This window comes from Anabrus simplex, chromosome 3 (genome assembly GCF_040414725.1).
Source record: "Anabrus simplex isolate iqAnaSimp1 chromosome 3, ASM4041472v1, whole genome shotgun sequence".
In the NCBI taxonomy this organism is placed as follows: domain Eukaryota; kingdom Metazoa; phylum Arthropoda; class Insecta; order Orthoptera; family Tettigoniidae; genus Anabrus; species Anabrus simplex.
This window is the reverse complement of record NC_090267.1, coordinates 492,867,894-493,156,251: the sequence shown is the minus strand read 5'-3', so window position 1 is coordinate 493,156,251 and position 288,358 is coordinate 492,867,894. Positions and strand designations below refer to the sequence as shown.

The 288,358-nt window shown below is 39.5% G+C and overlaps 3 protein-coding genes and 1 long non-coding RNA gene across 6 annotated transcripts; 1 reads left to right on the top strand and 3 right to left on the bottom strand.

The window, feature by feature from the left end:
* Positions 1-64,521: 64,521 nt before the first annotated feature.
* LOC136867471 (uncharacterized) lies at positions 64,522-74,200 on the bottom strand. The gene is made up of 3 exons (XR_010859693.2): positions 74,011-74,200; positions 73,618-73,898; positions 64,522-65,020 (listed from the first exon to the last, which is right to left on the bottom strand). It is a non-coding gene; the product is annotated as an uncharacterized lncRNA (long non-coding RNA).
* Positions 74,201-77,375: 3,175 nt separating this feature from the next.
* LOC136867470 (probable E3 ubiquitin-protein ligase makorin-1) lies at positions 77,376-79,945 on the bottom strand. The gene has a single exon (XM_067144679.2). It carries the CDS (start codon positions 79,728-79,730, stop codon positions 78,417-78,419), a length of 1,314 nt encoding a protein of 437 aa, XP_067000780.1. The 5' UTR covers positions 79,731-79,945; the 3' UTR covers positions 77,376-78,416.
* A 19,190-nt stretch (positions 79,946-99,135) lies between these two features.
* On the bottom strand, positions 99,136-246,390 carry LOC136866558 (FAST kinase domain-containing protein 1, mitochondrial). Of its 3 annotated transcripts, none has more exons than XM_067143637.2 (10): positions 245,303-246,390; positions 212,760-213,046; positions 197,131-197,486; positions 188,702-189,181; positions 168,853-169,092; positions 154,671-154,821; positions 139,159-139,282; positions 120,926-121,039; positions 112,453-112,525; positions 99,136-99,941 (listed from the first exon to the last, which is right to left on the bottom strand). In XM_067143637.2, exons 1-10 carry the CDS (start codon positions 246,123-246,125, stop codon positions 99,743-99,745), a joined length of 2,847 nt encoding a protein of 948 aa, XP_066999738.2. In that variant the 5' UTR covers positions 246,126-246,390; the 3' UTR covers positions 99,136-99,742. The 3 variants fall into 3 exon arrangements, with proteins under 3 accessions (XP_066999738.2, XP_066999740.2, XP_066999739.2); XM_067143638.2 differs by lacking the exon at positions 99,136-99,941 and adding an exon at positions 105,946-106,143; XM_067143639.2 differs by lacking the exon at positions 112,453-112,525 and having other exon boundaries at positions 99,808-99,941.
* A 355-nt stretch (positions 246,391-246,745) lies between these two features.
* Positions 246,746-271,080, top strand: LOC136866559 (adenylate cyclase CyaB). The gene is made up of 3 exons (XM_067143640.2): positions 246,746-247,130; positions 256,513-256,740; positions 270,042-271,080. The coding sequence occupies exons 1-3, from the start codon at positions 246,975-246,977 to the stop codon at positions 270,168-270,170; spliced, it is 513 nt and encodes a 170-aa protein (XP_066999741.2). The 5' UTR covers positions 246,746-246,974; the 3' UTR covers positions 270,171-271,080.
* Positions 271,081-288,358: the final 17,278 nt, after the last annotated feature.

Below are 288,358 nucleotides of genomic sequence, written 5' to 3'. Positions count from 1 at the left end.
CCCGTCTAGTAAACTTTATAATCTCCTATCTTTTCCTCATTATCTCCCCTTACCCGAATACCACTTACTCCTAGCACATCCAAATGCATCCTCTTCGCTGACTCAGGCAGTTCTACTTTCTTTCTTCCATAAGCCCCATTAATATTGATAGCTCCCCATCGAATTCCATTTTGTTCGCCAAGTTGTTTCCAAGGAGTCCCTCGCCTGTCAAATGGGAGTGGGACTCCGTTACTCCCATAGGTCTGAGGCTTGCTTAAAATGTTCTGAGCTCCATAAATTCATGAAGCAGGATGCTACCCTACTTACACAGAGTCCAAGTGAGGATCTCTCCTCTAACGGGTTATGGACCACTGGTGGATGTACTCTCCAAATCCCGGAACACTGCTCCAGGACCGGATAAAACCCGATACCTTCATATCTGATATGCACCTCCTAGCCTACTATCCCTACTGGCTGACCTATACACCTTCATTCTCCACACCGGATTCTATCCCACACCCTGGAAAGACACCACAATGCTCCTCTTCCCCAAATCAGGCAAACTCTCATCCTAACTAAGCTCCTACCATCCCATAATCCTCATCACAGTCCTAGCAAAAGTCCTAGACAAAATCCTAGTCTGGTGCCTCCACCCCCACCTACAATCCCATCACCTACTACCCACTTCCCAGTTCGGCTTCCATTCAAAGCTCTCCACAGAAGACCAACTCCTGCGACTCATCCAAACCACCGCCAACAATTTCAACCGAGCCCGCCCCACCCTCCTAATCACCTTTGATTTCCAGCTCGCATTCGACTCTGTCTGGCACCCCGCCCTCCTATTCAAACTTAGGTTCTTTGCCCTCCCCATCTCCTACGTCTGCTTCATCTCTTCCTACCTCCTGAATCGCTCAACCCAAATCTCCATCAACAACCAACTGTCCCCCTCCTTTTCCCTCACACTAGGCGTCCTGCAAGGATCACCACTTTCCCCACTCCTATTTATTCTCTTTGTGGCCGACATACCCCAACCACGTCCCCCCCCCCCGTCCAACTCCTACAGTTTGCAGATGACTCCGCCATCCTAGCACCCTTACACGCAGTCCAAGCCATCAACCGTGCCGTCTAACCCTACCTTAACACCTTCCTATCCTGGTGCGACCGGTGGCACCTAAAACTAAATCCTGAGAAGGCCCAGTCCATCCTCTTCTGACGTAGATGGGGTAAAACCAGTGTATCTCGCAACCCAGATAACCTCCAACTCCAGATCGGCAGATTCCCCATCTTAACCCAACCCACCCTAAAATACCTAGGTATCCTATTCGACCAACATCTCACCTTCCACCCCCACTTCCAATACCTAAAAACCAAGACTGCCGCCCTAGCCCGGTTAGTGCGCCACCTAGCCAGGACCTGGTGGGGTCTCAAATCCTCACTTCTCCTTCACACCTACAAATCCTTTGTATGACCCCAAATCACCTACGGCCTCATAACCTGGGCAGCCGTTGCCAACTCCCACCCAAACCTGTACCGCCCCCTACTATCCATCGAACGCCGCGCAGTCCGTAACGCACTCCGACTCGCCTTCCGGTACCCCATGGCTGACCTGCTCGACATATTCCCCTTCCCACCCCTGGACTGCTACGTCCTCACACAATTCCCCTACTGCCGAGCCCTGGACCGCGATAACCCATCCCTCAACCAACTCTCAGGCGGAGACCCTCCCCCCCAACCCCCACTTTACCCAAATGCCGTACCACCTTTTCCGGTCCCTCCCCTCAGCCGATGGGGTGCCACATAGGAAAATGGAAGCTGTGACAACTCCCTGGAAATTCCCAACCCCCAACCCACCCATACCAAAACATCCAAACAATGCCCAGTGAGCCCTCGTTGAACTCCTCCCCTCCATCAAACAGCAACTTAAAGGAAAACAATTGTACTAATATAATTTTCTAAATATGTTTCAGAAGCAGTATACACCATAAACAATCAGTAAAAGAATCACTTGAATCCAGGAAAAAACAATACCTTGAGTAAAAAATCTTGTAAATATTGTAAATAGCATATAAATAGTAGGTAACCAACTCTAAATATTGTAAAATGACAAAACAAAAGCCCTGTAAATAATGGCTAACAACTGTAACTATCATAAACCATATTTACCATCAAATCTGTAAAAATTGCAAATCTGTTAAACTTGTAAATATCCCAATATCCCCCTAATAAAGTATTTTTAAAAAAAACGGGGAAAGGGATATGTTTTGAAATATAAAGTGTAAAAACACCAAAATTGTAACAATGCAAAATCAACAGGAAAATTGGCATAAAACACCATCAACTCTGTAAAAGACAATGTAAAATGCTAAACCTATATTGTAAACATGCAAAGTGAATGTAAAACACAAACTATGTAAATGAGAACTAAACTGTACAAATTTGAAATATCAATAAACACTTAGCCAAGAGGTCGGGACCCCCTCCCAGCTCCTTTACCGATTCAAACCTCCATCCCCCCTCCTCCAACTCCATCAATCCTCCAAACCCACCGAATCTTCTGGCCAGAGAGAAGGCTTTACCTTCTAGGTGGTCCACGCCTCCCCTTCGGAAAGGGGAATGAAAACCTTCCCCAGGTCCTAGGTCCACTGGTGGATTGTATAGTCCTAGCCGCCTGAGCACAAGGAGGGCCACGACTCAGAATATGTCCGAGATGCCGACTCCCATTCCACAGCATTTTTATTTTTTATTTTCAAAATCTTCCTCCACTTGGAGGCTGCCAAAGACAAAGGATACACAAACAATTTCATTCAAAAATAAAATAAGTAAATTACGTCTCATTCTAGCGAGCATAAGTGGTGTCTGAGTATCAAAAGAGAACACCTGAGCGCTTTCAGTCCCCATTCGATGAACTCCTTGGTACTGATGTTAAAGGTCTTCATCAGTTCTATCGTCTTCTTAGGGATTGTCCGTCTTGCACCGATCATGAGACCCCTCACTTCTATGTCGTCCAGTTCGTATTTATTCTTATAATACGGCACAGTAGACAGGTAGATAAGACTTCTTTTCTCAGTCCACTTCGTCTGGTTGGTCGGAGTGTGTTTCGAATCTTACTGTGGGGTCTAATATATATCCTTTCTTCCCTTTGATTGCGATCATATCAATCCTTCTCGTGCTGCCGTTTACTCCGATGCCATGGACTTCCTCATGCACTTGAAATCCTTTCTCACGGAGTGTCTGTGCTATGGATGACTTGATGTTGTGATGTCTAGGGTTTCGAAGAGTTTCACCAAAGGCACAGGAACCCAAGACGTGAGGTAATGTTTTAGTCTCACTACATCTTCTTCAGCGGTTACCATCAAGGGACGTTCCTGGTACAGCTCTTACAGGTGCAATGTTACATGCCATTTCAGCGCATCTCTCCACTCCGTGCTAGAAAGGCCATCATAGTTTCTAACCCAGCAGTTTGCAGGAGGGAACTCCTTGTACAGACACACTCCTTGACGTTTACTTCTCACCTGGCACCATTTTTCAAATTCAGATTCTCGTAATTTGTTTCTGAGTTTCTTGGTGTCATACTTGCCGATCCTGTTCTTCATATCCTCAGTTTTACCATTTACGTTTAACTCAGTTAAACATCTGTTAATTTCTTCGTCTAGGTTTCTGGTGGCTTCAATATATTGGTTCTCCTCCCATTTCAGAATGTTGCAGCTGTTTATATTCTGAATCAAGGCTTCCCAGCTTGCTCTAAAAACACCTAACCCTTTGTACCATTTATGTGAGTAAATCACAGAATCCGGAGTGTCAGTAGGAAGGGAGAAGATCTCCTTTAGTGTACTCTTAACGAGTTTATCTGCATCTTCCAGAAATTGCCGTGGTATTTTACCTGCAGGAACGCAGAGGAACTGGTAAGTCAACGTAGGGCAGACTGAAGATTTTAGAATTGAAAATTTTTGATCCAGATGAAGCCAGGGATAGGATGATAATGAGATGAGTTTCTGCTGAAGGAGTGTCATTAATTTCTTGGAATCAAATAACATAATATCTGCATAATTTACCGCTAAGTATTTGACACATTTGTTCCTCAAAATACATTTAACCTCCATACCTTCTTCGACTGTAATGAGTCCTTCGTTTATTTCTCCTCTACTGACATTAATAACTTTAGATTTTTCAGAGTTTATTGTTAGACCAAGTTCACAAAACCTTTGTAAAGCTAGTTTCGTCAGTTCTATTTCCTACAAAAACCGTATCATCTGTGAAGCCTAATATTGTTAAAGATTGCAGTCTGTTGGCAAGAGAATAACCATGCATGTCACTTAGTTCTTTTTCACCAATTTCTCGAAAAATGTGATCTGTTGTGAGATTGTATAAAACTGGCAACAATGGGGATCCTTGCATTATGCCACGCCGTAATTTAACAAGATTCGTTTTCTTGAAATTGGCCTGGATCTGAGTTGTATTATTCTCCTGAAGCTTGCAAGTTATATTGCTCAGCTTGCTTGACACAGTAGACGTAGCTAAGGAAGGCCCACATTGTCGAAAGCCTTGCTTATGTCTAGGAAGACCAGAGTAACATCTTATTTGTTGTGTTTTGCTGAGTTTAACACAGATCTGAGTAAAGCGGTGTTTATGATGGTGCCAGGTGATTTGGTGAATCCTCTTTGGTGTTCGCTAAATTGGATGTAACTCCTTAAACTTGCGTCGAAGACCTTCTCGATGACGCGATGAAGGACTGAACATATAGTGATTGGCCTCCAGTCTGACAGTTCTGTTGGATCTCCATTTTTAGGTAACAAAATGGTGGACGCCTTTGTGAACAGTAACGGAACATGCCCTGTCTGTAACATTATCGTAGCAATTTTAGCTATGATAGTTGATGCCATATCATCTTTGATAGCTCTGACTAGAACTCTGTCGGGTCTGGACGACGTGTCCACAGCCATTCGTTTCATAGCCAGGATTACCTAGTCCTTGTGCACCGTTACGTTGAAGGTTTCGTCTTGTACAGCGCGTTCCCTTTCAATCAGCAGGTCATCGTAATGTTCGTGTTCACAGTTGTTAGGTGTGGCAAGAATACATGAAAAATGATTCTCAACATCCTCGATATCAGCCGTACAGTGAGTCACTTGGTTGTTCAGAGCGTTTCTGATGGCTTTTCTTCGCTGGTTGTAATAGAAATACTGCATTACTTGGTATCGGTACTTGTTACGTCTCTTTTCTTTATCTCTGTTTGCTGCCCTCTGTGGATTTGAGTGTTGCTTGTAAGTTCTCTGTAGCTTTGCATCTCTCTTCGTTTTTCTTGCCTCAAAGTATTTTTTTTTTGCTGGGTGTTTAGGACCTGGTAGGAGATCTGAGGCGTCAGCTAAGAAAGCAGCGAATTCGTCGACAGACTTATCGAACTGATCTGTGCTCATTTCATAAGAAAACTTGCAATTCCACTGGTTCAAGCTCTTTTTATATTCGTCTATTGGCCTCACCGGATTTGTACTCTCATTTTGAGAGCGAAATTCTTTGTTAGTGTATGCTTCGTCACCCTGAGAAGAGACAGAGTGGTTTATGGTAGGCTGTGAACTATCCCACACCTCGAAGTAGAGGTGTGTCGGTACTGGCATACCGGTACGCGTCACCTATTCTCCGAATGGAGCAGTGACAACCTGCTCCAGGATCCTCTTCTCTACCGGTCCACTGCTACTGTGACAGTGTTGCGATGCGACTCGCAGTTTGCTGTTACCGGTCCACTGCTACGGTGACAGTCTTGTGCTGCGACTTGCAGTTTGCTGCTACCGGTCCACTGCTGTCTGCTACTGTGACCAGACTGTGACCAGACTGTGACGGTCTTGCGCTGCGACTCGTAGTTTCCTGCTACCGGTCCACTGCTGTCTGCTACTGTGACCAGACTGTGACGGTCTTGCGATGCGACTCGCAGTTTGCTTTACCAGAAAGTGTTGTTACTGCTGTTTGCAAACGGTCCAGTGACACAGCCGTCGTCGTCCCGTACCGTTAAGGAGGTTGTGACAAGAACAGGACGGAGACATACCGGTATGGTGTTCAATATTTCATGTGAACAAAAGAAATCCACAGGAATCTACTTCAGCATTAAAACGTTTCTACAAATAATAATAATAATAATAATAATAATAATAATAATAATAATAATAATAACATACATTCATACATTACATACATTATCATTATAGACTGTTATGCCTTTCAGCGTTCAGTCTGCAAGCCTCTGTGAATTTACTAAACTTCGCCACAATCCTCGATTTGCAACTAGTGTTGTGGCCTCATTTAGTTCTATACCTCTTATCTTTAAATCGTTAGAAACTGAGTCCAACCACCGTCGTCTTGGTCTACCTCTACTTCTCTTACCCTCCATAGCAGAGTCCATTATTCTCCTAGGTAACCTATCCTCCTCCATTCGCCTCACATGATCCCACCAGCAAAGCCGGCTTATGCGTACAGCTTCATCCATCGAGTTCATTCCTAGATTATTTATCTCCTCATTTCAAGTACCCTCCTGCCATTGTTACCACCTGTTTGTACCAGCAATCATTCTCGCTACTTTCATGTCTGTTACTTTTTTTTTTGCTATGGACTTTACGTCGCACCGACACAGATAGGTCTTATGGCGACGATGGGATAGGAAAGGCCTAGGAGTTGGAAGGAAGCGGCCGTGGCCTTAATTAAGGTACAGCCCCAGCATTTGCCTGGTGTGAAAATGGGAAACCACGGAAAACCATTTTCAGGGCTGCCGATAGTGGGATTCGAACCTACTATCTCCCGGATGCAAGCTCACAGCCGCGCGCCTCTACACGCACGGCCAACTCGCCCGGTCATGTCTGTTACTTCTAACTTATGAATAAGATACCCTGAGTCCACCCAGCTTTCGCTCCCGTAAAGCAAAGTTGGCCTGAAAACAGACCGATGTAAAGATAGTTTCGTCTGGGAGCTGACTTCCTTCTTACAGAATACTGTTGATCGCAACTGTGAGCTCACTGCATTAGCTTTACGACACCATCTCATTTCCACTATACTATCACCCGGCCTCTCATAAACCATGGTTTTACCGGTATAGATGTTTGTAGCTGAAAATAAAAAGTACCTTTGACTTGTGCAGTCTGTCTCCATTCATTTTGCCGTTCATTACGCGCTGATTGTCGAATTACAACTGTATAATCGGACGAAGGAACAATATTATTAGAATTCGGAACAGGGAGACGAGAAGCTTGTTTTGCAAGGAAGTCCGCTTGTTCATTACAAAAAATACCCACATATCCGGGTAACCAGACTAAAGTTATATACACTGACTGACAGAGCAAATGCAACACCAAGAAGGAGTGGTTCGAAAGGGATGAAAGTTGGGGAAAATACAGAGACGGCACGGACAAATAATTGATGTTTATTTTAAACCGATATGCAGGTTACACAATGCGCACGGCATCGACTCAGTAGGATGTAGGACCACCGCGAGCGGCGATGCACGCAGAAACACGTCGAGGTACAGAGTCAATAAGAGTGCGGATGGTGTTCTGAGGGATGGTTCTCCATTCTCTGTCAACCATTTGCCACAGTTGGTCGTCCGTACGAGGCTGGGGCAGAGTTTGCAAACGGCGTCCAATGAGATCCCACACGTGGTCGATTGGTGAGAGATCCGGAGAGTACGCTGGCCACGGAGGCATCTGTACACCTCGTAGAGCCTGTTGGGAGATGCGAGCAGTGTGTGGGCGGGCATTATCCTGCTGAAACAGAGCATTGGGCAGCCCCTGAAGGTACGGGAGTGCCACCGGCCGCAGCACATGCTGCACGTAGCGGTGGGCATTTAACGTGCCTTGAATACGCACTAGAGGTGACGTGGAATCATACGCAATAGCGCCCCAAACCATGATGCCGCGTTGTTAGCGGTAGGGCGCTCCACAGTTACTGCCGGATTTGACCTTTCTCCACGCCGACGCCACACTCGCTGCGGTGACTATCACTGACAGAACAGAAGCGTGACTCATCGGAGAACACGACGTCCCGCTATTCCCTCATCCAAGTCGCTCTAGCCCGGCACCATGCCAGGCGTGCACGTCTATGCTGTGGAGTCAATGGTAGTCTTCTGAGCGGGCGCCGGGAGTGCAGGCCTCCTTCAACCAATCGACGGGAAATTGTTCTGGTCGATATTGGAACAGCCAGGGTGTCTTGCACATGCTGATGGATGGCGGTTGACGTGGCGTGCGGGGCTGCCACCGCTTGGCGGCGGATGCGCCGATCCTCGCGTGCTGACGTCACTCGGGCTGCGCCTGGACCCCTCGCACGTGCCACATGTCCCTGCGCCAACCATCTTCGCCACAGGCGCTGCACCGTGGACACATCCCTATGGGTATCGGCTGCGATTTGACGAAGCGACTAACCTGCCCTTCTCAGCCCGATCACCATACCCCTCGTAAAGTCGTCTGTCTGCTGGAAATGCCTCCGTTGACGGCGGCCTGGCATTCTTAGCTATACACGTGTCCTGTGGCACACGACAACACGTTCTACAATGACTGTCGGCTGAGAAATCACGGTACGAAGTGGGCCATTCGCCAACGCCGTGTCCCATTTATCGTTCGCTACGTGCGCAGCACAGCGGCGCATTTCACATCATGAGCATATCTCAGTGACGTCAGTCTACCCTGCAATTGGCATAAAGTTCTGACCACTCCTTCTTGGTGTTGCATTTGCTCTGTCAGTCAGTGTAAATACCGGAGTTATCAAGCATATAGAGAAGACTTTTAACGTTATATACATACCAGTCATAAGGTAGCGCATAGGAAATCAGTGACTGCAACGCGCTCATCGCATCCGTATATATCGTAACTCGCTTGTAGCCATGCCGCTGAACAAAGAGTAAAGCTTGTTGAATAGCGAATAATTCCGCAGTAAAAATCGAACAATCTCTAGGTAAACCATATTGTTTCTTGACATTTATTGTAGGTATACAGAAAGCAGCTCCAACTCCAGTGGTATTCTTGGCCCCATCTGTGTATATATCTATGCTTGGAGAGATACAGGAAAGTTTCAATCTTTTAGCGGGCAAATGATCTGGCTCCTGTGCACGAATGACGTCAGTATAGCTACTGCGGGTAGGCCAGATTATCTGTGGTCGATAATGGGAAACATAATACGGTAAAGTATAGGGCAGTAAAGTAACACTTTGCAGTACTGTACCTTGGATTGATTCTAACACAAATGCCATGATATAGAGCGGGGAGTCTTCATAAACCATGACGCCGTATGGAGTAATACTCATGGAGGAGCTGCAATTTCGGGATCAAAGGGTGCCTCGTCAGAGAAAATTTTTTAAGTAAATATTGCATAACAAGCATTTTTCTAGGTATATGTAAGGGAGGTTCACAAGATTCCACCAAAAGTGCATTTGTAGGCGTTTGTTTCAGAGCTCCTATACATGCGCGTAATGCTTTGAATTGACATATATTAAGAGTATTCAAATTCGTACTCGTTGCCAAGTCAAAGATATGTGCTCCATAGTCCAAGATCGATCTACTATTAGACTTGTACAATGATATTGCCACACACGGGTCCGCTTCCCATTGTCTACGGGTGACAGTTTTTATTATCTGTATATACTGATCACTTTTCGATCGTAAGTAGATAAAATGCTGTTTCCATGTAAGCTTCTGATCTATAAGTAATCCTAGATATTTGTGTTGACTAACTATGGGGATTTCATAAAGATCAAAAGAAATCGGTGTTCGATCATAGGTACGATGGTGTGTGAAAATCATCCCTCGACATTTAGCGATAGAAAGATGTAGTCCATGAGCATCCAACCATGTTATGGCCTCTCTAAGCGTATACATGATGTGCTGTCTACAGACCTGTAAATTCTCATGCGTATAATAAATCAAAAAATCATCTGCATACGCCTGTATACGAGCATAACGGAGAATGACTGTTTCGAAATCCTTCATAAATATAGCAAAAAGAATGCCACTCAGTATATCTCCCTGAGGCAAACCTGTACTCATCTGACGTGGCTGTATTACATATTGTGCTGTTTAAAAGTACAATGTTCGATATGTAAGCAATTGTCTAAGAATGATAATAATCCCCTCAGGTATTTTGAGAGATGCAAGTTTATCCCATAAGATATTCAGTGATACAGAGTCATAGGCCCGCTGAATATCTAGAAAAACCGCAATCGTGCTGTGTTTCCTGTGACGAGCTAGTAACAAGTCGATAACGAACATATTAAACGCATCATATGAACTACGTCCCTTGAAAAAGGCATATTGATATTGCGGCGTTAGACTATAATACTCCAGTGCCCATAAAATCCTCCGAAGTAATATCTTTAAAAAGACGTTGCGGATACATGAACCTAATACTATACTGCGGTAATTGTTCGGTTCAGAGGGTAACTGTCTATTTTTAAAAATAGGAATAAGAAAAAATTCATTCCACGTAGGTGGTGTAATAAAATTTCGAAATATATCATTATACATCTCTAATAATACTTTCTTAGCTCTAAGTGGTAATAATTTGTGCATCTGATACGATACATTATCAGGACCGGGAGATGAAATCGAACAAGATTGCAAAACGGCTTCTAATTCCTGGTGGTCACACGGCTGTAATAACACGGAAAAACGTGTATCGTGCGTGTCTTGTGTGGACATACTGAGGTACTACATAACCTGGAGTCTCACGGACAAGAAAATCTGATAACACCTAGCGTGGTATTGTCATGGAAGGGGTATGTTGCGTAACTCTTGTGAGCGCCCGGATAGCATTCCACAAAGTTGTGATAGAAACTTTACGAGTAAGGGAAGATATAAACTCTCGCCAAGCTAAACGACGTTTTGTGGGCAAAACCTTTCGAGTGTGTGCTATATGATGCTTGAGCCGGAAGTAATTTTCAGGTGTGGAGTGTTGCCTATATTGGTGGAAGAGTTTGTATCAGCAAATGGCATTCCTCGTCCCATCATTTAACTTTCGGAGGGCGCCTATAAGTTGGAGTGGGTGATGAAGATTAATATAATTAATATAATCCTTTAGAATCTGAAGTAACGATTGATAAGAGAAAATTTGTCAGGTATTCGTCGTAAATTATCCTCAAGATATGCGGTATATAATTGCGGTTTAAATCTCCGTAACGAACGAACAGCGTTATTGTCAAATGAATGCGCAGGTGCAGAAATAGGTCTGCCTACACCATATGAAATAACAATGGGAAAATGATCACTTGAGTAAGTGTCACCTAAAGTGTGCCATGCGGTGATAGACAACATACTTCGCTTACATAAAGTTAAATCTACTGCGCTGGGAGGAGCAGAAGGCGCAGTAAGACGCGTAGGGGAACCATCATTCAAAATTGCAATAGAATGCTTGTTTACTGCATTGAGGAAATATTTACCTTGAGGCGTGTCCATATTTCCTCCCCACACCGTATGGTGAATATTATAGTCCCCAAAAATGAAAAAATATGGTTCTGTGGTGAATTGCTGAAAAAATTGATCCCATTGCCTTTCAGTAATGGAAACGTCTGGTGGACAATAAATATTCACAAGCAGGATTTGCTTATAATATATTCCTAGAACATACGTAGAGGGTATTGCCTGAATATTCGAATTAAGCTTGTATGTCAGGGAAGAGTGAACCAAGAAGGCGACTCCTCCATATCCTGGTCCATCGTTACGAATAACTTTATAATTAGGATACGCGATGCGATACGCAGGGTCAAACCAAGTTTCTTGTATTGCTAAAAAATGCGGTACGGTTTCCTGAATCAATTTAAAGAGCTCATGACGTTTATTCATGAGACTCCTAGAGTTCCATTGCGTGATTCTGATCATAGAACTGTATGAAATTGTAAGCCTTGTCCCTTAATTGATATATATTATGAGCTATTGCTGGGTCATCACCCAATAATTGCACCAAGTGTTTGATAGATTGGTAAATGCCACTTTGTAGATGGTCTCTTTGTCTTTGAAACGAAGAAATCGGTTGCGTCCTAGAGGCGCTACTAGTGGAGGCAGGCACGTCTGTGGAATTCGCGATCCTCTGACTAGGACTATTAGAAAAATTTGCCACTTGGAAGTATCCATCTCCATACTAGGGGTAGCTCGAATCAAATTATAAAAACCATCCCGATCATATCCCGGGGCGGGCACAGGTCTAGGTGACTGCAAAATTACTTGCCTAAATTTTCTCTTTCGCGAATTCTCTGGTGTAGGAGTCGGCACCTCCCTAGTTAATGGGGGAAAATTTTGGGAATTGGCATCAGTATTGTATTCAACAGGCTGTACTTCCTTCACCGCGTCCTTGAACGATACGTTATCAGTGCTCATGATCTTTTTAATACGTACTTGCTGCTGGTGTGCTGGGCATTCAGGGGCCCCGGTTAAATGGGTACCCTGACAATGCACGCAATAAAAAATGTTTCTGTACAATTCTCCGTGCTGTGGTGCAGGGCACAACGCCCACACCTTGGACTTGTCGCTCTACAATGTTTATCTATGTGTCCATATCTTTGGCATTTTTTGCAAATGATAGGGGCAAAAGCATATGGTTCAACTTCTAAATATACCTGATACAGTGAAACATACTGAGGAAGTTTCTGTGCCCTAAAGACAACTTTAATAGATCCCGTTGGGAGATACTGATTACCCTCTTGGCTAATAATCCTACGATTCAGACGTTGAACTGATTTTATATTTGCCTCAGACTTTAAATGTTGTAATATAGTAGCATCAGTTAGGATTTTTTCTACCCCCCTTATAACACCTACTCGTAATACATTGGAGCTGGGTATGTACGCCCTGAGTTTAAGTTCAGCTAATAAAGGATGCTTCAGGAATAAATTCGCTTGGACGGCATATACAAATTCAAGTTGTACTCTATTTCAACCCTTTCGTGCCACAGATTTGATTCCCGGGATATTATGCTCATAAAAAGTTCTACCCAAGGTCATGGGATGCATATAACTAACATTTTTTGATGCGGTTGACTCCACAAAAATAATAAATGGCCCATACTGTGTACTAGGGTAAAATTCCTGTGGCTCAGCCTTCGGAACCTGATCACTAATTTCTTTATCCGCACACTTATCTTGCCTATCAGAATTATTCACTTTTCCACTATTTTCACTTAAATTATCTACTGTATCTTGCTCCATTTGAACTGGTTCTTTTCGCTCGACGATTAACTTTGAGGGGTCGGGCCCTGTTTAATAAAACTAACTAACTTAATAATATTAGCTAATAATATTAGAACTCATAAAATTAATTATTAGTTAACCAAATTCTGTTTCATAAAGATTTACACATGACTAATAAAATATCTTCACTAATAATATTAGTTCATTAGTCAGCTGATACAAATGGAGGTTAGAATCGGTCTGTTGCATATGTTCTTGGTTTGGGTTTGTTCCTAGTAGTAGGCTAATGCTTGACTACAACCGACTATTAATCCACACGTTCAAAAGGCTCACTTGATATTTTCGTTGTTATGAATTAGATACGTGTGAAAATGGATAAAATAATTGAAAATAATGTGAGAGAAGTTACTTTGCAGAAAGTGATTGAGTTAAAGCGTCAACTATTCGCAGCCTTTTGCACACTATAACCCTCCTTGTTCCTTTCACATTTTTATTTCATGAGCTCTTAAAAATCTCTGAGATGGACTAGCAAAGTCTTTGTTTACTATGCCCTATTGGTGGAGGCGGCAGGATAAAAAGCCACGGTATCCCCTGACTGTCGTAAGAGGCGACTAAAAGGGGTCCCAGGGCTCTCAACTTGGGAGCGTGTGTTGGTGAACATGGGGCACTGAGATGAGTCCTGCCATTGCTTCAACTTACTTCTGCCAGGCTCATTTTCATCTACCCTTCTAACCTTCCTTCTTCAACTCTTGTTCTTTTCCGACCCTGACAGTATTAGGTTGAGAGGCCGAGAGAGTCTTTCATGTTCACGCCCATCGTGGCCCTTCTCCTTCTTTAGCCGATTCCTTCATTTTTCAAAATGTCGGATCCTTTCCATTTTTCTATCTGATTAGTGTTATTATAGATGGTGGTTGCCTAGTTGTAGCCTACTTCCCCTTAAAACAATAATCATCACCAGCATCATCTTGGTTTACTTGTGATATAAGCCAAGATTTTAAAGGATACCTGGAGCGTCCGAGCAGAACTGCACTAGAGAAACACAATGATACTGTGTATCACTACCAACCGGTGGAGTGCAATGCGAAGCTGCTATTTAAAGGTTATGCTTCATTCCTTGCAGTGGAACGTTCTGTTACCAATCCTATCAAGCAAATACTCGGTAGTTCTGTAATTTAATCTAAATCTCCCATTGTATTCATATGTTTGTTATATTCCAATACAGGCTGTTTTTGACGTAACATTTATTGAACGGTGAATACCTACAGTCGTTCCTTATCACTATTTGAATCATAGTCCACCATTTCAGTGACTTTCATGATTTTATGCCAAAATATTAAAATACCGCTCACTTTGGTTTCACTAATAATATGAATTATGAGTCAAAATACACTCATGGAAATAATCCTAATAATATGAGTAACTTTTATTAGTCATGTTGTCTATGAAACAATTTACTAATATTATTAGGAACATCTACTAATAATTTTGACTCATAAACTAATAACTAATATCATTAGCTAATAATTTTATGAAACATAATACTAATATTATTAGTTAATATTTTTGGTTTCTTACTAATAATATTAGTGAAAGATGTTTTATGAAACAGGGCCCTCATTTTTTCATCTTTTAACACATGCGTTATTTAAGGCCCTTTTATTTATATGTGCTGGTTCATTAGTTCATAAATCACTGGGTTGCTTTACACTTCACCAATCAAAGTTTCTGTTACAAAAAGGATAGATTTGAGGGTAGTGGGAAACGGAAGTACCAACTAGTGTTTTGAGAGAGGTTGTGTAGGAAAGAGACATGAGGAATATGCTAGGCGTCGAATTTTATGAACAACAGAACAAGTTTGCATGTGTTTTGAGTTCCCTCTTAGCAGTGATACAGTGTGGTCGAGTGGATAATCGCTGTGACGAGGCACCGTGGACGTCCTTGAGGTGTGAAAGTACGAGTGGAAATCATAGGCTGTGGCGGCGAACAGTGAGGGTGAGGAGGCTCGAGGCCCTGTTTCATAAAACATCTTTCACTAATATTATTAGTAAGAAACCAATGATATTAACTAATAATATTAGTATTGTGTTTCATAAAATTATTAGCTAATGATATTAGTTATTAGTTTATGAGTCAAAATTATTAGTAGATGTTCCTAATAATATTAGTAAATTGTTTCATAGACAACATGACTAATAAAAGTTACTCATATTATTAGGATTATTTCCATGAGTGTATTTTGACTCATAATTCATATTATTAGTGAAACCAAAGTGAGCGGTATTTTAATATTTTGGCATAAAATCATGAAAGTCACTGAAATGGTGGACTATGATTCAAATAGTGATAAGGAACGCCTGTAGGTATTCACCGTTCAATAAATGTTACGTCAAAAACAGCCTGTATTGGAATATAACAAACATATGAATACAATGGGAGATTTAGATTAAATTACAGAACTACCGAGTATTTGCTTGATAGGATTGGTAACAGAACGTTCCACTGCAAGGAATGAAGCATAACCTTTAAATAGCAGCTTCGCATTGCACTCCACCGGTTGGTAGTGATACACAGTATCATTGTGTTTCTCTAGTGCAGTTCTGCTCGGACGCTCCAGGTATCCTTTAAAATCTTGGCTTATATCACAAGTAAACCAAGATGATGCTGGTGATGATTATTGTTTTAAGGGGAAGTAGGCTACAACTAGGCAACCATCATCTATAATAACACTAATCAGATAGAAAAATGGAAAGGATCCGACATTTTGAAAAATGAAGGAATCGGCTAAAGAAGGAGAAGGGCCACGATGGGCGTGAACATGAAAGACTCTCTCGGCCTCTCAACCTAATACTGTCAGGGTCGGAAAAGAACAAGAGTTGAAGAAGGGAGGTTAGAAGGGTAGATGAAAATGAGCCTGGCAGAAGTAAGTTGAAGCAATGGCAGGACTCATCTCAGTGCCCCATGTTCGCCAACACACGCTCCCAAGTTGAGAGCCCTGGGACCCCTTTTAGTCGCCTCTTACGACAGGCAGGGGATACCGTGGCTTTTATCCTGCCGCCTCCACCAATAGGGCATAGTAAACAAAGACTTTGCTAGTCCATCTCAGAGATTTTTAAGAGCTCATGAAATAAAAATGTGAAAGGAACAAGGAGGGTTATAGTGTGCAAAAGGCTGCGAATAGTTGACGCTTTAACTCAATCACTTTCTGCAAAGTAACTTCTCTCACATTATTTTCAATTATTTTATCCATTTTCACACGTATCTAATTCATAACAACGAAAATATCAAGTGAGCCTTTTGAACGTGTGGATTAATAGTCGGTTGTAGTCAAGCATTAGCCTACTACTAGGAACAAACCCAAACCAAGAACATATGCAACAGACCGATTCTAACCTCCATTTGTATCAGCTGACTTTCATACTGTAAGTGCAATTCGTAAAAAAATGAGAACAATTGGAGTTTTCAATCATTTCCAGCCAATCCAGTTTTAAAGGAGAAGTGGATAATTACTACATCCAGACAGCCGTGGGAGGGGGAGTTGGAGCGGGGCAAATTAGGTTCGCTTTGGTCGCCTGGGACGTCATCCAGAGTCTGTAATTTACATTTTAAATATTGAGACTTCAGTTTATGGGTTACTGATTCATTAGATCACTTCAATGCCTCCTACTACCGCATCAAAAGGCACTTAAGAATTAGGCCTATGTTAGCTTTTCGAATGGAAAATACTACAATAACATCCCTCATTAAAGATCCTCCTGTGGGTGGGGGCGGTAGAATAACACCAACGGTATTCCCAGCCTGTCGTAAGAGGCAGTTAAAATGGGCCTCAGGGGCCCTGAAATTTGGAGAGTGTATTAGCGACCACGGGGCCCTTAGCTGAGTCCTGGTATTGCTTCCGCTTACTTGTGCTAGGCTCCTCACTTTCATCTATCCTATCCGAGTTCTCTTGGTCAAACGGTATTAGGTTCCCCAGACCTAGGGAGTCTTTCATTTTCACGCCCTTCGTGGCCCTTGCCTTCCTTTGGCGATATCTTCATTTTTCGAAGTCTCGGATCCCTTCATTTCCCCCTCAGATTAATGTTATATAGAGGATGGTTGCCAAGTTGTACTTCCTCTTAATACAATAATCACCATCACCACCACCACCACCACCACCACCACCACCACCACCACCACCACCACCACCACCACTTCATTAAAAAACCTCTATTACGAAGCCATGAATTTAACATGCGTGGAGGAAACGTAAGGGTCCCTTATCATAGTTGAAATTACTTTCAAGGCCAGAGTACACTATAATCGTAATCCTGATCAACAACAGTTCTGGAAATAGGCCTATTTGTTGAGATGCTCGAAGGTAAGCTAACTAATCAATTCCTGATTATTGTATTTTCTTTCAGATATACAATTTTAATAGGCCTAACATATCTGAATGTTTTATATATATATTTGCTATTGGTTTTCCGTCGCACCGACACAGATAGGTCTTATGGCAAAGATGGGGATAGGAAAGGGCTTGGAGTGGGAAGGAAGAGGCCGTGGTCTTAATAAAGGTACAGCTCCAACATTTGCCTGGTGTGAACATGGGAAACCACGGAAAACCACCTTGAGGACTGCCGACAGTGGGGTTCGAACCCACTACCTCCCGGATGCAAGCTCACAGCTGCACGACCCTTAACCGCACGGCCAACTCGCCCGGTACAAAACTAAAAAAAACAATACTCGACAATAAAGCGCATGGAAAAGAACTTCAGGACAAAACCTTTAAGTTGGAAGATCTTAAAAATGTGAGTGATATGAGCAGTAATCATGGTAAATCATTTTAATGTACCGGTATTACTTTTATTATTTATTGCACTTGACTTCACCTAAAATAATTCCAAATACCACTTAAATGTGCTTTACTTTACATCCAATCACTCGAAATCACATTTAGGTGGTCCTAACTTCAGTATCTGCAATATTTACGTCTTTAAAAACCAACATGTACTATTAATTGAATGTATTTCGCGCAAGCAGCATAGCACAATGTCGAGACCTCTAGCGGACGTTCGTAAAACTACTTGCGACACGCATTTCTATCGGTCCACTTCCCGGCCTTGTATATCTCGTAGGCAACGGCAGAGTCCATGAACAGACAAAGAAGAAGAAGAATGTCTTAAATATCGAGCTCAACCAAATATCAAGAAGAAAGAATTATATGCGGGAAGTGTCAACGATATGGGCATACAGTCAAAAACTGCAGAACAAAATACCCGAGATGCGGTAACTGCTCTAAGAATCATGAAAGTCACACATGTTCTGACGTAATACGTAAATGCCTACATTGTGGGCTAAATCACAGTGTAGGATCCGATAGATGTGAATTTCATCAGCAGCAAATCGCAATCAAGCGCATAATGTGTGTGGACAATATTTCCTTCCAGGAAGCACAAAAAACTCCATCCGACAGGTTTTTCCCCCTTAGCGTCCCACATCTATTTTCACAGCTTAGTACAAGCACTTCGATGTCTCCACGTGAGACTCCTCGTAAACGAAAATTTACTGAAGTAATTCAAAGACCAATTCGACCAGCTCCCCTGCCAGGCTTTGATAGAGCAGGCTATCACGCGATATTACGTAATCCTATTTTGGAACATGCTCCACGGGTATGTATTTCACAGCCTCAACCGCCCAAGGTGCAAGTTGAACAGTCAACTAGCACAGCTTCCCCTATAGAAGGTCCTCAGACTTCATCTGATCGCCCTATACTCCCGCGATTAACCAAGAATGTTCAAACAGAAATACTGCAAGACTTCAAGCGATTAGCAGACAGTGAACAGCCTCAATGGGATCATTTATTAAAAATCCTCTTTAACAAGGTTAGTCAGTTTTTAGTAGAGGAGGATGCGCATACTGCAATGGAACAGTAGAAGTATTACTCCAAAAAAATATGAATTAATACTTCTCATCCAAGAATATCATCCCCATATTATTATATTACAAGAGTCATGGTTAAAACCTGACTCCACCTTTTCCGTCCAGGGTTATAATGTTGAACTATTCGATGATTGTGGCTACGGTGGGGTACTCACTTTAATTGAGTCGCAAATACCCTACACTAACGTCTTGCTCCCTTACACGATTCCTAACACATACTCCTTGGCTGTTAGAGTGCAACATTTCCTTATCGTGAACCTGTACTGCCCGCCTTCCATACCAGGCAACGCCTTTCAATGGCATCACTATTTTTCACTGTTTTCATCCCGAGACAGTTTAATAATAGCAGGTGATTTCAACGGACATCACACTGACTGGGGATGTGTCGATATCACAACAAAAGGACGTCATATTCTTAATGCAGTTTTAAATAACCATTTGTTTATTTTAAATAATGGCTCCTCAACGCGGCTATCTCCACCAGGACACCCTAATAGTGCAGTGGATCTATCAATTTGCTCCGAAAATATCGTCCGTAAATCAATGTGGTACACGCACAAAGACACTCATCTAAGTGATCACTTTCCTATAATTATTGACATTATAACACAATTCCATCCGCAGAACATAGTTTTACAACTTCAGCGTAGAACACGGAATCTCCAAGATTTTGATTTTGGACTCTTTCATGATATTTCAAATCGTATTAAATTTGCCTCACAATCTACTTCTGCCTATACTTCCTTATATCAGCATATTCAAAACTACCTATATATATATCACCCTTTTCATTATCGCAAATATAGCAATACTACTAGACGGCTTAATATTCACTGGTGGAATAAGCAATGCGCTGCTATGGTAAAACGAAGACGCAGCCTGCTCAGAAGCTTAAACCAAAATTTCACACCTGTTCATTATTTGCAATATAAAAAGTACATTGCCCACCTGAGAAAAGTATTCAACGAAAGACGAAGAGAATCTTGGAAATGTTTTATTAACTCCATCAATAGAAACACCTGTATTAAGGATATTTGGGCTGCTATAAAAAAACTAACTCATATGGGATGCAATACACTCGGCCAACCACACTTCGAAAGCATCTCCCAATTTTATGACACATTAACGCCAGATTTTCTTGTTCAAGAATTTCAGCAGTATACTACAGTGCCTCTTCCAGATAAATTTCTCACACTTTCCCAACCTATATCTTACCCAGAATTTTTTAACATACTCCAAAAGAAACCTACTTCTGCTCCTGGACTGGACTATATTACCTATAAAATGATCTCCCATCTTCCTTACTATGCACATGCAATCATCATAGCGTATTACAATCAAATACCAAACTCCGATGTTCCTCCTTCTGCATGGAATACATTTACGCTTGTGCCCATACCGAAACCAAAAAACTCGCCTACCAATCTTATTGAATATAGAGGAATCTGTTTAGGGCCATGTTTAAGAAAAGTCTTCCTCAGTATTCTATTGGAAAGGCTTTTATGGTGTCTCGCTTATCATAATTTGCTACCCGTCTATCAATATGCCTTTATAAAAGGGAGAAGCACAGCGGATCCCATTAATATATTATTGACGGATTTGGTGCTTGCAAAACAACGCAAACATGGAACAATTGCTGCTTTCTTTGATATTAAAGCTGCCTATGACAACGTGTCCATACACATGTTGCCGTCGAAACTTCATAACTTACACCTCCCTGCTAATTTTATTAAAATTCTCCAACATCTTTTATATTTTCGGCGAATGGAACTCGCATGCCCAACCTCTACGTCTAACGTGCGATACGCATCTCATGGGTTTCCTCAGGGCGACATTTTAAGTGGCCTATTATTTGCTCTATACTTAAAGGATTTAGAAGGTATCGTCATACGTGATGCACGACTACTACTATAGTCATTTATTCTTCTCATGAAAGTCTGGAAGTCTGCAGAACTAATATTACTCGAGCATTAACTACTGCTAAAGCATGGTTAACCGAACATGGTTTGGAACTTTCCTCTACCAAAAATGAGGCCATGATTTTTACGCATAAACGCAAGTATAATACAGACTCTTTCAGAATTACAAATATTACAATTCCGATAGTCCGAGTGCACAAGTATCTTGGTATACATTTAGATAATAAACTGTCCTGGAAACCCCATTTCGAATACCTTTCAAAAAATACTCAAAAATTTACCAATATATTGAAATTAACAATTAGACGAAACTGGGGTGCTGATACCGTAACGGCTTTATTACTTTATCGGCATACAATACGCTCGCTTTTAGATTATGGATCCTTTTATTTTGATATTACTTCCTCCACTCTTATTCACAAGCTCAATGTAATTCAACATCGTGCACTCCGATTATGTATAGGCACTTTACCAACTTCCCCTACTAATGCGTTACTTGTTGAAACATGTGACATGCCGCTCCACTGTCGACGCTTGTATTTAGCTTCTAAATTTTTATTGCCTCGAATGGCCCTAGTTAGACATCCTATCCTACCCAAACTACAATTACTGGAGAAATATCGGCAACGTTCTCAACAGCAATCACGAACTGCTGCTTTGTTAGACGCTTTCAAATTGACGCGACAATATCATACTAGCATTCAACAAAATAATTGGCTTCCATACAATATTATGCACTACAAACCTAATATAGTAGTGTCTCAGCATATTTTCTTTAATAACAGCACAATGCAAATTTCTGACATACCTAAACCAACACTTAAAATGGCGATAAATGATCTCAATCCTACTTTCATAATATATACAGAAGGTTCCAAACAAAATGTGGGCACAGGTGCCGCATACTACATTCCGCAGTTACACGTCTGTGAGCAATACACACTTCCAAACCCTGCCTCAATATTTACTGCTGAGGCTTTCGCTATACGACAAGCTTTGCTATACCTAAAAAATAACCAAGTCTCCAAAGCGATCATTTTTACAGATTCCTTAAGTGTGCTTCAAAGTTTAATGCCACATAAGTCCTATACAAATTGGTACATCTGCAATATTCGCCGACTTTTATTTGAACTCGATGTAAATGATGCTGATATAACGTTAACATGGATAAAAGATCATTCGAACAACGCAGGTAATGATACGGCTATTAAATGGCAAAACAAGCTGCATCCGTAACCGGAATCAATGCTTCCATAACCCTTCCCTACACAGATTTCACGCCGTTAAACTTGCTATTCATCAAAACTGGCAGCACAATTGGACACAATCGGCGGAACTCAAAGGAAAATATTATTATCAGATGCAACCACGTATTGCTAGTCACCCATGGTTTTCAACAACAAAATATTCACGCAGACATATTACAACAATTATCAGATTGCGCTTCAACCATGCTCTAACTCCGGCTTATAAATTCAAATTAAAGTTAGCGGATTCATGTAATAATAGTATGGCCGACATTACTCACATATTATTTCAATGTTCCCATTTCGCCCTACATAGAAAACGTTTTTTCCAAACTTTACGCTCACAAAAAATACAAGAACCCACAACGGTCGCTCGCCTCGTTCAACAGCCTACACCTTCACTTGTTTTTGCTATTCAAGAATTTTTGGATAATTGTCATATTAAACTCTAAATTATTTTGACTAGTGAGTCATATGAGCTTCTTAAGTCGCATCCTCCTCTACATAACTGTAACCCAATCACTTTGCTATAACATCTGCTGACGTAACGTTCTCGACCTGTCACCCAAGTGTTTCTACAAGTGTTGTACAACTCTATCCCTTATAAGTAAAACTCAGTCTGTTTCTCTTGAAGAATTGTGATAATAAGTGTGGTGATTGGGTAATGGCTTCTCAGCAGCGCCCAAGAAAATCCTAAGGAGAAGAAGAAGAAGAAAGAAAGAATTATGTCATGCTGTGCAACTAATGCATTTCCTAATAAAATGATGTTAAGTACTGGCTAAGTATTATCTGCGCACTTTTTATAGGTGGGCCGGCATAAGGTTGCACTTGACAGTTGTAAGTCATGTTGGCACCACTACAAAAGTGAAATGAAGAACGTCACCCGTCAGTCAGAATCACCAATCCACAACTTTTTATGTCAGATACAGTTGCGCATTTTATTCATGTTAATTCGTATTTAATTCCGTATAGTGTTCATAATATTTTATTTGCTTACACAAATATGAGCATTTAAAATATATTATAAGGTCTAAACGAGCTACAAAACAAATACGAACTATTTTCAGTTGATTGTTGTTGGCAATATAGGTAGTATAGTGGTGCCATCACTGATGGCTGGATACCTGGATGGCTGGTAGCTTGGGTAGCAGTAAGCCGAATAGAAGATGACTGGCGTAGTAAGATGGCAGCGAGCGCACCGTGCAGTAGACCACGAGGAGCGCGCTTGCTTTGTTTATGCATAGTTCAGTGACGCTAGGCCTCTTGATTGCCTTTCCACGAGTGTTCTGTGCTGTGTTATTGCAAAGTAAATAGTAGTGTATTTTACGAATTTAGGTTCGTTGCCTTGTAGTATACTTGTGAATTACAAGATTCAATTTAAATATGTATGTGTTTATGTGAAATATGAATGAAGAAACATTCTACGGGGTATTAACATACCGCAGTGTTCAGCTTATGGATGTACAAACAGAACCAATCAGCAGAAGGAGAAATCATTTCATCGGGGAGTGTTATACTGTACATAAGAATCTTCCTAGGGTAGTGTTTTGAGTTTTAGGTTTATTGTATCTTATTCTGTGAGCAAAATGGCAATTAATTTTTGTAGGTTTCCTTTCGCGAGAACCGAACATCTAAGGGCATCGATTAGGAGTATCAGGCGGGAGAATTGCGAGCCTTCTAAAACAGCTGTTCTCTGCTCGGATCACTTAGAGGAAGACTGTTTTGATAGAAATAGACAAACTGTACGCCTTAGAAGTGATGTTACAGCCAACTGTTTTCAATTTTACGGAACATTAACTGCAAGTAAAGATTTACTTATATTTTTGTTTATTTGTCATAATTAAACTGACGGTTTTGATGCAATAATTGACGTGAAGTCTGGAGGAATTCCAGACCTTATTTACATCAGTAATAATTAGGGGTTTCAGACACTGGAGTGGTGGGAGAAGGGAAAGTGTGGTGGGTGTTTTGGGATTTTTTGAATTGGTGTTACATATTTCTGATGATGACTATCGATATTGCTTTGCTAGCTGAATTTAATTAAAGAGGTCTGTAATAGTAAATTAAGCTGCAGGTAATGTGATATATTGACAAGTTTTGAATATTTGCTGGTTTTATAAATATGTACATTTGCTTCAATGATATTTTAATTTGATAAACTGCGCGTTATTTCATTGAAACAGGAAACAGAAATTCATTATGAAGCACCGATTACGATATGTCGAATCTAGGCCTGTATAGTGAGCTACGTTTATAGGCACATCATTTTAAGAATGCATAATTTCGTGGCATGCATGTATACAATTTACAGCAATGTTTCCCAGAAACTGATTTTCACTCGTATTGTGTTACCGATCGCTAACTGCATGTATTAAGCTCCTAAGTTAATAACTGTCGGCCGTTATTATACACTCATGTTTATTGCTATCCCGGAGATTTACTGACCTCGGAATGACGTGTCAGTGATCCCAATGTCCTTATGCTTTGAGTGAACATGTCTCTATATTTTTAATGATTCCAATGCACCATTAATTGCGATTTAAAATTGATTATATTATCATTGCTTCCCCATAAGGAGAGCTCTAGGATGGGTATGCCAACATGGCGAACCGCGCGCTCAACTTGGCGTACTTTCTCCTGCAGCGGAGAGCTGCCATCAGCGATCCATGTATAGAGATCAGTGGGTGCCATCTATAAGTAGCTTGACTACTGTATTGAAGTGTTGCCGTTTTGTCTGTCACCGCTAGCACGTGGTCGGGTGTGATTCGCGCGTTTATGAAAGTTTTGTTTTCATTTTGAGATAATTGTGAAATTTTATTTTAACGAATGCAGTGCGATGTCTCGGAAATGACAACATAGTCATGAAGCGCGAAGTGATAATCCTTTGAGCCGCGGAGTGTCCCTTAATAGTCAGGCATTAGAATTAGTGCGGAGAACTCGTGAGTTTTACGAGAGGGAGACGAAATTCGTACGCTTGTATAGCCGTCTCTCCGTTCCTGTAGATCATGTTGTGGATCGCATATCTCAAACATTAGGGCTTTCAAAGCGTACTGTCATTCAAACAGGTGTTCGCCTCCAAGAACAGAAGGAAAAAGTGACTGGGGTACATAGCAATAGCGAAAACGGGGCTGATAGTAGGGACTTGTTTCACAGCACTCCGGGAAAGAAACGAATTAAGCTATCTCCTGTAATAGGAATTAATTCTTTCCAGGCTGATGCAATACGAAGACACGAGTACGATTTTTACAGCTCAAAGTCCCATCTGTCATTGTTATGGACAATGCACGTTACCACTCCGTAATAATGGACAAGACCCCTTCTTCGAGCTCCCGTAAAGAACTGTAAGTGGAATGGCTGCAGTAAAGAAATATCCCAGCGCATATGTGTACGACTAAATTAGTCGACACCGGGCGAGTTGGCCGTGCGGTTAGGGGCGCGCAGCTGTGAGCTCGCATCCGGGAGATAGATGGTTCGAATTCCACTGTCGACAGCCCTGAAGATGGTTTTCCGTGGTTTCCCATTTTCACTCCAGGCAAATGCTGGGGGTGTACCTTAATTAAGACAACGGTCGCTTCCTTCCCATTCCTAGGCCTTTCCTGTCCCATCGTCGCTATAAAACCTATCTGTGTCGGTGCGATGTAAAGCAAATAGCAAAAAAAAAAATAGTCGACGAGGTAGCGAAGGAACAAGGGCACGAGGTTATTAGGTTGCCGCCGTACCACTGTCACTTAAACCTCATTGAGTTGGTACGGTATGGGGTGAAGTAAAACATTACGTACGCACTTATAACACGTCCTTCACAGTTACTGAAGTGGAAGGACTGTTCCGGGAGAGTATTGCTCCAATGGATGCGGCTTTGTGCAGGAAGAAATTTAGCCATGTCGCAGCATTCATTAATTCGGCAATGGCAATACATGGCATCATCAGTGACTCTCAGGAGTTGATGATCTGCCTAGACGATGATGCCGGTGATAACGAAGGCGACGGTAGTGATGGCAGTGAACTGGAGGGTATCGAGCCTATGCCTTTGTGAATCAGGTATGAAAATAAGGTTTCTGAAATTTCGTAAATTTTATAGAATTTACTTGAAACATTTTGTGTTAGCACCGGTGTATATTATTCTAACATTTATTGGTGAAGGTGTATATGAAGTGAGATCCTTGTCGGCCGATTTCTTCCGTGTTTTCTAGCATCGCGACAATAAGAACTTCGTAGTATATTTATCTCGTATAATTTTGTGTGATGAATAATCGGCGAGTTGAAAGTTCAATTTTTGTCGGCAGATTTCATTTGTATTGTGTATCATCGCGATGACATTAAAAACATTTCTCCCATGTTTTTAAAAAACACATGTGTCGTGCAATCAGCTGTTGTTACAGCGGCAACATCGCTTCGTGCGCCATTGCAGTGTGACCAATATTGTGCGCAGCTGTCATGTGCAACCTTACGCCGGCCCACCTATAGTGATAGATTTACACCCTAGTGCTGAAGCGGTCGACTTTGGTTATCTTCGAGATTCGTATTGGCAACCTTTGAAACACAAACTAAGAATCGCTTATCATCGCTGTGCGCCATCTGGCATACACTTTAAGTACTCGTACTGTTGTTGTTTACACAGCAAAGCTAAACTATAGAATTCATGCTAGGAACACTTTTCGCAACGGGAAATGTTATATAGTATTAAATATTGTGTGTGTGACACAGTTGTTTGCTTAAAATAATAAGGGTTTATAAAATTCATATCGATCGATCATATTATCGATTCAATTCAGATTTCATTTCCATTCAGTTGGCAGTATTAACGGAACCCTTCTTACTTCTCCAACGAGTACAAAAATCTATCACTAAAAAGTGCGCGGATAATATATTTAGTAGTGTGTTCAGAACATTACAATATTTTAGCTAGAAAGGACTGTATCTCTTAATACTTTCTATCAAAGGACAACATATTTTGTGCTTATTAACTTTGGTGTAAAATATCCGAAATTGTTTTCACTTAACTGGTTTCTGAAATAAACGAGAGTTGCAAGCATATTTTTATAGGATATTTCTTGAATTTTCAAAGGATGTTGTCATAAAATCCATATTTGTGGCAATACAAAGTATTTTAATAGGTTTAGACTGCATTGGTGATAAAAATAATTATTAAAAGGATGAAATCATCAATGCCTGCTCATCATGACAGAAGGTAATCAATCCTCATAAACAAACTCCACAGCATATTCTGTCTCTGTAGTAGGCCATTGTAAAATGCTGTCATAAAAGTTTTCATATCCCATCACGTACCTAAGGTTTTAAGGCATTTAGTAACGTATTTTCTTGATACTGATGGGCACCTAAAACAAACAATACGGTAACAAAGAATCATGTAGAGCTCAGATCAGGTACTTCCTTGCTTGAGTAAGAAATGTAACCTCCTTTTACCCTTGCATTCGGAAAAATATTATGCGTGTGACTTTGTTTGGCTACCACTCGTCGTTTCCTTTTAGGTACAGGTTAGTCTTCTGAACTTTCAGACATATCACTACAATTATAAAAACACTACACTAAACAAAATAAACACTTTTTAAAATCAGTTGTTCAGGTTGTTCACAAAACTATGAACCTGCAATTCCTGAAACACAACATTGACAATTGGACAATTGGATTCAGAGCAGCAGCGTCAACCGGCAAGATGCGGTACATCACAAAATGCACCATCCGTCTACTGCAGAAACCAGCCAAGCGGTGTCACTTAACTGGTTTCTGAACTAAATACGAAATTCAACGTAATGCCTGACCATTATAGGACGACGTTTCTTGACTGGTTTCAGTACCAAATTGAGCGTATACCCTCTTAGTAATATATTCCGCCACTAACTCATTTTCTCATTTTTTTGGCACTTGACTGCTTTCTGAAACAATCGATTCAATTAAGGCCATGGCTGCTTCCTTCCAACTCCTAGCCATTTCCTATCCCATCATCACCATAACACCTGTCTGTGTCGGGTTGACCTAAAGCAAATTGAAAACAATAACTTCAAGAAGGACGTTACAGCAACATGGGACAATAATACCCAGATGATGGTGATGATGATAATAATAACAGGACTAAAAATTTTTAACATAATTTGTTTCGGGTCTCTGTAGGGATGTTTTAATATTTGGATCGCTAATGAAGGGAATAGATCAGTTTCTCAAAACATGTATGACTGACGTTAAGCAGCATTGTTTTTATGTGTGTAATAAAGTATCGAGAGTGCAGACCCATTAAGAGCTTTTCGAGTTGTACAGTTGTATCACAGTCAATATGGACCATATTAATTCTGGCTTCATCGCTGTGCAGGAGCCCAGAGGCTGGTTGGATCCTCAAATAGCACCACCAAAGGTTATGCGGTTATAAGGAAATCCCAAAACCAATGACAGCATCAAAATGAGGCGCACTAGGCAAGGTGAGGAGTGGGGTAGTTTGCCATTGCTTTCCTCACTGGGTCAGAAAGTACTATTGCAGCATGACTGACCCTATGAGCAGCACCTTTCATAACACTCAGATGCACTAGTCATACTCTGAATGTCATTACTCATCACTACCCATACCCCAGCAACTTCCATATTGTCACAGACTTCGATTTTGACGGGGACTTTTGTGGAAGCTACACTTTAGTCTGACCTGTGCCAAGAGATGGATGCAAAAGTACTGTATCCATAAAGATATGACAGCAGGCAGAAAGAGCTTGTTAAGAACATCAAAAAGCTTACAATTCCTGCTACAAAGGCAAAGCTGCAACTGTGGACTGCAAAAAATCCACTCCTCTCTGTTTGGAAAAAAGTAACTGATATGATAGTTTTACCATCTGGCCTTGACAAAGAACGGTTGATTTGGAAATCTTTGAACAGGGAGAGTCAGGGTAACTTGAAGGTGAACTTGGCAAGATGAGATTACACTGAAGAAGTTAACCTCAAATGCAACTGCAAATGAGACTGGAATATCAGGCACATGCTTGCCCTGGGAAGACAACCTAAATCAGGCTCCAGAGAACACACTGGTTGTGGCCAGGTTCTGCTAAAAATCAATACAATATTTTCCAGTATTGTTCTAACTGTGTTTATAATCATGTTTCTGATAAGAAAAAATACAGTGAGTTTCTCTCATCGGTTGGCCAGCAGGCGCGCTGAGCTTATCTGCCTCCCATTGTCTCGTCACTTCCCGTTACACAGCGCAGCGATAGCATAGGAATGCTCAAGGATCATGTAAGAGAAATGGAATTAGTGCTGGGCAAAACAGTTGCGCTCAGACAACGGTTGTCACCGAAACTGTTGCGCGCAGACAACCGTTGTATAAAACGGTTGCAAAATAACGTACTTCTACCGAACAAATGAGGAAATGCGCGCCAACGCCTCACATCTTTCCTTGTACCGGCCGGTCAGTGATGTACATCATTCTATCCAATATAAACACAAATGGTATGAATTTACGAATTTCACAGTCACACAGCATAACCATTGGATATATAAAGATTACAACGCGACCAAGAATGTAGTTTTCCAAACACCCTAAGCCAAGTAAAAAGTTGTCTTACAAAACTGATAACAGCTTTTTTCCTTGGGAATATCAAAATAATAATTCAATTTCTTTTTTTGCTATTTGCTTTACGTCGCACCGACACAGAGAGGTCTTATGGCGACGATGGGATAGGAAAGGCTTAGGAATGGGGAGGAAGCGACCGTGGCCTGGTGTGAAAATGGGAAACTACGAAAAACCATCTTCAGGGCTGCCGATAGTGGGGTTCGAACCCACTATCTCCCGATTACTGGATACTGGCCGCACTTAAGCGACTGCAGCAATCGAGCTCGGTAAATTCTTAAATTTATAAATAAATTAATGTATAAAACATTGTATTGTATATTGTGTTAAATTTGGATTCGATCTGACGATGTGTTTTGAGAAATAATTTTTTAAATTTGACGTATTGTTGAAACACGTTTAAAAACGAGCACTTCCTGCATTCCATTTGCCATAAAAAAACACTAAAGTACACATTTAATATTCCAAACATTCGTGACTACCGTGAAATAAAACGAGTTAAATTATGGTGTAATTGGATTTTTACATTTGATTTTGACATTTTAATGAGCATAGTAGTTTGGTCGACAGTAGTAATATAACTTTCTTGTTTCTAACACTCTTCTAACCTACTACTATACAATGTTACTACTGGAAATGTGGGTTAGAAGAATTTAAAATTGCCGTGTGCTTGAAAATCTACTACCGTACATTACAGAAATTACAAATAAATGTATCCGAATATTAACAAAATTTACAAATCCATAACAAAATCTTAAATTACTGTACTTTCTGCGACCTAGAGGTGGAATAATGCTCGTAGGTCTCTTCCTTCTTTAAACTGTGGCGGTATTATGCCTTGATTAATCCGTATGTTTTTAGTTGTTCGTAAAAGGTTGATTCTCAACTCACGATCGCCTTTGTGAGTGTGCCTGTCATTACCGAGTCGGATTTGAAGTCATGTTATGTTTTCGTATTAGTTTTAAATGTTAAATGTCACGGCATCTAAAGATCCACTAGTTCTGTATTTCATGACTGAATAGAGGCTAAATAGAATAACTAACAAAATGAACACTAAAAATACTCAACTAAATGCACCGTAGGGCCTACAACACTCGAGCCATAGAACTGGTGTAGCACTGTCTATTATGGCTCTCACTGATGTCAGGCGCATCATTCAATAGTAGGACAGCTCTTCAAGACAGCCTATATCACCTGCGAGTTACACTGGAAATCCCCAGTGTCAAGAAACCAACGATTGCGTATCGGTTGTGAAACTTGAAACTCCACTTGATCTATGCTGGCGAAAAACGCAACAGCAACTGTTATTGTCTCGCAACGGTTGTGTTCCGGAAACGGTTGCGTTGTATCTGTCCCAGTCCTACTGGGAATGCTCGCACTTCAGGTCCGTGCTTAGAACGTGTATTACGTGTTGATCTGTCTCGCCAACTGTTCTCAAATTGTGAAGTGTTGCTTCGGGGTATAATTCTCATGCTTCCACATGTGTACACAATAGAGGAAAGGCTATTTATGTATGATAATTACGTGAAAATAAAGCCTTGCAGGGAAGTCGTTAGACGACTTACAATACAATTTCCAGGTGTACGCCCTCCACATAGAGAGAGACCATGTGGAAACTCGTAAACAAATTTAGAGGAACGGCTTCTTTATTCGGTAGGAAGCAAAATATTATAAAATGTGTACTTAACGAGCAAAAAGTAAATGAAATCGCAGAAAGATTAGAACATATACCAACAAAATCCCTAAGATAACTTGGACAAGAAGCCGGGGTTTCGAAAGGCTCAGCATGGCAAGTGACGAAAATGTTAAAATTGAAACCGCATTAATTGAGGACATTTTTGAAGACCGTGTTATTAGTATGGACTTACGGTTATCGCGGTCCCCATATCTAATTGTTTGTGACTTTTATTTATGGGGAACTTAATAAATAAAGTGTATGCAAGAAAACCTCACACGTTCGTCCCAAACTGAAAGAAAATATCCAGAGAGAAATAGCCTCAATTACGAAAGACGAACTTATGTGTGTGAATCGGAGTTTCCTAAGACCAGTGGCGGCCGGTCAGTACGTGCTACCGGGCTCCAGCACGTAGCTTGGAATATTATTTATGTAGCCTACAGTACAATTATCCTGGTGCCTTTTCGTTGTATTGAGTACGATATGAATTTGTGTTTTGTGAAAATCAGGACGAGATCTGTCGAACACCTAGCGCCGTTCTCCCGGGGAACAAGGCTCGTGCTCATGTGAAGTGAGCCCTTGCCTGTAGCCTGAAGGAAGCAATACGCAGGCGCAGCCAAGCTTGCAACACTCCCCCTAGCCGGCGGAGTATACCATAAACCGGGATCAACTTTCACTGATCCCGTCTATAGTTACTTCCTCTCCCGCAAGAGGGTAGAAGTACTCGATGCCTCCTGCTACCTTGATGTTGAACGTGGTAAGCGAGTCTGCCACTAGAGAGTAGCATCGTCTGGGCTCGAAAGTAAAGCGTAAGTGGAGGCAATCTATCTCACACATCCTTATTAAAATATCCATCTTCCTTTTGTGTTAAAAATAAGGAATTCGTAGGTGAGTCAAAGAATCTTTGACTGACCCTAAATGTTATCCCGCATTACAATATAATTTACCCTGGTGAAATGAAATAGCGTATGGCTTTTAGTGCCGGAAGTATCCGAGGACATGTTCGACTCGCCAGATGCAGGTCTTTTGATTTGACACCCGTCGGCGACCTGCGAGTCGTGATGAGGATGAAATGATGATGAAGACAACACATACACCCAATGATGGTTAAAATTCCAGACCCTGCCTGGAATCGAACCCGGGATCCCGGTGACCAAAGGCCAGCGCGCTAACCATTTAGCCATGGAGCCGGACATTTACTCTGGTAATAGGGGAGGTCTCAATGAATCAGTTGGCAGCTCTTTCAGTTGCTTTGTGCGGTTTTTAATCTCGCGGTTATATTGCTGGTGCGTGTTTTTTCTGACATTATGTTAGTGTTAAAGTTTATACGGAGATTTATCAAATTATTTATCCACTGCAGTGTATATAAAGTGAAATTAAATTAGTGTTCTTAGTGGGGATCTATATTCCCACGATTCTATTTGCACTGATGTAAGTTGCGCCATTAGGTTAGTAAAAACAATATTTCTCGAATGAATTATTTATCTCGTAGACAGTTGTCGAAGAATTCATCCACTTCCAAATTAATGTAGTTTATGTTTGTTCTGAGTTATAAATTGTGAGAAAAGTTGTATTATATATATATATAATTCGCTGGGGCCATCAAGGACCACGTTAAGTCTTGTTGCATTTGACACTGAACTTGGCCTTCTTTAGAGCCCGAATTTCCCTCATTCTTTGTGAGTGGGCCTGCTTACGCTCCTCTGTCCAAGGGCCACCGTGTCTTCTCTTCGGCTGCTCGTCTCGGTTTTGCCCGTTCGTCAATATTTTCTTGCGGAAGAGATCTCTGTTAAGGGCGTCTTCAGCTGAGATATGTAGCATTTGCAGGTCTTCTTTGGTATTTCTAAACCAGGGAATTGTGGTTTTGGGGTTTGAATAAAAAAAGTGAAATATTTCTTTAGTTAACTTTCTTCCGTCCATTCTTTTCAGATGACCGTAAAATCGTGCCCGTCTTTTTCTGATTGTGTCGGTAATTTTCTTTATTTTGCTGTAGACTTCCTTGTTGGATCTCTTTTGATTGATTCCATTTCTGTGCTTTGATCCCAAGATTCCTCTCACATTTTGCGTTCTCTTTTCTCCAGTTCTTCAAGGAGTCCTTTGTTGGCATTTAGAGACAGGGTTTCGGCTGCATATAGAACTACTGGCTTCAGAACTGTTTCGTAGTGACGTATCTTGGTGTTTTGGGAAAGGCATTTTTTGTTGTAGATTGTGCGGGATGTTTGATAGGCTATTTCCAGTTTGCGCACTCGCTCCTGAAGTGCTTCTTTGTCCAGTCCATTTTTCATGATGATCTCACCCAGGTATTTGAATTTGTCTACTCGGATGATGTCCCCGTATTTTGTATGGAGTTTTGGTGGAGCCTCTTTGATGTTAGTCATTACTTCTGTTTTCTCAAGCGATATCTGCAAACCAGTTTGTTCGGCAATTTCCTTTAAAATTTCAACTTGAGCTCTAGCGGTTTCTATGTCGTTTGAGAGAACAGCAATATCATCGGCAAATGCTAAGCAGTCTGTTGCGATCCCCTTCGATTTGGTTCCTATTCTCAATGGACTGTAGTTGGTTTCCTGTAATCTCACCCGCCAGGTTCTGATGATCTTTTCAAGAACACAGTTGAAGAGTATCGGGGATAGCCCATCACCTTGTCGGACTCCTGTTTTGATGTCAAAGGAATGCGAGAGACATCCGTGAAACTTCACCTTGGATTTTGTATCGGTCAGGGTGGCTCTAATTAATGCCATCAGTTTCAAATCAACTCCAAATTCATTTAAGATGTTTAGCAGGACTTCCCCGTCAATGGAGTCGTACGCTTTCTTAAAGTCCACAAAGACAGGCACATACTGCTTGGACCTTAGTGTACAATATCTGATGATCGTTTTGAGATTTTGGATCTGTTCAGCTGTTGAGCGACCTTTTCTGAACCCTCCTTGGTATTCACCTATTTGATGTTCGACTTGTGCTTCCAAACGCTCCAGGATGGCAAGTGATAGAATTTTGTAAGTCACGGTTAGTAAAGATATTCCTCTGTAGTTGTTGATGTTCTTCATGCTGCCTTTTTTGTGTAATGGATGGATCAAAGCTATTTTTAAATCTTCGGGTAGGGTCTCCTTGTTCCAAATTTCTACTATTTGCTTTTGTAAGATATCAAGTGATTCCTCTGGGGCATATTTCCATACTTCTGCTACTACTGAGTCTTCCCCCGGCGCTTTGTTATTTTTCAGACGGGCAATGTGGCGCTTGATTTCATCTCTGTCGGGTGGTCTGGAATCTGGGTACCTGAGTAAGGGTTCCTTGGTCTCAATGGCGCTTTGCGGTTTAGAGCAATTAAGTAAATTCTTGAAGTAATCTGCCAGAATGCTGCAATTTTCTTCATCTGATGTCGCCAGTGTGCCGTCCTTTCGTTCAAAGTATAGAGATGGTGGTTTATAGCCAGTGAGTTTGCGTTTGATGGCTCTGTAGTACTCTCTGCTTTCATTCTTCCTAAAGTTTTGTTCTATCTTTTCAATGAGAGATTTTTCGTATTTACGTTTCTCAGTTCTGAACACCCTAGCTGCTTGGGCACGTTGGGTTTTGTAGGTTTCTCAGTCATTTTCTGATTTCGTTGAGTAGTACTGTTTCCACGCATTGAGTCTTTCTTGGAGGACTGATTCGCAGGTACCATTCCACCAGGCATGCTTTTCGCCTCTCTTGATTTCTGCAACGTCTTTGGCGGCCTCAACAAGTAGACTTTTGGCGATGTTAAAGTCAGTGTCATTTGGTCTAGCCTTCTCCTGGAACTCCTCGACCCTTTGCCGAAGTCGAAGCGTGTGATCTGTTTTGTTGTCTTCCTTGTGTTTGCGGGAATTGGTTTGAATTTGATAAGAGATATATAATGATCTGAGGCCACATTGATGCCTTTCTTTACCTTGACATTCATAATCTCAGGGCTGTTTCTCCTGGAGATTGCAACATGATCAATTTGGAACTCTCCGAGAGCTTGGACGGGAGAACGCCAAGTCATTTGCTTTCTGGGTAGATGGCGAAAGTGGGTCGACATGACCTGCAGGTTGTGATTTTCGCAAATGGACATCAGTCTTTTGCCGTTGGGATTGGTTCTTTTGTGAGCAGGGTAATTTCCTATAACTCTCTTGTGTTTCTGTTCACGACCTAGTTGGGCATTGAAGTCACCCAAAAGAAGCTTCACATGGTGTTTGGGGATTTTGTTTAATTTTTCATCCAGTAGGTCCCAGAAATTATCAACTTCGTCTGGATCAAACTTGTTCTTATCGTTTGTAGGAGCATGTGCGTTAACTAGGGCGTAGGTTTTGTTGGCGCATTTAATTGTGAGTATAGACAATCTATCATTCACAGGTTCGAAATTTGCAACCGATTTAAGGATCTTGGATCTAACAGCAAACGCGGTTCCAAGCATCACAGCTCCATTGAGGATTCCTCTTTGCGCTTTGCTCTTGAAAAATCGGTAGCCTTCGGATTCAAAAATCTCTTCATCTGGGTACCTTGTTTCCTGTAGGGCCATTATGGATATCTGATTTTCGTGAAGAGCTTTGGTGAGGGTTTTCAGCTTGCCAGTTTGTGTAAGTGAATTTATATTGAAAGTTGCTAGAAAGGTTTTAGATTTTGGCCTGAGTTCTTGACTCGTCGGGGTACACCGAGACGCTCCTAGTCGTCTCTTGCATGATGTCGAGTCTCCCCCAGAATCTGAACGAGACTCGTGCGCCGTGGCGTTCACGACGAGGGATTTATCCGAAGATTTACCCCCTGGGGTATGTTTCTTGAAATGTTGTGCCATCATGCTTTTTGACTTGACTTTGCTTTGGACGGGTACCCATCCTTTTACAACTTGGTTGTTAGCCCTAGAGGTTGCCTCAAGATGTTTTCTGGCTTCTGGTCATTTACCAGTCTTCGCCATAACCCTGGCAAGGGACCAGTTTTTTTCACGGTGGTATTTTATTTCCCTACTACCCTCTGACTCTGCTGGCGGCAGAGCCAGCGAGCTTCCCCAATTCCAATGGGACGCGCCCGATGGAGTTAACCGGTAAATCCCCACACGGGAAGTTGTATTATTGTTAGTATTATTATTATTATTATTATTATTATTATTATTATTATTATTACCAAGTTTGAAGTATGCGTTGTTCATCATAGCAATATGCAGATTTAAAACAGCGTATTTAGCTTCTTTTTTGTAGCACGTAGGACGATTTTTTCACGAGCCGCCACTGCCTAAGACGATGCCAGAAATATGTGTGAATGCAGGAGGAGAACATTTCCAGCATCTCCTGTCATAAGGTACCGTCAAACGGGGTAACTTCGGCCACTGACGAATAGCAACACTTATTTTCTCCTGCCTCCTATACGGAAAAAGATGAACCACTTGCAACAACTAAAATGCATGTACAATAGAATGCTCTATCAACACCCGGTAGTCCAAAGAACATTGGCAGGCTCATTTTTGAGTCAATCAATTTTTTTCGCAGCCCCGACTATTGTCTTGTTTGGTAACAGCAGAAAACAAACTGTTCTCCAGTCCCAGCATTCTATTCTCCATTTCAAAGGTTTATGGGGTCAAAATGTAAGTACGTCTGGTAACTGATCAACCTAATTTGATGCATTTTATTCAAATAGGTTTTTCAGGAAATAAAAGTTGTCCTCTTCCGGGGTAACTTCGGCCAAGCCCAGAACGTACGGGAAAACATTACGCGGCCGCGGGTATTGTAATTACAATCCTGTTTACTTCAAGCTTAGCCTACAAGGAATACAAAGCTTGCCCAATAGCCACTCATAGCTGTCCGCCCTGTGGATGCTATATTTGCCGCTAGAGGCGCTGCAATTCAACCTCACATGAACACGTCGGTTGGCGGTATTTCTACACACTGTATGCTTACTGGTGACGAAAGTTGAATGTTAATACCGATAGAAATAATGAAACTCAATAATGATTTTGTTTTGTCCAAATCCTTGGCTGAATGGTCAGCGTTGAAGCCTTCGGTTCAGAAGGTCCCAGATTCGATTGCCGGCCGGATGGGTGATTATAATCACGTCTAATTAATTCTTCTGGCTCGGGGACTGGTGTTTGTGTTTGTTGATATAGTGATTACTAGACCTCGGATTTTTAGGTGCTAAAATGTTATTTTAACTGCCTAAAACAGACTCTCAAATAGGCTCTACAGTATTTTTAGGCAGCTGCAGTTTTACGTATCTTAATATGCATTATTTAAAACACCGTGTTGATTTTGTTAAACTGATAATAATTCGTTATGGGGAAATAAAAAACAAGTTTGACTCACCTCTTGCTGCAAACGTCGTAGAATATAATTTTACCATCCGATGTGAAACGGGGAAACTCTTGTAAATTGAGGATGAATTGGAACCTGACACCTTCTGCTTAATTCACACACTGGCCAAATGGGAAAAGGATGTGGTTAAAATACGTCAATCATATTACGCTGGTGTACTGCTGCGTTCCGTTTTGTAAACAAGGCTCTAGAAATAAAGTTCCTGGAAATGGTTTCCATGAATTCCCTTGCTAAGAGCCAACTAGGGAATTATGGATTAAAGCAATAAACAGACCAGGTATGGTACAGTAAATACGCAGACCACGAGACGGCAAAAATTAGGTTACTTATTATTATTATTATTGCTCCTATTCTGATGATAATAATTTCCTTATTCTGTTGTGTAGGTGGTACCAAGAATAAGTTATGGAACCTTAGTGACCGCTCCGTCGAGTGCTGCAATGGCATATATTTGAGGGTATTTGGTAAGAGTTGTCGAAGACCGCATGCCATGTCAAGAGTGTGTTGATAAAATTAGTTTATCCAGAGTCCATCTCCACTAACGTCATTAATAAAAATCAAAGACAGAGGTGGTCTCAGGTATCCAAAGCCATGTTTTGTTTCACTGCTGATGAAACTGGGGCAAGTAAGGGACGAAATGTTATCGGTAACGCTGGGCAGTCCAAAAACAGTACAAACATTAACCGAAATACTGTTGCCACGTGTTGCTAAAAATCCTATTCTACAGTGTGGGAAAAGTGATCATCCTGAGGAACTAAGCAGAATACTGCAGAAGTTTCTGCACCTCTCTGTCACTAACTACGCTAATGGCATGACAGATGAGTATCGCTGAGAATACTTCTCGATAAGAAAAACAATTTATGAGAAGAAAATATCAAGGAAAATAGTTAAAGTCGTTCCTTTTCACTGAAAATCGATGGTGCGGTAGTAAAAATATCTAGTGCAGACCGTATATCCCTTTAAATGCCAGACATAAATTTCGACAGTTGTGTGTGTTATCTGAAATGAAAATCCACAGCTGAATTGAACTCCTAGGGGTAAAAGGTGAACATTAATTATTTTCTACTTCATTCTGCTCAGTAACGTATATAATATACAGGAAGTATAGTACAGAGGTCAATTTGTGCTGGTTTTAACTCCCGTTACCAATGCTACTGAGTGCTGATGTGAGGTGGTATACTAGCGCTGCAGCGGTCAAGATGCGCACTGCCAGGCGGACACTGTTTCTGAAGAGAACACTGCGAGTGAGCAGGCTTTGTATTCCTTGTAGGCTAAGCTTCAAGAATGCTTTAGAAGAGATGAATAAAGCTACAATAACAATAAACGGGGAAGTTTATCCCGACAGGGAGAGGAAAGACTGTTCCTATTTTCAATGATAAATAGACGGATATCAAATGACACAGACGATGCGCAATTAAGAACTTGATTGACGGCCCAGATATTTTCTAATTTAGAAGACGGTGTATTATGAGAACAGTCTACAAGATTGCTTCTTTTCCGATCTCCTTTTCTCTCCATACTATTGGGCTTTATGATTTTCGTACTTTTGATTTATTATCTTTTTTACCATTACAAATAACTACGCAATGCAACACGTAATTTGTAATATCATAAAATGCTTGTATGCTTAGGCTAAATAAAATAGTCCATTCCTTGTGAAAAATGGGAATTTGATCACTATACTTCTGTTTCACTGCAAATCGTTTTAATTTGTTTGTGATTGTTGATACTGGGCGTTCTGCAGGTTTTAAAAAACATTCACAGAGGCCGAAGTAACACTATATCGAAGAAAACTTCGTTTCCTGAGTTATTTTTATGGCGATAATCATAATTCATTACTGAATAACAATTATAATTATGTTCATAGTTAGAAATAAAGAACAAACATGGCAGAACTTATATTAAATTTTTCAGAAAATTAGAGGAAATATTTCACATTTTAATTTAAAAAATATACGAAAAAGTGGCCGAAGTTACCCCGTTTTACGGTACGAGCTTATTTCTTAATTTTAATTATCTCATGTCATGCACGGATGAAGTGAGTGAAGTGCTGTGCTTGTTGCTATGCTGCAGAACGGGGACTGATGAGTTAACGGGAGGCAGATAAGCTGGGCGCGCCTGCTGGCCAACCGCTGAGAGAAACTCACTGTAGTAATACACTGCTATCTTAAAATAGCTGGGCTCTCTTCTCATCAATCACAGTAGTTCTCCACAAATTTCTTCTCGACCGCAATGCCCGCCCCGATGAGCTTGATTCTGCTTCCCAGCTTCAACACTCTTTGAGAGGCTATCTTGACATATCTTCAGTCTTGGTGTGGAAAGAATAGTCAGACGAACACAGGAAAAGGTCAGAGACATAAGAAAAATATAGTAGTAGTAATAATAATAATAATAATAATAATAATAATAATAATAATAATAATAATAATAATAATAATAATAATAATAATAATAATAATAATAATACGGTAATATAACGGCGTATGACCTCCGGACAGGCTTGGTGTAGGTGTTTCGAGTTGACGCCTTATAGGCAACCTGCGCATCTGTGAAGATGGGGCCCTACTTATGATGAATTCTAATGATGAGGATGGACACACCCCCAGCCCCCAAGTTTAAGAATTAACCATTTAAGGTTAAAATCCCAACCCGGCCAGGAATCGAACCCAGGACCTCGTAGACTAAAAGCCAGCACGCCAACTATTTAGCCACGGAGTTGGACAAGAAAAAATGAATACAAGTGATAAAAGAACAATGCAAAAATCAGACACTACAACACAGTGGTCAAACCAGAGTGTCAAAACAGAATGAAGAACTATACAGAAAGACTGAGTGAATAACAGACACAATGAAAAAAGAAAAAAAAGACTGAATGTTTTATGTACACTTAGTTAAGAATGAATGATAATAAACTAACCAAGGCCAGGTAAGCTGGCCGTGCGGTTAGGGCCATGCAGCTGTAAACTTTCATCTGGGAAATGGTGAGTTCGAACCCCATTGTCGGCAGCCCTGGAGATGGCTTTCCATGGTTTCACATCTTCACACCAGGAAAATGATGGGGCTGCACCTTAATTAAGGCCACCGTCACTTCCTTACCACTCCTAGGCCTTTCCTATCCCATTGTCACCATAAGACCTATCTGTGTCAGTGCAACGTAAAGCAACTTGTAAAAAAGAAACTAAGAGACTATTCGACCACTTCAACAACAATCCAAAGACAGAATGCACTTGAATACTAGAGATGCATAAAAATACGAAAGAAGCCAACATTAGAGAGGCAGACATACAGAACTGACTAAGATTCAGACGCCAGCTCAAAACGTGAAAGAGCTTCCAAGAGTCTACGGACAGAAACATCATCTGGAATGAGGAGAGGAAAAGACTAGCAAGCAAAAGGATGAAGGAGCGGTGGAGGAAGAAGAAAGCTAACATAGTTGGTTGTAGTCATTAGACGGCCAGTACCGAATGAAGAAGAAAAGAACAAGAGACAGGAGAGAGCCCATCAATTTCCAGACATGGAGTCATCGTTTAGAATTTCAATTTTTACCCTTGTCTCCTTTCCTATCACTCCCTCTTCCTACAATGACCTATCATTGGAGGCACCTCTTTTTGGCAAAACACAATATTTTGCAAGTTTGGCTCAAATTGTAGAACTATTTACCTTTAAACAAAATTGCAAAATAATTGACAAAGTTATGTGGAATTACTCTGTGATCCAAGAAGCATGATGGAGTCCCTCACATCATAATACAAATTCCCATCCTACGAGAACTTTCTTTGGAATATCTTGAGCCATACAGTGTTTTGGGATCTAGTTGGTAGTTCATGTACAGCAGGTAAAGATACTGATGTGTTTGAAAATGAAAATCCACAGCCCATTTCCAGTCATTTGACCAGGTCAGGAATGGAATGAATGAAGCCCCCATCTAGTGGTGAGGATAGGAATTGTGCCGGCTGCCGAAGCCTGTTGCTCTCCTTTGGTGCAATGATTAATGAATGACAGCTGAAATGAAATGATATTGGAGAGAGTTGCTGGAATGAAAGATGACAGGGAAAATAGGAGTACCCGGAGAAAAACCTGTCCCTCCTCTGCTTCGTCCAGCACAAATCTCACATGGAGCGACTGTGATTTGAATCACAGAACCCAGCGGTGAGAGGCCGGCACATTGCCGCTTGAGGCACGGAGGCTCTACTGATGTGATTACCATTCTTCTTTCCCTGAAATCAGCATAGTGGCATTTTGAGATGTAATTTTCAACATCATCATTTTCATTTCTCCTTGTCCAGCTCCTGCCAGGTCAGGATGTTGATGGCACTTCTGCACTATTGCCTCTCCTTCCACCACTCCTCTTCAGTAAATGTATACCAGTCCAGTCTTCTTTTTCTTATACTGTCCTTGACAAAGTCCATCCAACTTGCTCCGGGCTTCCCTCTTTCCCTCTATCTTAGCCTCCTTCCCTTCTCATAACATGTTCAAAGCATCTCAATTTATTCTTCTCCATCCTATCACTCAGTTTTTCAACCCCTGTCTCTTTTCTGACTTCAACATTTCTTATTCTGTCTCTTCTTGTCTTCCCTACCATACTCCTTAGGAACTTCATCTCACTGGCCTGAGTTTAACAATCATTCCAAGCCTCTGATGCATACGTTGATAGAGGGGTATAGTACATCTTGTACATTATCTCTTTACATTTCATAGGAACTTCTCTGTTCCATACCATCTTCCTTACATTCTGGTAGAACGTATTTCCAGCTTGTATCCTCCTGCTGATTTCCTCATCCAACCTTGCATCTTGCATTATTTCACTTCCCAAATATTTGAATTTTTCAATAACCTCAAGGTTTTCTCCTCTAGTGACAGGACAACAGCTCTGTCTCACAGGAATATGGAACTCATGGTATCTATGGATTTTCAGATTGATACGTAAATGTGGTGGTACAGAAGAATGCTGAAGGTGAGATGGATAGATCGAATCACGAATGAAGAGATACTGAATCAAATTGGTGAGAGGAGATCATTGTGACTAAATTTGACGAGAAGAAGAGATAGAATGATGGGTAACATCTTACGACACCCAGAACTTGTACAGTTGGTTTTTGAGGGAAGTGTAGGAGTAGACCAAGGTATGGATATGACTAGCAGAATGGGGCAGTTGAAGGATGCAGCAGTTATGTAGAAATGGAAAGGTTAGCACAGGATAGGGTGGCATGGTGTGCTGCATCAAACCAGTCTATGGACTGATGACTCAAACAACAACGTAAATTGTGTACATAGGCTCTGCTCTACTTGTTAAAGTGCAGTTAAAGGTTACAGTTAACAGCTTCCTTCGTTGAGGCAGTGTAGAATTGTTGTAGACCTATAATTGATATGGAGAACATAGTAATGCTAGAGTCAGTTTTTACATCTAAGTCACTGATTTTCTTATCAGACTATAGTTGATATGATGATGTTTGTTGTTTAAGAAGGCCTAACATTTAAGTCATCTGCCCCAAATTGTAGAGGTGCAACGAAACAATAATTAAAACTTCAAAATATATCCAGTGACAAAAACATATTATGAACGATGATGAAACAATCACAATGCCCTCTTTTCTGGGATGATACTTTTTATAAAAAGGGGTTCAAAATCCAGGTCACCAGCCACTCCTAATAGTACTAATCAATGGCAAAGCAGAACCAAAGAGTTCCTCCTATAGTGGTACTAATCTCACGTAACGTAGACTCGGTGTTCCTCACATGGAGTTACTGATCACACGTAATGCAGACCCACGGCATGTCACACATAATGGCACCACTTGCAGGCAACACAGACTCATGGTGTTCCTCACATAAGCGCACCACTTGCAAGCAACACATACCCATGGTTTTCCTCATATAGCGGGATTAATCACGGATGCCGGTCTTCCCTCATATAGTGGAATTCATCACAAAAGGCCACATATACTCTTGGTGCCGCTCATGTAGTGGTACTAATCATAGACAATACAAACCCACAGTGTGTGACACATTACTGTACCACCCATAGGCAACACAGACCCATGGTGTTCCACACATAATGGCACTACTCTAGGAAACGCAGACCCATGGTGTTCCTCATATAGTGGTACTAATCATGGGCAACAGCCAAACTCGTGGTGTTCCTCACATAGTGGTACTAATCAGAAGCAATGTGGACCCGTATTGCTCTTCATATAGTGGTACCACTCATAGGTAACGCAGACCCATTCTGAACACAGGGGAACTGACACATTCCAGCACAATGTACGGCAACTTTTCTTGCATGGACATTAGTCTGTGCAGCCGAGTGCCGTCTCAGTCGGATACACATGATGGTATTAACCACAGGCAATGCCCGTATCCACGGAGTTCCTACATAAGGGTCTACATAACGTAGATCCATGATGTTCCTCACATGGTGGTACTAATCGCAAATGTCGAAACAATGGTGTTCCTCATGTAATGGTACTATTCACAAGTAGGCTCATGATTCTAATTTCATCATCCCTTGGTTGCCTCTTCTGACAGACAGGGGATACAGTGGGTGTATTCTCTGTCTGCATCCCCCACCCACAAGGGGTTATCAGACTATAGTTCAATATTGACCTTATAAAGGCGAGTCAACCCATGGTAGAATTAGGCATCAAATGGACGGCAACTGGATCTGAGTGTTCCATACATACCTCAAATCGCATAACTTCTTAAATAAATGTATTTCAGCCATATCAAGCAAGGAACTATAACCTTTAGACAAGCTTTAAATCACAACAGAGTCCAAGGGAAAAAAAATGTCCAGTTACTACTTCCATTTCTTTTTTTTTTTTTTTTAAATTACATGGTTCATGTTTGTGGGTTACTGTAGTCACGTCCTAGTTCGTGAACCATGGGCAACGGCTGAGTGGCCTAGTAAGTGGTCCTGAGAGTCGGGATACCAGTTGCTATGGAATGGGAGTGGGCATCTTGGACATATTCTGAGTCGTGGCCCTCCTTGTGCTCAGGCGGCTAGGACTACACAATTCACCGGTGGTCCATAATCCGTTAGAGGAGAGATTCTCACTTGGACTATGTGCAAGTAGGGCAGCATCCTGCTTCATGAATTTACCGAGCTCAGAACACTTTAAGCAAGCCTCGGACTTATGGGAGTAATGGAGTCCCACTCCCATTTGACAGGCGAGGGACTCCTTGGAAACAACTTGGCGAACGAAATGGAATTCGATGAGGAGCTATCAATATTAATGGGGCTTACGGAAGAAAGAAGGTAGAACTTGCTGAGTCAGCAAAGAGGATGCATCTGGATGTGCTAGGAGTAAGTGATATTCGGGTAAGGGGAGATAAGGAGGAAGAGATAGGAGATTATAAAGTGTACTTGACGGGTGTTAGAAAGGGAAGGGCAGAGTCTGGGGTAGGGCTCTTTATCAGGAATACCATTGCACGCAACATAGTTTCTGTTAGGCACGTAAGTGAGAGAATGATTATTGTTCTCTATATGCGATTTTCTATTTTACGCAATAAAAATATCACACGAGAACACTTTTACGTATTTCTAAAAAAACTTTATTATCACTACAAACTTATCCTGTCAGAAGAAGAAAACAATCTACAAAGAAAATATACATGTTTCACATCAGAGACCTAATGGTGCTGTTCCTTGACGCCATATTGGAAGTCTGTGTCCGTACGTCCGTTGCTATGTTAACCAGGATAAGCATATGCACGTTATACGTCCATGGACACGAAACATAAATATAATAACACAATACTTTCGGCTCATCGTAAAACTTCAAAATATGAGTATTGAAGGTTTTATCATAATTAGGATACCTGTCCTACGACATGATGTGGGTAGATTTGTCAGTGGGAGGAATTAGGACAAGAATTGTGTCCATGTATTCATCATGTGAGGGTGCAGATGAGGATGAAGTTGACAAGTTTTATGAAGCATTGAGTGACATCGTGGTCAGGGTCAACAGCAAGGATAGAATAGTGCTAATGGGCGATTTCAATGCGAGAGTTGGGAATAGAACTAAAGGATACGAAAGGGTGATTGGTAAATGTGGGGAAGATATGGAAGCTAATGGGAATGGGAAGCGTTTGCTGGACTTCTGTGCTAGTATGGGTTTAGCTGTTACGAATACATTCTTCAAGCATTCTTAACAGACTTTGAATTCAGGAAATCTTTTAGGAATGTACGAGTTTTTCGGGGATTTTTCGATGATACAGACCATTATCTGATCTGTAGTGAACTAAGTATCTCTAGGCCTAGGGTAGAGAAAGTGAAATCTGTCTGCAAACGAATAAGGGTAGAAAATCTCCAGGACGAGGAAATCAGAAGTACATGGATATGATTAGTGAGAAGTTTCGAACAGTAGACAGTAAGCAGGTTCAGGATATAGAAAGTGGCATACAGGGATGCTGTAGTAGAAACAGCAAGGGAATGCCTAGGAACAACTGTGTGTAAAGATGGGAAAAGGCGAACATCTTGGTGGAATGATGAAGTGAGAGCAGCCTGTAAACGTAAAAAGAAGGCTTATCAGAAACGGCTCCAAACAAGGGCCGAGGCAGACAGGGATTTGTACGTAGATGAAAGAAACAGAGCGAAACAAATAGTTGTTGAATCCAAAAAGAAGTCATGGGAAGATTTTGGTAATAACCTGGAAAGGTTAGGTCAAGCAGCAGGGAAACCTTTCTGGACAGTAATAAAGAATCTTAGGAAGGGAGGGAAAAAGGAAATGAACAGTGTTTTGAGTAATTCAGGTCAACTCATAACAGATCCCAGGGAATCACTGGAGAGGTGGAGGGAATATTTTGAACATCTTCTCAATGTAAAAGGAAATCATCATGGTGGTGTTGCAAACAGTCAAGCTCATGGGGAGGAGGAAAATGATGTTGGTGAAATTATGCTTGAGGAAGTAGAAAGGATAGTAAATAAACTCCATTGTCATAAGGCAGCAGGAATAGATGAAATTAGACCTGAAATGGTGAAGTATAGTGGGAAGGCAGGGATGAAATGGCTTCATAGAGTAGTCAAATTAGCGTGGAGTGTTGGTAAGGTACCTTCAGATTGGACAAAAGCAGTAATTGCACCTATCTATAAGCAAGGGAACAGGAAGGATTGCAACAACTATCGAGGTATCTCATTGATTAGTATACCAGGCAAAGTATTCACAGGCATCTTGGAAGGGAGGGTGCGATCAGTCATTGAGAGGAAGTTGGACGAAAACCAGTGTGGTTTCAGACCACAGAGAGGCTGTCAGGATCAGATTTTCAGTATGCGCCAGGTAATTGAGAGAGAATAGGCAGTTGTGTTTATGTTTCGTAGATCTGGAGGAAGCATATGACAGGGTACCGAGGGAAAAGATGTTCGCTATACTGGGGGACTATGGAATTAAAGGTAGATTATTAAAATCAATCAAAGGCATTTATGTTGACAATTGGGCTTCAGTGAGAATTGATGGTAGAATGAGTTCTTGGTTCAGGGTACTTACAGGAGTTAGACAAGGCTGTAATCTTTCACCTTTGCTGTTTGTAGTTTACATGGATCATATGCTGAAAGGTATAAAATGGCAGGGAGGGATTCAGTTAGGTGGAAATGTAGTAAGCAGCCTGGCCTATGCTGACGACTTGGTCTTAATGGCAGACTGTGCCGAAAGCCTGCAGTCTAACATCTTGGAACTTGAAAATAGGTGCAATGAGTATGGTATGATAATTAGCCTCTCGAAGACTAAATTGATGTCAGTAGGTAAGAAATCCAACAGAATTGAATGTCAGATTGGTGATACAAAGCTAGAACAGGTCGATAATTTCAAGTATTTAGGTTGTGTGTTTTCCTAGGATGGTAATATAGTAAGTGAGATTGAATCAAGGTGTAGTAAAGCTAATGCAGTGAGCTCGCAGTTGCGATCAGTAGTATTCTGTAAGAAGGAAGTCAGCTCCCAGACGAAACTATCTTTACATCGGTCTGTTTTCAGACCAACTTTGCTTTATGGGAGCGAAAGCTGGGTGGACTCAGGATATCTTATTCATAAGTTAGAAGTAACAGACATGAAAGTAGCAAGAATGGTTGCTGGTACAAACAGGTGGGAACAATGGCAGGAGGGAACTCGGAATGAGGAGATAAAGGCTAATTTGGGAATGAACTCGATGGATGAAGCTGTACACATAAACCGGCTTCGGTGGTGGGGTCATGTGAGGCGAATGGAGGAGGATAGGTTACCTAGGAGAATAATGGACTCTGTTATGGAGGGTAGGAGAAGTAGAGGGAGACCAAGACGACGATGGTTAGACTCTGTTTCTAACGATTTAAAGATAAGAGGTATAGAACTAAATGAGGCCACAACACTGGTTGCAAATCGAGGATTGTGGCGACGTTTAGTAAATTCTCAGAGGCTTGCAGACTGAACGCTGAAAGGCATAACAGTCTATAATGATAATGTATGTATGTATGTTTTTAAATTACAAGTTGCTTTACATCGCACCAACACAGACAGGTGTTATGGCGACGATGGGACAGGAAAGGTCTAGGAGTGGGAAGGAAGCGGCCATGGCCTTAATTAAGCTACAGCCCCAGCATTTGCCTGGGGTTAAAATGGGAAACCATGGAAAAGCATCTTCAGGGCTGCCAACAGTGGTATTGAACACATTATCTCCCAAATACTGGATACTGGCTGGACTTATGCGACTGCAGATATCAGGCTTGGTTTTACTTTTATTAAATATTAAATCAATTTCATGTCCGTATTGATACTTGGTATTCACAATCACAAAGAATGGGTACCGTCCACCTAATCAGTACTTTATTATGTCTTGATACTATGCAGTACCGGTTTTGACCTTCACAGAGTTCATGAGATCTAAAGTAAACTTAATATATGAGTGATAATATTAAAATATACAATATATAAAATATACATTGATACGATGTGTCTTCTGGCTTAAAAAACAAGCGTCGATATTCTATGACATGTATATGTTACATAACATTCTGGTGTACTGTTTGTGAGTAATAGATAATTTGGGGAAATACAATTTCTACACTTAAAGTGTTTATAGCATTCTTGAGATACACTTTGAAGTTTAGTTCATATTAGTGAATAGTTGAATACGTTCATTAGTATGTTTGTACTAAGCATTCTAGAACTAGGATATGGATGTGAAAAAAACTAATAACATATAATACATTAAAATACGTAAAATGTTCACTCTATTCTTGTGGTATGCTTTGAAGTTATATTGATGTTGGTAAAGCATTATGTATGTTCACAGGCATGTTTGTACCAAACATTCTAGAATGTTTAACGATGTGTATTGTTTATCTTGTAATTTCATATAGTTAAGAATGTTGGATGATTTGCATTTCCTTGGTACTAATCTCGTTAAAAGATATTGACATTCGACCAGTCAGCAGTACTATATTACTGCATGTCCAACAACAAAGCTACAAAGAGGGAACATCTGCACTTACTCAATTACACAGATAGGTCTTATGGCGACGATGGGATTGGAAAGGCCTAGGAGTTGGAAGGAAGCGGCCGTGGCCTTAATTAAGGTACAGCCCCAGCATTTGCCTGGTGTGAAAATGGGAAACCACGGAAAACCATCTTCAGGGCTGCCGATAGTGGGATTCGAACCTACTATCTCCCGGATGCAAGCTCACAGCCGCGCGCCTCTACGCGCACGGCCAACTCGCCCGGTGTGAACGTACATAATGCTTTACCAAAGCATACCGCAAGAATACCGCGAACATTTTATCGTATTTTAATGTATTATAAGTTATTAGTTGTTATCACATCCATATCCTAGAATGTTCTAGAATGCTTAGTACAAACATACCAATGAACGTATGCAACGATTCACTAATATGAACTAAACTTCAAAGTGTACCTCAAGAATGCTATAAACATTTTAAGTGCAGAAATTGTATTTCACCAAATTATCTATTACTCACGAACAGTACACCAGAATTTTATGTAACATATATGTACATGTCATAGAATATCGACGCTTGTTTTTTAAACCAGAAGACACATCATATCAATGTATATTTTATATATTGTATATTTTAATATTATCACTCACATCAGGTGACATTCTTCATTAGATTAAGTAATGTTTTTAAATTATACATTAAGTTAACTTTAGATCTCATGACCAACCTCTGTGAAGGTCGAAACCAGTACTGCATAGTAACAAGACATAATAAAGTATTGATTAGGTGGACGGTACCCATTTTTTGTGATTGTATTCTATTAAATACACTTAAGATTATTATTTTATGGTAGCTGATAGCTTTTTTTTTTTTTTTTTTTTGCTAGTTGCTTTACGTCACACCGACACAGATAGGTCTTATGGCGACAGTGGGATAGGAAAGGCCTAGTTGCTTTATGTCGCACCGACACAAATAGGTCTTATGGCGACAATGGAATAGGAAAGGCCTAGGAGTTGGAAGGAAGCGGCTGTGGCCTTAATTAAGGTACAGCCCCAGCATTTGCCTGGTGTGAAAATGGGAAATCACGGAAAACCATCTTCAGGGCTGCCGACAGCAGGATTCGAACCCTCTATCTCCCAGATGCAAGCTCACAGTCACGTGCCCCTGACTGCATTGAGTAGCTGATAGCAAAGCAGTAAAAAATGTCTATGAAAGGAAGAACAGATGAAGACTGCAGTATACCCAAAAATCAAAACCTCTGATTGGTAATATTCTAGTTTTTTTATTTCAGGCAGATAATGAAATGCAGTACTATATTTTTTCAAATGAAATCAAAATAATAAAAAATCAGCTACTAACAGCTCATTATGAACATTAGGAATATATATGAAAAACCTACAACCTGTTTTCCAGTCAGTGACCAGGTTAGGGATGGAATGAATGAGACCCCCATCTTGTGGCGAGGATGGGAATTGTGCCAGTTGCCGAGGCCTGTCACACTCCTCTGGGGCAATGATTAATACTGACAGATGAAATGAAATGATTGTGGAGAGTGTTGCTGGAATGAAAGATGACAGAGAAAACCAGAGTACCCGGAAAAAACCTGTCCTGCCTCCATTTTGTCCAGCACAAATCTCACAAGGAGTGACCGGGATTTGAACCACGAAAGCCAGCGATGAGAAGCCAACGTGCTGCCGCCTGAGCCACGGAGGTATAGGTATATGACAAGACCACAAATTAGTGATGAGCAATGCTTTCGCTCGTGACTCTCAAGATTGATCTTGCAGATCTCGAGTCTGATTCTCCTGTGCTCTGTTCTGTGCGACACCCCAGTAACTCAGTATAAAAGCAGGAGTTATTGTGTGAATTAATGTTCTCACACGGGAACGTGTATGCTGATAAATTTTGTGAAAAGCCTAGAAAAGTACTGCATGTTCAACTATGAACCCCTTAATACCATTAATGAAAGTGAAAAAAGAATGTCAATATCTTAAAACGGTTCAAGACTTATTTGAGGTGGACATCTTAGCTGAATAACCCTGTATAATTTATTAATAATTGTAGATAGGATGTACACCTATCTGGATACTTCGCAACTGTCGACAGGGTAGCTTCTTGTGATGCATACCAGGCCGGAGGTGTTCTCTTTGCCACTCCCCTTCAGCGATATTATGTGTTTTTAAGTGCCAGATTATCCCAGAAGTATTTCACTTCTTTTGAACAAACACACAGTGGACTGTACTATTTGGCACTGCTTCAAAATAATCCCATGCTCACGGCTTATGCTGCGTTTCGGACATCGCCTTAAAGGTGAAGCGTACAATTATACACAATTACACATTACAGTAGATACAAATATTATATTTCCTTTGTCACCGGTAAACACAATCACTTGTCTAATGGATATTGAATGTGGGGTCTGGTAACGATGTACACCTACAGTAGCCGTCACTTCCTGTACTTCGCCTACTCATTTGTGTACTTACTGCTGCACGCAATGCGTCAATAACAGACCTTGGCAGAAATGAATGACCTAGTCGTTTAATGACATATTTACGGAATGGAGAAGGCCCGTGGTTGGCTACTGGCATACTCAGCACACAACATTTAGCTCTGCCTACCTATAAACCTACGACATGCTGCTTGCTGCAAAATGAGTGGACAATGCTCTCGAGATCTCTTGACATTTCTCGCAAGAAACAGATGCCTGCTCTAGTCTCGAGACCTCATCTTAGACTGTCCATCAACACCACAAACCATAACATCTGTCGTTTCACATACAGTGCTCTGTTTATTGCTGTCAACAGTCTCGTGCTGACAATCTATGTGGCTGTGGTGCCTGTATTAGTGTGAATATCAGGGATGGGGAATCCTTCCTGTGCAACAGTCTCAAGGCTGGCAGTCAAAATCTTGAGAATCTCACAACACCTCTCAAGTCAAAATGAATACTGTTACGTACTCATGTGGCTAAGAGCCCTCTGCAAATCCCCTTTGGCATTTCCTGGAAAGAATGAGAAAGTCAGACCAGAAACCCCACAGCTGGCTTGAAAGCATGTGACAGCCTCTCCCTGCATTGTAATTTTCGTCTGGTATCTCCATGGATTTTCTGGAAGTCGAAACTAGAATGTTTCTATTCCGGACCCACCCCAAAAGTACTAGAAGTTCATCAGTAAGTATATAAAAAGGCAAGAGTAGTAAAGCAGCCTCAATGTAGGAAGTTATCTGGCTTGCGCATGTATATTCTTTCCCCCACCATGATGTATTCTGACACCGAGTCATGAACAAGCTCCTTCTGAGTAAATGAATGAGTTAGCGACTAACGGGATAACAGTGAAAAGAAAATTAATATAATAATGTTATTTGCTTTACGTCCCACTAACTACTTTTACGGTCTTTGGAGACGCCGAGGTGGTGGAATTTAGTCCCGCAGGAGTTCTTTTACGTGCCAGTAAATCTACCGACACAAGGCTTTCGTATTTGAGCACCTTCAAATACCACCGGACTGAGCCAGGATCAAACCTGCCAAGTTGGGGTTAGAAGGCCAGCGCCTTAACCATCTGAGCCACTCAGCCCGGCCAAAAAAAAAAAAAAAAAAAAAAAAAATGTTGAAGTTTAGTTACAATGTGAGCACTTGACATACTTTAAAGTATAGATGTGATAAATTTTAGCAGATCATGGCCATTTTTTATTTTCCTCTCATATTTCTTTCCTGTGAAAAATAACTATTTTATTTAGATCATTCCCTATACAGTGGACTCTGGTTAATTCGACAATGTATAATTCAAATAAAAGTGCATTTCCCTTGAAATTCCTGTTCTAATCAATGCAAAAAGATTGTATTAAATTCGAATTTTCGAAGCTAAAATTTGGATTATTCAAAGTCAGGATTGTATCGCAAGTTACTTTTGTAACTGTTCCACAAATTGAAGCCTTAATAATTCCCAAGAATTCTCTGTTTTTTTGTTGCTATTGTTAACAGACTTAACCTTGATCTCTGTGACTGTCGGACGGCATGACCTTGACCTTCGCTTGTCTACAGGTATCTGCACTTGGCCACCAGAAAACAAGAAACTAATGCAGAAATTGTTCCAGAAGAACTAGAAATGCACCTGGAATCTGAGCGAATTGTAAGAACTAGTGACTGATGTCAGTTATGACATGTATTTAGCTGTTGATACCAACGTTCCAGGTCTTACAGGAGATTCTGCCAGAAGTGCTACAAAATTCCAATCCATAAAGAGGAGAGCAGTAATGACGTCATAGAAGAGCCTGTACCGACCACGTCTGAAGCTTTCAAAGTGGTAGGAAGTTCAAGATGATTTGTTCCAGCTCAGTCAAATATTTATGATGACACATTTCAAGCTTTAAGAGAAACTTAAGGTTTGGTCTACCATGTAAAACTAAACAAAACCAAACAAACAAAAATCACTAACTTTTTTCAAGCGAGCAATGGAATTAGTGTATTGTCCGACTCGTTGGCTGAATGGTCAACATTGAGGCCTTCGGTTCAGAGGGTCCCCGGTTCGATTCCCGGCCGTTAATCACGTGTGATTAATTCTTCTGGCTCAGGGACTGTGTATTTGTGTTTGTCCCAACACTTTCATATTCACACAACACACTACACTACCAACCACCACGGAAACAAGCAATAGTGTGTACATCACTCCATACAGGGTTGGTGTCAGGAAGGGCATCCGGCCGTAAAACAGAGCAAAATTCACATGTGCGACACAGTTCGCACCTGCGACCCCACAGATGTGGGAAAAGTGGTAGAAGAATAATGGAATTAGTGTATTGTTACATATGCTAAATTGTATGTTAATGCTGTTTTACTAGTGTTTATACAGCATAGTTTCGTGTGAAAACTTTCATCTATAGCACAGGACAAGATGGTAGCTGTTAAGGTACGGTAGAATGCATAATAGTATAATAATTATCCATTACAATGAATTTATTACAGTTTTTATTTATACAGGACTCTACTGTATTTTTCTTAAAAAGCTTGGTTAATTTGAATTAATTGGAGTTCGAATTTAAAAAAAGCCCATTCTATTTTCCTAGCTTTGGGCTAACATGATATGAAACTGTGGCAAATTTCAATCTTATTTGAACCCCGTTAGGAGGTGCGTGAGTACTATTTACCCATGGCAAAATGAATTATGAATAATTCTTGGTCAAATGAGAATTTTCTCTTCTACCCCTTGCTACATTCCTAATGGACTCTCCCAAACAATCGTTAATGCTTGATACTTTACTAGCATCCGTGTTATTCGAGCTGGTGATATGTTTGTGTGTTGATGCCAGTCTTGGGTAATTTCTACACAGTGCACTCGTCAACATAAGTTTTAATTTTCTCATTGATTTACATTTGCAGTGGAGTGGCATTCTTGCCCAGCTGTAGTGTAGTGGTGTAATGCAGTTGGGCTGCTTACAGCGCAAAATGTAGCGGTCACTCATCTATTTGGATTTTATGCCAATGTTGCTTAACTATGAATATCCACAATTATGAATTAAGGGATGAAATTATTAACAGGAATGAAGTAGCGCTGGCCTTAAGAGTCGCTAAGCTCAGTGTATCACGTGGTGGAGTAGAGAATGTAAAATGCAAATGTAGTATAGTCGTTAGTCTGGTAGTATAGCGTAGTTCAGTTACGGTAGAGAGAAAGAGATATGCCTCAAAAATCAATAAATAGGAAATTAAAGCTTTGTTTAGACTTTTATACCCTGGTCGTACGCTGCGATCAGCTCATACATTACAATATTGAGCGCACGTCCTGACGGATTAAGTAGGTCACCAGTTACTGATGAAAAATTAAAAGTCATTACCACTTTCAACAAGAAACTCCTGATGAATTCAAAGATATTTGACTGCTTATCTATTTTTATTTATTCCATCGCAATTCAACAATTGCCTGTGATCAAGAGGTCTAATTTATTTTTAATTAACAGTACGCAACTCTACTTATTGCAATGAACCTCCCTCTATGGCTGTAATACTTCCCCTCAGCGGACACCTTCCTACGTTGAGGCCTCTGCAATTTTTTTTTTTTTTTTTGCTAGGGGCTTTACGTCGCACCGACGATAGATAGGTCTTATGGCGACGATGGGATAGGAAGGAAGGAAGCGGCCGTGGCCTTAATTAAGGTACAGCCCCAGCATTTGCCTGGTGTGAAAATGGGAAACCACGGAAACTCTAATTTTAAGAGTGGCGAGATTTGAGAGAGTGTCTTTCTGGTTCACATATTTAGAATTGACAGTCGTCATTCAGTGGCTTGTGTCGAGCTGTGTTGAGTAGTTGTCTTGCCGAATGGTATGTGTTGAGTTGTTCAGTGTGTGGAGCAGCTGATAGTGAAAGTTATCGGTCTTGTCTGGAACCAAGCCAAGTAAACACCAGTCGTGTGTTGTGATAGTCAACTGACGTGTATTCAAACCCAGCAACAGGGAGCTGGTGTGAAGTGAACTCTGAGACTTTGTCAATCGAGATTACATGGGATTACTGAGCAGGTTAGCTATGAGTTTGCATTCGGGAGTTACTGGGTTCGAACCCCACTGTCGGCAGCCTTGCAGATCGTTTTCCGTGGTTTCACATTTTCACAAAAGGTAAATGCTGGGGCTGTACCTTAATTAAGACCACCTGGTGTGAAAATGGGAAACCATGGAAAACCATCTTCAGGATTGCCGACAGTGGGGTTCGAATCCACTATCTCCCAGATGCAAGCTCACAGCTGCGCGCCCATAACCACACGGCCAACTCGCCTGGTCATACCAAGTGTAATAGCCTACCTGAATATTGGCGGCAAGTAGCTGGGGAGTTAGATAACTTTCTTCTTCTTTAGCATACTATTCCTCTGGTTCATACTCGTAAATTTTCTGATACTACTGGTACATAACACACATCATAGCATTCAAGCTATTCAATCCCTACTCTGAGGCACTGATTGGAATGAGCAGTATGCATATCCTATTTAATGGAATAATGGCAGAGGAGTGTTCACCGCTGCCTGCGGCCTGGTCATTCCAGCTCTGGAACTTTAGACTGTTAGATTGGCACCTTAGAACTGTTCGTTAAAAGTGAGAAAATGTGCAGTTTTCATTTGAACGTGTATTTTATATGATAATGATACTTTTAATCGCTACATTTACTGATGTCTTTGTAATGACCTATGTTGACTTCAGTTAGGAAAACCACAAAGTCAGTCTTTCTGAGAATCCCGTAGCGAAGCACGGGTACATCAACTAGTATTTATGATAAAATAGTCTTGTTAACTCGTACGGTGGCGTGTTGTATGTTATGACTCATAATATTTTTAATCAATGTATATAACTTTTAAAATATGATTCTGAAAATGAGTATTTGTTTTCAGCGTTAGCGCGAGTTCACCTGTGTACTGAATGCTACACGACATCGTAATCCTTGGTACTCCTGTAGGCCGCAGAATGATGTCATATTTCAAGTGTACCGGCCTTGTACCCTAGGTGGTGTTGGCTGAATCACAGTTAATCACAGTCAAAAATCACTGCTACTTCAAAATAGCAATCACAGTTTGACCTGTGAATATAAAATCACTGCTAATCACACCACTACTAATTACAAAGTGTCATCTTTCATTATCACGTATAATTGTATGTACTAACTGGGTCATCCTAAAACAGTTGCGGCACATTATATACGTTCAGTGAACCCCTAGAAATAAGTCATTCTTCGCGCACATAGCGATAATTTTGACATCAATACTCGGCTGCTCTCCGGAACCAGCGAAGAGGTCCTATTTCTGGACTCTATGCTTACGGCTATGGAATGTAATAGGGGCACACAAGGCCTTAGGCTATGAGAAGCACAGAGGGGAGGCCAAGAACATAGCCCAGGTATCGCTGGTGAGTGGAGCAGCGATAGACACGAGCTACATCGGACAGCCCTGATATTCGCCGAAGCACTGTCTCGCAGCACGTGATTAAAATTTGCCATTTATTGTAGTTTTTGAATGATTTTATAATTAACTATGATTTGCATAGAATCAATAGACGTACATAACCCCAGTTTATGTAATTAGTGTTAACTTTTTAAATTAGTCATAAGTAGAGGCATAATTTGTTCACAACAATTATGTCTGATTTCACAAAAAGGAAAACATTTTCGTGTTATTTTGCGAAATAGGACTTGACCCATCATTTGAATTAGGCTGCAATCATTTTCTAAAATCATTCATAAAAAGTTCTGTTTATGCGATTTGTGAATTATTTGAAAAATAGATATTTAAAGAGAAACAATATTCATAACTATTCCTTGTATAATCTTGTAATTATGTAATTAGGACTATAATATAGCCTAATCACGATCACATAACAAATTATTCCTTCACCCTACATCACTGTTAAGGTATTTCCTAGAATATTAAAACTTACAGGTATTTCTGTTGAACTGAGAAATCCTTTTTTGTCTTCCATTTCTTTTCACACAAGTATAATTTGAACACAATTTCAAGATGGGGGTGAAGCCGATTCCTGCCCGTGGTGCCCCTGCTAAGGTAGTTGGAATTAAATTTCCATGACTGAACTGAACATCAGCACTTGGTGGTCAGACTGTCTCTCGAGATCTCCTGACCAATGGTACACAAACAAATGACAGCTCACAGAAGCTCTTTTCAGAGCCAATCAACCAAACCCTTGGGTCCTGTATTAAAGAGTCCTTCAAATTAACATAGAAGGCATGAGTAAATCTAAGGCCGACTATTTGTCCAAACTGTCATTATAAAATAACATTGATTTAATCTGTGCTCAAGAAACTCATATCTCTGATGAGTCACAAATGCACTCAAGAGGAAAGATCCATGGTTACAGATTATTGGGAGTTACTTATCATCAATCATACGGTTCTGCAACCTATGTCTGCAACTCCATCATGGATGCTTATCTAGTCTCTACACACCATGAGAACATTTCTAACGTTGTGACTCAGGTTAACAGCTTGACAGTTGTGAACACTTATAAACCTCCAGGTATCCCATGGCCTGATAATGTTCTTCCAAACTTTGCACATCCTGCTGTCTATGTGGGTGACTTTAACAGCCATCACATCCAATGGGGATACAGATCAAATGACCTTTGTGGAGAAAAACTTACTGAAAGGTCAGACTTGTCCAATATTCAGCTCATCTTCAACCCAAAGGAAAAAGGCTCCTTTAAATCAGCAAGGTGGAACACAGAAACCAATCCTGACTTATGTTTTTTTGTCCATGATCACCAGGGATACAGTTTACCTGCTATTCGTAGAGTGCTCACAAACTTCCCACACAGTCAGCACCGTCCTGTTCTTTTGGAAATAAGTGCTCAGATCCCCATTATTATAGTTCTGATTTTATGAGTTTCGACTTGACAGTTAGCCAGAAGTCAGCCGGTGGTGCCAAACTGCCACGAATACAAACAGCTGATTTACGATACACAACACGAACGGAAATGTAAATACTGAAATATAAGTCCATAATCAGTTATTCTTTGTAGCAACATACATGATTCACATAAGATCAATAATACACAACACATTTAGGATAAGGCTACAAGATAAAAATGTGTCAATGCTCGAACAGATAAACTGTGAGAAAATTAAATTAAATTTCTACTCACCATGTAGAAGATCTCGCGTTGCTGTTAGATTCATTTTCCCGTAATGAAGGAAATAATCCTACAAAGCGAAAATACCACTCATTTCTCAGTCACTATCGGCATTGTCATCGTCTGTTGAGGTTTCACTCTCGCTTGACCCTAAAGAGATAATTTTTTTTTTTTTTTTTGCTATTGGCTTTACGTCGCACCGACACAGATATGTCTTATGGCGACGATGGGACAGGAAAGGGCTAGGACTGGGAAGGAAGCGGCCGTGGCCTTAATTAAGGTACAGCCCCAGCATTTGCCTGGTGTGAAAATGGGAAACCACGGAAAACCATCTTCAGGGCTGCCGACAGTGGGGTTCGAACCTACTATCTCCCGAATACTGGATACTGGCCGCACTTAAGCGACTGCAGCTATCGAGCTTGGTAAGAGATAATAAAGTCTTCAACATAATCGTCTGAACTACTTTATGCCCGTTCCTTCTGGCTATCCACCACATAAACTGGGTACTGGGGCTTGTTTTGTTTCAAGAGATGCATAAGATACCCCTTCCCCATGTCATCGCGAACCAAAATATTGTGCTACTTCAACCACTTAATCAACTCATTCTTTCTAGCCGCCATTGTTGGTGCTTTGTGAAGAACGACTCTCTAACATTACAAACAATTTCCCGGGCCTGACTCCTTAGTAGAGTACCGCATCCGAAAGGCTTTCTTCTCTTGGGAGCTTCATCCTTAGACGTAGGCGTCGACATGACAGAACATCAAATTCGCACATGGGCCTAAAATTAACCTACTATATAACTACCGAACGAAATGTTAAACTACGCTACTATATAAAATAGATCACCTGTTACACACTATTTACTACAATATAACGCGCTATACCATTAAAAATACTAAACAATACATTTATAAACTCTACACTGTGAAATATAAACGAACAACAACCTAGCACAAAGACACACAAAGACCGTGAAAAGAACTGAGCACAATACAACACACAGCTGATAGCACGTGGTTACAGTAAACAACAAATCGACAACAATGCTAACCGCAACTGGAGTCTAACACGCTCTATCGGAGCGATCGGCTGTTGATTAATTCACTTACCCTCCGCCAAAAGGCAGCGCTCAAATGTCAAGTTGAAACTCATAATAACTGAACTATAGATCGTCTCCTCTTGCATGGTGGAATTTTGTCAAAGCTAACTGGGACAGTTTCTCTGCTGATCTTGATAGCAGCATAAGATGGATTCCTCCTGTTGTCAACAACTACTGTAGATTTGTTAAAGCAATACTTGCCACTGCAAAAAGACATTCCTAGAGGGGTCAGAAAGGAGTACATACCTGGATAGAATGAAACATGTGAAAAACTCTACAGTGATTTTTAAGAGAATGGAGAAACAGATGTTGCTGATGAACTCATGAACAACTTAGATGAAGCCAGACGGAACAAGTGGACAGAAACTGTGGAGACTATGGATTTCAAACATTCTAGCAGAAGGCTTGGAGCCTCTTAAAGACGTTGGGGAGATCAGCTCACATTCCACAGCCCAAATCTGCTGTATCACCTGATCAAATTGTCAAACGGATTGCTGGATTGTATAAAGTGAAATCCAAGAAAGAACTCAATCGGTTAATAAGGAAAGAACTAACCTTCATGAAAAGAAATTGGTTCATCAAATATTTCTGCTCCTTTCACCGAAGAAGAGCTCCTGTCTGCTCTGAAGACAACAACAAAAAAAAAAACTGCAAAGCACCTGGTTTTGATGGCATTCACTCTGAATTCCTCAAGCATTGTGGGAAGAACACAAGGAAATGGTTGTTACGGTTTTTCTCAAATATTCTGATTACAGGCAAACTTCCTCCAGAGTTAAAACGAACCAAGATTCTGGCTATTCTGAAACCAGGTAAACCTTCCAATTGTCCTGAAAGTTATCGTCCAATTGCTCTAATGAGTGTTTGTTACAAACTTCTGGAACGGCTCATCTACAATAGAATAAACCCTCCAATTTTACGATCGCTCTCAGCAGAACAAGCCAGTTTTTTTTTTTTTTTGCTAGGGGCTTTACGTCGCACCGACACAGATAGGTCTTATGGCGATGATGGGATAGGAAAGGCCTAGGAGTCGGAAGGAAGCGGCCGTGGCCTTAATTAAGGTACAGCCCCAGCATTTGCCTGGTGTGAAAATGGGAAACCACGGAAAACCATTTTCAGGGCTGCCGATAGTGGGATTCGAACCTACTATCTCCCGGATGCAAGCTCACAGCCGCGCGCCTCTACGCCCACGGCCAACTCGCCCGGTAAGCCAGTTTTAGACCTAACCGTAGCTGTGAAGACCAATTTCTTGCATTAACAACCCACATTGAAGCAGGTTTTGAAAAACGACTGAAGAGTGGTGCCGATATACCCCGTACTACATCACGCCAATTTGCTTACGTGGATGACCTAGCAATAGTTACTCAGCAATCCAATGTGAATGAGATAGAAGCAATTCTGAACAGAGACTTTGTCATTTTGAGTGAGTACTTTGATAAGTAGTGTTTGATACCTAGCATCAGCAAAATGGAAACCTGTCTCTTTCACCTTAACAACAGGCAGTCAAACATTACTTTGAATTGTTTCCCTCGACAACTCTCCCCTACCACACAATTCTAACCCCAAGTACCTTGGAGTAACTCTTGAGAGGACACTATCCTTCAGGAAACATTTAATGAATACCGCTGCTAAACTGAAGACCAGGAACAATATCATTCAGAAACTTGCAGGTTCTACATGGGGAGCATCAGCATCCACTCTTAGGTCGTCAGCACTGGGACTGGTATACTCTACAGCAGAATATTGTTCTTCTGTTTGGCTGAATAGCCCTAATGTTAAGAATATTGATGTTGTTCTGAATCAGACGATGCACATTGTCAGCAGCGCAGTCAGATCTACTCCTCTTTTCTGGTTGCCAGTTTTGAGCCACATAACACCTCCAAGGATTCGCAGACAAAACAACCTAATTCGCGAGTTCAGAAAGATAACAATGAACCCAAGTCTTCCCATTCATGAAGACATGATTGTTAGGTATGGACGTCTGAAGTCAAGATCTCCGCCCATTCAGACTGCAAGGGAACTCATCAATAGGAACTTTAACGGTTCTGATGAATGGCAATTGGAGTGGACCAACTCAGCTCCAGATGAATGGCAGACCCTCTTTAGTCGCCAACACCCACCACCTGGTTTTGATCTCCCCAGAAGAACTTGGGTTCTTCTCAACAGAGTCCGTACCAATCATGGACAATATGGGTCATTGTTGCATATGTGGGGTATGCGCTCCTCCCCTGAGTGCGACTGTGGTAAGAAGAAACAGACCATCCGTCATATTGTCACCGAATGTCCTAGGTCATACTCCGGTCAACTTCTGTGTGCTTCTGACAGGGTTGTACAATGGTTGGACAGCTTGGATTTAAGTTTATGAACTGTTTTAGAAACTGGTTGATTGTTTAAGGTGTTATATTGTTTGTTATATTTTTGAATATTTGTATGTAGAGTTATCTACTATCCATAAGCTAAATAAATAAATAAATACATAAATAAATAAATTAATAAATAAATTTCAAGCTCGTTATTTTCCCATGAATTTCGCTGCAGTTTTCCACTTACCACAAAATAAGTAAATTTTGCTTTGAACTGTCCTTATCACAATAATTTGCTGTAATTCGCAAACGAAATCACAATTTTCTTAACAACAATCATGATTCGTTAAGATGTCTCAGAATCTCTTCAAATTATTTTTTGTTGCAATTATCATTAGTGCGAAAAATCATGCCTCTAGTCATAAGTAACGAAAATTACACAGCAAAATATGTCAAGAAAAGAGCATTATAACAGTAGTTTGCCTAACACGTTTAAGCAGTTATTCAGATGCCAGCAATGTCCTCTCTATAAATGAAACCGGATCAGCTTAAGGTAATTACACCTCATATTCTCTCTCTTTCATTTCTCATTATTTCAGCAACTTCAATCTGAAACCTGCAAAAGAAATTCACGTTGCTAATCAAGCAATATCACAATTTTACATCTTATGTTAGCATCAAGTAACAATAAATTTGAACACATTTTTCAAAACAATGTACCCAGAGATGTTCTATCCAATGTGCCGCTATTGTTCTAGATTAAGTGGGTTTTTTGGTAACAATACGCAACAGCTACTAGCCGATGCCCGACTGCCTTGAAATGTCTGAAGACTCTTCAAATGACAAATCGTGCTTTATGTATTTGTGCTTTCAAAACTAACACACTGGGAACAAGTATTATATAGCACTTTATTTCCTTGGATTGCAAGCCCAGGACTTTCTCTTTGTAGCCACAAATGTGCTCTAAAAATACTACATTCAATAAATTATGAGTAGAAGGGTGCACAACTTCTTTATTCTACATAAATCAAAGATTTAGGCACAACTGAAATGACAGTTTGTGCTATTCGGCTCAAATCTGACTGGGGTAAAACACACCTACCACCTTTCTTCCTGCTTGCATGTGTATGTTATTTGCTGTGAATGGAACATCGAACCACCTTCTGACTCGTCTGGTAGACCAAGACATCACAGATTGCTCTCATTGCACTGCATTACATCAGAAGTGTAATTACTCTTCTCAAGATTCTTGAGGCGTCTTGTCAGCAAGACATCGGAGAAGTTTGAGACATGTTCACGTTTCCCATCCCTGGTGAGTACAGTAAAACCTCTGTAAAACATTCGAGGGATCACGTAATAATAATTTCGTGTGACCATTTCTAGCCGGGTGCAGCCCTTGCAAGGCTCCGATGAGGGTGGGCGGCATCTGCCATGTGTAGGTTACTGCGTGTTATTGTGGTGGAGGATAGTGTTGTGTGTGGTGTGTGAGTTGCAGGGATGTTGGGGATAGCACAAACACCCAGCCCCCAAACCGCTGGAATTAACCAATGAAGGTCAAAATCCCTGACCCGGCCGGGAATCGAATCCGGGACCCTCTGAACTGAAGGCCAGTACGCTGACCATTCAGCCAACGAGTCGGATGAGGGATCACATGTTAACTGGGAACGCATATGAAAAGAAAAGCAACTTACTGTACATTCAAGTATTGCAAAGGAACAAAGAAGTGTCAAACCAGTCACATATGGATAGATAGGAGGGAAAAAAAAAAGAGAAGGAACAGAATGAACATAATGGTAGGTCAGTGTGGAAAGAGGGAGCAACCGAAAAAGGAGACAATGACAATCTCACCCATCTTCACACACTGCTGTCTACAAATAGATCATCAATCCCCGTTTTTCTACAGTCATCTATTCTCAGCTCCCAACAAGCTCACTGTACTGGGAGTGTAATTTAAAGCTTCTCACTTCTCCTCACATGCCGCAGAAATGCCCAAGCTTGGTGTGTTAAGAAGTCTTGACAGCTGACACAGCAGTTCGCTAGTAACTATTAGACTTTTAAGGTGGGTTGTGAGGTTATTATAGTTATGGATAGGTACACTACAGCACAGAGAATATTTTTGTTTTGAGTGTTATTTTTACAAAAAAAAGAAACTAGTTAAATGGTGCCTTCAAAAATTCCGTTAGACACTTTCCTTCTTCTACAGTGCTATCAAAATATTACGTGAAACAACTCGTTCACAAGTGGTGTAGTACTAGTTCCGTAACTAATAAGAAAAAAAGGGTGAAGAACAGCTCTCACACGGGAGAAGGAAGAAGATATACGGGCAAGACTGCAAGTCAGTCCACCTAAGTCGCTTCGGAGAGTAGCTCAGGAAACTGGTTTTTCACATTCATCAGCATATAATAAAAAGAAAATTACGTTCGCAATCTTACCGGACTCATTCAGTGGCGAGTTCAGTTTCATTTACTATTTATTTGTTTGCTTTACTTATTTATATGTCCTGAACATTTTTATAGCTGGTAAGTTCAATTTCTATAGGCATAATCATACCACTTCTTTGAGACGATTAAGTTCGCTCGTCACCGCTTCTCTGTGCTCCTATGCCTCAGTACTCCGCTACAAAGTCTTAAATTATACTCCCTGTACTTTCCAGCTTCATCAGGAGGGCGGGCATCAACACTCATAGAGGGACCATCTTGACAGATCTTCGCCGGGCTGAGTGGCTCAGACGGTTGAGGCGCTGGCCTTCTGACCCCATCATGGCAAGTTCAATCCTGGCTCAGTTCGGTAGTATTTGAAGGTGCTCAAATATGTCAGCCTTGTGTCAGTAGATTTACTGGCACAGAAAAAGAACTCCTGTGGGATTAAAATCCGGCACCTCAGCATCTCCGAAAACCGTAAAAGTAGTTAGTGGGACATAAAAACAAATAACATTATAACAGGTCTTCAGTCTTGATGCAGGAAGTGTAGAATAAGAAGAAAGCTGGATAAGTACTGGAAAAGGGAAGAAACATAAGTACAGGTGGTAAAAGATTAACACAAAAGGAGGAAAGGATCCCAACAGGATAATTAGTGTAAGTACAGGAAAGGGACAAACAAGTGTAAAATCAGTCATATGTAGCTAGACAGGATTTAAAAAAAAAAAAAAATTACTACATGCCATGAAGGCTCTTGGAGGGGTGGAAGGTAAAGGCTTCCACTATCCGTAACCTCGGCACTTGGTGGGATAGAGTGCTTAGCCCGCCGCCTTTGCCCCCCAAGAATTAACCTGGTACTCATTTTTTATGTAGGCTGAGTGAACCTCAGGACCACATGCACTTCCAGACATGGAAATCTCTATTCTTAAATTTTTCGACTTCCTGACTGGGAATCAAACCCATGTCCTTCCGGGTGAACCGAGCACACCTTTACCGCCTCGGCCACACAGCCCTTAGATAGACAGGAGGAAAATAAAAATAAAATAGGACGAACATAATGGCAGGTTAGTGAAGGAAGGAGCAAAAGAAAGAAGATATAACAACAACCATGAACACACAAAAGGACAAGGATAATTTTCACACCTTTCCACACAGCTGTCTCTTTCCTCATTAATCCCCATTCTACATCCATCTCTTCTCAGTCCCCAGTAATAACAAAGATAAACAAAATGTTATGGAATTCTAGTACTGATGAAACTCCGAATCCTCAAGTTTCGCACATTTTACTATCCTCCACTGCATCCTCCCAGCGACACAGTTATAATAAATGAATCACAATTTCTTATTACTAGAGCCCGGATTTCTACGGACTATCTAATCTCAAAATATGCATGCATCATGCCCTATCATATGGCAAAACATGCATAATAAACTGGAAAATATGCACTATGAAAATTCAATTTGTTTTGAAACATCGTACAACTAATTTCTCCAAATTGCCTTCATGTAAGCTCATATGTTTTATCTGTCAGCACATTCTTAAGCACAGAAACTGACCTTTCTATGTTATAAGAAGTGACCGGTGCATACTTAAACGAAGACATTTGGGACAAAGTGAGAAGTGATGATGGGATGTCTAATGAACTGTTCTTTCTGATTAAGAATGGTATTTTTATCATGCTGCCTTAAGATTTCTAATACAGGTAAACCCGTTTTATCCACAATTTTGCATATAAGTGATTTTGGATTAAAGTGTACTGCTGCCATCTTTTGCATTTTCACCACAATACGTCTTTTATAAGCTTGATTAATTCAAAATCAGATCACTTTGTTCAACCTATCTCTAGCTGCCACAGCTATTTCTCTGTGTGATGATTTCAGACACTTTTAAATGTCCTCAGTAACTGGTAAGGATTGCCTGCTTCGATAACAAAGACGTGTGACGGGTGAGAGTTCCCGGTAGGAAATTCCAGGATAGAAACGGAAGAGGGTTCAGTGCAAAACCAAGCTTTGTAAGCTGCTTTCTCAGTAACGTGGCATCACAGAAGTGTGACACAAATTTTGTTTTGTTCATCTAACATAGACGAAAAAATGAGCCGTCAGTGAGTAATGCACAACTTACGGTTCAGTTTATAGCAATGTATAACTGGGAAACCTTATTTCTAAAAACCAGAGATCGACGTGGGGCATTCCGGCTTACGTCAATGTTTACTCGAGCAAGAGATATGAGAGTGCTTGGTTAATTGGATTATAGGAACTCTACCGTATCCTTACTTTGGTTGTCAAGTAGGATGTCAAGAATATATTATCTCCGTCTCTCAATAATAGACATACTGTATAACATGGAAAAAAACGGTCCCAAATTTTGCAAACAAACATTTATAAAAGGCACTATCATGCAAGCTAACATTATATATGCGCCAAAGTCAGAAGAAAAGATATATTACGCAATATGATAGTCCAAATATTCGCTATTAAATCCAAAATCATCAAATATGCATTATGCATGAATATTCTCCTAAAAAGGCCAAAACATGCAAGGAAAAGGAACGGTTATTTGGAATCGTTAAGCCATAAAACAAATATTTGCAAAGTTTGAGAAGTGTAACTAGCTTATTTAAAAACATGCATTTGCATGGAAATCCGGGCCCTACTTTTTACTCTTCTTAATGTTGATGATGGGATACCTAATGAACTGTTCTTTCTGATTAAGAATGGTATTTCTATCATGCTGCCTTAAGAGTTCTAATACAAGTATACCCTGTTAACCACAATTTCACATATACATGATTTTGGTTTTAAGTCTAGTGCCGCCATCTGTTAACAGTACATGGAAGCCCTAATGCCTTAAGGCAGGTACAGACATGCGTGCCAAACTCTGTAAGGTACACTCGTCACGTGCCAAGGTTAAACGTGGCAGGTGCATCTTCTGTCGTGTTTGTTCAGGCGTGAATCGTCAGTTTTGGTCAGTAGAGCTGTGAAGTTGCACTTGTCAGGTTTTGTATTTAAAACGCCGGGTAAAAGGAAAGAAAGTGTGCCTGTCGAAGGAAAGAAGCGTGTACCAAAGGCTGACATGAAATTCTAAAAGAATTTGTGTTAAGTCCACCTGTTCAATACACGTTCACCATTTAATAAAGGGCCTGTTTAAAAAGCTATATAGGACATGTTTCGACCTAGCCTAGAGGTAATTATCAGCTAAAATAACAATATTGTATTAAATACGGTTGGATCCACATGTACAACTAAATTTGTCCAAGTTTGAATCTATGTACTTTTTAAACATAGACTTCCATTGCATTTGGTGATTGTATTTTATCTCTAATTTTTTATGTATCACTGTTTTTGTTATATACCTTTCTTCTTTATGTTATTTTAGCTGCTGATGACCTCTAGGCTAGGTCGAAACATGTCCTATATAGCTTTTTAAACAGACCACTTATTAAATGGCAAACGTGTATTGAACAGGTGGACTTTACACAATCAAATTATTTTAGATTTTCATCTTAGATATTTAAAGTCAATACGGGACCTAATGAAGTTCATTACTCGTAATACCGAAGGCTATTCATTAGAAACAAAGTTAGAAGTTTTGGATCGCTATGAGAAAGGTGAGCGTATTGTTGACATTTAGCGTGCTTTAGGACTTAGTGAATCCACTGTGAGAACTATTCGTGACAATGCAGAATTAATTCGAAGAACTGCTTGATCTTCTACTAACTTAAGTGTGACTAGAGTGACCAAATGTCTCTCGGAAGCGATAGAAAGAATGGATTGGATTGAGCATTACAACCAACAACACATGCCTCTCTCTGGAGCTGCTATTCAAGCTAAAGCCAAGAGCTTGTATGCAGAGTTTGCATTAAAATGCATTTCAGAAACGTGATAATGGCTATTTTTTTGTAAAAATACTAAGAATCTCTGCTAATTTAAACTTAATATGTGAGCAAACGCCTCCCGATGGTATCACCACCTTGACGAAGGCAAAATACATTTTGCCGGGTGTTTTGGAGGCTTGCGTGGTCAAATGATCCTTAGAGCTATGCCGGCGGAAGCATATGCTCCTGGTAGGGCCACCCAAGCCAGACAGGTCTAAGGTGATGATCCAGACTAAGAGTGATACCCTGGTCCTCCAGGTTGGGGGTTGGTACATGGGGCTAACAACTCCACTACCACAAAACTACATATTGCTCAGAAACCAAATCAAGAAAACCAGACGGTCCCAAACTTACGACTAAAGCGCGCTAAATGGCAACGTTACGGATATATTGGAACATGGAATGTGAGAAGTATCTTTCAGGCCGGGGCTAGTAGAAAATTGGAGGAGGAATTACTTAAATATCAGATAGATGTGGCAGCATTACAGGAGATAAGATGGAAGACAATCGAGGTGACAGATCTACAGCACTATATTTTGTTCAATAGTGGGGAGGAAGAAAATAGAATAGGAACAGGGTTTATGGTCAAGAAATCGGTCAGTCATAATGTGATTGAATATGAAGCAATAACCTCCAGACTATGCCAGTTAAGATTGAGAAGGACATTTGCCAACATATCACTAATTAGTGTCCATGCCCCAACAGAGGATGCTGATGAGGAAGAGAAAGAACATTTCTACGACAAAATGGAGCAAGTATATGACAAGTTGCCCAAGTACGATGTTAAAGTTGTCCTAGGGGATTATAATGCCAAAGTAGGCAGAGAGAAAGAAAACCACCCAGTGGCAGGATATCATAGTAAACACCAAGAATCAAATGAAAACAGGTGGAAATTAATTGACTTTGCCTTTAGCAAGGAGCTGGTGATTAAGAGCACATGTTTTCCCCATAAGGAGATCCATAAAGAGACATGGATATCACCGGACGGTCTGACAAAGAACCAGATAGACCATGTGCTGATAGATGCGCGACATGCCTCCAATATAATGGATGTGAGAAGCATGCATGGTGCAGACAGTGATTCAGATCACATACTGGTGAGGATCAAGTTCCGAGAAAGACTGGCAATTAAACCCAGGGACAGAGCTGAGCAGAGCAAGATCTATAATGTAGAACTGTTAAGGGATGAGAAGAAGGAGGAAGAGTATAGAGACCGGCTGCAAAGAAAGCTACAGATGGGTAGAAATGGAGAGTTGGACATCAACACAATGTGGGAGGAAACCAAGCTAGCAATAAATACAACGGCGCAGGAAGTACTTGGAGAGAGAAGGAAACAGAGTAGAAATAAATGGTATGACAAAGAAGTGGATAAGGTTCTGGAAGAGAGAAATCTTGCCCGACAAAGAATGCTACAGAGACCCACTTTAAATAATATGGCAGTTTTTAAAGAGAAATGGAGAATAGCAAAGACATTGATAAGGAACAAGAAAAGAATAGAAGAAAGGGAGAGAGTGGATGAAATGCAGAAAAATTTTGAAAACAAACAAGGCAGAAAATTCTTCCATGGGGTTGGACAAGTAAAGAAGGGATATCAACCCAGAGTGAATATGCTTAAGGATGAGACTGACAGACTCATTGTTGGGAAAGAACGAATCCTGGAAAAATGGGCAAAACATTTTGAAACATTACTTTCTGTCAGACCAATAAATGAAGAAAAAGAACGATCAGACCGTATGGAAACTCCAGAGAGAGATGAGGAGGGTGAATATGGACATGAGTGTGAGGAGGAAGAGAGGGATGAGGAGAATGGAGATGAGGATGAAGACAATATGGGATCACCATCGATTGAAGAAATAAGAGATATTATAAAACAATTGAAGAGCAGTAAAGCCCCAGGGAATGACCTCATAACAGCAGAAATGGTAAAACATGGAAGAGAAGTGTTGGTGAAGAAAATACACAAGATAATTAAAAAGGTATGGGAAACAGGTACAATGCCGGAGGACTGGACACTAGCAAATATATGTCCTATACATAAGAAGGGGTCACGCATGCAATGCAAGAATTATCGAGGTATATCCTTACTGAGTATAGTATACAAAATCCTCTCTACAGCCATAACAAAGAGAGTTAGTAGTAGAGCAGAAAGAATTATAGGGGAGTATCAAGCTGGTTTCAGACCTGGAAGATCGACGATGGACCATATTTTCACCATGAGAATGACTCTGGAAAAGACATCTGAATACAATGTTCGACTAGGCATCTTTTTATAGATTTTAAACAAGCCTATGACAAAGTTAAGAGATCGACATTGTGGGAAACAATGAAGGAGTTTAAATTCCCACAGAAGTTAATAAAATTGACTAAGATAACCCTGGAGAACAGCAGAAGTCAGGTAAAAGTGCAGGGAAGTCTGTCAAGATCTTTCAGAACCGAAGAAGGCCTAAGGCAGGGAAATCCCTTATCACCAGTGTTATTTAATCTAGTGTTGGGGAAATCTGTAAGATCAGTAACTACTAATCCGGGTGATAATATTTACAGTAGACTGATCCAAATTTTGGCTTATGCAGATGATGTGGTGATATCTGCTAGAAGTAACGAGGCACTTACAACTGCCTTGAGGGAGCTGAAAGATGCGGCTGGGTCCTTGGGCTTGGAGATAAGTGAGGCTAAATCTAAATATATGGTAACGGAGAGAAATGGAAGGAACACTGAAAAACTCCAAGTGGATGGTTACACCTTTGAAGCAGTAGATAGCTTCACATATCTTGGCTCAGTAATAACATCAGAAAATAAAGTTGAGACAGATATTGTAAATCGAATTAAGGCTGCCAACAGATCCTACAGGGCACTGTATCCCCTTCTGAGAAGTAAAATTTAAGCAGGACATTAAAACTGACACTCTACAAAACAATAATTAAACCAGTGCTTATGTATGGGAGTGAGGCATGGGTATTGACTGAGGCCACAGAGAGGAGATTAAATGTGTGGGAAAGGAAAGTACTGAGGAAGATATTTGGACCAGTGAAGGAGGGAGATTTATGGAGAATCAGAACAAATGAAGAAATAAGATTATTGTATAAGGAGCCGGACTTGGTGACATCAATCAAAATGAGACGAACTGGATGGCTGGGGCATGTACAACGGATGGAGGAGGGAAGACTTCCAAGGAAAGCACTGACAGGACACCCTAGGGGCAGAAGAAGGAGAGGTTGGCCCCGGATGAGATGGCTGGAGGATGTGGAGACTGATCTGAGGACCGTTGTAGTCAGGAGGTGGCGTAGGCGTGCTGAAGACCGGGACGACTGGAGAGCTGTGGTCAAGGAGGCCAAGGTCCTTAAAGGACCGTAGAGCCATGGAGTAAGTAAGTAAGTAAGTAAGTAAGTGAGTAAACGGGAACCTAACCCTATATTTTACATACAAAATAACTCTCAATTTAAGCAAATTTGATATGCGCGGCAATTCCGCGAAACATATCGTGTATAATGAGGTCTACCTGTATATCCAGCAAGGAAAGTGCTTTCCATTTCAAACTCATTTTAATCACACACACTTCAATACACCAAAAACAACATGAAATTGACAAATGTTCCAAAACTAAGGAATGATAGTGTGAGAGAAGGGGTAACAAAACAGAACTCGCTATTAATATATAAAAAGTTAGGCCTTCTGCACACGTAGCTTCACGCAAGCTGCGCGACACAGGAGAGAATTGCTAGCTGCATAAAGGTAGGCTACAGGCGAGCTACTTTTACAGCGTGCATCCGCCAACAGAGCGACACAACCTGGGTAGAGATCGGGCGATTTGTGTATTTCCGTGTTGTAATTTGTGTACCTTCTACAGTGTTGTTCCAGATTCTTAATCATGTCCACTACATCAAGTGACGAAGAAGATACCGTTTTCTACTATTATTACACCGCACTACGGCGGAGGCAAAGAAAATCAAGAAAATACTGGGTTCACCCTACTTAGAACTGAATGTACATCGCAGGCTATTCATAGCGGCAAAAGAACTGCCATTAGTAAGCATGATACGTTTTACAGAATGTCCAAGCAATATGCATATTCTTAAGAAACAAAATTTCCATGTTTTACTTCTGTACAAAATGTCCCTCTTCTCATCTTCTTGACTAACCGGGCTTCCATGGTGCCTGACGTAATGCTCGACTCCAATGAGCTAGAATAACGTTATATGACCAGGTGACATGGAGATTGTATTTTCAACATTTTTCGTCATTCGAGAGCCAGCCCCCTTGCTTATGTGACAACTGAAAACATGGTGGACATTCAGTTAGCTTCAGCCAGGCAGCACTTCCCCCTCTCTATGTTATTCTAGCTTGTTGCTCGACCTAGAACACGACAATCAAGCGGAGCGGATTTGTCACTTCAAGCTTGCGACTTGCACTGCATGTAGCTTGTGACGTGCATCCTCCGCTTCGCCTCCTCGTCCCCTCCGAACCGCGTGCATGAAGCTCTGTTAATGGATACCCGTTCCCTATCAGAGGAAGTGTCGACTGCGCTACAAAGCGTCGCCAGCATACCGCTTGCATGGAGCTCTATGTGTGGAAGGCCTTACAGGCTTAAAGAACGCAGGTAACAGGACCAATACTTTGCAAAGCCTGCAAGTAAAAGGTGGAATATTTAACTGATTAATAACACTAGTGAGAACAAGTAATGAAAATGTAACTTTTCTTCCAAGCTCTGATGGAAATGAATGGAAAATATTCCATGAATGAAGCATAACAGCAAGATTCAAATGTAATACATGGGATAAATTTTGAAGGCTTTACGTACGAGATATGCACCTGAGAAAAATGTGTAATATGTGGGATGGTGTATTAAGCGGGGTTGTATTTGTTGGGATTTCACTGTATTTGTAATTAACTGGGGCAGTATTTGAAGCGAAGTTATCATGGCAGGTATTAACATGCCATTCTGTGTAAGTGAATGAGAAGCCGCAAAAACTTTTCAACATCGGAGAGAGTGGAATTTTAACCTGAGGTAAAAGAGATGGAAATCGTACCTGAGGTACTCAGGTAGAACGCTCAAGCTAGACCCCACACCATGGCAGAGGACACTTTACACTAACTCAAGAACTATAATCAGGTACTCAAAATTTTTCAAAACTGATAATGAAGGTAGACACATTACAAACATTACCCATGGTTTCACACATCTGGAACTCCTTCAACCAACAGTAGCACAGTCTGGTTTCCTGTGGAATTGCAGTAGTGCTTCAGAACTCGACGCATACAGTACAAGAAGCTTGCAAGGGCAAGCGGAGTTGGCGACGTGAAAATCCATAGTGCAGACAGCTGAGAGGAAGTCTAGACCTAGTGGTGATGGGTACCTTTCCCATTCTCTTATTTCCCTTGCCATGCATGCAGATGGAAACCTTCCTTCTCTCCTCATCTCCTTAGCCAAAAGCAAGCATGCTGAATCTGTCATAAATGAAGCACGAGTGTTTACTTACGCACTCCTAAAGTGATACTAAAGATCGAAAATACATGTTGTAGCATATATTACTGATTGTTACTGAATTTTATTGCTTACATTGTAGTTCATTTTCTGAACTCCGCGCTGGGTGTGCGAGAACCCTGGGCTGCAAACTCAAAATCCTCCTTTAACACAGAAAAGCGCAATTTTTTGGAAAACCATTAGTTACACAGTAAATGCATATGAACCTTTTTAAAAATTAATTCTAAATGAAGTATGTATGCTACCTTTGTTTGCAAGCCTAACAGTTAACCAGTTCACTTGGATTTTATTACACTAAGAAAAAAAAAAACACACACAACAAAAAGAAGTTTTCTTGGAAACTGCTAAGACACAGTTCAGAACAAAATCCATAAAAAATTACAATAATTAATTTAAACCTCTTTATGGGGACTGCCACATATGTGACCTTACTTTTTTAGGTTAATAAATCTGCTGTCTGGTTTGAAACAAATTCAGAAACTATGTAAATTAAGTGTGTAACCCTAACTTTAAAAATTCTGTGACAAACTGCTATTTTTTTCAGGTTAGTTACCTCAGAAATTGTTCTCAATAAAAAAATAGTTTGTCCCTGAAGAGGTTAAGTATATTTGGTGGGCTTCATTATTTAATACGTACAAGCAACTGTTCAGACAGCATATTTACTTTTAAGGGTCCTGAATTCCAATTTTTTTCTCTATTTTAAGACTACCTGCTCTACCGATAAGCTAGTATAATTATATATAGGCCTAGCCTGTAATAATTTGGAAGAGATTAGCTCCAGAATGGTGGAAGACTGACAAATCGGTCGAGTAGTTCCTGAGATTACCTTCCATTCACAAACAAATTTTCTCTAATATTAGTATAGATATATTAACGCTTGCATATCAAGGCTAATTATACAGTAACCTATCTATAGGATGTTCCAACTATTTAGAGTAAGGATATCAAATTCATAAGACATGGGAACCAAATCATTTTTCAATAGCCTCCGTTTAGGTCACTAGGGCATAAACTGCTGCTTATGATACTGTTTAGCATGACAAACTGCTGCTCAAATTCATTAGTGTCATCCCTTGTCGGAAAATAACTACTCTAATAAGCAATATGCTGAGCAATAGGTATTTCCAAGTGTTTTCAGAAAACTCTACAAGTAGGGTGCACAAAATAAATGACAGACTCTCACAGGTATCTGTGCAGGCTCCACTCCTTTTTAATTTGTACACATACGATCTTCCAAATACCAAGTCCAAGAAATTTATTTATACTGGTGGTATTGCCTTAATAGGCCAGGATCCAAGCTTCCCCGAAGCTAAAGCAATATTTAATATCAGATATGAAGATATTGGATGAATACTTCGAACATAATTTTCTTAGACCTAATCCTCAAAAGACTGTTGTATCAACTTTCCATCTGCAGAACAAATATCTCCAAAGTTAAGCAACATTGGGCGTGGTCAGGAGTTGGATGGGTTGCCACGCGCTGTTGGTGGGGGATAAGGGAATGGAGGAGCGGAAAGGAACTGGCCACCCTACCGCACGTAAACTCCGGCTCAGGAACACCTCTGCGGAGGTTCGGACCTGCCTTTGGGCAGAATAACCCTTACCTACCTACAGTCATTTTCAGAGATGAGATTCTCCAATACTGCAGTAACCCTAAATACCTATGGGTGACCCTGAACGGATCACTGACATACAAAATACATCTCAAAAATGTATCAGCTAAAATTAAAACCCAGAAGAATATATTACAGAAGTTAACAGGGACCACCTGGGGTGCCAATGCATCAGTCCTTAGATTAACAGTTCTGGCTCTTTCGTACTCAGTTTCAGAATACCCCTGTTCTACATGGTTAAACATTGCTCACACTAAAATAACTGACAAGCAGCTCAATCAAGCAATGTGCCTCATCACGGAATGTATTCGATCTACTAATACGCACCGGCTACTGGTTCTAAGTAACATTTCACCCCCACCCCTAAGAAGATCTCAGTCATTGCTGAACACATGGAAGAAAATCAAAAACAACCCACTGTTACCAATACATTCGGATTGTCCAGTATTATTACCGCAATGATAAAAGTCCAAACAACCATCGTGGCGAACAGCAATTAATTTGCAAGACAATCACTTCAAAATACTAGATGCGTGGAACAATCACTGGCAGAGCCAAAACTCCCTGACACATCATTACTTAATTAAAACACATTGGGAGCAACCCGCAGGCTTTCATTCACCTCGATGACAGTGGTGTGTACTGAATAAAATAAGGACTGGCCAGGAAAGATGCGGAGCAATACTGAACAAGTGGGGATGGCAGTCCTTTCCTCATTGAGACTGCGGTGAAGAACAGCAAACCACGGATCATATAGTGCTCGAATGTCCCCTCAGAGCATTTAGAGGCTCAATGAAAGATCTCCACAACCTAACACAAGAAGCCGTTGAGTGGATTAACTATCTGGACAGAGTATTGTGAATATTTTTATGAACTTGAGTGTGTGTGTGTGCATTTTTGTACATATTTAGTAAATAGCTGATATTCTCCCATCCATTATAGATAAATAAATGACAAGAGACTAAATATATGAAGTTTTAAAAACCCTTTCTTTAGCTTAACATGCAAATAAATCAGGAACGGAAAATATTGATCATAAGTCTGCTAATATCTACAGAAATACTGTCAATAAATAATTTTTGTACACCCTACTTTAGGCACTTTATTCCACAATAATGATATGTATTACTGTCCACGAGCTGAATGAACGGATGCCACTACAGTTTATAAAGAGGATTGCATTTTCCGAGTACACCTAATTTCCTCATACCTAGAAAACTTCAATCCTGTACACTATCTCTACCAGATTTAAGACGACGATGATGCTTGTTGTTTTAAGGGGCCTAACATCGAAGGTCATTGGCCCCACCAGATTTATCTGTCATCACTGGTTAGGAAGATGACAGAGCAATACTTTTAATTGCTGGCATCAACAAATCCATCTTGTGCACAGTTAAATACAAACATCATTAGTTTTCAGGTGAATGGAAATATGCTAAGGTTAAACAGAAATTACCACAAACATTTGATGTCTTGTTACTCGTACAAAATAATATTTTTAATAGTCTGCTTACATATTGTAGAATATAATTAAAGAGTTATTAATGGTGGTTAGATACAGAAATAGTAATTTTTCACAGCACTATATGGTATTAATAATGACCACAAACCACCATTTCTAACTATAAACATTATATGCCCTGTGCATTTAAGTAATCCACATAATTAAAGCCAGAAACTTGCAAGTAAGGATTGCTAAATAGGCATTAGCGATATGCCAATCCTGTGAATGCCTGATTGTGACAAGCTCAAACACTGGAAAACTGGAGGCTGAATATGGCATACATTCTTAATAATTAAAAGGGTATATTCACATATAAAATGATATAAAGATTCCGACGCAGTTTTATTACATTAATATTAAGGATGTGTACAGTATCATAGATTTTGAATGATTATTAGCTTTAAAAAAATATATTTTAAAACAGCTTCTTAGAAAAGAAGGTCTATTTGCCATTAAAATCTAACACCCAACTGATTCTGAATTATTTCCTAAAACACGCCTACTTATGTCTGTCACATCGCGCACAATTCTAACACAGCATACAAATTACTTCACTGGATGTCTGAACACTTTCTAGCTTAAAAATGAATATATCAAGCTTATAGTATATTATTTATGAAGGTTGCTGTCATTTCAATCTACCGAAATTTAAAAGCTATGAACCTTCAATACAGCTATACTGATACAAACTGGATCAAAATGAAGTTTCATTCCTCTTTTAAAGCTTTACCTCACCACATCTAATACAAGCACAGATTTGTCTATACACACAACCTCACAGAAATAATCAATATGAAAAAGACAAAAAAATAATATCACTATCAATGACTGAAGTATCAACAGTCGCTGAACACATTACATGCGTAAGTTCTCTGGAATAACACCTGTAATTTTAACAACAAATTAGTGAGAAAATATGTCCAACTTTAAGAAAAATACGGTGTGAACATAAGTCAAAAAATAATTCTACAACTGTATTAACATCTAAATATATGATTCAAAAAATAATATGCAAAATAATGGATTCATCCATTAGGTAACATTTCTGAACAACAGAAATTCAACTTGAATGTACAAACATTTTGAAAGTAATCAATTAATGATACTCCAGCCCCCACATCTAAAATGAGAAATTAATATTTAAAATCAAACTATTAACTTGATTAATTTAAATATACAAATCAATACCCTATCACACATAGATCTACCAATCAAAAATAAGGTGAATGATAGTCTATAATATCTGGCACAAAACTAGTGCATATACTACCAAATACCAATTTCAATCCAAGAAAAATTCTGAGTTTACTTGCAAGTGATAAATTATGTCCTAGATATCAACTGCCTTTTATTCAACATCCACTTTAATCAAGAAAAAGATCATATTCTGAACCATATGAATCTTCTGAATCTGAAGAAAAGGTGACAAAGTCCTCAAATTCATCCAGGAAATCCCATACAAAAAATTGAAGCAAAGCATGAAAGTCCTCATCAGATCCACGACGCCGTCGTCGACGAACAGGAGGTCCAACGTCTGCCTTCGTTCCATCAGGCAATGCATGCAAATAAAAGCATTTGTTCCCAAACGGGCATTTTCCTCTCCCAGACCTAAAATATTTACAATTTTTCACACTTAAAGCACCTTTGTAGTCCCTTATTAGTTTGTCCTTATCTTCCTTGGTGTCCACCCAATACATACTAGGGCACACAAAATCTGATGTAACACGGCACTCAGGACAAGACCTAACGATTTTGTTCTCAAACTGCTTTGACTGTCGCCACTTACGAATGCATGTTAAACAAAAACAGTGACTACAATTGGGAAGTATACCAAATCGTTGTTCACGATGATTCTTTTCCATTATGGTCTCAAAGCAAATCCCACAAGCCTTGTCCTTGGATCTAGCCACAGCAAATGACAGTTCCATATCTTGCTCGTGTTGCTTGATACATTCATTGTTGTGTTTCTTCCTCTGTTCTACATCATGAGGATGTAAACATGCCTGACCACATAATTCACAAGTGTCACCATGAAGATATGGACAGTCGGCACCATTTTCACATTTACCATTTTGCAGTTGAGGACACAGTTTATTTTCAGTCTTACCATTTTCATGGGACTGGTTCAAATCCTTCTGTCCACTTTCGGTCGACTTGATCTCTGGAATGTTGTCCTTACCAGATGGTATAAACTCGGGTGCATTTACCCAACGCTCACTCTGTTCATCACTAATTTCAGAGTTTAACAGGCTATTACTAGACGACGTACAGTCTTGATAACTTACAGACGTCTTTCTTGAATGGTTGCTCCCAGCTGAAGTTGGGCTGTCAGAGCTTACACCTGAGCGAGAGCCAATAGAAGTACTATTAGACCAGTTATTTGGTTTGGTCCCATTTCCATCAAGTACATGAACAAACCGACAATTTCTTCCATAAGCACAATTACCATTCCTATAAAACCTGCACAGTGGAGGCATTCTCTCTCTTGTGGGTGACCTAGCAGTTTGAGAATGACGGTGATTCATTCGTGGAGGAGCACTATCGTTGTTATTCGACCCTGTATTCGTATAACTGTACTGCATTCGGTATTGCTGATGAGGATAAGGGCTTGGGCTACGACACGCATCTCCAGCCGCAAAAGAACGGCAATGAATATTACGGTTCCAGCCTTCAGCCATTTTCTATCTACTCAGGTGCGAGGTTTTGCAACACCTGTCGTGAACGATTCTGAGCCACTTCACCAGTTCAAACACTTTAAAATTTATAAACAAATGAACACGGCAGAATAAATAGCGAGTAATGAGCGGGCCAACAGTGGTGGGGCAAAATTAAACACATTAAAACACTATAGCCCGACGCAGCCCGCCACCAACTGATGCAAATTTGCGAACGATCAAAGATGCTCGGTTGTTCTCTAATCTAAACATTCATTGCTCACCAACCTAACAAAATTGAAATAACCAAAACAATGCATTTCTCTGAAGGACATGCCATGATATATCATAACGATTATCTTGAAATTCTATGGGAATTCGAGAAATTATAAAGAAAATGGTTACGGAACATATCAACTCTACGTGATGTTACAATTTAGAACTATCGCAGCAGGATTCTGAAAGAAAATAGTGAAGAAAGTCTACCCATGTCATCTTTAGATCTCACATCTTGGACAAGTGCTTATATGTAAAAGTAATTTTCGACTCAATAGACTGAATTAAAAATGCATAATTACAACCGTTTCTCTTCCATTATTTTCTATAATAAATAACTCTATAACGCTAAACACACCTTCCGGTATTTGACGAGAATGTTGGCACTACGACATACTCAATCTTAATTTCCACTGCCCGTGTCCCTTATCCTCGCTTATCCTTAATCGTTAGTACTCATTCTCTTTAATCGTTAGGAAGTTTGTGCTAAAACAGTGCTGTTATCCAGCATTATTCTTGAAACGAAGAGATGATCCCTGATAGAAATTTACTGCGACATTATCCCATCGGAGAAGACCAATGCTAGAAGTTGGAAATCCGTTGTTGTTTGTTGTTTCCATTGAAAATTGTATTCAGCGAGCGGAATACTGATAAGTTTAAGTTATTACAGGCCTACGTCACGAATTCCCAACTGTTTGGTGCTTGAAACAGGGAACAACATGTTTAAAAATAAGTATATCTGCCAGTCTTATCCCTAACCATCCCTTACCATCGTAATCGATGCGATTCGAAGGATACGAGCTAATTTTCGGATGAAATAATTTCTATCATCTTTGAAAACGGTTGCTACAAATCGCTTCTATACTGCGCAATTTCGACAAAGACAAGCACATGTATTCACTGCAAAGGAGGCGGGTAATAATTCGTATAGTGTCTGTATTGGAGAATATAATGAGGTTTTTTTTAAATTTATTTTTTTACTTACTGACATGCCATGCCTGCCTTTCGTCAATACCTCAGTTTGGTGATAAGTGTGTGGCAATCATGAGATTCCTCCTCCATGGGTGGGGGCGGTGGAATACATCCACAGTATCCACTACCTCTTGGAAGAGCAACTTAAAGGGGGACTCTCAGGGGAACACTGTGGATGGGGGCAGTAGAATAACACCCATAACACCCTGCCTTTCGTAAGAGACGACTAAAAGGGGCCTCAGGGACTCAGAACTTTGGAGCGTGGGCTGGCGACTACGGGGCCCTTAGCTGAGTCCTGGCATTGCTTTCACTTTCTTGTGTCAGGTTCCTTCATATCCGACTTCCCTTCGTCAACTCTTGTTCTTTTCCAATCCCGCCATTGGCTGGAGGTGTAATGGAAAACCATGGAAAACCATTTCAAGAATGGCCGACAGTTAATTCTAACCCACAGCATCTCTGGAGTCCAGATTAAAAGCCCATGGCTCTACAGCTGAGCTAACCCGTTGGGTTGCCGGGAAAAAAAAAATGGGTCCCGGGAATCGACCTGGGAGGAGCTCTTGTGACTCTGGCAAACGGGAATGAACTGTGCAAAATATTGGGTTCATCAAGAAAATCCAACTAGCCCCTTTCGCTCCGATACATAACCTACAAAAGATGCCCTTGTTAAGCTGAGAACCCAGTGGAAGGTTGGAAAAGCTAGGGGCTTTACGTCGCTTTACCGACACAGATAGGTCTTATGGCGACGATGGGATAGGAAAGGCCTAGGAGTTGGAAGGAAGCGGCCGTGGCCTTAATTAAGGTACAGCCCCAGAATTTGCCTGGTGTGAAAATGGGAAACCAAGGAAAACCATCTTCAGGGCTGCCGATAGTGGGATTCGAACCCACTATCTCCCGGATGCAAGCTCACAGCTGCGCACTTCTACGCGCACAGCCAACTCGCCCGGATGGGTCAACAGCAAAGATAGGATAGTGCTAATGGACAATTTCAATGCGAGAGTTGGAAATACAACTGAAGGATACGAAAGGGTGCTTGGTAAACGTAGGGAAGATATGGAAGCTAACGGGAATGGGAAGCGTTTGCTGGACATCTGTGTTAGTATGGATTTAGCAGTTACAAATACATTCTTCAAGCATAAGCCTACTCACTGCTACACATGGGAGGGTAGGGGTACCTGATCCATAATAGACTATATCTTAACCGACTTTAAATTCAGGAATGTTAGGAATGTACGGGTTTTGCCGGGGATCTTTAGATGATACAGACACTATCTGATCTGTAGTGAACTAAGTATCTCTAGGTCTAGGATAAAGAACGTGAAATGTGTCTGCAAACGAATAAGGGTACAGTGAACGTACCATTTCCACTTCTATTAGGTAATGTCTAAATTGTTTAAATTCAAACCTCATTGTTTTAGAAGCCTTTCTCATGAACAGTCAATATTTTCTTCTGATGACGCAGAGCAAAGTTCTCTGCGAAACATAAAAAATTTCACCTTATTTTCTTGACACGGCATAAGCCCAAAAGCCTATATCAAGTTGTGTTTATGTTTTGTAGATTTTGAGAAAGCCTATGGCAGGGTACTGAGGCGAAAAATGTTCATCATACAGGGGGACTATGGGATTAAGGGTAAATTATTCAAATCAATCAAAGGCATCTATGTTGATAATTGGGCTGCATTGAGAATTGATGGTAGAATGAATTCGTCTATAAGCAAGAGAACAGGAAGGATTGCAACAACTTACAGGAGTTATACAAAGCTGGAATCTTTCACCTTTGTTATTTGTAGTTTACATGGATCATTTACTGAAAGGTATAAAATGGCAGGAAGGAATTCAGTTAGGTGAAAATGTAGTAAGCAGTCTGGCCTATGCTGACGACTTGGTCTTAATGGCAGGTTGTGCCAAAAGCCTGCAGTCCAATATCTTGGAACTTGAAAATAGGTGCAACGAGTATGGTTTGAAAATTAGCCTTTCAAAGACTAAATTGATGTCAGCAGGTATGTTATCCAAGAGAACTGAATGCCAGATCAGTGATACAAAGCTGGAACAGGTAGATCATTTCAAGTATTTAGGTTGTGCATTCTCCCAGGATGGTAGTATATTAAGTGAGATTGAATGAAGGTGCAGCAAAGCTAATGCAGTTAGCTCGCAGTTGCAACCAGCAGTATTCTTTAAGAAGTTAGTCAGCACTCGGACAAAACTATCTTTACATTGGTCTGTTTTCAGACCAACTTTGCTTTATGGGAGTGAAAGCTGGGTGGACTCAGGATATCTTATTCATAAGTTAGAAGTAACAGACATGTAAGTAGCGAGAATAATTGCTGGTAAAAACAGATGGGAACAATGTCAGGAAGGTACTCGGAACAAGGAAATAAAGGCTAAGTTAGGAATGAACTCGATGAATGAAGCTGTACGCATAAACCGGCTTTGGTGGTGGGGTCGTGTTAAGCGAATAGAGAAGGATAGGTTACCTAGGTGAATAATGGACTCTGTTATGGAGGGTAAGAGAAGTAGAGGGAGATGAAGGCCACTATGGTTAGCCTCAGTTTCTATCGATTTAAAGGTAAGAGATATAGAACTAATCTTGCTAGGTGAAATAAAACATTACTAGCTAAATGAGGCCACAGCACTAGTTGCAAATAGAGGATTGTGGCAACGTTTAGTAAATGCAGAGAGACTTGCGGACTGAATGCTGAAAGGCATAACTGTTTATAATGGTGATGTATGCATAATTTTTAGTAAATAACTATAGGCAAACATCAATCTATCGATAAATAGTGTTTATAAATAGTGAACAAATAGATGACAAATATGGGTTTCAAATGTCAGAAAAGAAAAGATGGTAGGAAATTAGTTATGGAAAGGAGTGATAGTATAGGTGCTAGAACTAGATTTCTGAGGGGAATGCACAAGATTACGCAAGTTACGAGGGTGGTTCAAATATAAACAGGAATTATTTTTTAAAATTAATTGCATCAACTAAAAAAGTGCACATATAGGGATCACTTTTCTACATAGTGTCCTGCCTTCGGATATACATTTTCTCCTTCGGATTGGTAAGTTTTTGATGCCGTCCTGATAGAAAGAAGAAGGTCGTGTGCGGAGCCAGTTGCGCACAAATTCTTCTACACTTGCATCATCATCGAACTGCTGTCCTCCTAGGTCTTGTTTGAGTGGTCCAAACAAATGGTAGTCACAGGGCGATAAATCTGGACTGTACGGAGTGTGTTCCAGAGATGTCCAGTGAATTTCCTCAGTTTTTCCTGCGATAAAGTGGCAGTATGCGGCCTTGCATTGTCATGGAGAAGAATGACTTTTCGGATTGGTTGCCGGCGTCGCTTGTTGCAATACACATCTTTTGCTTCATCCAAACGGTGACAGTAATAGACTGCATTAATTGTCCTTTGTTCGTAAAGAAAATCCACCAGCAAAATGCCCACAGAGTCCCAGAAAACGGTTCCAAGCACCTTTCCAGCAGATGGGCATGTTTTGGCCTTGACTGGACCTGCCTCGTCTCTTTCGGCCACTCCATGCTTGCTTGCTTTGACTCCAAAGCTGCGTTTACACCAAGCGCAATTTCCTCGCGAAATAATTTCACGAGGGAATTGAGCCTAGTGTAGACGCTCCCCCACCCCTGAGTAATTGTGGAGTGAGGACCCTCGCTGTGAGCTGGAGCTCAATCGGTTTTTGACCGCGCATCAAAGGGTTTAGCTCATCGAATTTCGTTCAGTGTAAACGTGGTCCCAATACTTGCGCGAGGGATGTATCAAGAACAGTGCTTGCAGCTTATCGACATCTACAAACATTGAGATTTTATGTGGAATCCGAAAATTAAAGACCATTTCAATCGCAATAAAAGAGAAGATGCATGGAAGGAAATTAGTTCTCAACTAAACTTTCGTATTTCTATAAATACTGCAAACTTGTGTACGAATCACCAGTTGCTAAGAAACGCAGTGTGACCGCTAACCTTTCTCTCACTGTTACTGCTTTTCTGAATGTTGTGACTTTTTTTTCCAACTTTTTGACTGATCAGTGAAACGAGTTGTTCAAAATTTTGAGTACTCATGCGGACGAAGTTCTTAATTGTATCATCATTGGGTTCCTGTACCATTTCTCTCATAAAGCTGTTTCCATATTGGCTTCTTCCAACGAATAATGGTTTGCTCCACCATCGTAAAGGGTGCCGATTTTTCTTCCCTTTTTAGATAAAAAATGACATTGATATGATTTAAAACGCAGCTGCAGCGGCTCGAGGGACAAAACAAGTTTACATGTTGGCTGCAAAACCAGAACTGAAGCTTTCAGGCTTGTCGAAGGCGGCTCGCCCCACTCGCGCTATTTTTCATTCTGAATTGCGCTCTGTTTTGGGTAGTGTGAAATTTCACTCTAGTTTCACCCGAGCAACTTGCGCAAGGGAGTTTCGCTAGTGTAAACACAGCTTAAGATGTAAGGATGCACCCAAGTTTCATCACAAGTCGCAATACAATGCAAGAAATCCTCTCCTTCCTCCTCATAGCAACGCAGGAGTCTCTGATAAACTTCCTGTTATAAAGTGTTTTGTTCCTGGTTGAGCAGACGAGGAACCCACCTGACAGACAATTTTCTGAAATGTAGTTCATCTCGGACGATGGTTTGAACACTTCTGTAACTTGTTCCTATGGCTAAAACAATTTGCAAAATTTTATTCGCTGATCTTCACCAATAATGTCACGAATGGCAACAATGTTATCTGTGGTCTCCTTTAATGAGGTTCATTTTCTACAGTTTCTCTTCCTGCCACAAATTTTTTAGCTCACTCATACACTCGAGTCTGTGAAAGATTTTCTTGCCCAAACTGTGCGCGGAGCCATCTCAAAATTTCAGAAGGTTTGATGCCCTCTTTTGCGAGAAATTTGATAATGCATTGTGCAACAGATGTGTGCACGTCTTGCTCACTCATGGTGTTCTGAAGCAGCCCAGCTCTCCACCATCCCACGCGTGCAAACTACTTCTCCAGACATCCTCATCAATATCCTGGCAAAGCCCCCACCCCCACCTCAGAATTATTACTAACAGCAGCGGTACATTAAAAAACCCATTTATATTTGCCCACAGTATCCCATGTCTGTTGTAAGAGGTGACAAAAAGGGGCCCTAGGGGCTCTCAACTTGGGAGCGTGTGTTGGTGACCATGGGGCCCCTGGCATTGCTTCCACCTACTTGTGCCAGGCACCTCACTTTCATCTATCCTATCTGACCTCCCTTGGTCAACTCTTGTTCTTTTCTGACCCAAACAGTATTAAGTGTTGAGGCATAGAGGAGTCTTTCATTTTCACACCCATCATGGCCCTTGCCTTTCTTTGGTCGATACCTCCTATTTTTGAAATGTCGGATCCCTTCCATTTTTTTCTCTCTGATTAGTGTTATATAGAGGATGGTTGCCTAGTTGTACCTTCTCTTAAAACAATAATCACCACCACTGTTAACTTAAGAGCGTGGGTTGGTGATCATGGGTCTCTTAGTTGAGTCCTGGAGAAGGATGACGTTTCGGATCGTTTCATCACAAGTCACAATACGATGCAAGAAATCCTTTCCTTCCTCCTTGGAGTGATGCAGGAGTCTCTGACAAACTTCCTGGCGTAAAGTGTTTTGTTTCTGGCGAGACTATGAATGTGTGCTTCCAAAATTTGTGAAATGCCATAACATCCAAGCTATCAATGCCTCTTTGATACCCAATACCACCAGAGGTATGAAAACTGGCAGAAAGCCACACGATCAGTTGTGATTTGCATTGATAGTTTGTGTTTTTTTTTTTTTCCTTCACTATTTGCTTTATGTTGCACTGCACAGATAGGTCTTATGGCGACAATGGGATAGGAAAGGCGTAGGAATAGGAAGAAGCTTGTGTCATTAGTTGTATGTGGCTATAGGAGCTTGTCTTGACCTCCCTTGGTCTACTCTTATTGTTTTCCGACCCCGATGGTATTAGAGCATTCGAGGACTAGGCAGTCTTTCATTTTCACACCTTTGTCTTTCTTTGGCAGATATCTGTGTTCTTTCAAATGCCGGACACCTTCCATTTTTTTCCCTCTTAAAACAATAATCACCACCACCACCACCACCACACACACATATGCTTGTTTTACCGTTCTAAGCAAGGCTGAAAACACTCTTTATGAGCTTTATGAGGACTATATTGGTGCCACAGAATCCCTGTCACTATAGGCAATGTGTTGCTAAAATTGATGTCCCTGTAAGTTCTATTGTCATACTATTGCTATTGATCTGATATGCATTGAGCTGAACACACTTCGTACACCACTGTGGATGTGCCTAGCCCAATTCCTAGCCTCTTCACTGAATTGAGAGTTCCACTTTTACAAAGTGAACGATGGCAGATACTATGAACGTGTGCTTCCAAAAATCGTGAAATGCCACAACATCCAAGCTATCATGCCTCTTTGATGCCCAATACCACCAGAGATATGAAAACCTGCAGCAAGCCACACAATCAGTTGGGATTTGCATTGATAGCTTGTGTCATTAGTTGTACGTGGCTATAGGCGGTTGTCTTGAGCAGAGGCCTTGGAGGTACCTCTGTGGCTATTTCCGTGACCTAATATATGGCTATAACTACTCCATGGAGGTATTTCTAAGGCATCATTCATCATTATCCGGACACGTGACTTGTCTTCGTGGGCAGTTCCAAAATGTTGGATGCTCGTTCATTTCGGCTAACATCGGCACCAAGATGTTTTTAGTATGTATACTTCGGATTTCATCATCATCTTAGAAGCTCTGCGGTTTGCGCTGAGGCACGTATGAGGCCACTTCCGCATGTGTACCAACTCTTTACACTCTTCGCAGCCTAACATCTCTGGGTAGGGGTGATAGAATACAGCCACAGTATCTCCTGCCTGTTGTAATAGGTGACTAAGAGGGGGAACAGGGGCCCTGATGGTGTTAGGTTTGCTAATGCCTTCATTCTTCGATGGGCCACATTCGTTATTTCCTCTAAACTAGTCACGTCGAAATATAGTACTTACGGAGGACTTTAATGCCTAAATATTGATACTGGTTACTTAAATGGTCTGGCCATAAAGAAAGCAATAAGAATGGCATGCATCTCATGCTAAAAAAAACTAACCCCATGGCACTACAGCCCTGAAGGGCCTTGGCCTACCAAGCGACCGCTGCTTAGCCCGAAGTCCTGCAGATTACGAGGTGTCATGTGGTCAGCACAATGAATCCTCTTGGACATTATTTCTGGCTTTCTAGACCGAGGCCACTGTCTCACCATTAGATAGCTCCTCAATTCTAATCACGTAGGCTGAGTGGACCTTGAACCAGCCCTCAGATCCAGGTAAAAATCGCTGCCCTGGCTGGGAATCGAACCTGGGGCCTCTGGGTAAGAGGCAGGCATGCTACCCCTGCACCACGGGGCCGGCAATTGAATTATGCACAAATCATTATTATTTTATTCTTTAAATCAACTTTCTTTCCGAAAGATTATTTCAAAACTAAAATTTGGGCCTTGCCTAATCCATTGTTAGGTGAATTTCAACTGGATCACATCCTGATCTCCTGCTTAAATACAAGAGAAATCATGAAAATCGAAGTACAAAATTCTCTCTCAATTCCACAAAAAATAAATTACCAAACGGGTTTTGCAATGAAAATATGATGTAGAAAATGTTAAAGATAATTAATTTTTAGGAAACATACATACATTATCATTATAGACTGATATGCCTTACAGTGTTCAGTCTGCAAGCTTCTGTGAATTTACTAAACGTCGCCACAATCCTCGATTTGCAACTAGTGTTGTGGCCTCATTTAGTTCTATACCTCTTATCTTTAAATCGTTATAAACCGAGTCTAACCATCGTCGTCTTGATCTACCTTTACTTTGCAACAGGAAAATTAGATCCATAAAATTGATCACAAATACAAGCAGAAATTTCACAAACAGCAGAGAAAATAGCACCACTAACCAGAAGAAGAAAACGTGCTTGGTGGACAGACAAATGAGACAGACTCATGCAACTCTGACAACAATCCTGGCATAATTGGTCATGCACCAAAAACAAACCACGTTTCAAGAGCTTCAAAATATTAGAAAGATAGTTACTAAATCATTCCACCCCAGTGCTATAGTGGTTAGTGTGATCAGCTGCCTCTCCCTGAGGCCCACGTTCCTTTCTCGGGTCTGCTACGAAATTTAAAAAGTGGTACGAGGACTGGAATAAGGTCCACTCAGCCTCGGGAGGTCAAATGAATAGAGGGGGATACGATTTCTACCTCAGCCATCCTTGAAGTGGTTTTCCATGGTTTCTCCACTTCTCCTCCAGAAGATGCTGGGATGGTACCTAACTTAAGGCCAAGTGGCTGCTTCCTTCCCTCTTTCTTTTCTATCCCTTCCAATCTTCCCATCCTCCAAAAGGCCCCTGCTCAGCATAGCAGGTGAGGCCGTCTGGGTGATGTACTGGTCTTCCACCACAGTTTTATCCCCGGCCAAATATCTCACTCTCCAAGACACTACCCTTGAGGCCGTAGAGGTGGGGTCCCTCGCTGAGTCCGAGGGAAAAACCAACCCTGAAGGTTAAACGGATTAAGTTACAAATCGTTAAGAAAAATTTGCAAACAAAGTGCAATCTATAGCAGAATAATTTAAGAAACGTATCTCATGAAATTACTACAGAACATTCAAACAAAAATTTAAATATTCTGCAACATCGCTCCATTTTACCAATGAGAATGAAGAAATTGCCTACACTAATAGTGCTAACTGTGAAATTCTTGCAACATATTTTTATAAGATATTTAACTGTGAATCATCTCAAGAAAAGTTTCAGTTGAACTTCCCCATAATAATCCAGATTCAATCCCACTGAATGTCCAGGAATGTGCTGGGGAAGACCAAATAACTGCAGAACTATGGAAAAATCAGGAGAAAATTTCATCATGAAACTTTATACTGGAAATTTGGAAAACCTAAAAAATTCCTACAGTTTAGAAAACAGCAATCATACACTCGATACACAAAAAAAGGTGCCGAGTGTCAACTGGACCCGGAGCTCGGTGAATACCAAGTTGGATTCCAGAAAGGAAGGTCGTGCGTAGATCGAATTCGTAACTTGAAAAGCTCTATATTTTATTTCTGTAACACAATCACCAAAAATTACATTATCACATTTGTTGATTTAAAACAAAGCATATGACTGCATAGATCGCGAATCACTCATCAATGCCTTAACAGAATTCGCACTTGATCAAAATACAAGCAATAATATGTATCAAGGAAACACTCACCGAAACACAGGGTAAGTTAAAATTTATTGAAGTTAGTCATAAATTTGAGATAAACATGGGAGTCTGACAAAGGGATGGGCTCTCTTCATTACTTTTCATTATGATCTAGGAAAACATGGTCAGAGAAGGGAGAAAATTAGGTGCACCATCTCACCATTTAGGACCAAAGATAAAGCCATAAACATCAATACAGGCTTGAGCTAACTATTCTTAGGCAGGCGAGGATGGCACTCTACTGCACATATGAAATCACACTCAGATATTCCGTCTACCTTATTATCAAGAATCGTTAACATTATCACGCCAACAAGACAAACTCAATTTTATTTTACTGGAACCATCACTTATGTTCAAGATTCGTTTAATAATTTTATCTTCAAGAGCCTCCATGGCTCAGGTGGCAGCGTGCCAGCCTCTCACCGCTGGGTTCCGTGGTTCAAATCCCAGTCACTCCATGTGAGATTTGTGCTGGACAAAGCAGAGGCGAGACAGGTTTTTCTCCAGGTACTCTGGTTTTCCCTGTCATATTTCATTCCAGCAACACACTCCATCTGTCATTCATTAATCACTGCCCCAGAGGAGTGGGACAGGCTTTGGCAGCCGGCACAGTTCCTATCCTTGCCGCTAGATGAAGGCTTCATTCATTCCATTCCTGACCCGGTTGAATGACTGGAAACAGGCTGTGGATTTTTATTTTTCTACTAAAACTAAACATTGTGCTCCATATCACCAAGTTTCTATCGACGCATTCGGCAAACTGTATCTCAACACATCATCATCACGTTAAGAAGAACTCTATTACCAGTTTTATTGAACTATCTCATGTGTTCAGTATCTTTAATTTTTATTTTTAACAGTATCAAATATCGTGCTCAGAACATTCCAACATAATCTTCAACATTTTAACCGACACATTCGCCGGGCTGAGTGGCTCAGACGGTTGAGGCGCTGGCCTTCTGACCCCAACTTGGCAGGTTCGATCCTGGCTCAGTCCGGTGGCATTTGAAGGTGCTCAAATACGTCAGTCTCGTGTCAGTAGATTTACTGGCACGTAAAAGAACTCCTGCAGGACAAAATTCCGGCACTTCTGCGTCTCCAAAAACGTTAAAGTAGTTAGTGGGACGTAAAGCAAATAACATTATTATTATTTAACTGACACATTCGGTATTCCAAATTATTTTAGTGTTTTTGTCCTTGTCCTTTGTTCTTAATCTTAAAACTTTTTGGCTGATGATGTCTACAAGATAGATGAAACATGTTCTGTTATTTTTAAATGTTATTTGAATAAGTTTAAAAAACAAAAAAGTATTGTAAAGGTGGAACATTTGACCATACCTTTTGATTAAGTAAACCAAAGATTAAGGTACTAAAACTGACTGTCTCACCTTTGCTGATGATGTGACAACAATTGCCAAAAGCATCCCAGATGCACAAAAACAACTTGCTATACTACAAAAACAAGCAGCGAAAAGTAGACTTGAAATATCATATGAAAAATAAATTTATGACCGACATCAAAACTGCACTGCAGGAAATAAATCAGTCACCACTGATCTGTATGAAGGGGAGTTGCCCAGGTGGCAGATTCCCTATCTGTTGTTTACCTAGTCTTTTCTAAAATAAGTACAAAGAATTTGCAAATTTATTGAACAGTTGTCCTCTTGACTTCCATCTTTATCTCTGTATTATGATTTTTCCTACTGTTAAAGATACCACTCAAACTTATTTGTCTACTAATGTCATTCCATGCCATCTCTCCACCGACAGCTCAGAACATACAACTTAGTTGAGCTGCTCGTCTCCTTTCTCTCAAGTCTTCCCAGCCCAAATTTTGCAACATTTTTTAACACTACTATTTTGACGGAAATCACCCAGAACAAAGAGAGCTCATTTGGATATTCTTCCAGTTTTCAAATTAAGTAATCCTCTTGGAGGTCCGATGCACTGGAACCATACTCTAGTTCGGGTCTTACCAGAGACTTATAAGCCCTCTCCTTTACTTCCTTACTACAACCACTAAATATGCTCATAACCATTTGCAGAGATTTGTACCCTTTATTATTTACAATCCCATTTATGTGATTGTGTGTGTGTGTGTCTGTCTGTGTGCTGTAACTGTGAGCAAGATGTGGAGAAGAGAATTGGTGCTGCCCATGCAGCATTTGGACGACCATCACACTGGATGTTCATGACTGTGAAGCCGAAACTCATGGTGTACCATGCTGTTGTCACCACAACATTGCTGTATGGTTGTGAAACTTGGACCCTTTACAGACGTGACTTGAAAAAGCTTGAGCGTTTCCACTAACAAAAACTTCGATCCATCCTTAGGATCAAAAGGGAAGACATTGTCACCAACATTGCTGTTCTTAAGAAAGCACTTGCCAAGAGCATAGAATCATCCATCATTGGTCGTCAGCTTAGATGGATTGGCCACGTCCGTCGGATAAGTGATACCAGACTTCCACGCCAAATCCTGTATGGTGAACTTTGTTCCTGCGCCAGACCTCATGGAGCCCCCGTGAGGTGCTATAAGGACCAGCTTAAGCACACTATGAAGATGACAGGTCTCAATCCACAAACCTAGGACACGCCTGCTCAAGACTGTACAATCTGGCGCCGGACCATCCCTGCTGCTGTCAATCTGTTTGAAGGGGAATGATGCAGATTTGAAGAGGCCAGGACGGAAGCACGAGAACTTCGTGCAGCACAACCAACAATTCTGTGCAATCTGTGTGGACGCTTACACCATGCTAGAATTGGTCTGTTCAACCATCGAAAGTACATCCATAGACAAAAATGAATTTATTGGAAAAAGTTAATTATGCAAGAAAATAACAAAGGTATTTTATTGGTCCACCTATTGGTCCACCTATACTATCCACTTTTACGTGGTCACATTTATATACAGCTATAGAGTTTTACGGTACATATTTCACCCTTTCTAGAGGGCATCTTCAGCCTTTAATCAATCTTAAAATGTTGAACTTAAATATTAAATAAAATGTGAAATAAGCTAGATAATTAACATTGTAAAGTTAAAACTAGTATACAAAGTCATTTAAAATATGGACAACACTACATTCAAACTGTGATAACATAAACGGCTGAGTATACAAAGTTTGACACTGTATAGCCTTTTAGGCTTATGCCGTGTCAAGAAAATAAGGTGAAATTCTTTACGTTTCGCAGAGAACTATGCTCTGCGTCATCAGAAGAAAATCTTGACTGTCCACGAGAAAGGCTTCTTCAACTATCTAGGGCTCTCTGCAAAGGGCCTTACATCCAATGTGACTACACAATTATCTTCAGTTCCCCTTTCTGATATTCTTAGCAGCGATTCCAGCTAACGCCTTATTTTATAAATATCTTCATTGACAAACTCTAAATTCCATATTGCCCAATGCTAATTGCAAAGTATGCCTTTAACAGGAACTTTCGTGGGACTTAATAAGTAAGGGCCCTAAGTAAATACAATACCTTTGACAATTTCCATGTGATAAAATCTATGTGTGCATCCAAAGTTTAGCATCCAATTACAATCCTAACAGCTTGAGAGGGTCATTTCCTTTAATAATTTGATGAGTGTTTGAGTTAAATATCAGTATTTGAGTTTAGTTGGAATTTAGCAAGAGCTTGTTTGTTGTAAACCTTTCAGTTGCTGAATGTAAGGTATCCTCTGTTAGCTGTCTAACTTTGTCTACAGTATCAGTGTTTGTTATGAAAGTTGTATCATCTGCATATAAGATTGAACTGGTTGTAGAGTTTACACTGTAAACAAGATTATTTATTTGCATTAAAAACATGGTCCTAATGCTGAGCCCTGTGAACCACAATTTTTATGTAAAGATTAGATGACACCATGCTTTTAACTTATACTGCTTGTTTATGACGACCTAGGTATGACCTCAGGATATCAAGCAGCTTATTTTTAACTCCATGGTGATGTACGAGGGCTATAAATAATAAATAAAGTAGTGGTAACATAGTCCAGACACTTGCAGAAGATCGGGTGTGCCTGGTCATGTGACACTATTGTCCACGTGTAGTGTGCATTTGACGGGCATCCAGTTGGGAGTGTTGTTGCTGTGTGGTTTGAAGTGAAGTGTGTCAACTTCACTGCTCTAAAGGATGTTTTCAAAAGGTGACCAGTGTTCATGGATTAAAATCAAGGTTGCCCATGGCAAAAATGCATCTGAATGTTATTGATGATTACATGAAGCCTGTGGTGAGAATGCATTGCCGTATAGGACGGTTGCACAATGGGTCAAGGCGTTTCATGCGGGTTGGAACGAGACTGCGGATTTGTACCGCACAGGTTGGCCATCTATTCCTCACATCGTGAGTGGCCTCGTTTCCGTAGACCATCGATGGACTGTCCGGGAATTATCCATAAAAGTTGGTCTCTATCATCAAACGGTGAGGCACATGCTGATGAAATAAATGTCTTAACATGAGGAAAATTCCATCCCGTTGGGTTCCACATCAACTCACCGATGTACAGAAATGGCACTGGTATGCACTGACTGGCATCCACCTGGACAGATACCGTAACAAAGGAGACGCATTTCGGCAGTGTATTGTTGCCATTCATGAGACGTGGGCACAAGCCTATGAACCTGAATTAAAGTGTCAGTCAAATGAATGGCGACTCCTAGATTTGTCCAGTTGGGTGAAGCTTATGCTGACTGTGGCATGCGACTACGAGGGTGTTATTCTTACACATGCTGTGCCTGAGGGACAACCCGTGGACAGTGACTACTGTTTACAATGAATCAATAACAGTAAATTTCCACCTTTTTGATACTTCTATAAGTATACTTACTTACTATTATTGATTCATTGTAAATAGGATTTGATACGGAAAATGAAGCTGATTTCTTGCAGTGACTACTGTTGCCGATTTCTGGAGTGACATCTGTGTCCGGCTATGCAGCATTAATGTCCACCCCTTGCAAGATTAGAGATAGGAAGTTCATATTTACAGGGCACGTGCACTAGTATGTTCTGAAGAAATGATTAACATTTGAACCATGCTGGCCTTCGGGTTCAAGGTCCACAACGATATCTCTGCGCACCACCACCGACTGGTAAAATATGCCTGCGGCTCTGGTTGTCGCTATAAACTGAAGGTAATGGATCAGTGTGACTCGAGCAGACGTGTAGGATGCCTCGCAGATGTATCCGAGAACTGTACCGTCAAATGAGTGAGTTTGAAGGAGGGCGTATTATTAGCATGAGAGAACGTGTGCATCCATCCAGGAAATTGCTGGTCGTGTGGGACGAAGTGTGTCAGTAGTACAACGGGTGTGTGCAGAAAGGTTCACAGAAGACCGTAGAACATGGCGAGACGGGTCTGATCTCACCACCCAGAACCCCCCCCCCCGCCCGAGAAGATCGACACCTCATCTGAATGGCATTGCAGGACAGATCTACGTCCTCCTCGGCTCTGGCGCAACTGTGGAACAGTGCAACACATCGTACACTATCAGGAGTGACAGTCCATCGCCACTTATTACGGTCTTGGTTACTGGCGCGTTGTTCACTTCTCCGCCTACCTTTGACTAATGTGCAAAAACATGCTAGACTGCAATGGTGTAAGGAACGATGTCACTGGGGACAGGAATGTCAGTAGACAGTGTTTTCAGACAAATCCAGTTTCTGTTTGTTTGAAAATGATGGCCGCATTATGGTTCGCCGCAAACAGGGGGAGAGGCATCACATTGACTGCAATTGCACAAGACATACAGCACCAACTCAAGGCCTTATGGTGTGAGGTGCTATTGGATACAACCACAGGGCACTGTGACCAATCTGACCTACAACAATGACATCCTGCGACCCATAGCTATACCCTTTCGGCACGACACCCCAGACGCCATATTTCAGCAGTCAACAAATCCATTTAAAAGCTACCTAATCGATACACAGAACATGTTTTGACCACTTAGTGGTCATCTTCAGCTGTATATAAATAGCTTAGATGAAAACATTTGGACAGTAAGCACTAAAACTTAAAACTATGTCCCATGGGATCCTAAAAAGTATTGCTCTAGCTCAGGAATGATGAACCTTTTCCAACTAGTGTGCCATTTTAAGTCTGGTTTATTATTCTGAACTGTCTACTGTGCCACTTGTTATTTTCGTTTGTAGTGGCTAACCAACCCCCCACTCCTCCACGCCTTCCACCCCTGATTCCAAATTATGTTTCATAATATATTATTACATATACATTGTAAAATAAAACTTTTGACTGCGTGTTTCGTGGTCGTATTTTGCCAATACCGCAAAAATACTGAGTAGCCATGTTATTTATATTGGATTTGTAACTTGTCTTCAATAACATACGAGAAGCATTTAGTTCTGATCCAAGACAGTTTCTAACGTTCATTGTGGAAAACAGTTGCTCGCGTTATAACAAGTTTCTTTATGGCCAAAAACATTTGTGGAAGGCTGTTCCACTGTTCAAGTATTAAGTTCTCCGGCTCCCGGAGAGACTATTCACCATCAACAGCACACTCGATTTTCACCAATGCTTCACCAAGTTGTACGAATTTGTTCACCCACGTACTGCTTTCTTGAAATTCAGTCAACTCCATTTCTAAACTGTCAGTATCTAACCACTCAAAAAATTATCTTAATATCACTCATTTGTGCAATATGAGGTTTTGAAATAAAGTGCGATAGTTTCTCCAAATCTCGAAATTGGGATAATCTCTTCACAACTATTCGTCTTACAAAATTTAAAACAATAAACAGTTACTCACTAAGAATAATTATGCAATGCTGGCAACCACACACAAGCCAAACTTCACTAATTGACTGATGAGGGTGAGCGAATGGCTCATCGGCCACATCTGATATTTATCTAACTTGACTCGGACCTATCAGTGTTGTAGCATTGCCATAATGCACATCCGAATGGCGCTAGAATTTAGATTTTCAGTATTAATTTCTTAAACATGAAACACTATCGCATGAGTTATGTATAGTCTATAGTACAAAACGTATATAAAAAATTAATATGTGCATGTGGTGTGCCACTGAAATCGTGTTCGCGTGTCACTAGGTGACACGCATGGCATAGGTTCGCCATCCCTGCTCTAGGTGCTTTAACTGAAAGGAGAGGGGGGATGTAAGGGAAGTTGGGAGTAAGGTAATATGTGTGAATGATATTTAAATTACAATTCACGTCTACAATTATGTTTAAAAAAAACTTATATACTAAAATACATATTTAAAATATTTAAAAGCGTCTATGGTGAAACACTATTGTAACAGCACTAGGTGGCATGAATAAAACATCAGTGTTTGTAACAATCTTCAGGCATTTGTGAAAAGTATACTTAATTAAAATTAGCGTCTACAATGATGTTAAAACTTGTTTACTACTAAACATGTTTGAAAAATATCTTAAAGCATCTATGGTGAAGCACTTTAAAAAAACCAACACTTGTACTTGAATAAAAGTCTATGTACAGTGTATACCAGTCTTCAGGTATTTGTTATTTATAATTTGTATTGAATATCTTCCTTAATTGTTGATCTTTTGGTTATGGTAAAAGGCTGTGTTGACTGTTTGACTTCTGAAAATTGCTCTTTAGATTGTGGTAAAAGGATGTGTTGACCATTTGACTTGCTAAAGTCCTATGGTAGCTTCTCTGTTATATAAAATGGCGGTCTTCTGATTAGTGTATCTGAGAAAATGTTTATTCCGCGCTGCCTTGGGGATCTGTCTTTGTGCACGACCTAGTATAGTAGCGGTGTGATACGGTCTGACTGCAGACATGGACAGCTTGCAATATTTCAGCAGGACAATGCACAACCACATGTTGCTGCACGAACACATGCCTTCTTGTTGTCACAGGATGTCAGACTGTTGTCCTGGCCAGCCCGATCATTGGACTTGTCGTCAGTTGAAAATGTGTGGGATATGGTGAAATGACGGGTGCAGCGCTGTGACCCAATGCCAACCACCAAAGTGAATTGTGGAACCAGGTGAATGCAGCATGAATGGTTATACCCCAGGATGCTATTCGTGCCTTATATGCGTTGATGCCATCACACATGGAACAAATTGTCAGTGCCCATGGAAGACACAGTGCCTACTAGGCAACAGGACACATGCTGAACCTAGGTGACTGAAATGCTAATTGTTTATGCAGAACATACTAATGAACATTTCCTGTGAATATGAACTTCCTATCTCTAGTCTTTCAAGGCATTCTGTTTTTTATGAACATGAGTTATATTCTCCAACACTACCACTTTAATTAACCCCTTCAGTGGCGAGTTCTGGCAGGCCTCCTGTGCCAGAAAAGTGAGGTGGTTTTTTTTTTTGATTAAATTATTTATTTTTAGGAAGCAAGGAATGAGTAACAATTATTAAGGGAACATATTCATATATTATTCAAGGTTAATAAAAACTTACTTTACACTCTATTTACACTTTTTTTCACAGTAGGCCTGTGACACGGTTTCATAAAATATTGGTGTTTTGAGAATACTGTCCTGTGAGCAATACATTTTTATTTCAGTCTTTTGTATTATTCCCATCAACAACACTAACACAATAAACTGCCAAATTTCATAAGAGTTTATTTCTTTCCAAAACTGTGCCCTTGTATGCAGAGATTTTCAATGCACTTTTAGCACACACATTTATTTTGGTCACTATCAAATTTACAACTTCATCCGTTAGAAACAGTTCAAAACAGTCAATTGCACTCACCTCCGGTAATAATCCAACCCTCACTCCAGGATTTCCTATAAATGTAATTATATTAGGTCGCACAGTATCCCCAGGTTTACACTTTTTCCACACGAATGTATGTTCAACATGTCCTACGTAATGTAATATCTTCTTCACTTTCACTAGAAATACTAAGGAGGTCATCATCCAAAGAATCAATAGAATTGTTATCACTACTATCAGAAATACTAATGTCACTTAGAGATTCATCTTCGATGTAGTTCCTTATTTTGGTTTAAAACAGACATCTCTTCCATTTCGCGCTTGCTTTTTCTGTTTACCTTGCCAGCTGGCCAGAGATTGTATATGTAAAGTAGAGAAGATAAGGCATATTTTAGGCCAGAGATTTCATGAATACTGCTGGAAACTCGCCCATCATCTGTTGAGAATGTTAGAAAACATTTGCCAAAGAGATTACAGTACCCGAAAAATTATTGGGTGATCGCAAAATGAACACTGGAGCTAAACGAGAATTTCTCAGGCAGTGACGTTATGGGCGTGTGCCACCCGAGAATTTCTGAGGCATGCCACTGAAGAGGTTACTTTAAGAGTGGATCAGAATTTTGACAACTGTTCATATGACAACTCATGAGTGAAACTTGGAAGATGATGAGATGATGAAGATTTAATGGGTAGCTAGCTACAAGATCAGAGTTTGTAAAATTAATGGTGATGAATAAATAAAAGCTTTAGAATTAAAATAAAAACAAGATCATTTTATTAGCTTGTACTACATTATCACATTATGTCCAGATTAGGTTATTGATGTGGTTATGCTTGACACCTGGCTCAGCCATGTACATCGAGTTCCATTCCGTATGCAAGAGCTGTACAACACGATATCCTAACATTTCTAAGTGGCGCTGCTTCAACTGATGGGGGCCCTTCAGCAAAACCATGTTCCTGCAGAAGGCATCCTCTTTATGCAGCAATACTGCTAACCTGCAACAAAGGACCCCACTTTATATAACATACAACAAAGTAGTTCTGTAATTTTACATGAAATAAATTTCATTTTGGATCCGTATTGACAATTATGTTATATAAGTTGAAAAACTAGTATATTGGCTCCATCTAGCCAATACTTATAAGTTTATTTACAATTCATTGTAAAAACATCTTATTAAAATTACAGGACATGTTTCGGCTGCATTAGGTCATCTTCGGCTGTCCAGAATTAACATAAAATTCATATACTAAAAGTTATAAAACACTAACGAAATCTGGACGGAAAACGAAAAAGTTACTGAGATGAATATTAAAACTAGGGAAGCAAGATTTAGGAAAAGATGAACCATGCAGATAAAAATATAGAAACACAGACATAAAACTCACAACAGCTCTGTGTTTGCGTCATATCGTATCTGTATGCTGGCTAAGTTGACACTAAGTCGGTAACATGTTACATTTGTGTTGTGGTGCTGCAATCATGTAATTACACTAGCCAACATGATTTTGCGGTAAAATAGAAAATATGTAATTCTTATGGAAATCATTGCCCTGATTCCGAAAATGATGCTATTTTTTTCCTATCACGTCTAGTTTTGACGCAATTCGGTGTTTTAGTATCTGCATGAATTCGTAAGATGTAATGTTGAGAGATGTTCTCGTGCAACTTTTTTTAGAATACAATTATGTGATTTGATTTGTTATTGTTTGCATTTTATTATAGGTTTATTGCTGTCTAAATTTTCATTTTGTAGTTGGCGATTTCCTGGTAAATTCATAACAAACTCCCCCAGAAACGCAATAGACCGCGAGATATGTAGGATTGAAGGTAAGACAGTTGAGAGTTTGTCTTTCATCTTAGACCACTTGAATAATCAGACGTGTTAAAAGCCCCAGCCCTTATGCAATATTTATGATGGACTGATAAAGCAGTTTCCTTTCAAAGATAACAGTCTGAAAGTATTATACTCAAGAAGATGAACTTGTATTTTGTACGGATGTTTCAAATCTTCTACGTCGATTGGGAGAGAAAGAGTATGATCCTAGTAACTGGCGTGTTTTTATTGACTCTTCCAAAATAAGTTTAAAGGCTGTTTTGCTTCATAATACAAATGTTCTGGCATCCGTCCACTTGCACACTCCACAAAAATGTCTGAAACATACGAGACCTTAAAGTTGGTGCTTGAAAAAATTAAATATCATGAACATGGGTGGCAAATTTGCGGTGATTTGAAGATCATTGGATTGTTGCTGGGACAACAAAAATGCTACACAAAATTTCCCTGTTTCTTATGCGAATGGGATAGCAGGGCACGGGATAAACATTGGGATACAGTGAATTGGACAGAAAGGAAACAACTACAACCAGAATCCAAAAATGTCTTGAATGTAAGTCTTATTGACCGTGAAAAAATTCTACTTCCACCCTTGCACATCAAATTTGGATTGATGAAACTGTATGTCAAGGTATTAGATAAAAGTAGCCTATGCTTCCAATATTTATCCACTAAATTTCCCTCATTATCAGATGCAAAAATCAAAGAAGGCGTATTTGATGGACCACAGATTCGTAAACAGATGAAGGATAAAATTTTCACAGACACGATGACCAAAATTGAGAAAGAGGCATGGAATGCATTCAAAGATGTAGTGACTAAATTCCTTGGCAACATTAAGGACTCTCAATAAAAAGAAATTGTAAGGAAAATGTTGGTAAAGTTTAAGGAACTCGGTTGTAATATGAGCCTTAAGCTTCATTTCTTAGCTTCGCATCTGTATTATTTCCCTCTAAATTTAGGAGCTGTCAGTGAAGAACAAGGTGCAAGGTTTCACCAGGATCTCAAAGATGTAGAACGACGCTATCAGGGACGTTGGGATGTGAATATGATGGCCGATTACTGTTGGTCGATTGCACGAGACGAACCTTCTAGAGATCATTCAAGAACTTCAAAATCCCGGAAATTCCACGGAAAACGGGAAAAGACGGAGGTGTGAATCTAACTTGCTCATAATGTAAGTAACAAAACTATGTATGTTTAACCGTGTAATTTTCATTCAAGGTACGGTTATATTAATTTAAAAGCAACTGTACAGTCGAAACTAAATAGGCGCTTTATGCTTCAGTTTCACGAATTTCAATATACATTAAAAATATAATACATACTATCTACCTGCTTACAAAGCAGCATTTATGTGTATTCAATGCATGAAAAATATGATTACGTTTTGCAAGCTGAAATTTACTTTAATACATCAAATTTAATCAATACTAAGTATCAACAATTTTACGGAAGAACAAAATAATATTTTGTAAAATTGCCACCAAACCAGACGTGATTCGCCAAAACTAAATTTTTTCTCGAATTCTGCGTTAAGAAATTCATAAAACCCACCTAGTTTCGTTTTTACCGCACAAAAAAGTTTTTTTTGCAGGCTAGTGTTATCATTGTCACGATCTTATCAACTGTTACTAGGTTATTATAGTACTCTGGCACCACATGGTGACCATATGTTAGCCCGAAGCTAGTGGTCAATGACAGGGTACAGGTTTTTTTTGCTAGGGGCTTTACGTCGCGCCGACACAGATAGGTCTTATGGCGATGATGAGATAGGAAAGGCCTAGGAGTTGGAAGGAAGCGGCCGTGGCCTTAATTAAGGTACAGCCCCAGCATTTGCCTGGTGTGAAAATGGGAAACCACGGAAAACCATTTTCAGGGCTGACGATAGTGGAATTCGAACCTACTATCTCTCGGATGCAAGCTCACAGCCGCGCGCCTCTACGCGCACTGCCAACTCGCCCGGTGGGGTACAGGTTTAACATCAATATTACTGATGATAATAATAATGACTAAACACTTTTGTGCGCAGTGGAATATAGCCCAGAGGGATCCAGGACGTAGAGGATGGTAATAAGATATACAACTAAATGAAAAGATAATTTCGATGATAATAATAACAACCTACTAGAATATGATAAACGTGTGTGTATACAACCGACCAGTGGATACAAAGCATAACAAATATAATTTGATGGACATTGAGACAAATATTGAAAGTGTATGGTACGTGTTTAGTTTAAATACTTTATATAGTTAATGCAGATGCATAGACGTCGAAAAAATGAGGTCTAGCGTTGATCTGTTTGCTCTATATCCACGTTGTTCTTCCTCAAGTTTAGGTTCAACAAATTTTCTGATTTTTCTCTCCAGGATGGTCTCATATATTTTTAACCCATGAGGTAGAAGGGTTACGCCTCTATAGTTGTTATACTTCTTTCAGTCACCTTTCTTAAATAGTGGAACAATCACTCCTTGCCTCCAGTCACTGGGGATTTCATTTCCTTCCCAAATTTTATTTAGTACTCTGTACAACCATTGTATTCCAGGTTCTCTAAGTGCTTTGATCATGTCCACACTGAACTCATCCAATCCTGCAGACTTGTTGTTTTTCATTTTACATATTGCTATCTCCACTTCCAGCCCGGTCAAACTTTCTACATCATAATTTATACGGTTTAGAGGGTCATCTTGTGTGTCGTAAGTTGTATTACAGTTCAGTAAGTGATTGAAATATCTACTGAACTCCTGTAATATTTAATTTTCATTTCTAGTTACCTCTCTGACTGGAAGTTCTTCTGTGTTGTTAGTACTATTATCATTTCTTTTGTTTTTAGCAATCCTATACAGGAGCTTCTTGTGTTTGTCTTGCCCTATTCTATTGATAAGATCTTCTTTGCATTTCCTTTTATCATTGTCAACTATTCTTTTGACCTGTAATCTTTTTTCTCTGCAAAATGATAGTTTATCCTCGATTTCACTTGGATTTCCTCGCACTCTGGCACAGTACAAAGCTCTTCTTGCACTATTTCTAGCTTTGACAGCAGCTTTTACATCCTCATTCCACCATGCTGTTTCTTTGGATTTTCTTATTCGGTTTTGCCTTCCAGATACTCTCTCAGCTGTCTTCACCAATACTCTCCTCTGGTTATCCCATATCTCATTTGCAGATCTCAGATCTTCTTTTTGTAACATCTTCTGAATATTTTCTCAAAACATTTTCTTCACCTTTGGTTCAGAAAGTCTCCAAGTTTTTATTTTTGGTGTTTTTTTGTTGTCGACTTTAGGAGGTCTTCTCTTTGTGATATCTGTAACCAACAGCCTGGGATCTCCATCCAAATTTTCACTAGGAATTACTTTGACATCATTTACAATCTTCCAAACTTCTTGGTCAGCGAGTATATAATCAATTACAGTTCCATATTGATCGTCCCAACTATATCTTGTGAACTTATGCGTGTCCCTTTTCTTGAACCAAGTGTTACTTACAACCATATTGTTCCTCATACAAAGATCTAGAAGATGTTCACCCTCTGTCGTCCTATTCCCCATTCCATGAGGACCCAGGGAGGATTCATAGCCCAATCTGTCTGATCCAACCTGAGAATTAAAATCTCCCATTACTAACAAATTTTCACAGTCCATATGTTCTTCCAAGTTGGACAGGAAGGCTTCTTTTTCTTCATTTGAACATCTTGATTGTGGAGCATAGACCTGGATTACATGATATTTGTCTCCATTCCAATTTACTGACACATTAATAATTGACAAATTCAATCTGACTACAATCATCAATATCTTTATGAAGTATAAAGCCTACTCCATTTCTTGACTCCAAGTTATTTCCAGACCAGTACAGTTTACAGTCTAGACAGAGGAGACTTATTCCTTGTTGCCTTCCATATGGTTTCACTCATCCCCATGATAAGAATTTTCCTCCTTTCCTTTCCATCATATCAACTATTTCTTCAGTTTTATTTGTCAGTGTCAGAATATTTAAGGTTCCAATCCGGCAACTGTGTCTTGATTTGGGTTTCGTAGCTGGTGAAACTTCAGGCTGTAAGCCGTCATACGCACCTATAGTAATCGCCACGTAAGGCAATACCCCAGAAAGTAAATATTGCCGCCCGATGTTTTTCTTTTCTCTTTTTTGTAATGGCTGATCACTGCTGCCAACCTGCCTGGTTACATATTATAATCACCAGACATAACCATAACAAACTAACCTCAATGTAAACACCGATAATGAATGTTCCCCTACCCTAGTAAATGATAAAAGTTAAGATGAAATAAATCAAGATATTCATAATTAAGTCGATTTCTACGCTCAATGAGGAATTAAGGAAATAAACACACTTTCTCACTCAAATTAATGTTACATATATCTGTCTTTATTTTGATATACAGTAGGCCTACTATAACCATATTCTTGAAACGAGAGGTGTGTTAAACGATGCAATTTATTTAATAAGTCTTTGCAGTGTGATTTTCGAAAGTTCCAGACATCCAATGACTTCCCTTTCTTTTGCGCGAACATTTCCTTCTCTCTTCAATACCGGTAACCAGTAAGGAGAGAGATTATTGGGCATATTTTCAGCCTGCAGGCTGGTTATATCTTCAAGCTTATCAAGAAACAAATAGGAATACTAATGTGCCAAGCTCCGTGAACGGAAATTAGGTCAGCTTTCAAGTTCACTGCGAATTTGAAAATAATAATGTTATAAGTTCTACTGCCAAAGTTTCGTCCTACAAGAGTTATTTCATGTCCCGGTACATCTAGACATGAGACTGGCGTATTTGAGCACTTTCATCATTTCACACAAACTATGTTATTAAATGCATTATCCGAACTTGCCACAATTCTACTTACCTGGTATTAGCCAAATAATTTACAATCCCATAGGAAAAGAAAATATGCTTTAAATATTCTCGCAAATGTATCACTAGTGACTTTAACGGCAATGCGGTGGCAACCCGCAATTCACGCTAGAACAGTGATTGAACGTTGCCAACGTGCCAGATTAACGGTAAATGTAAGACGTCGTATCGGCAAGTAGGGTCCCTAAACTGTATGGTTACCGACACTGAAAAAGACCTGCAAAATACCCAATAGCAAGAAAAGTAACTATAAATCAATACCTTAATATTACAGAGGAGAAAGGGTAAGGTTGCACCCTTAGGGTACGTCCTTACACGGAGAGGACTATAGCTGTTGTCGTAGTCTTGAGTTTTCGATCCGAGGCTCATATTTGTCTTGAAAGTGATTGCAATTACTCTCCAACTGACTTACTAGGCCTAATGTTAGAGGAGATTTTCAGTCAGGGTCATCTCCCTTAGCCTTTAGCAGTCCCCTGCCACATCTGCAAGACAACAGTTTCCTGTTAAATTTATGTGTCATTTCCTACACAAAGTCTTCAACAAGCCCACTAAGGGTGAACTCCTCTGCCCATAGCCATTGGTTCTCCCTTAGTTTGTCAGGTTTTTCAAACAAATATGGAATGAAAATAAGTGTGAAGTAGAATAAGACAGTAGAGATGAGAAGTAACAGAGAAGGAAGAGGGAATATTGAAGTAAATGGAAGACCATCAGAAGTTGTGAAAAGCTTTAAATATTTGGAGAGTATACTTGCAGAAGATGGGAAAATAAACAAAGAAATTGGAAAGAGGGTCCAACAAGCCAATGTGTTTTACCAATGTGTTGAGAAGTATAGTCCCAGAGAAATGTAAGAAAATTCTGTACTCAATGTATTACACACCAATTTTGACATATGTTGCAGGCACGTGGACAACAACAAAACATGATGAAAGCAGAATCCAAGCAGCTGAGATGAAACTCCTTAGAGGAATAATTGGGAAGACACGAAGGAATAAAATCGAAAACATAAAAATCAGAGAGAGAATTGGATTCCCTAAACCGTAAAATATGATAGAGACCAGTAGCAGAAGCTGAAAGGGTAAGGACACCGGATGAGAATGGAAGATGACAGAGTTCGATAGGTAGTAAGTAAAACCTCGTTAATTCAGAGTCATAGGGATGCAAAAATCGGACTTCAAATTACGTGATTTCGAATTAACCGCCAACACGTACTTTGGAAATGCCAACCCTTGTGGCATCACAATATATTCTAAGACCCGTTACTGCATGCAATTAACTTTGATTCACAGTTTAAAGCTCTCAAATGCCATAGAAAAAAACTATTTCCAAAATGTATCCAACAAGGTGCATTTACAGTATTCAAATAATGCACTTTGATAACTGACCGGCAAACATAACCTCACGCAGTGAAATCAAAATAAAAGAAAACATTATTCAAAGACGAGGAGAAATCTATACTGGCTCGCCTGTGCAAGTGCTTTATTCGTTGGGTTACTGTACTGTATGCATTTTAGATGCCTTGTGCTTGCATGGAGAGTACCCAATGCCCATAAAACGTCGCGGCTTATAGAAATTTCCTACGATAAGGGGAGAAAGTCCCTCGCTTCTGTCCACATTACAACACCAATACAGTGACTATAATTGTATGATTTCTGCCATGGCACTCTAAGACCCATTAATGCATGCAATCATCTTGATTCTCAGTTTAAACTTTTCAAATGCCATAGAAAACACTATTTCAAAAATGTATCCAACAAGGTCCATACATTATTCAAATAAAGCACTTGTATAAAACAACGACAAAATATAACGTCACGCAACGAAAGGAAGAAAAACACGATTCAAAGATGAGGAAAAATTATGTTGGCTCCCCTGTGCAAATGCTTTATCTTTTGCATTTTTAGATGCCTTGTACTGGCATGGAAAGCACCCGACGCCCTTAAAACATCGTGACTTTTCGATCTTTCCTATGATGGGGAAGGAAGTCTCTTGCTTCCATGTGCACTGCATAGCAACACAGTACATTTTCTGGCTGGCAATTCTCTCCTTTAAAAGTCTGTTTGGCCTCAGCATTAAAAGAAATAAAACAAACAAACAATGCAGTTTCATCGGCATAGACAATATTGTTTGGTGCGTACGAATTGATTATAGGCTATAAGCCACGCTTTTTCGCCAACTGTCGCCATCACCAGTGTTCGCGGATTCTACCTCTCCGCACACTGCCTGCTATGTGATATTGTGGCGTTAATTACGATTCCGCTCGAACATAGCAGATATGAAGTACACTGTAGACACGCGCGAAGTAGGTGAAAGTGCACAAAGTTACCCCTGCATGTTCCGGAAGACTCGTTCTTTCATGACGCGGAGAAATTTTGAATTTAAATTGCTCTGTAAAATACTATTTCTTTTTTCAATATGTAAAGGAAGCTTCGAATTAAAAGTCTGAATTTCGGTAACGGGACCGACATTGTTCTTCGAATGATAAATTATTCGTATTTCGCATTAAACGATTTAAATAACATGTAAAACCGTACCTCATGTTTCCGGGAACGAGACCTGCTTCGAATTAGGCGAGATTTTGAATTAACCGATTTTGAATTAACGAGGTTCTACTGTATTTACAGAGAAAATAATAGGAGGAAGATAACGGGGAAGGCCCAGAAAGAGGTGGATGGATACAATGAAGGAGAGTACAGAGAAGAGAAGAGTAGAAGTACGGGAAATATTGGAGGAAGGGAGAGATGGAAAACTGTGGAGGTCCTTGATTCACAACCCAATCCAAAAGACTGGAAAAGGGAAACAAAGGAGAAGAAGAAGAAGTAAACAACAAAACATTTCAAGAAAAATGAATTCTAAATGATAGAAAAATTAAGAGAGTGAAGAAGTTTAAATACCTACAGAGCTGTGTCATTTCTTGTTGGGACCAATCGCTCAAAATCAAATGTCGAACAGAACAGGCACGAAATGCCTTTGTCAAGAATAGTTCTATTCTGAAAACTTACCATCTGAACTTTCAGACTAAACTTCTACTGGTGAAATGCTATGTCTTCAGTCTTGCTATATGGTGCAGAAACACAGACACTGACTGCAACCAGTAAAAAAAAATTAGAAGTGTTTGAGATGTGGGTCTACAGATGCATATTAACCCAATGAGTGCTACGCCTGCCTATAGACGGGCTGACGCGGCCGGTCCACTAGTGCTACGCCCGTCTATAGACGGTGCGCGAGAATTTTAATTTTTTTGAGTTCCCCGGTTCACTTTCGAGTGCGAATTTGATCACTGACATGTTCTGCCGTCTGTTGGGCATTATGTAGAACTAACTGATCAGAGATTATAGCTTCGGGAAGTAACTTACAGAGCTCTTGGTAGACATATGTGGAGTTCATCTGTGATGTAAACAAACATGGCGGAACAACAACCATTTGCTCTTGCAGCGATGTTATTTCGGATCACAGAATCTTTCAGTTATTAACCACAGCGGATAGTGATGATGGAGATAATCATTTTAAGGAATTGTTAAGCGATTTTGAAAGTGAGAGTCATAGAGAGAGTGCTGAAAATATTGTATGTGAGAGAGAAACTGAGCCTCCTTCTAAACTAAAGAAGAAAAACACGGTGTGTACAAAAGCTATTTTATCGCTACTTTGTGGTGGACGGATTACTTTTCTTCACCAGAGTTTCAGGTAACTGTGACAGGCTCTGAGGGCCAACAAACTTGCATCACAACCAACCAGTAGAAAATATTTAACTATCACCACATTCCAGGTTTGGAAAGTATTTTAAAATATCAACTTATATACTTCTAAGCAGTTACATGTATTAGTTGCCTACAGATTTTAGGAAATAATATTATTTTGGGCTCCTTACTTTGTATAAAGGTAATGCACCCAAGGGCTCATAAGTGTAATTTTGTTTTCTCTCAAAATAATATGGAAGATAAATGTAGGATTTTACATTTGCATTTAGATTTATAAACAACCAACATTTATAAACATTTTAAGCTAATCACCCCACTGATAAGTTAAAAATTGAGGCTTCTACAATTATTTCTACATACGAATGAAAAAACTCAGCATTGAGGTACCAAACAGTCAAATGGTAACTCAGCACTTAAAAGATTAAGAATCTTCTGGACAGACCACGTAACAAATCACGAAGTATTGCAGAGACTCAGGAAGGAAGTAGAAATGGTTAAAACTGTGAAGAAAAAGTGAATATCTGGGGCACATAGTGAGACATTCTGAGAGGTTTGGACTCCTTGAGTTAACACTTAAAATGGAAAACAGCTGACAGTCATAGGCATGGAAGACCTTCGATGACCTGACTAAAAGATTTGGAGATTTGGTTCAATACTTCATTGACAGAACTACTTCAAACTACAGTCAACAAAAGTAAAATTGCCATATGGACACACAACATCGGGTAATGGATCGGCACTCTAAGAAAGAAGAAAATATTGGTTTTATGTGCCACACCTACGTGATGTGGACCTTAATTCCCACACGGAACCTGAATATTTGTCCTGAATGAGTGAATGCATAACTGCAATACATACATACATACATCATTATCATTATAGACCATTATGCCTTTCAGCATTCAGTCTGCAAGCCTCTGTGAATTTACTAAACGCCGCCACAATCCTCTATTTGCACTACTGCTGTAGCCTCATTTAGTTCTCTACCTCTTATCTTTAAATCATTAGAAACTGAGTCTAACCATTGTCGTCTTGGTCTCCCTCTACTTCTTCTACCCTCCATAACAGAGTCCATTATTCTCCTAGGTAACTTATCCTCCTCCATTCGCCTCACATGACCCCACCATCAAAGCCGGTTTATGCGTACAACTTTATGCATCGAGTTCATTCCTAAATTAGCCTCTATCTCCTCATTCCAAGTACCCTCCTGCCATTGTTCCCACCTGTTTGTACCAACAATCATTCTTGCTACTTTCATGTCTGTTACTTCTAACTTATGAATAAGATATCCTGAGTCCACCCAGCTTTTGCTCCTGTAAAGCAAAGTTAGTCTGAAAACAGACCAATGTAAAATTAGTTTCTTCTGGAAGCTGACTTCCTTCTTACAGAATACTGCTGATCGCAACTGCGAGCTAAATGCATTAGCTTTACTACACCTTGATTCAATCTCACTATATTACCATCCTGGGAGAACACACAACCTAAATACTTAAAATTATCTACCTGTTCTAGCTTTGTATTACCAATCTAACATTCAATTCTGTTGAATTTCTTACATCAATTTAGTCTTCAAAAGGCTAATTTTCATACTATATTAATTGCACCTATTTTCAAGTTCTAAGATATTAGACTGCAGGCTTTCGGCACAATCTGCCATTAAGACCGTTGTCAGCATAGGCCAGACTGCTTACGACATTTCCACTTAACTGAATCCCTCACTGCCATTTTACTCGTATAACTTTAAGCAGATGATCCATGTAAACTAAGAACAGGAAAGGTGAATGATTACAGCCTTGTCTAACCCCTGTAAGTACCCTGAACCAAGAACTCATTCTACCATCAATTCTCACTGAAACCCAATTGTCAACATAAATGCCTTTGATTGATTTTAATAATCTAACTTTAATTCCATAGCCCCCAGTATAGCGAACATCTTTTCCCTCGGTACCCTGCCATATGCTTTCTCTAGATCTACGAAACATAAACACAACTGCCTATTCCTCTTGTAGCATTTTTCAATTACCTGCCGCATACTGAAAATCTGATCCTGACAGCACCTCTGTGGTCTGAAACCACACTGCTTTTCATCCAACTTCCTCTCAACTACTGATCGCATCCTCCCTTCCAAGATGCCAGTGAATACTTTGCCTGGTATACTAATAAATGAGATATCTCAATAATTGTTGCAATCCTTCCTGTTCCCTTGCTTATACATAGGTACAATGACTGCTTTTGTCCAATCTGAAGGTAACTTACCAACACTCCATGCTAATCTTACTACTCTATGAAGCCATTTCATCCCTGCCTTCCCACTATACTTCACCATTTCAGGTCTAATTTCATCTATTCCTGCTGCCTTATGACAATGGAGTTTATTTACTATCCTTTCCACTTCCTCAAGCGTAATTTCACCAACATCATTTTTCTCCTCCCCATGAGCTTGGCTGTTCGCAACACCACCAGGAAGATTTCCTTTTATGTTGAGATGATGTTCAAAATATTCCCTCCACCTCTCCAGTGATTCCCTGGGATCTATTATGAGTTCACCTGAATTACTCAAAACACTGTTTATTTCCTTTTTCCCTCCCTTCCTAAGTTTCTTTATTACTGTCCAGAAAGGTTTCCCTGCTGCTTGACCTAGCCTTTCTAGGTTATTACCCAAATCTTCCCACGACTTCTTTTTGGATTCAACAACTATTTGTTTCGCTTTGTTCCTTTCATCTATGTACACAATTCCCTGTCTGCCTCAGCCCTTGTTTGGAGCCATTTCTGGTAAGGGGTTTTTTTTTTTTTTTTTTTTTTTTTTTACAAGCTGCCCTCACTTCATCATTCCACCAAGATGTTCGCCTGCAATATAAGGAAATTATACATTTTCCAGTTAACTCATTCTTGGTTGCCAGCGTTTTGCCCCATTGTGCCAATTTGGGCTCATCAGTCAGTAAAACCTCCTGGATAGACCACATAACAAATCATGAAGTATTGCGGAGAATCGGGAAGGAAGTAGAAATTATTAAAACTGGGAAGAAAAGAAAAATTGAATATCTGGGGCACATAGTGAGACATTTTGAGAGTTTTATAATAAAATCATCAACTTACCTAGTGACATCCTTGTCTGTGAGATGTCTCTTATGTACCGGTTTACCGTCCTTATTCAATAAAATTAAAAAATCTGAAAATATAGAATCAGATTACTAATTATGACACAGGCTTTACACGAATTAATTGAATTTTTTTTTTTTTTTTAAACAGCACATGTCAATAAAGCTTAGTTTGGAGATATCCACCTAAAACGTACAGTGTCAGTGACAAGTGCTGTTTCTCCAACAAACTATTATTACCAGGCAGAGCTACCAGATAAAGCAATACAGTGACGTGTGTAGTTTCTGCAGAAAATGATAGATCTATACTTAAAGACTGTATTACTTTCCTTAACTCAATTGTGACAAAATCTTGACATGTCGTTTCAAAAAAAAAGAAAGATTCAATTAGAGGCAAATATAACAAAGATCTTCACATTCATCAGAAGGAGAAATCATAGGATCTCAAAACACAAAAACTAAGAACAGGTTACAATGTAAATGTCTGACAACATGAGAACAAGAATGTGGAAAAATTGAGAGGGAGAGAGAGAGAGGTTCCCCGAGAGAGCTAGAATGCATCTCCACTGTATCCCTGCAACAAAAAGGGGGATCAGGTGCTCTTGGCTTTGGAGCATGGGTTGAACCTCACTTATATGTTATTCACTTTTAGGTTTTCTACAGTTACACACCAAATATTTTAGGCATCAAACTTTGTCCATTACTATTTAGCCCAATTACAGTAACCTCGTTAATTCAAAGTCGGGACCCAAAAACCAGACTTCGAATTAACCGCCAACTCGTAATTCAGAAATGCCAACCCTTGCCACGTCACAAAATATTCTAAGATCCGTTACCGAAGACAATTAACTTTGATTCACAGTTTAAACATTTCAAATGTCATGGAAAATATCTATTTCCTAAATGTATCCAACAAGGTGCATTTACAGTATTCAAATAATGCACTTGGATAACTCACTGAAAAACATAACCTCTCGCAATGAAAAAAAAAAAAAAAAATGTGATTGACTTTCATTTGAGTAAACTTATGATGACTAGAATATATAGTTTTTCCTTGGGCACTTTTAAGAAAACTGGGTGTTAAATTTTTTTAAAGGCATTCCTTCAAAAACACTATATCTTTTATCACTTTAGCTATTTTCATCTTTAAGTTGAGGTAGGTGTTAGCTTAGCAATTTTCATCTTTAAGTTAAGGTAGGTGTTAGCTTCTTTGCTTGCCTGGTTGGCATTTGGATTACATAAAATCAACTTCATGGTCCGTACTGCACTTTAACAGATTCACAACTAAGTATTTTTTATTTTCCACCTTGTCGATACATTAGCTGCTTAAGGCAACTTATTGGATAAAAGTGGTACATGTTTCATATATTATTAACATCTTCAGCCACATAACACTGTTTAGATGAAAAATTCATATATTGACAAAGTATCAATGCTTTGAGAGATAGTGTCCTTAAAAATAGCACAAGAAGATTAAATGACATTAAAAACAAAATACTCATGAGAAAATATATAAATTATTTTTACAATTGAAAGTGCTTGTTAAGGAAACACCTGATGAATATTTTTTTCTTAAAAAGTTCATGTTAAAAAAATTAAGCCAATTTATAAATTTAAAATTATACATTTTTTTAGTAATTGTCAAAATGAAGAAATCTAGGTTTCATAATGTGGTTCTTATTACTATTGGAGATGATGATATCACTAATTCCTAGTTGTCAATTCTTTTTAAATCTGCTTTCCTCTGGAACAGTATCTCTTTTCTTTTTTAAATTTGCTTGTTGTTGCCTTCTGCTTCAAAGGGGGAGGAACATGTCTTAGGGCTATCTGGAGGTGGAGAGATTCCAATTCTTTTTTCGTAATATACCAGAATTCGATCATATAACTGGTTCTTATACTCTATAGCCTCATTAAGGTTATCATTTTTCTTTACAAGTTGGTCTAGATGAATGTACAGTACTTCATATGTGTTCATTAAGCTGCCCTTTTTTTTAATTTTTTATGATGGTGAGGTCTTGTTCTATGTTGGTAAATTTATGACCCGTGGTAGTCGTGTGTTCCCATAGCTGAGAATCTTCTATGTTTTTCAGCATTCACATGTTCTAAATATCTTACTTTAAATTGCGGCCGGATTGTCCTATGTATGTATTCTTGCACACAAAGCATGTAAGTTTATATATTCCCGAATCAAAAAATGTATATTTTTCAGAGAGATTTAATGTATCATGGTTGAAAATACTCTGTTTCATGTTGTTATTGGTGGAATTGCAATTTTAACATTTTTTCTCTTAAATAAATTTGTTATTACATGTATGTTTGGATTATTATATGTGAATTTGATGTATTTATCAATTGCTCATTTAGATTGTCGCTTCTCTGAAAATTTATTAATTATTTTATCCATCATGTTCTTGTTGAAATCATTCAATAGGGATAAACAACAGTTCTTTATTCCTTTCTGATTTGGACAATGGTATACTAAACGCTCTGTTAACGTAACTATAATTTACTGTTCTTTTTTGTGCCTCAGGTTGTAACGAGTTGTTCCTGATAGTGGTCGGTGTGAAAGTGGATTTTTTATGTATTTTGAAAGAAAATCCTTTTTCTTCTCTCGTTGTGACTACGTCTAAAAAATTCAGTGATCTTCTTGTTCTAAAGTGAATTTTATATTGGAATCCGAATTATTCAATATATTTAAAATAATTTACTATCGTTGAGCCTGTTATCTATTATAGCATAAACATCGTCCACATATCATATCCAAAAATCCAATCCCTCTAGCTGATTAATAATCTTTGTGTGTTCCAAATAGTCTAAGTATATGTTAGCCAATATTCCTGATGCTAGGGCACCCTGTGAGAGTCCTTTATGCCGGTAAATTTTATTATTAAATGTAAAATAATTTTGATTTAACACAAATTCTAAAACATTAATAAAATCTTCAATTTCTGGTATGCTTATTAATTTGTTCTTCATTAAATTCTTCTCAATGATTCTGATAGTGTCTTCTATTGGAATGTTTGTATACATGTTGGTTATGTCAAACGAAAATGTCGTATGAGATGATCTGAGTTTAAAATATTTAGCTAGATTGCAAAAATCCACTGAGTTTCTGATATGTGTTTTACAATGAAATAGATATTTACTTGATAAGAAATTATGTATAAACCTAGAAGTTTTATAAATGGGGCTATTTTTGAAATTTATGATAGGTCTAATCGGTTCTCCCTGTTTATGTAATTTCAGCAGTGCTCTCGCAGTTGAGATTCTAGGGTTCATATTTATTAATGTTTGCACATCATGTTCATTAAACAAGAAAGACGTACTTTTTAATAGCCATTTAAGGTCCCTCTGAATACGTGTACCAAACAAATTGTTATTAAAAGTTTCTGTTTTTTCAATATAAACATTTCTATCTAGTTACTCCTTTATCTGTTTTTGTTATTTTGTTTGAATTTTGCTTTAAGTTATTTACTGCCTTACTAGCACCTCGAAGTGATTGTAAACCTTTTACTAAAATAGGAATTTTCTTTTTAGCTTCATACCTTATGTCATTCTGTAAATCTACGGGTAGTTTCTGTACTGCTGTTTCATTTTCTGCTATTGTGGTAATTAAATCATTACTTTTGTTTGAACTTGGCCAATTGAAATTAGGGCCTTGACTTAAAATAGACATTTCTTCTTCATTAAATTCAATCTTAGATAAGTTTCTAACTGGAGGTGGATAAACACTATCAAGTGAAAGATTAGGAACTAACCTTCTTTCTTCTCTATTAGATGCTAAATTTTTCAACTTTAATAATTTATTATCCAAAGTTTCTTGTTTTATTTTAAGTATGTTCTCCATTTTCTCACTGATATGTTTCTGGAAAGAATCCCATTCCAGAGGAAGCAAGTTCAGTAGTGCTGAGAGATGTGTGAAATACATTTTCTCATTCAGATATTTCTTCCTCTTATACATAAATTTAATTTCTCTTTTTAACCATATTTTATTGACTTTCATTTGAGTAAACTTATGATGATTAGAATATATAGTTTTTCTTTGGGAACTTTTAAGAAAACTGGGTGTTAAATTATTTTTAAGGCATTCCTTCAAAAACACTATATCTTTTGTCACTTTAGCTATTTTCATCTTTAAGTTGAGGTAGGTGTTAGCTTAGCTATTTTCATCTTTAAGTTAAGGTAGGTGTTAGCTTCTTTGCTTGCCTGGTTGGCATTTGGATTACATAAAATCAACTTCATGGTCCATATCACACTTTAACAGATTCACAACTAAGTATTTTTTATTTTCCACCTTGTCGATACATCAGCTGCTTAAGGCAACTTATTGGTTAAAAGTGGTACATGTTTCATATATTATTAACATCTTCAGCCACATAACACTGTTTAGATGAAAAATTCATATATTGACAAAGTATCAATGTTTTGAGAGAAAGTATTTGAAAATACCTGAAAAAGATTATGAAAAAAGAATTGGAATCTCTCCACCTCCAGATAGCCCTAAGACGTGTTTCTCCCCCTTTGAAGCAGAAGGTAAAACAAGGAAGTTAATGGCACACCAATATCCCCTATTCCTCCTCCTCCTCAAGTAAGCGAACAAGAAAAAACACATCACTACTACACAAGACACAAGACCATAAAAAAGACAAGAGATACTGTTCCAGAGGAAAGCAGATTTAAAAAGAATTGACAACTAGGAATTAGTGATATTATCATCTCCAATAGTAATAAGAGCCACATTATGAAACCTAGATTTCTTCATTTCGACAATTACTAAAACATTTTTAATTTATAAGTTGGCTTTCTTTTTAACATGAACTTTTTAAGAAAAGAATATTCATCAGGACATATTCTCCATGGACTATTGTATAAGTGTTTCCTTGACAACTTCTTTCAATTGTAAAAAGAATTTATATATTTTCTCATGAGTATTTTGTTTTTAATGTTGTCATTTAATCTTCTTATGCTATTTTTACTTAGCTGTTTTACTTACTTAGTTATGAATCTGTTAAAGTGCGATACTTACCATGAAGATTATATGGAATTCAATGAGCTCGGACTTTTTGGAGATAACCTTTTTGACACTACCTGCGGACAAAACGGTTGCCACTGACAATGCATCAAGCAAGGCGACTGTAGATGCCGACGCTCCGTGTATTTATAGAACCCATTATTGCTGGGCATGTGTATGTAACCGACTAGTATATGAAAGTGTGGAAAAATCAAAGAAGCAAAGAAACATTTATGAATTTTTAAAATCAGTGTAAAGCACCGGTACTCTGCCTGTAAGCAAGAACTGTAAGTACAGTACTGTACTTTAATTACTGTAGTGTGTGTTTGTTTCATTTCTTCCTTTCTTATACAGTAGTTAAGAGCCGTCGGCAGCGGCTGCTACTCGTTTCCAAGAATAAGCTTTTCTCCTGCAATTCTTCTTAAAGTCCGTCGGTTCTTTGGAGATGTCGCTGATGACTGATCAAGCCAATCTTCGCATGAAGCATGCGGCCACAATTGGATCTGACATTAGTTTCTGCTTTTCATGGGTTTCAATTTCTTGTCTGTGACATGCCCACTAAAAAATTTAGGCATCTTCTGCAGTAGTTTTGCGCCAAAGAACACAATTTTGTGCAGTTGTTGCCCAGGTGTTAGTATTTATAGTACAGTAGAGTCTAGCTCATCCGACCTTCGCTTATCCGATATTCCGTGTTATCCGACACTGGTAGACTTAATTTGATCTTTTGGTGGAGACTGAATTCAGGCACACCTGGTGTGGAGGGTGCGACCATGGGACAAACACTGGCCTGACCAGTGGCGGTAGGACGGTTTTCTTTTCTCAAGGACAGGTGCAGTGAGTCTTCAGTCATTGTTCATTGTAGTATTGGTTGGGTGCGGATGTTATAGTTTTCATATCCTCTGCGAGTATAGCGAGTAAATGGAAGAAAGTGATTGTTTTTATGGAAGACAAGTTGAGTGCATTAAAGAGACTGGACAAAGGGGAAATTCTTCAAGATGTGGCTTCAGATTATGGTGTTGGATGTGTTGCAGTGGGAGACTGGAAAAAACAGAGGGAAGAAATTGAAAAGTGGTGCTCTACCAGAGCAGAGAAAAACAATGAAACAATGTGAGTACGAAAAAGTAAGTGAAGCACTATTTCTTTGGTTATCTCAACACCGGGAAAAGGGCTTGCCAATATCTGGCCCCATTCTGCAGTTATAGGCTGTGTATTTCCAGAAGGAGTTTAATGAAAGGGACCCTAATTTTCCCGCCAGTGCTGGGTGGCTTGATCGGTGGAAAAAAAACGGCACGGCATTAGGCAGCTTAATATCTGTGGAGAAAAGTTTCTTTTCGTAAGACATCTGGAATGTTTTCGTTCAATACTGCATGTACTGTACAACTGAATTTATAATTCAATAAATAGAGTACCGTAAAACATGTCGTTATAGTACTAGCGTATAGCCTTCCTTTTTCAGTTCATTTTCAAAGTTATTCTGTATTATCCGACATTTTCGGTGATCCGACGTAGTCCAGGTCCCGTTTAGGTCGGATAATCGAGACTCTACTGTAGTTAGAAACAAAATGTTACAGTTCCATAAAAAATTAACTTTTACATTTTCTCATTTATACATTACTAGCTGATGTACCCGTGCTTCACTATGGAATTCTACATTGTATACAGATTCTAGGCTAAGTAGTACACGTTGTGAGGAAGATTGTATTAAATTGCATAGCTCTTAACGTTACCCTAGAAACGGGACTGGGAATTCACCAAACGTCTTTTATCGTATGAAGACTGGGTTAGGGAATTTTCATTGTAATGGTACCGGTAGGTCCACTTGCCTACCATCAGTCACAATCAGGTTGGGGAATTTTTATTATAATAGCAGACACTCACTCTCCACCTGCCTTCTTACATCCTCAGAAAGACTGTCTTAGTGGTTTTCCCAGCTGAAATGAACATAGGTCATTACAATGACGTCAGTGAGAATGGCGCGATGAAAAGGCAATGCTTTCATATGAAATACTCGATCAAATGAAAAACCACACATTTTCTCACTTTTAACGAAAAGTACTATGCTACTGATCAAAGTTCCAGAGCTGGAATGACCAAGCCGCAGACAGCCATGATCCGTGAACGCTCTTCGTCTTTTTCTGGCTCGAATAGCTGGAATACTATAATGGACCAGCGTGTTACGTACCAGCAGTATCAGAAAATGTATGAACCAGAGGAATGGCATGCTATCTAACTCCCCAGCTATTTCCCGCCAATATTCAGTCAGGCTGTTATGTAATCCCATCTATCGGAATTGAGTGGCAGCATAAGAGACAAAGAACATCACAACAAACAATGTCAATGTAATGTTATTGTTGATCAATATTATGCGCTTTCGATATTGTAGACCTCCACATTCAGTTTTCTTCCGACTCTGAAATACCACTCTTATCATAGTTGGTATGCTAAAACTTAATAAAACATAAATGATCGGAAATTGTATTCTCTATAACTTTTGTTATGTAGTACTTTTCGATAGGACCAATAACATAGGTATTTAGAAATTAAATTTTAGGCTCCTTCCCCTAAACTTCAATTTCATCCAGGGTGAATAAAATTGTTTATAGCTTAGACTGTAGTTTATTATTCCCCGATTTTCATTAAATTTTGTTAACCCATTGTCTTGTGCCTCGGCATTGATATCGACTTAGCAACAAATATATAAATTCATGAATATCTATGTTATCATAGCTGGTGTGATAAAAATGTACAAGACATAAATGATAGGAAATTCAATTTTATATAACTTTAGTTATGTAGTAATTATCGATATAACCATTAAAAATATAAATATTTAAGAATTAAATTTTAGGCCTTCCCCTAAACTAACATTTCACTTAGCATGAATAAAATGATTTATAGCCTAGATTGTAGTGGCTCATCCCCCGACTTTAATAACCGATTTTCATTAAATTGTCTTGAGCGGTTTTCTCGTGATGCACATACATACATACATACATACATACATACATACATACATACATACAGACAGACAGACAGACAGACAGACAGACAGACAGACAGACAGACAGACAGACAGACAGACAGACAGACAGACAGAGACAGAAATTACGGAAAAGTAAAAAGGGCATTTCCTTGTTACTGTGGACATGACCGATACAGAAATACCATTCTTTTCAAATTCTGAGCAATGTACAGACAAAACTCTTATTTTATATACCTGTATATGTGTATATTAGCCGTCTCCTTTCGAAAACGTACAGTATAACTAAGGTTCCTCGGTATATATATTTAAAATAAGAAACAAAACAAAAAACAAAAAAGTAGCATTCATCTGAGTGAGAACTGACACTAGTTGCCCTATTTTCATAGCCACCCCAGGATTCAAAGAGGTCCAGAGCTCACATTTGGTCACAAATAAAATATCTCCACAGTGACAGCAAAGATAAAAGTTTGAGTATACCTATTTTGTAGCCATAAGGAGAATGTACATCAGCATTGACCAATTCTCTTTCTCCCAAAACATCACCTAGAACTTTCTTTACATCTCTGTGAAATGAAGATGTCTGGGCTGGTTCTGAAAAGAAAAGAGAACAGAATAAGACTAAAAATCATTCTCAAAGACTCGATTCAATATATTCACAATAAAAATCTGAGGAGACTGAAAAAACCCTGAGAAGATCTAGGTCCAACGTAGATGAATCTACGCAGATAAGGAAGATCCTTGGATGCATAAAATTTGAAAAGAGCATGTTATTAGGGTGGTTACTGTTAGGTATGGCAGAAAACAAAAAAGGCCTTAAAAATCTATTCTGTAGTATTTCGTGTGTGCTTTTATACTAGAATTTCCCAATTCTCTCATTCAAATCATAGTTAGCCTAAGCATCATGATTAGCATTCGTGAGTAACATACGGTAACATTTTTTTCAATCAAAATTTAAAAAATGACAGAGTGTAATCCAGTCAATTTTCAGTTTGGATGCACAATCAGCTTTGTCAATAAGTACATAAACGTTCGGTATAACACAGTAGTTCCCAAACTAGCGCACCTGCTGGCCATGATCGTTAAGGCGCCAAGTCTGACAGTGTGGTTAGCCCATTCAAGTCCTGTTGATCAAACAAATTTTTACCATTAGAATGTTGGCTACAGCTAAGATCCTTGAAAGAATCTTGGATAAACGAATAAGAGACAGAGTAGAGGGAAAACTGGCAGAACACCAGTATGGATTCAGAAGAGGCAGGTCTACATTTGACCCAATATTTCTTCTTCCTCTTCTTCTGGTCCCTATCCGTTCCGGATGGTGGCAACCATCTTGGCTGTGTCTTCTCTGTTGTGAGCTGCCTGGAGTAACTCTGCCGATGTCTTGAGAGTCCAGTCTCTGAGGTTTTTTAGCCAGGAGATTCGTCTCCTGCCTACACCTATCTTTCCAGGTATCTTTCCTAGCAGGATTTCTTGCAATAGATGGTACCTGCTTCTGTTTCTCATGATGTGACGGAGGTATTGTAGCTTTCTCCTTTTTACAGTGGTCAGTACTTCCTTATCTTTTTTCATCCATCGAAGGATCTCTGCATTTGTGACATGATCTGTCCACGACACTCTTAGCATCTTTCGGTATAACCACTCAATCTCAAAGGCCTGTAATATTTTGCCGAGCGACTTAGTTAAAGTCCATGTTTCAACACCGTAATAAAGAACAGAAAATACATAGCAGTGAAGGAGTCTCATTTTTGTAACTAGTGTTAAGTCATGACTTTTAAACAATTTTCCCATTTTGTTGAACACAGTCCTAGTTTTTCCAATGCGGGACTTCATTTCAACCAAATTATCCCATTGATCATTAACGATGGTGCCAAGATTTCCAGACTCGTTCAACAGGTTTATGGTCAATTACTAGATGACATGCAGGGATAAAGTTTTTACTTATGACCATAACTTTAGTTTTCATTATATTAATGTCAAGACCGTATTCATGCCTAGTGAATGCTACTCTTTCAATGAGATATTGTAAACTTTCTAAACTATCTGCAAAAATTACAGTGTCATCCGCATATTGAATGTTGTTTATCCATTGTCCATTTTAAAGCACTCCCATTGGTATACCATCCAGTGCTTCCCTGAAGATATATTCAGAATAGATATTAAATAGCAATGGAGACATTATACAACCCCGTTGTACACCCTGTTGGATATCCAGTCTAACAGAAGCAGTCTGATTTCAGTATAAGTTGACAATGATTCTTAGATCCTTATCATCTAGACCAATACTTGTTAATATTTCCATCATCTTGTGATGTTGCACTCTATCAAAGGCCTTCTGATAGTCAGTAAAACAGGCAAAATATCACAATTTATGTCTCACCCAATGTTTACATTGTGTTAAATGATGAAAAGGTATTGGGAATATGGAAAAGACATAGTAGTAACGTTTCTAGATATTGAAAAGGCATATGACAAGTGTCCCAAGGAATTTGGTATGGAAAACATTGACAGAGGCATAGATTGGGAATGAAACAATGCAGATGGTAATAGCATTGTATCAAAATTGCAAAAGCTGTTTTAGAACCAAAAGGGGTCAAACTGAATGGTTCAGAGTTGAGACAGGCTTAAGACAGGGAAGTGTATTGTCTCCCTCTACCGCCTTACCGACTATCAGCAGTAGAAGTTAAACATGGACAAGAAAATTAAGTCAATAGACACCAAAATCATTAATGTTAAACACTTACCGTTACATAGGTTTACCCAACAGTTACCCAGAGACCATGAACCGAAAACTACCCATTGGTATGGCAATAAGTTGTTTCAACACTACTAAAGAAAACAAGATGTTCTTTGAGAACAAGATACCAAATATTTTATTTAATAAATAAATAAGGGTAAAAGTAGTCATAATTAGTATAACATGAATAGATGAACGCCCTCGAAAAGAAACTATAATCTACATAAAACGCAAGGGTGAAGTTAAAATATAAAATGTTCGGCCGAACGAAAAGAAAATAATATACTTTCAATATTCCATAAAAACCTCCCAGAAATTGAGGACTTAGTAACCTGTTTACACTTCAACAGAGACCATTTCTTTGCTTAAATTATACTCTTAACAGTTTCCAATAATTTAATTTTCTTTCATTATTATAATTATTATCAATTTGAACAGTACCAACTACAATCCAGAGATTCCACCAGAATTCAGTACATATCTCACTGCCAGAAAAGGTAATAAATCAAACCACCCAGGGAGAGCGTAGAATAAAACAATTCCCAGAGAAAAATAAAAAGGGAAATAAAGAAGGAAAAGGCAAGTAAAACAAGATAATACCCCACCAGGATGTAGAGTCAACCCAAGACATATAATTAGAAAACGACGTAAGGACAGAAACCCACCCATGAAAATAATAATAAAACAGCAGCAGAGAACAACCCAACCGGTTACTATGGAAACGTAAACATCCCAAGCGTCCATAGCAACCACCAAAAACAAACAAGAGCAACAATGGTACAAATACAGGAGGGAAAGAAACCCCAAAAACATAATTAAAAAGAGCCCAGGAGAATAAATAAAATTAACCAGAATTAGAATGTGGCAGAAAAACATTTCACTGAAATTCAGGTGAAACCTCTCGTGCTCTATAGTTTATAAACAGCGTAGTTACCTTTCCAATTACACATAACTTTCCGAAAACGTTAGATAAATATAAACCAATTTGCCTTCACAAATTAGAAGAAATATGAAAACATAATTCTTTTTTGGAAGTAACCTTAAATTTCACTACCCACGCCTTTCAGAAACAGATAGGCGATATTACCAAAATACAATAGGGAACCCGAATTAAAGAATGCCCTAACTAAAATCAAAGAAGATGAGGATGGACGGTTTTAGAAGTTTCACACACCAGGAATCTTGAGACACACAGTTTGTACACCACCTTCGATAGAATCCAGAGGCCAAAGGAAAAGAATTTATGAAGAGACTTACATGTTGGTTGAAGCTGCAGAAACACGTTACTTACATAGAGGTTCAAGTACATTACACATTATTAGAAAACTAAATAGCTCAGAGGACGTTCAGTAGAAAAGTGGTTGAGAAGATTTTTGAGGGCAAGCCCTCAATACCAAGCCATCTATCCAGGCTTCATGTCGTTTTCAGAACCCAAATGCCGGAGCGGAGTAAACACACGTCCTTCCTCCATCATACTCAAGGCAAGACTCATGGCGGGCCACACCGATAATGAGCATGGCCCCACAGAACGGAGAGCGAAAGTCATAGACTCGCCCATCAACTTAGGGCCCGTTATTTTTCCAGACCAAGATAAGGATTGCAAGAGAAAACATTACAGCAACATAATCTCATGATGACAATGACGAAAATGGTATCAATTAAATAAAGTGGGCAAGGCCACGTAGAAGGTACTTGTAGAATACAAGACAGAAATAATTCTGATTGACACAATTTTAAAGAAACACAAATGCAGGTTTCGAAATATGGTTGGGGAGAGCTAATACTCGTCACCAACGTCACAGCCTCCCCCCCAAAAACCACACATAATGCTCTTACCATACAGTGATCAAACGAACAAGAAATTTTTGTAGTACCAATCACACGAGAGAAAGATCACTGAACCAATTTTTTTTTTATACCACACTTGCAAGATGCATAATATTCCACCATTCTCATATTACTTAGACAGTTTGCAATGTAAAATAAGGTCAAATGTTCAGCATACTTGTAGCCAAAATATAAGTTCATATTTTACATTAACCCTCTTTTTTTTTTACTTTTCACACATCAGTATCTTTTTTCTTTTGAATAGAGTTCCTTTAAGAAAGTTCTACAATACACATCCTTGTAGTTCCAGATTTTTGTTATACCAAATGAAGGTTAATTTTCGTTTTAAATTTCAGTAGATTTGAATTACTTAGTTACACTAAATTGTTAACCATAGGCAACCAAAAGGGTATAATCACCAGCTAGGCATACAAAAGTTCTTACATATTGTTAGGAGGATCACGCCTTTTTAATTTAGCATCACACGGGTCCAGCACGTACCATGAAAATCATTACCAATAGTTTATATCTTCATTCCTTTATCATAAAGTTCCTATCAACATGCGTCCATCTTAAGGCTTCAAGATTATCATCATAATATTAATCCTATCTATCGGGTTTCCATGGTAAAAGAGCGCAATATCTTGTTTCATGGCAGAACAATTAGGTTTTAAAAAGATAAAGGAAACGCAAAGGCGCAAGGGAGGGCAAAGGAGACGCAATTGGTGAATGAAAACTACAGAATAACCAAATTCAAAATTTAGATCAACACGGATTATTACACTTGATTGAGTCAGGGCCCAAGTGTACCACTCAAAACACAGAGAACACCAGAAGCCCACACTTCAGAGGGAAATCAATAGAGTAAGTACAAGTAGCACAAGGAGTACCCATAATACAGCAATGGAACAAGGAACGTTACATATCATCAAGTCAAACGGGACTCATTAATTCATCACTCGGGTCGGTAGCAACCCAATACCCAGGCTTACGATCACCACTAAACAATAATTCGCAATCAAGAGCATCAATCACAACTTAAGATACCACAAACACAGTACCAAAACGACAACATCCCACGGTAGGCCTAACCAGATACTCAGAATGCAACAACCAAGATTACAGGTACCATAAAAACAGTACAGCATCTTACAACAACCGGATAAACGTAAGTTAATAAGACATAGATCAAGGGAAATGTTTCCCGGAGAAGAAGTTATTACACAGATAAAATCCAAGGAAGCAGGGTCAAATTCAAAGTTTAGAGCTTAGCAGATACCGGATTACGACACGGAGAGGAAACAATCGTTAACTATTTCCAAAATACACTAGCAAGAGGGTCAAGTAAATTTTTCACGAACACAGGTTCAACTTCCCACATCAGAATACATCACCTAGTTGAATAAGAATAAGGACAAGCTACCAATACGCAATTAATAAATTATACTTCAATATACCAGGGATAGGGTATTAAATATGAAAAATCCAAGGCTTAAAAGATAAACAAATTCATAGCAAGGGAAGAGTAGGCACGATCGGTTGGAGACCACTAGTACTATTAGGTGTAGGGGGCGCAATCAGGTTAGTCATCAACAACTAATCAACCAACTAACACCAAGCGAACAGACACTTCATTAAACACTAATAAGCAACATGGAATTACCAGGACAGAAATAGGGACAGAAGAATCACAGGAGGGAACACAATCTGGAATCAGGTAACTAACCTACTGCATGGAAACATAATCACAATTCATTCCACAAAGGGACAACCAATCAAATCAAAAGGAAATTTAAAACCTCAGATCAGAAGACCCCAAAAGGAAAATAACGAGCACTGACCAACACAGCGTACACTACCGGTTACCCAAAAGGGTCTCAGCATTACCTGGTCTATAAATACGTGACTTTCCGATCACACTGTCGCTCTACAGCCAACAGGTGCCTCCCCCTATCTCCCAGGGGAGCAGGCAAATAAAACATAAGTGGCAGGATACGAGGCAAGTCCATGGAAAATGCTCACAGAAGCATGAAGAAGGCAGTTCTCAACTAATAGACCCCATAATCAATTAGCAGGAAGATTCCAGTACCGACTAAGAGAATCCTAATCCGTCCCATACCAGAGTAGCAAACCCATAGCACGGTAAGATGACAAACACCAATGTCAACAGACACTAAGAGATCCACTGAGAAAAATGAAACACCATAGAGTGGTAGGTAAAATTAAAATGAGCTTTACAGGAGAAAATATTAAACACTAGGCGACATCGGATCAATTAGGAAATGCATGAAGACAGGAAAGAAGAAACCCGGACATACTAAACAGACACCTTTCTTATAACAACAAGCTAATTCCGAGAGTAGTAGTTTCATGTAGGAAGAAATGGCCATATCCACAGAACACGGAGGTAAATCAAAGACAGACACGAACACTGCCCATACCAAGGTGCCAACATCACCAAATAATACAACACAAAAGAATAACCCAACCATGACAAACCACACCGGACATGTGTCAGCTCCACAAAGGGATTAAAGGAACGCAACCATCCTCAACAACATGCCGTGAAGTTCTCATGCCACCCCAAAATAAATCCCCAAAAATAATCCACGGTACCGTCACAACACAACCACCTTACATATGTCCAAAGCCATCCCAATGAAGGTTCAAAAGGGCATATACCACCCCTCAGGCAGAGGATCATCAACAACACAACACAAGACCCGACAAGTAGATATGGTAAGGAATACTTGAACCCACAACTCAAAGGAATTAGATAAGTACCAATAGGTTAACAAAATTTTGACAACACATATTCTAGGCATATAATTACCACGGCAGTGCACAATACCAAAATGGAGAGAATAATCAGGCATAAGAAACACTAAATTACCAAATAATGCTTACAGCAGGATGAAAACCCAAGCAGTAGTTCAGAAAAGGTCAATTAGATTAATTAATACACAGCAAGACAAGTCACGAGTAGGAAAACTTGAAGTGGCCCAGACACCAGATAAATATCCTTGAACTAGTTGATAGGTTACACGAGGAAGATGGTTCACGACACACCAGAAATAGCTAAGTACGTCCGACCAATAATCAGGAAGGAAAAAACCAGTTAAAACTATAATAGCTCAGGCACAAGGCCATCCAGTTATCCCAACCTAATACCGACCAACATGGCCCAACCATAACTGATGACTGCCCCACAAACAGTTGACGGAAAGGACAACTCCAATCACAAACCAAGACCAAGCATACATACATACTCACAGGTGGGATGATGAAATGAAAGGACACACAAACCGACAACACACAGCACTCAGTCAAAGCAGAAACACACCACAGCTCGGTAATGATTGAAGCACATCATATAGGCAGATTCAATATACCAAATTCCACACAAGGATGGGAACACGTCTCTATAATAACAGGCCAAATAAACCAAACATGATCTCACAAGGGTGCATATTTAACGCCACACTAAAAGCCAACTACACTTCAGATAACAGAAACTTAAACCAATTTTAAAGAAATAATAAAAGACAAGTAAGGTTAAGCAATTTCCAAATTAAAAACCAACCAAGGAGCACAGAAACATCACAGGCTAGATTAATTTCAAGATACCATGATGTTGCCCACTAGATTATCAGATACTAACAGCCAAGAACGGTTACAGGCATGGAAACGACAGAGGTTAGCCATAAGATAGTAAGGGCAAATAAATATATCCACACAGCACCAATTAAAAGGAAGGCACATACAACCATCAACGCCAAAATACCAGGTCTTAGTTCACAACAATGATAGGGCATAACACATCACCGTATACTTCAGCACATAACCGTTTACACATATAATTAGCCATAATTGGACATGCCTAGAGGTTAGGTTAACTTATCGGTATCACACACCAGAGCTAACGCAGTTGAAAATATAATTTAGAAGAAGATAAATTAACAATTAGCATGTACACCACCGAAGCACAATACCAGAAATATGATAGCAATGATAAATAACAACATTAAGTCTGGGAGCCAAAAGCAAAGCCAGAACCAATAACACAATTAAATGCTCCCAGGTGATACACTATCACTCACCAACAAGCAACCAAGTAAACTCCACTTAAAGGTAAAGATCAGAAAAGCTCTTCCAGATAAAACCAAATTAATCCACACCGAAATCGCAATCACAGTACGCAGGAAGGCAGTAAAAATACAAGTTTGACAGCCAGTACACATAATACAGCACATGTAGCCAACGGTAGTACACATGTAACCCTGAGTCAACCAAGTCATACTCAACTACAAGTTGTTCAATAATTACAACTTCCACCAATCCAGGATAAATAATTAAATGCAATCACTCACCAAATCCGCCGAGAATAAGGAAGAAAATTTACAGGTCACCTCAAAACATCCAAGCAGAGAGGCTGCGAGCACCACACAGTAACCAGAAGGGTTTCAAAATCATAATCAGCACATTGGATAATCATACAGCTCAGTATAAGTGCAAACGAAGTAAAACAGGGGACTCCAAATGGCAGATACATGAAACAAACAAATAAGATATTAGACAAGATCACTGCACTCTTTTTTACAATTTTATATCACAATATTTGTTTTGGTTTTTGCCTCAGATAGTCTTTCAACAACTTAATACCATACCATTAAAATAAAACCAAGGAAGGGTGCAATCAACCTACAGTAGATAAGAGCAGTCGGCACACAAAATAATAAACTATCAGCACAGACACTTGGGTCTGTTTGGGGGTAACAGACCAGATAACAAAAGTGAGGATGCAACAAACCTACATTAATCCCACAACACCCAAATAAAATAACCACAGAGCTGCTACCAATTAACTCTACCGCCTTACCGACTATCAGCAGTAGAAGTTAAACATGGACAAGAAAATTAAGTCAATAGACACCAAAATCATTAATGTTAAACACTTACCGTTACATAGGTTTACCCAACAGTTACCCAGAGACCATGAACCGAAAACTACCCATTGGTATGGCAATAAGTTGTTTCAACACTACTAAAGAAAACAAGATGTTCTTTGAGAACAAGATACCAAATATTTTATTTAATAAATAAATAAGGGTAAAAGTAGTCATAATTAGTATAACATGAATAGATGAACGCCCTCGAAAAGAAACTATAATCTACATAAAACGCAAGGGTGAAGTTAAAATATAAAATGTTCGGCCGAACGAAAAGAAAATAATATACTTTCAATATTCCATAACAACCTCCCAGAAATTGAGGACTTAGTAACCTGTTTACACTTCAACAGAGACCATTTCTTTGCTTAAATTATACTCTTAACAGTTTCCAATAATTTAATTTTCTTTCATTATTATAATTATTATCAATTTGAACAGTACCAACTACAATCCAGAGATTCCACCAGAATTCAGTACATATCTCACTGCCAGAAAAGGTAATAAATCAAACCACCCAGGGAGAGCGTAGAATAAAACAATTCCCAGAGAAAAATAAAAAGGGAAATAAAGAAGGAAAAGGCAAGTAAAACAAGATAATACCCCAGCAGGATGTAGAGTCAACCCAAGACATATAATTAGAAAACGACGTAAGGACAGAAACCCACCCATGAAAATAATAATAAAACAGCAGCAGAGAACAACCCAACCGGTTACTATGGAAACGTAAACATCCCAAGCGTCCATAGCAACCACCAAAAACAAACAAGAGCAACAATGGTACAAATACAGGAGGGAAAGAAACCCCAAAAACATAATTAAAAAGAGCCCAGGAGAATAAATAAAATTAACCAGAATTAGAATGTGGCAGAAAAACATTTCACTGAAATTCAGGTGAAACCTCTCGTGCTCTATAGTTTATAAACAGCGTAGTTACCTTTCCAATTACACATAACTTTCCGAAAACGTTAGATAAATATAAACCAATTTGCCTTTACAAATTAGAAGAAATATGAAAACATAATTCTTTTTTGGAAGTAACCTTAAATTTCACTACCCACGCCTTTCAGAAACAGATAGGCGATATTACCAAAATACAATAGGGAACCCGAATTAAAGAATGCCCTAACTAAAATCAAAGAAGATGAGGATGGACGGTTTTAGAAGTTTCACACACCAGGAATCTTGAGACACACAGTTTGTACACCACCTTCGATAGAATCCAGAGGCCAAAGGAAAAGAATTTATGAAGAGACTTACATGTTGGTTGAAGCTGCAGAAACACGTTACTTACATAGAGGTTCAAGTACATTACACATTATTAGAAAACTAAATAGCTCAGAGGACGTTCAGTAGAAAAGTGGTTGAGAAGATTTTTGAGGGCAAGCCCTCAATACCAAGCCATCTATCCAGGCTTCATGTCGTTTTCAGAACCCAAATGCCGGAGCGGAGTAAACACACGTCCTTCCTCCATCATACTCAAGGCAAGACTCATGGCGGGCCACACCGATAATGAGCATGGCCCCACAGAACGGAGAGCGAAGTCATAGACTCGCCCATCAACTTAGGGCCCGTAATTTTTCCAGACCAAGATAAGGATTGCAAGAGAAAACATTACAGCAACATAATCTCATGATGACAATGACGAAAATGGTATCAATTAAATAAAGTGGGCAAGGCCACGTAGAAGGTACTTGTAGAATACAAGACAGAAATAATTCTGATTGACACAATTTTAAAGAAACACAAATGCAGGTTTCGAAATATGGTTGGGGAGAGCTAATACTCGTCACCAACGTCACATCCCTTACTCTTCATTATCATCATGGATAGAACTCTACATAATGTCAAGGAGAAGATGATGGGCAATCAAGTAAAGTCTATGCTCTTTGCTGATGTTTTTGTAGTTTGGTAAGATAATGAAGAGGAAGTACAGACACAAGTTGATTTATGGAATGAGGAGATCAGAAATTTTGGAATGAAGATTAGTAGTGAGAAAACCAAGACTTTGATCATGACGAGAGGAAACAGAAAATCCAGGGGAGTAATAAAAATAGGAAATGAACCTCTTGAAGTAGTGAAAATTTTTTAATATTTGGACAGCATGATGTCACAATATGGAAATCTGGATGGAGAAACTGATTTAAGAATACAGCAGTCTGCAAGAACAAAGATGTGCCAATGAAGTGCAAGAATTTTCATACTCGTCCTATTATAAACCTATACTGACCTATGCTTCAACAGCTTGAACGTTGACTAAGCGGAACCAAAGAAAGATACAAGCAGCTGAAATGAGGTTCTTGAGGAGCATACAGGGAAGGACAAGACGAGATAGAATACAAAATGAGGAAATAAGGAGAAGCATGGGAGAGTGCAAATTTCACGAAGAGACTGATATAACAAAGCTAAAATGGTTTGGACACATGATGAGAATGCCAGGTGAGAGAATACCAAAGAGAACATTCATGGATGAAACTGCAAAGAGGCCTAGGGGATGGCCTAGATCAAGATGGAGGAGTTCTGTTGTGGACTGTATTGCAAATAGAGGAGTCTATAGCAAATAACGTACTAGAAGAGGAGTGGTGAGGGCTTTTAGCTCATCTGTAACAACAGGAAACCAATGTCTTTTTCGTAAGTATTACTGGTTTCAGTGGAAGCAGATAAATTAGCAAGAAATGTAGCGGCATAGGCATTGGTTTCCCTTGTAATGTGATCCCAGAACTGGGGGTTAGAAATTAAATTACGTCCATTTCTTTTGGATTATTCCCCAACCTCCTCCTCACTATAGAGTGAATTTCAGAAACTGGTTTGCATGTTACAGAAACAGGCTTATTGTCAACAAGATTTCAATTCCAAGTATCATTACTAGAGTTCTCACCCACTCTTGTTGCATTCTGGTTCTGCCCCGTAGTTTCAATCAGCACTACCACCTCGGAACTGAAATCGGAATCACTTTTATCAATGTCAGTTGAAGAAGAAGAAGAAGAAGAAGTATTTTCACTCTCCAGAGAATCATTTCCACTTTCAACATCACTATTTTCAAGTCAGCTACGAATAGCCTCATCCATGCCGCCATGATTATTTACAACTAGCAGCAAACTGAGGCGCTTTTTATTTTCCGTATTTCAGCTCAGAGTTACTATTTACACAGAGAAAATGGCTTCAGGTATCATCTGACAATCATCAGATGGTCTTGTATAATCTTGTGCTGCATTGACATATCAAGACATTGTACTAAAGGTAGTGGGTAGGGTCTGACACATCCCACTCTGAAGAGTCTAGTGTCAGATCTAAGACGAAACGCTGGTTAATAGAGCAAACGCCGGAAAAGCCATCCATCTAATTTTTGATCAGATTGAGAAGGTAGCGGGCATGGCCTTAATTAAGGTACAGCCCCAGCATTTGCCTAGTGTGAAAATGGGAAACCACGGAAAACCATCTTCAGGGCTGCCGACAGTGGGGTTTGAACCCACTATCTCCCGAATGCAAGCTTACAGATGCGCGACCCTAACCGCACGGCCACTTGCTCCGTGGATTACATTTTAGGCCTTTCTCTAAACTGCCTTGTTACGCAGCATGAATAAAATGATTTATAGCCTAGACTGTAGTGCCTTATTCCCCAAATTTACATACTGATTTTCATTAAATTCTGTTCAGCCATTTTCTCACGAACATACATACATACATACATATATACGTACATACTGCATTGCAGTCCACATGATTCACATAGTACCTACAAAACATGGTGAGACTGAATGGCTGTGGTAATTTTCTCCTCCATTTCTTAACTAACTGCGTGACACGTGTGCAGGAAACTGTGTTTCGAAGACTGCGCGTGGTAGGCGGAAGTAGGTGCAGAACCGGCTTGCCCTGCTCTGTCCTGCCCTGTCTGTCAACTTGCGATGGTGCAAAGATTTGTGTGGATTACAAAAATCTGCTCTGTGCTGCACTGCTTTAGCTGCTTCGCTCTCTGCACTTCGAATTCCTTCCCTCTCAACTTCCATTTACTTTCTTCAATATCTCGAAAATTTCCCTCAACATTTTCTCAGGGATTGACGTTAAAAATTAATTTGGACTTCAAGGAAACTTTTAAGTCCAAGAAAAATATGGGTCGTCGCTTTGGAATTAAAAATATAACTGGATGAAAACATTGATGTACTTTCGTGCTGTTATGCTCTCTGCACTTCGAATTCCTTCCCTCTCAACTTCCATTTACTTTCTTCAATATCTCGAAAATTTCCCTCAACACTTTCTTGGGGATTGATGTTAAAAATTAATTTGGACTTTAAGGAAACTTTTGAGCCCAAGAAAAATATGGGTCATCGCTTTGGAATTAAAGATATAACTGGATGAAAAAATGTTGACACTCCAACACAGGGCGGCACACAGCCGGTATCGACAGGCAGACACAGCCAAGGCCAACTTATCTATCTAGTGCGGCCTTGGCACAGCACGTTCGGTTCAGGCACATTCCAGCTGAAGCTGAGCATGTCCTGTCGCCTCTCGAAGTTCTCTCTAGGACACAGTTACAGTCCTGTGTCCCGTGTCTCGGCACTCTGTACCGAAACACTCCGCCTCAAGCTCCTAATGTTGCGGAACAAGTGAATGTTCCGGTCTGCCCAACCCTAGTTCACTACACCTTCATCTTCACTTGACAGTTCTCTAAACTCTTCGCCTAATTCAAATAAATAATAATCGTCACTGCTGTCTAAATAAACGTGCATACGTATTTCTTCTTCATTCATATTTGCTGATTTTATATCGCAAATTCAACTGAGACAATTCGCTTTTACAGATAAACATGCCTAGTTTAACACGTGTGCAGCACTACTCACTGTAAACACAGCTGACATGGCGCGGGTAACCACGACGACACACAGCTACATATATCTCGTATTATCTCCATGGAGATAACAGAATGGCTTCTTTTGTGAACAAAAATTTGCTCTAGAAACTCCAGGGTTATCGATCAACCTCAATCAGGTCAAAGAACTTCAATAAATAACTTCTCATGTAGAATGAAACATAATGTCGAGGTGAGCTCGACGTTGGACCGGTTACAATAAACCACGATGTCGAGGTCACCTTGATGTTGGACCGGAAAAGGATGGTCATGAAATCATTAATTTCAAGTTTGGTTAAGCAACTATATGTGTTTAAATTCTTCTCAATAACAGGAAATAATTTTTGGATATTAATGCTGGGGTACATGTTGACAATATCGAAAGAGTGTAGAGAATGGTGTGGTTGAATTTTAAAGTTATTTAATTAGTTTTATGGTGTTTTTTTCAGACTTATTTGATAAACATTTGTAATTATACTTTAGAAATTTCTGAATGAATTGTGCTAATTTGTAAGGTTGGGTAGGTCTGTAATTAATAGTTGGTTGAATGGGGACATCAGTCTTATGAATCTTAGGGAGAGATTTTGCGGCTGGCAGGCCGGGATTCATACTCAATAATCTTGTTTTTTAATGCTCAGTAAATAAGAATGAAGAGGTTTTTAGGGTTTGTTTAAGGAGACGTTGGATCAGTTGAGGAGGATCTTTCTTCATTATAGAAAAGGAATTATTACTGAAGAAATTTTATTTTTTTGATGTAATCAAATTCATCCATCACTATTGTAGTGTTACCTTTGTCAGCATTTGTGATAATGAGATTATGATGTTTAATTTACTTTCTAAGGTTAAGAATGTGTTCATGTTCAATGAAGGGAATACTGTTGCTACTATCGTTAGGGGTGTAAATCTTATTAAGTTTTCTTTTTAAGTCAAGTCTAATTGCGTCTTGTAATTCTAAGGACATTTTATTGATAGCTAATGGAGATTCAGTGATTATATTAAAGACTGTGTTACTTTTATTTAAGTTAGGCCAGTTATGTTTAGGGACTTTTGAGAGGATTAAGTTGTCATTATCATCTAGGATTGTCTTAGATAAGTTGACAACAGGGGGATGGATCTTACCAATTATATTGTCGTGATTTTTTGGTTCTTTAGATAATTTAGTAAAAGGTTTTCTTGACATAGAGATGTTTTTGAGATTGTTGAGCTTTCTATCTTAAGTTGATTGCTTTTTGGAAAGTGCAATGGATAACTTATCGTCTACATTGGTTTGAAATAAGTCCCATTGTGTGCTTGATAGTAGGTGAGTTGCTTCGAGGTGAGACTCATAAAGACGATGGTTCAGGAAAGATTTCTTCTTATAAAGGAATTTAATTTCATTGATCAACCAAATCTTGTTGACTTTTGTGTTCTTGAACAATCAGAAGAACTGCGATGTTTAAAAGTGTTATGTTTAAGAACATTTGGGGTAAAATTTTGTGCGATACACTGTTTGAGAAAATTAATGTCTTTGGCCAGTTTAGCAATCTTGATTTTAAGGACTAAGTAGTTATAGGCTTTGGATTTTGCTTGGTAAGCGTTATCATTTAAAGTTAAAAATTTCATTGATAACAACGACGACTTTGAAGACATATTATTTTGGGCCAGGTATGTAGATAACACATTTGTGATCCTCGATGATAAGAGTTTTAACACAACATCTGCTCTAAATAACCTCAATAAAATTGATCCGCATATTAAATTCACTCTTGAAACAGAATCAAACAAATCAATTAATTTTCTAGATATAACAATAAGCAGATTACCTTCCTCATTATCATATATGATTTATAGAAAACCCACACATACAGCTAATACCATAAAACAAGACTCTTTTCATCCACAGACACATAAACGCGCCTCGTACAACAGTATGGTTAACCGTGCTTTTAAAATTCCACTATCAAAGGATAACTTAAATAAAGAACTAAATATCATCTGCTTCATCGCTAAATTTAATGGTTATAATAGTTCTTTTATTGAACGAATTATTAACAAATTTAAACACAATCCTAATACAACACTCTTAAAAGATAATCCTAAACCAGCTGCTTACTCCACATTCACATTCAGTATAAATGCCTACAGTATTGCTAATGTCTTCATAAAAAAAAAACACCATGATTTCTTTTTGAACTAATAATAGAAACCTTGAATTACTACTTAACTCCAACTCCTTAAATAAAACCAGTGTTTTTGCTAAGTCAGGCATATACCGTTTTAATTGCAACAACTGTAACTCTTCTTATATAGGTCAAACTGGTCGTAACTTCAAAATTAGATACTTTGAACACGTTAATGCAATAAAATACATCAGATTTTCGGCAGTGGGGCAACATATACATGACACAACACATACTTTCACTACAATAGACCAAGGTATAAAAATTCTCAGCACTATAAATAAAAAGCTCTCTCCTGGACATCACTGAAAACTGTTTTATACACCTTGACCAGTTTTTCAATCCAAACCTTAACCTGAAGGATATTTCTGAGAAGCCTAACACCCTTTTTGATTTTCTCATCTCCATTTTAACTAATCTCAAGTCAACAAGTAAGCGATCAATCTTTCACAATTTACACAATACCCTCTCGTGCTACTTGCCCCTTCCACAACGCCCCCATGATCCTTTTTAGATATCCTCCCCACTTTTTCCTTTCCCTCCCACCCTCTAATAAGCGCTCATTATTCCCCACCCTTTTCTCTTTTTATCGTCTCCCATACATTTATCAATCACTACGGCAAGCTGTTCGAGCTGAGCCTCACATTGTAATTTTTTAAAGTTTTCTTCCTATTTTAAAAATATTTTTTATTTGGTTTTATTCTTTTTTAATGATTCAAGTGTTTTTAAAAAAAAATATATATCCATTTTGAATTGTTGAAATTAAGACCTACACTGTATTCCTTAGACTTCAATTAATTGCTTTTCACTCTTCGGCTAAAAAAGCAAATGCCTACAAGACCTTGCCTAGCAACAGCTATGCATAACTGCATATCACAAGTTTAATTTCATAATGAGTTATCCTTCAAGTTTTCATCTTAGAACAAGTTCTTTAACTCGTTATTGACCTTCAATACAACATCTTGATATGTCAATGCAGCACAAGATTATACAAGATCTGCTTATGAACTTCAGCTGGAATTGTTTCGGCACGAAATAGTGTTATTTCTTATGACTGTGATCATTGTGTTAGGAACATCAACTGGAATTGCTTCGACACAAAATAGTGTTAATTATTTCTATGTACTCGTTTTGACTGTGATCATTGTGTTATGTGTTTTTACAATTTTATGATTTAATTTTTTCTCTGCCTTGCTAATTGGCTGATGATGAGACTTCAAATGTGTTGAAACTGGTCCCAAATCAACAGTTTGTAACTTCTATTTGGTTCAACTTAATAACAGAGTACTGAAGAGGTGGATCCTTCCTTCTATTTAATATTGTATATGAAGATTCATCTCACTTCATATCCAACCCCACAGAGAAACGAGACAAGGGCTGAACACACTCAGTAATTCCCCAAACTAGGGGGAGTGAGAAATTTACATGTGGGGCACAGACAGCTTACTCAGAAGAGAGAAAAAAAATATTCATCACCATAATCATAATTTTCCAACTTCAGTTTCCCAGGTATGGTGTATAAGTGGTGGCCATTTCTTGCTGTCTGCATACATCTTCTGTTTCAGAATATCTTCCCATCAGAGACTTCTCCCCTGCACATCTTATTTTACCATCTCTTGGACAGTAAGGTCTCATAACGTGCCCGTACCACTGAATTCAGCATTTCACTGGTAATAGAGACCTCATGCCCGTTGCCCCCTTATTTACTTCTTTCCTGATTTTGTCCTTTTGAGTAGTTTGAATCATAGTTCTAATGAATCTCATTTCTGTGCCTGAATTCTGCTGTAGTCATTGTTTAGTAGAGTACATGCCTCTAAACCATGATTGAGAACTGGTATGAAGTAGGTATGGTACATGGTTGTGGTGTTTTCCAGTCTGCGTCAGTGCGACGTAAAGCCAATTCTTAAAATTAAGGAAAGGAAAAAACAGTAATTAAGACAATTATGCAACAGGAAGTTATGTGTGTGAAGGCAATTTCATTAGAAGAAGCATGAATGTTTGAATGCCTGAAAAAAAAAAAAAAAAAAGTTAGTTCTCATGATAAACTGGATGCATAAATAATCAATAAATGTAATAATATTGGTAATAGAATAGGTAGGAGGTTATGAATATGCCGCTTGGAACATGCATTTTGTATCCTGGCCCTGCTGAGAGTCGGACACACTGTACGATGTTCAAGAGAAAGAAGGATTACTTACCTAGTGAAGCTATTTCCTGACAATATTTTTGATGAAACCATGGAATATCAAGTTCAGGGTAATCCAGGCATACAGTGCGATTCAACTGCATCAGACTATGCCGTAATCGTACGGGATAAGTTGCCTGGAAATTTCAACAACATAAGAGTATAACAATTTTATACCATAAAACTATTACTCAAGATCATTACAGTAAAACCTAGCTTAAACGGACTCTCTATTAAGCAGAAACTTGCCTTTAACAGTCCCCTGACTTGGGCACAAAATGTAATCAAATTACCCTCGATAAGTGGAAACTGTCAAATGGAAACTTTCTAATACTCCTAGTGGATCGTTTAGAAATATTTAACCATCCTATACATTACAGATGGTTTTATATATAGACAGACAGATAAAAGGAACAAAAAAGGAACTCAAAACAGGAAGATCAGTGTTTGAAGAGGCAGTAACAGAAAGAGACAATGACGAAGCATGAAAACACAAAAGGACAACGACAATCTTCGTATCTTCATACACTGCCATCAACTAATACGAGGTGTGTTTTTGAAGGGTCGTTTTGTTGTAAACACTAGTAGTTTGCGCACATGCCTTAGGAACAATGATGTTCAGTTGCAGCTCTGCTGCTAACCTGTACGGTTCTGCTCTGTGCTTGCTCAAATGTTCAAGATTATCGACTCGCCCACCCCGTGTGAGGTTCGGTCAGTGATACAATTTTTTGTGGACAAGTACCTGTCTGTTGTAGACGTCCACCGACAGATTTGCCGAGTGTATGGTGCTAATGCTGTGAGTGAAGGCAAAGTGCTTAAGTGGGTACGAGGCTTCAAAGATGGCCGTGACAACGTCCGTGATGAGGCCCGCTCCGGTCACCCATATCTGATCACAGACGATTTGGTAGTGTCAGTTGAAGCGAAGATTCGCGAGGACAGACGCTTCATAATAATAGCTCTCTCAAATGCCTTTCCTGACGTGTCTAGGTCAGTGCTTTACAAAATTGTTTCTGAAAACCTAAACTTTAGGAAACTGTGCTCCCGTTGGGTCCCTAAACTCCTAACAGAGGACCACAAAAGCAAAAGATTTAAGTGCTCGATGACGTTTTTGACTTGTTATGCCGAAGAAGGTGACGACATATTGAGTCAGAATGTAGGATGCTAAAAGGTTAGTTTTCCCCACCTATTCAATACATATAAATTTTATAAATTAGGAATTTATTGTTGATTCCACTTGAGACATGTTTTGCCCTTCATTGAGGGCATCATCAGTCAAAATATCACCTCAAGGTAAAAAATCAGGTAACTGGTTAGTAGTTGACGGTACAAATTAATACATATTATTAATACAATTACAAAAATTAAGTATGGGAAATAGTTGTACAAAAGTGATGGTTGAACATATAGGTTTATAGATGAAAAGTCAGCACCAATGCCTAAATTTAACATAGTAGAGTTCGGCAGTGGTGCTCTGGAGAAACAGTAGACGCAATCATAGGGAAATAAAAAGTTAAAAAATATTTACATTAAAACAATTAAGGGAGAAAAGGTGTAGTGCTCGGCGTCAATGTTTGTATCCAAAAATTAATGTCAAAGGTTGGTAACTATACAGTATTTACATTGTTCAATTGAACAGTTGAGATAAAGTTTTAAAAATATTTACATTATAACATTCAGCGTAAATGTTTGTAATAAAAACTAATGTCAATAGTTGGTAACTATATAGTAATTACAATATCTAATTGAATAGTTGAGAATTTACAAATATATACATAATTACAAAAGAGCAGCTGGTGTGCAAGGATAAAAAAAAATTTTTTTTTAGTACCCAGGACGCACTTGGTACTAAAAAAAAAAAAAAAATTTTATCCTTGCACACCAGCTGCTCTTTTGTAATTATGTATATATTTGTAAATTCTCAACTATTCAATTAGATATTGTAATTACTATATAGTTACCAACTATTGACATTAGTTTTTATTACAAACATTTACGCTGAATGTTATAATGTAAATATTTTTAAAACTTTATCTCAACTGTTCAATTGAACAATGTAAATACTGTATAGTTACCAACCTTTGACATTAATTTTTGGATACAAACATTGACGCCGAGCACTACACCTTTTCTCCCTTAATTGTTTTAATGTAAATATTTTTTAACTTTTTATTTCCCTATGATTGCGTCTACTGTTTCTCCAGAGCACCACTGCCGAACTCTACTATGTTAAATTTAGGCATTGGTGCTGACTTTTCATCTATAAACCTATATGTTCAACCATCACTTTTGTACAACTATTTCCCATACTTAATTTTTGTAATTGTATTAATAATATGTATTAATTTGTACCGTCAACTACTAACCAGTTACCTGATTTTTTACCTTGAGGTGATATTTTGACTGATGATGCCCTCAATGAAGGGCGAAACATGTCTCAAGTGGAATCAACAATAAATTCCTAATTTATAAAATTTATATGTATTGAATAGGTGGAAAAAACTAACCTTTTAGCATCCTACATTCAGTATCTTCAATACGGATAGCAATGATTTTTATCATATTGAGTCAGATCGTAACGGAAGACGAAATATGGGTTTCACATATCACGCCCGAATCGAAGCAACGGAGCATGGAATAAAGACTCAAACATTTGCCTGTAAAGGTGAAGGCCAAACAAGACTCTGTTCCAATGATGACGACGAAGTGAAAACGGCCGTAAACTCTTGTTTATCGGAGTAGGCGGAAAGTATCTATGAAGAGGGTATTTTAAACTTAGTTGTAAGGTATGAGAAGTGTTTAAACAAACTTAGCAGCAATGCTGAAAAATAGAGTAAGGTATGTAGAATCTGCAAATAAATGTGGTGTCTGAAAATCGTCTTTCGTTGTGTACTTATTTTCAAACGGCCTTTACTTAAAAAACCCGCCATGTAGAAAGGCTCTCCCCTCATCTATTCTTGATTGTTTTCAACCACTTTTTTCTACGTCTCCCTCTTGCCCTCCCACCTTCTAGCTTTGGCATTCTTCCCTCTTCCATCCTGTTAACATGTTCACACCATATAAGTTTACCCCCATTCTATTCTGTGGAAATGCCTGTCCACTACGATTTCCTTCCTGACGTCCTCATTTCTTACTCTGTCCTCTCTTGTCTTTCCTATCATACTTCTTAAAAGTTTCATTTCACTGGCCTGGATTTTATTCTCCTGTCTATTTGTCAGTGCCCAAGTCTCTCAGTATCAGGCGGTAGTACATCTTCACTGGTCCTTCCTTCCTCCACGCCAGGTTTCTCACACTCTGGCAGAATGCACTTCCCTGCTGATTCTTTTCACTAATCTCCATGTCCAGTCGTGCATCAGTTCACTTCCCCAGTAACCGAGTGAGTAGCTGCATGGTTAGGGTATGAAACTGTCAGCTTCCATTTGGGACACAGTAGATTCGAACTCTAGTCCTGCAGATGGTTTTCTATTTTCATGCCAGGCTGTACCTTAATTAAGGCCACGTACGCTTCCTTCCTGCTCTTAGCCCTTTCCTATTCTATCATCGCCACAAGATCTATGTGTGCAAGTGTGATATTAAAAAAAAAAGAAAGCAGCTTTTGAAGTACTTGAAGCTGTCCACAATTTCAAGGTTTTGTCCCTTTATATTTTTATAATTTGCACCACTTTCTTACCCTTTTCCATGCTTATTCTATAATATTTTCAACAATCTCACTCAATATGTCAAGTTGTCTGTCCCCATACATATTTAAGCTTTCTCTCCTTCACAGTTTCATCTATAACCATTACACTAGCCTGCAAAAAACAACTTTTTTTGTGCAGTAAAAAGGAAAATAGGTGAGTTTTACGAATTTAACGCAGAATTCGAGAAAAAAATTAGTTTTGGCGTATCACGTCTGGTTTAGTGGCAATTTTACAAACTGTTATTTTGTTCTTACATAAAATTGTTGATACTTAGTATTGATTAAATTTGATATATTAATGTAAATTTCAGCTTGCAAAACGTAATCATATTTTGCATGCATTAAATACACATAAATTCTGCCTTGTAAGCAAGTAGATGGTTTGCATTATATTTTTAATGTACACTGACTGACAGAGAAAATGCAACACCAAGAAGGAGTGGTCAGAACTTTATGCCAATTGCAGGGTAGACTGACGTCACTGAGGTATGCTCATGATGTGAAATGCGCCGCTGTGCTGCGCACGTAGCGAACGATAAATGGGACACGGCGTTGGCGAATGGCCCACTTCGTACCGTGATTTCTCAGCCGACAGTCATTGTAGAACGTGTTGTCGTGTGCCACAGGACACGTGTATAGCGAAGAATGCCAGGCCGCCGTCAACGGAGGCATTTCCAGCAGACAGACGACTTTATGAGGGGTATGGTGATCGGGCTGAGAAGGGCAGGTTGGTCACTTCGTCAAATCGCAGCCGATACCCATAGGGATGTGTCCACGGTGCAGCGCCTGTGGCGAAGATGGTTGGCGCAGGGACATGTGGCACGTGCGAGGGGTCCAGGTGCAGCCCGAGTGACGTCAGCACGTGAGGATCGGCGCATCCGCCGCCAAGCGGTGGCAGCCCCGCACGCCACGTCAACCGCCATTCTTCAGCATGTGCAAGACACCCTGGCTGTTCCAATATCGACCAGAACAATTTCCCGTCGATTGGTTGAAGGAGGCCTGCACTCCCGGCGTCCGCTCAGAAGACTACCATTGACTCCACAGCATAGACGTGCACGCCTGGCATGGTGCCGGGCTAGAGCGACTTGGATGAGGGAATGGCGGAACGTCGTGTTCTCCGATGAGTCACGCTTCTGTTCTGTCAGTGATAGTCACCGCAGACGAGTGTGGCGTCGGCGTGGAGAAAGGGCAAATCCGGCAATAACTGTGGAGCGCCCTACCGCTAGACAACGCGGCATCATGGTTTGGGGCGCTATTGCGTATGATTCCACGTCACCTCTAGTGCGTATTCAAGGCACGTTAAATGCCCACCGCTACGTGCAGCATGTGCTGCGGCCGGTGGCACTCCCGTACCTTCAGGGGCTGCCCAATGCTCTGTTTTAGCAGGATAATGCCCGCCCACACACTGCTCGCATCTCCCAACAGGCTCTACGAGGTGTACAGATGCTTCCGTGGCCAGCGTACTCTCCGGATCTCTCACCAATCGAACACGTGTGGGATCTCATTGGACGCCGTTTGCAAACTCTGCCCCAGCCTCGTACGGACGACCAACTGTGGCAAATGGTTGACAGAGAATGGAGAACCATCCCTCAGGACACCATCCGCACTCTTATTGACTCTGTACCTCGACGTGTTTCTGCGTGCATCGCCGCTCGCGGTGGTCCTACATCCTACTGAGTCGATGCCATGCGCATTGTGTAACCTGCATATCGGTTTGAAATAAACATCAATTATTCGTCCGGGCCGTCTCTGTTTTTTCCCCAACTTTCATTCCTTTCGAACCACTCCTTCTTGGTGTTGCATTTGCTCTGTCAGTCAGTGTATATTGAAATTTGTGAAACTGAAGCATAAAACGCCTATTTAGTGTCGGCTGTACAGTTCCTTTTAAATTAATATAACCATACCTTGAATAAAAATTACATGGTTAAACATACATAGTTTTGTTACTTACATTATGTGCAGGTTAGATTCACACCTCCGTCTTTTTCCGTTTTCTGTGGAATTTCTGGGTTTTTGAAGTTCTTGAATGATCTCTAGAAGGGTCGTCTTGTGCAATCGACTAACAGTAATCGGCCATCATATTCACATCCCAACGTACCTGATAGTATCGTTCTGCATCTTTGAGTTCCTGGTGAAACCTTTCACCTTATTCTTCACTGACAGCTCCTAAATTTGGAGGGAAATTATCCAGATGCAAAGCTAAGAAATGAAGCTTAAGGCTCATATTACAACCGAGTTCCTTAAACTTTATCAACATTTCCCTTACAATTTCTTTGTATTGAGGGTCCTTAATGTTGCCAAGGAATTTAGTCACTACATCTTTGAATGCGTTCCATGCCACTTTCTCAATTTTGGTCATCATGTCTGTGAAATTTTTATCCTTCATCAGTTTACGAATGTGTGGTTCATCAAATATGCCTTCTTTGATTTTTGCATCTGATAATGAAGGAAATTTAGTGGATAAATATTGGAAGCATAGGCTACTTTTATCTTATGCCTTGACATATTGTTTCATCAATCCTAATTTGATGTGCACGGGTGGAAGTAGAATTTTTTCGCGGTCAATAAGACTTACATTCAAAACATTTTTGGATCCTGGTTGTAGTTGTTTCCTTTCTGGCCAATTCACTGTATTTCAATGTTTATCACATGCTCTGCTATCCCATTTGCATAGGAAACAGGGAAATTTTGTATAGCCATTTTGTTGTCCCAGCAACAATCCAATGATCTTCAAATCACGCAAATTTGCCACTCATGCTCATGATATTTAATTTCTTCAAGCACCAACTTTAAGGTCTCGTATGTTTCAGAAATTTTTGTGGAGTGTGAAAGGAAAGTGCTTTATCAGTCCATCATAAACATTGCATAAGGGCTGGGGCTTTTAACAAGTCTGTTTATTCAAGTGGTCTAGGATGAAAGACAAGCTCTCAACTATCTTATCTTCAATCCTACATACCTCGCGGTCTACTGCGTGTCTGGGGGAGTTTGTTATGAATTTACCAGGAAACCCCAACTATAAAATAAACATTTAGACAGCAATAAACCTACAATAAAATGCAAACAATAACAAATCAAACCACATAATTGTACTCTAAAAAAAGTTGCGTGAGAAGATCTCTCAACATTACATCTTACGAATTCACGTAGATACTAAAACACCAAATTGCGTCAAAACTAGACGTGATAGGAAAAAAATAGCATAATTTTTGGAATCAGGGCAGCGATTTCCATAAGAATTACATATTTTCTATTTTACCGCAAAATCATGTTGGCTAGTGTTATGAATAACAATGGTTACATCACACTTCCTTAATCTATTAAAGAAACTATTTAATAGTACATAATGTAACAAGCCTATAATGGCAATAATTAAGACACGGGTATGTTTATAAAACGAGCGAAGCGAGTTTTAAGATTTCCATACGAGTGTCTTAATTACCATTATAGGCGAGTTTCATACAACTATTTATGCTCAACAATAATTATAACTCCATTTTTTAAATATTCATAAATTTCTGTCGAGATGTCATTTGACAGTTGAGTTTACTGAACAGAGCGCAGAGCTCATGTGCTGGGTTATTGATTTTCCGTGAGTGGATCGATGGTGATGCTTGTTGTTTAAAGGGGCCTAACATCGAAGGTCATCGGCCCAAGTGAGTGGATCAGAGACCTTGACAATGTCATATGTTTTCAAAGCTTTGAAACAAAAACATTGATAGACGGTTATCATAATCTAGCTTTATTTCAAATACAAATTGTTTATTGTACAGTTCGTGAAGTGAATTTGCAGGAATGTGCCATGAGATTGTGGAATATTGGAAGTAGAAGGTGCATTGATGTTAATATGGGTTTGATTTTGGAAACAAGTGTGAAACTAGTGCGTTGAGTGCAGGTGCGATGCTATCCTTACCTAATTGGTCAAACAGTTGTATCATAATGAAAATCTGAACTCTAACTGGGGAATCTGTACCATAATGAAGCTTAATAAGCCTCATTAAGATTCAGTTTTCTGGCATATGATATTTATATTACGGCATCGTCAAGCATAAAATAGTTTATGTTGTGTCCATCTTTTCAATACACTTTTAATAACTGAAAATTATTTATTCTATCATACATGTGTCAGGAACAATATACATTCCCTTCATCAGTGAAGTCAAATCAAGGAATAAATAATAAAGGGAATGCATATTGTTTCTGAAACGTGTATGATAGAATAAATAATTTTCAATCATTAAAAGTGTATTGACAAGGTGGACACAACATAAACTATTTTAAATAGTTTCTCTAATAGATTTAGAAAAGTCAATACAGGATCAAATAAAATACCTTATCACACTTCCTACTTGTTGTAGCCATCACCAAATATGTATAGTAAAATATAAAATGTTTTTCATAAAAGGAGTACAATATGAAAATAAATAAATCCAAATCAAAGGTAATGGAGTAGTCAAACCACTCTGTTCTCCCCACACATGTCTGGACACTGCGGCTCTTAGGCCCTTTTAAACAACAAGCATCATCATCATCATCATCATCATCATCTACCAGTTATGTATTCTGTTAATATCCCATATGTTTTCAAAGTGTTTAAGGCAAATACATGGAGAATGTACACTATTTCCTAGTTCATCTTTATGAAATGGAAAACTGTCTTAAATGTAAATTTTTTCCAGTCTCTCGTGATTCTGTTGAAGGCAGTTTTTTTTTTCCCGGGCTGAGTGGCTCAGGCGGTTGAAGCGCTGGTCTTCTGACCCCAACTTGGCAGGTTCGATCCTGGCTCAGTCAGGTGGTATTTGAAGGTGCTCAAATACGTGTTGGTAGATTTACTGGCATGTAAAAGAACTCCTGCAGGACAAAATTCCGGCACTTTGGCATCTCCGAAAACAGTAAAAGTAGTTAGTGGGATGTAAAACAAATAACATTATTATTAAGGCAGGTTTTACAGTAACTTTTTCCTCTGTACCATATTAAAATTTTTGCAGAATGTTAAATAACATAGAAACTCAACTGAGGGGGAGGTGAACAGAAGTGCCTTTTTAATTTATTTTTACAATATTTATCCATTTTATTACTTTTGAAGATAGGATTTTTAAGTTCTTATTTTTTCGTCATCGTAGGACAATAGTGGAGCGCTCTGATTCAGTTTCTGCAGCATGTTAAGTGACTGAAGAGGCCCACCCTAGAACGGCAATGAAATAATGAAGCAACATTAATGATAGTATTTTATATTTATTTCAGTGAATAAATGAATGAATAAAACGTACTGGCATTGAAAACATTGAGATCAACAATCTTCAACCAAACCTTTTTGATAAATTTAACTTTGCTTTCATTGTGGCATCTTATGTGCAAATAGTAGCATAGCGTATTTAAAAAAACCCTGACAGGCAAAATGATAATCGATCATTAGTCCTTTTTTTAAAATTATTATTATATATACTCTTTGCATGCTCTACAACATGCGTAGAACTACATGCACTTAACTAATCTTACATATTTGTGTGAAAAACATTTGACATTTTAGCATACATATTTGGTGATGGCTATTGTTCTTGACTCTTTCTCAATGCTTTAAAGTTTAAGGAGTTCACAAATTTTGCAAAGGGTTTTGAATATTTTTTGATTAGGACAGACTTTTGCATTGGCCAGTTGCCTACCATAACAACACTGTTTATTAACATTTCTCTCTCACTTTTCACATCACTACACTTGAATATTAAGTGGTCTACTGTTTGGGGTCCTCTCTTGCAGGAATACTCGGAACTGCGAACAACCCTAAGCCTGTGCAGATATGATGTCAATTGTTATTCTACTGCCCATGTGTACAGTTGCTTTTCTATCTTTGTCGTCCTCTACCCATGTTGTTCCTACGGATACCAAAGCTTTTATATGGCAAACTCTCTGCCTGATTGTTCGAACATCTGTCGTGGAGTTTAAATTTCAGTTGGCATATCCTTTATTATGTAACAATTTTACTTATGACAATTTCATGCTCTGAAGAGAAAAAGGAATATGTAATATAGAGCCAAAAATGATACGAATTAATTGCAAAATTTTGGTATATTATGAATCGAAGGCTATGAAAAAGCAGGAACAATCCAGAAAGGAGTGAGGCAAGGCTGCAGTTTGTCCCCTCTCCTTTTCAATGGTTATGTAGAACAGGTGATAAAGGAATCACAATCCAAGGAGAGGAAATCAAAACTCTGAGATTTGTCAATGATACTGATATTCTATCGGAGTCTGCAGAAGATCTGGAGAAATTGCTGAATGCTATGGACAGAGTCTTTGTGAAGGAGTTGAATATGAAAATAAATAAATCCGAAACAAAGGTAATGGAGTACAGTCAAATGAAGTCAGGTGATACAGGAAATATTAGATTAGGAAATGAAGCCTTAAAGGAAGTAGACGAATATAGTTACTAATGATGGCAGAAGTAAGGAGGACATAAACTGCAGAGTAGCACAAACAAGGAAGGCCTTTCTTAAGAAAATAAATTTGCTTACTTCAAACAATGATACAGGAATTAGGGAGATGTTTTTGAAGACTTTCATCTGGAGCACGGCATTGTATGGGTATTGCAACAGTGATCATGGACAAAGATATATACAAAAATCTCAAGCTTACTTCTGAGAAAATTTATTTAAAGCAATCAAAAAAGACCCAACCAATAGCATTCACAGTTAGACAAACGTCTTTCATTATTAGCGAAAACGAATCTCAAAAATGAATTAACATGAATCCGAGCATCCCCACAGCTAAGGCATTGCCTAAGTCTACGAAGGAGATGTAGCCATAATACCTATAATTAACTTTAGGAATAGCCCAATTTACAAAACCTCTAACTTCATCCGTAATTTTCTGAAAAATCATTACTAATATTAGAATACCAGCTCCATTAAAAATTCCATAGAGTTTTGTAATTTGACTAAAAATCTGATTGTACAACCACATCAAAAAAATGTACTCTTTTGTTATCAAAAACATGTATTCCAATATACCAGCAACAAAAACTGTAAAATTAATCATGGACAATTTATAGAAACACAGTAAATTAACTAAACAAGAAATAGAAGAGTTTATAGTCATCTTAGAATTTGTAACTTGTAACAACAATTTCACTTTTCTACAAACAAGAAAGTCTACCTATGGGCACCCCAGCATGGGGGATAATGGCTGAAATCTACTGGGACTGCTTGAAAAGAACAAAAATCCATAATAACAAAGAAACAGTATTTTGGACATGTTGTATGGATGACACATTTGCCATCACAGACCATAATATCACCAATGGGGACACTGTTCTTGAACAATTAAATATGGCTGACCCGTGGATCAAATTTACATCTGAAACCGAAATCAACAACTCTTCGATTTTTTTGGATATCACCATCAGCAACAACTTGAATAAACTCTTGTACAAAATTTATAGAAAACCCACCCAAACAGTATATACTATTCATCAAGAACCCATGCATCCAGAAGCTCACAAAAGAGCTGCTTTCTATAGTTTAATTCACAGAGCATTCAACATCCCCTTATCAGAGGCAAATCAAAGGAAAGAGCTAAATACAATTTATTTCATTGCAAGAGAAAATGGATTTAACAAGCACTTTATAGACAAGATTGTCAAAAAATCAAGAATAAATCCACCTCAACTCTACTTCGAGAGTCCAAAAAGAAAGAGATAATTATGCTCTTTTCACTTACGGCAATAGGAACGTTTATGAAGTTACCACATTTAAAAAAAAGCACAATATCCACATCTCTTTCAAAACAGTTAATAACAATGTAAACCTTTTCTGCTATCAGCATACAGTCAATAATATCAACAATAAATTTCACAAATCAAGTGTATACAAACTAAAATATAGCCAATGTCCAGCTGGTTACGTGCGTCAAACTGGATGCAATTTTCTTGTTTGATGTAAAGAACACGTTAACTCCTCAAGATATAACAAATTTTTCGCCATGAGTTCTCTCATAATAGATTCTAACTACTCCTCCACTTCCACCGAACAAGATCTACAGATTCTTTGTTTCAGCAATTTACAACTTAAATGAAATTTTAAAAGGTTGTGATCGTGCTTTCTGAGGAAATAATTAATATCTTCCTCACAACTAAGTCTAAGAACAAATCAACACACTCTGCTCCCTACCTACTAGGTCTAACTCCTCACTCCTTCCCCTCCAAGCTCACTTTCACTACACAGGACCCCCACACACAACTCTTGGTCAACCTTAGCACACAAGCCAAGCTGTGCAACATGGGACGGGCAAAGACATAAGCAGTCGGATGTGCCTCTAATTCCTTTGGTAAGTCTCTTCAACTTTGCTTATGGATTTTCATTTCCGTTTTAGGACCACCTCTTCAAGCTGTCATCCTTCTTGTGCATTCAAATAAAAAATTCTGCCTGTTCATTACCCTGAATCAAGACAAAACAAAACATTTGTACTGCTCTATTGAGTTTGACACATGAAAAGCTTGTTCAGTGGCTAGACTTCCAACGGAACTTGTGTGTGCTACTGATGCTTATACCAGTATTTTCAGCTTAATAAGCTATGCCATTAACATGGATCTATTATTTTAATATTTCCCTTGTCATTTCTTTAAATATGTCATATATTTTACATTGATGCATTCGACACACTGAACTGTATTTTAAAATTTAATGTGTTTTTAATGTCCTTGTCTTATTTTTACTTATCTTGTATACATTCGGCTGAAGATGTCCACAGTTATGGACGAAACATGTTCTCATAATTATTAATGTAGACGTGATTAAAAACATAATATCAGCATTGAAAAGAAGCATCTCACAAGAATAGTGCTATAAGCTGTTGCCCTTGGGGGTCCGAGTTTGATTTCCGGTATTGCTAAAGGTATAAGAATGATAGACAATCTGCGCGTCGTGATGAGGATGAAATGATGACAAAGACGACACATACACCCAGCCCCCGTGCCATCGGAATTAACCAATGATGGTTAAAATTCCCAACCATGCCAGGAATCGAACCCGGGACCCCTGTGACCAAACGCCAGCACACTAATAATTTAGCCATGGATTCAAATAGGGGAATGCCTAACCCCTTTGCTGTCACATGTTTATTTCGGCTCCATTCTCAACCATATAACTTCTGTGGGTAGGGGTGGTAGATTAACATCTACGGTATTCCCTGCCTGTTGTTAGAGAGGAGACCAAGGACTTTCAACTTGAGAGCGTGGGTTAGCGACCACGGTTCCGCTAGATGAGTCTGGGGGACGTGAAACAAATAACATTATTATTATTAGATGAGTCTGGCATTGTTCCCACTTACTTGTGTCAGAGTGTTCGGTCTATCATCGCTCTTTCCCGACTCTGATGACATCCGGTTATGAGGCCTTTGTGGCCCTTCACTTTCTTTTGCCGACACCTTCACTTTTTGAAGTGTTGGAACTTTTCCTTCTGATTAGTGTTAGTAAAGGATGGCTGCCCAGTTGTACTTCTTCAAACAATAAAAACCACCACCACGACCATGTAGTACACTATTATCTAAATCTCAACCAGTACCACAACAACCCGCCAGTAAATGAATGAGTGTGTGATATATCCTGGAATTATACCGCTGGTGCAATGCCTTGCAAGTGCCAGGGCTCCAAAGCTGCTAAGCTCTCGATATGATGTATATCGATTACTGGAATGTAACAATTACAATTTTACTTCAAGAATTACAAGTAAAAATTACATTTTGTGAAAAGTAACGATTACGAGTAAAAATTACTAAAAAAGTAATTTATTTATTATTGATAGATTTTATGCCCACATTGGAGCACTTAAATCAATACATTTGAGTTAATTTCTTCTTTTTCTTTTCCCAGAACTTTCTCATCCTCTCCGACCTGGAAGCTCTTTGTGTGTCCGATATAGTATATTGTTTCCGTTCAACTGTTTTTAGTTTGAGACTTATGCTTTTGTTCTTCAAAATCCTCTTCTCTTTTCTGTTTTTGATGTGTTGCCGAGTTATACCCAATTCTTCCAAATCATTCTGAACTTCTTTGAACCAATTATTATTTATTTTATTTTTCAAAAAGTAAGCAAATAGTTGTTTCAATATCCTGGTGTCTGGTAATCTTGATATGTGACAAAAAAATAAATTCTTCTTTTACACATTGTAGATATTATTGATTCACATTCACGATAGACAATGTTGTTAGGCAACAATCTCCACTGTCCATCAACTTGGTGCTTTTTATTAATAATTGTTCTAAGAATTCTTTTGTCAGTTTTCTGTAATTTGTCTGTTGTAGAATTTACATTTAATTTGAATAAAGTTTCACTAGTATACGTTGCCTCTGGTTTAACTATAGAATTATAGTGTTTCAGCTTAGCGTTTATCGAAAGTACCGTATTTACGCGAATAATCCCCGCACCCTAACTTCAGGTAGGCTTATTTTGAAAAAAAAAAAAAAAATGCCAACATTGATGCAAAAAACCGCATCCCAATTTCGTGCCTCAAAATTTTTTTAAAAATGTGCGGGTATTATTCGCGTAAATACGGTAATTGTTACAATTAATTCAATTACTTTTAGTTGATTACTTCCCATCTCTGGTTACACTGAAGTGTGCTGATCAGCTGTGAATAGCTCACTGTTCTCCTTCTTCTTCAGCATGAATGGGTCACTTAGGACCACGCGGAATCAACATTTGTTCCTTGCCCAATAGTTCTTCATTTCCATCGATTGTTGTAATTTCTCTTCCTCCGACCAAGTACGTCACGTTGCTTTCTTCTCGCCTTCCTCAAATCCCCTTGCGTGAACAATTTTCCTGATTACATTTCTATCCTGCAGATTTGGTGATCCAGTGAGGTATCTACTTGCTTATACCATTTTGATCTCGCATGTTTGATTTGCAAACATTTGTGTACTCGATAAGTGTTATTCATTATGTTATTTATTCATTCTTTCCAAATGGCTTATAAACAGAATTCGTCGCAGTCTCATTGTATCAGTAAGTTTAGATATTTTAAAATATATTTCCGAGTTGGGTTTGGGGTAATATATTCCTTTTTTAATTTTTCACATTATTTTCCTTTCTGTAATCTCTAATTGTTCCTTTAAATGTTTATGATGTAAACTGAGTGTTTCTGAAGCATAAAGAGCTTCAGGTTTGATCACTGTTAAGTAATGACGAAGTTTACTGTTCTACGACAAGCATTTTTGTTATAAACATTCTTTGTGTGATGAAAAGCAATTTCCATTTTATGAATTCTTAAAGCTACTGATTAATTTTCATAGCCATTTTCAGTGATCCATCCACCTAAGTACTTAAACTCCTTTACTCTTGCGATTTTATTCATATCAATGGTAAGTTCAGGTGGAGCATTTTTGATATTTGTCATAAATTCAGTTTTTTCATAAGAGATTTTAAGTCCTATTTTGGCTGCTTGCTCTTCCAGTAGGCCTATAGCAATCTGTTTCTGTGCATCAGAAATGTCTTTAGCAATTAGTGCCATATCATCAGCAAACACTACAAAGTCTATGTCGATACCCTTAATTTTTGGTCCTAGTCGGTGACAACTTTTTCGAGAGCACAGTTAAATAGGAAAATAACAAGCGGCAATCACAGACTTCCTTGTTATGACAAACAGAGCAGGTGGATAGCTCTACTGTGCTTGTATTGGTAGCATGTGTGTCTGATTGACAGGCAGGGACGTTCAAACTCTTCAGTATAAGAATGAGCATGTTGTCTTCATCTAATGTTTAATGATGTAAATAGCAAGAAATCAGATACATGTGTTCTAATTATAAATTTCAGGATTAACATGCAAGTTTTATTGAAAGAGATATATAAAAGATATATTGGGAATACCTTAGAATAACAAAGACTTATTTCTTCATCCAGTCGTTCAAGGAAGTCCACTGTGAAAATAAAATGAACTAATTCTTCTGGGAGATGATGGAAGTAACTTAGGGCAAGAGCTGCTTGAAGCACCGACATTCCATTCAAACGACTTTTGTCCCTAGAATGAGGACAGAATCGAAACCATTAAAAAATTACAACTATGCTGAAGGGAAAGGAATGCAGAAGAAACTGGTAGGAAGATTGGAATGGGATATAACTTTTGTTATTGGTGTTCTTAGAGTAATGAGTAAGTACAAGGCTTTAAGGAGAGTTCACAGCACAATTTTGCTTAACGTCGCATCGACACAGATATGTCTTATGGCGACGATGGAATAGGAAAGGTCTAGGAAGTGGAAGGAAGTGGCCGTGGCCTTAATTAAGGTACAGCCCCGGCATTTACCTGGTGTGAAAATGGGAAACCACGGAAAACCATCTTCAGGGCTGCCGACAGTGGGGCTCGAACCTACTATCTCCCGATTACTGGATACTGCCCGCAGTTAAGCGACTGCAGCTATCGAGCTCGGTACAGCACAATAGTTTTTTAGGCATGAGGTGGGAACAAATACTGCACACAATAGTAAACGTTCACAGTATTAATCTTCTACATCACCCAAAGCATCAAAAACTGGCAGGATGGAATTCAACAGAGGAAATCTTATACTATAAATTACTTAGCTTAGCCTGGGTCCGACTGCTGCCAGTACTGCCAGAAATTTAAGATTGGCAGGAGGGCTGATATGTAGTTAAAAAGGTACATGCAGCTCAATTCCACTGGGTGTGCACCTAGAAAGAACTGCACCACCTCCAGACGAGGACATGAATTCACATTATTCTTCTTTGTTAGAAATATATACAATGTAGCAATCTTCCAGTCAAGAAAGGTTTATCAATATCCATAAACATGACAGATATTTCTAATTGATACATATTGTGTAATTAAGTCCCCGGTAGGTGTCTGTGTTTGTGCAGGCTGATCTCTAGGACAAATTTTGATGCGGTTTTCACCATTGCATATAAAAATTTACTGAGTAAGGTATGAAATATTAATCTAAGGCAGAAAGGACCCAAGCTGAAGCAATTTTATTGAAGGGAGTCAAAGGAAGAAAAAGACAGCTGAGCACTTTTTTGGCTTACGCTGCCTAAACTGTCAACGATAAATCCCAAGTATGTGTGGAAGAATTGTTTAGTCTAAAAAGTTCTACAAGAGAGTCTGCAACAGTATATAGCTATCTGCAGAAGGTAGCCCTCAATAAGAGCTTTTATGTTATAATTTGCAGTAAAAATTCAACTTTAAAATTAGAAACATTGTTTTGAGTTAATCATGTAATCCATATCAAAATTAACTGCTTATTCACCTCAATAGTCTTCTTAAAAATGTAATTTGAATGACTGGTTTAGAAGTTATCATCATTTTAATGAGAGCACAGTAGGAATGATTTAAATACTGTATGGGGAGAGAAGAGCAAAGTAACAAGCAGACGGCTGGACGGGCCTTGAAAAAACATCACACTGAGCTATGTACGAACATCAGAAGGAAAATAACTAATGTCACCTACAAGGAATTCTATCACCATAAATACTCTCGTGCAAAGCACACATGGGACACTAGTCAATAAGAATAAATTGAAAAGGAGGATTCTATTCTATGATTTGTGAAATGTTTGAAGGAGAAAACCAAGTATTGTCACAACTTCACAGCCTCAGAAATGGAAGAAGCAAGAACGTACTGGATAAAGCAAGTTCAACAGCAATGCTTTGCTTCTGAACTGCAAGCCCTGAAGAATAATCTTCCACTAGCACGAGCTTCGAAGATCTTTCGCTACAATCCATTTCTACAACATGGTATCCTCCGACTAGGCGGACGGCTACAACACGCAGACATCTCGAGCAACGAAAAGCACCCAATACTTCTGGATGGCTCACACGCTTTCTGTAAACTTCTGATAAAACAAACTCACATAAGACTTCACCATCTAGGTGTTCCCGCTATCCTAACTGAGCTACGCACAGAATTCTGGATCTTGCGAGCACGCCAAACAATCAAGAAGGTCTTACACACTTGCCTTCCGTGTAAAGTTGTTCACCGGAGGGGACCGACGGAATTAGAAGCACCACTTCCTCTGGATCGTCTACGTCCTTCCAGACCATTCGAAGTAACGGGACTAGACTTCGCAGGACCACTGTACGTTACTTCTGGCAACCTCATGAAGAAAGCCTACATTGCATTATTCACCTGTGCAACAACGCGTGCCTTACACTTGGAACTGTGCGGTGACATGTCGACAGACAAATTCCTACAGGCCTTGCAGAGGTTTATAGGCCGACGTGGTATACCACACATGATCTACAGCGACAACGCTCAGACATTCCATTCAGCGAACGCAGAGTTAACAGACTTGTGGAGAGAACTGACAGCGGCACGGACACACCACTATATGGCCCAGCAAGGTATCACATGGAAGTTCATTGCCCCACGTGCCGCTTGGTGGGGAGGATGGTGGGAAAGACAAATCGGCCTCACCAAGCGATGTCTACGGAAAATACGTTCCACTATTGATGATGAAGGGCTACGGACTGTTTTGACTAGCGTAGAAGCCGTATTAAACACAAGACCCTTGACGCAACATGATGACAATGGTGGTGTATTGACTCCAGCCCACTTCCTCGTTGGCGATCGACTCACCACGATACCTACAGGACCAGAACCACCTAGGCGAGACCTTGTTAGAACCTTCAGACTACTCCAGCGAATGACTGATGACTTCTGGAAGTGTTGGAGTAAAGAGTATTTGCTACTATTACGGAATTTTCACGAAGTTCGTCAGCCCAGAGACCACGGGTCAAGAATCAGGGTCGGTGACGTAGTTTTACTACAAGAGGATACACGCCCAAGACATGTGGAATAAAGCACGGGTCGAAGAATTACGCGAAGGACATGACGGGAGAACTAGAACGGTTATTCTTCGCACCTCGGACGGAAACCATGTGACACGACCTGTCCAGCTGGTCATCCCACTCGAGATAGACCAGGGTGGGGAGGATGTTGGAGATTCATAGAAAAGGACTCGTACACACTCTAACGGCGTTATGTGATTTGGATGTGCAAGCTCCCTGTACATAGTTTAGTATTTCAAGTATGAGCTCCTGCTATCTAGCGGAGCTACAGGGAACTGCCATATCGCTTGTATTTATGCTTTTGTTTTGTATTTGGTAGTAAGTAAGAATAAAGATGGCAGCCATGACGAAGTAAAGTGATTCAGTCTTTTATTCATTAGTGATATCCCCAACAGTACTACAGGTGGGGAGAAGGGACGGGGGTATATTAGCTGTAGAGGAGGTGGGAACGCTAACTGATGCGAGGTTGAAGATTTTTAAGAATATGTTAGTGAGGGGAGTTGATAAAATAAGGATCTGTTCATACAAGGGGCTTTTTTTATCAATAGTGTTATTTAGGTTCTTATCTTTATTAAAATGTTGGTCGAGGAAAATAAATAAGTTTTTATATTCTGTCATGAGTTTACTTTTATCGACTCTTTTTAGGATATGGAGGTCTTGTTCTATTGTGGTGAATTTATGCTCTGTGTCCCTCATGTGGTTGGCCATTGCGGAGAATTTGTTGTGTCTTTGGGCATTGTAATGCTCGGCGTATCTGGTGGAGAAGCTGCGGCCAGTTTGGCCAACATAAGAAAAATTACATGTAGAGCATTTCAATCTGTATATTCCTGATCCAGAGTAACTATTGTCTGTGATGTCAATAGAGTTGTGATTAAAGAATAAATTATGATTAGTGTTTTTTGTTGTGTAAGCTATTTTTATTTCGTGCTTCATTAATGAATTGGTTATCGGATAAATACTATGGTTAGTGAAAGTGAATTTAGCGTATTTTGGTTTGACGGGTTTCAATGGAGTTAAATTTGTAGCTAGTTTCAGTTTGGTTTTATTAATGATTTTATTAATCATACTCGTGTTAAATCCATTGAATTTCGCTATTTCCTTAATGAATAGTAATTCTTTCTTTAAATTAATAGAGGACATAGGGATCTTTAATGCTCTATATACTAAACTGTGATAAGTGGCTTTTTTATGTGAGTTGGGATGTAAAGAATCATTTTTTATGGTTGTTGGAGAAAAGGTGGGTTTTCTGTATATTTGGAAGTCGAATCTGTTCAATGCTCGTGTGATTTTGATGTCTAAGAAGTTCAAAGAGTTATTGAACTCATCTTCTTTAGTGAATTTAATATTATTATATAAGTTGTTGAGAAATGATAGTATGTTATTGCTGTTGTTGATTTGTTTATCAATGATAGCTATGGTATCGTCAACATAGCGATGCCAAAGACAAAGTCCGTTGATGTTATTAATAATCTTACTATGTTCGAGATTATCTAAGTATATATCGGCTAGTATTCCAGATAACGCTAGACCTTCTTGTTTGTAAATTTTCTTATTGAAGGTAAAATAGTTGTTGTCTGAAACGAAATTAAGTTATTTTAACCGTTCATCAATTTCGATTTTACTCGATGTGCTATGTTTCAACAGATTGTTTTTTATGATGTTAATAGTATTGTTGATAGGGATATTAGTATACATGTTGGTGATGTCAAAAGAACATAAAACGTGGTTTGGTTGTAGACTGAACTTATTTAGGGAATTACAAAGTTCGATCGAGTTCTTTATGGGGTTGGAGTTGTGAAATTTGAAATGTTTTTTTTAGGAATTTGTGTAGGAATTGAGAAGTTTTATAGGCCGAATGGGGACATCTTTTTTATGAATTTTGGGTTCATTACAGTTAATTTCTGATAATCTTGATCATTTAAAATGAAGTTAGAATTTTTAAGAAGGTTCTTTAAGTTACGCTGTATTTTGTTTGTTGGATCTTTGTTAATTAAAGTATAGGTATTGTCTGAAAAAAAGGTTTCAGTTTTATTGATGCAATCTTGTTTGTTCATTATTACTATGGCGTTGCCCTTATCTGCTTTTGTAATTACTACGTTGTTGGTATGGATTTTGGATTTCAGGCTTAGAATTTGTTTCGAGACGTTGTGGTTATTATTAGATGTTATCTCATTAATCAAAGTTGGGAGTTTCTTTTTTACTTCATAACGTAGAAAAGCGACTACGTAAATAAAGCTCAATCCTTCTTTACTAACAATAACTTTAATGTAATAAAAAAAGATCCCACTAATAGAATACAAAGAGAACTGAAAGCTTTAATTAAGAAACTTTTATTCTTATTTAATGATCTAGAAAAATCAAAATTGATCATCATGAATCCCAAGTTACCTACGGCGAAAGCGTTACCGAAGATTCACAAGGCGGATGTCCCCATAAGGCCCGTTATTAACTTCAGAAGTAGTCCGACATACAAAATATCCCAATATATTCAAAAGTTTCTTAAAACACATTACTTCTTTCAAGCTAACACGTCAGTCAAAAATTCCCTGGAATTCTGCAATAGAATCAAAAATCTCACAGCACCGAAACATTACACCCTTCACTCCTTTGACATAGTCAATATGTACACAAATGTACCCGTCAATAAAACCATCGAAATAGTAAAAAACAACCTTTCCAAATTCAGTAAACTGACCGTAGGGGAGATAGAAGAGTTTGTTCAGATTCTCAAGTTCACATTAAATAATGGGTTCTTCACTTTTAACATCATCATATACCAACAGGAGGGTCTTCCTATGGGGGCACCGGCCTCGGGAATCCTCGCTGATATTTACATAGACTTCCTTGAATACACTCATATTATAGGTAAAATTAATGGGATCAAACATTGGACTCGGTATGTGGATGAAACTTTTATTATCCTGGATTTTCACATTACAACACCGTTCTTGAATTACTTAATAATCTGGATCCGCACATAAAGTTCACGATAGAATCTGAGAACAACAATTCCCTTAATTATCTCGATTTAACTATTACCCGCAATCAGAACAAAACCCTTTCTTTTAATATTTACAGGAAGCCCACTCACACAATAAACACAATCCACCAAGCTTCTCTACACCCAGGGACACAGAAGAAGGCAGCTTACAATAGTATGATTTTCAGAGCTCTCAATGTTCCGTTATCCCGTAAGAATTTTAGAAAGGAAATCAACACCATTCATGCAATAGCTGAAGGTAATGGTTTCAGTAAAGCTTTTGTGAACAAAATTCTCAATAAATTTACAAGTAAACCCAAGACCACCTTAGAAAAAGAATCTTCCCCTAAAGAGAAGTTCACCACATTTACCTTCAATAATAATAACATATATCCTATTTCAAACATCTTTAAAAAACACAAGTTAAAAGTAGCTTTCAAGACCGTTCACACCAATGCGAAAACGTTTTTTTAAATTCTCATACTGTCAATAGCCACCAAAAATATTCAAACTCTGGGATATACAAATTAAAATGCCAATCATGTCTTTCAACCTATATTGGGCAAACAGGCCACAGCTTCAATGTAAGATACTCTGAACACCTCAATGCCCTAAAGTATAATCGCTACTCAGCCATGAGCAAACATTGTAGAGAGAAAAATCATAAATACACAACAACTGATCAAGATTTAAAGATCCTGCATTACGAACAGAAAGGTCCCTTACTTAATATACTAGAGAATATTTATATAGATATCGACCAATATAACAATCCCATATACAACTTGAATGAAATCAATGAAAAGAGAAATATTTTATTGGAAACCTTTGTCCCACTCATCTGTGAACAATTCAGTAATAAAAACGAGTTTCACTACTGACATTCTAGAACAAGACCCGCCCTTCCATCAACACTCTCCTTCCGTGATTCACATCATCCCTCCCTCCTCGCCCCTCCCCCTCCATCCCCCCTCCCAACCACGTCGATACAGATACACAGTAAGCCACACACAGGCAATGTGACTTGAGACTGACAAGGTCATCTCCATTCGAGACGACAACTTTTGTTCACATGTAAGTTATATGAGTTTTCTTTTCGTACATTTTAACAGTCAGCAGTTTTAATTGATAATTCAAGAACGATCTATTAGACGAGAGGACTTTATACCTCAATATGTTTTTTAATTCACTAATCATGATCATTGTCACTTTACTTCATTATGATTTTTAATTTGTTTGTGTATTATGTAATTACTGTTCTGCTACTGAAGATGGCCTTGAGATTAGGCTGAAACTTGTTTAGACTTTGCTTCATCTAATAGATGAGTTGGTTTGTATTGATAAGGAGGATTTTTAAATATTTTCTTTTGTAAAGAGATAAACGTCAATACGGAATGAGATTTATAACTTGCAATTCATAACGTACGTCATTCTGTTTATCACTCGGAATTTTTTTATCGATATTAGTTTTTCGGTTTCAGCGATGGTAGTGATGATGTCTTCTGCTTTTTTGTGATTAGGCCAATTATGTTTGATGGCTTTATCTAATAGATTTAATTGTTGGGTAGAGAAGGTTGTATTAGATAGGTTGATTGTAGTGGGAATGTTAGTCAAATGGGAAGGGGACACTTTGTTGTTTGTATTTTGGTCAGGTGTTTTACATTTGTTTTCTTGAAGACAAAGTAATTTATGGTTTAGGGTTTTCTGTTTCTTGCCTAATATGTAAGATAGTTTAAGGTCAGTGTACCTTAAAAATGAACTCCATTCAAGTGGGGGTAATTTTTGAGAGATGGTCAAATGAGTCCTATTGTATATTTAGTAGAGATTTCTTCTTGTATAATAGTTTAATTTCATTTTTCAACCATATGCTGTTTACTTCTTTATATCTCTAGAAATCTTGCCTATTTTAATTTTCAGGTTCAAGTACTTGTTAGGTTTTACTATTGCCTGGTTGGCATTGACATTACATGTAATAAATATCATTTTTTGGTCCGTATTGATGATATTTAATTGAAATAATAACAGTAAGTTATTTATTACACCACCTAATCAATACAAAGTCTAGTCTTGGATGATTTACATAAATTTGTTAATTAATAGTGGTACATGTTTCGCCTTCCCTGAAGGCATCATCAGCCATAGTCTTAACCTTAAATTAAAAATAAGCGTCTAAATAACATGTAATAATGAAATGAATTTTAAAATCTTGAGGAGATTTGAAATAAAATAACATTAAGAATAACAATGATGGTTTAAAAAATACAATGTGATGAGATATAATAGTGGAAGTATTAACAAAATTAACGTTAGAAGGCTGTTAAAATAAGTGCAATGGATAAAACAACAGATTGTTATACAACAAGTAGTAAGATTGCATAAAAATAAAGTTGATAGTCTGGCGGTTATAATTAGACGATGGCGAAAAATCGTATATAATCAAAGTAAGGAAGAGAGAATAAAAGTCAAAGGTTGGTCGAGAGATCCGAAGTTAATCATAATCTTGAAGATAAAAGGCGAAAGTCAGAGGCATATGGTGAAGTTGTAGAACACGTTGAGGATATGAAGTTGTAGAATAGAAAGTTGAAGAACAGTTTCAAATAGGATCTCTATGGACCATCTCAAAATTTGAAGTAATCCTCAAATGTTGCAATTTGTGAGTTTGTAGATATTCTAGTTGGAAAGGCATACAGATTCCACTATTATATTCCTGTGGAGTGCATCCTTCATTTGGCCAAACAGATGGAAGTCAGAAGGCAAGAGAACCGGGCTGTAGCGTGGATGAGGAAGAACACTCCACTGAAGTTTTGAGAGCTCCTGTAGGGAGCGCAGACTTGTGCGAGGTCTTGGGTTATAGTGGAGAAGGAGAAGTTTGTTTGAATTTTTGTGGCTACGAACACACTGAAGTCGTTTCTTCAATTTCCTTAGAGTGGCACAATACACTTCAGAGTTGATCGTTTCACCACGAGGGAGGACAATGAACAGAATAACCCCTTCACAGTCCCAGAAGACCATAGCCATGACTTATTTGAAGGTACGGTTTTGAACTTTTCCTTTGTGGGAGAGTTGGTGTGGCGCCACTCCACGGATTGCTGTTTTGTTTCTGGTTTGAAGTGATGAATCCATATTTTATTGCCTGTGACAATGTTTGATAAGAAATTGTCACCTTCATCCTCAAAATGAGCAAGCAATTCCGCACAGATGTTTCTTCTTTGCTCTTTATGATCTTCTATTAGGTTAGGCATAGATATCAAGGATAATTTAATTTAAAAAGTCTACATAAAATCATGTAGATAATAACCACATTAAACTGGAAAGTATTGAATAGGTGGTTTTTTATTAAATTATCCTTGATATCTATGCCTAACGTCATCTTCAATACGGAACAATAATGAGAGTTGTTACTTGTAACTTCTGTCAGGTGTCGAGGAACCCAGCGGGAGCAAAGCTTTGAATACTTCAACTGGTGGATAAGTGTGTCAGCACCACCAACGGAGACGTCAAGTTCAGCAGCAAGGTGTCTGACTGTCATCTGTCGATCACCTCGAGTAAGGGTGCCTGCACGTTCCAGCTTTGCAGGCATCACAGCTGTGTGCGGCTAGCCGGCACGTGGGAGATCAGACAGGTTTGTTTTGTTTGTTTTTTTTTTTTTTTTTGCTAGTTGCTTTACGTCGCACTGACACAGATAGGTCTTATGGCAACGATGGGACAGGAAAGGCCTAGGAGTTGGAAGGAAGCGGCCGTGGCCTTAATTAAGGTACAGCCCCAGCATTTGCCTGGTGTGAAAATGGGAAACCACGGAAAACCATCTTCAGGGCTGCCGACCGTGGGGCTCGAACCCACGATCTCCCGGATGCAAGCTCACAGCCACGCGCCTCTACGCGCACGGCCAACTCGCCCGGTAGACAGGTTTGCTCGACCTTGTTGTGATGATGAAACACGCATTGCCCCATGACTCACCGTGCTTTTGTCCACTGTCAGATCTACTTAGACATTCTGCAAGAGCCTATGAATATCTGCGATGCCCTGGTTTTCTGCCAAAAGAAAATAACTGCTCTCTGTTTGATAGGCACCTACATTACAGAGCCATTTCGAAGGCTAGTTATAGCACTGCCGCCTATCGGAAATTAATGAAACCCTACAAGACAAAGCGGGAATATTCAAAGATGTCCCAAACGAAATTCCAATTTTTAAAAACCGAAATTGGCCAAGAAATAAAATGTGTTGCATTATATATTGAATGCCCTTCGTACAGTTCTTCTACATCCATTTCTTCACAGCTCCTGTGACAAACTCGTTTCTGCTTCCCAGCTTCACAGGAAGGTGGGCTTTAACATCCACTGAACGGCCATATTGACAGACTTTCACTCTTGGTATGGAAGTGTAGGGTTCGAACCCAGTATGAGCTATGTGACCCAAACCATGCAGCCACTCACTTGGTCTCAAGGCCATACTCTCTGCTCGTTCCTGTCAGTCGATTAACCCCAGCTTCCTGGCACTTGTCGTTACGATGTACCTCAGGTTGCTGATCGTTTTGCCTCTCACTGTGATCCGACAGTCCAGAATAGGTGTTGTATACAATGAGTGGCCAAAAGTCATGGGAACATTGAATGTGATGTTAATAATGAGCTACTCCTCCACGAGCCCTCAAACCGGCAGCAATACGGCGAGGTATCGACTCTGCAAGGTGTTGGAATCATTCTGGAGGAATCTGGACCCACGCATTTTGCACTGCTACCCACACCTGGTCTTGTGTAGTTGGTGTGGGATTTATGGAGCGTATATAAGCATCGACAGCATCCCATAAATGATCGATTGGATTAAGATCGGGGGATCTGTATGGCCAATCCATGGTCGTAACTTCATTGGAGTGCTCCTCCAACCACCTGCGTGGAGCCACCACAGAGCGGTGACATGGAGCATTGTCTTGTTGAAACATGGCATCTCCATCAGGGTACTCTAGGGCCAGAAAGGGATGCAGATGGTCTGAAAAAATGACCACATTACGTTCACTTGTCAGTGTTCCCTGCAGCCAGGCAATGGGGCCTAATTGTGACCATGAGAACGCCGCCCAGACCAGAACTGAGCCACCTCCCACCTGAACACAACCTTGTTGACACGCAGCATTCATAGCTTCATGGGGCATACGCTACACTCTCATGCTCCCATCAGCTTCATACAACTGCAATTGGGATTCATCGGCCAAACCACACGCCGCCACTGTTCCAGGGTCCATTGCCCATGTTCGCAGGCCCATGCCCGTCGTTGAGCTCTGTGTTGAGGTGTCAGCAAAGGGACATGAGATGGTCATTGGTTGAATAAGTATAAGTGGTGCAGCTGCCTCCTTACAGTCCTGGTAGAAATGGGTTCCTGACTTCCAACATTCAACTGGGCGATGGTCTGACTCACAGTTGCTATTCGAGCGCCCAGTATGGTTCTGCGGAGGTGACGTAAAGTCTGTTCGTTAAACCGCTGTGGTCTTCCTGTGTAGCGGTTTATGTGGGTGGTAACATTCTCTCTACAATATTAAAGAACCATCCTCAAAACTGTTGACCTCGGAAACCCAAATTCACATGTAATCTCCGCAAATCTACGACCCATGTACCATGCGCCGATGATCACCCCATGTTCAAAGTCGGTTAACTCGTGACGTGTTGCCATCTTCATGACACTGATGTCTGCAACAGACTACTCAGCTATGCCGCAGCTAGCCGCAACGCTCAGGGGTCGTACACAGCACACTTTCTAATGGGACACACCTTCCTGTGACTTTTGGCCACTCAGTGTAGTATAGGTGAAAAAAATGCATCGTAGCTGACTACTGCTACAGCCTGGAAGGTGCTGGAGAACATTTCATTGACCCGTACTTTGGCTCTGTTGTTAGTGTAGATGGGATGTGGTAGTGAAGTGGAAATGGGAAAACACAACCGCAACAAAATCTTGGTCGGGTAGGCCATGTGTGTTGACTGGCAGGCACTGCCAAGTATTGAAGAAGGAGGTACAGGAAAATGAGATGGCATCGTGTGATACCATCACCTGTGAATTCTAGGTGCTACTATTTGCACAGCATTGTGACTGTGCACCTAGAGATATGAGGACTAGGGTTCAAGGCCAACCCACCCTAAGCAGGACATCTTGTAATGCAAAGAGCGCCACCACCGGCCTGTGGATGACTGGAGACGTGTGATTTGGAGTGATGAATCAAGCTATAATGTTGCAGTTAGACGACGATGATGATGATGTTTGTTGTTTAAAAGGGCCTAACAGCTAGGTCATCGGCCCCTAATGGTACGAGATGCAATGAGATGACAATTAAAACTTCAAAATATATCCACTGACTAGAATGTAAAATGGAGGGTGATGAAAAAGAATAGTGAAACAAAAACAATCAGTAGATCCAATTCAGAATGTCTTAATTACTGGGACGATACATATTATATAAAGGGGTCCAAAATCCAGGTCACCAGCCCCTCATAATGGTACTTAATTACTGGTAAAGCAGAACCATGGTGTTCCTTCTATTGTGGTACTAAGCACAGGTAACTTAGGCTCATGGTGGTACTAATCACAGGAAATGTAGACCCCTGGTATGTCACACACAATGGCACCACTCACAGATAACACAAACTTATGGTGTTTCACACATAAGGGTATTACTCACAAGCAACACAGACCCACGGTGTACCACACATTATGGCAACACCCACAGGCAACATAAACCCTTGCTGTTCCTCAAATAATGGTACTGCTACTCTCAGGCAACACAGACCCATAGTTTTACTCACATAGTGATACTAATCATGGGCGCCAGTCAAAACCGTGCTGTTTCTCACTTAGTGGCACTAATCACAGGCAACATGGACCCATGGTGTTTCTCATAAAGTGGTACTACTCATAGGTAACACAGATCCATTCTGAACACAGTTGAACCGATCGGTGGAATACACATGATGACCATTACCACAAACAGCGCTCAGACTCATAGTGTTTCGCGCATAATGGTACTGCTCCCATGTAGCGTAGAAACATGGTTTTTCTCGCAAGGTGTTACTAGTCGCAAGTAACGTCGACCCATGGTATTCCGCATACAATGGTACTAATCACGAGTGTTCGCATGGTTCTAATGTCATCATCCCTTGGTCGCCCCTTTTAGTCGCCTCTTATGACATGCAGAGGATACCGTGGGTGTTTTCTTCATTTGCGTCCCCCATGCGCAGGAGGTATGTGGCAGTTAGATGGGAGGGTTTGAGTGTGGCAAATGCCAGGTGAACAATACATGCCAGGGTGTACAATGCCCACAGTGAAATCTGGCAGAGGTGGGGTGTTTTTTCATGGTAGGGGACTTGGTCCTCTCCCAATACTACAGAACACATTAAAGGTGGAAGGATACAAGGACATTCCAGCTTTGTGTTGCCTGCTCTAAAAGACCAGTTCGGAGATGATCACTGTGTATTTTGGCATGATCATGCTCCCTTCCATAAAGTGGGGTATGTTCATGGGTGGTTTGTGGACAATAAGGTTCTGAAAATGGACTGGCCAGCCCAGAGCCCCGAGGTCACTACTGTGGAATACTCCTCAAATGAACTAGAAAGGCAACTTCACTTCAGACGCCAACAACCAACATCACTAAATAACGCTGCAGAAAGAATGGTCTGCCATTCCCCATGAGACACTCCAATATCTGCAAGACGGTTCTCCTCCCCTCCAAAGTTTGAGCTGTATTAAAGGCCAACGTAGGAGGGTTCACCCTGTATTGTTGTTCACTGCTGGGCAGCATATCCAAGAAACACTCACAGGAGAGTTTCCAGTGGGTGTTCCAACACTTTTTATCAGATAGTGTAGACTGGCCCAGGGGCTGCCTGGCTGAGGCAGTAAAGGCGGGGTCAGTTCGCCCGGAAGAACATGGGTTCGAATCCCCGTCAGGAAGTCGTACAATTTAAGAAAGGAGATTTCCACTTCTGGAGGTGCACATGGCCCTGAGGTTCACTCAGCCTATAACAAAAATGAGAACCAGGTTGATTCCTGGAGGCAAAGGCGGCCGGGAGTAGAGCTAACCACTCTACCCCATCAAGTGCCGAGGTTACGGATAGTGGGAGCCTTTACCTTCCACCCCTCCAAGGGCCTTCGTGGCCTAAACGGAGATGACTTTGACTTTGTAGACTGGCCCTCATGGAGAGGTGGCCACTAAAATGTCAGTTGGAAAGGAATTTAAGAAGTTTCATTACAAGTAGGAAAATTTTAGAATATTTCACTAAAATCTGTATTTCTTTACCACACCTGAGGATGATATCAGAAGCTACAGACAGAAATGTGTCTGCTTTTGTAGGGCAATATCCCTGAGAGTAGCACAGGTTCAATACTTTCTCGACAGTCTCTCCCAGAAGATGAACATTATGGTCGATGACGTACTGCACCAGACGGTCCACTGCCTCGGGTAGTAAGCAGCCACTTGACAGGAGATTCAGTGTTGCATCACGCACTGATCTTGAAGACATAGGACCTTCAAAGTTTCTGTACCTAGAAAGAATACATTTTAAATGCACTTCTTAACTGCCACAATAATCACACAAAAATTCCATCATTCATCATCTTCATTACTGAAAATCCACAGCCTGTTTCCAGTCATTCGACCGGGTCAGGGATGGAATGAATGAAGCCCCCATTTAGCAGCGAGGATAGGAATTGTGCCGGCTGCCGAAGCCTATCGCACTCCTCTGGGGCAATGATTAATGAATGGCAGATGTAATGAAATGATATTGACTGTGTTGCTGGAATGAAATATGACAGGGAAATCCGGAGTACCCGGAGAAAAACCTCTCCCGCCCTCCGCTTTGTCTAGCACAAATCTCACATGGAGTGACCGGGATTTGAACCACGGAACCCAGCGGTGAGAGGCCGGCGGGCTGCCACTTGAGCCACGGAGGCTCTCATCTTCAATATTATTGACATCAAATAATTTTATGACATAATAATAACAACAACAACAATAATCACCCCAATTACTAAAATTGGTACTGATTCTCTCCCACTAGAAGTAACAGAAATTTCAATAAATATTAAAAGTATATTATCTTCCAAACAACAGTTACTGAGTAAACTATGTTGGGAAAACTGCTCATTATCAATGATGAAAAAGTTAAAAATGCAAGGGGCCCTGCAACTTTTTCTAATCTGCTGATTCCTATGATACTAAAGAGCCATTTCTAAGACTTAAAAAATAAATTTTTGACACAGTAACTTATTTCCCAGATGTTTTCAGAAGGTTGTTTATATCAGAAAGTTAATAGGTGATTTCCTCTTGGACATGTGTTGAGATCATGACCCAAAGGTGAACTGCTAATTAACAAAAGCGAAGTAGTTTGTAGACATGATACTGTATAGGCTTTTGGGCTTATGCCGTGTCAAGAAAATAAGGTGAAATTCTTTATGTTTCGCAGAGGACTGTGCTCTGCGTCCTTAGAAGAAATTTCGACTGTCCACGAGAAAGGCTTCTTAAACAATGACTCTTTAAAATTTAGACGTTATAATAGAAGTGGAAAACAGTGGCAACAGAGAAGTAGTTTATCTTAAGCTTTAAGATCTTTGGGTGTATCCAAAAAGAAGTACACTGTGAGTCTTGGATCTTTCAGAAGAGCTGATACTGTTGCAGTTAACCGGTGGAAGAGGAAAGCAGTTGTACGTGACCCAAACACATACCTTGAAAAAAATCAAGATCAAGCCAATGAAGTGAACTATGAGGAAAAAAAATTCCATCTACGACCCTTGTCTGCTGTATCTGTCTTGACTGCTTTGGTATACCACTACGCAACTGGAGTATAGCAGGAGTACTATTCAGAAGCAGAAGAACAGTGCCTAAGCTAACGTGGAAGTGCTTAAAAAGTTTAGGGATATCTTCAAATTAATTTAATGATATATTAAGGACTCGTTAGTGATACTTCACCACCATTTGTATTTCTCTGGATAATAACCTATTATTTAAATTTATTAAATAAAAATTACATTGTTTCAGGACCCTTGTGGCCACTTACAATAGGGAACATGCATGATCCGGGGTTTTAATTAAAAATATGCTAATCTGATTCAAAATTTCATGCAGAATTCAAAAATGTGATCAGAATGTACAAATAATAACTCCAAACGTGATAAAAATCTACGAAAATGTCACGTCACGCAAGCACGCGATCTCATTGGTCTGACGTCATCGTACAGGTTGACTGAATTAGCAGACGAAGTAATACATAGTGTGCTATGAGAAGCAGGATACACCTCGCGTATTTCTACTTTACGTTAGTGTCTAGTATGGTTAAATTCGAGGTCTATACATTGGATAATAATCTGAGTGGTATATTTTAGACTTAAAATGAATCCTGCACAGACAGTGAGGCAGAAAACTTATAAATGGTGTAGAGTTCCGATGTGCAATAGCACATCGCATACCATACCAAACAAATTGTTTATAAATGTTCCAAAGACGCTAAAACTAGGGAGAAATGGATTTTGGCGAGCCGAAGAAATGCTGGTGATATATCGGAAAAGTCTACAGTTTATTTTTTTTGAAGATTTTAACGTAAGATGAATTTGTTTGAATTTTGAAATCACTTTTCCATGTCAGCTGTTCTAGTGGTAAAACTTTAAATTTTAATGTATGATGCTTTATTTAAATGCTTCAATTACATCTTGGAATATGAAAGTAAAAAACAGTGCATTAAATAATGCTGATTATTAAAGTATTCTCCAAACCTATGTTTTGGGTGATCCATGTCAAGATAATAAATCAAAGGGGTTATGAACCATTTTGACAGCTCTAATTCTACCAATATATCTTGGCATGGGACAGTTATGTATGTCTTTATTGAGGAGCTTAATTGGTAAAGAAATTTAGGCTATATCTAAATACTCTATAATGTAACAAAGAATAGGCGTGTACATCATGAAAGGAAACAACGTGAATTTAACAAATGTATAACTTTACACAAAACCAATGCTTGTCTGTTGGGGTCTTATAAGTTAACAATGCTCAATTATAATAATTATCATAATATTAATGAAATAAATAACATAATTGCACACAGGTGAAAATAGTGATGTAGGTGTTTAAAATATTATCCAACTTAGCCTAAGTTTTAGGTTATACAAGCCAAGTCAATAAACCGAAGGGTAAAAATACCGCGCGAGTTGGCCGTGCGGTTAGGAGCGCGCATCTGTGAGCTCGCATCCGGGAGATAGTGGGTTTTGAACCCCACTGCCGGCAGCCCTGAAGATGGTTTTCCGTGGTTTCCCTTTTTCACACCAGGCAAGTGCTGAGGCTGTACCTAAGGCCACGGCCGCTTTGTTCCCATTCCTAGGCCTTTCCTGTCCCATCGTCGCCATAAGACACAGCACATAAGTCACAGCACCCAAAGACATTCCTGTATTGAGCGACTAAAATGTCACCGGGACACTTTTCTTTCCTGATATGCTCAGCTTGTTAAAAGCCAAATGTAATTACTGTTATTGGCTTCACGCCCCGCTAACTACTTCTACGATTTTCGGAGACGCCGATGTGCAGGAATTTAGTCCTGCAGGAGTTCTTTTACGTGCCAGTAAATCTACCGACACGAGGCTGACGTATTTGAGCACCTTCAACTACCACCGGACTGAACCAGGATCGAACCTGCCAAGTTGGGGTCAGAAGGCCAGCACCTCAACAGTCTGAACCACTCAGCCCGACTTGTGAAAACTAGATGAAGTCATATTTATCTTTATCATATTTAACTTTTTCCCTCCACAAAGATATTTAATTCTCTTTCATGGGCCCTGGAAGTGGGTAGGCCAGTTGTCCCAACCATAAATATATATTTTTTTGGGGATGATAGATTATAGCCCTATAGTACTATGATCTTTCTTTCCTTCTTTCTTTCTTTCTTTCTTTCTTTCTTTCTTAATCAGTGTATCCTTCAGGGTTGGTTTTCTCTCGGACTCAGCGAGGGATTTCACGTCTACCACTTCAAGGGCAGTGTCCTGGAACGTGAGACTTTGAGTATGGGATGAAACTGGTGAGGAGGGCTATTACCTCGCCCAGGCGGCCTCACCTGTTATGCTCAACAGGGGCCTTGTTGGAGGATGGGAGGATCGGAAGGGATAGACAAGGAAGAGGGAAGGAAACGGCCGTGGCCTTAGGTGCCTGGAGGAGAAGTAGGAAAATACGAAAAACCACTTCGAGGATGGCTGAGGTGGGATTCGAAACCCTTCTACTCAGTTGACCTCCCGAGGCTGAGTAGACCCCGTTCCAGTCCTCGTACTATTTGTTTTCATCTTTCATGGCAGAGCTGCGAATCGAAACCGGGCCTCCGGGAGTGGCACACATTAACCACTACACCACAGAAGCGGACTAGTACTATAATGCTACCTATATGTTTATGTTAGTGCTGAAATCCGATTTCTTACTTTACTAATGCTGAAAGCCCGAAAATGTAATGTTCTTCTTTAATAGGGGAATCAGTCTAGAAGGAAATGTTGAAAGTGATGTGATATCTATCAAGGTTCGTTGTTATCCTAATACTATGGGTTACAGTACATTGCACGTATATAAAAGACGCCACTTACAAACTTGCTTGTTATCCGCGAATTTCTGCGGCCACAAAAGTCACATTTTTCAAGAATGATGACATCTACACATGGTAGATTGTCTGACTGTGCTGTTTCGAACCTTTCTTCTGTCATTTCGAAGTTATTCGCGATCGTGAATAATAAACAATCGGCTTTTAGCAACGGCTGATGCACAACGGCTGTTAGAGCTCCATGCGGTACTGGATCGTGACGTCACAGCGCGCCGCTTACGTCAGAGGCCGTTTCACTCGCCTTGCGGAAAGGCACTATTAAATATTTTTTTTAATGGTAGAAAACAAGGCAACATACCACAATGTAATACGTTAACGTACTATTTCATTGGTGTACTTTTCAAAAAAAATATTTTTGAAAATGATGCATGTTCCCAATTATGTAAGCCAATGTCTCTGAGAATATCATTATTTATATATACATATCTATATATACATATTCCATACTGTTTCCCTATTCCCAAGAAAATTCTTTCCAATTTATCTTATAGGCCGTTGTTCGGCTCACAGACAACAGAGCTATCTTCTTTCAAGGAAGGTACTTTACTGAATTATAGCACTGGTGGTGATTGTTGTTTTAAGAGGAAGTACAACCTGGCAGCCATCCTCTCTTAACAAACTGAATGAAAAAAAAAAAGACATATTCAATGAATGAATGAATGAATTAATTAATTAATTAATTATAGAAAAAATTACACAAAAATGGTTTTAAAAAACCAAAATGGACATGAACACATGAAAACGGAAAGCAAGTTCCCCGAGTAAAGAACACTTGAAATTTATACGTACAGTACTTTATTAGTCAGCTCCTGCACATAAAGCGAATGACGAGATCAGCAGTATTCTGTCAACAGTAAGTATGAGTTTGAGTGTTTGCTTGCTGGCTGAGGTTTCATCTTAGGCCAGAAAGATCAACGCACTAGGGGCCATGGTCAGATCAGCATGAACAGTTGTCTTCTTAATTGCTCTCAGCTTATTGGGAATTTGGACAGCCACTCTGATTTCCAGTATGTCAAGATGGTTCGCTGTAGCTGAGAACAAACATCCCTAACAGATATGTCATAGATTTAGCTGCTGGAAGTACTGCTTCTATTGCAGCTTGATCTGCCAGTTGCTACAGAAATATATTTCTTAACATGTTCACAAAGGTGTTGTTCTCAGAGGCTATGCACAGTGGTATATTGATTCATTTACAATTTCCTTTATGTCACACCAACACAGATAGATCTTATGGCAATGGTGCGCTAGGAGTGGGAAAGAAGTGGCCATGGCCTTAATTAAGGTACAGCCTCAGCATTTGCCTGGTGTAAAAATGGGAAACCACGGAAAACCAACTTCAGGGCTGCTGACAGTGGCCTAACAGCTAGGTCATTTGGCCCCTAATGGTAAGAGGTGAACAAAACGGAAACTAAAACTTCAAAATTTATCCAATGACTAGAATCTAAAACGAATAATGATGAAAAAATGATAGTGAAATAAAAACAATCAGTGGATCCAGTTCATAAAGCCTGAATTACTGGGATGATGCATTATTATCTAAAGGGGTCCAAAATCCAGGTCGCCGGCCCGTCATAATGGTGCTAATCACTGGGAGGTAGAACCATGGTGTTCCTCCTATAGTGGTACTAATCACAGGAAATGTAGACCTATCGTATGTCGTACACAGTGGCATCACTCACAGGTAACACAAACCCATGGTGTTTCGTATATAAGGATACTATTCACAAGCAACACAGACCCATGGTTTTCCGCACATAGTGGGACTAATCACGGGCACCGGTATTCCCATGGTGTCCTTCACAAAGTGGAACTAATCAAAGGCAACGTATACTCATGGTGTTGCTCACATAGTGCTACTAATCACAGCCAATGTAGACACACGGTGTATGACATATTATGGTAACAACGACAGGCAATACAAACCCATGGTATTCGTCACATAATGGAACTACTCTCAGGTAACGCACACCCAGGGTTTTTGCACATAGTGGTACTTACCACGGGCGCCAGGCAAACCCATGGTTTTTCTCACATGGTGGTACTAATCACAGGCAACGAACACCCATAGTGTTTCTCGTAAAGTGGTACTACTCATAGGTAGCAGAGATCTATTCTGAACTTAGGGGAACCAACACATTCCAGCACAGCATTACGGCACATGAACATTAGTTCACGCAGCCAAATGCCTGCTCCTGCACTTCGGTGGTATACACACGATCGTAGACCCTACTAACCACAGAACTGTGGTGTTCCTCACATGGTGGTACTAACAACAAGTAACGTCGACCCATGGTGTCCCTCACGTAATGGTATTAAGCACAAGTAGTTTCATGGTTCTAATGTTATCATCCCTTGGTTGCCCTCGCCTCTTACAACAGGCAGGTGTGATACCATGGGTGTATTCTTCGTCAGCGTCCCCCACCCACAGGGGGTGACAGTGGGGATTGAACCCACTATCTCCTAAATGCAAGCTGATAGCTACGTGACCCGAACCGGCAGCCCCTTGCTCGGCTATACGGTTTCATATATCTCTGTCTTCTTAGAAGGGAACTGATTTTTTGTGATACAGTTCCAGAAGGGGTCAGCATAAATAAGGAATGTACAAGGATGAGAAATCACTCCCAAAACCATCAATAATGAACAAAAACTTACAGAGTGTAAAAATTGCCGCAGTCTTACCAACTGTGTTAATGCTATGGTACTCAAATGGCATCTGGCTTTTAGTGACGGAAGTGTCCGAGGAACTGTTTGGCTCGCCAGGTGCAGGTCTTTTGATTTGACTCCCGTAGGCGACCTGCGCGTTTGATGATGAAGACGACACGTACACCCAGTCCCCGTGCCAGCGAAATTAACCAATGACGGTCAAAATTCCCAACCCCACCAGGAATCGAACCCGGGACCCGTGACCAAAGCCCAGCACACTAACCATTTAGCTATGGAGCCAGACTACTATGGTACTGACCAGATGAATTAATGTTCCTAAAGAGAGAGAACTGGACAGTCTTTCGAGATAGCCTTGAGAAAAGGAGGCAGATAATGCTTGCACCAGTGGTTCACGCCTGGGCTGTTGTTTTCCACCTCTGGTTATTATCACTTCCCTTTATCCTATTCCAGCTGGGTTGGAGCATTTATGGTACTTCTCCATCTCCCTCTCTTTCTTTTTTTCTAATTCTGTTTCATTCCAGGCTCCTTCTCCTTATACTGGTCTTGATAAAGTCTATCCATCCTGTTCTCTTTCCTTCAAATTTAGCCTCCATCATCTGTTCCGATATCCTTCCTTCCTACAAGTAATAAATTTAATCTTGATCTGTGGTGGAGTTATTATATATAACAAATTCCAACTTGTACGTTTGGGAAGTTCCACTTTTCCACCATTTTAAAATCCTACAATTTTTCTTATATTAAAATAATATGAATTTATTTTAAAATTAAGCAGTACATGTTTCGTTTTTCATGATCAGCCGTGATCTTGAATGACAGTTAAAATATGCACAAAAACACAAGTTACATAAGCAAAACACAACATTAAAAACAACTTGTCCTTGACCAGACAAAGGGTCTAAATGTCTAAAGAGTCCCAGATTCTGTTTACATCTTTATTTACAACTTTCCACTGACCATAGTTACTTTTCAAAAACTCCCCCATGCCTGTTTTATCAGCCATATTGTACTGCCTAACAGTCGTAATTTTAATACCTTCCTTTCTTTCACATTTATTTTTAACCACGACAAAAACAGCTTTGTGATCACTAATACCATCTATTACTTTGGTTTTTCTATAGAGCTCATCTGGTTTTACCAGCACCACATCCAAAATATTTTTCCCTCTAGTTGGTTCCACCACTTTCTGAATCAGCTGCCCTTCCCATATTAACTTATTTGCCATTTGTTGTTCATGCTTCCTGTCGTTCACATTACCTTCCCAATTGACATTTGGTAAATTGAGATCACCTGCTACTATCATGTTCCTTTCCATATACTGCAGTTTCCCACATAGCTCATTATCTTATCAAATAATTCTGAATCAGTGTCAGTGCTACCCTTTCCCAGTCCGTACACTCCAAAGACATCAAGTTGCCTATTATCTTTAGAGATGAGCCTTACACCTAGAATTTCATGTTTGTCATCTTTAACTTTTTCGTAGTTTACAAATTCTTTATTTCACCAGAATAAATACTCCCTCTCCTACCATTCCTATCCTATCTCTACGGTACACACTCCAGTACTTATTCAATTATTAATTGTTTATTAATCAACCACCTATTCAATACATATTTTATGTATGTATGCATCCATTTGGATCTAGAAATCTCATTCCCAGTTTCCCATATACCCACTTCATAGTCTCATATTTTATGTATGTATGTATGTATGTATGTATGTATGTATGTATGTATGTATGTATGTATGTATGTATGTATGTACGTATGTATGTATGTATTGAATAGGTGGTTGATTAATAAACAATTAATAATTTAATAAGTATAGTGAATTTCAATACGGTTTTACAATGATACTAATTACTTGCAACAACACACTCCAGTTCTGTGAGAATATTTCTACATCCATTATATCATTTCTCAGCCATGATTCAACTCCTATTACAATATCTGGTAAGTATATATCTACTAAATTACTTGATTCTATGCCTTTCTTTACAATACTTCTACAGTTGAGCACTAGCATTTTTAAGTCATCCCTACTTAACTTTCAGATCTCTGTACCCTTATCACTGCTCGCTAGGACACCCTGTTTCCCTGAATGTACCTCCCTATAACCCTTCTAAAGAAATTTCCTAACTTGCATGTACCACTGCGGTTTAAGTGAAGGCCACCTGAGCGCAGATCCCTATCTCCTACCCACCCATTACGATCTAGAAATCTCATTCCCAGTTTCCCACATACCCCCTCCATAGTCTCTTTTAAATCCCCGATCACCTTCCAGTCAGTATACCTCCTACGCAGTATTCCACTGATAACAATCTCCACTTCCTTAAAATTCACCCGTGCTGCATTTACCAGACCCCACACATCCCCAACTATGTTGGTACTTATTCCTGCTTGTCTTACGCTGTTAGTACCGACGTGAAACACTACCACCTTATCCTTTCCCTCCTCCTCCTCTTCTACTTTCCTCAACATCTGCCTCAACCTAGTTCCTGGATAACACTCTACCCTGGTTCCCTTTCCTCCACACACTTTCCCCACATGTCCGACAATGGAATCACCCATGACCAGAACCTCAACCCTACCACCTCATTTGAACCCCTCCCCCCCTGGTCAGCCCTATCTTTCCTGACAGCTGCAGAAGCTACTTCCTCCTCCTTTTTTTCCCTCCCACGACCTTGTTCCACCTGTATTTTCCAATCCACTACTCAACATTTCCTTTCCTACCTTTTCCCTTCCTCCTACTTCCACACTTCTGAACAACAGTTCCCTGTTCCTCATCTTCCCTCGGTTTTTCTACCTGCAGTGACTTGTACCGATTTCTCACAGACACTTGTCCTGAATTCTGATCCTGAATAGACCCCTTAGCGTGCAATCTCCTTCCCCTTAAAACATTACACCACTTGTCTTCTACAATTCCCCCTTTTCCTTCCCATCCCTCTTTTACAACTACTGTATACTGTACATTTTTTGAGGGAGGCCTACTTTCCTTCCTGTCCTCTGAGAGAATCCTAATTATCTCCCTCAAGTCTGGCTCCATGGCTAAATGGTTAGTGCACTGGCCTTTAGTCACAGGGGTCCTGGGTTCGATTCCCGGCAGGGTCGGGAATTTCAACCATCATTGGTTAATTTCGCTGGCACAGGGGCTGGGTGTATGTGTTGTCTTCATCATAATTTCATCCTCATCACGACGCGCAGATTGCCTACGGGCATCAAATCGAAAGACCTGCACCTAAAGATAAAAATTTCATTGTTCCGTATTGAAAAGTATTACAGTTAAATTGAAATAATAAATATGGTAGTTCAACCTATTCAATACTAGTAAATAAGAGATGTAGAGATTACATTCTTATTTCATTAAAAGTGGAAATGGTACCGGTTTCGACCGCAGTCTGGGTCATCATCAGCCGATTATAACTCGAAAAACAATGCATAAGTAAGAAAGAGGTTAAAGTTACATTTGCGTGAACTAAGCAAATACTTGTTCATTAATATATCCTTCAATCTCCGTCAGCGTATGAAACTACTGCACTTGACGTTGTAAACACCGCACCGATCTTCTGGAGCTTGCAAGTTACTTCGGTTGAGCTGCTCGTCTTCGGCTTCATATTTTGGATCATTTTGTGACATTGTGCCTGACTGTGTATGCATTTTGGCTCATTTCTCTGCTTTTCGTGAACATTTTGAGATAGTGCCAAACACTGCATGTGCCGTGATGATGATCGGAAGTTTACACATAACTTTTTTCAAGTGACTTACTTTCCACTTCGTCTGAATTTTACAGTGCATACCCCCATCATTTTTATATCACCTCTTCAACTGATATTGTGTGGACTTGACCTTTAACCTCTTTCTTACTTATGCATTGTTTTTCGAGTTATAATCGGCTGATGATGACCCAGACTGGGGTCGAAACCGGTACCATTTCCACATTTAATTAAATAAGAATGTAATCTCTACATCTCTTATTTACTAGTATTGAATAGGTTGAACTACCATATTTATTATTTCAATTTAACTGTAGACCTGCACCTAGCGAGCCGAACCTGTCCTCGGACACTCCCGGCACTAAAAGCCATACGTCATTTCATTTCATTTCATCTCCCTCAAACTCTCCAACTCCTCCCTCATACTCCTTAATGCCTGGCCACACCCACAGTTCCTACACTTGCACTCCTTATACAATTTTTTAAGGAATAATGAAAAGAAAAGGAAAAATAAAATAACTTATTCTGTGAAAATAAAAATCAAAGGAAAGAAATTTTGTCTAGGATAGCTCACAAAGATCACATGACAATAAGGTAATTAATATAGGCTACTACTACAATACAATACTAATTTGTACAAAATCTATTTCCCTACAACACCCTAACAGAATGAAAATCACTGTTACTGAAAATCGAAAGTAATACACAAGAACTACACACTTCTAAACTGCAGTTAATTCTACCCTAATTACTTTTTTTTTTTGCTATTTGTTTTACGTCGCACCGACACAGATATGTTTTATGGCGACGATGGGATAGGAAAGGCCTAGGAAGTGGCCGTGGCCTTAATTAAGGTACAGCCCCGGCATTTGTCTGGTGTGAAAATGGGAAACCATGGAAAACCATCTTCAGGGCTGCCGACAGTGGGGCTCGAACCCACTATCTCCTGATTACTGGATACTGGCCCTAATTACTACAACAGAATTCTAGCAAGAGAGATACTACAGATACCACAGATACTATAGGTACTACAGATACTATACTACACAACTATTTCACAGTAATAAAATAAACACACTAATTTCTAATAAGATACTAAAATACACTACAAAATTTTAAATTACGTTCAGATACTATAATAAACTAAAATAATTTTAAACTACGTTCAGACGTATCCTAATTACAACAGGTTATTACTAAGTACAAAAAGAAATGGAAATTACAATTCAAGTTTGAAATTCGCAAGACTATTCAAAATAATAGAATAATCACTCTAATTTCTAATAAGTTACTACATTACACTGCAATAACTTTTAAACTACGTTCAGACGTATCCTAATTACTATATGTTATTACTAAGCAGAAATAGAAATGAAAATTGCAATTAGGCCTAAAGTTTGAAATTTGTAAGAACTACTCAAGGATTACCAACAAAGTTAAATGCGTAACAGATTATACTACTTTATCTTACTATGCTCTAACAGAAATGAAACCTGCCGTTTTGTTAAATGCTAAAGTATTGAAAGGATTACCGCACATAAAGATACACACGAATATAACAGAATTAGAGCATAGATGTTGATTCCCATAGGGAATCTGAAATATTTGTCCCGAATGAGTAATTTTAAATGTCCAATAACGGACCATTTATATGGTATTAGAATTAGAGTAGGCGAAGCTTTATCTGTCCCTGTAATAATTAAGAGGGGAATTTCTCAAGGCAGTATTATTGGACCTTTATGTTTTCTTATGTATATCAATGATATGTGTAAAGAAGTCGAATCAGAGATAAGGCTTTTTGCAGATGATGTTATTCTGTACAGAGTAATAAATAAGTTACAAGATTGTGAGCAACTGCAAAATGACCCCAATGTTGTGAGATGGACAGTAGGCAATGGTAAGATGATAAATGGGGTTAAAAGTCAAGTTGTGAGTTTCACAAATAGGAAGAATCCTCTCAGTTTTAATTACTGCGTTGATGGGGTGAAAGCTCCTTTTGGGGATCATTGTAAGTACCTAGGTGTTAATATAAGGAAAGATCTTCACTGGGGTAATCACATAAATATCAGTGTAAACAAAGGGTACAGATCTCTGCACATGGTTATGAGGGTACTTAGGGGTTGTAGTAAGGATGTAAAGGAGAGGGATATAAGTCTCTGGTAAGACACCACCTAGGGTATGGTTCCAGCGTATGGGACTCCTCACCAGAATTACTTGATACAGAATTGGAAAAAATCCAAAGAAAAGCAGCTCGATTTGTTGCGGGTGATTTCCAACAAAAGAGCAGCGTTACAAAAATGTTGCAAAGTTTGGGCTGGGAAGACTTGGGAGAAAGTAGACGAGCTGCTCGACTGAGTGGTATGTCCAATAACAGACCATTTATATTGGTATTATAAATTTACTCATTTGGGACAAATATTTCAGGTTTCATATGGGAATCAACATCTTTATCATAGGTGGTATGTTCTGAGCTGTCAGTGGAGAGATGGCATGGAATGACATCAGTAAACAAATAAGTTTGAGTGGTGTCTTTAAAAGTAGGAAAGTTCACAATCTATATATATGAGTTTTGTCTGTACATTGCTCAGAATTTGAAAAGAATGGTATTTCTGTATCAATCATGTCCACAGTAACAAGAAAATGCAGTTTTTACTTTTCCATAATTTCTGTCTGTCTGTCTATCTGTCTGTAATAAGAAGATGTACAATTATAGGGAAGGATCCACCTTTCAATACTCCGTAGTAAAAAGTAGTTACAACCTGTTTATTGGGACCGGTTTCAACACATTTCAAGTGTCATCATCAGCCAATTAGCGAAGATCTTAAAACAACTAATATATTGAACACAGGCAAAATATTAACATTGTATCATATTGTGTTTTGAACATTAACTGAATTGCTACAATATGATACAATGTTAATATTTTGCCTGTGTTCAATATATTAGTTGTTTTAAGATCTTCGCTAATTGGCTGATGATGACACTTGAAATGTGTTGAAACCGGTCCCAATAAACAGGTTGTAACTACTTTTTACTATGGAGTATTGAAAGGTGGATCCTTCCCTATAATATTGTACATCTTCTTATTTCTCTATTCAATACGGAACAATCATGAAGTTTTTAACTTTAAATTATCTGTCTGTATGTATGTACACGCATCACGAGAAAACGGCTGAGGAGAATTTATTAAAAGTCGGTATGTAGAGTCAGGGGGTGAGCCGCTACAATCTAGGCTATAAATTATTTTATTCACGCTGAGTGAAATGGTAGTTTAGGGGAAGGCCTAAAATTCAATTCTCAAATATTTATATTATTAGTAGTCATATCGATAATACTACACAACTAAAGTTATGTAGAATTAAATTTCCGATCATTTACGTCTTATGCATTTTTACCGTACCGGTATGATAAGAGAGATATTAATGAATTTGGATTTTTGATGCTAAGTCCATATCAACACCAAGCCCCGACAAAATGGGTAAACAGATTTTAATGAAAAGCGGTATATAGAGTCGGGGAATAAGAAACTACAGTTTAAGCTATAAACAATGTTATTCACCCTGGGTGAAATGGTAGTTTAGGGGAAAGCACCTAAAATTTAATTTTTAAATATCTATGTTCTTGGTCCTATAATAATTTCGTGTGGTTATTTCTAGCTGAGTGCAGCCCTTGTAAGGCAGACCCTCCGACGAGGGTGGGCGGCATCTGCCATGTGTAGGTAACTGCGTGTTATTGTGGTGGAGGACAGTGTTATGTGTGGTGTGTGAGTTGCAGGGATGTTGGGGACAGAACAAACACCCAGCCCACGGGCCACTGGAATTAACCAATGAAGGTTAAAATCCCCGACCCGGTCGGGAATCGAACCCGGGACCCTCTGAACCGAAGGCCAGTATGCTGACCATTCAGCCAACGAGTCGGACAAGTAAATTCGTGTCCTCATCCCGAGGTGGTGCAGCTCTTTTCAGGCACACCCCCATTGGAAGTGAGCTGCATGTACCATTTCAACCACATACCAGCCCTCCTGCCAGTATTAAATTTCTGGCAGTACTGGGAATCGAACCCAGGCCTCCGAGGACGGCAGCTAATAACACTAACCGTTACGCTACGAAGGCGGACCTTGGTCCTATGGAAAAGTACTACATAACAAAAGTTATAGAGAATATAATTTCCGATCATTTATGTTTTATTCAGTTTTACTGTACCGACTATGATAAGAGTGGTATTTCAGAACCAGAAGACAATTCATAATGTGACAGCCTACAATATCGAAAGTGCGTAACATAGATCAACAATAACATTACACTGACCGTTGTTTGTTGTAATGTTCTTTGTCTCTTATGCTGACATTCAACTCCGATAGATGGGATTACTGCTGCGTACCGAGTATAACAGCCTAACTGAATATTGGCGGGAAATAGCTGAAGAGTTAGATAACTTTCTTCTTTAGCATGCCAATCCTCTGGTTCATACATTTTCTGATACTGCTGGTACGTAACACACTGGTTCATCATAGTATGCCAGCTATTCGATACCTACTCTGATGCGCTGTTTTGAATGAGCAGTGTGCACACTTAAGTCAGAGGCTCAGTTAGGAGTAGTAGTATGAACTGGTCTGGAATCACAGTTTAGCCCTATTCCAAATTATAGTACCAGAATTCACTAAATAACTCAAAATTCAATCTTGAAAAGAGCCGTTTCTTAGGAAAAGCTTCTTCCTCTTCACTTTCATTAAATCCACATTAATTTTATTCCAAATTAGCAGCGAAGATGTGGTTTCTTCTCTGGCTTGGAGGAAAAATTGCCTCCACGTCAGATAGTTCTTTCCCCTGCCAGTGTAGTGAATTGAGATTTTCTGACTCATCGGGTACTCCCAGGAAGCCGATAAGTAAACGGGCATAGTTTTTGCCCTGGGACTATCCACTATTTGAACCCCCCCCCCCTCCCGCCGAAAAAAGGACGAAGATTGTTCATGGATCACAGATGTATAGCGTCTTGGTCAGTCCAGCTCTGTAGCATTGGACTGTTAGTTCGGCAGCATAGTACTGTTCGTTAAAAGTGAAAAAATGTGTGGTTTTTCATTTGATCGAATATTTCATATGGAGGCGTTGCTTTTAATCGCGCCATTCCTACCGACGTCATTGTAATGATCCATGTTCATTTCAGTTGGGAAAACCACTAAGAGAGTCTTTCTGAGAATCTATAAAGGCAGGCGGAGAGTGATTGTGACTGACGGTAGGCAATGTGGCCTACCATTACAATGAAAATGCCCTAACCCAGTTTTGATATGAGAAAAGACGTTGGTGACTTGCCCGTCGTGCTTCTAGGGCAACGTTAAGAGCTATGCAACTTAATACAATCTTGCTCACAACGTTTACACTACCTAACCTAGAATTCTGTATAAAATTCTGAATTCCGTAGCGAAGCACGGGTACATCAGCTAGTATGAAGATAAAGCTGGAATTCAAGAGGACAAATTGGGGCAAATATTTGTTTATAGGAAGGGGAGTTAGGGCTTGGAATAACTACCAAGGGAGATGTTCAATAAATTTCCAATTTCTTTGCAATCATTTAAGAAAAGGCTAGGAAAACAACAGATAGGTAATCTGCCACCTGGATGACTGCCCTAAATGCAGATCAGTAGTGACTGATTGATTTATTTATTGATTGATTGACTGACTGACTGAAGCGGGTGTACAAGGGTAAAGGAGTAATATTCTAATATTATCATTTAGACTTTCACGGCCCGTGTAACTATTCATGAGGTAAACTTTTGGGCTTATGCCGTGTAATTAATTATAAAAACACACTCAACGCGTTTCGAAAGGAACCTTGCCTTTCTTCATCAGGAGACACCGAGAAATGAAACGACACATAACAGGTTGCTAGGGGAAAGCAACAAGGAACTTGCAATGGTGCCCTAAGATGTAAACGGGACGTCATTTTAGCCCCTGATAGAGACAACGAATGGCAACAGTAAAGCATTACTCTCTAATGGTTCTGATAATAGGTAGCCATGATTCACTGAGGTTGTAGCCTGTATCGCGGTTGAAATTATCTGGGTGTTTACGTATTTCAACCGACTCCCTGATAATTCTTGGGTGATATTGCTTTATACGGGCAAGAACATCCACTTCTTGGAACAAAACATCATGACCAGGTGTTAAGGCATGATCAGCAACAGCTGATTTATCAGGTTGGTTGAGTCTGATACATCTGGTATGTTCTTTGATGCGAGTACATACCGTTCTTGAAGTTTGCCCAATATAAACTTTGCCATAAGTACAGGGAACTCTGTAGATACCAGGTTGTTGCAATTTAGGCAAACTATCCTTAGTTGGTTGCAGGAGTTGCCTAATCTTAATTGATGTTCCAAAAACAGTTCGTACATGGTACCTACGTAAGATTTTAGCAATACGATCTGTCATGTTATGTAGGTAAGGTAGGTAAGCAGTTCCTTTAACATCTTTTTCCTTAACAGACGTCCGATTATGTGTCGATTTAAGAACCATTGAGATCAAAGCTCTGCTGTAACCGTTGCTCTCAAAGGTGGTTCTCAAGTTGTTAATTTCCTCTTGTAGAGCTGACACTTCACAAATCCTCCTGGCCCTGGTAGTCAGAGTTTTAAGGATACCATGTTTCTGGGCAGGGTGATGGTGAGAATCTGCGTGGAGATATCTATTGGTGTGTGTAGGTTTACGATAAATGCTGTGTCCTAAGGATCCATCCTCTTTCTTGGTGACGAGAACATCTAAAAATGGTATTTTGCCGTCAGATTCCATTTCCATGGTGAAACAAATGGAAGGGTGCTGGCGATTAAGGTGATCCAGAAAGTGACTAAGATTGTCTTCACCTTCCGTCCATATGACGAACGTATCATCCACATAACGCCACCAGATCTTCGGTTTGCAAGGTGCCAACGACAAAGCTTCCTCTCTGAAGTTTTCCATGAAGAAATTAGCCACAACAGGAGAGAGAGGACTTCCCATGGCCACGCCATCTGTCTGTTCATAATATTTTCCATTCCATAGAAAGTAGGAGGTCATGCAATGGTAGAAAAGCCTTGCGATCTCTTCAGTTAAAATATCATTAATGAGAGACATAACACCATCAACAGGTACTTTCGTAAACAAAGACACCACGTCGAGACTCACCAAGATATCGCCTGGCTGAAGTGATATAGTTTTTAACTTCTCAATGAAATGTGTGGAATCCTTAATATAGGAAGGGGTGTTACCCAGGTGTGGTTGAAGTAGACTACCTAAATATTTAGAAAGGGCATATGTCGGGGAACCAATCGTACTAACAATAGGCCTAAGAGGAACACCTCATGAAGAGTAATATTCTTTTCGAACTGGAAGAAAGGAAATGCTTGGATCAGTAATAAGAGAGGTATGTCATGTGGACAATGGACAGAAGCAATTAAAATGAAATGTAATAACCCCATTTCGTTCTCTCCCTGGAAGGAGCCTTAATACATCCCGTTGCATAAGATGAGACGAGTTCAAAACCTTACCTCATGTATAAGAATTCTGGAGTATGGGAGAGGTGACGGGAATCAATTAACGCAATATAGTTCGCACAATGATTGCTGGAAGTCTCCGTAAACAACGCCACTTGGAGGTCTATGAAGAAGTAGGATGTCTTTCCACAAATGGATCCACAAGACGAGCTGATAATGTTGTAATCGATCAGGCAAAAGGCTGATTGATGTTGATTGACCCCACTACAAGATTCGAGAAAAATGAACAGCAACCTCGATTAGTGTGTGAAGAATTAAAAAAAGACCATATATGCAGCAAGCACTGAGAATCTTGGAAAGAAATATGAGATTAAAAAATGGGAAGTCATTGGGCTTTTTGAGTAGTGCTACAGGGACAATTCCCAAGAACACCATCAGCCAGACCATAGCGGACTCTCTGCTAAAAAAAAAGTTCATTGGCGATTATTAGACACCCTGACCTGAAATACTATGTATTGGATTTTTTTCCTCAATAAAATCCAAAACTGAAAATCTGCCTGATGGTTGACAATTTTAATTTTGAGTTCTAACTCAAACCCCGCTTACACCCATTTAACAGATAAAAGAAATATTGTTCATTATGAACTGATTACGAGGCCAACCATTTCGATTCCCTACTAGGGGTGGATTATCTAATAATAATGATAATAATGATAATAATAATAATAATAATAATAATAATAATAATAATAATAATAATAATAATAATAATAATAATAATACTGGGACCCCAAAGAACAGAGGATAGATCATACAGAAAGAAAGGAAACCAAGAATTATATCTCAAGATGGAAGAGATCTCAGATACCATCCGGAAGAAGAGAGCCATGTTCTTCAGACATATGTACAGAATGAACCCAGGAAGACTGACCAATCAGATAATAAGATTTTTTGAGATCAGGAAAACTACAGTCCGCTGGTACCAGGAGGTGAAGAGGAACCTGGAAGAAATGGGAATACAAGGAACGAAAATCAGCAAAAAGGATGCTTACAAGTCTAGAATCAAGACCATGAAGGTTTCAAGTAAAAGTTAGATCCCGTACCCAAGTGTCATGGACAGAAGAAAGGAGGAGATTGCAGAGTGAAAGGATGAAGGAGAACTGGACGAGGATTGAAGTCCAGAAACAGATGAATTAACATGGTCCATATTCAGCCAAAATAAAATAATAATAATAATAATAATAATAATAATAATAATAATAATAATAATAATAATAATAATAATAATAATAATAATGTTATTTGCTTTACATCCCACTAACTACTTTTAAGATATTTGGAGATGCCGAGGTGCCAGAATTTAGTCCTGCAGGAGTTCTTTTACATGCCAGTAAATCTACCGACACAAGGCTGACATATTTGAGCACCTTCAAACACCGTCAGACTGAGCCACGATCGAACCTGCCAAGTTGGGGTGTGAATTATCTCTCTTCCTTATTCTGTCACCTCCTGTTAAAACCTACTGTAATTCCAGTAGTTATATGAAAACTATATTACAAAGCATAAAAAATACACTGTTGAAAGGATGTATACCAACCACAACAATAAAGAAAAATTCTACTTACACCAGAGAGGAGAAAATGCAATATTGAACTCTGTTGCAAATGTTAAAAATACCTAAGAAGTCAACCTTACCTCTTGATTAATTCATAAGAAAATTCTGATTCTTGAGCTCCATTTCGATTTATATATGATCGCATCAACAAATTAACAGAAGAAAGAGTACAATGTTTATTCTTCAAATGGCGTCTTAAACAGTCATTCAGTAAACCATCCAACCTAACAAACTGGCCCATCATGAACTCAGAGGCACTCTTCCTATAGCGCAGCTGCATCGCCACCTGAAAACCCCGTGATATACTGAGGCAGTCGAGTTCACTGAGTTGAGGGGACATTTCTATTAATTTATCAACCACAAGTTTTAAAATGGCTTCACCCGCTTTGTCTTGTCCGATGCTTCCGTATGCAATGAGGAAGGAGGCAGCACGTGAGAACTTGGAAGGTATTACACCACACATTCCACTCCGAATCTCTTCTAACAGCCACTGAATGACTTTCTTCTCAAACTCGTAGTGGCGGTACGTTCCACCAAGATTGTTGTTGAAGTGCATATACCTGTTAAGAGAACAAGAAATCCACAGATTAAAACAAAGAAATCTACAAACGTAGTAATTACGTTGAAAGGAAAAGCTGTAATTACGTTCTCTCTTACATGAGAATAAACGAGGGTTGGAGAAAAAGTCATTGCAACTGTTTTTAACACATTTTTAGCTTCTATTATGAAAATAACTTTAACCCCCTTTTTTCAATGAAGATGGCTCAAATGAGTCGAAACATGTTTGACTTTTATTACCCCATCTAATGATGGAATTATGTTATGTATTGAATAGGAGGACACATTAAATTTTCCTTTGTAAAGTAAGATGGAAGTAACCCATGTTGAACAGTGCGCATACATCAAAATAGCCATTCTCCAGGGAAGAAATGCAAGAGGATGTCTCAGTGAATTGGTGAAAGCCCTTGGGAATAAAGTCTTCCAATACTGTACAGTAGCAATGGTGGTAGGAAAGTTTCAGCAAGGACGTGTGGCAACCGGTGATCAGCAACGCTCGGGATGACCTGTCAGCATGCAGACCGACGTGGCATGTGCTTTCATCGAGCAGCTCCTAGAGGAAGACAGACAGAAAGATGCACCATTCACAGGATATTGCAGAGAAAGGTGCATTCCACTCTGTATCTCTTCTAACAGACATTGAATGACTACGCAAAGTCGCATCGTGGTGGGTACCACATGCAACAAACTTTGTTCAAGTTGCAAGTCATTGTTAATAATTTATTTTAAAAATGTCCTTGCATATAAAAATGTTGTTAATTTGTTTTCCCAATCTAATAATGTAATTTTTGTATTCTGATATACAGTATTATTGTAGTTTATTCTAGCTGATGATGTCCCTTAGGGGATGAAACATGTATGAGATGTAATAAATTATATATGTACTGAATAGGCAGACCACTTAAATACACTAGTGTTCAAAAGTTAAGCATAATCACTAAACGATGCCATTCCTGTCAGGCAGATTGCTGAACAAACGGAAGCTGAATCACACACTGTATGTCACACAACTTGTCCAAAAAACAGTGTCAGAAAGGTCTTGATAGCTAAGGTACACCTTTGACAACAACTAATGAAACCTGGCAATGTCTTCCACAACAAAATATGCTGTTAATAGGGTGTATGGTTACCTCTAATGGCCACACATGCCTCGCAGCGACGTGGCATGCTGTCTATCAGATGGTCCAAGAGCTCTTGTGGCAGTCGATTCCATTCCTCCGAAAGGGCAATGCGAAGGTCTTGGAGGGTCTTTGGTGGAGGGTGATAGGATGCAAGTCGCCTCCCCAATGCATCCCAGGCATGTTCTATAGGATTCAGATCCGCAGACCTCGCTGGCCAGTCCATGCGATGAATGTCTTCCCCAGCCAGAAATTCATCCACCAGAGCAGCGCGGTGCGGTCGGGCATTATCATCCATTAAGAGGAAGTCTGGACCAACCGCACCTCTGAAGAGTCGAACATATGGTCTCAGTACCTCATCCCTGTATCTCCGAGCGTTAACAGCGTTCCTCGGACCACCCATGTAGATGTGCAGGTCCCTACGGCCATTCAACATGATGCCGCCCCACACTATGAAGCCACCACCACCATACTGGTCTCGTTCCACGATGTTCCTGTGGTTGCAGAGATGCCAACTTTCAAAAAAGGTAATTCGTAATGCAGCCGTTAGGGCACGGGGGGGGGTCGTAGATTTTTTCTTTTTTTTTTTTCGTGATCTTACTAAATTACATATCATTTAAAGCTTGTAGTTACTGTTTGGTAAACGTACACTGGTAACATCCTTTTTCTTTTCATATCATGTGCATCCTCTGCACTAACCGAGCACTTAACAGGTCGGAGTTCATATTAGCACGAAATTCAGTCTTGTTCATTTTCATCATGCGCATCCGAAACATCGCGGCTCCACACACTACAAAACACGTGTGAATGAGATTTTGAGGAACGCATTAAACTGGGTCATTCTTCCGAGTATACCTCCCAAAATTTTCAACTATATTTATTACTAGCGTCACTAGTCACGGTAACGTAATCAGCACAAGAAATCCCTTCATTATTTCAAACCTTTCGCATTTCGTAACACACGATTAGCATATATCCTAGAAGAGCAATATATGTAAATTTGGCAACTAAAATCGCAATAAATACTTCAACAGTCACGCACACAGTATTCACCATTAAACGGAGTTTGTCACCACTTTACCGCCAAAACAAAGACAAAAGAACTCTCATACTTGCATGGAAGTCTGATCATGTGACGAACAAGGACAACAACTCCACAAGATATGCCACTTCATAGGTGCCTAAATTTCCGGTACTGGAAGCACACACTGCGTCCAGCGCGTGAAAACTCGAAATATTCTTAAACAAACGACAGGAAAGGGAGATAAATTATTTCTGAGAAATCCGAGGATAATATTCCGAGAATTCACGCCGCCTTGTGTATCCTTCTGAACACTTCATACACTTAGATTTAAAAATCAACAAAAAATCGTAATTTGTGGTGTGTGATTCGTAAAGGTGTAATTATGATGGGTAATTCATAATTATTACGATTGAATCGTAATAGTTGGCATCTCTGTGGTTGTATCGGCTACCCGGTTCTCTCCAGATTAATGTGCGAAGGAAATCGTTCTGCAAACTGAAGCGGGATTCATCTGTGAAGAGCACATGCCTCCATTCATTCATGGTCCAGTTTCGATGTTGACAGCTCCACAGTAAACGGGCCCGCCTCTGTGTTGGAGTGAGCGGGAACTGTTGAATGATCTGGTTGTATTTATTACATGACTGACGAGAAGAATTCTAGTCATATAAGGGAGATCTACTGACAGTTGACGTATGACATCACAAAGCCCATAGAATTTACCTCGGACATGAAGTAGAAAGTTTGTTGACAGAACTGAAAAATCATAATATGTTAACCTTGGATGCGGAAGATAATCTTCGGGGAAGATGCAAGGATTTTCTGTTATGTCTTGCATCTGAATTGCTACGTCGTCTGCCACAAAATGTAAACATTCTTCAGAAAGTGTCACTAGTCTCACCATCCAAATGCCTACATGTTATAAAAGAACCCACCATACCATTAGCTGAGGAAATGGAACTGCCTAATTGTGACATAACCAAAATTGACTTTCAATGGACAAAATTAACAATGGTGACGTGGCAAAATACAAGCAATACGGTAGAATTTTGGAGTGAGGTTAGGTTATTCAGGAACACATCGGGTTAGAATCCATTCCCAGAACTTTCTGACTTGGCTCTGATGCTGTCAGTCTTGCTGTAGTCGAATGTTGAGGTGGAGAGAGAATTTAGCCGGTTAAACTTGGTGAAAACATCACAACGTAACTGGTTGAATATTCAAATGATTAATGTCATCCTAAGTGTAAGGGCTGGCTTGAGGCGCATAAAAAATTGTTGCCACGACTATGATTTACCTACAGACATACTTCACCATGTCAGCACCATGGCAGCATACCGCAGCACGGACGATCCACGTCCTACCACCAACACAGCAACAGATGAGTCCGCCTTTGAAATCTTTGATGTGAACGAGGACGACCAATTGATTTTTTAAGAATATACATCCTACTGAAACTCACAGATCAGGTGAATGCAGACAAAATAAATTATTATTTCTCATTTTTATTGTTCATTATTTGAGATTGGATTTCTTGGCAGAATTTTAGCGTATTTTTAGTAGTATTTAGCAGATCATAAAAATATAAGTTGGCAACACTCTTGATGAATATTTTAGATTAAGAGAAAAACACCAAAACACATTTCAACACTACAATATTTTTATTGGTATTATGTGATATTATTGAATTCAGTGATGCTTTAAATTGTACATAATGTTAATATTAGCTTCTATGATCAGCTGAAGATGACCTGAATAGGTGGAATATTCCCATCTTTATAATTGTGTATACTGGTACTGGCCTATGACTAACATCTCCTGTGTCTCGAAATCGTTTCCAAAGCCTGGAAATGACACTTTATGGCACATTCAAGGATATGGCGACTTCGGTCTGTGTCTGACCTGCTTCCAGGCGGCCGAGTATTCTACCCTGCAAAACGGGGTCCAAATGGCATTGTTGTGCCATTATGTTGTCATGTTCACCCTCCGCACACTGTAACAGGTCAAACACGACTGAGGGAATATGGGGCGCAGGCACAGGCTGTGTTTACCTTGCAGTTACGCCGCTAGTCAAAGCAGGGAACACTCCTTTCCTATACAGAGCGAACATGTACGGTCAGTAGGTGCATATGTCGTAAGATTCGCGGTCTATTTCCTGTTGCCCTGCTTACTTGTAACTTAAGCTTAAGTTCTGGACACTAGTGTATAATATTTATGTTATTCTTAAACATTCGCTACTTGATTTTATAGTCAATATGGGTTTTTATCTAAAATGAAGCTGTTAAGGCTTGTTACATGTAAAGCCAGGGAATTTGCTCACAAGCCTTAACGTCTCCATCCAACAGTGTCATATGCCCTCACTCCAAATGAGCAATGCGGAGAAGTTTGGAAATTAATCCAGACTTTAGGCATGCAACCTAGTGATTAGGAATTGTTAACTGTCAGCTGGAATTCCCGTGATGCTAAACGAAGGAAAACGGAGGGTCTGTGAGTAGCAGCATACTGGAAAAGGTCATGATCAGACAGAATCAAGGAGTGATCATTCGTTCAAGGTACAAAGTAATATGTCCATCCAGTAGTGGCAAGGGCAGCAGTGAAATTACACTCGAAGAAGGGGAAAGGATGGCAAATAAACTGCATTGTCATAAGTAGTAGATATAGATGAAATTAGACCTGAAATAGTGAAATACCGGGCGAGTTGGCCGTGCGCGTAGAGGCGTGGCTGTGAGCTTGCATCCGGGAGATAGTAGGTTCGAATCCCACTATCGGCAGCCCTGAAGATGGTTTTCTGTGGTTTCCCATTTTCACACCAGGCAAATGCTGGGGCTGTACCTTAATTAAGGCCACGGCCGCTTCCTTCCAACTCCTAGGCCTTTCCTATCCCATCGTCGCCATCTTTCTTTATTCTTCTTTATTCGTGTCAGAAGTATCAATTTTACTTACAGATATTTAACAAAAAGCAACAAGATATCTACATTCGCCATAAGACCTATCTGTGTCGGTGCGACGTCAAACCTCTACCAAAAAAAAAAAAAAGAAATAGTGAAATATAGTGGGAAGGCAGGGATGAAATGGCTTTGTAGAGTAACATTACTATAGTAGAGGAACGTAAGGCTATACACTAAAACAAAAATATTGCCACCCTATTCTTTCCTTTTTTTAATGACTCCTCACTGCTGCCAACTTGACCACCATAATAAAATAACTTGAATGTAAGCATCAATAGTGGAGGTTCCTTTAGCTAAGCATATGATGAAAGTTAAACCAAACCAAACCTTATGGCGCAACAGCCCCGAAGAGCCTTGGCCTGCTCAGCCCAAAGGCCTGCAGATTACAAGATGTCGAGTGGTCAGCACGACAATTCCTCTCAGCTGTTATTCTTGGGTTTATAGACCAGGGCCGCTATCTCACCGTCAATAGCTCCTCAACTGTAATCACGAAGGCTGAGTAGACCTTGAACCAGCCCTCAGACCCACGTACAAATCCCTGACCTGGTCTGGAATCGAACCCAGCGCCTCTGACAGGTATGCTACCCCCACACTGTGGGGCTGGGATGATAAAAGTTAAGACGAAATAAATCAAGATATTCATAATTAAATCGGTTTTCAAGCTCAATGAGGAATTAAGGAAATAAACACACTCTTTCACCCTCACATGCTTATATTTCTACCTCTATTTTCATAAATGCATTAATATAACTGTATTCTTGAAAAGAGGGATATACCTTGGATGATGAAATTTATTTAACCAATCTTTGTAGTGTGATTTTCAAAAGTTCCAGAAATTATTTATGTCTTTCCTTTCTTATGCATGAATGTTTTCTTCTTTCTTCAATAAACAGTAAAGGAAGAATTGGACGAAATAAGACTGTATTAATACAATGCTGCATTCGTCATTTCACACCAACAACAATATTCGAACATGCCACAATTCTACTTGCCTGGTATTATCCAAATAGATTTACAAACCTAAAGGAAACGAAAAGATGCTTTACTTATACTCGCAAATGTAACATTAGTGATTTTCACAACACAGCAGTGACAGTATGTATAATCTTGCAAGTCACGAAAAAAAAAAAAAATATGACTACACAGTGCCAACATGCGAGATGAAGGGTAACTATAAGACGTTGCATCAGCAAGTGGGGTTCCTAAACTGTGTAGTTAGTGACACTGAATCACACCCAACAGTTAGAAAATAACTATAAATCACCACCTTCAGTATTAACAGGGGAGAAAGAGTGAACACCACCTTCAGTATTAATAGGGGAGAAAGAGTGAACACCACATTCAGCATTAACAGGGGAGAAAGAGTGAACACCACATTCAGTATTAACAGGGGAGAAAGAGTGAACACCACCTTCAGTATTAACAGGGGAGAAAGAGTGAACACCACCTTCAGCATTAACAGGGGAGAAAGAGTGAACACCACCTTCAGTATTAACAGGGGAGAAAGAATAAGATTGTACTCTTAGTGTATTCGCTTACATGACGGGTAGTATACCGTGGGATGTAAGTAAGGTACCTCCTGATTGGAGGAATTTAGTAACTGCGCCTATCTACAAGCAAGGGAACAGAACAATTTGCAACAATTATTGAGGTATTTCATTGATCAGTAGAGCAGGCTAGGTTCTGCAGACATCAGGGAAGTTATGGGAGACTATGAGAGGAGGGGATCTAATGATTATGATGAGTATGATAATGCCAGGTACAGAATTTTCATCCCAAAAAGAGCTGCACAGATTTACAATATATTTTATGCTCAATGTTGCCAAAATATAAATATTATATACCTGAAAACTGAATCTTAATGCGGCTCATTATAGTTTAAGTTTCATTATGATACAGGTTCTCCACCAATCATCATTCAGATTTTCAATATGAACATGTTTTCCACCAATCAGAGTTCAGATTTTCATTATGATACAACTGTTTGGCCAATTAGGTAAGGATAGCATCGCACCTGCGCTCAACCCACTAGCTTCGCACTTGTTTCCAAAATCAAACATGTCGGACAAACATATTAACATCAATGCACATTCTACTTCCAATATTCCATAACCACATGGCACATTCCTGCACATTCACTTCACCAACTGTACAATAAACAATTTGTATTTGAAATAAAGCTAGGTTATGACAACCTTCTATCAAAGCTTTGAAAACTTATGATATTGTCAAGGTCTCTGATCCACACACGGAAAATCAATAACCCAGCGCATGCGCTCTGTTCAGTAAACTCAACTGTCAAGCAACATCTTGACAAAAATTTATGAATTAAAAAAAATAGAGTTATAATTATTCGCTCATTTTATAAACATACTCGTGTCTTAATTATTGCCATCATAGGCTTGTTGCATAATGTACTATTATTCCTCTAAGCAGGCGTGTAACTCCGCCACAGCTGGTCCCAAGCCCGCTTGAGAAACGAGGAGGGACTCTGGTTACACCCTGTAGAGATCTAAATTAACAACAGTATGAGCAGGGAGTAGCGACGAACATCAAATCGTGAAGTAATCAGAGGGTAGGCACAGTCGCTAAGGGGGCAGCCCCCCACTGTACTTTGGGGACTGCAGGCCAATAACCCACATCTCCGAAAAAACGTTATTACTGAAACTGCAACAAAGAGAAACCGGGCAGAAAAACAGATGACGATTTTTGGCATGGAGAAAGGAGGGCAAATCCTGGGCAGATTTACAGCTGATTGCCAGGAGACGGAACCAATGGAGGAATTTTGTTGAAGCCCTTTGCTCCGAAACGGGATACAGGGTATAAATAAATAAATAAGTAAGTAAGTAAGTAAGTCTCATTATTACCTGTAACATTGTCTAAGAAGCTTGTAATCTATCCTTTCTGAGGCAGACAATTCTAGATATTTTAGTGTTTTACACCAAAACTTATCACAGAGATTAACATTTGAAGTCTTCAGGTTCCTAATAACTTTGAAGAGTGTAACCATAGATGATGAAAACTTTACATTCTCCAAGTGATCACTTGTAAGCTTTTCAAATAGTTTCCTTTGATTTGGAGAAGAGAATGTCACTGCACATGAAAGCAGATCAACAGATGACTGCATAGCGCTTAAAAAGTCACCTTCTTGAGACAAAATGTGAGCAGCATATTGCTGCATCTCATCTAGTAAGTCAGCAGGCTCAAGGGAATTTTGAAATATCTGGAAAGAAACAAAACAAAAACAATATTCAGACAAATCAAGGAGAGAAAAACTGCATGTACGAGGTGCAATCCAGAATTATGAAAAATTTAAATATCCCGCATGAATCAATAGCGGTACCAAGTTCTAAGAAAATATACAACAAAGAGCTCCACCTTAGTCATTACACAATATGTCTTAAAGAAAATTTAAGAAACAAGACATAAAAGGTACATGTTCTGGCCCCTTTGGACCTTCTTCAGGCTTAAAAGAAAAAAAGTTAAAATCATGCATATGACATTAACACTAAAAACACAACATTCAAACGAGTCTTTTAGAAAAGTTATTCTTGAAGTTCCTTTTGACAAAACATAACCAAAAACCACATAGAGGAAAAAACACTGAAAAACATTCATTCTTGAAGCTTCATGTATAAATTGTCTTTATGAGTACTGTATGTGGTCGTGAGACAGTGGTTGTTGTTGTAGTCATCAGTCTATAGACTGGTTTGATGCAGTCTCCACGCCACCCTATCATGTGCTAACGGTTTCATTTCTACGTAACTGCTGCATTCTACATCTACTCTAATCTGCTTGTCATATTCACACCTTGGTCTACCCCTACTGTTTTTACCACCTACACTTCCCTTAAAAACGAACTGCACAAGTCCTGGGTGTCTTAAGATGTGTCCTATCAATCTATCTCTTCTTCTGGTCAAATTTAGCCAATTCGATCTCCTCTCACTAATTCGATTCAAAGGCCGATGATGTTAGATGTTAGGCCCCTTTAAACAACAAGCATCAACAATTCGATTCAGTATCTCTTCATTTGTGATTCGATCTATCCATCTCACCTTCGGCATTCTTCTGTAACACCACATTTCAAAAGCTTCCATCCTCTTTCTTTCCGAGCTAGTTATCGTCCACGTTTCTCTTCCATACAATGCCACGCTCCAGAATTAAGTCTTCAAAAACATCTTTCTAATTCCTATATCAATGTTTGAAGTGAGCAAAGTTCTTTTCTTAAGAAAGCTCTTCCTTGCTTGTGCTAGTCTGCATTTTATGTCGTCCTTACTTCTGCCATCGGTAGTTATTTTACTACTCAAGTAACAATATTCATCTACTTCCTTTAAGACTTCATTTCCTAATTTAAAATTTCCTGCATCACCTGACTTTGTTTGACTGCATTCCATTACTTTTGTTTTGGACTTATTTATTTTCATCTTGTACTCCTTACCCAAGACTCCGTCCATACCATTCAGCAAATTCTCCAGATCTTCTGCAGTCTCAGATAAAATGACAATCTATCAGCAAATCTCAGTGTTTTAAATTCCTCTCCTTGGATTGTGATTCCCTTCCCAAATTCCTCTTTGATTTCCTTTACTGCCTGTCCTATATAATTTCCTTTACTGCCTGTTCTATATAAACATAGAAAAGTAGGGGGGACAAACTGCAACCTTGCCTCACTTCTTTCTGGATTGCTGCTTCTTTTTCAAAGCCCTCGATTCATATCACTGCAGACTGATTTTATACAGATTCTAGATACTGTAATTCTTTGTTCTCGGTATCTGATCCCGATCACCTTCAGAATCTCAAATAGCCTGGTCCAATCAACATTATCTAATGCCTTTTCTAGATCTACGAATGCCATTTATGTGGGACTGCCCTCCTTAATTCGATCCTCTAAGATCAGACGTAAAGTCAGGATTGCTTCATGTATTTCTACATTTCTTCTGAAGCTAAATTGATCTTCTCTCAAATTAGATTCAACATGTCTTTCCATTCTTCTGTAAATCATACACATTAAAATTTTGCAGGCGTGAGATACTAAACTAATGGTGCAGTAGTTTTCACACTTGTCAGCACTGGCGTTGTTGGAAATGGGTATAACAACATTCTGCCGAAAATCGGATGGCATTTCTACTATCTGATACATCTTACACATGCCATGCTGGCTTCTCCTGAGGCAGTCAGTAATTCAGAAGGAATGTCATCAATTCCACGTGCCTTGTTCCTATTTATATATCTCAAAGCTCTGGCAAATTCTGACCTCAAAATTGGGTCCCCGATTTCATCAGCATCAACAGCCTCTTCTTACTTCAGAACCATATCATCCAAGTCTTTACCTAGATATAACTGTTGGATATGTTCCTGCCATCTTCCTGCATTGTCTTCTTTTCCTAGAAGTGGTTTTCCATCTGAGCTCTTAATATTCATACACTTATTTTTCCTTTCTCCAAAGGTTTCCTTGATTTTCCTGTATGCAGCATGTACATTTCCTAGGACCATACAACCTTCAACATCCTTGCACTTCTCCTTCAGCTATTCTTCCTTAGCTGTCCTGCACTTTCTAACCACTTCATTCTTTAATTGCTTGTATTCCTTTTTGCCCTCATAATTTTTACATTCTTGTACTTTCGTCATTCATCAATAAGGCCTAGTATCTCCCTTTTCCATTGATTCTTAGGTGATCTTTCCTTTCTTCCTATCATTTCTTCAGCAGCCCTACAGACTTCATTCTTCACGACTGTCCATTCTTCCTCTATTGTGTTTCCTGCAGCCTTTTCATTTAGTCCTTGTGCAACATGTTCCTTGAAACAGTCCCTCACACTCTTTTCTTTCAACTTGTCTAGATCCCACCTCCTTGCATTCCTTACTTTCTTCAATTTCTTGTCCGGCTCCATGGCTAAATGGTTAGTTAGCGTGCTGGCCTTTGGTGACAGGGGTCCAGGGTTTGATTCGTGGCAGAGTCGGGAATTTTAACCATCATAGGTTAATTTCGCTGGCACGGGGGTTGGGTGTATGTGCCCTCTTCATCATCATTTCATCCTCATCACGACACGCAGGTTGCCTACGGGAGTCAAATCAAAAGACCTGCACCTGGCGAGCCGAACATATCCACGGACACTCCCAGCACTAAAAGCGATACACCATTTCATCTCAATTCAATTTCTTCAACTTCAGGTGGCATTTCATGACCAACAAGTTGTGGACAGAGTCCACGTCTGCTCCTGGGAAAGTTTTGCAATCCAACATCTGGTTTCTGAATCTCTGCCTAATCATAATGAAGTCTATTTGATACCTTACAGTGTCTCCAGGTCCCGTCCACATATACAGCTGCCTTCTGTGGTGTCTGAACCAAGTATCAGCAAGGACTAAATTATGATCAGTGCAGAATTCAACCAACCGACTTCCTCTTTCATTCCTTTGTCCCAATCCAAATTCTCCTACTGTATTACCTACTCTTCCTTGGCCTACCACTGCATTCCAGTCCCCCATCACAATTAGATTCTCGTCACTTTTACATATTGTATTTAAATTTCTATATCTTCATATATTCTTTTGATTTCTTCATCTGCTGAACTAGTAGGCATACAGACCTGCACTTTTGTGGTGGGCATTGGTTTGGTGTCTATCTTGACAACAATAATCCTTTCACTATACTGGTCATAGTAGCTTACCCACAACCCTATTTTCTTAATCATTATTAAACCAACTCCTGCATTTCCCCTGTTTGATTTTGTGTTGATTATTCTGTAGTCGCTTGACCAAAAATCCTGCTCTTTCTGCCAACGTACTTCACTTACACCAACAAAACCTAACTTTAGTCTATCCATCTCCTTTTTCAGATTCTCTAACCTACCACAACAATTCAAACTTCTAACATTTCATGCTCCAACTCATAGAATCATCTTCCTGATGATTGCCCCTCTCATGTAGTTCCCACTCGGAGATCGGAATGGGGGGACTATTTTACCTCCAGAATATTTTAACCAGGAGGAAGCCATCATCAGTACATCATTCATACAGAGAGAGCTGCATGTCCTTGGGAGTTAGTTATGACTGTAGTTTCCCGTTGCTTTCAGCCATGTAGCAGTATCAACACAGCTAAGCCATGTTGAGTATTATTACAAGGCGATATCAGTCAATCATCCAGACTGCCGCCCTTGTAACTTCCGAAAGGCTGCTACCCCCCTTTTGATGAACCATTCGTTAGTCTGGTCTCTCAACAAATACCTGACGTATATGGTAGGAGAATTTGGATTGGGACAAAGGAACGAAAGAGGAAGTCGGCTGGTTGAATTCTGCACTGGTCATAATTTAGTCCTTGCCAATACTTGGTTCAAACACCACAAACGACGGCTGTATATGAGGACGAGACCTGGAGACACTGGAAGGTATCAAATAGACTTCATTATGATTAGGCAGAGATTCAGAAACCAGGTGTTGGATTGCAAAACTTTGCCAGGAGCAGATGTGGACTCTGACCACAACTTGTTGGTCATGAAATGCCATCTGAAGTTGAAGAAATTGAAAAAAGGAAAGAAAGCAAAAAGATGGGATCTAGATAAGTTGAAAGAAAAGAGTGTGAGGGATTGTTTCAAGGAACATGTTGCACAAGGACTAAATGAAAAGGCTGAAGGAAACACTATAGAGGAAGAGTGGAGAGTCATGAAAAATGAAGTCAGTAGGGCTGCTAAGAAATGTTAGGAAGGAAGAAAAGATCAACTAAGAATCAGTGGATGACTCAGGAGATACTAGACCTGATTGATGAACGACAAAAATACAAGAATGCTAGAAATGAAGAGGGCAGAAAAGAATACAGGCGATTAAAGAATGAAGTGGATAGAAAGTGCAAGGTAGCTAAGGAAGAATGGCTGAAGGAGAAGTGCAAGGATGTCGAAGGCTGTATGGTCCTGGGAAAGGTAGATACTGCATACAGGAAAATCAAGGAAACCTTTGGAGAAAGGAAATCTAGGTGCATGAATATTAAGAGCTCAGATGGAAAGCCACTTCTAGGGAAAGAAGACAAAGCAGAAAGATGGCAGGAGCATATCCAACAGTTGTATCAAGGTAAAGATGTAGATAATTTCGTTCTGGAACATGAAGAGGCTGTTGATGCTGATGAAATGGGAGACCCAATTTTGAGGTCAGAATTTGACAGAGCTGTGAGTGACCTAAATAGGAACAAGGCACCTGGAATTGATGATATTCCCTCTGAATTACTGACTGCCTTAGGAGAAACCAGCATGGCAAGGTTATTTCATTTAGTGTGCAAGATGTATGAGACAGGAGAAGTCCCATCCGATTTTCGGCAGAATGTTGTTATACCTATTCCCAAGAAAGCCGGTGCTGACAGGTGTGAAAACTACCGCACCATTAGTTTAGTATCTCATGCCTGCAAAATTTTAACACGTATTATTTACAGAAGAATGAAAAAACAAGTTGAAGCTGAGTTGGGAGAAGATCAGTTTGGCTTCAGAAGAAATGTAGGAACATGTGAAGCAATCCTGACTTTACGTCTGATCTTAGAGGATCAAATCAAGAAGGACAAGCCCAAGTACGTGGCATTTGTAGATCTAGAAAAGGCATTCGATAATGTTGACTGGACCAAGCTATTTATGATTCTGAAGATGATAGGGATCAGATACCGAGAACGAAGAATTATCTACAATCTGTATAAAAATCAGTCTGCAGTGATAAGAATCGAGGGCTTTGAAAAAGAAGCAGCAATCCAGAAAGGAGTGAGGCAAGGCTGCAGTTTGTCCCCCCTCCTTTTCAATGTTTACATAGAACAGGCAGTAAAGGAAATCAAAGAGAAATTTGGAAAGCGAATCACAGTCCAAGGAGATTTGCCGATGATATTGTTATTTTATCTGAGACTGCAGAAGATCTCGAGAAGATGCTGAAAGGTATGGACGGAGTCTTGGGTAAGGAGTACAAGATGAAAATAAATAAGTCCAAAACAAAAGTAATGAAGTGCAGTCGAACGAAGGCAGGTGATGTAGGAAATATTAGATTAGGAAACAAAGTCTTAAAGGAAGTAGATGAATATTGTTACTTGGGTAGTAAAATAACTAACGATGGCAGAAGTAAGGAGGACATAAAATACAGACTAGCACAAGCAAGGAAGAGCTTGCTTAAGAAAAGAAATTTGCTCACTTCAAACATTGATATCGGAATTAGAAAGATGTTTTTGAAGACTTTCGTGTGGAGCGTGGCATTGTATGGAAGTGAAACATGGACGATAACTAGCTCAGAAAGAAAGAGAATAGAAGCTTTTGAAATGTGGTGTTACAGAAGAATGCTGAAGGTGAGATGGATAGATCGAATCACGAATGAAGAGATACTGAATCGAATTGGTGAGAGGAGATCGATTTGGCTAAATTTGACGAGAAGAAGAGATAGAATGATAGGACACATCTTAAGACACCCAGGACTTGTTCAGTTGGTTTTTGAAGGAAGTGTAGGTGGTAAGAACGGTAGGGGTAGACCAAGGTATGAATATGACAGGCAGATTAGAGCAGATGTAGGATGCAATAGTTACGTAGAAACGAAAAGATTAGCACAGGATAGGGTGGCATGGAGGGCTGCATCAAACCAGTCTATGGACTGATGACTCAAACAACAACAACATGGTTGCACCTGCAGCTCGGCTATCTCCTTCATTGACAGTGGTTATACAGTGTTTAACTAAGGTCTGTTACATCAGAAAAATAATCGTGATGTATAATTGCTAATTTTTACGTACAATTAGAAAAATGATAGTTGAAATACGCTGTCAATACAGAAACAAAAGTTCGATAGTTAAATTAGTGTATTGCTCCAATGAATATTGACATATAACAAGAAAAAAAGAAAAGAAATAATGAAAAATGTGGAGAATAATTAATTGTTTGGGGAAGAGTAAATTCAAAAGGAATTAAATGTGACTCATTCTACGTGACTTGTTGAAAACTGAGAGAAAGATGTAAAGCAAATGAACTTTGCAAAATATGAAATACTGTCAAGTCGGTCAGCTGTAGGGAAACGGAGGGAGGGGAGAAGAGGAAATGGTGGGTGGGGTTTTTATCTGAAGATTTATAAAGGATTCTTATATTTCAGTACCCAGTTCTGATACGAGGTGCTTCTTGGTGTATGTTTCAATCATGTCTGCCAACTGGGTTCTCATAAGTATCTGTGTTTCCAACTTTGGGTGCTTTGTCTTTACATCATATTCTTGTGCTCCATCAAAATTTCAAAATGGCTGATATTAAGGAGCAATAACTGGATCACTAACATGAAGTTTCATTGCTGACATTTTGTAAGTAAATGACATGTAATAAAGAGGGCGACAGCACCTGTAATTGCGATGAGCGATATCAAACTTCTATGAAGACTATCCTTTGACACGGCTATGAAGATCTTCTTTAGTAAAATAATCCCCATCGCAACCTATGGGATACAAATCATTTGGCCCTATCTCACCAAAAACAACTTAAAAGAAATTGAGAAAACAAAGGCTATTTTCCTCAAGAAGATTTTGTGTTTGTCGTGATATGCCCTGTCCAGACTAACTTATGAATTAGCCAGGGAATCCTTTTATATAGCGGATTTAAGACTACGGATGTGCCTACTATCCACTACCACCTATCAGGACTTGTTAACAGAGCTACAAGCCAAGAAGAAAGAAATATGTTCCAAGTTCTACGCAACTGAAACCATGACATCTTCAGATTGCAAAGGGCCTGACTCTGATCTTCAACATATGATAACTCGTTTCTCAGTACACGGATTCCACTTTCGAGTGTGTGAAACCAAAGTCTTCCACGAGCCAGCCTTATAGTGCATCTGTGAACTATGTGGACAGAAATGTGAACGATATCATGCTGAGTGGTATGATAGGAGACAGGGGTCTCCTTAAGACTCATGTAGTGAATAACCTTTCATTTTCACTATAACTGATTTGATTAATGGTTATTAGCTGCAATAAACATATTATAATTATTAAGGAGCAATTAATCTGCAGAAACCAGCTCATCAAGGGCTCAGAAGAGATGGATGTAGAAGAACTGGGGTTGATGAGGAGAGAGCCTATCTATTTGAAGACAGCAGTGTATGAAGATGTTGAGATTGTGTTTCGATGTTTATCCTCGCCTCCTGCTGCTCCCTCGTCCGACACCTGCCTGTTGTTGTGTTCGTCCTGTTGAAGTGCGACCCTGGAAACCAAGTGATATAAGCGCTAGTTCCGTCAGGTGGTGTGACGGAGAAAGTGCTATTGCTGTCTCTCTCCCTGTGCAATGAATAGCTTTCTTTCAGCACTTACCATTACTTAACACATGGAGCTACACAGCTGCCAACTTTTAGAAATCAAAAATAGGAAGAATTTTTTATTCTTGGATTTCATCATGGATATTGCACCACGGTCTTGGTGATAAAAGGACAAGATAAAAGACATGCATAACTACAGTTACAATGCAAACTGACCATTAAATTTAAAATCTTAAACTAAGAAAACAAAAAAATGGTTAAAAGAAAATGTACCTAGATACATGCGAATAATAATATTTATATCACACACCGATACACGGAACAAAATGCATAATAGTTTCTTTCATTAGACTATAAAATGAACGGAAATTTAATTTTATAGGTATATCTGAACACTTGGAGATAACGTTTGTTATATTTTGTGGCCATAACGTGAAGAGAAAATACAAGAAACTGTTATTGACACAACTCTGAAATACATTCAAGTCATTCAAATTATGAAGTAAGAATGAATACAAATCCACTGAAATACGCAAAACTACCACATACAAAATAGATCAATGTGTTTCATACGTCATTAACATACAACTTTGACAAGGGGAAAAGCACATAACTGCAAGAAAAAGCACGTAGCCTAAAACTCCAACAAAACCACGCACAGAAACGATGTTAACAGTGTGTGAACCACACAATAACAAACTCATTCTTGTCCCGATTAATGGAGTCGCTAGCACACGCTAGCGTCTCTTGTTTGTAGGACAATTACCATCCCGAATTCCCAGCTCCAAAGAACACACGCTGCTGCGGTGAGCAGGAAACACGATACACAAAGGTGACGGACAATACACTCGCCAAATAAATCATCAAATAAATACGCTTGAAAATGAGGTTGTGTAAATTACACAAGCACATAGGAATTTATCCTTTATCCTAGGGAAAGAGTATTGAATGTACTGGAGGTTATACTGGTCAAAGATAGGAAGGAGTAAAAATAAATTGGAAAATCGGAAGCCGAGTTAAAAAACGGAAAGTTTCTGGGTAAATCGGAAGGGTTGGCAGATATGGAGAAATAAAATTTCGATAGGATTATTATTATTATTATTATTATTATTATTATTATTATTATTATTATTTACATATTTTACGCCCACATTGGAGCACTGAAATCAATACATTTGAGTTAATTTCTTCTTTGTCCGACTCGTTGGCTGAATAGTCAGCGCACTGGCCTTCGGTTCAGAGGGTCCCGGGTTCGATTCCCGGCCAGGTCGGGGATTTTAACCTTCATTGGTTAATTCCAATGGCCCAGGGGCTGGGTGTTTGTGCTGTCCCCAACATCCCTGCAACTCACACACCACACATAACACTATCCTCCACCACAATAACACGCAGTTACCTACACATGGCAGATGCCGCCCACCCTCGTCGGAGGGTCTGCCTTACAAGGGCTGCACTCGGCTAGAAATAGCCACACGAAATTAAATTATTTCTTCTTTTTCTTCTCCCAGAACTTTCTCATCCTCTCCGACCTGGAAGCCCTTTGTGTGTCCGATATAGTACTGTATATTGTTTCCGTTCAACTGTTTTTAGTTTGAGACTTATGCTTCTGTTCTTCAAAATCCTCTTCTCTTTTCTGTCTTTGATTTGTTGCCGAGTTATACCCAATTCTTCCAAATCATTCTGAACTTCTTTGAACCAATTATTATTGATTTTATTCTTCAAAAAGTAATCAAATAGTTGTTTCAATATCCTGGTGTCTGGTAATCATATGTGACAGAAAAAGGAAATTCTTCTTTTACGCATTGTAGATATTATTGATTCACATTCATGATAGACAATGTTGTTAGGCAACAATCTCCACTGTCCATCAACTTGGTGTTTTTAATTAATAATTGTTCTAAGAATTCTTCTATCAGTTTTCTGTAATTTGTCTGTTGTAGAATTTACATTTAATTTGAATAAAGTTTCACTAGGATATGTTGCCTCTGGTTTAACTATGGAATTATAGTGTTTCAGCTTAGCGTTTATCGAAAGAGATTTTTTTTTTATAGGTTGGCCAGGTAAGTCTTTGTGCTTGTTTAAATTTAGTTGTTCTGTGTTCTATTGCTTCTTTTTCATTTGTGTTCATGTTATTATTTCCCCAAGATATTTGAATTTCTGAACAATTTTAATCTCTTTATTACTGTTCAGTTGAATAACTGGTAAATCAACTTTAAAAGTTGGCATCATTTCTGTTTTTTTTTCTTCTTTTTTTTTTTTCGATAGGATATAATATCATATTTTAACAAAGACACCAGCAAAAATCTCGTACTGAATACATTGCAACATTCAGCGTACAAGAGCTAGTTGGCTACTTAGGACCTGCAAAACGTGCACAGCAAGACAGCACAGTGGTAGAGCACTTCATGTATGGCTGTATGGAAACGTCTCCTGTGAAAGTTAGGCGAGGACTAACGTGCGGTCACTATTTGGCAACATTGGACGATCTTCACTTTAACTGGCTCGTGGCGAGACTCTCCCCTGTACAGATTAGAAAACTATTTGTCTTGGATGATTAGGGACAGAAAGGCAGGGGCAAATTATTCGAAGTTTGCATTTTTTGCGTGGTTTCACTTGGAGTTGCCGAGCTCTATATGTGTTCCTTTTTTTATTCCTCTTTCTTTCTTTTTTTCTTTCCCTCCCTCTGACTGTATTTAACACTTGTTTGTTCCTTTCTCATACTTGTATATTATTCCATTTGGATCCTTTTCTCCTTTCGTCTTTGTCCGGTTTTCGTATTCCAGTGTTCTCCCCAGAAATTTCATCAACTGCGTGGCAGGAATGAGTAGCCGAGTGGGGTAAACAACGCAAAAAATAAATATGATAAAATTTCAATTTATTCCCCTCTGGGCATTAACAATAATATCAGGCAGGTAAACATTAACTGAATAATAGAACTATTTTAGTGTTATCACAAACGAGACATAACAGAGTATTCTACAGCTCATTCATAGGCCTAATCATGAAACACCGGGAGTACCATACGAGTTTGAAACGTTATGTGGAATCGAGTGCTCGCATGCGATTCCACGCTACTGCAGACATCATTCGTGCTAAACTGATGCAATTATGCTGACAATAATGAAGATTTGTCATTTAAATAAACCGTTTTACAGTATTTAAGTTTTAATTTGTAACACACATTGACTCAAATACGCATTAATATTATGTAACAGTTCAGGCGGCAGTGCGCCGACCTCTCACCACTGGGTTCCGTGGTTCAAATCCTAGTCACTCCATGTGAGATTTGTGCTGGACAAAGCAGAAGTGGGACAGGTTTTTCTCCAGGTACTCCAGTTTTCCCTGTCATATTTAATTCCAGGAACATTCTCCAATAACATTTCATTTGTCATTCATTAATCATTGTCCCAGAAGAGTGCGACAGGCTTCGGCAGCTGGCACAATTTCTATCCTCGCCGCTAGATGCTATGGCATCTGAAAGGTTTAAACTGAGAATCAATGTGATTGCATGCATTAATGGGTCTTAGGATACTTTGTGACGTGGCAAGGGTTGGCATTTCTGAATTTCGATAGAAGTGCCATGGCGGAAAATCATACAAAGATAGTCACTGTACTGTGTTGTAATGCACACGGAAGCAAGGGACTTTCTCCCCTCGTAATAGGAAAGTTTGATAAGCTACGATGTTTTAAGGGCATTGGGTACTTTCCGTGCAAGTACAAGGGGAGAGAGTATAGCCAGTATAGATTTCTCCTAGTCTTTGAATCATGTTTTCTTTTCTATTTTTTTCATTTTTCATTGCGTGAGGTTATGTTTGCCAGTGAGTTATCCAAGTGAATTATTTGAATACTGTAAATGCACCTTGTTGGATACATTTTGGAAATAGTTTATTCAATGGCATTTAAAAGGTTTAAACTGTGAATCATGCAATAACGGGTCTTACAATATTTTGTGATGCTGCAAAGGGTGGCATTTCAGAATTACAAGCTGGCAGTTAATTTGAAAAATTGTTGGTGCGACGTAAAGCCACTAGAAAAAAATTCGAAATCATGTAATTCGAAGTCCAATTTTTACATCCCAATGACTTTGAATTAACGAGGTTTTACTGTATATAGATTAACCACCTAATGAATACACAATATAATCTAAAAAGATTATTTATCTAAAATATGTGGACATGTTTCAGCTCTTGGGGCCATCACCAGTACACAAACACTGATTCTGATGGTTCTGTCAGCTTCCGCTTCGAATGCTAGCGTTAAACAGTGTCCGGTGAGCCATCTGGTGACGAATGAACGTACCACTTCCACCTCTATTATAACGTCTAAATTCAAGCCTCATTATTTGAGAAGCCTTTCTCGTGAACAGTCATTTTACCTTATTTTCTTGAGACGGCATAAGCCTAAAAGCCTATATCATGTCTATAAGTAAGGGCCGTGAAAGCATCAATGGCAATACCTACTACACTTAAAAATGTCAACAAAATCAATTTTTGGGGGAAATAAGAGGATTTAAAACTTTTGTTTTATGACCTAGGATTACAGAAAGACTTATCACTCATTTAAAACTTTAAGAATAGACTAGCAGGATACCCATGCTCCGCAACAGTATTATACTGAAATTTATAATTGAACGCTTAACGTTTTATATATAATCTGCCGAAATTCGCGGCGATTGCTATCTGACTCGTTTTCTGAGAGATTACGGCAAAGTTCCTCCCATTTTTCAATCTTTCTTTCTAGCAATCGATTTCGTACTTCCCGGGCTAGCTCCAGGTATTCCATCTGGTCAGTTGCGTCTTTAAATCTTTGCCATTTTTTCCTATAAGCATTTTTAATATGGATCAAATCCTTGAGGAGATCCGGCGTGGTGTCGTCTTGGATGCCTAGGCGGTACTGAACCCACGGCCGGACTGCATTCGTAGTCATTACCCGGCCAGGACCCGTTTCCAGCATGGTCCGCACATTTTGACGATGGTCCAGAACATTATTATTATTATTAGGCTGGGTGATATTAGTTGAATTTAGGTTATTATTATTATTATTATTATTATTATTATTATTATTATTATTATTATTATTATCATTGATGTTGTGGACCCCACAGCAAGATGCAAGACCGCTACTTGGCGGTACATTACATCTGCTGCCATTGTCACTGCTGACAATGTGACCAGCACCAATGTCGCGCTTAGGCAAGTGCGAAGGATTTCTGGCGATACGAATGATATACTTCCGTGCATTATTGACCTTATTATAGAGGTAAACAATTGCACGGTCAATTTCATTCCTATCGTTTATTTCAAACGTGTTTAAAGTTTTATTTATATGCCAGGAGAATCTACTGTAAACTCTAAGTTCTCCAAAGGAAAAGATGGCTCTTGAAAACGAACCCAGGAAAGATTAAAAATGATCGGTTTATGATCAGAATCAAGTACTATGAACAGTAAAATCAACTGGTCTCAACTTCTTTTTCACCCTACCGCTGTTAAGGTGTTTAAAGGAGATTCTAAATACCAATGATCACGTTTTTACCTTCAGTTTTGAGATATAAGTATCCCCATAAAAATAATTCACTTTCTTTCACTTCCTTTCAAACTCCCCCTTAAGTGAATTTTCCGAAGAAAAAAAAAGATACTTGTTTCTTTATTAGCAAAGGATCTTCTAAATACCAGTTATCTCGACTGTAACATCTTCAGTTTTTGAGATGTGTGTCCTCATAAAAGGAATTCAACTCCTTTTCACCCCCGCCCCCTAGATTAATTTCTCCCAAAAATGCGTTTTTTTGTTTTTCTTGTTTTTAAAGGAGATCCTAAAACTAATTTTCAGGTCTGTAACAACTTTAGTTTTTATTAGATGTAAGTCGTCTGTCTGTTAGGTCATCAGCCCAGAGGCTGGATGAATCCTCAAATAGCACTACCAAAGGCTATGCAGCTATAGGGAAACCACAAAAACCAATGGCAGAGACCAGATGAGGCGTACTAGGCAAGATGAGGAGTGAGGTAGTTTGCCATTGCTTTCCTCACTGGAGCACGACTGATCCTATGAGCAACATCTTTCATAACACTCAGGCACCAGTTGTGCTCCAAATGTCATTACTCAGCACCACCCATACCCCAGCAGTTTCCATACTGTCACAGCCATGGATGAGACTGGGACTTCGGTGGAAGCTACACTTTGCTCTGGCCTGTACCAAGAGGCGGATACAAAAATACTGCATCCATCAAGAAATGGCAAAAGGTGGTAGATGTAAGTATCCTCATACAATTAATTCAATTAATTTTTCAATTCCTTCACCCCTCCCCTTTAATTGGATTTTCCGAAGTCAAAGGAATATGCGTTTCTTTACTTTTAAAGCAGATTCCAAATACCAATTTTCACGTCTGTAACATCTTCAGTTTTTGAGATATCCTAATAAAAATAATTCAAACCCATTTTCAGTCAAGTAGTTTTCCCGAAAACCAAAAATACACGTTTCTTTATTTTTAATAGAGATAAAAAATACTATTTTTCACTTCTGTAACATGATAAGTTTTTGAGATATACTGTAGACATGCTCATTTTAAAATTTCACCCCCTTTTTAGTTCCCTTTAAGTGGAGTTTCCGAAAAAAAAAAAAAAAAAAAAAAAGTGTTTATTTTTTAAGGAGATTCCAAATACCAATTTTCAGGTGTGTAATATCTTCAGTTTCTGAGATAAAAGTATCCTCATTAAAGGCATTCAACCCCTTTTTCACCTTCTCCCAATGGGAGTTTTCCAATAACAAAAAATATGTGTTTCTTTATTTTTAAAGGGGATTCTAAATACCAATTTTTACATCTGTAATCTCTTAAAGTTTTGAGATATAGATACACTCATTTTAAAAACTCACCCCCCTTTTCATCCCCTTAGCGATGGAATATCCAAAAATCCTCCCTTAGTGAGCACCTACATTGTAATATAAATGTATCCCATGAATTTCATTTCTTTATGTCCAGTAGTTTTGGCTCGGCGGTCGGTCGATCGAGATTTATATAATTGCCTGTTTTCCAAGTTCTTTGTACAGCTGAGGATGATGCAAAAAAACCGTCGAAACTAGTTCTGAATAAATTTAGAATGTTGTAATTACATCTGGACAACATTATTATTGTATTGAATAAGTGGACCCTATAAAGTTTAATCATTGTATTTATTAAATGGAAGAATTTGAAAATGAAATCATGTTCACCACAGTTTACGGTAATGTGCATAAATTTAAATGAAGACAAAGTAATTATTGTAATCTCACCCTGTGAACAGCCACCAGGTCCCGTGGATCAAGAGAAGATATTCCTCCTTTGAATAAAGACAACAGCATCCGTGTGATATCGGCATTCTCCTGAGACCACGTAGGTGCATTCAGAAAGAGGGCAGCTTTAACAATAGTACGACCATTATTTGAAGTCAAAGAACCATTCTTAATCATGTCCTCAACCTTAGATTTATAAGTTTCCAAGATGGAGGGACCAATAATCTGACGAGCATTGTTCAAACAGATCGTAAGAAGACGTAAATCCTCTGCATTCTCACAAGTTTCTGCCAAACAGAATAAGCATACCATAAATCAGATTGAATATTCTCACATTAAAAAAAAAAAAAAAACGAACACATTTATAAGGATTATTCAGTTGAAACATAGACAGAGCTGGTAACATACAAATAACTGAAAGGACATTGTAGAAGTGGCAGCTCAGAACAAGGTCAGTGTGAGATACGAGTTTCGCTAAGTACAGGAAAAAGTTGAAGCAATATTCATGTTTAGTTGTTATGTCCAAACAGATACATGGTAAATAAAATTCAGGAAACTCAATTGTAAGATTACCAGTATTTTGCCCCAGTGCGGCATGGGCTCATCAGTTGGATATTGCACCTTTCCAAGACACTGGCCAGCTAGCATGCCAATAGCGACATCCCTGCAAGCTATCGTGTGACAAGCACAATCCAGTGCCGAAGTACTAGGGGAGAGTTATATCTCCACTCGCAATATATGCCCTTCCAGGCTAGCTGACTTGCTACTGGCTTTACATCGCACCGACACAGATAAGTCTTATGGTGATGATGGGACAGGATAGGGCTAGGAGTGGGAAGGAAGCGGACGTGGCCTTAATTAAGGTACAGCCTGGTGTGAAAATGGGAAACCATGGAAAACCATTTTCAGGCTGCCGAGAGTGTGGTTTAAACCCACTATCTCTCGAATACTGGATACTGACCGCACTTAAGCGACTACAGCTATCGAGCTTGGTGTAGCTGTCTTGGAAAGGTGTCCAACTGATGAGCTCATGCCGCACTGGGCTGAATGTTAAATGCTATTTGCTTTATGACCCACTAACTACTTTTACAGTTTTAGAAGGCACTGGGGTGAAATACTGGTAATCCTACAACTGAGTTTGCTGAATTTTATTTAGTTACCTCAAACAGAAGCCATATTTTTTGGTCATGCTAGCTCAGAAGGGCATATACAGCAAGTGGAGATATATTTCTCTCCTAGTACGTCGGCATAGCATTGTGCTTATCACATGATAGCTTGCAGTGCCTTGGAAAGTCGCAGTATCCAACTAATTAGCCCATGCCACAATGGGGTGAAACACTGGTAATCTTATGATTGAGCTTCCTGAATTTTATTTAGCTACATCAATCGGAAACCATACTTTTTGGAAATACAACGTGGCATTATTATATTCCGAGAAGGTGCTTTGACTGGAAAAGCTATAACAGAGTGTTCTTGTGCTTCCCAGTAATACACATCAACATGCTGCGGCACTGTTTTAGCTAAGGTCTTCACAGACTGAGGTCTCCCTCCTTGCAATAGTCACACCTTTGGTTTGCAGAAGAAAGCTCTGATAGATCAAGTGATTTTTCATGCTATGGAAGAATGGTTCAACCAGGAATCAGTGTCCTTTATTGTGGACAGTAGAGAGATACTTGTTTAGTGTTGTGGCAGGTGCCTGAAGAGGTGGGGATGAGGTAATTGTATGTAGACTTCCTTAAACTGTCATTAGTATGCTGTCGTTTTGATATACTGTAGGTCTAGTGTATGTTGCCCAATAAATTTAGTGAAAGTTTCTAAACAACAGGCTCTATTTCGATTGAACCACCCTTAAACTATAGCTATAAATGCCTTGGTAAGGGCTTTACAATACAAGCATCCAGGCAAAGTTGCTATAAAAAAATAATAATTTAAAAACCCTGATGAAAAGGCAAATTCTGTATCTAGTAGGTGATGATTACTATAGTTGTTTCCCATCCATTATTATAAGGTAAAGAATCAAGAAAAAAGCCAGAAAAGTAGCCTTAATAAGGAAAAGGAAATAAATAGCTTCAAGACATAAGAACCATGAAAATTAAAAGGTCCAGCTAAACTCAATCAATATTCTAAAGGCTAATGCCTTGTCAATGCAACCACTCTTTTCTTTCATTGGCTGTTCTTTTCAGTCCCATGTAATTGACACAACCTAACCTCTTCTTGATGTCGTCCAAATACTTCATCTTAGGTCTTCCTCTGCCTTTCTTTCCCAGCACTTTCCCTTCACGTACGTTAGTGATGAAAGTATTGTGAATGATGACATGTCCAATAAATTTTAATTTCCCGTTTTCCATTTCGTTTAAAAATCTTCTCTCTTCTTTAACTTCCCTTAAGACTTCCAGGTTGGTTTTTCTTTCTGTCCAGCTCGTTCTGGTCATTTTCCGCCATCACCTAAACTATACAATCAAAAAAAAGGATACAGATTCTGCTTAAGGATTTTTTAATAAAACTGTACCGGAGGTACACCTACTCCGTACATTTAAACTGAGCACCTTTAGAAGGCCATCTGTAATATGAACCCTGAACTGTGTATCAGAAGAAGATTCGAACGTTATCTTTAGATGTCTCTACTGTCGTCTTATGTGCCCCCTCTGATGGGTGGATGGACAATTAATACATACATACATACATACATACATACATACATTATCATTATAGACTGTTATGCCTTTCAGCGTTCAGTCTGCAAGCCTCCAAGAATTTACTAAACGTCGCCACAATCCTCGATTTGCAACTAGTGTTGTGGCCTCATTTAGTTCTATACCTCTTACCTTTAAATCGTTAGAAACAGAGTCTAACCATCGTCGTCTTGGTCTCCCTCTACTTCTCTTACCCTCCATAACAGAGTCCATTATTCTCCTAGGTAACCTATCCTCCTCCATTCGCCTCACATGACCCCACCACCGAAGCCGGTTTATGCGTACAGCTTCATCCATCGAGTTCATTCCTAAATTAGCCTTTATCTCCTCATTCCGAGTTCCCTCCTGCCATTGTTCCCACCTGTTTGTACCAGCAATCATTCTTGCTACTTTCATGTCTGTTACTTCTAACTTACGAATAAGATATCTTGAGTCCACCCAGCTTTCGCTCCCATAAAGCAAAGTTGGTCTGAAAACAGACCGATGTAAAGATAGTTTCGTCTGGGAGCTGACTTCCTTCTTACAGAATACTGTTGATCGCAACTGCGAGCTCACTGCATTAGCTTTACTACACCTTGATTCAATCTCACTTACTATATTACCATCCTGGGAAAACACACAACCTAAATACTTGAAATTATCGACCTGTTCTAGCTTTGTATCACCAATCTGACATTCAATTCTGTTGGATTTCTTACCTACTGACATCAATTTAGTCTTCGAGAGGCTAATTTTCATACCATACTCATTGCACCTATTTTCAAGTTCCAAGATATTAGACTGCAGGCTTTCGGCACAGTCTGCCATTAAGACCAAGTCGTCAGCATAGGCCAGGCTGCTTACTACATTTCCACCTAACTGAATCCCTCCCTGCCATTTTATACCTTTCAGCATATGATCCATGTAAACTACGAACAGCAAAGGTGAAAGATTACAGCCTTGTCTAACTCCTGTAAGTACCCTGAACCAAGAACTCATTCTATCATCAATTCTCACTGAAGCCCAATTGTCAACATAAATGCCTTTGATTGATTTTAATAATCTACCTTTAATTCCATAGTCCCCCAGTATAGCGAACATCTTTTCCCTCGGTACCCTGTCATATGCTTTCTCTAGATCTACGAAACATAAACACAACTGCCTATTCCTCTCGTAGCATTTTTCAATTACCTGGCGCATACTGAAAATCTGATCCTGACAGCCTCTCTCTGGTCTGAAACCACACTGGTTTTCATCCAACTTCCTCTCAACGACTGATCGCACCCTCCCTTCCAAGATGCCTGTGAATACTTTGCCTGGTATACTAATACTGGATAATTAATTTTCAAGAGAATTTTAGTAGTTATAAGTTTCCTAAACTGAAGCATTTACAGATTGCTTTTTGTGTTCTAAGGTTACTAACCCTTCTATCTCTTCCTTCTTCGTGAAATATTAGCCAATCAGAAATTTTGGATATTTATTAAATTAGCCAATCAAAATTTAGGATGTGTACAGGCCTTTGGCCTAGAGTGTTCTGGAACCTTCCCCTCTGCTATAAAAGCTGGGAGCTTTTAGGTCATGTTGTCTTTTCCATCGCTCCAGTCAAGAGGTTTAGTGTGTACGTAGTGGAGGCAGGGGGCAAGCCTTGCCCATCGTCGGAACGCCCACCAGCTCAAGGTAATGGCAGACATCTTTTAATTATGTGATAGTTTCAGAAAGCTGACTTGAGGGGAAGGTTTCAAAATTCTTTCTTAATGTAAATTTTTGAAGTTAAACAGCATCTTCTAAATGTAAATTCTCAAGCAAGTCTTAGGACTTCATCCAAGTCCCTGTGGGGTAATATGAAACTTAAGGAATAAAGAGTGTTCACCCTCTTTTAACTCCCATTCAACTTGGTATTGGGGTGACTATAAGTTTATAAAACCTTAAAATTTTTCTTTTCTTTTGGAACTTTTTATTTGGTCACCTTCTGTAGTATAGGCCTAGCCTCTGTAACTTAGGGCCATCAGCCCAGATAGGATTTTGAGTGTCTCAAAGCGTATTTCCAAAGGAGTGCAAGTGTTCACCTCTTAGCATTTTGTTTACGGCCGATATCTTGGACCTATTCTTTTTGATCACTAAGGCCATCTAGAATGGGCACTTATTGCCCCTGTTTAATTTTAACTATTCATGGTCAAGTGTAAATCAGACAGTCGAGCGGGTAAGACAGTAAACTATTTTGTAATGATCTGAAGTAAAATTTGGATTAGAAAATTGTGCCTTGGAGAAGCTAGATTGTAATAAGTTTTGGAGCGTAGTCTCCGAGAGTACTGATTGGAGGGAGCATGGTGCTTTTTTGAATACTGTAAATTTGGAGCTACAAGCTCTTTCTACAAATTATTGTATACCTGATAATGATAGCATCTTCCCCAATTTTCTATAAAGGAGTAGTGTTACAAAAATATTGCAAACTTTGGGCTGGGAAGACTTGGGAGTAAGAAGACAAGCTGTTAAACTAAGTGGTATGTATTGTAATTAATGATTTTCCTTCCGTGCTGATAATAGACAATACCTTAAAGAAATTGGGGTAGATGCTCCATCTAATCATCACTTCAATATATATACGCAGATACTGTGTATTTATTTTGTATTGTTAGACCAGTTTTGGAATTTCCTTAAGGTAAGTGGTATGTTTCGAGCTGTCAGTGGAGAGATGGTGAGGAATGACATTAGTAGACGAATAAGCTTGAGTGGAGCTTTTAAAGGTAGGAAAGATCATAATATGAAGATAAAGTTGGAATTCAAAAGGACAAATTAGGGCAAATATTCATTTATAGGACAAGGAGTAAGTTTTTCTTTTTGCTAGTTGCTTTATGTCGCACCGACACATATAGGTCTTATGGCGACGATGGGACAGGGAAGGGCTAGGAGTGGGAAGGAAGTGGCTGTGGCCTTAATTAAGGTACAGCCCCAGCATTTGCCTGGTGTGAAAATGGGAAACCACGGAAAACCATTTTTAGGGCTGCCGACAGTGGGGTTCAAACCCACTATCTCCCGAATACTGGATACTGGCCGCACTTAAGCGACTGCAGCTACTGAGCTCGGTACAAGGGGGAATGAAATAATAATCAAGGGGAATGTTCCATAAATTTCCTAATCTTTATTTCCCTGACTGCACTTCATTACTTTTGTTTTGGATTTATTCATTTTCATCTTGAACTCCTTCTCCAAGATCGTGTCCACACCATTCAGCAATTTTATCTTCTGCAGACTCAGATAAAATAACAATACCATTGGCTGGTAAGCTACCTATTTCACATCTTCCAAAATGATAAATACAGTCTGACACAAATGATTATGGAAGGCAAGAGAGAAGGGGGGGAGATAATTTTCCTGAGCGCAGAATCTCCGATAGTGGTTTGCTGCTGAGGGAACGCCAACTCCAATAAAGGAAATGAAAGATAGGAAATTCTATTCCATGGCGGTCGCCAACCTTCTGTGAGAAGACGGCACTAGAATGACGATGAGTGAGACTGAAAATGTCAATCAATGACTATGGTGGTGAACAGATAAGACACTGTAAATTATATACTATAGCCATATTAAAACATTTCTAAATTGTTTCAATTTAAACTGCCAGCTGACCTTTTGGAACGTTCCCTTGTCACGCCAATGAAGTGAGTTTCTGATCGTCTTCTGCTCTCCTAGCACTTTTAATTAGTTCTTCCCTTCAGTGAATGACGACGGTATTCTTGGTCAGGCAAGAGGAGTGTGCTGTATGACTTTTTTAAACAGCTCATAAGGATTTGTACATCCTTTGCTTTCTGAAACAATAATGAAAGGCCAGAAGATAGCATATTTTTAATACAGACCAAAATGAGTTATCTGTATGTTAAAAAGTCTACCTCTGATTTAGATGATCTGTTCTTTCAAATTTAACATTAGCCAAAGGGACTGTTATGGTATGTCCTTGATTTCTCACGGTTTGATTCCTTGATGATGATGATGATGACTGCTGCTTAAAGGGACCTAACATCTAGGTCATTGGCTGCTAATGGTCAAAGATGAAATGAAATGAAATGATGGACTAAAATTTAAAATACTCTCCGACTAGGATTTAAAAAATAAATAATGATGATGAAAATTATTATGAATTTAAAACAGTTAGTGGATCTAATTTGCAATGCCTTACTTTTTACTAAAATGAATAAAATGTAATAAAATAAGGCACTGAATTAAAAGTAAAATCATGTATAATAATCAACTTAAAAGCTAACAACACAGTCAAAAGAATAATGTAAAATAAATAAAAAGCAAATAATCAAAATAAAAATTCACTTTTAAAAACGATAAAACAGTCCAGTCCAGTCCTCATAAAATGGATGATGAGTTTTACTGATTGCTCGTCATCTCGTAAAATGAGGGAAATGGTACTCTCGGAAGTTTTAGACTATGGCGCAGATTGGTCAGGTATACACACTCTGAAAAGATGTATACTAGGGTAAGATGGCCTTCGCAAGTACACACTGGGGGGAGGGGCTCTCCTTTCAGTAAGTAGGAGTGTGTTGCTATACTGTGGTCAATCTGAAGACGACACAATACCACTACTTCTCTCCGTGAGACCGGAAAGGAAGTCTTCCATACCTTCATTGTGTTTTAAATGACTTGTCTCAGCTGGGAATGTATATATCTGGCAGGAACCTTGTAAGGCAATGGCGCCAAGGTGACTTCCTTCTTGTCAGCTTGATCAGCTAACTCATTTCCTGCTACACCCACGTAGCTTGGGAGCCACACAAATGTATTTCAGCCAGCAGATAGTCGATATGTTGCACCAGGGATGTTGTGGGAAGCAAATATCAATAGAGTGCAATGAGCTCAAGGAGTCAGTGCACACAAGGTAATGCTGACATCCATTGGACAGCTTGTAGTTCAGAGCTTCCAAGATGGCGTAAAGCTCTGCTGTGTACACACTGCAGGTTTCAGGTTGAGAAAGTGGAAACTTAATTATCGTTAACAATGAATGAACAGTCCGATCTACCTGTTACTCTTGAGCCATCCATATACAGCACACCTGATACTGGATACCGGCTTACAATGGACAAGAAAAGCTCCGATGTATAGCGTTTGTTCCTTTCCTCCTTCTGTACGGTATTTGTCTAGTTTCCCTAGACTTTTGTTTTGTTATTTGTTTTACATCACAAAGCAAAGCAAAGCCATCTCCGTACAGGCCGTGAAGGCCCTTGGAGTGGTGGAAAGTAAAGGCTTCCACTATTCGTAACCTCGTCACGTGATGGGGTAGAGTGGTTAGCTCTATGCCCAGCCGCCTTTGCCCCCAGGTATTAACCTGGTACTCATTTTTGGTGTAGGCTGAGTGAACCTTGGGGTCATATGCACCTCTGGAAGTAGAAACCTCATTTCTTAAACTTTACGACTTCCTCACGGGGATTCAAACCCATGTCCTTCCGGGCGAACCGAGCACTCCTTTACCGCCTCGGCCAGGCAGCCCCTGTTTTACATCACACAAATAGAAAAATCTAGAAAAACATGACTTTCATCTCCTGTATTCATCTTTATCTTCTTATCTATCTTTTCTCCTGTGTTTATCCACTTCATTCTTAACCTACTCTTCCCACATCAAGAGTATGTCAAGTATGAGTATGAGAAGAAATGAATGTAGGAAAACTAGGATTGATGAAGAGAGAATCTACTTGTATAAAGACGTACAGATTGTCCTTGTCTCCTTTTTCTGTTACCTGCTCTTCTGATGATCTATCATTGTGCTTATTCCATCATGTGTTACTTTCCTTTCAATAAATGACTTGATTTGCCATTTGTTTGTACCTTTTCATAACAGAGCTATGTCGCTAGTATGTCTAGTTTTGCACTTACAGAATATCATTCAGAAAAGTACATATTAGTTGACAAATAAATACTGCATCCTTTTACCTGAGCACAATGCATTCCTAACACACACTTTCTAATTTATAATATTAGAATATATAATTACCATCACATCTTGGATACAAAATTTTCACCACAGTTTAGAGCGTATAAATACTCGTGTAACTTCAACCACATTTTAAGAGCGACTGATAATTCCGAACTGCAGATTCCAAAACAAGCAAATCCCGGCCCTATGATTGGTTGGTTTCAATTTTGCGGTGCTTACTATTGAATTCACCTACTATTTGAAAGGGGGTCAGGTGTTATTCTGTCTCTAGCATCTCGTTTCATCTCTCTTTCTACAGGTTACCTTTGTCTGAGATCTAGGTGTGGCTCGCTTTGTTTTTCACATCTGATCTACTGTAAGTGAGTATGGCTTGGTTCACTTTCTAGCACATTTGAGATACTCCTAAAATTTCTGTGCGAACACTATACTGCCTGTACGTGCCTTAAGATGAATTGGGTGGATTCATACTTCTGTCCTTCCATTCCTTTGAAGTTACACTGCCGAGCTCGGGCTGATTTGCACTGTTCTCCTTGAGATGAAATTTTTACCATGTTAATATTGAATAAACCTAAAAGTTAATTCTTATTGACTCCGAAGATGGGTGCAATATGATTATCAAACAGAGCAGCCAATCAATTAGCCTTCATTGTTGTTGTTGCTACCTTATTATTATTATTATTATTATTATTATTATTATTATTATTATTATTATTATTATTATTATTTCTTGTGTTTCAATTATTTTTAAAAGAATATGCAAGGGTTCTTAATGAGCATTTAATGGTCTGCCTATGCAATGACATGCTGCGCTTCCCTTTCAAGTGCTGCAGTGTGTCACTGACCTGACTATTCCTCCCTATTCGTCTTTAATTAACATGTGGAGAACATTTACACCTTTTACATTAGCACTTAATGAATCCCACAGGAGGTAATCTCTGACTTGAAGGTCTGGAATGTGGGTTAGGTTAAATTTATCTGTGGTAAATTCTCTGAATTTACGCACCACCTTTGCCACTTGAGACAATCTTTTAGATGATCATTTATCACTAAAAAGAACATCTTACAAGAACTCTCTAATTAAAAAAAAAAAAAAAAGATCAGGCACTATAGTACGGTTATCAAGCCAGAGGGACTTCACAGTTCAGAATGTCTGATAATGAATAAGAAAGGTGAAATGGATGAGCTAGAGAAGAAAGAAAGAAAAATCATGAGAAAGATCTTAGGACCCAAAAAAGAAATGATGGTACATGGAGGAAGAGGAGAAATGAAGATCTAGACAGACAGACAGACAGACAGACAGACAGACAGACAGACAGACAGACAGACAGACAGACAGACAGACAGACAGACAGACAGACAGACAGACAGACAGACAGACAGACAGACAGACACCATACATAAGAGGAGACTAAAGTTTTAAGGGTACCTCACAAGAATGAATGAGAGTAGACTAGCAAAGAAAATCTTAAACACCAGGCGAGTTGGTCGTGCAGTTAGAGGTGCGCAGCTGTGAGCTTGCATCCGGGAGATAGTGGGTTCGAATCCCGCTGTCGGCAGCCCTGAAGATGTTTTTTCCATGGTTTCCCATTTTCACACCAGGCAAATGCTGGGGCTGTACCTTAATTAAGGCCACGGCCGCTTTCTTCCAACTCCTAGGCCTTTCCTGTCCCATCGTCTCCATAAGATCTATCTGTGTCGGTGCGATGTAAAGCCAATAGCAACAAAAACAAACAAAAAAAATCTTAAACTACATCCTCAAATTAAAGGCAACTAATAAATGGATAGAAGAAACCAGAAAAGACATGGAGAAAGTTGGCATCAATCCAAAAGAAACCTTTAACAGACATATGTTTCGAGCTAAAATTGATAAATTCAAGGGGTTCCAGGAACATGTGATCAGAGGAGAGGAAGAGGAACCACAGTGAAATGATGAAGAAGTTCTGGGAGAAGATAAAAGGACTAACCAGCAAGTCAATTGTTTACTGTGGTCTAAAATAGGCCAAAATCAAAGAAAGAAAAGAAGAAAAATTACTAGTATAATAGGCAGACCATTACATGACCATTAAATGCTCATTAAGAACCCACACAAAAAAGGCGACAAATCAGATCTCAACAACTACAGAGGGATTTCCCTTGTATCAGTGACGTACAAGATACTCTCCAAAGTATTACTCACAAGAGTAGAGGCTCAACTAGACTCCTGCATCGGAGAGTACCAGGCTGGGTTTCGCAAGTCAAGGTCATGCGCCGAACAAATCCTGAACCTCAAAACCATCATCACTTACAAAAACCTAAGCGCCTCACCCTACGTGGCAACATTTGTTGACTTTCAGAAGGCCTACGATTCAGTAGATAGAGAGTCACTCTTCCAGGCACTTGCTGAACTGGGACTAGATAAGAAAACCTTGAATCTAGCGAAAGCAACTCTCACCAACACTACAGCCAGAATCAAATTCAGTGGGGAACTGTCCCAGAGCTTTGAGATCAAAACAGGTGTTAGACAAGGGGATGGCCTATCTCCAATCCTCTTTAATTGCCTACTTGAGAAAGTCATTCGTGAGTGGACGAAAATGCTAAAGGATGGCTCTGGATTGAGAATTGGCTACAAGAAAGACAAGTTAACAGTTAACTGTTTAGCCTTCGCAGACGACCTTACACTCCTGGCATCCAGTATGGAGGAAGCTATCCATCAACTATCCTCTCTCGACCACATAGCAGCTAAAGTAGGGCTGAAGATCGCCATCAACAAAACACAGTTTATCACCAACATCAAAGTTGCACCCAAATCAATCCCACTGGGGGACAAAACAGTACAAAGGACTAACTCCTTCAAATACCTAGGAGAATGGATAACCCCAAACATGAATGAAGATCAGGCCATGAACAGCAGATGCATCAAATTGGAAAATGCCTACCACCTATGTAAGAGTATGTACAAATCCAAATCCCTCTCACTTAACCTCAAAATCAGGCATTACACTACTGTAGTGAGACCATCAGTACTATACGCCTCAGAATGCCTAAACATGGTAAGAAAAGGGCAACTTAGAAAACTGGAGCTGAAGGAAAGGAAGATCCTGAGAAAAATCATGGGCCCTATTAAAGAAGAAGGCAAGTACAGAATCAGGCACAACAACGAACTGTACCAACAATTGGAGAGCATTACAACATCTATGAGGAAGAGGAGATTGAACTTCTATGGTCACATCATGAGAATGGACAATCAGAGGCTCACCTCCAGAATCTTCCACACCATCTCTAGAGGGAAAGCGACTAATGACAAGTGGGCAAGACTCGTCAGAAAAGACCTTCAAGAATTGGACATTGCTCCCAGTGAAATTTATGACAGGAATAGGTACAGAACGTTGATCAGAACATCAAACTCTCTCCAGTCACTAACAGAAAAAACAGTACGTCCGGGAGGAGGTGTGAAATGGACCCAGGAGCGAAAAGACTTTCACAGTGCAAGGATGAAGGAGTACTGGTCAAAGAAGAAAGCTGCTAGAGATAAGAACCACATGGTCCATAGCAGGCCCAAACAGAACTAAAAAAAAATAATAGCAACAATCATCATCGTCGGCTGCAACTCGTATCCGAGTAAACAATATTCTTCAGCAGTTTACATTTTCACACTCACAAAGCTTAGTGAATATATTTCATATGACTTTGGGATGAAACATATGTCCACACAGATTACATGAGATGGTTGGGGGAGGGCGGAACTCAGCTTGACGGAGGTCGTTTATCCTCTTCACACACCGTAATTGATGTAGCAACAGTGTGGCACCAAAGTGTACGATTCTCAGCAAGCGTATCCCGGGATTAAGTGTTAATTTCAGCTCTTTTCATAGTATGCTTTAGCTGGTCCTTGAAACGCCTCAAAGGGACTCCTTGAGATATTGTGCCGGACCAGAGTTTACCATACAGCAATTGACGAGGAAACCTGGTTTAACTCATGCGATGGACGTGCCCTATCCGTCTGAGATGGTGGCCAACAATGGTAGCCTCAATGCCTCATGTTCTTTCTCAAGAACTGCAAAGCTAGTGACATGGTCCTCCCATATGATATTCAAGATGGATCTAAGATTTTGCAGATGCAAGCGCTCTAGCTTTTTGATAACCTGACGGTAGAGGGTCCACGTTTCACAACAGTAAAGTAGTGTTGATATGATTAAAGCATTGTAAACCATGATCTTGGAATGCAATGTAAGGTCCTTATACCTTATGCATGAAAGACACGACGGGATGAACATCCAAATGCTCAGTGGGCAGCTCCAATTCTCCTCTCTACTTCTTGTGAGCAGTTAGCATTTGTTGAGAAGATACTTCCTAGATATAAAAAGTGGTCGAACTGCTCCAGTGTAGTATCTGCAATGGAGTTATTGAAAGGTGAGATGTTCGATCCAGGTGCAGGCTGTGAGAGTACTTTGGTTTTCTGAACATTAATGGAGAGACCAAAACGATCGCAAGCACTCTTGAAACAAGTGACCGACTGTTGCAGCTCCTTAGATGTGAGAGCAGGTGCGGCATCGTCATCTGCATACTGCTATTCCCTAACGGAGGAAATCTTAGTATGCTTTTGGGAACGAAGTCTAACCAGATTGAACAATCTCCCATCGAAGCGATGTCTGACCTTTTACACCTTGATTGTCTGTAGATTTTCCATATAGCATGGCAGCAAGGTAAAGAGCGAAGAGTGTAAGAGGAAGCACACATCCTTGTTTCAATCTATGACTGATTGAAAATGGACAAGAGATAATATTTTGATGAACGACTTGCCCAGATATGTTATCATGAACAGCCTTGACTAGATCTACAAAATGCTGTAGACAGCTAAAGTGTTTCACTACTGTCCACATAGCCGGTCTCGGGACCGAGTCAAATGCCTTTTCCAGATCATAGAACACTAGGTATAAAGGAGTCTGTTTCTCTCTGCATTTTTCCTGGATTTACCTTGCTCTGTTGTGCCTCTGGATGTTCGAAAACAACACTGCGACTCAGGTAGGATACTCTCGGAAATAATCTGCAGAGGATTGAGCAAAATTCTCACAAGAATTTTACCTGCTATAGCTAGCAACGATATACCGCTATAGTCGCCACAAACACAACGATCACCTTTTCTTGAAAAGAGTAATGATAGTGGCATTTTTAAGGTCACCAGCTACTTTGCAGGTTTTCCACATTACGAGGATAAGAGTATGAAGTCTGGTCTTTAGAGGAAGGCCTCCACTTTGAATCAGTTCCATAATGGAGTGGACTGCCAGCTGGTTGGATTCAAGCCATTGAAAGAGTAACGGTTTTCCAAACGTCTCACAGTGTATGCTGGAGTGGAGACAAAAGCAAGACTTCATTAAGGTAAGTTCCATGTTTCAAATTCCTAGGTGTTTGGATAGAAATAAACATAAATATTTCCAAATATTGAGTGTGACCTGATAGAATCTGATGATGTTCTTTTAAGAACAAAACATGTCATTCTTTGTTTAAAAGTGTGTATATTTATTCCTTGTTTAAGAGAAAACCAAATAAAATAATAACTCACTTATTATTTTATTTGGTTTAATCAAAGTTCAATATGGACCCATAAAATGAAATTGTTTAAGTGTTTTTTTTTTTTTACAGGTCTGTTACAGTGTAATATTTATACTGAACTTGTGTGTTTGACAGACTGAAAAGACTTTAAGTTATATTTATTGGCATCCGATAGTGTGCCAGTACCCACTTGCTAACTTGTATGCAGATGAAGTCTGACTGTTTCTTCAGACACTTGAAAATGTGTGGCAAGCTGAGGACATGTTAGGCTGCTCTCATCTTCTAGAGCCTTTTGCAAGGCATCGTCATTCACTGGCTGGGGGCAGCCATTGCAGGGATCATCAGAGAGATCAAGATCGCCCAACTTAAACTTTGCGAACCAGTGCCTGGCAGTGCATTCATGTACAACAGTCTCCCTAAAGGCTTGGCATCGTTGACACATTCATCTCTTGATGCTACTACTTGAGCTATAACTGCTGTAACTGTGCACTTCGCTTTTCCTGGGCAAGGACAAAGCCCCTCCTCGTTCTCTATCCATGTGGCTTACTTCCATTGACATCTGTGAGCTCACCTTCCTCACAATGTGAAAAACGGACAGAACTTTTTTGGTTACCTTATACAATACCATTAAAGTTTATAATTTTCATGTTCTGTATTGGTGGCAATATACTCTAATTATTGCAGACAAATGAGGTAATCCACCTAATCAATACAATATAAAATTAGTATTCTATTCTTTGATGTTGTTATGCAATCTATTTACCTTAGTTTCATTACATAAACAACTAAGATTTAATTTAACATCAATCTATTCTATCTTAATTTTTCACCAATTGCTTTTAATTTTGTACAAGTGTTCAACATATAGATCTTCAAGACAGTGACTTACATTTATTGAAGCATACCAACAAAGCATAAGAATTTTCAAGTGTTGTGTTATATCCTCAAGACAGTGACTTATTTTAGTGGATATTAAATATTAGATCAGAACTATTTTCAAGTATTTGCAATCTATTTTTGTTATATGTATGGCCAATTAATTTTTTAAAGTGTTTTACGATCTTATGGCTGAAGATGGCCGAATATCAACAAGCTGAAACTAGTATCATATACATGGCGTTCGTAGATCTAGAAAAGGCAAATGATAATGTTGATTGGACCAAGCTATTTGACATTCTGAAAGTGATGGGGATCAGGTACCGAGAAAGAAGAATTATATACAATCTATACAAATATCAGTCTGCAGTGATAAGAGTCGGGGGCTATGAAAAAGAAGCAGCAGTCCAGAAAGGGTTGAGGCAAGGCTGCAGTTTTTGTCTCCCCTCCTTTTCAATGTTTATATAGAACAGGCAGTAAAGGAAATCAAAGAAGAATTTGGAAAGGGAATCACAACCCAAGGAGAGGAAATCAAAACCCTGAGATTTGCCGATGATATTATTTTATCCGAGACTGCAGAAGATCTGGAGAAGTTGTTGAATGGTATGGATGGAGTCTTGGGTGAGGAGTACAAGATGAAAATAAATAAGTCCAAAACAAAAGTAATGGAGTGCAGTCGTACAAAGTCAAGTGATGCAGGAAATATTAGATTAGGAAATGAAGTGGATGAATATTGTTACTTGGGTAGTAAAATAACTAACGATGGCAGAAGTAAGGAGGGCATAAAATGCAGGCTAGCACAAGTAAGGAAGCATGGAGGACCTTTGTTAAGAAAAGAAATGTGCTCACAACGAACACTGATATAGGAATTAGAAAAATGTTTTTGAAGACTGATCAGGCCGAAACTAGTACACAAGAACCTCGTTTATCCAGCCCTCATTAATCCGGATCTCCAGTTCATCCGGATCGAAAACAATAAAAATTTATTTTTATTTGTACAGTATTCCCTTTACGGGGTCAACTCTTCTGGACTGTCTTTTCCGCCAAGGATAGTGAAGGACAGGAATTGGAAGTAATTCGACCATGGCCTATGAAAGGTACTATCCCGGCATTTGCCTGGAATTGAGAATGAGAAACCGTAGAAAACCATTCCCAGGATGGCCGAGGTGGAATTCGAACCCACGCTCTTCTGAATGCAACGCACTACTAATTCACTGATGGTGAATTCGAAAATGAAACCGGCACTCCATCAGAAGAAATCATGACTCATGGAGAGGCAACAATGCAGCTGGACAGACTGATGTTAGTAAAATGTCTTCGAGATAGTGCTGTGTGCAAACGCTATACGACATGAAAGAACTCATAAATTATTTTAGTGCATAAAACAGTCATAAATGAAAGAAAAGTGTTCTTTTTTTTTTTTTGTTCAACTGAAAAAGGTATTAATGTACAACTTATATTAATAGATTATATAACACGTACTGTATTTGTTTTTCAGTTTTCCGGATTATCTGGATTTCTGATAATCCGGATCAGTTCTGATCCCACTCAATCCGGATAAACGAGGTTCTAGTGTACCATGATTAAAATAAATTGAAGTACTAATTTTATATTGTACTGATTAGGTGGATTACCTCATTTGTCTAAAATAATTATACAATACCATGTGCTCAGATGGAAAACCACTTTTAGGGAAAGAAGGCATTGTATGGAAGTGAACATGGACGATAACTCACTCAGAAAGAAAGAGAATAGAAGCTTTTGAAATGTGGTGTTACATAAGAATGCTGAAGGTGAGATGGATAGATCGAATCACGAATGACGAGATACTGAATCGGATTGGTGAGAGGAGATCATTGTGGCTAAATTTGACGAGATGAAGAGATAGAATGATAGGACACATCTTAAAAAACCCAGGACTTGTGCAGTTGGTTTTTGAGGGAAGTGTAGGGGGTGAGAATGGTAGGGGTCGGCCAAGGTATGAATATGACAAGCAGATATGTAGAAATGAAAAGGTTAGCACAGGATAGGGTGGCATGGAGAGCTGCATCAAACCAGTCTATGGACTGATGACTCAAACAACACAACCATATGCTCATTCTTTGTTCTGAATATCTATACATACGGTTATGCCTTTCAGCATTCTGTCTGCACGTGTCTGTGAATTAACTAAGCACCTCCACCGTCCCCTATTTGCAACTAGATCTGTAGCCTTCTTTAGTTTTGGTCTGTTTTATTGTGTAGGCTATACAAGTGATTTTTTAAATTTTCTTAATTTCTATTTTATTGTTAACTATGGTGTACTCTACTGACTTTGTTTTAGCTAGTTTTTGTGTATTTTAAAGTGTTCTTAAACTTTTAATTTTAATGATATATGATTTCTGTTACCGCGTTTTAGCGGTAGGTAGAGGTGTAAGAAGGTGCGGGCGTGAATGGGTTTTCAAACTACGGAATCAAAGTTAATGTAAAATTTAACGAGGTTATATTTTCTTTTCAATATTAAGTAATAACAAAGAACAGGTACTTAGTAGCCAAAACACAATTTGAAATGTACAATTACAGGGGTTACAGAGTTTGGGCTTCGAGCCCAGAGTTCACAATTCTTGAGCAACTAGCCCAACTTTCCGATATACAAATTTTAACAAAGGGGCAGAAGACCCCAATCAAACCCTGGAGCACTTGCTCCAAATTACACAGTTAAGCCTCCTCGAGGCACACAACACTCCGTTTCCAAAAGAGCCACCCGCTCTTTAATTTAAGCCTCTCCCAGGCCACACCAAACTCCACCTTCAAGTTGTCCACAACGGACACAAACCCAGGGGTAAAATACCCAATCTACTGAGGTCTATTAAATGAAAAGCAGGTTAATTAAATGACCTCTAAAACAATTTGAGAGGAGGCGAACTTGCACTCCTAATACACTTTGACTTTAAAACCTACCTTGGCACTAGGCCGTTATTACAAGGGCTAATCCCATACTACAGAGGTGACTAAATAGCAATTTACATTACATTACGGAAGAATAGGTTGAGAAACAATAAGTTCACCTCAAAACATTATGAGTGGGAGCTCGAGAGGGTTAGCACTCTCTATCCCAGTATGTAGCTTTTCAAGAGAATAGAAGAAAAGACTAGTTACATTTTAGGAAAAGGTTACATGGTGGAACGCTTCGCACCCGCCCCGAGAGTTAAACTGCTGAGCAAGAAAAGAAAGAATTTATTAATCGGCCATTACCTTATTGTTGACCGCTGCCGAAGAAAGAGGCGCTTCCCGCCTCCTGCTAGGTACTTAACACACTGAAAGATGGAACAGAAGTGGCCCAGAGACCCAAAAATCAGCAGTTTAAATACTCTCGCGGAAGTTTCTAGGCGTTAGGGGAAAGAAAACACCCGCCCACAATGTTTTTATTGGATAGGACCCCGCAACAGATACAAGTTGGGGGAAAATACACCAGATTGGTCAGAAATTACTAAAAGAAATTCGGGATTGGATAAATCTAAAACAAGGGGAAAAAGAGGGGTATACAGCCAACTTAAACCATAACAGAAAGAAATTTAACAAGAAACAAACTTTTGAAATAAAAATTTCTCCAACAAAATAGTTCTTTGACTCCGCACTAGGGTGCACTATTGTTGATCTTCAGTAGTGTCCTCTAGAAGAGAAAGTTCACACTTCTTACTTCAAGCGAAACAAAAACACATCAAAAGTGACACAGTTCAAAAACTCAAAATTTTCCACGTGGTGACATCTTCTGAGAAAGTAGAGAATTAATAGAGTAGATAAAGTTCAACCTTCCTCCAGAAGAGGAGTTTCAACTGGCGCAACTTTTAAATAAACGGTGTAGAGGTGTACCGCCCGGTACAGACCTCCCCCCCCAAAAGTTCCTCCAAGGGGTAACACAGAAGAACATAAACTTTTGTTTGAAAATAAGTTCCAAGTTTTGATGTTGAGATTAAGATAACTTGCAGAAGTATTTGAGAAATTTCTTAAGTCGGTTCCAAAATTTTGTTGTTGCAGGTGAAGTAAAGTCTTTATGTTTATAGAAGTTGAATTTCTGAAGATAAGCTTTTAATACTTAAAAGTGAAGGAAAAATTTGCAATGTCCACCAAATATTGCTGTTGAATTCCCAAGTGTAGTTATCTCTTATAGTAACTGTCCATGTAGTTGATGTTGATGAAGTTGGATGGCCGGACCGGCCGTTGCAGCTTGCATCCAAAAGGAGGCCGCTCGGACCCCTTAAGTACCCTGAGATACCACTCGCCCGCACTATGAGGGGAGCAGAGGTGTTGAAGCACGCCGCGCCCGCGGTGAACATATACAGGCTGCGGGCAAGTAGCAGGTCGTGCGCCGCACATCAGCCTTGGCCAGGAGGAGAGCTCCGGCTCGCCGTGCACATGTCGTCCTCGCTGGAGAGGAGGGGGCCCATCCCCCTCCCCAGTTACTGCACGGCGCCGCGCGGCTGCGGGGGCACTGAAACATTAAAGCTAGGCGGCAGAATTGTGTTGGACCATCATGTTTCTTTTAAGGGCACAGGCATGTAAAGAGATTGAGGGGCCAGCGGCGTGCAGATATCCATGGCATTTCATCTAAGCCAGCCACTGAGTGTAGTGGAGCAGGAGACGGGAGCGTGGTAATGGCCGTGGAAAGGACAGAAAGCAGTTTAACGGGTCGGGACAGGTTTTACAAAAATGCTTACATCTGAAACAAAATATTATAGGTAGTGCAGAATGCCTTAAAAATGAAACTCAAAAAAAAATATAACCTTCATATCCTTTCAAAATAATATAAAGCAAGTTAACACAGAAATTACACCGGCTTCACCTGGGACAGGTGAACTCTAAATATCCTCTCGGTGGCTGGATTACTTAACAATAAGGTAACCGGCGTAAGAAAATCGAGAATGATACAAGGCCCCTGAAATCTGGGGGCAAGCTTGCCCGCGGGAACAAAATTTTTGACCATTACTTGGTCACCTACCTTTAAAGGGGTGGGTCTCCGTCCACGATCATACCTTTCCCTAACCTTTTCATGAGATACCTTAAGATTGGCTTTAGCCTTCTTCCAAAGATCTTTAATATTATCCGGATCTATTGTCTCGGGCAGAATGTCACTCAGAGACCAGAGGTTAGAGAGCGGCGTGTTGGGAACAAACTTAAACATCAAGGAAGCTGGAGTAAACTTGTGTGATTCATGAACCGCCGAATTCAAAGCAAAAGCTAACCAATGCAGGGACGTGTCCCACCTAGAATGATCTTCATGATGATAGGCAATAAGTGCGGACCTGAGATTACGGTTAACCCGTTCAGCCAGAGATGGTTGAGGGTAATAAGCAGAAGTGGTTACATGAGAGATGGACAAGTCAAAACAGAATTTACGAAAAAGATTTGATGTGAACGCCTTAGCATTATCAGATACAATATATTGGCACGGACCAAAAGAAGCAAAAATAGAATTTAGACAGGTAATGGTGGACTGAGCGGTAGCCAGCTTAGTCGGAAATAACCAAGAAAATCTGGTAAAACCATCTACACATACAAAGATGAATTTGTTGGCATTTCCCTTCGACTGGGGGAAGGGTCCTACATAATCAATATACAGGCGTTCCATGGGGCGCGACGCTTGATGAGAAGACAAAAGGCCTACTTTAGTGGACATGGTGGGTTTACTGATCAAACAAGATTTACAAGCTTTTACAAGTTCCCGAATTTCACCGTCCATACCTTTCCATATGAACATTTCACGAATCTTTTCACGAGTTTTAAAGATACCCAGATGCCCTCCTAATGGGGTCTCATGATAATACTTGAAGATCATTGGTACAAGAACTGCTGGAACAACAACTTTCATCATCTTATCATGCCTCGAAGGGCAACATAAAACACCATTCCTCAGAACATAAGGGACAACATGTTCCCCAGAAGAAAGGGTTTCCATTATCGGAGCCAGCGTCGGATCTTCACGTTGGTATTTCTCGATATCCCTAAAAAGCATGGGAGCATCTGTTAGGATGGCATTAACCTCAGATAGCATGGACTCGGAAGGTGATGAACTGTCGACCGGTTCGTGGGTCTCGACGTCGTTATGAAACATACGGCTGAGTCCATCAGCAACAACATTTTCGGTACCTCTGATATGTCTAACATCAAACTGGAAGGCGGAAATACGAATAGCCCAGCGGGCTATACGACCAGTACGACGCGGCCTACCTAAGACCCAGCTTAAGGTTTGATTATCTGTCTCCAGGTCGAATTTGACATGTTCCAGATAGAGACGGAACTTTTCTAAGGCAAATAAGACTGCCAAACCTTCGAGCTCATAGATGGAATACTTGGCTTCTTGAGCCGACAATGTCCTAGACGCATAGGCGATGGGTCGCCTCCCTAGTTCAGTCTCTTGAAGAAGGACTGCCGCTACTGCTGACGACGATGCGTCGGTTTGGACAATGAATTTCTTCGAGAAATCAGGCATAGCAAGGACAGGGGCATTACAGAGAGCTAATTTCAGATCTTCAAAAGCGGCTTGTTGAGAAGGTCCCCACTCGAATTTGATGCCTTTCCTACGAAGAAGGTTTAAGGGCGCCGCTCTATTAGCAAAGTTAGGAATGAACTTTCTGAAGAAATTCACCATACCAATGAACCTGGCGATACCTTTAATGTCCTTGGGAGGTTTAAAATCACGGATGGCCTGTGTTCTAGAATGATCGACTGCTACACCATCGGGTGACACAATATGCCCTAGGAATGACATAGAGGGCTTAGCAAAGGCAACCTTGGACAACTTAACAGTTAACCCAGCCTTACGAAGGCGATCAAGAACTTCTCGCAGATGATCTAGATGTTCTTCAAAAGTCTCTGAAAATACTACGACATCATCTAAGTAGTGATATAAGTACTCAAATTTGATGTCGGAGAAGACCCTATCTAGCAGCCTAGTGAGCACAGCTGCTCCCGTGGGGAGCCTGAAAGGCACGCGGTTGTATTCATATAAATTCCAGTCCGTGGCGAACGCTGTAAGGTGTTTAGACTCTTCGGCAAGGGGAATTTGATTATAGGCCTGATTTAAGTCCAAGATGGTGAAGAACTTGGCCTTACGAAACCATGAAAAACAAGAATGAAGGTCGGGAAGGGGCACAGATTGTAACACCACCTTCCGATTGAGAGCCCTGTAATCAATGACAGGCCTGAAGCCTCCTTGGGGTTTCGGTACTAGAAAAATAGGCGAAGAATACGCTGACTTAGAGGGCCTAATAATACCGTCCTTCAACATCTGATCGATGATTTCCTTCAGAGCCTTCATTTTAGGTGGAGATAGCCTATACGGTGGAAAACGGACAGGAATCGAATCCGTAACCTCAATTTTGTATTCAATAAGGTCAGTAACACCAAGAGTATCAGAGAACACCTCGGGAAACGACTGACACAGTTTGCGAATACTATCAGCCTGCTCCTCAGGTAGATGTCTAAGGTCTAACAACATCTCATCCTGGGTAAGCGAAATAGAAGAACATGACACAGAATTACACTTTAATAGTGGTATTTTACAACTAGAAGCAAATTTGAATGTGCACGACCTAGACTTGAGATCGAGCACAAGACCAGTGTGAGAGATAAAGTCAGCTCCCAATATAATGGGGCAAGACAATTGCTTGGCCACAAACAATTTAATTTTCCATGTAAACTTAAAAACACGAATTTTGACCAGTAAGGAACCTAGAATTTCTAATGGAGATGAATTAGCCGAAACGTATTGAACAGGAGAAGAGACATAGTCAGGAAGTTTACAAACCGATTTCAATTTAGAATACCATTCAGCCGCAATAATCGAACAAACACTACCTGAATCTAAGAGAGCTGTTATAGGCTCGTTATTTAACTCAATCTTAAGAAAAGGAACAGGTGCGGGGGTATCCGCCGCAATCCTAAGACATTCTTTAGGGCATTCAAAAGGTGAATTTGAAGGCTGATCGTTCTCTGCATTTACAATCTGTTTACTAGGGGCTGAGTCTCGGGAAGATGGATTAGTCGACTCAACCGAAGCCACTAGTCACTTTTTATTATTGGCATAGGTGGAATTTGCACCAGAAGTTGAGCAGGAGGGGGTGCTATTTGAGTTCGGACAATTCTTGGCGATATGTGAGAAGGCCCCACATTTAAAACAGCCTTGTGCTGAACCAGCTCCATTATTTGCCCTACTACTTTTGACCAATGGACATTTATTGCGAAGATGGTCAGGCGACCCGCAAGCATAACATTTACGGGGTGTGACTGGTCGGCGAGGTGGAGGCCGAGTGTTACTAAAGGAAGGCGGGGGTTCTTTCGCTACACGCAAAGAATCGGCGTATCTAACTCCTTCCGCTGAGACGGCCAACGCTTCAAGTTCAGAAAAAGTTTGCGGGCACGCCGCAAAACACAAGTATGACCTATAAGATGGTGAAATGCCTTCCACAATAGCTTGTACAATTTGGTCCTCAGGGAAGTGAAGAGCAAACACCCTGGTATAAAACTTAATGTCTTGTATGAAATCAGCCAAGTTTTCATCCAACCTCTGTACTCGATAATAGTATTTCTGAATCAGAGATGACCTTGCGCGGGCAGGAATAAAATTAGCAAGTAGATGTGCATGAAAATCTTCGATGGATGACTGTTCAGCTATGGCTCTTACTATTTTGTCGGAGAGAATACCAATAGCATACGGATAGATAATTTGCAAGATTTGACACGGAGACAGAGAAAAAACAAGGGCATGATCCTGAAATTCCACTAGAAATCTTAAAAATGAAATTACGTCACTGGTGGTATTAACAGAAAACTTGGATATACCTCTGAGCAACATTGCCAATGGATGAGGCAAGCTACTAAATCCGGGTGACATAGTAGGTAAAGGTTTCAATGGCAAGGAAGTCAATTCAGAACGGATGTTACTCAATGATGCACGACGTTCAGATTCGTTGTCCAATGGGGCAGGGATAGTTTGAGCAGCAACGGTTATCCTATTAACTTCTCCCTTGGGAGGCGCTTCCTCACTACCTGCATTCACTATGGTGGGTTGATCAGATTTGGGAGGAACTTCCCCAGTTAACAATTGAGTGACCTTACTAGATAATTCAGAAATATTTTCCAGGAGCGTACTAGCTTCCTTCCTCTGAACGTCATTCAGTTTTAGAGACAACAGATCGTTAACCCTATTCGAAAAATGATATAGCCTGCCTTGCACACGCTTAATTTGATTAGGAGACGGATCATTTTCATCAAAAAAACTAACTACAGAAGCTAGCCCAGTAATATTCTCCGTGATCGTGGAAAGAGAGTCGTCAATTTCTTTCTCTCCCAAATTGGGGATGGAAATGGGCAAATCAAGAGACTCTCTAAGCTTGTTAGTGTCTATTGCAACCGTGCCTCCAGATTGCACATTTCTGATAGTTAATTCATAGATCAACTCCTCCTTGCGCAAATAGTTAAGAAGGAGAACATCGCGAGGGCCGGGCATGGTGACAGAACAATTTTGAAAAACTCAAAAAATTCCAGCAACTGGGAAAATAGTTAGAGTTTGGAACAAACAATGTTTAGCCGTCAAAAGGGGCTAAATTGAGACCCATTCAACCACGCTCTGCTACCACTTGTTACCGTGTTTTAGCGGTAGGTAGAGGTGTAAGAAGGTGCGGGCGTGAATGGGTTTTCAAACTACGGAATCAAAGTTAATGTAAAATTTAACGAGGTTATATTTTCTTTTCAATATTAAGTAATAACAAAGAACAGGTACTTAGTAGCCAAAACACAATTTGAAATGTACAATTACAGGGGTTACAGAGTTTGGGCTTCGAGCCCAGAGTTCACAATTCTTGAGCAACTAGCCCAACTTTCCGATATACAAATTTTAACAAAGGGGCAGAAGACCCCAATCAAACCCTGGAGCACTTGCTCCAAATTACACAGTTAAGCCTCCTCGAGGCACACAACACTCCGTTTCCAAAAGAGCCACCCGCTCTTTAATTTAAGCCTCTCCCAGGCCACACCAAACTCCACCTTCAAGTTGTCCACAACGGACACAAACCCAGGGGTAAAATACCCAATCTACTGAGGTCTATTAAATGAAAAGCAGGTTAATTAAATGACCTCTAAAACAATTTGAGAGGAGGCGAACTTGCACTCCTAATACACTTTGACTTTAAAACCTACCTTGGCACTAGGCCGTTATTACAAGGGCTAATCCCATACTACAGAGGTGACTAAATAGCAATTTACATTACATTACGGAAGAATAGGTTGAGAAACAATAAGTTCACCTCAAAACATTATGAGTGGGAGCTCGAGAGGGTTAGCACTCTCTATCCCAGTATGTAGCTTTTCAAGAGAATAGAAGAAAAGACTAGTTACATTTTAGGAAAAGGTTACATGGTGGAACGCTTCGCACCCGCCCCGAGAGTTAAACTGCTGAGCAAGAAAAGAAAGAATTTATTAATCGGCCATTACCTTATTGTTGACCGCTGCCGAAGAAAGAGGCGCCTCCCGCCTCCTGCTAGGTACTTAACACACTGAAAGATGGAACAGAAGTGGCCCAGAGACCCAAAAATCAGCAGTTTAAATACTCTCGCGGAAGTTTCTAGGCGTTAGGGGAAAGAAAACACCCGCCCACAATGTTTTTATTGGATAGGACCCCGCAACAGATACAAGTTGGGGGAAAATACACCAGATTGGTCAGAAATTACTAAAAGAAATTCGGGATTGGATAAATCTAAAACAAGGGGAAAAAGAGGGGTATACAGCCAACTTAAACCATAACAGAAAGAAATTTAACAAGAAACAAACTTTTGAAATAAAAATTTCTCCAACAAAATAGTTCTTTGACTCCGCACTAGGGTGCACTATTGTTGATCTTCAGTAGTGTCCTCTAGAAGAGAAAGTTCACACTTCTTACTTCAAGCGAAACAAAAACACATCAAAAGTGACACAGTTCAAAAACTCAAAATTTTCCACGTGGTGACATCTTCTGAGAAAGTAGAGAATTAATAGAGTAGATAAAGTTCAACCTTCCTCCAGAAGAGGAGTTTCAACTGGCGCAACTTTTAAATAAACGGTGTAGAGGTGTACCGCCCGGTACAATTTCAATTCCAGAAAATGCCTTATTTTATTTTAATAATGCACTGTGAATCAGATCCACTGATTATTTTAAATTCATAACCATTATTAATCATCATTTCATTTAAATTCTAGTCAGTGGATATATTTTAAAATGTTAATTATTATTACATTTTGTTTCACCTCATACCATTAGAGGCCGATGACCTAGATGTTAAGCCCTTTTAAACAAGCATCATCATCATCATCATCTCCTTTAGTTCCATGCCTCTTATCTTTAAATAATCACAAACCAAGTCTAATCATTTTTGCCTTGGTCTGCTTCTGCTTCTCTTACCATTCATGTTTGTCCAACCCTTGTCCCGTTTCCCTACGAGGTCGGGTATGAGGTGAGATGAATTTGTCGTGGCGGTTTTTTTATGACCGGATGCCCTTCCTGACGTCAACCTCATCAGAGGAGTTAATGAGAGATGAAATGAATGACGTGATATATGATAGTAGGGAGAGGGTGAAACCCGGTGCCGGCACATAGCCTACTCCTGTCGAATAGCACCAAGGGGTCTGCTCAAGGCTTAACGTCCCCATCCGACGGACGAATCACCATCAACAGCGTCATATGCCCTCACTCCATATGAGCACTGAGGAGAGGTTTGGAATTTAATCCAGGCTTTTGGCACGCAATCTAGTGATTAGAAATTGTATACCACCACCTCCCCTACCCTGCCGGCCAACATTCTGATGGTGAAAATTTTTTCGACCAACGGGACTCGAACCGGCTAACCTCGGTGTTAGACCGTTTTTAGACTTCAGCGCCTTAACGATCATGGCCACCAGGCGGGCTTCTCTTACCATTCATAGCCGAGAATTATTCTCTTAGGTAACCTGTGCTATATTCATGGTACCATCTTGCTACTGTTCTCACCTTCATTCTCACTACTTAACAAAAAATATGGCTTCTGGCTGAGGTAGCTAGCATTCCAATAGGGATACCACAGCAACTTATCATGTGATAAGCACAATGGGCGGCAACAGCGCATTCTACATTTGACAGTGGTGAAAAGATGAATTAATGAAGTAAGCTGGAAATTATGTCATTATATGTCAGTGCTGGTAACTGCTCAAGTAATAGACAATGGTGCATGCTACATTTAATCTATCTATATAAATAAAATAAGAGTTTTCTGTACACTGCTCAGAATATTAAAAAAAGAATGGTATTTTGGTATCGGTCATGTCCACCGTAAGAAGGAAATGCAATTTTTAATCTTCTGTCATCTCTGTCCGCCAGTCAGTCAGTATCAGCGGAAAAGTTCATAAAAAGGCAGCCATGTTCCGAGTTGTCAAACCAAAGTGAGTTGGCGCGAGAACATATGATGAGGTGACTTGGAGACTGTGAGTGGCGATTGAACATTGTAAGTTTTATTTTATTTTTCTTCAAGTTGCTTTACACTGCACAACTACAGATAGGTCTTATGGCAACTATGGGACAGGAAAGGGCTAGTAGTGGGAAGGAAGTGGTCATGACCTTAATTAAGGTACAGCCAGGTGTGAGAATGGGAAACTATGGAAAACCATCTTCAGGACCACCGACAGTGGGGTCTGAACCCAGTATCTCCCGAATACTGGATACTGGCTGCATTTAAGTGACTGCAACTATTGAGCTTGGTTTGTGAGTTTTTAAAAAAGTGAAAAGTTAGATTTTTGCCTTAGTATGGTGTTGCATATGTTTCCTATTCCTGATTTATGTAAGTGATGATTTCTTGGTGCCTGTTTTTCTTTTGCCTTGCGAGTTCATTTTTGTTGCCATCTGGTGTTGGTAGTGTATAGTTCACTAAAATTTGATATTCAGGTGTTTTTTTACCGAGCGAGTTGGCCGTGTGGTTAGGGGTGCACAACTGCGAGCTTGCATTTGGGATATAGTGGGTTCGACCCCAATGTTGGTAGACCTGAAGAAGGTTTTCCGTGGTTTCCCATTTTCACACCAGGCAACTGCTGGGGCTGTACCTTAATTAAAGCCATGGCCACTACCCTCCCTATCCTAGCACTTCCCCATCCTTCTGTCGCTGAGAAACTTCAATGTATTAGCTGACGTTAAACAAGTAACATAAATAAATATAAAAATAAATACATTAAACAATAATAGTGGTGCTCAAGGGAATACAATACGTTTAACCCTGGATTACTAAGCTTTCGTATGTCGGACAACGCGCGCGGATATTAGTAGCTCCCCTTCCCCCTGCTGCAACGATATTTGCTTCACTTTCTCTCTAGCTTCCTTTGTGTGAGTCCTGGCCTTGTAGAGAACAGTGTGTCACCGTACGTTGCTTCATTCCTTCCCTACGGGGACCCCGTCATCTGAGGTACGAATGCTTAGTGACGTTACTTTTATATTTTATATGTAGTTCAGCAGTTATTTATGTATTTGTTTACTCTGCATATTCTAAAAATAAACAATAGCTTATTGCACACTGTGACAATGAGTAGGCCTACTACCATTATTAACATCGGAATATATAATTTCATTGTTATGTTCTCAACAGCTGTAAGGAATGTAACCATGGATAATTGGTTTACCTCCGTCCCACTGGCTGAAAACCTTTTGAAACTACCGTGTGCTCTGACAGTTGTAGAAACAATAAGAGAGAATAAACGTGAGATACCTCCTGAGCTCCTTGAAGTGAAGAAGTGAAAAATTGGCATGTCGATGTTTTGTTTTGATGGACCAAAAACTCTTGTATTGTAAAAACCAAAGCAGGGGAAAGTCGTCATACTGCTATCCACTATTCACGAGGACATAGAAATAAGATATAACAGTGGCAAACCTGCAGCAATTTAATTGTATAATGAAACAAAAGGTGCAACGGACTCTTTCGTACAAATGTGTTGCAGCATGTACTGCAGTAAAATGACCAAGCACTGGCCTCTGTGTGTATTCTTCACTATGATCAATATGTTCTTAGTGAATGGATATATTTTGTTCTGCCACATCATCCTCCGAAAGGGAGAAAAGCCTATCTTGAGAAGGGCATTCGCGCAGCAGTTAAGCGGTGACCTGTTAGACCTCACCTCCAGCTCTACCTTACGCAACCAACTTTGCAGCGGTCATTACATGGTATGATCTGCGAGATCTTGGCAAAAAGAAAATATCTGCATTTTGTCCCTCAAAGCTACGAAGAATGACACGGTTTTATTGTACTGTTTGCTATTGAGCATTGTGCGGTGACCACCAATCAACAACGTGTGCTGAGTGTTAAAATGACACGAGTTTGTGGAAAATAGAAAAATCTGTCTGTAGGCCTACATAGAATGTATTACATGCTGGGTTGGTTATTAAGTTTTAAATAACATAAGAGTTATGGAAGGGTTTTTTCCTGTAGTCTCGTAGATGAATGCTTATGCCCATTGCTCACGGTAAAATGTTTCATAAAATTTGTTGTACAATTAATTTTATAAAAATTTGGTGAAAGCAAGTTGTGTTGCTCACGGTAAAATTATTTTATAAAATCCGTGGAAGCATCAGGATGGCCATCTATGAACTCACTTCTGAACGAAGGTTTGTCTGTGCTGCCATCTATCGAAAAACTTTTAAACCAAGAATCAACTGTTCCACTTACAATGTGTTTGAGAGTATGGCTCCAACAAACAAAGCAAAACTTGCTGCTTTAGCTGCAATTATTTGTTGTACAGTGGTAAAATGGAAGAAAAGAAATGCCAGGAAATGCTGGACTCAGGATTGGATCAAAAGAAGAGAAGAAGGTGGAGGATTGCTGTCCTTGGTCGAAAATTAGTTGAGGTTAGAAGACCAGCATTCATATTGGAATTCGGCGATTGTGTTTTCTGCTGCTCTTCTTGCATTTCTGTTGTGATAAAGTGCCATTTTAACTTCGTACAAACAAGGATATTTCTGATATTCGTCCTGTAAAACACCAACAGCTTCCTTAGTCCACCCGGATCTGCCATTTTAGAAAGAAGTGTTTGTTTATACTCGAGCTTTACAATCTTCTCACGACGTAGCGCCAGCATCATTGTGATGTCAGCTTCGCTGATTGGTTCGTTTCGTAAAATTAATTTTACGGAATAGAACATGTCTTATTTTATGAAAAGTTTTTATAAAACTTGAATTTGACAGTGAGCAACAGAAATTTTATAAAATTAAATTATTCTACAATAAATTTGACAGAGAATTTTACCATGAGCAACAGGCATTAGTGATAACGTACTTCATAGAAGAGCTTAGTAATCTAGGGTTTACAATATGATCAGAATGAGGTTGTAAGCTATCGTAGGTCTCTTTCGCGTTGAAGATGTCCTTCATGAATAGGCTACCCAATTATATCAACGTTTTTAAAAATAGTAATTTACGCTTAACCACAACAGCCAAGCAGGGTAATGCTCTTGTTCCGATTTTGTAGCCTGTTCATATGTCACTGTATGATGATTCTCCTTATATCCTTTTTGAACTACCCTGCAATTAGCTGATTGTGATGTTGTCCTCACACCACAACATGGATGTTGTGGCACTAATTACACTTTGTGATTATTAATGCTCTAGGCTTTTGACTAATGGTCTTTAATTTTGTACCAGTGATTGTAAAATGTGTTTTTTTCTTCTTCTTCTTTTTTTTTGTCATTCGAGAGCCACATCCCCTTGCTTATGTGACCACTGAAAACATGGCGGACGCTCATTCCATTAGCTTCAGCCAGGCAGAGCTTTCGCCTCCCTACGTTATTTTAGCTCGTTGGTATGTATGTACGTATGTATATCACGAGGAAACGGCTGAAGAGAATTTAATGAAAACTGATATATAAATTCAGGCAATAAGGCACTACAATCTAGGCTATAAATAATTTTAATTCACACACTGAATAAAATGTAGTTTAGGGGCAGGCCTAAAATTTAATTCTCATTAATCTATGTTACAGTATTAGTGGTCCTATCGATACATGAATTTCGATTTTTGTTGTTAAATCCACATCAGCGCCGAGTCATGAGAAAATGGGTGAAAGCAATTCAGTGAAAACTGGCTTGTAAAGTTGGGGAATGAAGAACTACAGTCTAGGCTACAAATAATTTTATTCACACTTCACTTTAGGGGAAGGTGCCTAAAATTTAATTTCTAAATACTTATGTTTAGTGGCATGATTTTTTCACATTAACATTAAGCACGAAAAGAAATATTTTGAAGAGATTTTGAGTTATCTTAAGAAATCATATGATTCTGGTTACAAAATAAATTAGTGATTTTGTTTTTGTTTTTTTTGAACTACAGCACATTAAAGTGACAAGTCCCGTTTAAAGTGAAATTTACTTAGTTTGTAAGTACAAAAATGCAGCAAAATTAATGGAAAATAACGATCTTCAAACTGTATTCCAATATCACATGTATGAAGGGAAACAGAAGACAGAATCAGGATTTCTCATTTCGACAGAAGTATCTCCTCGTATTAATAGTCTAGTATGGACACACAGGGCGAAAGCTATAGCCATGTAGGGTTAAAAGGTAATTTTGTTGTGCAATCTTGATTAGGGCTTTATTATAGTTCTAATCAAGATTACATAAGGAATAATGAATGATTATCAATATTGTTTCTCTTTATTTATCTATCTTTCACATAAACAATTTACAAATTACACTTTTTATGAATAATTTTAGGAAATGATTAATGCAAAACTGAAAATATTGGGTCAGAATAATGCAAAAAATTGTTTCCTTTTTGCAAAACTGAACAAAATTAATGAGAAAAAATCATGCCCCTACCAATGTCATTGGTCCTATCAAAAAGTACTTCATAACAAAAGTTATAGAAAATACAATTTCCGATCATTTATGTTTTATAAAATTTTACCGAACTGACAATGATAATGGTATTCATGAATTTAGACTGTTGTTGCTTAGTCCATATCAATGCCAAGCATTGCTAACATAGAAATATTGTTCAATTGTCTCAACTGACTGTCATTATTGTCTTACGATGTAAAACTGCATGGTCATCGGTCCATATCGACAAGGAAAATTGTGAAGATGATAACAATAATGAGAAAAAATTGTAAAGGAACGATTGCTTGAAGAATAAGACATTTAATTGTCCCGTCAATGACGTGTACTACAGCTAGTTAGGTTAAAACAGTAAAAGCACTTCTGGGAGTGGACTGGTGGGTCCCTGGCTATAGTTATATTTTGCTAGGGGCTGTCCCAAGAGATAGATGCTGCATTCATCAAGAAATAGCAACAGGCATGGTTGGTTCTTATTCTGATCTTAATTTTGTACGATTCCCTATATCATGTCCAACAATTATTGGATAGCATTTTTTCGTACACCCTGAACCTAATTATTCTCCTCCTTCACTCTTCTCTTGTAACACAACCACTCTTGTAACAGGAAAGAATATACTAAAGTAAAATTATACAAACAGTCAACAAACAAACTTTTAAAATGAATAAAGTGATGATATACTGTACCAATTTTACTGATGATGAGAGGCAATATTTTCTGCAATACATAAACTAACCATAGACCACCATGGCGCTGAGAAGCCACAGTAAATCTTGACAATGCAGTAAGAGGAAAGTCACATCCCATACTTTCAATAAGTTTTTCACAATGGACCACTAAACTCTGCATTACTGGGTTTTTTAAGTCTACACCCATCTTGTTCAGGTAAAGAAGGGTACATGTAGCCTCATCAGCTGACATATCACCAGTTCCTCGCTTGACTAGTTCCAAAAGAAGACCAAAGTCTTCATGAGTGTTAATCTGAGATACATAATCATTTGCAATTGCTTGTGGTTCAAGAAACAGATCCTGAACGGCGTTCTGAAGTTCATCTGCAAAACGTATTTTAACAAATATCTTCTGCAAATCCCACAAGACCAATACAGCTTGGCTGGAATGACATCCTTCCATTTTCATTTCATTATATCTTACAGTGTCAAAAACGTCCTGCACTGATGCACAAGAATTCAACTGAGAAATGAGTGGGTCTGTTGAATTTGGAAACAGAAAATAACGCAATGATTCCGCATTTTCCTTCCCTTCCATAGTACTATATAAATCATTTAAATCATCACCACCTGGTTCATCAGAATCACTGTCGCTGTCACAATCATGTTTATAATTTCTGGAAACATTCAAACATGTTCGGCGTTTGGCTGTCAGGAACTGTTGCCTTCCAGAACAGGCAATTCGCAGTGCATTGCTAACATTCTTCGTATCCACAACATTCATATAAAAATAAGAAACCATTCTCCTTATACTGAAGAAATAACGTCCTGTTCGAGCCATTGTAAACAAACTGAAATTAATACAAACGACTTGGCACAGTTACTAACCTCTTTTGATTATAGCAATCAGTAGATATTGCGTTTGCACGTAGTACACTTTATATTGGCATCATTCCATCTAAAATTAAAGGTTCGTGTAAGTACAATAAAATGACACCAAGCCACCCCTTGCTTGAACATTTTCTTATTCATGAAACAATCCTTTTCATTTCCTGTATTACACGTATAAATCATTTTAGCCCATAGATGCACTGATTCAAAGAGTACAAAGAGGATGTATGTTTATATTACGAATTCTGACCTTTGTTTTTTTTTTACGCCAACTGCAGAGTAGCCAATATGTAATACGAAATTCCCAGGTTACTTCCAGAAGGCCGTGTAAGAATTTTGAAGAAAGGGTATTTAACGTTCATAAATACAATGTAAGTTTATAAGTCCAGTATGAATTTATCTATACTCATAATTAATTTCAACAAAAAGAAGTTTAAATATTCAGATAAACTTGTTTCGTTTTGTGGTTTATCCCATTGACTTCTTTTATAATGTTGCTGACATTGATAGGAAAAGCACGTGGTCACCAGCAAAGCAAGCCCAAATCGCTCACTTCCTCTCTTTGCTCACTTCTTTAAACAAACTTGTACGCGGAGTGTTTGATGGTTGCGGAAGCTGTGATCGACTTTATCGTGTTGTCTATTATATATAATAACAGCGCACATGAAGATCGTGTTGTCTATTTATTATATACAATGAACATCGGTTAACTAAATACAGCTAAAATAAGTACTATCATTACGTGTTGAAGTTGTGGGGAGTTAATTAATTTCGTTACTACTAATTGCGAACTGTCATAATGCTCCGAAACGTTGAAATCAAAGCTCGTGTTAAGGATCTGGCAGGAATTATTTTCGAGGCTAAGCTATTGAGCGGTTCTGGTGGTGAGGTTATAAAACAGACTGATACATTCTTTCTTGTTCCCAGCGGAAGGCTGAAGCTCAGAAACATTGAGGTTAATTTTTTTCTTATTCAGTTATTTAGCTTAAATCAAAATAAGGATTGCCTGAAGGTTCTCATTTGATTACAAGGTTACGTGAACGCTGGTGATCCACGAAATATCACTGTAATATTTGTCACAAATTGAAGAGAGTAATTGTTTTTACTCTTACAATTAATTTATCTTCTGTTCTCCTTTTTCGCCACTCTTTACCGATTTTGCTCTGTAGAATAGCGGATATGTTTTACTCCCTAAGACAGGAAGACAGGTGGTTAGGTTAGAAATCGAACATTGCACGGCTCAGACTTTTCCTGACAATACATTAAACAAGGCTTGCAGACGTCGTCGGCGCATTATCCGTACTGAATGACTTTTTCCTTGCCGTGCGAATAGTATGAGCTGCTGCCATAAAAAAGAGCCTGTCAGAGGATTTATTATTATGATTATTATAAACAGTCGTATCAGCACACTATTTTAACCTATAACCGGTTTGCGGACTCTAAGGTCAACCACCAGTGTTTAAATTATTTACAACATTTAAGTTCACTGATGATGGACCTTAAGTGTCCGAAACCGGTTATAGATTAAAATGATGTGCTGATACAACTGTTTGTGATTAATAATAATAAATACTATCATCAGCACTGTTTACTAAGATGGCTTTGATATATTATATTGATCATAATTTGTCAAAGGGGTTGTCAAGATTAACCTGGACACTCCTCAAAGTGACTCAAGGGGGTGACAGTCCTGTGGCCGAAAATAATGGGAAGCCCTATCAGAGACAATAGAAAAGTTGTCTTCATCACAAACGGGCAATATCATATCAGAAAATGGTCACATTTCGCAAATTTATGTAGTCTCTATTTTAAGTCGTCTTTAAAGTAAGAAAACTTTTTGGTTCAGGATTCTCATTCATCCATCATTTTGCCTCAAATCTCCTGACCAGAGAGAGGGCGTAACCCTCTAGGTGGCCTGCCATTCCATCCTCTGGGTTGGAGAATGAAAGCTTTTTATTATAATTATTGGAAAGGGTTGGTGGGACCCTGACAAGCATAATGCAAGGTTCTCTCCTCTCTGCAAGGTACTTCATATATCATTTCAAGCTATTTTGCTATGTCTCTTTTCTTTCTCTCTTTTTTTTTTAATTACCTACACATACCTTCCAGGTATCATAGTGCTGGATTTATCTTATTGTTAGGGATTACCAAGTTAGGCCTACTCTTGTTATCTTTTTAAGTTAGTGAGGTTTCATGGAGCTGTTTGAAAATGTATTAGGTTGGTGTTTAAGTCCGTAGCATTTGCTCATTGGTACTCCAGTTGGTATGGGTTTAGTTATTGATTGTCATTTTGTTTTGAAGTGCAAGTGTTGTGCTTCAGGTTACGTATTGAGTTTTTCATTTTTGCAGACAATGTGTTGCTGCGGATGTTGGAAAATGGAGTGTCAAGTGGAGAAAGTGAAACATTTCTAACATATTCTTTTTGAGTTCAGTAGAGGGACAAAGGCAGCAGAGGCTGTTAGAAGCATTTGCGTTGTGTAGGTATGGGGACAATGCCATTTGGGAGAGCATGGCAAGAAAATTGCTTTTTACTTTTTAAGGAAGATTGTTTTGACCTGAGTGACACTCTATGTTCAGATTGTGTATAATGGACCAATTAAGTTATATTGGGATTACTCCATGTTCAGGAAGACCTTTAGGGAAGACCTTAATCCACAATGATCCACATTAGTGTGCCTGAGAATTGGTAGATGTGACGAACTGTGATTATTCAACCATCATTTGCATTCAATAAGCAAGGTTCAGAAATCAGGTGTGTGGGTACTACATGCTCTTAAGTCAAAACCACAAAAAATCAGTAGGTGGCTGTATGTGTATCCTTACCCGCTTGTCTTCGATTGACTCCTGAACACAACAACAACAATAATAATAATATTGTTGATGATGATGAAAAAAGGTGTCTTTATGCTAACCTAAGTACACTGTACGTCAACAGAAATCAAAGGAAGCTTCAAGGCAAGCAGGGGATGGTTTGATAACTGTAAGAGGAGAAGTGGCCTCCCTTGTGTTGTAAAGTACGGCGAGGCTGCATATTTGGATGCTAAGGTAGCTGAGGCATTCACTGTCGAGTTCCAGAAGCTCATTGTTATCAAGTGTTACCTGCCACAGTAAGTTTTTAACTGCGATGAAACAGGACTTTTTTGGAAAAAGATGCCAAAGAGGACCTACATCTTAGCAGAAGGGAATGCAGTGCCCAGTCACAAGCCCATGAAAGACCGTGTAATCCTGTTATTGTGTGCTAACGCAAACAGGGATTTAAAAGTAAAGTCTCTGCTCGTGTATCTTTCCAAGAATCCACAAACCTGTCAAGAAATGCAAGGTGCAGAAGAGCCGGTTAAATGTTATGTGGAGGTCCAACACTAAGGCCAGGCGCATATTGGGACGCAGGCGAAGCAGCTAAAGCAGCACAGCGCAGAGCAAATTTTTGTAATCCACACAAATCATTGCACCATCACAAGTTGACCGACAGGGCATGGCAGAGCAGAGCACACCGGTTCTGCACCTACTTCGCCTACCACACGCAGTCTTCGAAACACAGTTTCCTGCGCACGTCACGTAGTTAGTTAAATGGAGGAGAAACTTACCGCAGCTGTTTGGTCTCGCCATGTTTTGTAGGTACTATGCGAGTCGTGTGGACTGCAATGCAATGTTTAATTTTAATTTCCGTTATTTATGTATGTATGTATGTATGTATGTACATCATGAGATTTAATGAAAATCGGTGTGTAAATTGGGGGAATAAGGCACTATAGTCTAGGCTATAAAATGTAATCCTCAAATATCTATGAAACAATCCATGGCACAGGTTCTCGCAACATTGGGTATTTAACGTCAAGATCTAATGTTGATTATGGAGAGCATCTTTGCCCACTCCGTGGCCATCATCCACCATCACATTTATGTGAAGAAATAAGTACGGAAAATAATTTATCATGTCTTGTCAAATATAAATGCAAATGCGTTCACAACAGATTGTCATAGTTGATTGATTTTGGTATATTGTGTCTTGTGGCAACTAGATGGAAATCTAGCAGTACATTTGTAAATAAATGTTTTCTTCCTCTCCACCTCTCTGATCCTATTAATGAATACTACGTAACAAATGTTAAAGGGAATGCAATTTCGATCATGTATGTCTTCTACTGTTTTATCGTACCAGCTATGATAACTGAGATAGGTATTAATGAATTTACCAAGCAATTTGGTCACGCGGTTAGGATCACCTTGCTATGAGCAAGACGGGAGACAGTGGGTTCAAACCCCACTGTCGGCAACCCTGAAGATGATTTTCCGCGGTTTCCCACTTTTACACCAGGCAAATGCTGGGGGGCGGGGCTGTACCTTAATTGAGGCCATGGTCACTTCCTTCCCATCCCTAGCCCTTTCCTCTTCGCCATAAGACCTATCTGTGTTGGTGCGACATTTTAAAAAAAATTTCATGAATTTAGACTTTTGTTGCTTAGTCCATACGAACGCCAAACATCGCTAACATGGAAATATTGTTCAGTCTTGTAAACTGGCAAAGGTGGTTGTTTTTTATTGCGATTGTCTTAAGGTGAACACCTGTGGTAATCAGCACAAGGAAAATTGTGAAGGTTATCAATATGAGAAAAATCACAAATGCTTGAAGAAAAAGAAAAAAGAGTGTCTTTATACTGGATGTCCCAATATCACAGAGTCTAAAGGAAACGTCCTTTCTGAAAACCGATGAGACCGTGCATGGCAATGTGCATTCTCAAGCACTTCACAATTTCGTAAGCCTCACGCTGTCCTGCTCTGCGGCCAACTGCTTCTCAATGTGCGCCTGGCCTAAGGCTTGGGTCACTTGTGTGTTCTTCGTTGAGTGGATGAATGAGGTCTTTGGTCCTGCAGTGAAGAAATACCTGTTAGGAAATAACCTGCCACTCAGTCTTGCTGATTACGGACAATGCTCCTGCTCATTCTCCAGGCCTTGAGGACAACTTACGGGAGGAATTTAAGTTCATTAAGTTCCTTCTTCCCAACACTGCTCTACTAATCCAGTCTATGGATCAGCAAGTCATTTCGAACTTCAAGAAGCTGAAGATGTCTCCATAGGAGATTCAATATGTATTCCATAAAAATTATACATAATTAAATGTATGGTATAAAGAGGTGTTGAATAGTTGGACCTTTTCACTTGACAATAAGATGAAATTCATAATTTGTACCAAAGCACTATTTCAGCAGTGCTTTGAAGTTACCGAAGGAACAAACCTTACCCTCCAAGGGTTTCGGAGAAATCATTTCTGCATCGTGAACTGCCTGAAGATCTTCGATAAAGCATGGGATGGGAACACCAGGAGAACGTTCTCTTCTGCTTGGAGAAAACTGTGTTCTTGAATGTGACTTTTTGGGGATTGCTGCGGGAAATGAGCCGCCAATTGTCGACAAAATTGTGTCCTTGGGGAAAATCACAGGGCTAGAGGTGAATGGGGTCGACATTCAAGAGCTGGTGGAGGAATAAGAATAAGAATATTTATTCACCATTGATCATTTACATGAAATAGGTTTTGTCATCCAATACTACAGTATTATTTCTGTTATCTGTATACAGTTATTAAAAGTCAATATTAACAGTTTTCATTTCTTAGAATTCCTTTACGTCATAAGATGGATTTTACAACATCCAGTTATACAGTTTTGTTTTAAAATATTATTGATGGACACATTCTGTGCAGAGAATGGTAATTTATTAAAAAATATTATACTATTTACTTTATGTGAGTTACCTGTTTTCACAAGTCTATGTCTTGGGACATCAATATTACCCTTATTACGAGTATTGTGTTGATGGGTGTTTTCCCTGATGGTAAATTCATTTGGATGGTTTTTAACGTACAATAATGAGATAAAAATATATAGATTTATAACTGTTAATATTTTAAGGCTGATAAAAAAGGGACGACAGCGCTCAGAAGAACCAACTTTACACATTACACGAACAAGCTTCTTCTGTATTAACAATACATTATGGACATAAGATGAATGTCCCCACAAAGCAGCCCATATGAAATATGGGACTGGAAAAGTCCAAAATATGCCATTCTCAAATAGTCTGCTGTTACTAATTCCCTCAATTTCCACATAAGATATGAGACCCGTGATACCTTTTTACAGACATGATTGACATGTACTTCCCAGCTTAATTTGGTATCAATATGAATACCCAGTAGCTTGACTGACTGAATTTCTATATTATTGGACAATCCTAACAGAATATGTTGGGTTTTATTCTTGTTGCAGAGTAGTTTATTAGGTGAAAACCATTTCACTGCAGTCTTAAGAGCTCCTTGTGACATCTCTTGCAGATTTAATACGTCCTGATGCATGTTGATTAGTGTCGTGTCATCTGCGTATGATACAACTGATTGTGACATAACATTTTGTTGTAGGTCATTAACAGCAACATTAAAGAGAAATGGGCCAAGTACAGATCCTTGCGGAATGCCTGTAATAACATCTTTCAGTGTGGAATGTCTATTTCTAATTGCAACAAACTGGCATCTGTTACTTAAATACATCTTAATTACATCCAAAGTGGGACTATTTATGCCATAATACTGAAGTTTATCCAACAAAATGTCATGATCTATACAGTCAAATGCTTTACTCAAATCACATAAAACCAGAGAAACCATTTTTCTATTTTCAAAGGCTGTTAAAGTTTGATTGACAATTTCCAGAACCGCAGAGGTAGTACTTTTACTCTGTCGGAATCCATATTGATTACTAGACAACAGGGCATGATTTTCAAAGTAGTTACTAAGTTGACTATAAATAACCGATTCAATTATTTTAGATAATATGGGAGACTGCACAGTAATTTTGGGGAAGATGTTTGTCACCACTTTTGAAGACCGGAATAACTTTTGAAATTTTAAGCATATTCAGAAAAATCCCAATCTTTAAACATTTATTGATAATAAACGCTAGTGGTTCACAAATCAGATGTATTGTTTGTATAATAATGTAATCGGACAGCCAATAACAGTCCATACTTTTAGAATTAGATAATTTTGAGACCGTCTTTATGATTTCATTTGACGTAATGTCAACCCATTGGAAAGTATGTCCCCCTAATTGATGTGGACCAGGCCCAATGATAGCAGATGTACCTGTTGGATTAACTTTATCACCTATTTCTTTCACTGTGTTCAAAAAGTAATCATTCATAGTATCTGGATTCAGTAATATATCATGTGTATGCTTAGGAGTATTCTCTTGCACTATAATATCCCAAGCTGCCTTGCATTTGTTGGATGCACTTTCAATATATGTTTCACATGCCAATTTTTTTTCATATGCAAGTTTAGTTCTGTAGAACTTTTTACACCTGAGATATACTTCATACGCATCTTTCTGTACACTCCCTTGCATCCAAGAATTTTTATAAACTCTATACAGAATCAGCATCCTTTCCCTTATTTGGGTCAATTCATCAGAATACCAGTTAAGTTTTTTATTCCTAACTGTGCGCACATTATTTACCTGTACCATGGGGGACCAAGAATGCCACAATTCAACATAAGTTTTAAAGAAAGTTTCAGTAGCAATTTCAGCCTTCACTTTGTCAGTTTGATTTTTGTATAAAAAATTCCAGTTTACTTTCTTCAATTTTTCCCTGAATAAGTTAATATAACAATCTTTCTGAGTTCTTATCTATGAAATGTCAGGCTCCCTATTTGTTCTTTTCTCTGTGTAAGACAAATTATTCTGGCAAAAAGAAAGTACCAATGGTTCATGATCAGCAAAAGACCCTCCAACGAGCTTGAAATTATACATAATACATATACATTGACCATAATGTTATCAATGCATGCATTATTGCGTGTGGGTGTTTTGTTTGTACAGGTTAAATTTAATGATCTTAAAAGGTTAAGAAATATCCTTGAAGACTGTTTGTCTGATTTTGCCATTTCTATATTAAAATCACCACAGACAACTACTTTAGTATTAAACTTTAACAATGTTCTCATAACTATTTCAAAATTCTCAAGAAATACTTTCACACTGCCCTTTGGAGATCTATAATACGCAATTATTAGATTCTGATGTATTATTTTAACACAACTAAACCCTCCCTCTAATTCTGCACAGTATTGTCCTAAGTCAACCTTAACAAATATCAAACAGTCCCTGACTAAAATTCCAGCACCCCCCCTTCTTCTTATTACTTCTACACATAATATCTGCCATAATATACCCACTGGGCACAAAGAATTCAACTTGATCTTCTATGAGCCAATGTTCTGACATGCATACCACATCAATTTTTTCAGCTTTGCAGAAATGTTGTAGTTCTAACACTTTTATTTCTGACACATTGACTATTAACCTGCAGGATAGTCAGTAAACTATTGTCAATTTCTGTTTCCTGGACACTATCAGTATCTTGGATGTCATTTTCCACAATAGGCCTACTAGTAGATATTTTTGTTTCTACATAGTGATCTGGTAAGAATCTAACCTAGTCTGTCTACCTTGCACATTAACAACGTAGCCAGGAGCTGACCACCAATGATCTGATGGACCTGCATCGTGGGCAACAGGAGGAAGTTATGGAGGAGATGTCATCTGGGGAAGAGGAGGAAGGAAAAAAATCAGTGGAATCTCTCACTTCAAGTGAGCTTTGGGAGAAGTGCAAAATGTAGGTGGGAAACCGTACAAGGTTTTGTTGGAACACACCACCCGAATAAGGCTATAGCTGGGCAAGTTATGAATTTGTTCGATGACAATGCACTGTCACATTTTTGTGAAATTCTCAGAAAGAGGCAAAAGCAGCAGTCATTTGACAGGTTGCATGAAAAGTAAACAGTTTTAATGAGCCAACAGATAGCAGTGATTCTGTTAGTGAAATTCATACTACATAGTAACTCTTCCCATGTCGTCTCTCATCTCCCTCACGCCAACGATTTTATTGTGAGGTAAAGTGCAGTTTAATTTGTTGTACATTATACTTTGTATTAAAAATGTTATATGAACAAATATTTTTGGGTTATAGAATGAATCATTTGCATTTCCGCTCTTATGAGAAATTTGCTTTGATATGTTAGCACTTGGAATTACAAGCATGTTCCTGGAATGAATTATGCTTGTAATCCAAGGTTCCATTGTATGACCTGCGCTTGTTCTAATTGTTTATTAAGTATTGCTAAGAAGGAGTCCACATCTCACATCAGTACTCTAGACTCGACAGCAGTTTTAATTGGGACATGGGATAACTGAGACAACAACACAAACCTAGGATAGGAGATGTCTTTCTTCTTCAAGAAGGTATTAGACAGAGGCATATGTGGAAGAGACGAAGTACAGGTGGTTGAGACAATGTGATCAGGGGTGTCATTCTATATAAACCTGATAGGAGCAAGGTTAGTTGACCTATTCGACTGGTCATTCCCTGTCACAGTGGGGAGGATGTTAAGAATTCCTTAAAAAACTAAGTCATTGGAATTCAAGTACTTTGTATTGATTAACAACATTCTGTGTGTGTCTGTGTTTTTTTTTTCACTGTAGTTTAAGAATTTGTTAATTACTGAGTCTAATTTATCTTCATAATATATTAGAAAAATAGTCCAGTTTGAGATAAATTTTTGTTGTTTATTTTTGGTAATGCTTCACATCATCATCATTACCTCTTTCCCTTATCCAGCTCAATTTAGGTGGGGACATTTATGGTACTTCACCTTTCTCTCTCCTTCCACCATACTTATTCTGTAATTCTGTTCCATTGCAGGTTCCTTCGTATTATACCGGTGTTGATCAAGTCTATCCCACCGATCGAATTGGCTGTGTAGTGAGGTGCGCACAGCTGTGAGCTTGCATTCCGGACATAGTGGGTTCGAATCCCACTGTCGGCAGCCCTGAAGATGGTTTTCCATGGTTTCCAATTTTCACACCAGGCAAATGCTGAGGCTTACCTTAATTAAGGCCACGGTTGCTTCCTTCCCACTTCTAGCCTTTTCCTTTCCCATCGTTGCCATAAGACCCATCTCTGTCGGTAGAATGTAAAGCAAATTGTAATAACAACAAGTCATTTTGCTCTGAGTCTCCCTCTTGCTCTCTCTCCCTCAAACATAGCCTCCATTGTCTGTTTCAGATCCTTTCCTCTTTCATCCTCTTTACATGTCCAAACCACTTTAGCCTATAATTCTGTCATTCTACTTCTCTATTCCAGTTTCCTTCCTGACACCTTTATTTGTCACTCTATCCTTCCTTGTCTTTTTTTTTTTTCACACTTCTCAAGAATTTAATTTCACTAGCTTGAATTTTACTCTCCTGCATCATGTATTCTTGCAAAACATAATTTTCGTTTTCAGGGGAAACATTCAGAATTGATATACTATGATCGCCCAGACGGAGATGGTCCCAAACTAAGTCAGTATGAGAAATGTGATGTAAATGAACCCTCCAAATTGTGTTCAGTTTTGACGAGAGCCCTAGGAGAAAGAGGAACTGTAAAGAAAACTCGATACTTGTTCATGGTGGGACAAACACGAGTTCATATCGACCAAGTTGAAGGCTTAGGAAACTTCATGGAACTTGAGGTAAGAGCTTCATGAGAATTCTGTTTTCTCCATTTCATGTGATTTAGTTTTCTTAAATTTCAGTTTTGCAATATCATTCTTCAGTGCTGACATTCAGTATGTAGTAGTGATAAGAAGTAACATTGAATGATCATTATTTCACTACTGATTTTGGTGGTAAGTTACTTCATTGGAACAGCTTTGACTGAGTTTGGTGGTAAGTAAGTTACTTCATTGGCACACCTTCAGCTGATTTTGGTGGTAAGCAAGTTACTCCATTGGAGCACCTTCAATTGATTTTGGTGGTAAGTAAGTTACTCCATTGGAGCACCTTCAATTGATTTTGGTGGTAAGCAAGTTACTCCATTGGAGCACCTTCAATTGATTTTGGTGGTAAGCAAGTTACTCCATTGGAGCACCTTCAATTGATTTTGGTGGTAAGCAAGTTACTCCATTGGAACATCCTCAATTGATTTTGGTGGTAAGTAAGTTACTCCATTGGAGCACCTTCAATTGATTTTGGTGGTAAGCAAGTTACTCCATTGGAACATCTTCATTTGATTTGGGTGGTAAGCAAGTTACTCCATTGGAACATCTTCAATTGATTTTGGTGGTAAGCACATTACTCCACTGGAGCACGTTCAGGTGATTTTGGTGGTAAGCAAGTTACTCCATTGGGGCACGTTCAGGTGATTTTGGTGGTAAGCAAGTTACTCCATTGGAGCACCTTCAATTGATTTTGGTGGTAAGCAAGTTACTCTATTGGATCACCTTCAATTGATTTTGGTGGTAAGCAAGTTACTCCATTGGAGCACGTTCGGGTGATTTTGGTGGTAAGCAAGTTACTCCATTGCAGCGAGTGAAGTTTCACGATGAAATAACGATCTTGTACCTTCACTTTTGTTTGGCACCTTGTAGTCTTAAAAAGTCAGTAATCCTTCTGATATAGAGTTTATATTGCCAAAAGTAAACCTCAAGGGGTTGGCAATACTTTGTTGTTTCCGGTGGCAATATCTTCAGCGTGACATCTTTGTTTAGAAAACTTGCACCTAGAAGGGTACAATCTGTGTTACCTGCCCAGGAATCACACAACAATAGGCTCTTTTCATTTGTTACATGTTCACCAAGGACTGAAGTTAGAAAATGTTTCATGTGTTCTTTAGTAATTTTTCCACTTTTGCTTGCCTCCACATGAATGTTTTGTGGACAGGTTGTTGCAAGTTTCTTTAAAATATTTGGACCAAAAGTGCCTTGTGTCTCTTGAAAACAGATGTACAACTTGTTTGCTAGTCTGCCTGCCATTGATAAAGCCACATCAATTGTGTAGCTGTGGGTAGAGCTATGTACAGACTGCAACACACTACCTGTAGTTGTCTCTCTTCTGTAGGACAGTGTTGATGCTGAAGACATTTCATACAGTAATTGACTCTGGTCACTGTTATAAACATTACCTTTCTCCACACCCTCCTTTGTTATAAACATGTTCACTTCTTCCACAAACTGTTGTGCCTTCTGACGTATAATATTATCGTCTTCTAGGTCCTTATGTGTGACAAATGTAGTAATATGCCTGAATGAAATGCCATATTCAGCCTTGAGATAGTCGATAAAGGAAATTGAAACTTTGAAATTGACCAAGCCAACCATTTTAGCCCCTTCTAGAACCCACATCTGCAGATGCCAATAATGAACTGTAAATCCATACCTCCTTGCACCATCAAATTCCGATATTACATACTCTTTTATAGTTTGTAGTCTGTTTCCTTTGAAACGAGCACCTGCTGCCCATTTCCTAGACACATAATTTAGAATTAATGTGCAATTTGATTTAGTTATGATGCACTTATAGCGCTTCATTAGTTTGATATAGGAATTGAAGCCATGATTGTAATAGTCCTCATAAATGTTCTCTAGAACGCTGTCATCAATATCTTTTAATACACTGGACCTTGTCTTGTTGGGTGGAGAGAGTTCGTACTCACTTTGACTTGACTGTTCCTGTTGCTCTGGAGATGAATGTCGTGTACTGCTTGAAGAGCCACCTTCAGGTTCAGGTTCCTCCTGTCCTTCAAAATACATTTATCTATCCAGCATAACGTCGTGTATTTTTGTGTCATCGTCATTATATTTCTGAATTATTACGATATATAATATATCCGCGTACTCCATATCCTCGTCCCCGAAGTCATTTCCATATTCAGCACGTCGTAACTTGGTCCCTAATATTTGGACCACATGCGTAGGATTAATTCTCTTCATGATATCACTGTACTGTACAGAGTTTACACAGTAACTCGCTTGCGAACACTCCAAGAGACAAATACATACTGCAACTGTACCACTTGCACAACTGGAGCACTGGTCAGTGCAGCTACACTGTGCCATCGCGGTGCTAGCAGACAAGTGTGGAGGTTTGCATGGAAATGAAGCACACCACTGTTTTGTTTATGATTGCTTGTTATTCTAAGCATGGTTTCGTGCGGTTCGAAGTGTTTGAGGTCAAAGGTGTCCCTTGGCAGACAGGAACACTTGATGTCTTGTGTCGATTACCAGTATTGTGGTTGTAGTTTCAGATGTATGGTAGTCTGAGTATAATTCATATTGTTCTGCTAGTGTGGCTCTTTGCCTTTTGAAATCTGTGACCCCATGTTTTACTTCTGTATTGGCATTATTGTGAAATGTACTGCATATGCCTTCTATTATTGTTTATTGTTAAGAATTTTTTCCCATTTAATATCTTACAGGTATAACATTGAACTGAGATTTTTAAAATGGACAAGTATGTGTTAAAAGCAGTTCCATCTTCTCTCAAAACAGTTTGAACCGTGGCAGATGGGTACAATGTGTTGTTTGTTATGAAAAGTTACTTGCTGAAATAATAATGTCTAAAATGGTTTGCAATCAAGAAGTATAAGCAGTTCCATCTTCTCTCAAAACAGTTTGAACCGTGGCAGATGGGTACAATGTGTTGTTTGTTATGAAAAGTTACTTGCTGAAATAATAATGTCTAAAATGGTTTGCAATCAAGAAGTATAGGCTCTGGTAAAAAAATCCTGTTATATACGGTGAAACTCTGTTAAGAAGTTCCCGCATAAGAAGTTTTCCTGCCTAAGAAGTGTGATTTTCTTGGTCCCTTGATCAGTTGCATTAAGATATATGTATATTTTTCCCTTTTAAAATGATCTGTTGTAAGTATATTTCCCGGTTAAACAGTTCAGATTTTGGAGCCCCTTGAGATATAAAACATCCACTCAGTGCAGTTCATGGTAAGAACCCTCCATTCTCCGCGTAAGTTGTACCCTGTGGTAGACCATTCACGCGCTTGCGGTGGGTCTCTGGTGTTCACGGAGCCTATCTGGGCTTGCCAAGGGCATATGATGTCACGCTATGACAACACAAACACCAGATGCTTACTCTCACCTTGTTGAATTGAATCAAACCCATCACAGAGATGAGTTATTTATAAGTTTCAACCTATTCAATACTAATTACGTGTTGTACAGATGTTATTCACAACATTTATTTAACATGGGACCGGTTTCGACATTTAAATGTCATCATCAGCCATAAAACAAATCACAAACAAATGAGCAAGGACATATTAATTAAAACTGGTGTAGTTACACATTGAAATATGTACATTAAAAGTCTTTATACGTCCATTTACATCACGTGTCAAACAAACCGTCAAAACAAAAGAGCAACTGCATAATAAAGCTGGCGCAGTGACAGTGAAGTATGTACGTAGCCTCTCACTATTCCAAGATTAAAAGAAGGTTCCTTGATATGTAGTCAAAGCACAAAAGTCTTTGTACGCTCATTTACATCCCGTGTTAATTAAACAACAATAATCAGAACCGGTGTAGTGACACACTGAGACATTTACATGGTCTTCTCACCAATCCAAGCAATAGAAGGCTCCGACACACTTCCAAAGTTAAAAGTCATTAAAACGCCCATACATGCTATGTGTCAAACAAAATGTCAAGAACTTATTGGAATCACTTGGTATACAATTTTTTACACTGATGTATATGAAATTATAAGAGACAGTCAGTGGTAATAGGTTGTCCTTCAGCATTTTCCTTACAGTACAGATGATCAAAAATTTTTCTCAGTTCAATTTGGAAGGATTTTATAAGCTTTGGAACAGCATGTTGAGACGTTAACATTGTAAGAAGGAGGTACAGACTGTTATGTGCGGTAGGTCAGGAGTGGAGAAGGGGGTAGGGGGGCAAGGGAAAGGATCATGTTGGGGGAGTTGTGGGTTGTGGTGAGAAAATTTATGCTTCTGTTTGACTCAGATGAACAGTGTAGTGGGGGTCTGTAACACAATAGGGTATTGTGTATCGCGCTAAATATTGACCGCCTACTTGGAATATCAACATACCTAAAGATTTTAATTAAAAAACAAAAAGAATGTTAGTTTCTTCTGAGATTTTGTTCAGGTTCGAATTGGAGTTAAAGAACTGCTCTAAGTGAATGAAGCAATTTGCTGCGACGTCAAGAATAGGGCCTTTGTCCACATTCATGAGCACCTCTTTATCTTGTTACTGAAGCTATGCTTTGAATCTTGAATGTGCTGGCCAACTGCCGAGTATCTATTGTATTTTGTAGCATTTACATGCTCCATGTATCTGATTTTGAAGTTCCTCCCTGTTTGACCAATGTACGAGGATTGACAGTTTTGGCATTGGAATCCGTAGACTCCCGATTTTTGGTAAATGTTAGTCTTGTTAATTGAGCTAGTATTATATATGATATCCATATTTCTATTGTTAGTTCAATATGCGATTTTGGTGTTGTGTTTCTTCAGAAAAATTGTAACACTGTAAATATCTTCATTGAACATGAAGGTTGAATAATAATCAGGTTTAGTTTTCTCTCTAGTTAGAGTTGAATTTAGGCAATGTTTGCGTTTGTTGATAATGAGCTCTACAAATGCATTGTCATAACCGTTATATTTGGCTATGAAGCGGATTGTATTCAATTCTTTATTTAGATTTACTGTATTAAGCGGTACACTGAATGCCCTGTCTACCATACTGTTGTAGGTAGCATACTTGTGTGCTTTGGGATGAAAATAATTTTTCTTGATAGTAGTGGCTGTCTGTCAGTTTCCTGTAAATTTTGTATTCTATAGATGAAGGAAGTCTGTTTAACGTGTGATCCAGAAAATTTATGCTTCTGTTTGACTCAGATTCCAGAGTGAACTTTATCTGCAGATAAATATTATTTAAATTGTTAAGAGTGGTGGCTGCATCAGTAATTCTTTTGTCAAGGATAACGAGTGTGTCATCTACAAATCTGGCCCATCAGTCGAAATTTCCACTCCACCGTTCACATCTAGTGGAATAGAATCAAATGGGTACAATGTGTTGTTTGTTGTGAAATGTTACTTGCTGAAACAATAATGTCTAAAATGGATTTTCCATCAAAAAGTATAAGCTCTGTTAAAAAATGGTCAAATGGACTGTATCAGGATTGACCTGTCCAAGACATTTGATAGGGTGGATCATGGGAGACTAGTAGCAAAAATGAGTGCAGTTAGACTAGACAAAAGAGTGACTGAATGGGTTGCTATATTTCTAGATGGCTGTACCACATAAATGGAGAGTTGCTATAGTAGTCCCTTTGTCTAAAGGAAAGGGTGATAGATATAAAGCTGAAAATTACAGGCCAGTGAGTTTGACATGTGTTGCATGTAAGCTTTGGGAAAACATTCTTTCTGATTATATTAGACATGTTTGCAAAATTAATAACTGGTTCGATAGAAGGCAGTTCGGGTTTAGGAAAGGTTATTCCACTGAAGCTCAAATTGTAGGATTCCAGCAAGATATAGCAGATATCTTGGATTCAGGAGGTCAACTGGACTGTATCTGGATTGACCTGTCCAGTAAGGTAAGGGCGTATTCTGCCCAAAGGCAGATTCGAACCTCCGCAGAGGTGTGCCTGAGCTGGAGTTTACGTGCAGTAGTGTGGCCAGTTCCTTTCCGCTCCTCCATTCCCTTACCCCCACCAACAGCACGTGGCAACCCATCCAGATCTTGACCATGTCCAATGTTGCTTAACTTCGGAGATCTCACGAGATCCGGTGTTTCAACATGGCTACATCCGTTGGCGACCTGGCCAAGGCATTTGATAGGCTGATCATGGGAGACTACTGGCAAAAATGAGGTGCAATTGGACTAGACAAAAGAGTGACTGAATGGGTTGCTATATTTCTAGAAAACAGAACTCAGAGAATTAGAGTAGGCGAAGGTTTATCTGACCCTGTAATAATTAAGAGGGGAATTCCTCAAAGCAGTGAGCCTCTGTGGCTCAGACGGTAGCACGTCGGCCTCTCACCGCTGGATACCGTGGTTCAAATCCCGGTCACTCCATGTGAGATTTGTGCTGGACAAAGCTGAGGCGGGACAGGTTTTTCTCCGAGTACTCCGGTTTTCCCTGTCATCTTTCATTCCAGCAACACTCTCCATTCTCATTTCATAGCATCTATCATTCATTAATAAATCACTTTGGGAGTGGCGACCCCATCGTACTAACAGCCTATATCTGCTTCATTCATTACACTTCTGACCTGGTCAATGACTGGAAAACAGGTTGTAGGTTTTCATTTTCCTCAGGGCAGTATTATTGGACCTTTATGTTTTCTTATATATATAAGTGATACGAGTAAAGAAGTGGAATCAGAGATAAGGCTTTTTTGCAGATGATGTTATTCTGTATAGAGTAATAAATAAGTTACAAGATTGTGAGCAACTGCAAAATGACCTCGATAATGTTGTGAGATGGACAGCAGGCAATGGTATGATGATAAACACATTGCAAAAATTTTGTATTGAAAAGATGGAACTGTTGAACTAAAACTTTTAATTTTCTATGTAATCACAGTTCAACACGGACCAATCAACATGAAATTTATATTTCTTTATAAGGCTATTCACCGATACACATGGGAGGGTAGGGGCACCAATCCATAATAGACTATATCATAATCAACTAGGAATTCAGGAAATCTGTTGGGAATGTGAGGGTATTCTGGGGATTTTTTTGATGATACAGACCACTATCTAGTATGTTGTGAACAATCTCTGGGCCTAGAATAGAGAAAGTGAAATCTGTCTGTAGAGAGATAAGGGTAGAAAAACTCCAGAATGGGGAAATTAGACAGAAGGACGTGGATATGATTACTGAAAAGTTCAAAACAGTGGACAGTAAGTAGGTTCAGGATATAGAAAGAGAATGGGTGGCATAGAGGGATGCTGTAGTAGAAACAACAAGGGAATATCTAGGAACAAGTGTGTGTAAAGATGGGAAAATTTTATATATAGAGCAGCGAAACAGAGCAAAACAAATAGTTGTTGAATCTCAGAAGAAGTCATCAGAAGATTTTGGCTTTAATTTGGAAAGGCTAAGTCAAGCAGCAGGGAAACCTTTCTGGACAGTAATAAAGAATCTTAGGAAGGGAGGGCAAAAGAAATGAATAGTGTTTTGGGTAACTCAGGCAAACTCATAACAGATCCCAAGGAATCACTGGAGAGGGGAAAGAAATTTGAAAATCTTCTCAACGCAACAGGTTATCTTCCTTGTGATGTCGCAAACAACCGAGCTCATGGGGAGGAGGACAACGATGTTGGAGAAATTACACTTGAGGAAGTGGAAAGGATAGTAAATAAACTGCATTGTCATAAAGCAGCAAGAATAGATGAAATTAGACCTGAAATGGTGAAGTATAGTGGGAAGGGAGGGATAAAATGGTTTCATAGAGTAATAAGATTAGCATGGAGTGTTAGTAAGATACCTTCAGATTGGACAAAAGCAGTAATTGCGCATGTCTATAAGCAAGGGAAACAGGAAGGATTGCAACAACTATCGAGGTATCTCATTAGTCGGTATACCAGACAAAGTGTACACTGGCATCTTGGAAGGGAAGGTGCGATCAGTGGTTGAAAGGAAGTTGGATGAAAACCAGTGGGTTTCAGACCACAGAGGATCAGGATCAGATGTTTAGTATGCAGCAGGTAATTGAAAAATGCTACGAGAGGAATAGACAGTTATGGCTATGTTTCTTAGATCTAGAGAAGGCATATGACAGAGTACCAAGGGAAAGAATGTTCGCCATACTGGGGGACTAGAGGATTAAGGGTAGATTATTAAAATCAAAGGCATTTATTTTGACAATTGGGCTGCTGTGTGAATTAACAGTAGAATGAGTTCTTGGTTCACGGTTCTTATAGGGGTTAGACAAGGTTGTAATCTTTCAGCTTTATTGTTCATAGTTTACATGGATCATCTGCTGATAGGTATTAAGTGACAGGAAGGAATTCCGTTAGGTGAAAATGTAGTAAGCAGTCTGGCCTATGCTGACGACCTGGTCTTAATGGCAGATTGTGCCAAAAGCCTGCAGGTTAATATCTTGGAACTTGGTAATAGATGCAATGAATATGGTATGAAAATGAGTCTTTCTAAATTGATGTCAGTAGGAAAGAAATCCAAGAGAATTGAATGTCAGATTGGAAATACAAAGCTGGAACAGGTAGATAATTTCAAGTATTTGGGATGTATGTTCTCCCAGGATGGTAGTATAGTAAGTGAGATTGATTCAAGTTGCAGTAAAGCAAGTGAGCTTGCAGTTGCGATCAACAGTATTCTGTAAGAAGGAAGTCAGCTCCCAGACGAAACTATCTTTACATCGGTCTGTTTTCAGGCCAACTTTGCTTTACGGGAGTGAAAGCTGGGTGGACTCAGGATATCTTATTCATAAGTTAGAAGTAACAGATGTGAAAGTAGCAAGAATGATTGCTAGTAAAAACAGATTGGAACAATGGCAGGAGGGTACTTGGAATGAGGAAATAAAGGCTAAATTAGAAATGAACTCAATGGATGAAGCTGTACTTATAAACCAGCTTCGGTGGTGGGGTCATTTGAGGCAAATGGAGGAGGATAGGTTACCTTGGAGGATAATGGACTCTGTTACGAAGGGTAAGACCGGTAGAGGGGTAAATAACTTTGTATTAACATTTTCTTATCATTACTTAGAACACTTTCTATAAAGTTTAAAAAACTGAACATCTAAGCCTATGATACAGATGTTGGTTCAGCGAACCTGAAATATTTGATCCAAATGAGTAAATTTATAATATTAATATAGTTGGTCCGTTAGTCTTGGTGGGTGTGCTATTTACCAACTGATGAGCCCAACTTAGCACACTGGGGCAAAATGCTGGCAACCAGGAATGATTTAGCTGGAAAATTTTTAATGTCCAATAACGGACCAACTATATTGGTATATTGGCATCTAAGCCTAGCCAATCCCCTCGCACTACCGCAGTTCACCTTCGAGTTGGGTTTCCTTGCTGGCGCGAAAGAGAGCTACCCCAGCGAAATTTAAGTTGCTTGGTTGACGCATTCACTTGAAGTGGGGCGGAGCCTTCCCCCGACAACAATTTACGGCGCCAGGCCAGCTATTTTAGGCAAGGTATGTTAGTTTTATTACTTGACACTTGAAGTGTTCAGCGCCATACACTAGAGACTCCAAGAAAAATATCAACATGTTAACAATATAGCCACTTGCACATCGTCTTGCTAATAAAAATAGAGCCAGTTTATGAAATCAATTGTGATATAGAAGAATATATTTTATTCCTAGATTTCGGCATGTATAAAGTTTTTTTTAGCAATTCATTGATGGCACGTATAGAGTATGTTTTGCAATAGCCACAGAAAAATATTTAGGTTGAATATAACGTGTGTTATACCTCGTGATGAATATTTTCCCTCATTTACCGTTGATGCACATACACTCAGTAAACAAGTTAAACTATAAAACTTCTGCGATGGTAAAATACCAGTTAAATTTTGCTGATTCAGTTTAAGTTAAAACAAATACTTAGTCCCAGTGTATTTTTATGAAAACAATGACTACTCTCACGAAGCATGACCGGGTGAAACTGTAAGTACATTTTTTAAAATCCGCCTTAGATTAAGTTATGATGGTGTCATCACTGCTGTGAATATGAATTTGGAAAGATGTGCGAGTGTGTACTTGAAAATATTTTTGAAAGACCTTTCTACGAAAAATGCAGCCTTATAAAATGGTAATGTTGAGTTTAGAGAGTGTAGTGGGGCTATGATTGCTTATATTTCAGAAACGTTTTTTTGCAGGTGGGATAAGTAATGTGTTCACCGAACACCTGCCATAACACACATTCCGCGCGAATGGTGGCAGCATTGTTGTTGCGTATCGATACTGCCATCGCTGTGGGAGGAGAACTGCATAGTGACAACTCACAGGTGCACGCAGTTGTTGGGTTATGTCTTTGTTGGTGCACGGACTGGTCTAGTGTGATCGTCCAGCTGTAGAAATGGAGGAGTGCAGAGAAGTGTGATTTGTTTTGTGGTAGCTGAGGGGGCTGGAGTACGCAAAACTCATCGTCGCATGTCTGCTGTGTGTGGCAAACACTGCTTGGCCATGACGAGTGTGCACGAATGTCTTAAGAGATTCTGAGAAGGGCGCACATCACTTTGAGATGATGCGCGCTCAGAACAGGTCCATTGAACTATTATTCCTCATGTGATAGGGTGGATTGATGGCCTTATCTGGGAAAACCGACGAATCAAGGAGGAAGAAATTCATTTTCAGGTCGGCATTAGCCATGGCTCTGTGCATGCCATTATCAAAGATCACGTGCATTTCTGCAAAATTTGCGCGCAGTGGGTTCCGCATCAACTGATGGAAGGACAAAAGATTGACAAAGTTGCGTCATGTCTGTGTCATCTGCAGCAGTACCACGAGGGAGAGTATGTATTTCTGTCCCATATCATCACAGGTGATGAAATGATGCGACACCATTTCGAGCCCAAGAACAAACAGCAAAGCGAACGGTGGAAATATTGCAATTCTGCTCCGCCAAAGAAATCCAAATGTATCCACACAAGTTCCTGTAAAGTCATGATGACCTTCTTTGACTACAGGGGCCCTCTGCATGTCGATTTCCTCAAGCACGATCAAAGTGCAGCGCTGTGAAAACACTTAGAAATTGCGACGTGTCGAAACATCCTGGAATGCTGTTGCATGATAATGCTTACCCACATACTTCCAATCTGGCAAAGGTTACTCTTCAGCAACTTGGTTGGGGAACATCTCAGCATCCTCCGTACAGCTGGGATCTTTCACCTTGTGATTTTAACATTTTTGGTGACCTGGAGAAAGGCGTTTGTGGGCGTCGGTTTCATTTGTACAGGGAATTGCAAGAGTGGGTATGGTTGTGGATCCATTAGCGACCTACCTCTTTCTACAAACCTGGAATTGATCGTCTCGTCTCCCAGTGGGATAAATGTATTAAAGCTTTTGGTGATTACTTTTTGAATAAAACCATTCCACGGTCACATTGTCGTGGGTGTTTGGTTTTTATTTGACTGCCCCTTATAACTACATCATCAGTGAATGAAACAGTGTAACAATTTTCATTTGTTCAGTTTAATTTTAAAGAACTATTATATCACAATTTATAATATCATTGAATAAATAGTTACCGGTATCAATACCCAGTCTAGCTATAAATACTGTTACAGCTTAAAAAGTGAAAAATGCAAATATTATGAGAAGTATTTTAATTTGCTGTTAGTATGTTGTTCTTACAGGCATTCTTCACACAAATCACCAATCACTTTTTGAAATGGTCACCTTTGGCACTGATACAGGCTCTGAGTCATTGTGGCCACTCGTCTGTGGCTGAACGGAGGACATCCAGGGGGAAATCTGCCATTGCTGAAAATAAGGAACGCTTTAAACTTCCAATGGTGGGGTGTCTCTTCTTGCAGACAATGCCCTCAACCACTGACCACAGTCGGTAGTCCAAACGGTTCAGGTCCGGACTGATGCTGGGCCAATCTTCAGTTGAAATGAAGTCGGGGACATGACGCTGAAGCCACCCTTGAGTTGACCTAGCCTTGTGGGCTGGAGCAGAATCCTGCTGGAAAGTCCAGGGTTGGTTTTGAAACAATGTGCCACTTAAGTTCTTCACAATAGGCTCCAAAACGGTGCTTTCGTACACTCTGGCACTGGTTTTAAAACCCTTTTTGCAGAAATGCAGCTGGTTGGTGCCAGAATAACTCACCCCCACCACACCATCACAGAGAAGGGTGGATCTGCCTCAGTTTTATGGCTGGATGCCCTTCCTGGCTTCTACCATGTTGAGGTGTGTACACACTTGAGAGCACATCATGAGCCGCTCGTGAAAAACTAAAATGTCCAAACAGCTTGCGAGCACTGCTCGAGCCATTTGCGCACGAGCAGGATCAGTCTGTGTCTTGTTTGCATCAAAAGATGTCTTCTGAGCAAGAAACTCTGCTTGCTGTGATGATAGCCAGTGGCGCAGCTAATATTATAGCTTATTTAAGTAAGAAAAAAAAAGAAAACATCGGTACTGGCGCACTGACCTGTACGAGAAATGGAGTGGGTCCGAATTAGTGTTGGACATGAAATTTCAAAGCATTAGTGGTCAACATAAAAATTTGACCAGAATGTCACCAACTGAATTTGATAATTTACTGAGCAGAATAGGTCACCAAAATTTCAAGACAGGAAATGTACCTTCCCTTCCCGGTTTCTGCTAAAGACAGGTTCGCACTTCTTATTTTCCTTAACTTTCAACCAATTTTTAAATTATTTTTTAGCTCGTCGATTTTCAAACCACGTTCAATTTTTTGCACATAAAGTTTAAAATAGTTTCACCTTATAGTACTTATTTATAGTTATCTTTTTTCACTTTTTCATTGAGGGATTTTTTGCTCCTTTCCCTCTGGTGTGACCCCAACATAGAAATATTTTTTTCTTACATTCATCCGCGGGTCATCCAATTGTTGTACCAATATCCCGCCATGCATCCTCTTTCACATTTAAAAAAAAGTGATCCCTATTTTCGGGTCCCATAAAACAGAATGTCTATTAGCGTAAGCACATCTTCATCCTACCAAGTCGCCATGCTCGCAAGCTGCTCACTGGTCATGTACACACTTGGGAGCACGTTCCTTTACCATCCACACTGAATCCGAGCATCCCTTTGTGCTTGGCTGGCTAACCAACTCCAGTCGGCTCAAGACTCAACAAATGCTCATGAGCCGCTCAGCTCACAATATGCTCATAAGTGTGTACGCACCTTTACAGTGTGCAACTAGCCTTACTGGCACAACTGGGGTTTTTGTTTAACAACTTGGTGATCTCAGGTTCTAGGCTTTAGAGTCTAGCATACTGTATTTGAATGTATAAATTCCATTTTTAAAGAGAATGTGTTTCAATTTTCCTTTTATGATTGTAGGTGATGTTGTCAGAAGACCAGTCTCTTGAAGATGGACAAAACATTGCCCATGCTCTGATGAAGAAGTTGGGTGTGAACAAGGAAGATCTGATTGCTGGAGCATATATGGATCTTCTTTTACAGAAATGAAATTAAATTGAATTTGGGAATTGACACACTTGAATTTGTTTTATAAGCAAAAGTTAGAGATATACAGAGTGTAACGAAAAACTGTTTCAATATTTGGAGAGGATGTGGTATGCATCAAAACAAGAAATGAAGTCCTGCAAACATGGGTTTTGAAATCTTCTGAGAAATGAACAAATGTTTACTACCACTCTAAGGATAGCTGTGAGTTCTGAGTGCATTTTGTGTGTGCCTATGCCCAGGTTCTTGGATATAAGTCAATTGGTCGTGATGCTCAGATGTTTGCGATCTTGTACATATTTAAACAGACTTTACTACACACTTTTCATTTTAAATAAATTACCTCCTTGGAGTGTTTTCTATAATGTGAACGTGGTTATCCTTAGCAGGTGACTACTCATTCAGCATATCTTGTGTCTGTCACAAACATTGTGCATGTTATCCTAGTGTTTGGCATTCAAGAGTGAGAGAGAGACTTAAAACATGAAATGACACTTCCTCATAGAAAGCTGTGAGCTCTTCAGATTTATAGTCCACCTTTGATTTCACCTCAGTGAGATTTTTCCTCAGAATGGTGACATGGGCCAACGTAGGCATTTCCTCTCTTTTATTTGGATCCTCTTTATCTCATTGTGGTGATTTAGGGCCAAGCACTTGTGGCATATAAGTCTTCAGGACATACCAGTGTGGTGTAATTATTATTAATGGGAATGTTTTGTGTTACAAGTATTGTTACAAGTTACAAGTATTGTTACAAGTGTTACAAGTATTGTTTTGTGTATCGTGGAGATTTTATAGTGCTTTTAATTTTATAATATTTTATGTATAGCTGGAAAATTTATAATGTTCCATAACGGACCAGTTATATTGGTATTATAAATTTACTCATTTGGGACAAATATTTCAGGTTCCCTATGCAAATCACTGCCTATATCATCTGACGACCAGACAGGCACAATTTTTGAAAATGAGACAAAGTCTCTCATAGTGCATTGGCACTGCCAGTAGCTCCAAGTAGCCTACGCAGTGGTCTCCACTACAGTCCCACCTGGCACCACGATCACCACCGGCTTCTAATTCTACCACCTACATGCCGGCACAGATACACAGCTTCGCCGAAGTTGCCAAGAACCCAGCCCTGGCACCACACATCCGCAACGGCAGCATCATTCATCCCTCACCTATACCAGCAGCACCATTCTATGTGGTAAAACTTATGCCCATAGACGTGGCCAAAGCCAACACCCATAGCACATACCAGACTCTCACCCGCTTCATTCCTTACTACGCAGAATATACCTTTGAACTCCAATGCACCCGGGATGGTTACTTCAATAGCAAAACTTTGAAGCCTTTTTACAACCATCTTGTGACGACCATCGGGGTGGAGGAGTTTGTTTCTCATGCCTGGGCCACTAATCTCACCCAGCAACAGCCTACACGACGTCCAGCGCCACCACCTCAACCATCCCCAATTATGTCCGTGGTTGCGTACGGTGTGGAGCGTGACTGGACCGACGATGAGGTGGCCGCTCAACTCCAGCTCGAGTGCCACCAAAATTTTTAAATCACCGGGCGAGTTGGCCATGCGGTTAGGGGCACACGGCTGTGAGCTTGCATCCGGGAGATAGTGGGTTCAAATCCCACTGTCGGCAGCCCTGAAGATGGTTTTCCGTGTTTTCTCATTTTCACACCTGGAAAATGCTGGGGCTATGGCTGCTTCCTTCCAACTCCTAGGCCTTTCCTATCCAATCGTCGCGATAAGGCCTATCTGTATCGGTGTGATGTAAAGCCACTAGCAAAAATTGTTGTATACAAGGAATCGGTATACAGAAACACAACATAAATTTATTGCTTCAATAAGATTTTTACACAATATGTACATAAATATAACTAAACTTTTCTTGAAGCTGGATGAACTTGTACACAATTAATGATATTACAGTAGACTGAGGGTCTGTTGAAATATATACTTTATATACATGAGAGTTCTATATACACACGAATCTATCTTGCGGAGATAGTCTGTCAAATAAGAGCGAGTTCAAGATAGTCGAAAACTATCTGCCTTGTAGAATTACTAGTGTAACTTGCAATGAAAGTTCGTACTAACAGAATGCTAGTAATTGCCGTAGGCTTGTCAGGAGCTGACAAATATTCACAATTAGTAGAATACTAATGTTGATGTCGGAGCATAAGTGAGGACTGTGGGATGAGTAGAAGACTGACATCGGGGCTCGACGTGGTTACAGGAAGCGGGAGGTGAGGCAGTGCCTAGAGGTGAAACCTCACAACCAGAATTCAGTCCACCTGTTCGATACACATGTTTAAGAGGGATAGCCTCCATGTTCGACTTGCAGTGTAATCTGGCGTTGGACACTGGGGAGTCCTGGGAAGTAGCGGAATGATGCTCCTTTTATAGCGCTGGCTGTCGTCACAAGCAAGCGCACTGCAGTAACCTCGTAGAGTGTGGAAAGATCCGGGCTGCGGCGTGTTGCGGAGCTATCAGGCGCACAGCTGAGATCGTGAAGGACACACAACAAAAATAAATTTAAATTGTCCACATCCGCAATGAAAGAGGCCCCACTTTGCTGATCAGGATCCTCTACAAGGACATCAACATGCTGGATGTGCTACTTCGGGATGGTGCCGTTATCTACGGGTGCTGCCACTGGGTGGAGCCATCACGCTCGGCGCCGCTGCAGAGGATCTATGTGACCAGTGTCGGCAGTATGATCATGTGCCTGTTGCCCCCTGCATTCAGCAACAGGTATGCACTATTTGTCCCAATAAGGCTACACCTAAATGTGTAAATTGTTCTCTCCCTCGCCCCGCTTTTTCGTATAAATGTAAGGCCAAACTTGCTCCTAATCCCTCACAACCTGAATCTATCATCCCAGTTATTTCTCAGGATCTCCCCACTCCCGCTTCCTCTTCTACTCTCCTCTCTCCCAGCTCTGAAAATATAATTCGCTTCGTGGCGATGGTACTTCAGAATGCCCTACCCTTCAACCGTCCCCCTATCCTGACCGAGATCCAACTGGCAACGCAATTGGTATTCAGTACCCATTTAGACGTAGCTTATTTGGGGAAGAAAATGCATTTAACTTTTTTCCTCTTAATGCTGTGCCTTTACTTAGCTAATGGTAATTAAGACTCATTATGCTAACATTTGATCTGTCCACTCCAATCGCGCTCCATTGGATATCTCCTTCTCCTTGTACGACCCAGAAGTTTTTATTTTAAATGAAACTTTCTTAACACCAAAGGAACAGCCTCGTTTTTCTCATTATCACTTCTTTCGAATGGATAAACCCGGAGAAGCTTGAGGCGGTTTGGCTGTTGGTGTAAAGAATTGCATCACTAATAAACGACATTATTAAAATTTTCCTAACTATTTTTCTGAATATTTAATTATTGAAAGTTTTCTCCCTAATAACTTGTCTCTTGTTTTTGCGGCACTCTACCTACCCCCTCGAACACCACCCCCTATCGATTTTATCAAACATATCGATACTACTTTGATACTTTAGTTTCTCAACATTGGGGCGTACAAATCCCCTTCCCTACCCATAATATTTCCAATACTACCCCTGACGCCCTTATCATATCACCTTCCATAGCTACCTGTCCTACCATCACCCAGTCTTTAGGTTTATTTTTTTGCTAAGGGCTTTACGTCGCACCGACACAGATATGTCTTATGGCGACGATGGGATAGGAAAGGCCTAGGAGTTGGAAGGAAGCGGCCGTGGCCTTAATTAAGGTACAGCCCCAGCATTTGCCTGGTATGAAAATGGGAAACCACGGAAAACCATTTTCAGGGCTGCCGATAGTGGGATTCGAACCTACTATCTCCCGGATGCAAGCTCACAGCCGCGCGCCTCTACGCTCACGGCCAACTCGCCCGGTCTCTTTAGGTTTAGACCCTGCCCCGGCCCTCATTACTATACCTACTATATCCTATCAAAATTGTTCTACTACCTCTCGACCCTCAACTCACAAACAAACTGGACCAATTAACAACGAACGATTATAGAACTACTTTCAGACTGTCCACTCCCCACCTCTATTCCCAACCTTCTCTCCCTCACAACACGAGTAGAATTAGCTCTTACTAGAGCAGATCAACTTCATATACGACGTCACTCGTACCACCCAAACAAACCACCTATTCCACCCAGAGCTCTTTCCCTACTTAAACTTTCTCTTGACCTCTATCACTCACATGTATGGACCCGGGGCACTACAACTTGACGATAACACCGACAAACCACGAGACATGCATGATCTTATATCGAAGCTATGAAACATAAACAATAGACAACTGCCTGTTCTGAACTTTCTAATATGCAAGACTCAAGAAAAGTCTGTACTACTTTTCGACGCATGACACAAACTAGACCACCACTCCCTACTTACCCCATCCACATCTCACCTCACCCTCCTTTGAATGGCAACGAAAAAGCTGATGCATTTGCTCTCCACTATAACACTATATTTTATCTTTCTACTAACCCTTTACACGATGACCCTCATGGATTCACCATATATCAGTACCATCTACCTGATCTCCCCCACTTACAACCATTCTTTCTCCATTTACCTACTGTTGATTATACACACCCTCTTAATGCCCCCATCACTCCACAAGAAATCCTTAATTTTCTTCGAAACCGTCGTAATATCGCTCCCGGCAGTGACCGTATTATCTACCGCCATATCCGTGAAGCCCCCATGATCCTTATCAACATCCTATCCAGTATTTTTAACACTATGTTATGGATAAACACTGGTGTAAAGCAAACATCCTGCTTTTCCTTAAATCCAGTAAACTTCCCTCCGATATCCGCTCCTACTGACCTATCTCACTCCTTATAGTCTTGTCCAAAATATTTGAAGGTATACTTACTAAAAGAATGTCTACATATTTACATTCCTTACACCTCATCCCCTCCTCCCAAGCTGGTTTTCGGTCTCATTTCTCCACAAACGATCACCTCTTTTATATCACCTCCTCTCTTACCGCCTACCTTAAGACTCATCGACTCGCTGCTCTGATAAGCCTGGATATTGACAAAGGTTTCGACAGTGTGTGGCAACCTGGTCTTTTTTTTACAAACTTAGTCATTTACCGCTCCCCGCTACCGTACTTCGTTTCCTTTACAACTACCTTAACTCCTGCTGCGCTGACGTACTGGTCCACGGCACACATTCCTTCACCTTCCCAATCACATCCGGACTTGCCCAGGGCTCACCCCTTCTCCCCACCTCCTATACTCCTTGTTTATGTACGATATTCCACATCCACATGCTTCCTTACACCTTTATCAATATGCTGATGGTCTTGCGGTTTTAGCCCTTTGCCATACCAATGCTTCCCTTCAATCCAAAATTCAAAAATACCTCACTACTCTCGAACACTGGCTTAACATCTGGCACCTCTCCATTAATCTTAACCCATAAAGTCCAATTAACCATGTATAATACACCTGTCATTGAAACTAATCAACTAACATATTTAGGAATCAAATTTCAAAATAACCTTAAATGGAACCTTCATCTTTCCTCAATCCACCGTAAAGCCCTTACCCGATTCCGAGCCCTTCGTTCCCTCACTGGACATACCTGGGGACTCAAACCCTAACAAATCCTAAACATTTATAAATCCTTTATTTGCCCAGTCATCACCTACGCTTCCTTGATCTAGATTAATACTCACCCCTTGGACTACTGGAAACTACTTAAATATGACAGACATGCACTACGTATTGCGTATCGACATAAACTCGACACTCCTTCCGCTCATTTTCAACCCCTCTACACTAGGGTGTCCCTTAAAAGGGCAAAAAAAAAATCATTTGAAACGCATACCCCGTTATTGTGTTTATTAGTCTATTAGTTACCCAAATACAGAATTTCAACTTCCTACATAAATTTTAACCCGTGCCGACAGGGCCTAAAAGTTTTAGACAATAGCTGCTTAAAGGGACTCTTAAATGTAGTTGTAGATGATCACTCAAAACAATTACTTTAGAGAAATACAAATGAAAACAGAAATTGATATAATGCTCTTCTTGTAAGTAACAAAAAAGATACAATTTTTATAGTTATTCATTTGGATATTTCCTCTTCAAAGTCTCTTTTTTACAGTCTGGGTAAATTTTTCTATGTTCTTGCACACAATGTAATAAGAACTGCTTCTGTTCTTCTTCTGCGGTAATCAAACCATGAAAGTCTGTCATTAGTTTAACAGCTCTTTCAGCTGTGTCATTAACTGCTTTTAAGGTAGAAACTTTTTTAGCTTCCACAAATGCCAATGAAGATACAGTTTCTTGAAGGAAACCACTGTCAAGTTTCAGGGCTTCACGTAAACTGCCACAATGAATAAACAAACATCTTGTAAAGCTTGTTTGTCTTTAGCGCTCATTTTAACCTGGGACTTCTGTAAACCCATTTTTAAGGAGTAAATAGCTCTTGCCATCCATCGTGCTTGATGCATTGCACCAGGAGGTCTGATTTTTATTTTATTTTTAATGTCTCCACCCAGAAAAACAATAGCGAGCTCAATGAGCTCGCGATAATCATCTCGTACAGTCGATTTTGCCCGTTCATTGTTAAAAAACGTCACCAATTCAATAATATTTGCCTCACAGAGATGTTGTTGGACAAAATCAGTGCACTATTCGATGGCACTAGGATTAATATTCTTCCAGTTGTCTCTAAACTTTTTGAACAGCGGAATATCAGGACTGCTAGTTATTTGTTGGATCTTTGATTCAAACACACTTTTGAGCACCAGTTCATAAATATGATGGCGGCAAGGAAAGAGTAACAACTCTCTTTCTAGTTTTTGCTCTAAAAGCACACAAGCTCCATTCAAGCGTCCTGTATTAGATGCTGTTGTATCACAGCACATTATTTGTACCTTATCATACAGGTTCCAGTCATGAAGGGCATTTGACACTGCTTTCGCTTGCTCTTTGCCGGAAGAGTTGTCTAACTTCGGCACGGCAAGAAGTTGTTCTTCCTCGTCGTATGAAATAATAATTAGTAGGCGTTCTTCTTTAGAACTTCTTACGTCCAGATCAGGTAACAATTTTGCATCCCAGTGAACAGTAACAATTTCGGGAACGTTATCCTGAAAATCGGATTTAATGGATCTCGCTCTTTCTTTTCTCATTTGTGTTCGAATGCGTTGAATAGAAGATTTGTTGATCGGGTAATTGTCAGAACAAAGACCAAATGATTCTACTACAGACTGAATTATATAAACAGAATCTCTGATGCTTAGTTGACATCTGTCTAAAGTTGCAACTAATTTAGATGTGATAAAATCTTTTCTTCCTCTTCTTGTCGACGTAGCTAAAGAACTTACAGATTGAGATGTGGATGGCAGAGATTCTTCCAGGCTTTCTTCAAGCTTGTAGATTGTTCTTCTATGTCTTCATGTGTATCAAAGGTCTGTAAACTTGCAGATTCCAATGAGCTCGCGGAAGGCATTTGCTTTAGTCTCTTTTTATCTTCTGCGAGTTTTCTAAGCCTGGCCCTTTCTTCAATTTCAGCCAATATTTTGTCAACACCTGCTAGGCACCTTGGCTCTCTTTGCTTTTGCAAAAATATTTTATCTTCTTTGATTTTTATTCTTTCAAGAGCATCAGCATGTGCGATATCAAATAAATTATCTAATTCAAGTCGAAAGTTCTCTTCGCGGCGCCTATGTAACTCCTGAATCTTCTTGCTATTTTTTGCAGCTCTCGCCAGACCTGATAAAGATCCACTAACTTCTTAACACAATTAGGCACAGCTCTGGTAGGTATTATAGCCCTTTCCCAGAATATATTGCTCTCCTGAATGACAAGATTTGCGCTTTCACTAACAGTCAACTTAACCTCACGCATGTTGAAAAATAGAACTGTGAGAACTTGACTATTAGATGGTAATTTTGCGCCTGTTATTATCACGAGACTTTTAATTTTTGCAAATGTATTTCATTAATTGAAGTTGGCACTTTCTAAGCCTATTACCGATTGGTCAGATGATTTTGTATTCTTGAAAATGGTTACGCATGCAACAGTTATGACCGTCATCAAGTTGTGATATCGCATCATTAATACATATTAAATGCAATAAAGTATAGAAGGCACCAAGTTCCTTTACTTCAAAATCAAAAACAAACATGGCGCCCAACAGCACGGCTCTCAATAACCTGAGATGTTCAATACAAGCACGATAATGAAAAGTAAAAACAATGCGTCGCAATTGAGCTTAAGCACCGGAGTAAAAATACAACACATCTCGAATTCGTGGAATCATTCACGGATATTGCATTCTCGTTCATAACGAAAATCAGACCACTGAGGCCAACAACTTCAACGGAGTGCAGCATAAATCAGTAATCAGGCAAGTACGATTCGATGTTGTATGTATGTATGTTTAGTCCTCAGCCCGAAGGCTGGTTGGATCCTCAACAGCTCCGCCATCAGCTGTCATAGATGGCCTAGGCATCACTGAAGAGGCGTACTAGGGAATTGAGGAGTGAGGTTTTTTCCCGTTGCTTTCCTCACCGAGCCAGAAGTTGCTTTACATATCAGTCTGCCAAGCCCTCTGAAATGCATGCACTAACTGACCCTATGAGCAACATTTTCACACCATTCATAGCAGGGACTGGCTGCATAAGAAATGGCATTACTAGCATCGCTCATACTTCAGTCACTTTCATTTTGTCAAAGCCAAGGGTAAGGCAGAGACAGTTCAATGAAAGTAACAGTATTGCTCTAGCCCATACCAGAAGACAGAGTGCACTGTAAACACTACATCCTGCCAGCAAAGGCACGATTCGATGTTATGTACATACAAAGAAGTATAGACAAGATTTCAAGATGTACATTCTTCTCACCGCTCAATGCAAGAATCTCCGTGAGACCGTCAGTCTCTTTGACATATACACCATCCTTGCTATACATACGCTACTCTTAGATCAACACCTCCTAGATAATAAGGCCTAACAACAGCGTGGTGACGTCACTCTACGGAGGCCATGGCAATGTAGAGAAACGGGGAACATAGTTAAACACAGACATGATTTTAATACTTTTTTGCCAATGGAATCATTTATTTACTAACAAATAGCGTTTAAATTTTAAAGTATACTGAATTATACTGTCGTTATTACCGTATTTTAGTGACTCTGCCATTAAAGATAAACAGCAAACAGTTGCAAAACATGACAGCATCTTGCAATGTTAACTTACTTAGGCCGAATTGCTAACAGCACAACAGGATGTTACAAATATATTTCAATTTAAATAGGCATTACATGATCTTAAAAGAAAACTAGCACGTATAATATTAGCTTAGGCCTAACATCTAAGCTGACATTGTATCACTGGCAGTATTCGCACATGAGCCTACAATGTTTCCTCCCTTGAAGTTCATGTATGGTTTAATGAGAATTTCACCTACCATCGATGTTACCAATTTGTCATTCTGTTTGAAACCTTGAACTCTATGTTTTATGTATTCCAGAAAGCATGTAAGTTTCTGTCCTAATACTGGACTACCATTCAGACCGGAGCCTACTCTTTTAAAAGTACCGACATGTGGCAACATTAAATTGCTACTGTTTTGTTTGTCCAACCCTTGTCCCGTTTCCCTACGGGGTCGGGTATGAGGTGAGATGAATTTGTCGTGGCGGTTTTTTATGACCGGATGCCCTTCCTGACGTCAACCTCATCAGAGGAGTTAATGAGAGATGAAATGAATGACGTGATATATGATAGTAGGGAGAGGGTGAAACCCGGTGCCGGCACATAGCCTACTCCTGTCGAATAGCACCAAGGGGTCTGCTCAAGGCTTAACGTCCCCATCCGACGGACGAATCACCATCAACAGTGTCATATGCCCTCACTCCATATGAGCACTGCGGAGAGGTTTGGAATTTAATCCAGGCTTTTGGCACGCAATCTAGTGATTAGAAATTGTATACCACCACCTCCCCTACCCTGCCGGCCAACATTCTGATGGTGAAAATTTTTTCGACCAACGGGACTCGAACCGGCTAACCTCGGTGTTAGACCGTTTTTAGACTTCAGCGCCTTAACGATCATGGCCACCAGGCGGGCTGCAACATTAAATTGCTACTATGTCTCATAAATTTGTAAAAACCGAGCTCGATAGCTGCAGTCGCTTAAGTGCGGCCAGTATTCGGGAGATAGTAGGTTCGAACCCCACTGTCGGCAGTCCTGAAGATGGTTTTCCGTGGTTTCCCATTTTCACACCAGGCAAATGCTGGGGCTGTACCTTAATTAAGGCCACGGCCGCTTCCTTCCCACCCCCAGCCCTTCCCTGTCCCATTGTCGCCATAAGACCTATCTGTGTCGGTGCGACGTAAAGCAACTAGCAAAAAAAATTTGTAAAAATCGCACGGCGCAACAGCCCCGAAGGGCTTGGCCTTGGTCCTGCTCAGCCCGAAGGTCTGCAGATTACGAGGTGTTTTGTGTTCGACAGGACGAATCCTCTCGGCCGTTATTCTTGGCTCTCTAGACCAGGGCCGCTATCTCACCGTACGATAGCTCGCAAATGTAATCACGTAGGCTGAGTCGACCTTGAACCGTCCCTCAGATCTAGGTAAAAATCCCTGACTTGGCCGGGAATCGAACTCGGGGCCTCCGGGTAAGAGGCAGGCATTATATCCCTTCACCACGGGGTCGGCCGTAAATTTGTAAACATGAGGAGATATCAGGCAGAAGGTTGAACAAATAACAAGAAAATCATACACATACTCCTTTATAAACTAAGAAATGTTTTAACTCCGACTATTAAATTAACTGTGTGGACATCATCCTCGGTGTTCAATTCACCAACTGGGACTAGAATTAACTTATTTCTTGAATCTTTCTACACATTGTTACACTCATTCCTTGTAATGCATCTATGATGTTTTGTAACTAAAGAATATACCGCATTTGTATTAGTAATTTTGTTCACATATACATTAGAAATATTTTATGCTTTAATAAAACCCGTTTAGAATAAAGGCCATGTCATATTAGATTATGACATAATATGTTCCCTTCATCACAGTACAACAACCATCAGGTAACAACATGTTTTTTGTACTTTTCAGCTGTGCAAGATTGTGGATTGAAATTCTGTGTACGGTATGAGATATGTACTGTCTTCAACGGCTCTGTTTATTGCTTCTCTTTCTATTCTACTTTTTTGTCTGGTTCTTCTCTTCACCTGCCAGAATGTGACGATAAATATGATGGGCAGTCATGGTCTAGAAAGAGGAGTAGTTAAAAGATTTTCCTGACGATCAGTACCAGTTATTTCCCATAAAATATCACCGACTTTGAATGTCTGTGGCATACCTTAAAATAATGTATCACCGTGAGCGAAATTTATGAATTTACGGAGTGAATTGGCCTACACCAGCAGCCCTTGTAGGTGGTATGATTTAATGCGCATGGGCGCCCGCAAGGGGGGGCGCTTGCCCCCCCTGGAATTCTAAAAAGTTGATGTTCAATTGTTTAATATCATACCAGATTATTTCATAAACTGAACTTACTGACAGTCATCTAGCATCTGTAATATTCGCAAATTTCTGTAAAAAATTTAATGTTGCTGACGTTATATTGGTATTTATATTCAAGAAAATTGTTAATGTGCCCCCTCCCCCTTTGAAAAGATCCTGCGGGCGCCCATGTTAATGCGTATAATAATAATAAATTATACCGTTGAAATAATGTATTCCATGATTGTGAGCTAACATAACCTTATATCATTGAAGAGTAAATATACCTACATATCACCAGCTGTTGCGTGTAGTTAAATACGTCATAGGCCTATGCTCATTGTGTGAGAATGTAATAATAATAGTTACTCACCACTGAGTTATTAGTAAATCTGTAGCCTTGTCTTGGAATTGCACGTGAACAAATCTGCCGCATAACCTCGTCTTTCGGAAATTTAATGCATGCACTTCGTTATCACTGTCGCATTTCTCCTTAGAGTTGAGTACCCAAAACATCAGTACCATTATGTACAACGGTATTAGCAATTGACACCATTAAACGAATAAAAACTCTTCTAATTTCAGCGTTACATGGCCAAACTTATTGCTGTGTTATTATTGAAAAAGTTCAAGCTTGCCTGCCGATGCTGACGTCACAGTATATTAGCAGAACGGTTGTGAGGCCTTATATCTAGGAGGTGTTGCTTAGATTCTAGCCTCTTTCCTTTAGTGCATGTTCGTAACATAAACATGCAGTGATCAACATAATAATAATAAGAAAATAATAATTGAAGTCCACTGATCCTCCTGTTGTCACAAATATAAAAGATCCATATTCCTTTGTCATATAACCTCAATTCAGCAACACGATTCCTTTGAATTTATACATAACCTTCACTCAATCCCTTCGAACTTTAACAGCATAACCTTAATTTGAATATGTCGCACTAATGAAATTGAAACAATCGCGTGGTCGAGTAAAAGACACGTCAACAAGAATAATGAAGTCGATTACAGCTGACATGTCAAAATCAGAGGCGAAGGTTAGAATTAAAAAATGTGAAGAGCTATGGAATTCTTTTGAAGAAGTACAAATTAAAATTGAGGAAACAGAGATCACTGATTAAACAGCTGCACTACAGTTTCAAGAGGAATGTGAGGGAGAGCGAGAGCTTTTTGAATCTATTTATTTCCGCGCAGTTACGCAACTGCAAACGATAATAGATGAAGCAGAGGATGTTCAAAATAATTTACTAGCTCAAATGAACACGGCAGTAAACAACGCCGTTCATCAACAGGAAGTTCCACAATATCAAAACAGAAGAATACATAAGTTACCGGAATTCAACGGCGAATTCACAAAATGGTTGCTTTTTAAAAACAGTTTTGAGTCAACCATTCATAATGATACTCAACTAACAAATATCCAAAAATATCAGTATCTGATCGGTCTTCTGCAGGGCGAGGCACGCAAAGTCATTCAAGGTTTTACCATTTCAGAAGAAAACTACACAAGTGCGTGGAACTTGCTTGTAGATACATATGATAATCAAATGATGATAATCGAGGCACATCTAGATGAACTTTTCAAGTTTCCTACAGTTTTTAAGGAGAACAAATCTGAATCACACAGATAATTACAGTTTCATATTCAAACTCACATGCCTTCATTAAAAACAATGAAGCAACCTGTACAATATTGGGATACGTTGGTTATTCATCTAGCAAAGAAGCATCTGGATTTCATTGAGCAAAGAGACTGGCAGGAAAGGGTGAAAGGCAACACTCCAGAGAAGATGCCAACATTGGAGTATTTCTTGAAATTTTTAACTGAGTGTTCCCAACCATATATGCTGTTAAATCACAACAAAACCAAGGCAAATCCTAAGGACAGCCAACATAGCAAGAAAGTTGTTATGACGACGTCTCAGGCAAGCTGTAATCTGTGTGGTGGAAGTCACCCCATTTTTACTTGTGAAGAATTAATTAAGCGATCAGTTGAAGACAGAAGAAAACTGCTTCGAGAAAAAGGACAGTGTCATAACTGTTTGAAACCAGGACATATTGCAAGAAATTGCAGAGGATCAAAATGCAAGAAATGTGGACTTCTTCACAACACACTTTTATATGCTGAGGAAGATGACAAACGGAAACAAAATGTTGAAGATCAAGTGCCCATAAACCTGTGTGTCGAATCTCAGCATTCACCTGCTTCACTCAATGTGAGCTTGGCGAAAGGAGTAACATCACAAATACTTTTGTCAACAGCTTTAATTTATGTGAAAGATGTTCACGGAAGAAGAATGACATGCCGAGCCTTACTGGACCCAGGATCTCAGTCAAATATAATAAAGGAAGGTCTGTATAAGAAACTTGGTTTACCGAATGTCAAGACAAACACACAGATCATTGGAGTAGACTGTTCCAAACTGGAAACAAAAAGGATTACGAGAGTACATCTCGCTTCAAGGAATGACGGGTTTGAGTTGGAAGCAGAATTTCTAGTTTTGCCAACTATAACAGGAGGATTGCCACAGTTGGATATCAAGAAGGACAAGATTATTATTCCAAAGGACATTCGCTTGGCAGACCCCACGTTCAACAAGCCTGGAGACATCGACATGTTAATTGGTGCAGGACTTTATTGGAAAATAGTCATAGGTCCACCCAAGAATGAAGCTGATGGACAACCAGCTCTGCAAAACACCCGATTAGGCTGGATTATAGGTGGTGAAGTTTTTGAGAACAAACAAGGATCAACAACAACATGCATGAAAATTAGCAATCAACAATTATCAGATCAGATGGAGAAATTTTGGAAACAAGGAGCAATTCCGGAGATTCAACATTACACATCAGAAGAAAGAATATGTGAAAGACTGTTCACGGACACCGTTTCGAGAGATACGACAGGTAGATTCATCGTAAGACTCCCTATTAAGCCAGATGTCATCCTCGGAGAATCAAGAATACATGCACTCAACAGACTAGAATCATTAGTCAAGAGATTAAGCAGACACCCTGAACTCAAGACTGCTTATGCAGATTTCATGAATGAATATGAAAAACTAGGACATATGAGCTTGATGGAAAGAAACCAAAATCAAGATGTACCAAATTCATACTTCATACCCCATCAACCAGTGGTACGTCCAGATAGTGACACTACAAAGGTCAGAGTGGTATTTGATGCCTCGGCAAAAACATCACTCAATGACAAGCTCATGACAGGACCTAATTTACAGCGAGATCTTTTTCACATTGTACTTAGATTTCGCAGCCATAAGTACGTCATGACGGCAGATGTGGAAAAGATGTTTCGGCAAATCCTCATCCATGCTGAAGATCGAGCATTACAGCATATTATGTGGAAAGAGGAATCTTCAGCCCCTGTGAGGATTTATCAGTTGAATACAGTAACATACGGAACAGCATCGGCACCTTACCATGCCATGAGATGCTTAAATGAATTGGCTACTCTTCATGAAAATGAATTTCCAGCAGCAGCAGCAGCAAAGGCTATTCGCGATGTTTTTTATATGGACGACTGCTTAAGTGGAGGGGATATTCTAGAAGACGTGATCAGGCTACGGCGGCAAATACAAAATGTACTCAAGAGTTGTGGAATGCATTTGAGGAAATGGAGGTCCAACAGCAAAGAGATCTTGCAACATTTGGAGAGCAAAAGCGACGAAGGGACTTTACTGGTTTTAGACAAAGGTGAAGCTAGTATGACTCTTGGACTCCTCTGGGATTGCCTTAAGTTTCGAGTTGAGCTGGCAAAGCAGTCACAATGATCCAAAAGAGAAGTCGCCTCCAAAATCGCACAGATTTTTGATCCACTAGGACTCGTGGGTCCAGTACTGATCAAAGGGAAGTTGTTGATGCAACACTTATGGGTAGATGGATTTGAATGGGATCAGCCATTGTCTCGAGAGCACCTTCAGATTTGGAACGCGTACTATACGTCATTAGAAAGACTGAACAACATCAGAATTATGAGAAATATAAATCCTGGGAATTGCTCTGGCTCTTTTGATTTGTTTGGATTTAGTGATGCTTCAGAGAAGGCGTTTGGAGCATGCATTTATGCAGTTTGTCAAACGCAAAGTGGTCTCTACATTTCCAATTTACTTTGCGCGAAGACTAAAGTAGCTCCTTTAAAAACCATTTCGTTGTCAAGACTCGAATTGGAGGCAGCCCTTCTTCTTGCACAACTTGTCAAAACAACAGTGAGTGCTTTGAAAGAAAAAATTGGTCAGATCAGATTATGGAGTGACAGTACAATTGTTTTGGGATGGATCAACACTGAGCCAAGGCTGCTGAAGACATTCGTGGCAAACAGGATTGCGAAGATTCAAGAAGCCACTGATGCAACCACCTGGAAGCATGTTCCTTCGACTGAAAATCCAGCTGATATTCTCTCAAGAGAAATTACTTCAGCAGAACTCGAAGATAAAAAGCTGTGGTGGAGTGGACCTTCTTGGCTTCGCACACAACGTCAAGAACCAGAGCATTCAGAAAAAATTTAAACAGAACTACCAGATCTGAAGGTCACAGCAGTTACGTTGACAGCAACATCAACCAGCATTCTACTGAATAAATTCTCGTCATTTCCGAAATTATGCCGTATAGTAGCATATTGTCAAAGATTCATATATAATTGCAAACTCAAACCGCCAGAAAGGAAAAAAAGTTCACTAGAAATACAAGAAACTTGTAAAGCAGAGAAGCAGGTAGTCAAAGGGACACAATTAGAAGCATTCCCTCAAGTACTACATTGCTTAATTAAAAATCAAGACCTCCCAAAGAAGAGTTCTCTAAAGTCATTCAGTCCGTTTCTGGATAGCGACGGATTGATTAAGGTTGGAGGAAGGCTTCGTTTTTCGGAGCTAACATCAGAACAGAGACATCCTGTGCTTCTACCAGCAAATCATCACATCACCAGAATGATCATGGAGAATGAACATCGTCGTATTAAGCATTGTCCCCCAGAGCAACTGCTACATGCAACTTGACAACGATATTGGCCTATCAGCGGCAGAAGAGAAGCGAAAAGGATTGTCAAGAGGTGTGTGAAGTGCTTTTGTTACCATCCTACAGTTCCAGAGGTACGCATAGCAGATTTACCAAAAGAAAGGGTTACGTTAGTTGTTCGACCCTTTGTTACCACGGGAGTGGACTTTGCAGGTCCAATATCTGTAAGAGAAAGCCACAGAAGAGGCCACATTCATACTTACAAGAGCTACGTAGCTGTATTTACATACTTTAGTACCAAGGCAGTGCATTTGGAGTTAGTGTCAGAGCTAACGACCGAAGCTTTCTTAGCTGCACTGCAACGCTATACGGCGAGAAGAGGTTTGTGCAAGCAGCTTTTCTCTGATAATGGGAAGAATTTCATTGGAGCAGCCAACGCACTTCAAGATATCCAATCCTTTTTGGAAAAGGGGTCAACGGCCATTACCTCCTCACTCGCTCAGCAGCAGATGCAGTGGAGTTTCATTCCTCCCCGGTCACCCCACTTTGGGGGATTGTGGGAAGCAGCTGTAAAGATGATGAAAAGACATTTACTGACTGAAACACAGGGACGCGTGCTAACTTTCGAAGAAACCTACACTATTCTTTGCGATATAGAGGCTGTATTAAATACACGTCCCCTTACTCCCTTGCCAAATGATCCAAATGATTTAGAAGTCTTAACACCAGCACATTTTCTTCTAAATGACTTGATCGTGCAACCCGTGCAAAGGGATTTGTTGAGAGAACCCGATAACCGCTTGTCACGTTGGCAGCACTTGCAGAAAATTCGGCAGCGGTTTTGGCAGAGATGGCAAGCGAGAATACTTGCAGGAATTGCAAAAACGCGTCAAGTGGCATGATACCAATCGACGTATTCATGTTGATTCTTTGGTGCTATTAATTGAGAACAACATCCCTCCTCTAGAGTGGCCCAAAGGTAGCACTGGACGAGATGGTGAGGTGAGGGTTGTCACCGTTCGGACGGCTGGTGGAACTTTCACCCGAAGCATCAAGAAAATATGCCCTCTTCCCATTGAAGGGGATGACAAGGAGAACTGAATTCAAGATTTCCTGTGATATCTTTAACTTTGTGTTATTTTTCATCAACGATATAATTTCAATATTATTTTCTTTTAATGATAAAAAATATGTATGTATAGAGTTTTGTATTAATGCATATGTTAAGAATAAGTATTTTTACAATAGGTATAAGATTACAATAGTTAGTTGAAAGAACTCCTTTCAAGGGGGGCAAGATATCATGAGAGACTTTTAATTTTTGCAAATGTATTTCATTAATTGAAGTTGGCACTTTCCAAGCCTATTGCCCATTGGTCAGATGATTTTGTATTGTTGAAAATGGTTACGCATGCAACAGTCATGCCCGTCATCAAGTTGTAATATCGCATCATTAAGACATATTAAATGCAATAAAGTATAGAAGGCACCAAGTGCCTTTACTTCAAAATAAAAAAACACCTGTTATTTGGTGATTTATACTTCACCAACCAAGAAAATGCTTTTCTTATTGCTCCTTAGCTCCACTGACATCTTCTAAATATAAAACAATCCGTGCTAGCTACGCGATAAGCGAAAACTAAGTGGCAATAACTAGGGCCGGATTAAGAGGGGGGCTAAAGGGGCTGCAGCCCCG

Coding starts and splice junctions, on each gene's coding strand:
- LOC136866558 (XM_067143637.2), bottom strand. CDS start 246,125: ATGGCTCGAACAGGACGTTATTTCTTCAGTATAAGGAGAATGGTTTCT. Junction 139,283..154,670: donor TAAGTCTTTGTTATTCTAAG/GTATTCCCAATA, acceptor TGAAATTTCCAG/GCAACTTATCCCGTACGATT. Junction 121,040..139,158: donor TCAGGAAATAGCTTCACTAG/GTAAGTAATCCT, acceptor TTTTCTTTTCAG/AACCAGCCCAGACATCTTCA.
- LOC136866559 (XM_067143640.2), top strand. CDS start 246,975: ATGCTCCGAAACGTTGAAATCAAAGCTCGTGTTAAGGATCTGGCAGGA. Junction 247,131..256,512: donor TGAAGCTCAGAAACATTGAG/GTTAATTTTTTT, acceptor TTTCGTTTTCAG/GGGAAACATTCAGAATTGAT. Junction 256,741..270,041: donor GAAACTTCATGGAACTTGAG/GTAAGAGCTTCA, acceptor TTATGATTGTAG/GTGATGTTGTCAGAAGACCA.
- LOC136867470 (XM_067144679.2), bottom strand. CDS start 79,730: ATGGCTGAAGGCTGGAACCGTAATATTCATTGCCGTTCTTTTGCGGCT.